The following is a 211,768-nucleotide window of genomic DNA, read 5'->3' as shown; positions in this document are numbered from 1 at the left end:
CGCACGTTAACCAACAAATAAATAATTATAAATAGTTACCAGACTGAGCAGGAAGTAAAGAGGGTGCTGAAAAAAGAACAGGAATCACTCCGAGAAGGCCTCTAAGAGGAGGTGACTTCAGCAGGGATGGGAAAGATGAGCCACTCAGTTTAGGGGCAAGCTCTGGGCAGACACCAGGAAGCTCCTGCAGCTAGAGTGCAGGGAGGGAGGGAAGATCCCCAGATCAGGCCCAGAAGGCTGCGGCAAGGAGCCGATTTCAATTTAAGTCTGGGGTAAGCGCTGAGGATTTAGGCAGAGAAGTGTCTGGTCTAGTATTTGCCTTAGGATCACGATGGCTGTAGTGTGGGAAATGAAACCTCTCCAGGATCGCCTGGGAACTGGTATAGGGAGTCCCGGGCCATGCGGGGGCGCCAAGGAGTCAGGCCTGGTGTCCCTGGAGCCGCGCGGATCCACTTGCAGATGGGTCCCTCTATGAATAACGAGCCTACTAAGGCACGTACTTTTACTGCTGCACTGACGACGTGAAATGCGCGCGGGCACAACGAGACTTTCTTCTTTTCCGCTCTTTCAGAGGGCCCGGGCTCCCATCTACGCTTTGCTGGTTACGTTGACATCCCGGGCATTTCCCCCTCTCTGCCTCAGTCTCCCGATCTGTCAAAGAGGACGGTGGGCCAGCCACGGGTGACATGCCCGTGCGCCTCTCCAATAGTGCACCTCGGGCAAGCCGGGCGGCGGGCACAGCCTGGACAGTGGCGGCCTCGAGAGGCACACAGGGCTGGCTTTCCACCGGGGAAACTGAAGCAGTGGAGCGAGGAGTGGCATCCTCCAAACTCCTCGCAAACTCCCAGCGCCAGTGTTGGGCCCATGCAGGCTACCCAGGCCGCCCGTCTCCGAGCGGAGGACCCCGCCCAGCGCTGCCAGGGGCGGGGCCGGGCTGAGGACCCGAGACTGGAAGGGAGGTCGGAGCACTCAATTCGGTCCAGGACTCGCAGGGGGCGGCAGTGGTGGCGGCGAACTCCCGTGCAGTCCCAGTGCTAGAGCGTGGGACGGACGTGCGGGGCACCCCTCGGGGTTCTCCAGCCAGGACTGGGGGCGGGAGGCCCAGCCACGCTGCAGTGTGCAGGCCTGCCCCTGGGCGCCCGCCCGCGCGCCGTCCCCGCCCCTCGGCCGCCCCCTCCGCCCCCGCGCGGGCTCGGGACGTGCAGAGCCGGCGAGCGAGCAGCAGGGACTGCTCCTGGCGCACTCACTTCCGCGTCCCGCCGCCCTCCGGCCCGCGCGCGCCGATCCGCCGCCGCCATCGGACAATGGGCCGCCAGCCCCAGCTGCCGTGAACTTCCTGCCGCTGCTCGGCCGCCCGTGCGTCCCGGACGGCGCTCCCGCCAGGCGCCGGCCGGGATCGCAGCTCCGGGGAAGCAGCGGAGGACCCAGCGCCCGGGACGTACCTGCGCCTCAGCCTCCGCGCCTTTGCTCCGGCCCGACTCGCGGCCTCGGCGCCCTCCTGGCCGATTCAGCTTCACCCGGCCCAGTCGGCTGCTGCCTTGCTGTGGGTTTCCGCGTTTGGTTGCCTAAGGAGGATGTGATTTTACTTTTTTGCTGTTTTCTTTTTCCTTTTATAATTTGGAGAGGAGAAAAGAACTCCGCTGAGCAGGCCCGGGACAGCAAAGTGCCACCAGCTACCCCAACAAGGACGTCTCCAGGGGAAAGGGAGTTGGAAGCCAACTTGGTCCAGCTGGCGTTGAGGTCTCAACTTCGGCTGAACTCTTAAGTCCTGGGGTCATGCCCTTCATGCTAGGCAGGTGGAAGTCTTTACCTGTACTGGGTCGGACTTGAGCCCCGACCCTTCGCCAGCATCTCCCCGCCGCCCTCCACACACACACACACACACACACACACACACACACACACACACACGGCACCTGGGCTAGGCCGGGACACCTGTCTGCAGCATGGATAAGTATGACGACCTGGGCCTGGAGGCCAGTAAATTCATCGAGGACCTGAACATGTATGAGGCCTCCAAGGATGGGCTCTTCCGAGTGGACAAGGGTGCAGGCAACAATCCCGAGTTTGAGGAAACTCGCAGGGTGTTCGCCACCAAGATGGCCAAAATCCACCTCCAGCAGCAGCAGCAGCTCCTGCAGGAGGAGACCCTGCCCAGGGGAAGCAGAGGCCCTGTCAATGGAGGGGGCCGCCTGGGCCCACACACCCGTCGGGAAGTTGGTGTGGGCAGCAAGCTGACTGTGGATGGTGCTGCCAAGCCTCCTCTTGCTGCCTCGACAGGGGCGCCTGGGGCAGTCACCACCTTCGCTGCTGGGCAGCCCCCGTACCCACCGCAGGAGCAGAGATCCACGCCATACCTGCATGGCACAAGGCATGGCAGCCAGGACTGTGGTTCCAGGGAGAGCCGGGCGACTTCTGAGATGTCTGCTTTGCACCAGCCAGGCCCCTGTGAGGATCCTTCCTGCCTCACTCACGGAGACTATTACGACAACCTCTCCTTGGCAAGCCCAAAGTGGGGTGACAAACCAGGAGTGTCCCCCAGCATCGGCCTGAGTGTAGGGAGTGGGTGGCCTAGCTCCCTGGGGAGTGACCCACCACTGCCCAAACCCTGTGGGGACCATCCCCTAAACCAGCGACAGCTCTCCCTGAGCTCCAGCAAATCATCTGAGGGTAGCCTCGGTGGTCAGGATAGTGGCATTGGTGGCCGCAGCAGCGAGAAGCCAACAGGCCTTTGGTCCACTGCCTCCTCCCAGCGGGTGAGCTCTGGCCTGCCTTCCCCAAACTTGGAGAATGGAGCACCAGCTCTGGGGCCTGCTCAGCCCAGGACCCCTTCTGTGTCAGCACCCCTGGCCCTGAGCTGCCCCAGGCAAGGAGGTCTTCCAAGATCAAACTCGGGGCTGGGGGGTGAGGTTTCAGGTGTGATGTCCAAACCCAATGTGGCCCCCCAACCTTGGTTCCAGGATGGGCCCAAATCTTACCTTTCCAGTTCTGCCCCGTCATCCTCGCCAGCTGGCCTGGACAGTTCACAGCCAGGTGCGGTCCCTGGGCTGGGGCCGAAGCCTGGCTGCACAGACCTTGGCACTGGTCCCAAGCTCAGCCCCACCAGTCTTGTCCATCCAGTGATGTCCACCCTGCCTGAGTTATCTTGTAAAGAGGGTACCCTGGGCTGGTCTTCTGATGGTAGCCTGGGGCCTGTGCTCCTGGAGAGCCCAAGTTCCCCTAGGGTGAGGCTGCCCTGCCAGCCCCTGGTCCCAGGTCCTGAACTGAGACCTTCTGCTGCTGAGTTGAAATTAGAAGCCCTCACCCAGCGTCTGGAGCGAGAGATGGATGCTCACCCGAAGGCCGATTACTTTGGTGAGTGAGAGGCTGGTGGAGTTGCCTATGGTGGGGTGATAGGGTTCTTGAGGTTGGGGAACATGCTTCCTACAAGGGATGCTGTAGGCTGTAGCTACCTCTCCTTCAGTGGCCTGTTTTTTTATTTTTCTGTTTTTTGTTTTGGGCTTCCTCTTTCAGCTGCTTTTTCTGATTCAGAAACTTGAAAGCATGCTGGGGCAGAAAGCGGACCTTGCAGCTGGGGTTACCCATGTGTGAAGTGTGCAGCAGGGTGGGATCGCTCGTGACTGCTCTCAGAAAAGAGAAATGCTGCGACTTTGGATTTCAGGGGTTTTGGGTGTGACTTTAGAGCCTGTTGCAGTGACAGGCTCATGCAGGACTTGAATGAGACCAGCTTTCTCAGGGGGAAGGTACCCCTGGGCATTCAGTCTGTAGTTGGTTGGGCAGATCTGGTTGTTCTGGCTGTTTGAGGGACCAGTGATTTGAGGCAGGTGCTCTTGACTGCCGTGTGTGTGTGTCTGTGTGTAGGTGGGTACTTGTGTGCAGTTGAGGCAGGTCAAACACTACCATGAAAGACTTGTAGAGCAGTGGGTTTTTTTGGTTTTTTTTTTGAGATGGAGTCTCGTTCTGTAGCCCAGGCTAGAGTGCAGTGGTGCAATCTTGGCTCACTGCAATCTCCGCCTCCTGGGTTCAAGCAATTCTCCTGCCTCAGCCTCTTGAGTAGCTGGGACTGCAGGCACGTGTCACCATACCTGGCTAATTTTTTGTATTTATTTATTTATTTTAGTAGAGAACGGGTTTCACTGCGCTAGACAGGATGTTCTCAATCTCCTGACCTCGTGATCCGCCCGCCTCGGCCTCCCAAAGTCCTGGGATTACAGGCGTAAGCCACCGCCCCTGGCCAGAGCAGTGGTTAAGTGTAGTCCCTGGATCAGGAGCATCCCTTTGCCTGGAAACTGATTAGAAATGGAAATTCTTGGGCCCCACCCCAGACCTATTGAATCAGAAACTGTGGGATGGGACCCAGCAAGCTGTGACCCTGCTGTGTAGCGAGATTTGAGCCCTGCTGCACCATGAGCCTCCTAACCCAGCCCACCCCCAGGTAACAGCCAACAGCCAGGTAGCACCACAGCCATGGCTCAAACTAGGATGGAAAATGTGTCTTCTTGGTTTTACTCAAACTTGCAAGTTTTGTTTTATTCTCTGTTTTAAAACCACAAACTCTTGGAGACTGCTAGCTTCAACTTTTTTTCTTTGCACAGGGTTTAGTGGTAGCTGCATCTTTCTGTTGAGTAATGATTAGTTGTCTCATAGGAGAGCTAACTAGAAAGACAGCCTATTCGTGGAGAATCGGAGGGGTTTTTCATTTTTTAACTTTGGATAATTGAGCTCACGTGTTCCCCATAGCCTGCGTTCTGCTGGGGTAGCAGCTCTGCCGAATGGAGGGCAGGGACAGGGAAGGCTCTGGGAGAGGAAGACAGCTGGCTTACTGCTGTCAGCCTACCCTTGTTCTCCGTGAACGAACAAGTGTCCCAAGGTCCTTTGAGGGACCAGGGTCTGAGGCACTGGGCTGCTGGATGTGTGCAGCTTATGGTAGCATTGTGTTTTACTTCTCATGAGAACCTCGTGGGGAGCCAGTTCTCACCCCATACTCAGCAGGCTGAGGTCAGGGTAACTGTTTACGGCTTACTTTTTTTTTAACTTTATTTTTATTTATTTATTTATTTTGAGACAAGGTCTTGCCTTGTTGCCCAGGCTGGAGTGCAGTGCAGCCTAGACCTCCTGGACTCAAGGCATCTTCCTACCTCAGCCTCCTGAGTAGCTAGGACTACTTAGGAGGAAGCGGGGGACGAAGGGGGCATGGAGGTGGGGGCATCCTCTCTAGGTTGCCCAGGCTGTTCTCCTGGGCTCAAGTGATCCTCTTGCCTCAGCCTCCCAAAGTGCTGGGATTACAGGTGTGAGCCACTGTGCCCGGCCTACTGGTTTATTTTTTAAAGCACATGGCAGCATCTCACCGTGAACTCTTTTCTCCTCAGCACATTCCCACGTTTGGGAGTAATAGTTAGCTGGAAATACTGTGGGTCTTTTAATTTAAACTTTTGTTTAGTTGTACATTTCAAGCTCATTGGACAACACAAACAGCAGTTTTATTTATCTTGGGATGCAAGTTTATGTGGTGCATCAGAGCATCGGTATTAGCTAATGCTACTCATCCATTCAGCATATATTAAAATTTATTGAGCACCTATCTTGAGGCCATGCTCTGTTCCAGGTCTTGGGGATACATAGTGAACAGGACAGACAGGAACCTCTGCCTGCCTGGAGCAGACAATGTAGTAGAAGGAGGCAGGGAGTGAATGAAGTAAATAAGCAAGTACTAGGGAGAGAATCAAGGTAGAGAAAGGGAATGGAGCCCTGGGGCTGGGGGTGGCAGAGAGATTTCCAGTTTTAAATTGGGTGATCAGGGAATGTCCCACCAAGAAGATGCATTTGAGCAAAGGCAGGCAGGAGACTGGACTGTGTGTTTTCCCAGGGAAATGGTGTTCGTGGCAGGGCAGACAGCAAGCACAGAGGCCCTGCAGGCCTGGTCTGTGCTGGACACCGTACTGAACGCTTGGTGCTGACTATTGAATTGACTGGTCACAGCATCATCGGAAGCTGGTTTTGCCATTATGCCCATTTTACTGATGAGGAAATGGAAGCTCAGGGAGATTAAATTACCAGCGGTGTCACAGGTCATATTGGGTGCTGCTGGGGCTTGAGCTTGACAGTTTAGTTCAGCCTCAGGGCTCACGCATCTAACCAGCATTGCCAAACTGTCTCCCAAGCAGAGATTTGGAGGCCTATTTTATTTATTTATTTTATTTTTTATTTTTAATTGAGATGAAATTCACATAAGGTAAATTAACCATTTTGAAGTGAACAATTCAGTGTTGTTTAATATTAATACATTCACAGTGTTGTACAATGAACACCTCTGTCTAGTTCCAAAATGTTTTCATCAACCCAAAAGGAAACCCCATACCCCTAACCCAATTGCTCCCTGTTTCCCCCCATCTCCCCCAGCTCCTGGCAACAACCGATGTGCATTCTGTCTCTGTGGCATTACCTATTCTGAAATTTCATTTAAAAATGGAATCGTGTATTTTATTCATTTTTTGTATAAACTTTTTCCCAGCCTGTCTGGTCGAGTGTCCTGGGTGTAATGAGCATATGTGTTTCTGCCAGCCCCAGTGGTGGCATGCTGTTCCACTGCACAGCGTCTCCGCAGTGGCTCTACATCAGCATGTGTTGAGTTGGCTATACGTGGCTGCTGTGCGATGTGCCCAGGTCACCTAAGGTCACTTAAGCAGCCCTCACTGATGGGCCTTTGGAATGTACCCATCTACAAAGGACAGGCGTAGCTGCAAGATCAGCTCCCAGGAGTGGGACTGTGGGGCTGCGTGGTTTGTGTCCTTTAGGTGTGGCTTGGTTGCTCCCTGCAGCACTCATGCCAGGGCCGAGCTGCCAACTGTGTAGGAGAGGGTTTGCCCCATGCCTGCTTTGGTGGCAGAGCTTCTTTCTGCTCTTCATGACCTCCCTTGGGGCAGAGGAGGAAGTCTTTCGGTCTGAGCAATGGCAGTCTTTGAGCAAGTCCCCTGTGTGGGGACCTTGAACAGACCGCGTGCTCCTCCAGACTGCTCCTCCCTTGTCAGTAGCCTGAGGAGGCTGGACAACTGAGGGGCTCACCCCCACAGATACTTTTCCCTCCCCTACATCTGGTATTACTGGAAAGATTTTGTCTACCCAACATGCTACATTTGTTAAATAATGGTTAGATTCCACTTCCAAATAGAAGAATGATTAATGGTGCAGAGCGCTTGGCAGTGAGAGTCAGAGTGACAGAAGTCCCTGTGACAGGCGATGCCACTCAGGCCAAAAGCAAAGCAAAGTAGATGTTTGGGTTAGCCTGGTCCCTTCCTAGGTCAAAGGTGTCCCTTTGGGTATTTGACTTTGTGGAAAGAGTTTGTGAATCCCTCTTGCCACCTCTATAAGCCCTTAGAGTCTCAAGATGCCCAGTTTCCAGTTACTGATTAACGTGGCACGGAAACTCTCCTGGCACTTTCCATGGCTGGTCTTTGTGGGTTTAATAAAATAAGATCCTACAGAGGTGTGTCTCTTTCCCTGTTCTGCTGGGCCTACTTCCTCCTCCAGCCACGCCGCCGTGGCCTCTTTGTGTCTCTCTGTCCATGGCGTTGGGTTTTTGGTCTTCTAGGCGTTGCTCCTGGCCTATACCACCTAGTGCAGTGTGGCTTCTGTTTTAGTACCACTGCGGACACTGCAGAGGTGGGGTGCAGAGGGCACCATGCCTTTGTTAGTTGTGCCCCACCGTCTCCTCCATGTGATCCACCTATCTTCCTCACACTGGTCCTCTCCCTTTCTAAGGAAAAAGGACACAAGCTGGGTGTGGTGGCTCACACCTGTAATCCCAGCGACTCAAGAGACTGAGGCAGGAGAATTGTTTGAGCCCAGGAATTTAAGACCAGCTTGTGCAACATAGTGAGACCCCATCTCTACAAAAAACACAAAAATTAGCCAGGCATGGTGGTGCACACCTGTAGTCCCAGCTACTTGGGAGGTTGAGGTGGGAAGATTGCTTGAGCCCAGGAGGGTGAGGCTGCAGTGAGCCATGATCATGCCACTGCACTCCAGCCTGGGTGACAGAGCAAGACCCTGTCTCAAAACAAAAACAAAAACAAAAAAACCCACAAATAAACCACCTGTCATAGGCTGGGTTTCCTGGGAAGCTGACTGAGACAGAGTTTACCATACAAGGGCTTATTAAAAGGTGCTTTTGCGGTCCCCACCTGTGTAAAGTGGAGAAGGAATCAGGAATGGCTAGAAGAGAGCTGAGCTGCTGGGGCCTGACCCCACAGGGAGCCTGGGAGCTGGAAAAGTCCTTTAGGGTCATCCTAGTTGGCCTGACACGGCCCAGCCTTCACACTCCCTCGGGGATCAGCTGTTGGCTGTGGGCTGCCCAGGAAGATGGTAACTCTGGGCAAGGCAGCTCTGTGCAGCTGGGGCAGTCTCCCCAGGGGCTGACAGGAGGGCCACCTGCCTGCTGCACCCCAGAAGCTGTGCCCTCCCCTGTCCTCTCCATTGAAGGGCCTTTGCAGCATCACCACAGCCCCCTCTTCTCAGGGTAGGTAGGAGTGGGTGACTTGGGCATTATGGTTCTAATAATAGCTACCATGTGTCAAGTGCTGGTGGTGTGCCGGGCACTGGGGTTCAGTGCTTTGTGGACATTATTGGCATTTAACCTGCACACTTAGTTTTGATGTGGGCACCATTCTTTGTTTACAGTTGAGAAACTGAGACCAGAGAGGTTAAGTGACTTGCTGAAGACCACGTGGGTACCAGTAGTGGTGCTCCCACACCAGTTGGGATTTTCCTTCTGCCTGACCACTTGCATGGTGGGACCAGGTGGTCTTTCACGTGTGAGTGGATGCCTTCTATTGCCCCTCCAGATTCACTCTACACTCAAGTGCTGTAGGGAGCATTTGTGGGCTGCTTGCCTTTTCCATGCCTCCTTCCCCCACATTTCAGGCTGTGGACCCTTTTTTTTTTTTTTTTTTTTTTTTTTTTTTTTGAGACAGTCTTACTCTGTTGCCCAGGATGGAGTGCAGTGGCACGATCTTGGCTCACTGCAAGCTCTGCCTCCTGGGTTCACGCCATTCTCCTGCCTCAGCCTCCCAGGTAGCTGGGATTACAGATGCCCGCCACCACGCCTGGCTAATTTTTTATATATATGTTTTTAGTAGAGATGGGGTTTCACCGTGTTAGCCAGGATGGTCTCGATCTCCTGACCTCATGATCCACCCGCCTTGGCCTCCCAAAGTGCTGAGATTACAGGCGTGAACCACTGCACCCAGCCTGGACTGTGGACTTTTGTGTCCCCTGGACCTGAAGCCCCTGTGCTCACCCTCCCTGCTGTGGGTGGGCCTGGGTGATCCGTCACTGCTAAAGCTAACCAGGAGAGAGCCACATTCTCCTCACTTGGGGAGAAGGCTCTGACAGACTTCGTTACGACCAAAGGGGTGGGAAAGGCAAGAATAAGCAGGTTCCAGGGTCTCCTGTACCCAGGAAGTGAATGGACAGGCCTGCTCCTCACCAGCAGGGAGAGAGGAAAGGTTGGCATTGTGTTTAGTCTTTCTGTCCTTGGTGGATGTCCTTTCAGCAGTATCCTAACCCAGAAAACTGCAGTGGCAGACCCACCTTAGCCTGGGAGCCTGAAAACAGGTGTGACTCCTCCTGAGAATGGCCCTGCCCTGACCAGGGCCAGGGAGCCTGTCTCTCCTGATTTTACTTTCCTGGCAATGAACAGGGTTAAATGAGCAGTCCAAGCAAGGAACATGTGGATGTCCTATCTACATACCTACATGTCCTATTTGCATGACTACAGATGTCCTATCTGCATGTCTACGTGTCCTGTCTATATGACTACAGATGCCCTTCCATCTGACAGTCTCTTGCACACTGAGCTGCTCCTCATCTTCATGACCTTTTTTTTTTTTTTGAGATGGAGTCTCACTGTGTAGCCCAGGCTAGAGTGCAGTGGCGCAATCTCAGCTCACTACAAGCTCCGCCTCCTGGGTTTGCGCCATTCTTCTGCCTCAGCCTCCCAAGTAGCTGGGACTACAGGTACCTGCCACCACGCCTGGCTAATTTTTTGTATTTTTAATAGAGATGGGGTTTCACCGTGTTAGCAAGGATGGTCTTGATCTCCTGACCTCGTGATCCACCCACCTTGGCCTCCCAAAGTGCTGTGATTACAGGTGTGAGCCACCGTGCCCGGCCTTTTTTTTTTTTTTTCAATTGGGATGGAGTCTTGCTCTGTCACCCAGGCTGGAGTGCAGTGGTGCGATCTTGGCTTACCGCAGCCACCGCCGCCCCGGGTTCGTGCAATTCTCCCGCCTCAGCCTCCTGAATAGCTGGGATTACAGGCGCACACCACCATGCTTGGCTAATTTTTGTATTTGCAGTAGAGACGGGGTTTTGCCATGTTGGCCAGGCTGGTCTTGAGCTCTTGACCTCAGGTGATCCGCCTGCCTCTGCCTCCCAAAGTGCTGGGATTACAGGTGTGAGCCACCGCACCTGGCCCTTCATGACTTTTTAATTACTGTTTATCAGACTTTATTAGCAATAGATGCTTGAAATATGGTGCTTAATTCTAGCCTAGATTTAAAAATTGAGCATTTTTTACATAAAAGGAAACGACATGGGCTAGTCTTGTAATAAAGCAGCCCCTCCAGAATTCCAGGACAGAGGTCTGCCTGTGTTTCCCAGAGGCACTGGCTAACCAGCCTCCTCCCATATCAGGCATTTCATTAAACCCAAACCAAGTGCTGAAGGGGAAGAAAGTGACAGAAGGTCAATAGCCATGTGGTTGTGTCTGAGTGACTGGCATGACTAGATGTGATGACCTGGGGACTGCCACCAGAATGCCTTTTGGAGATGTGCCATAATTTGAACCAGCTGAATCCAGGTTTCCAGTGACATGGAAGTAAATTTCTGATTCTGCTGGTAACATTTCGCAGTGACATTGAAGACTCCAATCTGTCTGGCCCTGCAGATGCACACCCTGGGATATGGGGATGCCCAGTCCTTTAGACATTGGGCAGCCTGTGTGCATTCTTTTAAAAAACTGAGGCAGAGTCTCACCATGTTGCTTAGGCTGGTTTTGAACTCCCAGCCTCAAGTGATCTCCCACCTCAGCCTCCCAAAGTGCTGGGATTACAGGCATGAGCTCAGGGTGTGGTGTTGGGCAAGTCCCTCTAGCTCTGTTGAGCTAAGATGACCTCTCAGGGTCCTTCCCGGCCCAAAGTCCTGTGACAGTGGCATTGGGTATAATTAGATGCCTGGATTTCAGCTAACCAAGTAACAGGGACTGGGCAGCATTATTGTTGGCAGTGGCAGAGAGCCTGGAAAGGCAGAGGCCAAGCGGCCTGGCATCCCAGCCCCTTCCCAGACCTTCACAGAATTAAAAAACAATCTTTATTTTTAGTTATGGTTACATTTGCAATTGTAAGTGGTAATCATTTTTACCTTAGATATTCTGGAAAATACATACAATTAAAGAAGAAACATGAATCACTCATGTCCCTGCCATCCTTAGAATAATCAGCATTAAGATTGACTGCAGAAAGTATCCAGTACAAAGGTAGTGGCTGAGCCCGTTAGTGATACAGAATGTATCAGGCACTGTGATTCTTGGATCTCTGGCCAAATGTAGAATCATTTACTGAGCTAGAGGCCAATTTGCTTGGAAGAGTGCATCCGATTAAAGTGAGATTAGAAAGGACTAAAGGTGTCCTTTAGGAAACAACCACACGTGGCAAGCCACTGGTACGATGACGATCACCAACCCTGCAGGCCTTTTGAGGCGCTCATTCCAATTACTTGTCATCCTTAGGGCAGGGGGCAGCTGGGAGCTCTGGTCTGTGGCACTCACTGTCCTTGTTTGTGCTGGCATGACCCAGTCCTCTCCGTGGGATCCAGTGGCACCCTGGGCATTGCTGGATCATTTGTCATAGGTTAGTGGCCTCAGGCCCAGCAGTGTCTGGGCCAGTCTCCCTTCTTTGTCCCAGTGCTCCACGTGCTGTGGTCTATGTGGATGCCTGTTGAAGGAGTGGAGGGACTCCCATTAGGCTGTGAAGGTGGAATAAGGGATTTTTAGCTGGGGTTATGGCTCTGAGATAGTTTTACTAAAATTTGTCTAGCAGTTTCTCTCTGCCAGACACTTTTCTAAGCACTTCTTATGCTTTTCTCACCTGTATTAAGTTGTTCAATCCTCCCAACAACCCTACTTTATTATCCCCATTTCACAGACGGGGAAACTGAGCTACACAGAGGTTAAGTGGCCTGCCTAGTACTTTTATGAAGTAGCTTTGCTGAGTCTGGCTGCTGAGTTGGAGATTTTGACCACTGTGCTGTGCTGCCTGTTAGCTCTTATAAGTTTCTCCTTTCTAACAAAGAAGAAACTTCAGGGGCTGCTGTGGCTATGGGTAGTTCAAGGCTGAGGTCTTTTTGTACTCTGGTGGAGCCAGGGCCATTCCAGGAGCAACAAAGAAGGCAGAGTGTGGAGGCGTGCCTGCCGACTGGAGGAGGTGGGTGCCACTCTTGCGACGAGAGGCTGTCTCCAGCTTCCTCTTCTGGCTAGGAGCCTGTGCCTGCACAAGTGCCTCCCTGTAGGGCAGTGGACAGAGCCCCAGAGGCTCAGAGGCACAAGGGCTGCCTTTCGTTTCTCTGAAGGGGTGTGGGTTAGGGCAAGTGGACCATGCCCTCAGGGGTGCTTGTGTGACATCCCCAAGTGCTGCAGACATAGGTACGGGTGTGCCAACCCATACTTCCCTTGGGCGTGAGCAAGATGCCTTGTCTGGGGGTCAGGAGCAACCCCAGGCTGTGTGCAGAGGTGCTAGAACCAAATTTTGTTTTATTTTGTTTTGTTTTTGAGGCTGAGTCTCGCTCTGTTGCCCAGGCTGGAGTGCAGTGGCAATATCTCAGCTCGCTGCAACCTCTGCTTCCCAGGTTCAAGCAATTCTCATGCTTCAGCTTCCCAAGTACCTGGGATTACAGGCACACTCCACCTTGGCCAGCTAATTTCTGTATTTTTAGTGGAGATGGGGTTTTTCCATGTTGACCAGGCTGGTCTCGAACTCCTGACCTCAAGGGATCCATCCACCTCGGCCTCCCAAAGTGCTGGGATTACAGGTGTGAGCCACCATGCCTGGCCCATAACCAAATTTTGGTTGACACTGTCCTCAGAGTCCATCCGGCAATCTGGACAGAAACCTTGTCCTAAAATGAAACAGGTCACCAAAATTTCCAAGGCGTGGCAACAGCAGGGTAGCACTTGCCAGCGAATATTTATATCCACTCCAGTTTTTGTTTTCCACTTTTCCCCTTACAGGGAAACCAACTGGACACAAGGTCTCAGGGTCACACTGGAAGGCAGGAGACTTTCTGCTTGAATGTTTCAGAGGGAGTTCTTAGGATCCACAGCCAGGTTATTTTTAAGTTTTGAGAGCCATGAGTTTAAACTTGGCCAAGTTCCTTCCTCATCTTTCTTGTTGTGTGACTGTTGCTGTGTCCCTGGGGAGCGAGGATGGGTTACTCCCGGTTACTGAAAGCTGGTGGGGAGCATCTCAGGGGTCTTTACCTCCCTCCCCACAAACATGTTTTGTAGTATACAAAAAGTTCTGGAAGCCTGCCATGATGCTGTCTGTCATTCCAGGGAGGGAATTTGCATTTAGCATGAGTCCGCCCTGCAGCTAGTTCTGGAAGGATAGTGACCGAGGTACTTAGAGGACCCAGTGGAAAGGCACCCCTCTTAGCAGGCAGGCCCCAAGTCAGGGGGTGAGCACATATTCCAGCAGGCCCAGGCTGGCCAGTATGTGACGGTCATTTCAGGTGGTAAAGCAGGAGCAGATTTGCTTTTTGTTGCCTGAAACGCCTTCTGACAATAACAGCAGCTTCCCTGTTCTCCTGCATCTCCCTGTCAGCTGGGTTGGTGGATTTCCTTTCAGCAGAGTAGAACCAAGTTGTGGCTGCGTTTGCTCGCGTGATGGTCAGGGCTGGCCCTGAGGTTTTGCATCTGCCAAAATGTCGCCTGTTCCCTCCCATCCCCCTACCTCAGTTTGCATTCCTTCCTGATGATGCAGTGAGGTAGTAAATTTAGACAGAAATGGAATTGGGGGCAGCTCAGCTGCTGGCCATGGCGAGGTTCCAGGGCATTTGCTGACAGTTATCTTTACATTAAATGTGGGCAGCAAGGATTGCATTGCAGGCCTGATTGTGCGGCTTTCTGGCTGTAAGCTTGACTTTTCTGCTTCACTTTTCTGCGCTCAGTTTCTTCATCTTATGGAGACTGGAGGTCCTGTGCTGCTTATAATTCTGTTTCCTTTCCCTTGCATTGAGCCTCAGAGCCAGTTTAGATTCAGGCCTCTTGGTTGGGAGAAGACTCTTGGCTTTGCAGGTGATGGTGGTTTAGGGAGAACTTGCTTCGGACACCATGTGTGTATGGGCAGGGGCATCCCAGGCATGTACATTGGTTGAACTTGGAAGCTTTCCCTCATTTGCTTGCAGAGAAGCCCGTTGACAGAGTGGAGAGGGCTGAGATGGGGTGGGTGTGAAAAATGTGCACAATGACAGAGTTTGTTTAAAAGCAAGTGAGGCCCTGTCTCTAAGAAGTAAGCAGAATGAGGCTGGGCGCGTGGCTCACACCTGTAATCCCAACACTTTTGGAGGCTGAGGCGGGCGGATCACTTGAGGTCAAGAGTTTGAGACCAGCCTGGCCAACATGGTAAAACCCTGTACTAAAAATACAAAAATTAGCTGGGTGTGGTGGCACACCTATGGTCCCAGCTACTCGAGGGGCTGAGGCAGGAGAATCGCTTAAACCTGGGAGGTGGAGGTCGCAGTGAGCCAAAATCGTGTCATTGCACTCTAGCCTGGGCAACAGAGTGAGACTCGGTCTCAAAAAAAAAAAAAAAAAAAAGAAGTAAGGAGAATGAAGAAATAAAACCAAAACCAAACACTGAATTAGCGATAAGATTCAAAATAGAAAGCACAAGACCTGGTCTGTAGAAGTTTTGAGATATTTGCTGAATGAATGAATCGTGGTGTGTATTTATAATATTACCCAATCAGAATAAAAAAGGGAAATATTTTGGTGGCGGTGCTGCTGTTCGCTCGGCAGTAGTGGCTGAGAAACAGTGGACGCTACAGACGTATTTTCTCCATAACTTGTTCCTGGTGGTAGCTGTGCCAGTTTTCACCAGACCTTGATTACCTGTTAGAGTTTTGAAGGGAGATCTTGTCTGGTGAGGACTTGGGTGACAGGGCTTGTGGGAGGAGGGCCAAGCATGGAGTGGAAGTTGAATGTTAGAAGTGCCGGACCTCCAGTTTCAGTTAACTTGGAGAAGTCCTGTCTCTTGCAGTAAACTTGAGACTTGACTACATGTTGAGGTTAAGGGAATTTCAGTCGGTTAGCATATAACCTGGGGGAGCCTCTTGATGTTTTCTTCTCTTTTTTTTTTTTTTTAATTCATAGGTGTGATCGTAGTACACTACAGCCTCAAGCTCTTGGGCTCAAGCAGTCCTCTTGCCTCAGCCTCCCAGGTAGCTGGGGTACAGGCATGTGCCACTGTGCCTGGCTCTGAATGGTTCCTTGGTTTCCTTGGTGGGTGGAGCTCCAGTTCCTGAAGCTGGAGTTGTGGGCATGAACCCCAAGTGGGTCACTGGCTTTCCTGTGGGGTTCCACAGCCCTCACTTGCCCCTGCCCCAGAACTATCTTTGCATTACCACATCCAGAAAAAATAGTTCCAAGCCAGGATAACTCATTCATTCAACAGCTATTATTGAGTACCTACTATGTACAAGAGACTGAATTAGGACTAGTGGGGCTTCCTTTTGTCACGAACAGGTGTTGCTTAGTTCCTCCTGCTGTATCTGAGCTCCATGGGAGTGGGGTTTTTGTCTGTTTTGTTCACCGTTGTATCCCCAGGGCCCAAGGCAGTGCCTGGCACACAGCAGGTACCCAATGGAAACTTACTGAATGAGGCCGGGTGTGGTGGCTCATGCCTGTAATCCCAGCACTTTGGGAGGTCGAGGTGGGCGGATCACAAGGTCAGGAGATTGAGACCAACCTAACCAACATGGCGAAACCCCATCTCTACTAAAACTACAAAAATTAGCCAGGTGTGGTGGTGCATGCCTGTAATCCCAGCTACTCGGGAGGCTGAGGCAGGAGAATCACTTGAACCCGGGAGGCGGAGCTTGCAGTGAGCCAAGATTGTGCCACTGTACTCCAGCCTGGGCAACAGAGCAAGACTCTGTCTCAAGAAAGAAAGAAAGAAAAAGACTTCTTAATGAATATGTGAACACTCTGGCCAGATGTGGGGAGCAAATATTCCCTGACTTCCTCCTGAGTATCAGTGCCTTTAGCTGGGACACACAGCCTGGCATCATTCCATATCCTACACTGACGTGCTAGGGAGGCAGGGGCACTGGGCTGCTGTCCACATCCCTCACCCTGATCAGAGTTACTCAGATAAGCGCTCTCTCATGGGTCGGAGATGCCTTTGGTAGGTGGTGACTAGAGGGGCCAGAAAGGGTTGGGATACCATGGTTTATATGGGATACCATGGTCTATAAGTTTCTGGGTAGAAACTTATAGAGTTCCAGGGGCCAGCTCACCGAAGGCCTGTGCAGGTTTGCCAGGGAGCAGGGAGAGATGCTGGCAGGCATGCATGGTGCCTTTGATTTGAGGAGCTGTTGGTGGGAATGAAAAACCTCATAAGCACGTGGGCTTTGGATCTGCCACCCTCCAGCTCTGCCAACAGCTGTGAGACCTTGGGCAGGTTGTTCAACATCCCTGTGCCTCAGTTTCCCCATCAGTAAAATGTGCGTGTGGTTGTGAGGACTGAATTAGCTAGTGTCTGATCTAAGTTGTCCAGCACAGGAGACTGGCCATGTGCAGCTGCGAAGCACTTCAACAGGTGGCTTTTCTGAATTGAGATGCGCTTTTGAAGCGCATCTGGATTTTGAAGACTTGATATGGAAAAAAGAGTGGCTAATTAATATTTTTTATATTGATTCTATGTTGAAATGAGACTTATGCATATATTGACCTAAGTAAAACATTATTAAAATTAGTTTCACCTATTTTTACTTTCTAAATATGAGTACTTGAAAATGTAAAATCGCACGTGGCTTGCATATTTTTCTGCTGGGCAGGGCTGTGCCTTACAAAGCACTTAGAACGGGCTGTGACACATGGTGGTATGCTGTATACATTCTCTTGCTGTTGTCATTTTCTCGAAAGCACGGAAGCATCTTTACCTTGTCCCATCTGAAAGCCAAGCCCAATCAATTTGTTCAGAACCACAAATGCTTAAACAAAAAGATCATAATTTGTTCAAGGGGGCTGATTTCGTGATTGCCAGCCACCAGGTGAGCCCACTGTGGCCAAATGCCTGAGGCAAGGGATGGCAGGCTGCTCCCACGCAGCCTTAGAACTAGTCTACTCCCACAGAAGCATGGGGGCTCTGGGGTCCGAAGCTGCTCTGTGCACAGGGCTTGATGGAGCAGGTGGTCGTTGCAGCTGAGCCAATTTTCCAGCACCTTAAAAAATACACTCAGTTTAGCAGACACAGGCAGAAAGCCCAGAGAGATGGCCCATTCCCTTGAGGGAGGTAGAGAAGTGAACGATGGTGTTTCCTGTCCCGGGAGGTGGGAGGAAGGCTGTTTGGGATTTAGCTCATCAGGGGCCACAGGCTACTGGGATGCCTGTGTCCTGTCCCTCTGTCTAGGCTCTGGAGCCCTTTCCTGGGTATGGGCCTCCCAATAGGCCTGTGGCCAATGCAGGGGCAGGCTGGGAGGTGGCTTTCCAGGCAGCTTGCAAAGGCCTGTTTGTCTGAGGTTTGTCCTGACATCACTGAGGCTTTGCTTGCAGGTGGCAGGGGCTTACACAGAGGCCCTTTGTTGGCCGGCCGTAGAGGTCAGTTAGAAGCCATGAATGGACTGGAGCTGGCAGCCCCTCCTCTGCCCACAGCACACAGCTGCCACCTCTCTGGGTTGCCCATGCCTGATGGTGGGTGTGTGAGGTGTGGGGAGAAGCATCTCTGCCCAAATTTATAGCCAGAGAGCAGAGGAAGTGAAGTTGGTGGAGGGCAGTGCGGAGGGCAAGGAAGAAGAAAGGAGGTGGTGTTGAGGAAGCTAGCATGGCTTCCGCCCAGCTCTGTCATGGTTTGCAGGCTTGCGTTCGCTCGCTTGCTCTTTCTCTCTCTCTCTCTCTCTCTCGACAGATTCTCACTCTGTACCCAGGCTAGCTCACTGTAGCCTTGGCCTCCTGGGCTCTAGCAATCCTCCCACCCCAGCTCCCCAAATAACTGGGACCACAGGTGTACACCACCATGCCTGACTAATTTTTAAATTTTTATAGAGGCGGGGTCTCGCTGTGTTGCCAGGCTGGTCTTGAACTCCTGGGCTCAAGTGATCCTCCCACCTTGGCCTCCCAAAGTGCTGGGATAACAGGTGTGAGCCACTGTGCCAGGCCGTTTGCAGGCTATTTGATGTCTGCCTTGGATACTTGGGGTCAGGCTCAATGCCTGCCAGTGCCTACTTTTTTCTCACCCAGCCATGAAAGTCACTTAGTATCATTCTGCTGTGCTCTATTAAGCAGTCACAAGCCCTCCCACACTCTTACTTCTTGATAGAAGGAATGTCTAGGAATTGTTTTCAAAATGCTGTATTTGCATGCAGAGAAATGTATAGTTCGGTGAGTTTTGACAGATGCATGCACCTGTGTGACCCACATTCCTATCAAGATATAGAATAGTTCCATCCGCAGAAAGTTCCCTCATGCTTCTTTCCAGTTAGTGCTCAACTCCGGGCAACTACAATTCTGATTTTTTAAAATCATTTGTTAGTTTTGCCCATTCTAAGATGTAATATAAATGGATTCATATAGTATTTATATACAGTTGATCCTCATTATCCACAGATTCTGTATTTGTGAATCAGCTTATTTGCTAAAATTTATTTGTAACCCCAAAATTAATACTCACAGCTCTTTTGTGATCATTCACAAGTATAACAGAGTGCTGAAAAGTTTGAGTCCCCTGACACCTGTCTTCCCAGCGGAAGTCGAACAAGGCAACGCTCTGCCTTCTTGTTTCAGCTCATACGGTAAACAGGTGTCCTTTTCATGGTCTATTTAGTGCCATGGTTTTTGCATTTTTGTGGTTTTTGTTGATGATTTTGCTGTTTCAAATGACCCCCAGGCATAGTCCTGGAGTGCTTTCTAGTGTTCCTAAAAGCAAGAGGACTGTGATGTGCTTTACAACGAGAATATGTATTAGAGAAGCTTTGTTCAGGCATGAGCTACAGGGCTGTTGGCTGAGAATTCGATGTTAATGAATCAACAATATATACTAAGGAAGGTGTCTCTAAATAGAAACACACATAAAGAACAAGGTCATATATTAAACACACATAAAAAACAAGGTCATATATTAATCAGTTGATGAAAATGTTGTGGTCAGAAGTTTTCAGAAACCTAACCCTGTATTTCTGCCAGAAGCAGTAGTTCAGTATTGACTGATTCAGTATTCTTGCCAATTTTATATAACATAACTATTGCAAATAATGAGACTCAACTATAATACTCCTTTGTCTAGCTTATTTCACTCAGATAATATCTGTGAAATTCAGCTGTGCTGTTTTGCATTATCAGTTGGGCTTTTTGCATTATCAGTTGTGCTTTTGTTTTACTGCTGAGTAATATTACATTGTATGGATACACCACTAGTTTTGTTTTTCCATTTCCATATTGAGGTTCAGCTATTATGAATAAGTCTCTTAGGATTGTTGGTGTGTAAGTCTTTGGGTTTTTTTGTTGTTTGTTTTTTTCTTTTGTAAATATGGGATCTCACTATGTTGTCCAGGCTGGTTTTGAACTCCTGGCTTCAAGTGATTCTCCTGCCTTGGCCTCCTAAAGTGTTGGAATTATAGGCGTGAGCCACTGTACCTTGTATGTATGAGTGTTTGTAATAGACACAGGCTTTCATTTCTCTTGGATAAATTCTACCTAGGAGTAGAATTGCTGGATCATGTAGTAGAGGTATGTATAACTTTTTTAGCAACTGTCAAAAACTTTTCCAAAGTGGCCGTGCCGCTTAGCATTCCCACAGCAGTATGAAAGTTCCTCTGATTCTCGAGCTGTTTTTAGAATTTCTTGGGGGCTCTGTTTTACTTGTTGCTTTCTAAGCCACCTGTTCTCTGAGCTGGCAATGCTTGGCTGATACCCTCCCAGTTTCCTCTGTTAAAATATTATCTTCACAAGATATTTTATTCCTTTCTTGATAGTGATGGGCTATGAGCCCATCACTATTTTACTTTGCTTCTTTGCTCTCTTAAGAGTTTGATTTTAAAAACATTTTTTTGGTTTTGTTTTTACCGGTTTTGTCTAGTACAGAAATCCTCTTAGGCCCGGCGAGGTGGCTCACGCCTGTAATCTCAGCACTTTGGGAGGTTGTGGCGGGTGGATCACGAGGTCAGGAGATCAAGACCATCCTGGCTAACATGGTGAAACCCCGTCTCTACTAAAAATATAAAAAATTAGTCGGGCTTAGTGGCGGGCGCCTGTAGTAAACAAAAATAAAAATAATAATAATAAAAAAAAGAAATCCTCAGTCCGGGTGCTGTGGCTCACCCACTTTGTAATCCCGGCGCTTTGGGAGCTGAGGCAGGGGGATTGCTTGAGCTCAGAGATTCAAGACCAGCCTGGGCAACATGGTGAAACTTTGTCTCTACGAAAAATACAAAAATTATCTGGGCGTGGGGGTGCATGCCTATAGTTCCAGGTACCGGGGAGGCTGATGTGGGAGGATCATGTGAGCCCAGGAGGTCAAAGCTGCAGTGAGCCATGATCATACCACTGCATTCCAGCCTAGGCAACAGAATGAGGCCCTGTTTCAAAAAAAGTAATATTAATAATAAAATAAAAAATAAATTCTTGTGTGTGTGTTTTTGTTTTTTTTTGTTTTTTTTTTTGTGGTTTTTTTTGCCATTTTTTAAACCTTGAACACAGCTAACTGTAGAAAAGTCAGAAAGTATAAAAAAAATTGGAACGGTCACTCATCATCCTACTCTAGGGATAATCACTGTTAGGACAGACTGTTTTTCTTTTACACATAGATATTTAATGTTAAAGAATTTGAGTGAACTAAAATTAACTTTGTTGTAGATTTGGAGACTTTAGTGAAAGTTGGGCCAATAGAGGAGTCGGGGAGTCAGAACTTCCCCTCTTCCCTCTTGGGGTCCTGGTGGGATCTGAAAACTAAATTGACAGAGATAAATAGAAGAGCATATAAATTTAATAAAAGTTCTATGTGACTCAGGAGCCCTCATAAACAAATGAAGACCCAAAGCAGTGGCAAAACAGACATGTTTTTATATGAGGTGGAACAAAGAGAGGCATTTGTGGGAAAGTAACCAAATTATGTGGGGAGGCTAAAGGAAAGTAAGCCTTATTTTAACAAGGTCTGTTTTGTACAGAATTATCTCTGCCGTTACTCTCCACTGAAGAGTGTTTCTTTTCTCCTGGTACAGGGAGGGTACCTTTTATTTTATTTTATTTTATATTTTATTTGTATGGATTTAGTGGGGAGAAGTGTACTTTTGTTACATGGATCTATTGCCTACTGGTGAAATCTGGGCTTTTAGTGTAACCATCACCTGAACAGTGTAAATTGTACCCACTAAGTAATTTCTGGCTGGGCAGTAATCCCAGCACTTTGGGAGGCTGAGGGGAGTTGGGGTATCTTGAGCCTGGGAAGTTGAGGCTGCCTGGGCAACATGGTGAAACCTCGTCTCTACTAAAAATATGAAAAATTAGCCGGGCAAGGTGGTGTGCACCTGTGGTCCCAGCTCTTTTGGCGGCTGAGATGGGAGGACTGCCTGAGCCTGGGAAGTCGAGGCTGCAGGGATCCACAGTCACGCCAGTGTACTCCAACCTGGGTAGATTGGTACCTTGTCTCAAAAAAAAAAAAAAAAAGTAATTTCTCATCCCTCACTTCCCGCCCACCCTCCTCCCTTTCCCTTCTAAGTCTCTGATGTCTGTCATTCCATACTCTATGTCCATAGGGTGGGGGCACGTTTTACATGGGAGTTTTCATCTCCTGAAGATGAAATGCCCTTCTTGCATCTGCTGTTTTTCAGGTGTCTTTAGCTTGATATAATCCTATGTCAAAGTGGCATATTTTGGGGCAGCATATTCTGCCAGCCTTCAGGGGCCTCTAGGGATTAAAATAGAGTTCAGAAGCCAGCATATGAAACATTTTCCCTTACTGCTACTTGTTGGCAATGCTGCTTCCCTTTGGTTTAAGAAACTTTCTGGGAGACTTGTGTCACCCTAGTTTCTGAGAACTGGGCCCCCTTCCTCCTGCCCCCAACAGGGATCTCTTGCCAGCATCTTCCTGACAAACCTCTGTTTCTTGCTCTCTCACTCTCTCGAGGGACAGCTGGACAAGTGTCAGTGAGTTGTGGTTGTTAGAAGGTTTTTCTTCTCTAGCCAGCAGTCTTCCCAAAGACATGACCTAGTTAGCAGGCAGATGGATCCTGTAAAAACAAAACCGGGTCACGTCCCTCCTGGGCTTGGAAAGAATCCTTCAGTGTCCCCGACACCTTCTTCCTCACCCTCAGAGTTGGAGCCAAAGTCCTGAAAGTAGCCTTGGGGGTCCTGCCTGCCCCACCCCGAGTCCCTGCTGTGTGCTGCACCCGGGTCCCCTCCTGGCTGTGAGCCCATCACTATTCCAGTTTGGTAGTTGTTCTGGCCCCTCCCTGAAAGATGTATTGGTTCTTGAAGATTCACAAGAAAATCGTGCCTGTGTGTGCATTGCAGATAGCTCACTTTACAGATTTGATAGGAGAAAGTTTTTGTTTGTTTTTTTCTTTTTGAGTTGGAATCTCACTTGGTCTCCCAGGCCGGAGTGCAGTGGCGCGATCTTGGCTCACTGCAGCCTCTGCCTCCTGGGCTCAAGCGATTCAAGTTGGGGTTACAGGTGTGTGCCACCATGCCCAGCTAATTTTTGTATTTTTAGTAGAGACGGAGTTTCACCATGTTGGCCAGGCTGGTCTCAAACTCATGACCTCGTGATCCACTCGCTTTGGCTTCCCAAAGTGCTGGGATTACAGACGTGAGCCACCGCACCTGGCCCTTTTTTTTTTTTTTTGTGAGACAGAGTCTAGCTCTGTCACCCAGGCTGGAGTGCATGATCTCAGCTCAATGGAGCCTCTGTCTCCCAGGTTCAAGCAGTTCTCCTGCCTCAGCCTCCCGAGCAGCTGGGACTACAGGGTGTGCCACCACACCTGGCTAATTTATTATTATTATTATTATTATTATTATTTGTAGTTGTATTTTTAGTAGAGATGGGGTTTCACCATTTTGGCCAGGCTGGTCTCAAACTCCTGACCTCAGGTGATCCACCCACCTTGGCCTCCCAAAGTTCTGGGATTATAGGTGTGAGACACTGTGCCCAGCCGCGAGCTCTTCCTTATGCTTGAGCTTAGATTGCCAGATTTAACAAATAAAAATACATTTGAATGTCAGATAAACAAATACTTTTTAGTATAAATATGTACCATGTGATAGTACTTATACTAAAACTACTTGTTTATCTGATATTCAAATTTGCGTGGTACAGTCATTAAAAAGTTTTTGTTGCTATGCTTAAATTCACATTTTAAAGCTGGGCATGGTGGATCACGCCTGTAATCCCAGCACTTTGGGAGGCCAAGACGGGCAGATCACCTGAGGTCAGGAGTTTGAGACCAGCCTGGCCAACATGGTAAAACCGCATCTCTACTGAAAATACAAAAATTAGCCGGGCATGGTGATGGGCACCTGTAATCCCAGCTACTCGGGAGGCTGAAGCAGGAGAATCGCTTGAACCTGGGAGGTTGCAGTGAGCTGAGATTGCGCCACTGCACTGCACCCTGGGCAACAGAGTGAAACTCCGTCTAAACAAAATAATAATAATAACCACTCCTCCCCCCAAAAAAGCACATTTTACTGGGCATCCTATATTTTATCTGGCAACCCTAAATTAAGCTGAGACCTGAAGGGAGTAAGGAGTACAACTGAACCATATTTGAGAAATCAGAGAATTTCCCAGCCAGATGGAAGGAAATAATCCAGGAGAGAAGCAAATTGGTGGAGGATGTCGGATGGGGTATTCTAAATTGCTGGTGGAAAACTGAACCAATGTCAAGAGTGGGTACATGGAGTGATCTGGAAAGGGAGAAGCGATATGAATGTTGCACTACTCAGCCTGCATGATGGGGTCAAGACACTTTCTGCTGGAGGTTGACATTTGTTTTAGTAGTTTATGTTGATGCAAAGATCCTGGGAAACATGCATGATTTTGAGCCTTCTCACAAGGAAGGGTGGTGTTAAAAGTGAGCTCACGTGAGAAACTGGCTTCAAAATCTGGGCCAATTTGAGCAACAAAATAATGATAGAAGTGTATAGTAATGCAGAGAACAAAATAAATATCCACAAGTCCTTACCAATGATATAAATACATAAATGGGGAGAAGGGAAAACTTTTGTACAGAGGATTCCATTAATAAAATGTAGAAAGAATGATGAAAATGAAGAGGTCGGCATTTGGAAAGACCACTGTAATAATTGTTGCTGGCAAGAATCATCAGTGGGGCTGGGCATGGTGGCTCATGCTTGTAATCCTAGCACTTGGGAAGGCCAAGGTGGGTGGATCACTTGAAGTCAGGAGTTTGAGACCAGCCTGGCCAACATGGTGAAACCCTGTCTCTACTAAAAATACAAAAATTAGGCAGAAATTGCTTGAACCTGGGGGGGGGGAAGTTGCAGTGAGCCAAGATTGCACCACTGCACTCCAACCTGGGCAACAGAGCAAGACTCTGTCTCAAAAAACAAACAAACAAGCAAACAAAAAGAATCATCAGTGGATGCTGCGTGGTGAGCAAAAATATAAGGAACAGGATATTTACCTAATCTCCAATATTTCTTCATAAAGCTCTTGCTAATTCCAAAGAGAAAAAGAGTAATTTTACAGTGGAGAAATCTGGCCAATACCACCTTAACCAAGTGATCAAGTTAACACCAGCAGTAGTGTTCTGTTCTTCATGTTGACATCATGTACACCCTTATATGATGCACTGAGGAGAGCACACCATCACTCCTGGGACATTCCTGCCAAAAATGCATATCCTCAATCTGATCATGAAGAAACATTTAGGCAAACCCCAGTTGGGGACAGCGTGCAAGGTAATTGGCCTCTACTCTTCCAAAGTACCAAGGTCAAGAAAGACAAAGACTGAGGAGCTGTCCCAGGTTACAGGAGACCAAGAGAGACAACCACTAAATGCAATTGATTTAGTTCCAGGATTTAATTCCTCCCCTCCCCTCCCCTCTCCTTTTTCCTTTCCTTTTCCCTTTTCCTTTCCTTTTCTTACAGGGTCTTGCTCTGTTGCCAGGCTGGACTGCAGTGGTGTGACCATGGCTCACTGCAGCCATGAAGTCCCAGGCTCGAACAATCCTCCCACTTCAGCCTCCCGAATAACTGGGTCTACAGGCATGTACCACCACACCTGGCTAATTTTTAAAATCTTTTTTATTTTTTGTAGACGGAGGTCTTACTCTGTTGCCAGGTGGTCTTGAACTCCTAGGCTCAAGAGATCCTCCCACCTTGGCTTCCCAAAGTCTTGAGATTATAGGTGTGAGCCACTGTGCCTGGCCAATATTTTCATTATTATAGAAACATTTCGATTAGGCAGTGCTACTCTATGATTTTTAAAAATTGTGTAGTATTTACTTTACCTCTGCATTGGATATTTATATTTCCTGTTTTTCATGTTTAAGTGTTTAATATTTTGATGAGTACTTTTGCACATTCTTTTCTAAACAACAGCATTTAATAACAGGTATACTTCACATTACCATAAATCCATCATTTGAAATTGTGCAATTCAGGCTAGGCGCCATGGCTCACACCTATAATCACAGCATTTTGGGAGGCCGGGGTGGGTGGATCAAGAGGTCAGGAGATCAAGACCATCCTGGCCAACATGCTGAAACCCCGCCTCTACTAAAAATACAAAAATTAGCCAGGCGTGGTGGTGCCTGCCTGTAATCCCAGCTACTCGGGAGGCTGAGGCAGGAGAATCACTTGAACCAGGGAGTTGGAGGCTGCAGTGAGCCGAGATCACACCACTGCACTCCAGTCTGGCGACAGAGCGAGACTCCATCTAAAAAAAAAAAAAGAAATTGTGTAATTCAGTGGTTTTTAGCATATTCACAGAGTTGTGCAACCATCACCACTATCTAATTTTAGAATATCTTTATTATCCCAGAAAAGAAACCCTACTCCCACTAGCTGTCACTCCCTGTTCCACTCTCCTCCAGCCCTGGGCAACCAGGAATCTACTTGCTGTCTCTGTGCACATCCATTTTGGGGAGAATTTTTAATTTTTTTCCTTAGGAAAAATTCTGTTAAATTACAGTAGTCTGCCCTCATGCATGGGGGATATGGTCCAAGACCCCCAGTGGATGCCTGAAACTGTGGGTAGTACTGAACCCTATACATACTGTGACTTTTCCTGTATACACATGCCTATGATAAACTTTAATTTACAAATCAGGCACAGTAAGAGATGAACAACAACAATTATAAAATAGAGCAATTATAGCAGTTCACTATAACAAAAATTATGTGAATGTGGTATTTCTCTTTCAAAATATCTTGCTATACTATACTCACCCATGTTTTGACAATGGTTAACTGAGACCGAGGAAGGGAAGACTGCTGTATGGGGTCAAATAGTGTGAACTTTTTTTAAAGGTTTTCTTTCTTTCTTTTTTTTTTTTTTTTTTTTTTTGAGACAGTCTCACTCTGTTGCCCAGGCTGGGTTGCAGTGGCATGATCTTGGCTCACTGCAGCCTCCGCCTCCCAGGTTCAAGCAATTCTCCTGCCTCAGCCTCCCAAGTAGCTGGGACTACAAGCGTGGCCACTGCACCTGGCTAATTTTTGTATTTTTAGTAGAGACAGGGTTTCACCATGTTGGCCAGGCGGGTCTCGATCTTCCGACCTAAGGTGAGCCACCCACCTTGGCCTCCCAAAGTGCTGCGATTACAGGCGTGAGCCACTGCACCCGGCCTTTTAAAGGTTTTTGTTGCATCATGCCAAACTGCCCTCCAGAAAGGTTGTCCACATTTATGCTTCCATTAAGAATGTATGAGAGAGCCCTTTTCTCTACATCTCAGTGACTCTGTTATCATCCTTATTTTCCATCTTTGTCAATCAGGTTAGTGACAAGTGGCATCCCCTCTTTGCATGTGACTCCTAGCAAGTAACACCTTTTTGAATGCTGCTTAGCCATTCCTATTTCATATTAGAGTTGAGACAGCTCATCAGCCTCTGTGTGGAGAGACTCGAAGTAAAGACCCTTGTGAGGAAAGAGGAAGACCAGAGAGAAGGGTCTAACCAGAGGCTGCAGGCTGGGCTGCCCTGGCAATGGCTGGAGGAGAGCTCCATGTAGGAGTTGGGGGTGGGGGTGCAGGACTTGCTCAGGGGTACTTTGAGCTCCTTGTTTCCCTGTAGGGTGGAGGCCAGGAATCACTTAGGCCAGGGAATAGTAGTGTCCTTGGGCAAAAGTCCACCTCCAGGCAGTCTGGCGGGGTGAGCTCAAGCTCACCGTGATTGGGAAATTGCATTAGAAACTTCCTTTCCCGCTGTGATGAAGTAAGGCTGTCGCTGGTTTTGAGGCCGTGTGTGTTTTAATGGCAAGTTCGGAGTGAAGAAAGTAGGCTGGCGCAATGACCCCGTAGCCCAGAGTGGTCTTAAATACTTCCTTTGTGGCTTGGTGATGGCTTTACCCATTAATGTGAGAACTACAGAGTGTGTAGGGGAGAGGGCAGAGGCAGGGGACGTCCAGGATGCCAGGTAGGGTGCAGGGTGTTGCGTTATATACATCTGTGGTTCTCGTCCCTGGCTGCACACTAGAGTCAGCTGGAGAGCTTTGGCCTCATCCCCAAAATGGGACCCTGTCTCTGCAGGTAGTGTTGGGCATTCGCACATCAATTCTGTACAGCCAGACTTGAGAAGTGGGAATCTGATATGCGTGTTAGTCAGGAGCCAAGCAGCAGCCACCCCTGGAGATCTTCTGTGAGCTTTTAGAGTGGCTGGGGGAAGACTGCTGCTGTGATCATTGGTCTAGCTCTGTCCCAAGGACTTGGCTCCTCTTCGGAACCTGCTGATGCCCAGAGCTGTCCATGTGCACAGGCAGCAACCTTTGGTGAAGAAAGAGCGTTGCTCAAGCTGTGTTTGAGATAACTCATAAAATTATGTTCCAGGCAGATCCTTCTAGCATTCCTGCAGACCCTGACTGGATGCCCTGAACCTTGCCCCAACCCCTTTCAGCACACAGTAGGTGGTCCATGGCTGTGTGATCTTGCATGATGTCTGGTGGTGTGGTGGGAGCCCTGCTCTGGGAGGCCTCCCTTCTTCACTGAGAGGGAGGTGGCACAATACTAAGTCAAGATGTGAGACGGGGGTGGGAGCAGGGCCACATTCATTGGCTAGCCTGGTGAAGCCTTTTTATTTAAAACTTTTCCATCATAACAGGAGATGCTGATTTGGTCATCACCCTGGTTGGCTGCGTCCTCAGCCTGGCTGTGGGCAGGAAGGAGGCAGGAATTCTCTTCTAGCCAACTGTCTTGCTAAGGATGCTCTGCTATCTTCCTTTTTTTTTTTGTAAATTCTATCTCTGCTGAGGGAGTGGAGTAGGTGTCCCCCAAAGTTCAAATTGCTTTTTGGCTTTGGGTGTGCAGAAGATGATTTAATACCAATTTAGGGTAACTTATTTCACATGGAACACTGCCCAGGCAGGTTTGTATCTGCAGTTCATCAGTTTTGCTGTGTGTTAATGGTTTTCAGATAATCTTCCTGGAACCACTGCAGGGGGCCAGGACAGCCGAGGAGGCAGAGTGGGCTCTGTCCCACCCTAAACTATAGTGGTTTCTCTTATGTGTGTTGCATATAGTTGAGGTTCCATTGATACTTTTTAAAAGAAAGGTTTCTACGCATTTAAACCGTTTGAGAACCACTATTGTGTGCAGAGAAAGTTAGGTCAGCCTGATTTATATAGCTCACCAATGCCATTAATATGGAGCCTAAACAAACAAGAAATGCTGAGTGCCTCACACCCAGTACATGCCAAATAAGCATGGATCACGGTTGTGTATGTGCCTCTGCCTTTCCTGTCTCTGTGCCTTCACTTACCTAGAACCCCGTCCTGCTGACTCTGGTTTTTGAATGTGTTCAGTGCTTATTTGGCATCTACTGTGTGTGTGAGGCACTCAGCATTTCCTGTTTGGGATCCTTCAGGGTTTGAATGTGTCCCCCAAAGTTCAAGTGTTGGAAACTGAATCCCCAAGGCAACAGTGTTGAGAGGTGGGAACTTTAAGAGGTGATTAGGTCATGAAGGCTCTGCACTTGTGAATGGATTAATGATGTTATCTCTGGAGCAGGTTCCTGGTAAAAGGATGGATTTATCTCCCTTCCCTGCTCTCTCTTGCACGTGCTTTCACCCTTCCATGATGCAGTAAGAAGGCCCTTGGCAGATACGGGCTCTTCATCCTTGGACTTCCCAGCCTCTAGAACTGTAAGAAATAAATCTCTGCTCTTTATAAATTACCCAGTCTCAGGTATTCCATTATAGCAGCACAAAACGGATTAAGTCATGGGGATACTAAAATATACAGCCAGAGCCCTGCCCTGCCTTATCTGGCTCAGCAAGCTTATTTGTTTGACTAACATGAGGAGACATATACCGCTAACCCTACCTGGTATAAAACCGTAAGCCACAAAAGAGAGGCGGGAGAAATGTTTGAGTAATCCTTGGTGGATCATTGCCTCCTGCTGCACGTCTTTTAAAACAGGAAACTGTCCCTTGTTTTTGCCCTTTCCTGTGAGAATATTATGATTTTTAAAAGAATCTTGTATAGCCATATTGGAAGACAGTTTGGCAGCTTCTTATAAAACTGAACATACTCTTGTTGTATAATCCAGCAGTCACAGTCCTCGGTATTTACCCAAATGAGTTGAAAACTTATTTTCAACTCATTTGTCCACACAAAAACCTGCACACGGATGTTTATAGAAGCTTATTCACAATTGACAAAACTTGGCAAGATGTCCTTCAGTAGATGACTGTATCAATAAATGGTTGTATATCCAGACAATGGCATATTATTCAGCACTAAGAAAAAATGAGCTATTGGGCCATGAAAAGACATGGAGAAACCGTAAATGCATGTTAGTAAGTGAGAGAAGCCAATCTAAAAGGCTGCATAATGTATGATTCCAAAGATACGACATTCTGGAAAAGACAAAACTTTGGAGAAAATAAAAGGATCAATGGTTGCCAGGGATTTTTGGGAGGAATGGATGAGTAAGTAGAGCATAGTGGATTTTTAGGGCAGTGAAATTAGTCTGTTTGCTACTGTAATAGTAGATACATGCCATACGCTTGTCCACACCCACAGAATGTACAACACCCAGAGAGAACTCACACGTGAACCGTGGACTTTGGGTGATAACGATGTGTCCATGTAGGTTCCTCAGTTGTGACAAGTGTACCACTCTGGTGGGGGCTGTTGATAGGGAGGGGGGCTGTGCATGTGTGGGGAAGGGGATATATGGAAATTATCTGTACCTTTTGCTCAGTTTTGCTGTGAACCTAAAACTGCTCAAAAAAAAAAAAAAAAAAAAAGTAAATTAATTGAAAAAATACCAGAAGGAAATAGGCCAAAATAATAAATGTCATTTTTTTTTTTTTAAATAATAATTCCCACTGAAGTCTATTGGCCTATTGACTATTAATGATCTTCAAAAATCCACTGTGCTCCCCCAGCTCCTTTGGTGTCCCTGAAGCAGAGGCCCTGGGCACACAAACACCTTCTTCTGGGGCCGCTGTATGCCCAGGGTTCCAAGGGCCACATTTCTGTGTGCGTAGGGGTGGGCTTGGCCGTCATCTCCTAGCTGCAGCCAAGAAGGAGCTATGCTCCCATCATTGAGCTGGGATTTGGGGATTTGCTGGTGCCCCAAATCATGAAGATACTAAGTTTTGGGGATAAGCAGAACCCCTGGACCTTTTCTTCCCCCGTACTCCCTTAGCCCCTCTTATAAGTGCAGTGGGGTGGACTGGAAAGGACACAGAGAAGTCAGTCTGACTTTGCGCATTAGATTTAATCTTTGAACTTCAGTTTCTTCATGTATAAAGTGATGATGTTTTATAGAATTGTTGTTAAATGAAGAAACACATATAAACTGTCCAGCACCGTGATGTTTAATAAATGCCCATTCTGGGCTGGACGTGGTGGCTCATGCCTGTAATCCCGCACTTTGGGAGGCCAAGATGGGAGGATCACTTGAAGCCAGGAGTTCAAGATCAACTTGGTCAACATAGCAAGAACCCATCTCTTTTTTATAAAATAAAAAAGGAAAACGCCTATTCTAAAGATGGAGCATCAGGGACTGGATGAACCTCCTGCCTAAAACAAAACAAAACAAAACAAAAAATAGGCTGGGCATGGTAGCTCATGCCTGTAATCCCAGCACTTTGGGAGGCCGAGGTGGGTGGATCACTTGAGGTCAGGAGTTCGATACCAGCCTGACCAACATGGCGAAACCCCATCTCTACTGAAAATACAAAATTAGCCAGGCGTGGTGTCACACACCTGTAGTCCCAGCTACTCAGGAGGCTGAGGCAGGAGAATCATTTGAACCTGGGAGGCAGAGCTTGCAGTGAGCCAAGATGGTGCCACTGCACTCCAGCCTGGGCGACAGAGCGAGACCCTGTCTCAAAAAAAAAAAAAAAAAAAAAAAAAAAAAGAATATATGAACCAAGGGTTTTCAAGACACTGGACATCAAGAAGGTGATTCTTGAGAGATAGGAAGCAAATGACGTGAGCCCGGTGACGGCCCCAGCTTATTGCCTTGAGAGAATTTCCAGGCCTTGGCACAGGGAGGGAGAAGAGAGGCAGAACCTGGTGGACTCCCTGAGTTGAAAAGGAGCTGAGAGTCTATGGGGACCAAGGCAGCTAGTTTGTAGGACTCTAGCAACACCTTTGTGAAGCAATGTCTGATAAAGAACTTGTATCCAGAATGTATAAGGAGTTCTCATAACAATAAGAAAAAAAATAGGCAAAAGATTTGGGCACCTCACTAAAGAAGAAAAGGATGACAAATAAGCACATGAAAAGATGCTCATACACAACATCAGTTACTAGAGAGGTGCAGATTAAAGCTACAATGAGGTGCTACTGTATAACCTATTGCAATAGAATGGATAACATTTAAAAGACTATTCGTGCCAAGTGTTGGCAAGGATGTGGAGAATTTGGAACTCTAATGAACTGCTGGTGGGAATGTAAATGATGTAACTTCTTCAGAAAGCAGTTTGTCAATTTCCTAAACAGTTAATCATCCACCTACCATGAGACCCAACCATGTCACTCCTAGGCCTTTACTCAAGAGAAATGCAAATGTATGTCCATTACAAATGCTTGTACATAAATGTTGATGGCATCTTTATTTGTAATAGCCTTAAACTGGAAACAACTCATGTGCATCAACAAGCAAATGGATAAACAAACTAATACATCCATATGGTGGAATACCACTTGGCAATAAAGAGGAATGAGCTCCTGCTGCATGTAACAACATGTGTGAATCTCAATTTATATTGAGTGAAGGAAACCAGATAAAGTACATAAACCAGATAAAGTACATACTGCAGATTCCATTTGTATAAACTAGAAAATACAAGCTAATCTTTGATGACAGAAAGCAGATCAGTGGTTGCCTGGGGAGAGGAAGAGGAAGGGGAAAGGGATTGCAAAAGGCACAAGGACATGGGGAATCTCTGGGGCAGTGGATTTGATAATTGTCTTGATTGTGGTAATGATTTCACAGGTGTATAGAAATGTCACAACATGGGGCTAGGCACAGTGACTCACGCCTGTAATCCCAGTACTTTCTGGGGCTGAGGTGGGCAGATCACGAAGTCGGGAGTTCAAGACTAGCCTGACCAACATGGTGAAACCCTGTCTCTATGAAAAATACAAAAATTAGCCAGGCGTGGTGGCACGTGCCTGTAATCCCAGCTACTCAGGAGGCTGAAGCAGGAGAATCGCTTGAACCTGGGAGGCAGAGGTTACAGTGAGCTGAGATCACACCACTGCACTCCAGCCTGGGTGATAAAGCAAGACTCCATCTCAAAAAAATAAAAGAAATGTCACAACATACTGATACGGAAGCAGGGAAGGGAAGTGCTGGGTAGAGGAGGGCATGGTCCCTGGCTAGAGCTCTACCACCAGGGACCTAGGTGAGGACAGGCACTTCTGCCTTCACACCCAAATATTGCATTTTCCAAGACCACCCCAGCCTGCCTTGCTCCCATCCTGGGCCTATAAAAACCTGAGACCCTAGCAAGGCAGAGACAGAAGCTGTTGGACAGTGAGAAGAACACATCAGCGGAAGAAAATACAAGCGACTGGATGGCGAGAGGATGCCAGGAGCACACCGACAGACACTACCACACCAGCAGGCCATCACCTGGCAGAACGAGGCAGAGTTTGGCTAGGGCAGTCGGAAGAGAGCCTGTATGCTCCCCTAGAGGTTTGAGCAGTAGGGCACTGAAGAGGCGAGCCACACTCCCGTTGCACACCCTGTGAGGGGGCAAGGGAACTTTTCCCGTTTTAGTACGAAACTGCACCCTTTAAATAGGTACAGCTTTTTATATGCTACTTACATCTCATTAAAGCTGCTTTATAAGAAGATCGCTTGGGCTACAATTTGGAGAATGGGCTAAAAGGACCGTAAGTCTAATGGCAGGGGAACAATGCCCATCCCTTCCTCTCTTCTCCTAAAAGTGTATTCGTTACTCCTCTCACTTCCCTTCTGATTTTTGAGCTTGGTTGTTATAGTAACGTGTGATATTTTTTTCTTTCTTCTGTTGGGCATTTCTTTAAAATCCTGTGGCATGGGGGGCCCTGGCAAAGCCAAGGGAGGCTGTGAGCCTACTCTTTTTCTTCTTGTTGAGCCCCGAGCCTCTCCTCAGCCCGGACCACTTCGTGAATGCACAGATGAGATTGGGCAGCTCACCACCAGCGGTGGCAGGGTCTGGTTTCTACAAGGGCAGGGCCACAGTGCAGCCACCCTGCTCCCCGCCCCTTAGCCAGCATCTGGAGAGGGGCTGGCTCCAAATGAGTGAGAGGGAAGTGTTTGTGGGGGCGACGAACGGTTTCCTGAAGGGCAATCAGAAGGCATGTACCTGCGGGGGCAGGAGGAGCTGCGGGTCGCCCCCCAGGGAGAGGCCTTGTGATTGAGGTCCCAGGCAGAAAGATGGTCGTGTGTACGAGGGACAAGGTACAATGGGAGGTGGGCCAGGGTGGGTAGTAGGAGACTGGGGGCAGGGCTGGTCTGGGGTCTGAATCCCTGAGCAGGTGGTGTGTTGCGGGGTGAGGAAGGAGCTCCCCTCATTATGGGGGTGAGGGGACATGTGTGGCAGGAATAGCCACAGCTGCCAACCAGATAGTCATAATGAGACCTTTGAGTTGGAACTGGGACTCAGATTCCCTCTCTCAAACCTACCCACTGTGCAGCCTTCAGCAAGTGACAGGACCTTTCTGGAACTTGGGTTTTAGACAGGAGATGGCAGCAGTCCCTTCACTGGTTGAAATCCCCAAGTCCGGCTAGGCACGGTGGCTCATGCCTGTAATCCCAGCACTTTGGGAGGCTGAGGCGGGCAGATCACCTGAGGTCAGGAGTTCCAGACCAGCCTGGCCAACATGGAGAAACCCCATCTCTACTAAAAATACAAAAATGAGTCAGGCATGGTGGTGTACACCTGTAATCCCAGCTACTCGGGTGGCTGAGGCAGGAGAATAGCTTGAAACCAGGAGGCAGATGTTGCAGGGAGCCGAGATCGCACGCTGCGCTTCAGCCTGGGTGACAGAGCGAGACTGTCTCAAAAAATAATACTAAAAAAAAATCCAAAAATAAAATATCTGTAAGTTCATACTGATGTACTGCACTCCAGCCTGGTGACAGAGTGAGACTCTGTCTCAACAACAACAACAAAAAGCTAAGTCCAGGGTCTGGCCCGTAGTAGACACATGATTTCCTAGAATGTAAAATTCAGTTTATTGTTTTTCCTGCCTTTTCTGTCTAGGAAGTACTTTTAGATCATTTAGCCGCAAGGATGAAATCTTTTCCTACCTACTTGGCTTCTTATGGGGTCTTCCTCACTCTGCGACCCATGATTTCGAACACAGGTGGCTTCCTTCCTCATTTTGTATCTGTGCTATGTGGTCATGGTGGAGAGAAAGGATGTCAGCAGCCTGAAAGACTCAGCTGCAGGAACAGAAAGTGAGGGACAGCTGAAGGCAGAGGGTCACAGGCCTCAGAGAGAGGAAACCAGAAGAGAGTGTAGCCGAGCAGGGTGCGGGGAGAGGGGAGGAAGCCCTGCCATTGAGAGATAAAGTGGCAGGAAGTCCAGGGAGGCCCTGGCTGTTGTCAGAGCATCCATGCGAAGACGCTGACCATCCTGCCAGCATCTTATGAACGGGGGTAGGAGAGGGTGCTGGATTTCATTCCCCAAACCCTAATAAGATGCATTCGCTTCTGCAGTCTGGGCCAGCAGCATTGCACTGACACGTGCAATTCATTTCACCTTTCCTTTTTGGTGAGCTGTCTCGTAGGACGGTCCTCTTCATGTGCTCATAATGTGGGTGGTGGAAAGCGTGGGCATGCCATGCTAAGCTGCTGAGTCCCTGTGCCCTCTGCTCTTTGTAGCCACCGTTTTACAGGGGGTTAAACAAAGAGGCCACAGCATTTGGGAGTGGTTTTACACCATGTTTGTGAGCAGAATTGTATTCACGAGTGCACTGCTTTAACATTACATGTAGCCTGCTTCGAGTTGATGCCTGACATCGAGTTGTAGCCTGCTTTGGTTGATGCCTGACAAACTAGCTTTTCTTGCTCAATGTAAAGGCTTAGAGTCAGTTCCACTGGGGGACTTACAGTGGGTAATCTGGAAGTGGACCTCGGCACTACCAAACAACTCATACTTTGACATTTTGCCATGGCCTGATATTCAGCGTTTTTCAGAAAGATTTCTCCCCCATCATCACATTTGAATTATGTCATAGCCAGTTCCCAGTAGATATCCATAGAATCCATTTCTCTGTGTTAAGGTCTGCTGAGGGGATACTAAGTGCACTTTGTCTGTGGCTGGGGGTGTTCAGAGATGAATAAGACCCTGGGCCTTGGTATGAAGTGCTTGTGGGGGAATAGACACATGTGCCCAAGATACAAGGAAGTGGGTGCCAGGTAAGGAGGAAAGAGGAAAGGACTGTGCAGGGAGCTATGTGGAATGTGATTCAACTCACACTTGTTTCCTTGAGCACTTACGGAGGCCACAATTAAGATGTGGCCCTTACTCTGAAGGCAATTGCAAGTCACTAGGAGAGGCAGACAAATGCCCAAGTAACTAGCAGCTCGCCACAGCATGGTAGGTGCTGTGCCCAGTGGATGCCACCACCATCACTTCCACGTTTGCCCCCTCCCAAATACTAGAGGCCCCATTTGGCCTGGCCTGGTCCAGTGGCCACTGTCCACGGGCCCCTAGCAGCAGCCATGAACACCACTGCTTTCCAGAGTGACGAGCCTGCTTAAAGGAGCCTTAAAAATGAGTGGTAATGCCTGAACCCTGTTGTGTTTATGCTTTGCTGCCAGGTGGGCCCCACAGCTCCATGTGTACCAGCAAAAGAATGCAGTTTGCCCAGAACTGTATTTTCTACCTTGAGAGGATAAGGTACCTAAGTTGTATATAAAAATCATTAGACAGAAAGCAATGCTGATGCCTCTGAATTACTTGATGCTTTCAGTTTCATAGTGGTGGGGGCTCCCTATTGACTTTGCTCCTTGCAAGGTACAGAAATGCCAGCTGTGCAGTAATCTCATCCCCCTGCCACTTCCCCCTCCACAGGCACACACGCATGCATTTCATAGCCATTAAAGAGAAGATGGAAGGGAGGAGGCATGCAGGAACCTTTTGGGGGTGTTGGAAATATTCTATATCTTGATTTGGGTTTGCTTTACATAGATCATTTCTCAAAACTCATTGAATGGTAGACTTATGCTTTTCATGTTTGTTTGTGAATTTTACCTGGAAAAAATAAGCCTAAGCAAATAAAATAATGAACTCTAGTTAATGATGGGGAGGCTGAAGTGTTTGGGGGTGAAGTTGCTGCCTGCAACTTTGAAATGCATCAAGAATGGGATGGATTGTTGGATTGATTGAGGAATGGATAGCAAAACATTAATTACAGAATTGGGATGGTGAGTATATGGTTATTCTCTGTATAATTCTTTCAACTTTTCTGTATGTTTGAAAATTTTTATAATAAAATATTGAAACAGAAGAAGAACTGCAGATAACCAATACTTGTGCCCTCTTGAGCTTTCTATAAATGAATTTCTCCAATGGTCAATTTCTTGTCTGTTTCCTACACACTGCCTCACCCTGCTTCCTGGCGTTGGCAGAGGGGCTTTCTCCTTAAACCTGTTGGTGTGGGGGGATTTCATGAAGGATGTGTTAGCTTGGACTTCCTTTGATGGTGATGCAGTTTATCAATTTAAAATGATACGAACTCTGAAACACAGGGCTTTCTACCCTGTGGGCAGAAGGCTGGGGATTTGCAGCCTGAGAATAGCCTGACAGGTGAGAGCCAGAATTAGAAAAGGATGCATGAGCTCCTCCGGACCAAAGGATGCCAGCTGGCTACTTTGCTGGGTGCTAGGGGAGCAATTTATATTTATAAAATCTGTAAAGTAGATTTTTCAAAAATTTTAACATTATATAATATACCTGAACATATTCAAACACTTTTTTGAGATGACCTTTTAAAATCTGTAAAGTAATGCCTGCTGTCTTATAAAAAACTACAGGAAATATAAAGAAATAAGGCCAGCTACAGTTTTATAATGTAAAACAACCACTGTTTATATTTTAATATATTCCTCCGTGAATCTTTTTTCATCTTGTGCGTTGTTTACATAATTGTGCTGTCTTTCATTTGACTGTAATGGAGGAGTTCTTTGGAAGGGAGACTCCAGGGCCTCCTTGATGTGGACTGGCCGGAGCCTGGGCTGCTGCTGTAGGGGTTCTGGGCTGGCCTAGCCTGAGAAACCTCCAGCCTATTCACAGAGCCCTTGTGAGATCCTGAGAGGCCCAGAACTTCTTAGACAGCTCTTTTTAAGCTGAAGGCACTTTTCGCAGGAGGCAGTAACATGATTGTCATCCTTATGATTTGCCTGTTAATTGAGCATTTCCCAAGTATGGGGCCCTGCACTAAGTACTTTGCACATATTCTCTCACAGTAACCCTACGAGGGGGCCACTGTTGTCCCCATTTTCTAGCCCAACGTCGGAGTTTAATTAGTCTGCCCTCGTCACATAGCTGGTAAATTGTGGAGCTGTTCTAGACCAGGTGTCCCAATAAGCACTTTGTAGTTGAGGCAGGTTAACTCTTTAGAACTTTTTGGTTTGCAAAGCAACCCTTTTAATTGCTGCTCCTGGGAACGTGCAGGGCAGATGGAATGAACCTCTATTTCCTAATTAAGAAATGGACACCCAGAGAGCTGATCACCATTAACCTAAACTACAGGAGTCACAGGTAGGTGGGAGGCTCAAGCTCAGAACCTGGCTCTTTAAATTTGTTTTTTCAGGCCAGGCGTGGTAGCTCATGCCTGTCATCCCAGCACTTTGGGAGGCTGAGGCAGGCGGATCACCTGAGGTCAGTAGTTAGAGACCAGCCTGGCCAACATGGTGAAACCCCGTCTCTACTGAAAATACAAAAATTGGCCAGGCGCGGTGGCTCACGCCTGTAGTCCCAGCACTTTGGGAGGCCGAGGTAGGCGGATCACCAGGTCAAGAGATTGAGACCATCCTGGCTAGCATGGTGAAACCCCGTCTCTACTGAAAATACAAACAAATTAGCCGGGCATGGTGGCGGGCACCTGTAGTCCCAGCTACTCGGGAGACTGAGGCAGGAGAGTGGTATGAACCCGGGAGGCGGAGCTTGCAGTGAGCCGAGATCGCGCCACTGCACTCCGTCCTAGGCGACAGAGCGAATCTCCATCTCAAAAAAAAAAAAAAAAAGAAAGAAAATACAGAAATTAGCTGGGCTTGGTTGTGCGCGCCTGTAGTCTCAGCTGCTTGGAAGGCCGAGGTAGGAGAATCGAACCCGGGAGGTGGAGGTTGCAGTGAGCTGAGATTGTACCACTGCACTCCAGCCTGGGTGACAGAGTGAGACTCTGTCTCAAAAAAAATTCCCTTCCCCCCCTTCCCCCCTTCCCCCCTTCCCCTTCCACCCTTCCTCTTCCCCTTCCCCTTTCCCTTTCCTCCCCTTCCCCTTCCCCCTTCCCCTTCCCCTTCCCTTCTTTTCGATGGATGATCTCCCTATGTTGCCCAGGCTGGTGTTGAACTCCTGGCCTCAAGCAGTCCTCCTGCTCTGGTCTCCCAAAGCACTGGGATTATAGGCATGAGCCACCACACCTGGCTGGCTCTTTAAATTTCTGATTCATCATGTTGCCCCCAGAGTCAGAGAGCTGAAGAGGCTGAGGAAGGAATCGTGGAGCAGGCTGAGATGAAAGCCTCAGGACTTGAGTGAACAGAAGGGCAGGAGTAGAATGTACTAGGTAGGGGCTCATCAGCAAAGGCTGGGCTAAGACCCTGTGGGACTTGTTAGGGGGTGAGGAGCTGCTGGTGGAAGGGCGGGGAAGAGCACTTGCTTGCAGTGTGACAAACCCGGGGCTTGGGGTGTTATATACTTCTTGTAAAACTTGAAGTTACTAAATCCTAGTTGGTGGTTCCCACTGAAAAATAAAGGAAATAATTTAGTTAGAATTGTCTGGCCACGCATGGTGGCTCACACCTGTAATCCTAGCACTTTGGGAGGCTGAGGCGGGAGGAGCGCTTTAGCCTAGGAGTTCGAGGCCAGTCTGGGCAACATACCGAGAACCCCTGTCTCAAAAGAAGAAGAAGAAGAAAAGAAATTGCCCAGCCTGCATGCTTGGCGTATTATAGTGATGGTGCGATCTTTGTGAACTGTCTTATAAACAGTGGGAACCTTCGAAAGCTTTGGGTCAGGTGAGGGAGGGAGTTGACCAAGCCCAGGTATTCTGAACATTAGCATAACAGTGGAGCCGGGAAAGTGGGACGGAAGTCCAGCCTGGTAGCTGTTTTCTGCAGTTAAAAGAGTGACAGAGGGAGAGGGAGGGAAAGACACTTCAAATGAGTCATCCACTGGATTTGGTGGTGGGCTGGCCACGGGGAGGGATGGTATGATGCTTTGTTCATTGGCTTTTTTATGACTCAGTTTACACTGGTTCCCTCCTGACTCACTGATGTTTCTCTTGTCCTTGCAGGAGCCTGTGTGAAATGCAGCAAAGGGGTGTTTGGGGCTGGCCAGGCCTGCCAGGCCATGGGGAACCTCTACCACGACACATGCTTTACCTGTGCAGCTTGCAGTAAGTGTGGGTGTGGGTGTCGGGTGTGTGGGGGATGGGGAAGGAACTTGGGGACCGAGAAAGGGAGGAGAGAGAAGATCATCTTTCCGGAGACAGTTGGTCCATGGCCCTCCTCGGCCCCACAGAAAAGCCAGACAGTGTCTTTTACAGCAGCGTTTCTCACCACCACCAGAGGCCGATCAGGGCACGGTGACTTCACACAATACCAAAGATTGCCTGTGATTCTGGTGATAAGTTGAACGAGTTCAGAGTGATCCCTAATCACATCAGGTTTGAAATATGTAAGGAGAGGTTTCAGAAGATTTGGGAGGAAGTGCTGGGATTCGCCATGTCTACCCTGTTTGTCAGTTCTCTCCCCCACTGTGGGGCCAGCCAACCAAAAGTGACGAGTCAGTCAGCTACCCCAGAGTGAGGTGGGGGGGTCCTTTATTACTCTGTAACCAACTTCCTCACCTCATCTTTGATTTGGAGGCTGCTGTATGAGCATGAGGTGTGTGTGCACGCCACCCGTGTGCTGGTGCCTACCTAGCACACACCTGTGGGCATCTTTATACTCCAGTACGTGCATTATAATTCAGGCAGCCCATCAGGAGTCTGGATTGAATGGATGGCAACAGCTCCCTGTGGAAGATTCTAACACATTGCATGCTTGCCAAGTCTGACCAAGTTATGGATTGTGCTTGTTTTCTGGTCTCTATCAAATATTAATTTTGAGGAGTATTTTTAGAAAATGTCCTGCTTATATTCTCAATCCTATCCTGAGGCTAGCAGCTCTCAACTAAAAGGGAACGTTACAGCAGAGTCACAGGGTGTCAGGGACAAAGGGGTCTTCCTTACCATCTGGCCTCGTGGTTTGCAATCCTGCTGCTCATTAGAGTCACCTGTGGACACTTTAAAACCCAGTGATGCCCTGGCCCCACCCTTGATTAGCAGAATCAGATTAGCGAGATTCCTAGCTAATCCTATCAGATTAGGATTTAGCTCTGATTCTGCTAATCAAGGGTGGGGCCAGGGCATCACCCTTGGAATTCCTAGAGTGGGGCAAGTGTGTGTGTGTGTTTTTTTTGAGATGGAGTCTCCCTCTGTTGCCAGGCTGGAGTGCAGTGGTGCAGTCTCGGCTCACTGCAACCTCCGCTTCCTGGGTTCAAGTGATTCTCCTGCTTCAGCCTCCTGAGTAGCAGGGACTACAGGTGTGCGCCACCACGCCCAGCTAATTTTTCTATTTTTAGTAGAGACATGTTGGCCAGGATGGTCTTGATCTCTTGACCTTGTGATCTACCCTCCTCGGCCTCCCAAAGTCCTGGGATTATAGGCGTGAGCCACCTCATCCACCCAAGAGGGGCAAGTGTATTTTCTTACAGTTTCTCGAATTCTTCCAGGGTGTGGTCAGGGCTGACCACCATTAGTTTGGGGCTCCTCATTTTGGATCCTCCTGGAGAAGGGAAGGGGAAGAACTTGTTCACAGCCAGAGATCCTAATTCTCAGTATAAAGTTAACCAGTGCACATAGTTAACCAGTGTCCTCCTAACCTGCTGAGCCTTCATGGTCCAGGCAGATGCCTGAGTTCTGAACCTCATGCTTCAGTCCTCACTGCAATTTCCCCTGGAACACATGCCTGAGAGTTTATGGTTTACCCATTGTTCAGTGTTCACGTATGTAGGGAAAGACTTTGAGATGAATCAAAAAGCCTAGTGAATGTCTGCAGTGGAAATCTAGGAGTGGTCTGGTTATCGAATTCTCTGGGTCTATGGGCCTTTCCTTGCCTGAGCTATGTTGCACTCTGTAAGTTGTAGAATATTGATGGTAACAAACACGATTCTTGTCTATAGCAATGCAGACTGTCCGGTGGAGGTGCAGTTGATGACTGTTGCCCTGTGGAGACCGACCAGTTTTGCAATCTATTAAGCAAATTGATTTCAACATTCCTGATGGTCTATGGTTCTTTGAATTCTCCCAATTATACCACTCTTTGGTTCATTTATTAATTGATGAGTTAAATAAAGCCTTGGGCATATGTTTGTATTTTATCTGTATGGGAGTTGTGTTTAGGCCCTCTTTTATTTATTTATTTGTTTAGTTAGTTACATTTTAATTTTAGTTTTAGATTCAGGAGGTGCAGGTTTGTTACAAGGGTATATTGTGTGAATCTGAAGTTTGAGCTTCTATTGGTCCTGTCACCCAGACAGTGAACATAGTACCCAGTAGAAAGTTTTTCAGCCCTTTCCCTCTCCTCTTCTTCCCTCCTTTTGGAGTCTCCACTGTCTATTGTTCCCATCTTTTTGTCTGTGTGTATCCAAAGTTTAGCTCCGACTTCTAAGCGAGAACATGCAATATTTGGTTTTCTGTTTCTTGTGTTTCTATGTTGCTGCAAAGGACATGATGTCATTCTTTTTTATGGCTGTGTAGTATTCCATGGTGTATATGTACCACATTTTCTCTATTTAGTCCACTGCTGATGGGCACCTAGGTTGATTCCATGTCTTTGCTATTGTGAATAGTGTGGTAATAAACATGAGTGCAGGTATCTTTGGTAGAAGGTTTACTTTTCTTTGCATGTATATCCAGTAATGGGATTGCTGGGTCAAATAGTAGCTCTATTTTTAGTTCTTTGAGAAATCTCCAAACTGCTTTCCACAGTGGCTGAACTAATTTACACTCCCACCAACTGTGTATAAGCATTGCCTTTTCTCTATAACCTTGCCAACATCTACTTTTTAACTTTTTAGTAATGGCCATTTTGTGGTTTTGATTTGCATTTCTTTGATCATTGATGATGTGGAGGTTTGTTTTGTTTTGAGATGGAGTCTCGCTCTATCATCCAGGCTGGAGTGCAGTGATGTAATTGTAGTGCACTGCAGCCTTGAGCTCCTGAGCTCAAGCAACCCTTCTGCCTCAGCTTCTGAGTAGCTGGGACTGCAGGCATGTGCCACCATGCCCAGTTAATGTTTTAAAATTTTTGTAGAGACAGAGGTCTCGCTGTATTGCCTAGGCTGGTCTCGAGCTCCTGACTTCTGGTGATCCTCCCACCTCAGCCTCCCACAGGGCTGGGATTACTGGCATGAGCCGCCACACCTGGCCCTTGAGCATTTTTTCTTGTTTCTTGGCTGCTTGTATCAGATCTTCCTTTACAGTTTATGTTTGACCTTTGACTCCTGCAACGGTTTCTCAATACTTGCTCTATTTTTCAGGAAAAAGAAAATAAATATTAAGGAGAGGCTGTTTTCCACCTCGAGCAATTACCATTTGAATTAGGGAAGCTGTTGGTGAGGGAAAACCAGTTGATGAGCATCTTAGTCTGTTTGGACTGTTATAACAAAGTACCATACACTGGTTGGCTTATAAACGATAGAAATGTATTTCTCACAGTTTTAGAGGCTGGAAAGTCCAAGATCAAGGTGCTGGCAGATGAGGTGTCAGTTAAGGGCCTGCTTCCTGGGTACTCATATGGTGGAAGGGAGCTCTCTGGGATCTCCTTTATAAGGGCACTAATCCCATTCCTTGAGGGTCCCATCTCATGAGAATCACCTCCCAAAGGCCCTACCCCCTAATCCCATCACCTTGGAGGTTAGGAATTTTTTTTTTTTTTTTTTTTTTTTTTTTTGAGATGGAGTTTCACTTTTATTGCCCAGGCTGGAGTGCAATGGCATGGTCTTGGCTCACCGCAACCTCCGCCTCCCGGGTTCAAGTGATTCTCCTGCCTCACCCTCCCAAGTAGCTGGGATTACAGCCATGTGCCACCACGCCCAACTAATTTTTGTATTTTTAGTAGAGATGGGATTTCTCCATGTTGGTCAGGCTGGTCTCCAAGTCCTGACCTCAGGTAATCTACCCGCCTTGGCTTCCCAAAGTGCTGGGATTACAGGCGTGAGCCACTGTGCCTGGCCAGAGGTTGGGATTTTAACATAGGAATTTTAGGGGGACATAGACATTCAACCCATTGCAGATTAGTCTGTGGGTTCCACCCATGGCTGCTTGTGTGACTGTCTATTTCTTGATGGAGTGAGTTTCTCTTTCTTCAAATTGTGACAAGCACAGATACTTATGGAAGACAGATCTGGTTTGGTTTTTGATTGGTCTAGCATTGAAGGCCTTAGTGGTCTTGTCCCTGTCTTATCACTTCCTGCTTCCTATTCCAGTCAAACTGAATTTCTCTTTTTCACTTCCATGCCTCTGATCACATTGTTCTCTAGAATAGCCTCTCCCCATTCACTTAATACATTTGTCTGTCCAGTCTTATGACTCAGCTCAAATGCCTCCTCTTCCAGGAAGCCTTCCCTGTTTCCTTAGCAGGAAGAGATTTCTCCTGAATTTGGTGCACTCTGCTTTCTTGTTTTGTTTTGTTTTGTTTTGTTCTGTTTGTTTGTTTGTTTTTAAGACAGATCTCACTCTGTTTCCCAGGCTGGAGTGCAGTGGCGTGATCTCGGCTCACTGCAACCTCTGCCTCTTGGGTTCAAGCGATTCTCCTGCCTCTCAGCCTCCTGAGTAGCTGGGGCTACAGGCATGCACCACCAGGCCCAGCTAATTTTTATATTTTTCGTAGAGACAGGGTTTCACCATGTTAACCAGGCTGGTCTTGAACTCCTGACCTCAGGTGATCTGCCTGCCTCGGCCTCCCAAGGTGTTGGAATTACAAGTGCAAGCCACCATGTCCGACCCTTGGTATTATTACATAGACGGTGAACTGCACTCTCTGTGGATCCATTGCCAGCAAACCAGGCCCTAGAACAGAGTTGCTGAAGGAATGAGGATTCGGATTTTGTCAAAAAGTGAGTACAGGGGCATTGCTGTTTGCTCTGGGGCTGCACACCCTCCTGCTGTGTGACTGTCCCACTTCCTCTCCAATTCCAAAGAACAGTTGGAATGTTGGAGACTGGGCATGTGTCTCAGCAGCTTCTCTTAGACACTGGAGGTGACTTGCCTTTTTTCAGTTACCAGATTGCTGCCCTTTACCTCAACTTTCAGCAGAAGGAGGCACCCGGGAGCTCTGTGTCTCAGCTCTGCAGGTCCTGAGTGTGTCTCTGTGAGCCTCAGCACCATGGAGACGGCACAGCTGGGGGTCTGGGTACATATAGAGCATCCCCTCCTTCTTAGAAGAGAAAATGGGGACAGACAGGGAAAGAGAATTTCTCAAGGTCAAAAACCTGGCTATGGAGCTGGCATGGAATCCAGGCCTCTTGAATCTATGCTCACTTGTACTTCCCTGTTTTTCTGGTTCTCCCTCCTCTGATTAATTCCACCGAGTCAAGCAAAAAGAAGTGTGTTTTCTTTGTTCTTTATCTTATTTTGTTTATTGATAGAGTCTGGTTAGTGTGTATATTTCTGAACACATTTGTATATGTATCTTTTCTATTTTCCCATTTCATTTATGAAAATCTAGTTTAAAACACTATATATAGTATGTAAAGCCAGATTTTATATTTATTTATATATATTTTATTTATATTTTATATTTTTATATATAGCATATGGCATATGGAGGTATCTGTTGGTATATACACATACTTCTTGAGATCCATTGATACTGCATTAAAACATAGTATTGGGATACTGTTAAGCTTACACACATTTACAGGGCAAGTCCAGGGCCTGACTAGTTTGGTAAAGATACAACAAGTCTCTGTTACTTCAGGCTGTTTATTACTTACATAGGCAACACAACGAATATGTCAAACATACCATCTTCCTGGATCCTTGTCCCATACACTGCAGAGGATGACACTGAAGCAAAAGAGGCTGATGACTGCCACACAAGTGGGATTTTGAGAAGCAGTTTTAGACTGCAGCTAAGTGATCTCAGAGCCCACAGCTCTGTTCTGAGGGGCAGGCAGAAATCCCCATACCTCATTAGAGATAAGACACTGTCTGGTGACAGGCTCCTAGGGGAATAGGGAGGTGAATGAGAGCTAGCCATGCATCCTTTTGTGTTCTGGAAGCCTACAAGGTGTTCCACCAAGATCCAGGCAAATCTTTGTGTACATGGCTACGTGCAGGTTCTCCCAGGCACTGAGGCAGGTTACCTTACATGGATATGCACATTTCCCCATCTACTGATAAGAAGCAGCAATGGGGAAAGCTGTGAGAACAATTTAACCTTTTTTTTTTTTTTTTTTTTTTTTGACACAGGGTCTGGCTCTGTCGTACAAGCTGGAGTGCAGTGGTGCGATCACAGCTCACTGCAGACTTGAACTCTTGGGCTCAGGCAATCCTCCTACCTCAGCCTCCTGAGTAGCTGGGATTACAGACATGCACCACCATGTGCAGCTATTTTTTATTATTTTTTGTAGAGACAGGGTCTTGCTATGTTGCCCAGGCTGGTCTCGAACTCCTGGGCTCAAGCAGTCTGTCTGTCTTGGCCTCCCAAAGTGCTGGGATTATAGGCATGAGCCACCACATCTGGCCGCTGCAAAGAAAATTTTAAAGACAGAAACCTGTTATGTTAGCGTTGTAGCTCAGCTACTGTCACTTTTATGTTTTCCTTGCCAGTTTTTCTCCAAATTTATACACACTTTTTAGAGTTGTGATCATAGTATATAAACAGTGTTGTATCCTTTTTAATTTAACATCATGTCATAGTTCATAATAGTAATTTTAAGTTACTTGGTGATCGACTGAGTCGTGCCACCGTTCATGGCTGGCTTGTGGGTTGTTACACACAGCCCCAGCCAGCATCTTCGTGCAGCATCTTTCCTTCCCTCTGTGGGATTGTTTCCTTGGTGTTCGTGCTAGCAGTAAGCATCAGGTTGTGGTGTGGGTGTTTGTGTGGTTTGTTCAAGTTCCCTTCTTTCTTGCTGTGCTCCTTGGGCTGGGAATGTTTCGTTGCCGTGGAGATGAGTGCTGTGGGTCTCCCTCCTCCCCTCTCAGGCTCTATCCACCCCAGGCAGCCATGTCCCCCACTGGCTCTGGATGCTCTCAGGAAGCTGTTGGCACACCCTGGAGTGGGAGGGAGGTCCTTGGAGAGGTCAGGAGTGGCCTTTGTTGGCAGCTGTGTCCACTTATGTGTCAAGTGGCCTGTCTGAGGGAGGCTGGCGCCCACCTGTGCCTCAGAAGCAGCAATGTGAGAGGAGGAACAATGTGCTGATATGTGGGGTTGAGTGGACTTCTCAGCACCTTCCAGAATAGTCTGTGAGGCCAGGCGTGGTGGCTCAGCCTGTACTCCCAGCACTTTGGGAGGCTGAGGCAGGTAGATCACTTGAGGTCAGGAGTTTGACGCCAGCTTGGGTAACATGGCAAAACCCCATCTCTACTGAAAATACAAAAATTAACTGGGTGTGGTGGCACGTGCCTGTAATCCTAGCTATTTGGGAGGCTGAGGCAGGAGAATCGCTTGAACCCGGAAGGCGGAGTTTGCAGTGAGCCAAGATTGCGCCACTGTGCTCCATCCTGGGCAACAGAGTGAGACTCCGTCTCAAAAAAAAAAAAAGAATGGTCTGTGAGGGAGAAGTAGGCAAGGTCCTGTGTCCTCACTCCAGGCAGACTAAGGTTTAAAAGTAAGACATTCATTTCATAGACTAAACAAATTCCATCCTACAGTCAGGTGAAACCTGCTTGCCATGTCATTGTCATGATTCCTATTAGTTTTTTGATAATATAAGATGGAAAATGATGGACTAGGTAAATACACGCTCCCCGCCAGAAGCCCATGGAGCATGGGGGTGCCCATCTTGGGGATGGAAGTTGGGAAGCAGCCAGTCCCACAGCTGACAGAAATTATGCCCAGTGCAGGCCCGAGCTCAGTGGAACGCTGCAGAGGGCCAGACAGGGTCCACTTGGGATGGTTCTGGGATGTGTAAGTCAAGGCCAGAATGAATTGCAGTGGTGTAACCTACTGTTTATATTCCTGGGTACAAGATGCACTGTGACCTGCCAGCCATGCCTTAGTGGGGAGAAAAAGCAAAACTAAGAGTATATACCATTGCTCATTTCACCTTCCAAAAACCGAATGTCCATGCCTGTTGAAGATTGCGGATGGGATTTATAGTAAAATCTCACTTGTTGAGACCCAGTTGGAAGAAAGCCTTTCTTAGTAAAAAGCCTGCATCTAGAACACTCACAAAATGCCATTTTGTTACTTGAGATAGATAAAACAATTAGGACCAAGCCTAGTGTTGTGAAACAGAGGTTCTTAGCAAATGAGTAAGTGCTTGGTGATTGACTCACCCCTCTGAACTGGAGGGTTCTTGTCAGCTATTTTGTTTTTCTTACAGTCTAAATACTGCATCTGAAATCCTTTCCCTTTTTTGTTGACTTTGTAAATGACCTCATCAACCCAGCCCCTGAAAATGCTTCCACATTTTGAATTAGTTGAGCCTGAACTAGGGAGGTCTTCCTTTAATTCATGCAGGTCTGCTTCTGTAAAACAGTCACCGCGGTATTTATAGATAATTTATAGGTAAGCTTTCTAGCTTACTGTGGGCCTGACACCGTGTAGCCCTTCTCCGCCCATGGGGACTCACTAAATCCTGTAACAATTCAGTGAGTTCAGCGTTCATTATTATTGTTACTCTTAACTTAAGATGTACAGATTGAGGCTTGGGGAGTTTAGTTTGTGGTTGGTTACGTCACTGTTAAGTGGTGTGGTCAGCACTTGAACCCAAGACCCATGGATCCACAGCTCTCGCTGTTATCCACTGTATTAAATTACCTTTGCTTAGAGAGAGTATTTGGCAAAGACAGGAGCCGGGCTCTAGCCATGGGGCCTTGCCTTGCCTTTTCAGGTTCAGCAGCTGCCTTGGGGTTGTGTGACAACAGAGACTGGGTTTTTGGCCACCCTCGAGTTGTGAGTGCAGGAGTGGCCTGGGGCTGGGAATGGGGGGCTAGAATTCAATAGTGGGATGCACCCAAAGTAGAGAAATGGACTAAGGGCTTTGATCCCCGAATTTCTGAGCTGTTGAATTGTCCCAATATTTCTCATCACATTCAGCAGTTCTGTATGAGCTGAATGAGTCAGCAGGACCTAAGGAAAAAGCTGAAGATCAAGAACGTGAGAAAGGAAGAGTGGGCAGATGCTAAAGGAAATCAGTGGGCACAGGAAAGATCAGGAAGCAACCAAAATAAGCTGGAGCTAGCCAGAGGGCCGCAGGGGTCAGAAGAGAGTGGAGGGGCCACTTGCTTTGGTTATCAAAGGGTGTCTTGTGTCTGTCTCCTGCAAGCCTAGTTCTGCTAGTGTGCTGGAGTTGGGGCCAAACCTGGTTTCCCAGGTCAGACTCTGCTGGTTCAGTCAGAGGCCAGGAAGTCCCTCACAGGGGAGACCATCAGACTCCTTTGTTCCTATCGTCTGAACAGAGTCTGAGGGTCTTGCAGTATATTGTAGAGGTTAACTTTGGTGTAACCTGTACCTTATGTTGCCGTGTCTCCATCGTAAACTCCTGATATTGCACATGTCTGGTTTTTGTTGGAAGTCTGCACCTTTCCCCCGTGGTAGTCCCAGACCAAGGGTGATACTTGGTGGTGCCCAGGGTGTCATCTGTCTTCTCAAGTCTAAGAGGAGAATGAAGAGCAGCTCCGATACGACAGGAGCATCACATGGTAATTAGCAGGAAGATGTTGCACCGCAGTGCCTCATCTGAGAGCCAGAGTCCTGGGTTAGGGAGTAAACTCTTTTACCCAGGTCTGACTGTATTCTGGCATCATAGGCACTCCTCAGGTTTCCGTGGCCCTCTCATCTCACTGAGAGTATCCCTTCTTCATGTGTCTCTCAGCTGTTCTCTTACATTTCTGCCCCTGGCTCTGGCCCCTTCAGCTTCCTTCTCCTTCCCTTTCCTTTCCCTCCTCTCTCCTCCTTTCACCGACAGTTTTGTTTGCACTCATAGTTGCCCATCAGTGGATCCATGCCTGTAAGTCAGTGTAATGCGAGCTGCTGTCTGTGGAACATTTAATGCATTTATTGCAGTGAGCCATGATCGTGCCACCGCACTCCAGACTGAGTGACAGAGTGAGACTCTGTCTCAAAAAAAAAAAAAAAGATTCAGGAACTAGAGGCTTTATATGCAGTCCAATACAGTAGACACAAGCTGCACATGGCTGTCTTCTTGTGTCCCTTGCTTGCCTTCCAGCCACACTCATCTTACACAAGAGGTCATGGGGACTCAGAGCGGTTGCCCCGCTGGTGAGTGGGGAAGTGGGTTCATGCCCAGGGGCACGTAGCCACTGCGTATATGCTTGCCACCACATCCATGGCCTTCACCCTCACTGTGCGTCAGTCAGTCACCATCACAAGGAGCCTGTTGCGGTGCCGACCTCTGGCTCTGCCTGCAGAGATCCCAGTTTTTGAGATCTGCATGTGCAGGGAGAGCATCCTGGGGGATGTGATGAAGTTAGCTGGGAAGTTGGCTGTGGCCCTGCAGTGGGCCTCACCACCAGCCCACTTGACCTTCATGTGGACTTCAGTCCTCTGGTCTCTCTCTGACCTATAGACCTGCACCATCCAACACAGCAGCTACTAGCCACGTGGGGCTCTTGAGCACTTGAAATGTGGCTAGTGTGACTAAGGAACTGCATTTTCCATTTTATTTCATTTTAATTAATTAAAGTTTAAATGTATTTTAGTAGCCACCTGCAGCTTGTGGCTACTGTATTGGACTGCATATAAAGCCTCTTGTTCCTAAATCTTTTTTTTTTTTTTTTTTGGGGACAAAGTCTCACTCTGTCACTCAGGCTGGAGTGCAGTGTTACGATTATGGCTCACCGCAACCTCTGCCTCACAGGCTCAAGTGATCCTCCCACCTCAGTCCCTTTAGTCCCCTGGCTAATTTTTTTAAAATTAATTTTTGTAGAGATAGAGTCCCACTATGTTGCCCAGATTGGTCTCAAACTCCTGGGCTCAAGTGATCCTCCTGCCTTGGCCTCCCAAAGTGCTGGAATTACAAGTGCGAGCCACAATGCCCAGCCTCTAAATCTTCTTAGCCAGGGTTCACTTATTAGTGGGAAATTACTCATGAAGTTTCTTGTTTTTGATACTTTATACATCACCAAGTCAATATAGTCACATTGTCAAAAAGTATATATGGAAGAAGAAAATCACCTATAATTCAATACCAAAAAGAACCTCCAAAAACGTATGGTGTACCTGCATAGACGTTTTTGCCTGGTTGTCATCACAGTGTATGTTTGCTTTCATGCCCTGCTTTTTCCACTTACAGATATATCATATGCCTTTTCCCTCATTGCTCCATAGCCTTCATAACCATCTGCTGCGTAAGATCCTGTTGATTTGATGACTCAAAGCCAACATAACCTTCCTGCCAGTTAAAGTTTAAAGGGGAAGTGAACTCTTACCATGGGAGCTCCCAGACTCTTCCCAGGAGTACTGAGGTTGGCTGGCTGTGGATCCTGTGGCCGGGTTTTCAAGGACCAGATGCATGACAGGGCACGGGCCAGCCTGGGGGTCTGGCAAATCCAACGCCTGGCCAGAGGATGCAGACCCTTCCCTGTGTTCAGGGGCAGGGTAACAGCTGCCTCTCCACGTCAGCAGCAGCCCTGCAGTGGTCACCACTGGTGGCATTTGGATGCCCTGTTTTGGGCAGACCATCTCTGTCTCTTGCATGGATCACTGCTGTCACCTCCAGTCTGGTCTCTGGGCACAGCAGTGAGGAGGCCACTCTCCAGCTCAGAGACCTTCAGCTACTTTTTGCCTTAACATTGTAGTGCAGTTCTTTTGCCTGGTGTTTAAGACATTCCTTAAATTAGTTCTAACTTCTTTCCTGTCTTCTTTCAAACTAGCCCCCTCCCCCGCTGCCCCACAGCCTCCTGAAGCGCTGAAGCCCCTGTCATTTTCTACCCCCGTACCTTGTCACCCTTACCCTTCATCACCACCCAGGTGAACATCACTCACCCTTCAGTGTCTTCCAATGCCATCTCCATTGCGGCTCCCCTCATCTTGGGTCCCACGTGTACCTTGTTCATTTGCCTGCCCTAGGGTGTTTTCAATTGTGATTGGATTGAAACTGTTTGCAGGGATCTCTGTCTCCCCCTAGATGATCGGTTTTGGGAGAATAGGGACAGGGTTTAACTGATCATGATTTTACTCCTTATAACCCTTCAGCACCTTTGGTATAATTCTGAACACAGAATAAATGTTGGAATAAATAAAGGTGACACTTCCCCATTACCTGATACGCATCACTTCACCTCCTCACCCGCCTTGCCTCATCCCTAAGCAACTACTGATCTACTTCCTATCCCTATAGATTTGCCTATTCTGGATATTTCATATGAATGGAATCATATCATGTATGATCTTCTGTATCTGGCTTTTTTCACTTAGCATGCATTCCAGGTTCATCCACGTTGTAGCATGAATCAGTATCTCATACCTTTTTGGGGCTGAATGCTATTCCCTTGTATAGATGATGTAGCATATTTTGTTTATCGATTCAGCAGTTGATAGATACTTGTTTTTATTTTTGGCTATTATGAATAATGTTGCTATGAACATTCCTAGACAGGTGTTTATGTGAACATATCATTTCTGTTCTCTTGGGTAAATACTAGGAGTGAAATTGCTGGGTCATATGGTAACTATGACCTTTTGAGGACCTGTTTTTCAAAGAAGCTTTACCATTTTACATTCCCACCAGCCATGTATGAGGGTACCAGTATTTCCACATACTTGCCAACACTTATGCTTATCTAGTTTTTTTTATTCTAACTATCCTATTTGGTGTGAAGTTGGATCTCATTGTGGTTTTGATTTGCATTTTCCTGATGATTAATGATGTTGGGCATCTTTTCATACATTTATTGGCCATTTGTATGTCTTAATGTGGAAAAAAGTCTTCTCAATTCCCTGCTTATTTTTACTTGGATTGTCTTTTTATTATTGAGTCTTAATAGTTCTTTATATGTTTTACATATCAATCTCCTGTCAGATATAGGATTTGCAAAAATTTTCTTTCATTCTGTGGACTGTCATTTCATTTTCTTGGTGGTATTGTTTATGGCACAAAGGTTTTAAATCTTTGATACAGTATAATTTATCTACTTTTTTTTTCTTTTTTTGCCTGTGTTTTTGGTGCGTCTTGTAGGAAAACGTTGGCTGACCCAAGGTCACGAAGATTCATGTCCATGTTTTCTTCTAAAAGTTTTAAAGAGATTTAACTAATAAGAAAAAAGTCTCACTTGTCCATACATTTGCCATTTCTGCTCCTCCTCATCCCTTTGTTTAGATTCCGGTTTTTTCATCTGGTACCATTTTTCCTTCTGCTTGAAGGACTTCTCTTAACATTTTTTCTTTTTCGCGTGCTGATCTGGTGATGAATTCTTTAAACTTTTGTATATCTGAATTTATCTTTCTTTCACTTTTTTTATTTTAAAATATGTATTTTTTTGCTGGATATAGAATTCTAGCTTGATACTTTTTGAGTTCCTTAATTTTTTTTTGTTTGTTTCTTTTCGTTTTTACTATTTTCTTATTTTGTTTTTAATGAGAAATTTGATATCTCTATTCTCTGTATGTAACATGTTTTTCCCCTCTTCTGACTGCTTTTAAGATTTTATCATTGATTTGGAGAAATTTGATTATGATATCCCTTGATATACTTTTCATGTTTCTTGTGCTTAGGGGTTTGTTGAGCTTCTTGGATCTGCGGGTTTGTAGTCTTCATCAAATCCGTTTCTTTACATTTCTCCCCTTCCACTAGGGACTCCAATTACTCCAATCTTAGGCACCCTGAAGTTGTCCCACAGCTCACTTATGCCCATTTCATTATTTAAAAAATTCTTTTCCTCTCATTTAATTTTGGACATTTTCTATTGCTGTACCTTTAAATTCACTAATGTCTTCTCTTGCAAGGTGTAATCTGCCATTAATCGCATCCAATGTATTCTCTTTTCTAAAATTTTTTAAAAGTTTTTTGTTATTTATTATTTATTTATTTATTTTATTATACTTTAAGTTCTGGGGTACATGTGTACAATGTGCAGGTTTGTTACATATGTATACATGTGCCATGTTGGTGTGCTGCACCCATCAACTCATCATTTACATTAGGTATTTCTCCTAATGTTATCCCTCCCCCAGTCCCCCACCCCCCTGACAGGCCACAGTGTATGATGTCACCTCCCTGTGTCCACATGTTCTCATTGTTCAACTCCCACTTATGAGTGAGAACATACGGTGTTTGGTTTTCTGTCCTTGTGATAGTTTGCTGAGAATGATGGTTTCCAGCTTCATCCATGTCCCTACAAAGGACATGAGCTCATCCTTTTTTATGGCTGCATAGTATTATGTGGTATATATGTGCCACATTTTCTTTATCCAGTCTATTACTGATGGACATTTGGGCTGGTTCCAAGTCTTTGCTATTGTGAATAGTGCTGCAATAAACATGCGTGTGCATGAGTCTTTATAGCAGTATGATTTATAATCCTTTGGGTATATACCCAATAATGGGATTGCTGGGTCAAATGATATTTCTAGTTCTAGATCCTTGAGGAGTTGCCACACTGTCTTCCACAATGGTTGAACTAATTTACACTCCCACCAACAGTGTAAAAGCATTCCTATTTCCCATATCCTGTCCAGCATCTGTTGTTTCCTGACTTTTTAATGATCGCCTTTCTAACTGGCGTGAGATGGTATCTCGTTGTGGTTTTGATTTGCATTTCTCTAATGACCAGTGATGATGAACATTTTTTCATGTGTCTGTTGGCTGCATAAATGTCTTCTTTTGAGAAGTGTCTGTTCATATCCTTTGCCCACTTTTTAATGGTTTTTTTTTTTCTTGTAAATTTGTTTAAGTTCTTTGTAGATTCTGGATATTAGTCTTTTGTCAGATGGATAGATTGCAAAAATTTTCTCCCATTCTGTAGGTTGCCTGTTCACTGTGCTGATAGTTTCTTTTGCTGTGCAGAAACCCTTTAGTTTAATTAGATCCCATTTGTCTATTTTGGCTTTCGTTGCCATTGCTTCTGGTGTTCTAGTCATGAAGTCTTTGCCTGTGCCTGTGTCTTGAATGGTATTGCCTAGATTTTCTTCTAGGGTTTTTATGGTTTTAGGTCTTACATTTAAGTCTTTAATCCATCTTGAGTTAATTTTTGTATAAGGTGTTAAGATATCCAGTTTCAGCTTTCTAGATATGGCTAGCCAGTTTTCCCAGCACCATTTATTAAGTAGGGAATCCTTTCCCCATTGCTTGTTTTTCTCAGGTTTGTCAAAGAGCAGATGTCCATTTATGTTTTTTAGGATGGAGTCTCGCCCCCATTGTGCAGGCTGGAGTGTAATGGCGTGATCTTGGCTCAATGCAGCCTCCACCTCCCGGGTTCAAGTGATTCTCCTTCCTCAGCCTCCCAAGTAGCTGGGATTACAGGCGTGCACCACCACACTCAGCTAATTTTTGAATTTTTAGTAGAGACAGGGTTTTGCCACACTGGCCGGGCTGGTCTCAAACTCCTGACCTCAGGTAATCCACCCGCCTCGGCCTCCCAAAGTGCTAGGATTACAGGTGTGAGCCACTGCACCCGGCCTGTTATTTATTTATTTTGAGACAGAGTCTTGCTCTGTTGCCCAGGCTAGAGTGCAATGGTGTGATCTCGGCTCACTGCAACCTCTGCCTCCCAGGTTCCAGCGATTTTCATGCTTCAGCCTCCTAAGGAGCTGGGATTGCAGGCATGAGCCACCATGCCTGGCTAATTTTTGTATTTTTAGTAGAGATGGGGTTTTATCATGTTGGCCAGGCTGATCTCCAACTCCTGGCCTCAAGTGATACGCCTTCCTTGGCCTCCCTAAGTGCTGGCATTACAGGTGAGAGCCACCATGCCCGGCCAGCCAGTGTATTCTTTATCTCAGACATTTTGGTTTTCATCTCTAGCAGCTCAATTTGAGCCTTTTTAATATTTTCCATGTTGCTACTTAACATTTCCAACATATTGAATATGGAAACAATAGCTTTTAATGTCCTTCTCTGCTAATTCTAATATCTGTGTCTGATCGGGGTTGATTTCCATAGATTGATTATTCTCTTCCCTATGGGTTGTGCTTTCCTGCCTCTTTGCATGCCTGGGAATATTTGATTGGCTGCCAGACGTTGTAAACTTTACCTTATTGCATCTTGGATATTTCGTATTCTTTAAATCTTCTGAGCATTGTTCTGAGATGCAGTTAAATTATTTAGGAACAGTGATCCTTTCCAGTCTTGCTTTTATGATTTATTAGATGAATTCAGAGCAGAGCTCAGTCTAGGGCTCTATTATTCCTCATTTTCAGGGCTGGTGGGAATAGGCACTGTTTCTAGCTTTTGTGGGTGCCAGGCACTGTTCTTGCTAATCCTGCAGATGTTTGTCCTCTGACTCTGGTTAGTTTCCTCACAGGCAAGAGCTGATCGGTGCTCTGCTGAATACTTAAAGGAGACGTCTCTCTGCACATCTCTGGGTTGTCTCTCTGTGCAGTATTCTCATCTCTGATCCAGACGGTAATAGCCTGGAATAGGGGAAATGGAAAACTAACTATAAGACAAAGACAGACTTTGGAGCGGCACCTGAGAAGAGAATTGGAGCATGAGGCAGCACTGCTCAGATCATGGTCCTTGGCCAGCACCGGCAAAGGCCGAGAAAGAGACAAGAACGTTTCGAGACCTTCCTAAGAGTTTGACAGAGTGGCTTTGTGTCAGTTGAATTGGATAATAACTACATTTGGGGCTTGGATTTTATGTTTCATTTTCCTATATTATTGTATTTTACAAGATAGTAAGTCTGACAGATGGAAATTAAAAACAAAAGCCTCCCGTACCTAGCCCTTTGCCACAGATAAACTGAGAAGGAAGGAGTGATGTAGGGGATTTGGATGAGCAGGGGGAGAGGGTGATGGTTGTGATTTTTAGCTCTGGTGGGTGTCGTTTGAGGAAACGGAAGGTCAGGTAGGGATGCTGGCAACAGTCACACCAGATACCTGGTACGAGGTGCACTGGGCTGTGTTCCCCACTGTGATCCCACTTTTATCCTCACCAGGGAACCTGAAGGGTTTCGGTGGCAGCCAGGGTCTCGTTTCAGGGAAGGGGCAAAGGCAAGGTTGGACCCCAAGCCTGAGTACTTTTCCACAGCAGAAAGTGCTTGCCCCTTTCTGCCGTGCCCCTTGGCTTACTGAGACTGGGCAAGCCTGCACAATCAAGGCTGGATCTTTCCTTCACTTGAGCCAAACCAAATTGATTTGTTTTCAGCAATGTCTTTTAAGAGTTAACCTATTCTGGGACTGGGTGTGGCGGCCTATGCCTGTAATCCTAGCACTTTGGGAGGCTGAGGCAGCCGGATCACCTGAGGTCAGGAATTTGAGACCAACCTGGCCAAAGTGGTGAAATCCCATCTCTACTAAAAATACAAAAATTACCTGAGTGTGATGACGCATGCCTGTAGTCCCAGCTACTCAGGAGGTTGAGGCAGGAAGATGGCTTGAGTCCAGAAGGCAGAGTTTGCTGGAGCCAAGATTGCACCACTGCACTCCACTCTGAGCTACACAGCGAGACCCTGTCTCAAAAAAAAAAAAACCAAAAAACCTATTCTAGAAAAGCTGTTTGAAGAAGTAGATTGGGTAGAATTTTGTGTGATGATGCAGATATTCTAAAGCTACCCTAGTCACAAGTGGCCATTAAGTACTCAAGATATACTTGTTCAAGCCCTGGTGCTAAATTTGTAATGTTATCTTAATTGATTTAAATTTACATATAAATGACCATATGTGGCTGGTAGCCACCATGGACAGTACAGGTAGAAGTCACTAACTGGGACAGTACGACCAAAACAATCCAAGTGACTGCTAATGTTTGCTTTCTTTTCTCCGGAACTCTTCTCATTGTTGGGAAACCCTTGCATTTTTACTTCTCAGGGAGATATTTTGGAACTGAAATTTGTGGTGGAGTCTTACTGCCAAGGACCAATTATGTTTCTAGAATAGGTTATAGCTCATTTCTGTTTTATAGGGAAGGAAGAATGGTGAGTATTATTGCAAGTTTTAGTTTTGTCAGATTAAATGGCTGACCTCTTTTTATGATGTCCCCAACTCTTGTTTTCTTTGTTAAACTACACTGGCTTTAGATGCATTTTTCTCTTTTCAACTGAAGATGGCCTGAAGGCAAATATAAAATACTCATTCACAGCCTGCATGGTGGCTCACGCCTGTAATCCCAGCACTGTGGGAGGCCGAGGCAGGTGGATAGCCCGAGCCCCGGAGTTCGAGACCAGCTTGGGCAAATGGTGAGTTGCCCATGTGAGTTGCCCATGGTGAGTCTCTACTAAAAATACACACAAAAAATTAGCCAGGCATGGTGGCATCCGCATGTGTTCCCAGCTACTTGAGGCTAAGGTGGGAGGACTGCTCTAGCCCAGAAGGAGATTGCACCACTGCACTCCAGCCTGGGTGACAGAATAAGACCCTGTCTCAAAAATAATAATAATAATAATTCACTACATCTGTGGAAAGTGTCTTTTTGGAGTGGATTCTCTGTGAATCTGCACATTGATCAGTCTTTTTTTTTTTTTTTTTTTGAGACAAGTCGTCACTCTGTCACCCAGGCTTGAGTGCAATGGTGCGATCTGAACTCACTGCAACCTCTGCCACCCAGGTTCAGGCGATTCACCTGCCTCAGCCTCCTGAGTAGCTGGGATTACAGGCTCATGCCACCACACCTGGCTAATTTTTGTATTTTTAGTAGAGACAGGGTTTCACCATGTTGGCCAAGCTGGTGTCGAACTCCTGACCTCAAGCGACCTGCCTGCCTCAGCCTCCCAAAGTGCTGGGATTATAGGCATGAACCACCATGCCCAGCCTATTAGTCAATATTTTATACATGGCTGACGTAAATAAAATAAAGAGCACTTCTGACTACTGTATTCTAAAACTGTAAAAATGGTCTATTGATTATATATTTAGTGTGACTATCATCAGCTATTTCCTAGTGGAGGGAATTCCCCTGTTGGAAGCAGGACGATTCTGAAAGTAGAATTGTAAAGATGTAGCACTGGCACTCCCACCGCAGCGTTATGTTTGATGCTGATTATCCAGGGACGGTTTAGGTCTTCACATTTTTGACCAAGATGAACAGCATCAAATGGAAGTGCCAGTTCAGAGACACGCCTGAGGCATAGCCTGACTTGGTGGTTCTCAATGTGTGGTCCCTGGACTGGCACCATCAGCATCACTAGGGAAGTTAACTAGAAATGCAGAGTCTCGGGCCCCTTCCCGCACTTACTAAGTCAGCAATCTGTGTTTTAACTAACCCACCTGGTGGTTCTGAAGCATGCTAAAGATTTGAGAATCACCTCAGTTTTTGGTGTTTATCCATTGGCTATTCCATTTTGTCCTCTGTCCTTATTAGCTCCGCCATAGCCACAGCGGCTCCCTGGTGTTACATCTCTACGTATGAGCCGCCATAGCAAGTCAGTGAGGACAGTGAAATTTGCCTCTTTAAGGGAGCAGAGGGACGTTTAATTGGGAATGCCAGGAAATCCGTCTTCTTCCCTGGAAGGACTGAGCGTTTATACTGCCCCTCCGCAAATCCCGATGTTGAAACTCTAATCCCAACATTACGGTATTTGGAGGTGGAGTCTTTGGGTGGTGATTAAGTCATGAGGGTGGAGACTTCATGAATGGGATTAGTGTCCTTATGAGAAGAGCTCAGAGATTTAGTTAGTTCCCTTTCCGCCATGTGAGAACATAGCAAGAAGACAGCCATCTGTAAATCAGGAACTGGATCCTCACTAAGAACCTGACCCTACTAGCACCCTGATGTTGGACTTCCAACCTCCAGAGCTGGGAGAAATAAATGTCTATTGTTTAAGCTACTCAGTTTATGGTATTTTGTTCTAACAGCCTAAAACGACTAAGACATTCTCCTTAGTCTAAGAGATATTCCTTTTGGAATAGACAACAAGAGAGACAGTGTAGAGTGGTGGAAAGAGTGTTGACTTGCACGAGAGAGACTTGGGTTTGAATTTCAACTCTTCTATTTAATTTTTAGCTACATAGGTAAATTTAACCTCTTTAGCTTTTGTGTCTCCATCATTAAAAAAAAGCATCAGTAACTTGACCATAATGCAATAAGTGAATTTCTTTTTTCTCTTTTTTTTTTTTTTTTTGAGACGGAGTCTCGCTCTGTTGCCAGGCTGGAGTGCAGTGGTGCAGTCTCGGCTCACTGCAACCCCTGCCTCCCGGGTTCAAGCGATTCTCCTGCCTCAGCTTCCCGAGTAGCTGGGATTACAGGCGCGCACCACCACACCCAGCTAATTTTTGTATTTTTAGTAGAGACGGGGTTTCACCATGTTGGCCAGGACAGTCTCGGCCTCCTGACCTCGTGATCCGCCCACCTCAGCCTCCCAAAGTGCTGAGATTACAGGCTTGAGCTACCACGCCCGGCCAACAAGTGAGTTTCAGCTGCCCAAACATCAGGGCACATTATTGCAAGATTAATGAAATGACTCAAGCAGGCCTCCAGGGCTGGCCGGCTTGGGGAAAGTTGTGCTGCTTCAGTCTGTCCTTGTCCTGGCTGTGGTTTAGCACCACCTAGTGGCGGTTGGGTGCTCTAGCTTAAATATCAGTAAGGAGGATTCTGGATCCTGCTCTTGATTGGAACTTTCAGGACAGTGGCAGTGATTCCAGGAATTTTCAGGTCAGTTGGCATCGTTCCATTGGCCAGATCTAGGGTGATTCAGCCTGGAGAATACCTTTTCTGCCTCCCTGCTTCTCAGCACCAGGTTGCTTGCTGTTTCCTACCTGGCCTCAGCCTCCTGTCAGCAACCCGCTTTCTCCAAAGATACAAACTTTAGCCTGTCTCCAAGTGGAAGGTTACCTGTCAAGTTACATCCAAATGCCTGTCATCACAAGGAGTTTTTACAGAATTGTTGATGACACTTAAGTGAGACATGAGGCAAGCAAAGGGCCCAGTACCTAGAAAGTACTTGAATGAAAACTCCCTTTTCCGGCCAGATGTGGTAACTCACACCTGTAGTCTCAACGCTTTGGGAGGCCAAGATGGGAGGATTCCTGAGGCCAGGAATTCGAGGCTTCAGTGAGCTATGATTGCACCGCTGCACTCCAGCCTGGGCAACAGAACAAGACCCTCTCTCAAAAAAAAAAAAAAAAAAAAGTAAGCCCTGTCCCATTTCCTGGCAGAAGAGAGAAACTGGATTCTGCGTATACGTGTGCATCCAACAAGCATTAAATACTGCTAGATGGCCTCATGGTGCAGTGGAACAAGCACAGCTACCTGGGTAAGCCTCAATTTCCTCACTTATGAAATGCAAATGATAATGTGTAACTCATAAGTATCATATTTTTACTCCAGAAAGTTAGGCGTAATCCTTGGGTGTGATTTCAAGTGATTCCCCAAAATAATCAATTCCTGTATCCTTGCGCTGCTCCTTGACATTGACGTGATGTGTTTGATTTCTGCCTCACTCTTTACTGAACCCTTCCCATGCTCGCTGGAGTAGGTGATGGCTTTGAGTAGGAAATGACTTCGTGAGTTTCTTCCGTAAAAGGCATATGGCAGTACAGGGCCAGAAGGTGCGGTGATGCAATAACCTATGCGTCAAAGTTTTCAAGCATTTAAAAATATATGTGTAAGCCCTAAACATAGTGCTTAGACCACAGAAGACATTCAGTAGATGTTAGGTTTTTCTCCCACTCAGAATACAAACAAATATATTTTGATGCACTGTCCAGTTTCTAAATTCAGTTGGTCTTTCAAAACTGAAGTGAAAAATGAAGTGTGACTTCTTCAGAGCAAACTAAGCCCCACCCTCTTAGGTCAGTGGGGGAGTCTCAGTTTTTAAAAATTTAGAATAAAGGAAAATCCGACGTAGTCCCCCAGGCACCTGTACTGGCCTCCTATGTCTGGACATGGGAATTTGCAGCTGTGGGAGCTGGCAGCAAGAAGACTTAGCTAGCCAGCTAGGCAGTTTTTTAAACGACAATCAGAGCAACACCTGGTCATTGGTAAATGTTTGGGAAAGTGTAGTGAAGTATATAGAAGCAAACAACTAGGAAATAAACCATCCCCTCCACCATGCAGATTCTTTTTTTTTTGGTGGGGGGAGACTGAGTTTTGCTCATGTTGCCCAGGCTGGGGTGCAATGGCTTGATCTCAGCTCACCGCAGCCTTCACCTCTTGGGTTCAAGTGATTCTCCTGCCTCAGCCTCCTGAGTAGCTGGGACTACAGGCATGCCCCACCATGCCTGGCTGATTTTGTATTTTTAGTAGAGACGGGGTTTCACCACGTTGGTCAGGCTGGTCTTGAACTCCCGATCTCAGGTGATCGGCCCGCCTTGGCCTCCCAAAGTGCTGGGATTACAGGCGTGAGCCACCGTGCCCAGCCTCACCGTGCAGATTCTAAATATGTCCACTCAGAGGCGCTGCCACTCATGGGCAGATTTCCTTTCCAGTCTTTTTTCTTTGAATTTCTGCTTTATATAGTTGAGATACACAATTTTTAAATCTTGCTTTTTTACTTTTCACATTATAACGTAAGGGTTTTCTTTTACAATTAAAAGTATTGTTTTTCATATTATACATATTTCTAGAAAAATTTAATCTAGAAATGTATGAAGTAAAGTGAAGTTTCTCTCTAATACCATCTGTCACTGTACCTAATAGTAGAAAGAAAATTTAAAATATTAAAGTATATGGAGTAGAAAGTGATGTTCCACTGTTATACTTCTACCAGTGTTAACCACTGTTTGGTTTTTTTCCCTTTTGCATATCAATGGTATCTGCAAATTACTGAAATGGAATTGTACTATAAATACACTTGTCAAGTTTGCTTTTTTCACTTATTAATATATTTTCAGTATGGGTGCAGTAGTTCACACCTGTAATTCCAGAACTTTGGAGGGCCGAGATGGACTGATCACTTGAGCCCAGGAGTTGTTGACCAGCCTTAGACAACATGGAGAAACCCTGTCTCTACAAAAAATGCAAAAATTAGGCAGTTGTGGTGGTGCACACCTGTAGTCCTATCTACTCAGGAGGCTGAGGTGGGAGGATTCCTTGAGCCTGGGAGGCTGAGGCTGCAGATTGCGCCCCTGCACTCCAGCCTGGGTGACAGAGTCAGGCTGCATCTCAAAAAAACCCCAAACATATATATGCTATCCTTCTGTAGTATAAGCATTTTCCAACATCACTACAACACGATTTAAATGACATTTTAAATAGCTATGTAACATTTCATCATGTATATGTACTCTGGTTTATGTAACCGTTCCTCTAGGGCTGCCAATTTGGATCTAAGTAAATATTTATTCACTTTTAAAAATTCTTTCCCAAAACTGTCTCAGATAACCTCACTGAGTCAGAGATAAACATTGTAAAGTTTCCCTTCCAGGGAGAGTTTATCATCTTACACTCTCAGCAGTAGCTTATGAAAATATGCAGTGACAACAATCACAAACTCTTAAAAAATCTTTGTTGATCTCATGGGTGAAAAAGCTCCTGTTTAATTTGTTTCTTAACACTAGAAGGTTCAGTACTTCTGCATGTTCAGTGATCTTCCTCTGTGATTTTTGGAATAGAGGTGATCTTCGCCCTATTATATAAAACATTGATTTCCAGCTCAGATTCCTTAGAACTTGCTAACCCTATTCCTGGAACCAGAGTGCTGTTTGCTGTGTTCTCCATACACTGGATCAGAAGCCCAAGCTCTGAAGTCCTGCGCTGTTTTCCTGGTGGCCTCCTCGCTCCCTCTAGGGACCCCGTCTGCAACTGCAGCCCCACCTCCTTTCCTCTCATCAGAAATGAGTTTACCTTGCCGGAGTTCCGAGAAGGAAGCGGTGAAACTGGGGAGCTCCACAAATAAAGATTTGGACTTTGTTTGTGATCAGACAGTGTGTGAATAGTTTTGCTTTCTGGTTGAGCAGCTCCTCTTAGGTGGGCTGTCTTTCCCTGCCCCCCCCCCCCGTCCCCCCACCGACGAAGTCTCATTCTGTCATATAGGCTGGAGTGCAATGGCACCATCTTAGCTCACTGCAGCCTCTGCCTCCCAGGTTGAAGCGATTCTCCTACCTCGGCCTCCCAAGTAGCTAGGATTATAGGCGCACGCCACCATACCAAGCTAATTTTTGTATTCTTAGTGGAGATGGGGTTTTGCCATGTTGGCCAGGCTGGTCTCGAACTCATGACCTCAAGGGGTCCACCTGCCTCAGCCTCCCGGAGTGCTGGGATCACAGGCGTGAGCCACTGTGCCCATCCAGGTGGGCTGTTTGTGTCCTCGTCACCTTGTTCCTGGGGAGGGACGGAGGGCAGCAGATCAGCTGTCACCTGGGTAGGTGTCCGATGTGGGAAAAACATGGGAAAGATACTCTAGTTAGTTCTCATTTTCTTTTCTAAAACTTCGAGTTCTCTGGAGTCCCTTTATAGAGAAGAAAGTTTAAGTAAAATAACAAATTAATGTCCATGGCTGTCAAGGGGGCTCTGCTGATGAACCCTGAGATCATCCAGCTGTAGGTAGACATTCTCAGTACCCCAGTTTAGAGAGTCAGAAAATACTGTGAATGTTCAAGGGTGGGGACCTTCTAGAAGAGAGGGCAACAATAACTTTGAGGGGAGGACAGGCGAGCAGCTTTGGAGACCTAAAGAGTTGCGGCCTTCTGTGTAAGTCCTATTGCCCCTTCCACGCAGCCCCACCCACATTCCCCTACTCCATTAAACTGCGTTTCAGGTTATAAAAATAATGCATAATTATTGCAGGAAAAAACAGTAATTGAAAATCACCTATTTCTTACACTCAAAGATAATGACTTAAAATTTGGTGTACATCTTATGTGTATGAGTGTACACATAATTCTGCCATCATATGTGTAAATGTGTTCATAACTGTAACTCACACACTTGTACACTTCCTTTAAAATATTTTAAGTATTTTTCCCTGTCAATAAATCTTTTTTGGAAAACAATCTTTTTATGGCTGCATAATATTCCAACATGTGGATGGGTCATCATTTAATAGGAGTTGGACATTTGATGCTCATTTTTAGCAACCTATTATAAATAAAGCTGAGATGATGATTTCCCTAGGATAAATTCCTGAAATAGAATTTTTGGGGAGAAAATATCTGAACTTTCTAAATTCCACTGACTTTTAATACCAAATTTCTCTCCTAAGAGCTTGTTTCAGCTTCTGCTATCCCTTGCAGAGTGTGAACAAGTATCTGTTTGTCTGTGTCGTTACTAACACTGGGGTTATCATTCTTTCTAAGCTTTGCTAGTCCCATAGGTAAAGCATAGGGTTTTTTGTTTTTGTTTGTTTGTTTTTGGAGGGACAGAGTCTCACTCTTTCACCCAGGCTGTAGTACACAGGTATGATCTCAGCTCACTGCAGCCTCAATCTCTAGGCACAAGTGATCCTCCTAGCTCAGCCCCCTAAGTAGCTAGGACTACAGGCATGCCCCACTACACCTAGCTAATTTTTTTGTATTATTATTATTCATAGAGGTGGGATCTTGCTGTGTTGCCTAGGCTGGTCTTGAGGTCCTGGGTTCAAATGATCCTCCCACCTTGGCCTCTCAAAGTGTTGGAATTACAGATGTGAGCCACTGTGACCGGCAGCAATATTTTTTAAATCATGAGGAAAGCTAAAGATTTTATTTTATAGTTATTGATCATTTATACTTCTTTTGTGGTTTGTCTGCCTATTCTTTACCCATTTTTTATATGGGAATGTTACCTGAGTTATTGTCATGTTAGAGTTAAATCCTTTTCTGTCATACAGTATAGATGTTTGCTCTAGTTTGTTATTGCCTTTTGGTTTATGGTGTTTCACGAAAGTGTGTGTGTGTGTGTGTGTGTGTGTAAAACCTACTGGAAGGAACTGTAGGAAATAATCCTTATTTACCTATCACCCAGAATGCACAGACATTTTTACATTGTAGTTTTGGTTTGGTATTTTTTATAAAGGAAATTAAATATTATATAAAAATTGTGTGTGTATTTTAAAACCTACTGGAAAGTACTATAGGAAATAATCCTTATTTACCTATCACCCAGAACGCACAGACATTTTTACATTGTAGCTTTGGTTCTGTATTTTTATAAAGGAAATAAAATGTTATATAAAAATTGGAATCATCTTGATTCCTTTTCCCATCCTCTCCCTTCCTTCCCTAGGGCAGCCGCTATTATGAATTGAAATTTTCCTACTGTTACCATATATGCTACTATCAATAAAAAACGTATAGTACTAGTTTGTGGCCGGGCATGGTGGCTCACACCTGTAATCCCAGCACTTTGGGAGGCTGAGGTGGGTGGATCACTTGAGGTCAGGAGTTTGAGACCAGCCTGGCCACCATTTCTTTAGAGGTGGCAAAACCCCGTCTCTACTACAAATACAAAAATTAGCCGGGTGTGGTGGTGAGTGCCTATAATCCCAGTTGCTCAGGAGGCTGAGGCAGGAGAATCACTTGATCCTGGGAGGCAGAGGTTGCAGTGAACTGAGATTGTGCCACTGCACTCCAGCCTGGGCGACAGAACGACACTCCATCTCAAAACAAAACAAAGCAAAACAAAACAAAAAAACGGTACTAGTTTGTGTATGTGTGTGCACACTCAAACTTACACATATACGATCACTGGTGTATGTTCAGGCATTTTGCCTTATTTGTACTGGTGTTCAGTTCGATTAATAATGATATGCATAGATCTAGTCCTTTCATTTTGACTGCTGTCTGGTATCACATCCAGTAAATATAGCTCCAGTTTCTTTGTCTATTTATCAATTCTCATATCTAGTGAACACTGAAGATGCTTGTTTTTCCATAACAACATTGCCGTGAACATCCATACATGTCTGTCCTCATGCATATTTGGTTAATCTTCTCAAGGAGCAACCTTAGAAGTGTGTCGTGGATTATGTGGGTTTTCAGATCTATTGGCCCTTGACAAATTGTTCCCAAGTAGTCATCCCAGTGGATGACACTCCCACCAGTGTGAAAGGGCTCCTTTTGTCCCACACCTTCCAAGACATGCTGTTAGATTTAGTAATTTTTGCCAGTCTGTGAAAGTGAGATAGAATCTCATTGTGGTTTTAGTTTGCATTATCCTGATTGTTGATAGGGTAGAGCATCTTTTTATTATAGATATTGGGGTTATGATTAATAATCCTGGTTGTTGCCTAAGGTATAACAGGTTTTCTATTCTATGCACTTTCTCTTCCTGCCCTTTGCTCATTTCCCCCATTGGGTTATTTATCTTTTTCTTATTGATTCATTGGTGTTCTTTGTGTCTTAGGTACTAATACCATTTTAATTTATTTTATTTATTTATTTTTGAGACAGAGTCTTGCCCTGTTGCCCAGTCTTGACTCACTGCAATCTCCACCTCCTGGGTTCAAATGATTCTCCTGCCTCAGACTCCCAAGTAGCTAGGACTACAGGTGCTTGGCACCATGCCCGGCTAATTTTTTTTTTTTTTTTTTTTTGAGACAGAGTCTCCCTCTGTCACCCAGGCTGGAGTGCAATGGCACGATCTCGGCTCACTACAACCTCCACCTCCTAGGTGCAAGCAATTCTCCTGCCTCAGCCTCCCGAGTAGCTGGGGTTACAGGTGCATGCCACCATGCCCAGCTAACTTTTTTGTATTTTTAGTAGAGGTGGGGTTTCACCATATTGGCCAGGCTGATCTTGAACTCCTGACCTCAGGTGATCCACCCGCCTCAGCCTCCCAAAGTGATGGGATTACAGGCTTGAGCCACTGTGCCCGGCCAATTTTTGTATTTTTTGTAGAGACGAGGTTTCACCATGTTGGCCAGGCTCATCCCAAACTCCTGATCTCAAGTGATCCTCCCGTGTCAGCCTCCCAAAATGCTGGGATTATAGGCATGAACCACTGTGCCTGGCCAGGTACTAATACCATTTTATATGTGCTTTGGCCATCTTCTGATCCATGGCTTACTCTTCCTTTTTTCTTTAACTCAACATGTACTGCACTCTGTTAGAGTATTGCCAAGCCCTCCCCTCCAAGTATGACGCTGACTTAGCTATATCCTCAAGGAATGTAGCATATACTCAAAGTATTAAAAAGTCCTACAGGAACCAACAGGAGGGCTGGGGAAACATTCAGACAACACTAGATCTGGTAGCAATGACCACCACAGCAAAGAAGATGTATTAGTCCATTCTTGCATTGCTACAAATAAATGCCTGAGACTGGGTAATTTATAAAGAAAAGAGGCTCGTGGTTCTGCAGGCTGTATAGGAAGCATATGCTGGCATCTGCTTGGCTTCTGGGGAGGCCTCAGGAAACTTACAGTCGCAGCAGAAGGCAAAGGGGGAGCAAGCACCTCATGTAGCTGGAACAGGAGGAAGAGAGGGAGAGTGGGAGGTGCTGTACACTTTTAAACGACCAGATTTCACGAGAACTCCCTATCACCACAACAGCACCAAGGGAGATGGTGCTAAACCATGAGAAACCACTCCATGATCCAATCACCTCCCACCAGGCCCTACCTCCAGCATTGGAGATTACATTTCAACATGAGATTTGGGTGGGGACAAATATCTAAACTATATCAGAAGGGTCTGGCCAGGTCTGAAGGAAAGGGCCATCCAGTTAAGCAAAGCACAGAGGCATGAAAGTGGGTGGTCAGCCGAGAGTCCTCATTTCTTTCCTAGCCTTAGTCTCTTGGCTCTTCAGCACCTCCGTTCCCACCTCCATGTCTCACCTGCAGCCAGGACAGCTGAGCACTTCTGCCTCCTCCGTCTCCACTGCTCTCCATGTGGCCTCAAGCCCTGTCCTGGGACCCTTGCCTCTGCCTCCCTGCTGGGGAGCAGGCTAGATTTTCAGCATTTTCATCTTCTAAACCTTGCTTATGCTCTTTTTTCCTTGTATAGAAGTTTACATTTTTGATGTCTATTGTTCAGTCAACCTTCATGCAATGTGCTTTTTATGTCTTATCTACAAAATCCTTCTCCATGCCAAAGTCAGACTTTCTTTTCTTATAATAAAAATAAATAAAATATCACAAAATAGAAAATTAAAAAGCTTGCAGTTTCTTTTTTCTTTTTCTTTTCATTTATTTATTTATTTATTTATTTATTTATTTTTTGAGACGGAGTCTTGCTTTGTTACCAGGCTGTAGTGCAGTGGCGCGATCTCGGCTCACTGCAAACTCCATCTCCCGGCTTCAAGCGATTCTCCTGCCTCAGCCTCCCAAGTAGCTGGGATTATAGGGATGCACCACCACACCCAGCTAATTTTTGTATTTTTAGTAGAATTGGAGTTTCATCATGTTGGTCAGGATGGTCTCCTGACCTTGTGATCTACCCACCTCGGCCTCCCAAAGTGCTGGGATTCCAGCCTGTAGTTTCTTATACTAGTTTCTGTTTTTTATACTTAGGGCTTTCATCCATCTGGAGGTTTTTGTATTTGTAGTTAAAGTTACTTCCTTTTTTATGCCTTTTCCGCTGCGTTGATGTTTTCAGGGTCCTCTCTGAGGTCTGAGGAGTGTTCTTTGACAGTCTTGTCGCTATCTGCTCTGCACTGCTTTGCCTCTTGTGGGCACCACCAGGCGAGGGCAGCCAGCGTTTGTCTGGTGGGTTTCTCTGTATCTCAGGCACTGTTTGTGACATTGGTGATTTTACTTTCATGTTGTGAACCCTGGCCCCAAAGGGCTTGTTTAACTTTTTGCGGAGAGTTCGTTCAGTTTCTGAAGCCCCCACATTGCCTGTTGAGTATGTGTTGAGCCTGGCACTGGAAATGCCCTCAAATCTGTGAATACTGCCAAGTAGGGGATCCCAGGACACCCTAATGATGCCTCTGCTGACCTTGAGCTCACAGCCCCATTGTGTTTTCCATAAGAGATGAGAGGGACTGATAAAGGGTGTTTACCTGTGTTAGCCTTATGGAAGCAAGAGTTCCCTGCAGGGAATCAGGGTGCTTTGAACTTCTCCCACTCCTGCTTACTCCTTTTAGGTCAAGAGAAAACAAAAATATCCTTCCAACAATGTGTGTTTTCTGCAGTTTAGGCGAGAAAAAGGTAGGAAAATAATAGTTCACCAATGTATAGGACTCTCCTGATAGGCGGTCACAGTGGTCCTGGAGCATACGTCCAAGGTGACTATCCTAAATGCCTGTGGGAAACTGCATCTTCATGAGAGACTTGTCCAGACGCCCTCTTGTGTTGCCTCTGCTGTCCCGCCACCAAATGCTTTGCTGGTGTCTTTCCAAGCAGAGAGGAGGTGCTGGAAGGTGAGCGTAGGATGACTTCCAAGTCAGCCCTTGAGTCTTTTTGCCAAATAGCACCTGCCAGGGCACCCTTCCTCCCGGCCTCAGCCTGCCTGCCTCTCGCCAAGGGCCACGGCATCTTTTAGGAACTGGAAAGTGTCATTGACAGTTGGCGGCTTTTATGTGTGCATTTCTGCCTAAAGATTTTGCTTTTCACTTTTCGCTTTTTCCACTGCATATTAAAATTTTTCTTTTTTGCCCTGTCTTTGTGTGTTTTTCCTTAGGCCGGAAGCTGAGAGGAAAAGCCTTTTATTTTGTCAACGGCAAAGTGTTTTGTGAAGAAGACTTCCTGGTGAGTGTGTCACCGCAGCCTCTCCTCGCATGTCCTGGCCAGAGGCAGAGGGCAGGGGCGTGGTGGGACCTGGGCCAGCGCACAGGGAAGCTGCACTGCTGGAGAGAGGGGCCCTGCCTTTCGTTCTGTAGATGCGTGGGGGTGGCCGTGTTCCCGAGGCCAATGGCAAACCACATAGCCTTGTACTTTGAAGAAACTGTGGGGTCACTTGACCCTGTTGCTGCTTTCTGCAGTTCTGCCTCTTCTACCATCCTGGACTCCTCCTCTTAGACCTCTGGACTGGGACCTGGGCTCTCTTCTTCTCATCCCACTCTCTCTGGGAATCTAGCTTCTCCCATGGACTGAAAGTTCATCCATGTGCCAGGGACTCCCAGACCTGAGCTCTAGCCCTGCCGCACCTCTGGGGCCAGCGGCTGGCATCCCACTGGCCCCTGGACATGTCCCCTGGGCTGTGTCCCAGCCTCTCACATACCAGCCGCTCACCATATTTGTGTGAACCAAGACCCTTGCCTTGGGTCCTGATCTGTGAGAATTGCCTCCTAGGTTTGTCCTCAACCCCACCTCCTTGAATGCAGCCAGGCGTTGAACTCTCTGCTGCCATGTCTTCCACAGTTCTGCCTCCGTTCACACCTCCGGCATGGCTCAGCCAGACTAGCTTAACGGCCTCCACACCCCCGCATCAAGAGGCCTTATAGGGCATAAACCTGGCCTGCTTGGTCCCAGCATGTGTAGGGTACAAAGCACGCTCAGAAGTTCTCCGAGGTCTGGACTCCCCAGCTTCCCACACCTGTGCAACCTCATGCCTTCATGCCTTTGCTTGGGCCATTTCCCCTGCTTGCAATGTCTTGCCCCTTTATTTTCCCAGAGTCCCCCAACAGCCTTCCTGTCCCTCCTGCTCCCACAATGGAGAAGCTCCTCTGTGCTGCCACCACGCCCGGGACCTGCCCTGGCAGAGCTGTGGGCTGTTAGCCCTGAGCATTATGTCTGTTTACAAGTCTCTCCTCCATTGACTGAAAGCTCCCAGGGCGAAAAGAACATGTGTCTTCACCTTCACACCTGCAGATTCTAACACGATGCCATGCAGAGTGGGTGCTTGATAGATAGTGGTTGAAATGACCCTGTCATCTCAGGGATGAGGAATGTGAGATGCAGAGATGGGCTCAGGGCCAGCTTCTCCCTGCCTTCCCTTGGAGAAAAGCTCTATTTGGTTTTCACTGAAAAGTTGATTCATTATGACTCCTGTTGGCCAGAAACAGACAAGCAAACCCAAACGGGCTTACGTCAAAAGGAAATTATTCCAGCAGTGCCTCAGGAGTCATTTTCTCCACAGTTTTTGGCCCTGTATCTCAGTGGTAGCTTCAGTCTCAGGTCCTGTGTGATGGCCAGATGTTGGCAGGACCCCAGAGTTTACATTCTCTCATTTTCACATCCGATGGGCAAAAGTGCCAGTCCCTCCTTCGGAATCCTCAACAGACATCTCCTGGAGTCTCATTGGCTCTTACTGGGCCACATGCCCACCCTTGGAAAAACTATCAGTGCTGGAGGAATGCAAGGCTCTGATAGACCAGGTCTGTCAATGCCCTGCCTAGGCCCTGGCGTGGAGCCAGCCCACATGATGATGGGAGCCACGTGGTGTGGGGCTGGGGGCTGGATCCCAAATGAAAATAAAGAACTATTACCCCCAGAATGGGGCATAGGTGCCAGCTGACAGAAACCTCCACCACATGGTGTAGAGTTGCAGAAAGTTTCCCTTTTTCATTTTTCCCACCTTCCTTTCATTAGGTTTCCCTCAGTTAAGTTGTGTTTGTTATACCCAAACTTCTAGTCTAGTGTGTAGCATCTAGTATGTTTTTTGAAGAGAGTACCTCATGTCTTTCAAGACTCTGTGTGTGTATGTGTTTAGGTAAGATAAGGTAAGGTAAAGTAGGTAATTATCAAGTTTCTTTGAAGCTAACTATAAAAGGTATTAACCAGAACCAGAGTTGAATTTGATTCCTGTCCTTACCCTTCGTTGGCTGTGTGACCTTGAAAAGGTCACTTAACCTCTCTGAGCTGCCCTCTGCTTCTATTTGAGGACTCTGGGTAATAACGTAGACCTTGCAGAATTGTCATAAGCATTAGAATGGTGGTTTAAGAATGCATCAGAATCCCCTGAAAGTCTTGTGAAAACACAGATTGCCAGAACCCACCCCCCGAGTTTCCAAATCAGTAGGTCTGGAGTGGAGCCCAAGGATTTGCATTTTTTACAAGCTTTCAAGTGATGCCAGGGAACTGTTCTTTGAGAACTACTGAGATGGGATTAAAGCATCTCTATATACAGTCCCTTACATAGAGCCTGGCATGCTGTGGGTGCCCAGACACAGTCATTGATAGAGTGAGTGGTACTAGTATTTGTGATGGCTTTTATGGCAGAGAATATTCTGTGACTCAGCCCACAGCTGTGTTGTACTTGGGGAATGACAGAATTCTGCACAGAGTGACACATCTTTCTGAGAAATTCCTTATAATCCTCTTGGCTGGTGGGGAGGTGGCTGATTCGTCTTCCGAGTCTGAGTTTAACTTTCTTTTCTTTTTCTTCTGCAGTACTCTGGTTTCCAGCAGTCGGCTGACAGGTGTTTTCTTTGTGGACATCTGATCATGGACATGGTGAGTAGGTCAGCCAAAGAGAACAGCATCTCAGGTGGAGGAGGAGGCGTTTAGAGAAAAAAGATATTAATAATTGAGGACAGTGTTTCTTATCTTGATTTGTGGTTACAGCTGGACGCAGTGGCTCACGCCTTAATCTCAGCACTTTGGGAGACTGAGGCGGGTGGATCACGAGGTCAGGAGTTTGAGACCAGCCTGGCCAATATGGTGAAACCTCGTCTCTACTAAAAATACAAAAATTATTCGGGAGTGGTGGTGTGTGCCTGTAGTCCCAGCTACTTGAGAGGCCGAGGCAGGAGAATTGCTTGAACCCGGGAGGCGGAGGTTGCAGTGAGCCGAGATCACACCACTGCACTCCAGCCTGGACAACAGAGTGAGAATCCATCTCAAAAAAAAAAAAAAAGACATCCCTATAAAGTGCAGCTTGCTTGATCTAATAGAACCTACATTGCTGGCTTTTATTGGAATTAACATCTTCAACCATGTAGAGCACATGATGTCATGTTTCCAGTAATGCTTTCTCCTCCTCTGGGCTGTTTGAATCACACTGGCCTCCCTCTGGCTTCTCTGTGATCCTTGCGGCATCCCAGGTGAGATGCTAAATACGGTCGGTTTTTACTGCAGAAATCTCAGCTACCTTGGAGTCAAATGGAGAAAGCCAGAGGAGCAAAGTTTTTCTCCCTGTGTTGTGCCCAGCTCACACCATTACTAAGATGAGTTTTTTGGGCCTGTCATTTAGTTCTGAGATAGCAGAGCAAGGACCAGGTTTTATACATTCCATTCCTTGCTCAGTCACTGGCTCTCTGAGGTTATCTTGGGTTTCAGGTCTTCAGTGGAGACAGTTTTTCCCTGGAGGGTTAGGTTATGAGGTTAATGAATACAAGGTCAAATTGTTCACCATTGTAAATCAGCCTTTAAGAAGTTCTTTAAGGCCGGGCGCAGTGGCTCACGCCTGTAATCCCAGCACTTTGGGAGGCTGAGGCAGGTGGATCACCTGAGGTCGGGAGTTCGAGACCAGCCTGACCAACATGGAGAAGCCCCGTCTCTACTAAAAAAAATACAAAATTAGCTGGGCCTGGTGGCACATGCCTATAATCCCAGCTACTAGGGAGGCTGAGGCAGGAGAATTGCTTGAACCTGGGAGGCAGAGGTTGCGGTGAGCCAAGATCATGCCATTGCACCCCAGCCTGGGCAACAAGAGTGAAACTCCACCTCAAAAAAAAAAAAAAAAAGAAGAAGAAGTTCTTTAATATACTGATTAGAGGAAATGATTATATAACATACTTTTAGTTGGAAAGAGTTAAATCCCTCTCTAAGCTGACTCATTAATTTCATTCTAAAGAAGATAATTTCTAATCATTAGTATTTTTAATTTTACCTTTTTATTGAGAAGTAACTGAGAGTAAAAGATACAAATCTTTTCACATGTGCATATACCCCTGTAACCACCACCCAGATCAAGGTGTAGAACACTTCCCAAACTCCAGAAAGTTCCTTCTTGTCTCTTCCCACTCAAGACCCCACTCCCACAAAGGCAACCACTATTCCAACTTCTACTGCCAGAAATTCATTTTGCTGGTTTTGGAACTTCATATAAATAGAAACTTATAGATGCTTTCAGGTCTTATTACATATGTTTTTGAGCTTCATCCATACTGTTATCTGTATCGGTAGTTCATTGATTTGTATTGCTAAGTGAAATTTCGTTGTATGGATATAGCACAATTTATTTCTCCATCTCATGTTGATGGGGATTTGGTGGTTTCTAGTTTTTTGCTATTTATGCATGAAGCTTCTGTGAACACTCTTGTGCATGTCTTTGATGGACATAAACATTCATTTCTGCTGGTTATATGCTAACATTTATAAAACATCAGTGACCCAGAGCCCTCCCTATTCATGGTGAATATCTGCTATCACCCAGGCTTGGACAGACCTCAGCAGAGGTCTTAGTCCTGTTAGAGCCGTGTCCTCATTAGTAGCCAAGACTTCCCTGGGAAACGTGGCCCTTCCGCCATGCTCACAGTCGAAGGTAGGCAGAAGCTACATATGCTTACCTCTCCTTCTCAAGTATCTTCTAGACTCTGTAGGGTTCTATTTCTTTAGCAGAATTTGACTTTGTTTTTTTTGGTTTTTTTTTTTTTTTTTGAGACGGAGTCTCGCTCTGTCGCCCAGACTGGAGTGCAGTGGCCGGATCTTGGCTCACTGCAAGCTCCGCCTCCCAGGTTCACGCCATTCTCCTGCCTCAGCCTCCCGAGTAGCTGGGACTACAGGCGCCCGCCACCTCGCCCGGCTAGTTTTTTGTATTTTTTAGTAGAGATGGGGTTTCACCATGTTAGCCAGAATGGTCTCGATCTCCTGACCTTGTGATCCGCCCGTCTTGGCCTCCCAAAGTGCTGGGATTACAGGCTTGAGCCACCGCGCCCGGCCTGACTTTGTTTTTAGTGTCCTGACAAACCTAGTGCATATGAAGTCAACATGGTCTGAATTTATGAGTATGATTATACCCTGTTCTTAGTTCTAGTAATCCTAAGACTTCTTTGGATAACCTCAGGGTATGTCATTTATCTATTGCTGCATGACAAACCACCCTCAAACTTTGTAGTTTAAAACAACAGTGATTTCTTATTTATCATCAAACTTCATGCTGTGGGTCAGGATTTAGGTCAGGGTTCAGCAGGCCAATTCTTCTGCTCTATGTGGCATTGACTGGGGTCTCTTACTTAACTTTGTTCAGCTGGTAGCACAGTTGAACTGGAACATCCAAGATGACCTCTCACCCTCCAGGCCCCTCTCCTCTAATCGTTTAGTAGTCTAGTTCAGATTTCCTTACAGCAAGAGATAGGAAGTAGAAGCTACCAGTCTTCTTAAGCCTTTGACTCAGAAATCTCAGAACATTGTTTCTTCTACTTTCTGTTAATTAAAGAAAGTCACAAAGCCAGTTCTGATTTAAGGGGAGGGGGAAATGGTCTCCATCTCTTGATGTGAGATCTCTACTGTATGGGATAGTATGAAGTTGAACCTTCAGTCTTTTGGGTCTTCTCTAGACTTGAAAACTTTTAGTGAATGTCTAGACAGAACCCCAGCTGTCTAACTCTTTGTGTAAATTGTCTCTCTGTATACCCCCTTTTGTTAATAGAGGGGCACATTCTGGGCTTGCAGGTTAGAACCAGGCATAGTCTCACATAAAAAAAGTATTACAGCTAGTCACAATGCAGCAAAATGGCATCTTTTTCCAATCTTACTTTAGGCACAATGTGGATTAAATTAATTTAAGGATCTCTTTCTGCCAAGACAGCATTCATCTTGGGGAAAATTCATTCCAAGGTCCAAATTACCAAATGGGTTTTGGAACCCCAGCCAGTTGTTCTTCCTGTTTTGCCTTACTGCAGATTGAGAGGGCCCTCAAAGGGTAATGAAACCAAAGAGGGAATGAGGAAGCCTGAAAGCTGAGCATTCAGAGGAAAGCTGGAATAGAACAACGCCCTCCTCTTGCCTTCCTGGCTGGAGCTTGTGCAATGTGGAGTTATCCGCCTGAGGCTTCCAGGGGAAGGAGCTGGAACACAGCATCTCTTTCCCCCCAGGTCTCACAGTGTACTGACAAGTCTTCCCTAAATCCAAAATCCTCTTCAGCCTGTTTGAAGGCTTTCTGTGTGGCTGTCACTGCTGGATGCTGATGATCGTTCTGTACATTCTTCGCAGATGCATGTTTTGGTGTGACCTTGCTCATGTTGATTCTGTAATTCAGTTGTTTTTGCTAAGTTTCATGACACAGGTAATTGCAGAAATGAATCTCCTAGAAGTCAGTGAAGATGCTTTCAACTGCAAATTATAGAAAAAACCCAGACTCAATTCGAGCTAAACCAATGATCCTCCAACTTTAATATATATCAGAATCACCCTATTAAAATACCAACTGCCAGGCCTTACCCCCAGAGTTTCTGATTCAAGAAATCTGGGATGGGGTCCAAGAATGTGCATTATTAACAAGTTTCCAGATGATGCTAATGCTGAAGGTCCAGGGGCCACACTTCGAGGACCACTGACTTCATAGGAATGATATTTTATCTCACCTAAAAAGAGGCTTGGAAGTATGCGGTTCCATGATGAGTCAATTCAGTTACTTATGGACCTCACCAAGGACGTTCTTTCCTTCTCTTCTCTTTCCTGCTGTCCATGTCTTGGATCTGTCCTGGTTTCAGGTTGGCTCTGGCAGTTCCAGGTATCCCATCCAGATCCAGATTAAATGACACTGAGAGGAAGAAGTTTGTGGGGCTTTCCCTCTATTGCATTTAAAAACAACAACAGAGAAACTTTACTTATTACACTTGGATTTGAGGTCATTGAGTTGAGTCAGAACTTCTAAATTATCAGGCTCCAGAGTCAAAGCTGCAAGAAGGGGCACCCAAGAGGCAGAGGTGCAGGGGTTCCTTTTGAGCTCTGCCATTTCCACATGGAATTTCTTTTCATTTTTCCAAGTACTTGCTGCTTCCCAAATCTGGGAAGGATGGATCCTTCTGTGGCCCTGCTTTGCATCGTTTCCCACTTCTCCATGGTGGATTTTGGCCCTGGGATTGGCCCATCCCTCCCTTAGCATCTCTTTCTATTAAAGAACTGTGCAAGAGTTTCCTGCTCTGGGTGAGGGTTGGAAAGGAGCCCTCTTTCCCTCCCAGCTCAGAGACCCTGTGAGAGGCTGCAGGAAAAAGATTCTTAGGTGGTCTCTTCTGTGTATTCATCTAAACAGATTTGCCTTTCCCACCCCATCACCTCTTGCTCTTCTCCTAAGTGAAACTCGGGGGTAAGTGTACTCCGTGTGTGACTGCTCATGTAATCCTTAGGACTGATGTATTTCTCTCCCCTTCCACCATTCCATCCTTCCCTATAATCCCCACTGAGTCTTGGCCTCTCCTCCAGATCCTGCAAGCCTTGGGGAAGTCCTACCACCCCGGCTGTTTCCGCTGTGTCGTCTGTAATGAGTGTTTGGATGGGGTGCCCTTCACCGTGGACTCGGAGAACAAGATCTACTGTGTCCGAGATTACCACAAGTAAGAAGGGACGGGAGCAGACAGGACCCATTTGTGTAGGCCAAGCTGATCTCAGCAGAGTGAGCGGTGGAAACCAACAGAACTGTGTTTGCCAGCTGCCCTTAGATCACAGTCCAGCAAAGGCTTAATGGTTTTGAGGGGAGGGGTGCAGTAGGGATCTTGGGAGGTTGGTCAGTGCCAGTGTTGACAGGAATGGGTTAAAGAATCATGTTTAGTGAGAAAAACAAAAACAGAGCACAAAAAACTAATAATCGTATTCCTGGCTAGGCCTCGGGAGGAATCCACCAAGCGCTGTGGCTTCAGCGTTACCTGACTTCACAAGGCTCCTATGCAGTGCTGGTTCCCACCACTCGGTTTGCCTGGGCCTGTGCTAGGCACCATGAGGGGTATAAACAAATAGGTTAGTGCTGTCCCCAGAAGAGTGAGAGGCAGCCAGTGTCTTCATTGCAGCTGGGGAACAGATACTAAGGCATATTCCACAAAGTGAGCCAGGTTCCAGACATTCTATGAGGGAGGAGAGCAAAGGGCAGGAGGCAGCATGGAGGAAGGCTCCATGTGGATTCCAAGTGCAGGTCTGTCTCTGGGCTTTGCTCCCAGAAACAACACAGTGTTCATTTACTGCTGCTTTGTTTCTCCCCACAGGGTGCTGGCCCCCAAGTGTGCAGCCTGTGGGCTTCCCATCCTTCCACCTGAGGTAAGATGCCTTTCCAGACATGCTCCCAGGGGCTTCTAAAACATGAATATCTCCCTGGGCTCATTTACAAGATTCATGTCCTGTCCTTACATCTTTTAAGGTATCCTTTTAAAAATCTCAACTCTGGCCTGGTGCAGTGGCTCACGCCTGTAATCCCACCACTTTAGGAGGCCTAGGCAGGCTGGAAAATTGCTTGAGGCCTAGAGTTTAAGCAACATAGCAAGACCTCATCTCTACAGAAAATTGTTAAAAATTAGCCAAGCGTGGTGGCATGTGCCTGTAGTCCTAGCTGCTTGAGCCTGAGAGTTTGAGACTGCAGTGAGCTATGATGGTGCTACTGCATTCCAGTGGGTGACAGAGCAAGACCTTGTCTCCAAAAAAAAAAAAAAAAAAACAAACCTCACGTTTGAGAGAAGTCACGTCCTCACCCCTCCTTGTTGACTGGCTTCCCCGCCCCAGTACCCTTCTTGTGCTGGTTTGTCCCCATCATCAGGTCAAACTCCCTTACCTGATGACTAATTCTTAGATTAGCAGATGAGCAGAAAGACTTGTCTTTTATTCATTTTTTAAAATAAGTGTCCATGTAGGTCTTTCTTTCAGTGTTGACTCCAGCATCCCAGAAGGAAGGGCTCCTGTCCCTCCCAATTTCCTTCTCATCAGCTTAAATGTATTCTTTTTCCAACAAGTACTCCTGATTATCTTCTCCTCCCAAGGCCACCTACTTGTTACCCCAAAACCCTCTTCCCTCCCCACCCTGTGGTACATCAAACCCAACAGGCCCCTAACAGGTCTCTCGGGCGTGTTCTTGCTTTTCTTTGGTCCCAGGGCTCAGATGAGACCATCCGTGTCGTGTCCATGGACAGAGACTACCACGTGGAGTGTTACCACTGCGAGGTAGGCCCCTCCCCACCCGGCCCCCAGAGCCCATTGTAGATATCCAAGAGAAGAGCATCCTGCATTGACTGGGGCAAGAGGTGGTCAACAAGATTCTGGCAAGGTTCAGCCCTCTAGAACTTCTGTAGGAAATGGAGTGAAGGCTGGTTCTTGGGGGAGGTAGGAGAAGATGGAAATGCTCAAGGTATAAAGGTCTTTCTTTTGCACATTCAGAACTATCAAGTCCTGCAACTGTTGGAGCTACTATCCCTGAAGCTGCAGAGCTAGGAGGGTGGTGGAGAGCATGGCTTTCAGGTTCTGTCTGGGGGCCACATTGTCAGGCAGGTGTGCGATTTGGGGAAGGGACACCCTTCGCTCCAGCTTGTAGGCTGTTCTGTCTGCCAGAAGCCCGTTTCTCAGTCAAGCCCTGGAAATCAGGAAGCCCCTCCTGGAAACAGGCATGTCAGCTGGTGGTGTGAAGGCAGGTGGGGTCCACTTGCCCCTTCCTGCCCTGTGTCCCAGGATGAAGCAGCACTAGTACCTGATGACTGTTAGGAAAGCTAGGGATCGCCCCTCACCAGCCCCTGTGAAGGGTGACCATGAAATTTCAGCCACAATTAAGTGAATTCACCCATGGAAGGAGATTAGATTCATTTGGTGACCTTGTGAGTAGAGAACGGGGGTGTCCCTCATATAGACTTGTCCCACTGCCAACACTGAAGAAATGGGTGGGAATCATTGCTGCGGGACCCCAGGTACCCCAGGTCACTGCAGGAGAAAAAGGTGAAGACATTTGCTCAACAGGCCTCTCCACATTTTCTAGACCAGTGCTATCCAAAAGAAATATAAGGGGCTGGGCGCGATGGCTCACGCCTGCAGTCCCAGCACTTTGGGAGGCCAAGGCTGGCAGATCACTTGAGGTCAGGAGTTCAAGACCAGCCTGGCCAACATGGCAAAATCCCATCTCTACTAAAAACACAAAAATTAGTGGGCATGGTGGCACACACCTGTAGTCCCAGCTACTCGGGAAGCTGAGACAGGAGAATTGCTTGAACCCGAGAGGTGGAGGTTGCAGTGACCTGAGATTGTGCTACTGTACTCCAGCCTGGGCAACAGCGAGACTCCATCTCAAAAAAAGAAAGAAATATGAGAGCAACAAATTAAAGTCATGGTATCATTTTAAGTTTTCTGGTAGCCACAATTAAAAAGTTAAAAGAAACAGGTGAGATTAATTATTTTATTCAGTTCAAAATATCCAGCCAGGCATGGGCCCGTGCCTGTAATCTTAGCACTTTGGAAGACCAAGACAGGGGGATCACTTGAGTCCAGGAGTTTGAGAACAGCATGGGCAACACAGTGAGACCCCTGTCTCTACTAAAAATACAAAAATTAGCCAGGCATGCTGTGCCTATAGTCTCAGCAACTTAGGAAGCTAGGATCACGTCACCTCACTCTCCTCTGGGTGACAGAGCAAGACCCTGTCTTAAAAAAATAAAAAGTCAAGGACCAGGCGCTGTGGCTCATGCCTGTAATCCCAGCACTTTGGGAGGCCGAGGTGAACGGATCACGAGGCCAGGAGATCGAGACCATCTCGCTAACATGGTGAAACCCTGTCTCTACTAAAAATACAAAAAAATTAGCTGGGTGTGGTGGTGTGCACCTGTAATCCCAGCTACTTAGGAGGCTGAAGTAGGAGAATGGCGTGAACCCAGGAGGTGGAGGTTGCAGTGGAGCTGAGATCACGCCACTGTACTCCAGCCTGGGTGACAGAGTGAGACTCCATCTCAAAAATAAATAAATAAATAAAAATAAAAAATAAATAAAAATCTCACTGGGCGTGGTGGCTCACACCTGTAATCCCAACACTTTGGGAGGCCGAGGCAGGCAGATCAATTGAGGTCAGGAGTTCAAGACCAGCCTGGCCAACATGGTGAAACCCTGTCTCTACTAAAAATACAAAAATTAGCCAGATGTGGAGGTGTGTGCATAATCCCAGCTACTTGGGAGACTGAGGCAGGAGAATTGCTTGAACCCGGGAGGTGGATGTTGCAGTGAGCTGAGATGGCACCACTGCACTACAGCCTAGGAGACAGAGGGAAACTGTCTCAAAAAAGAAAAAAAAAAATCCAAATATTATCTTTTGAACATGTAATCAATATAAAAAAATTACCCATGAGATTTTTTTGTAACTCCACAATTTATTTCTTCTAAAAAAAATAGGATATGTGTGCAGGTTTGTTACATAGGTATACGTTATACGTGTGCCATGGTGGTTTGCTGCACCTATTGTCCCATCTTCTAAGTTCCCTCCCCTCAGCCCCCACCTCCCAACAGGCCCTGGTGTGTGTTATTCCCCTCCCTGTGTCCATGTGTTCTCATTGTTCAACTCCCACTTGTGAGTGAGAACATGTGGTGTTTAGTTTTTTGTTCCTGTGTTAGTTTGCTGAGGTTGATGGCTTCCAGCTTCATACATGTCCCTGCAGAGGACATGATCTCATTCCTTTTTCCCATGAGATATTTTTACATCCTCTTTTTGTCCTAAGTCTTGGGAATCTGCGTTTACACTGACAGCACATTTTAAGTGGTTCACAGCAAGTGTTGTGTGGCTGTGTCTCCTGTGTTGGACAGGCCTCCACTGGGCAGGAGCTGTGTTTCTGCACTGGCATTTCCTGCCTATACAGAAAAACACAGCACCCTCTGCTGATTTTGGGGCCTGTGACCTTCAGGTCAGTCTTGCAGTCTGTTTTGATTTGCTTTCCCTGGACATGTCTGCCTCCCCCCAGGACTGTGGTCTGGAGCTCAATGATGAAGATGGCCACCGCTGTTATCCGCTGGAGGACCACTTGTTCTGTCACTCCTGCCACGTGAAGAGGCTGGAGAAGAGACCCTCGTCCACAGCCCTTCATCAGCACCACTTCTAGCCAGAGCCACTTGCAGACATCACGGCAGGGGATGAGGAGCCGGGGTTGCTGCTGCTGCTTCCGGTGGCCCCTGGGGTGGAAGTGGGGTAGGGGAAGAGGAGGGGTGGAAGGGAGAGTTCCTGTGAGCATGTGTGGGGTGCCTTTCCTGTAACCAGGGAGGTGAACACTACCTGCCTGCTATGTGTGTTTTCCAAGTGCTTTTCTCTGTTGCCACATTTTCCTCAGGTTACTCAGGAAAATGCTCCAGCATGTGCATAGCATATGACCTGAGGTTGCATCATTGCAACAAAGGAATCCTCCTGTCCCCTCTGGAAACATTTCATGCTTCTGAAGGAGAGGTTCTTATTGAGCTTGTTTCACAATATCCCCTTGAAGGGACAGCTCAGCTGCCAATACATTCACCCCTTTCTCTTCCTTCAGGAAAATACCTATACCCAAATGCCCCCTCCCCCCATACATATCATGGCATGATTTAAGTCTTCTTTTCACCCAAGAGCTTCAGTTCTTCTGCAGAATGGCTGCAAATTTAATTGCATTAAGGCAAGAAGGAAGCTCTAATATGTGTTTTGTATCCTAAGACGAATTTGCTTAGAAAACCAGAGGCAAGATTTGAAATAAGTGAGGCAGGGTTTCCTCCTTAGACACTGACAGCATTCTCTGTGCCCCTGCAAATCCTTACTCTCCTAAAGGCAGCTGAGGCCCCGACAGAAATTTGCCCTATGTGAGTAAAACATGCTTTGGGAGAAGAACTTGGTGCAGGCACCAGGATTTTTTTTTTTTGCTCACGTCTTTGTGCTGTTTTTCTCTGGAGTTTTCAAGAGTCAGTGACTTGGAAGGCCACTTCTGCAAGGCAAGTCTCAGGAACCCATGCAGGTACATCATCACTTGCACCTGTTTTTAGCTTATTTAATGACAGGCTTTTGGGAAGAACTGCCTGCATACTGAGAGACAGCTTCTTATAAACAAGGAGAGTTTTTGTGTGTGCGAGATCTCTAAGCCAGCGTGGGAGGGAGTGCCTCAGGATAAGTTATTATATTCATTTTGTTGGTTTCTCTCCTGCCCAGTTCTTGGCAGAGGCATTATGTTGGAAGAAACCAGTATAAGGTACACTGCTTTTGTCTGTTTTTTTAGTTGTTTCCCTTCACTTTCAGTCTTCCACACACAAAAAATACCTCACAGATAGAGCTTCACCAAATCACAGATTCAGGAGGAATTTGGCTTTCACACTGGACTCAGATGTCTTCTTCGGTGTGTTGGAAATCACTGGCTTCCCACAGGCCCAACTCCAGCTGGTCAGGGCAGAGTGATCGTAACTAAAGGTCAGTGGGGAATAGATCCGATTCAGTGCTTTTACCTTATGCATTCCAGCATCCTGGCTTCCCAGGGTGGCAGGAGCTGAGGGAGGGCCACACACTGGCGAGATTTCAAGACCACTGTCTGCACTAAAGAGGTAAAATTTGCGCTGCAAGTCACATCGCTGAGGCTGGAGGCCAATACCCCTTGGTATTTTGATTAGAAGAAGCTGCAAAAGAGAGGCAGTCCATTTTACCATTGCCAGCCAGGCTGGGGACACGGGAGCCGGTGTGTGCACTCTGCCTCCTCACATTGCACCCAGAGCAAGAGGACTGGGTGCTGGGCTGCTGAGGGCGGTCAGTGGAGCCCCTAGCACATGTGAACTCAGGCTTTTCATTGGGCCTGGCTCTACTTCTAGGCCATGTTTTGACTCATTTGGTAACCATTGCCTGTAAAAAGCACAGAATTGGTGCCATGGATTATCCTTTCCATGTTGATGAAATTCATTCTGTTGGAATCCTTTGGCCAGATGTCACTTCAGCCAGGGTGTGCATTGTCATTGGTTCTTTTTCACAGGCTGAGCCTCCTGAAAACCCATGAACGCTGGGGTTGGGGAAGTGAACCCTGAGGTGGGGACCCTCTCTTCCCATCAAGTCCTCCAGCTCAGTGTGGGCACGGCAGGGGGTGAATGAAGCCAGCCAATGTGTTAACCTGTCTCTGTCAACCTAAGAATGTTGGCCTTTACTGACACACCTTTGCTCCATGTTCAAGACCAGAAGTAGCTGGGATTTGTTTGCAAATCGGGTAATTAGTTTAAAAATCTGTGATTACATTTTTAAATGAAATTTTTAAAGTGGCCTAGATTGAGGTGATTCAGATAGGTTTGCAAATATACCATTTTATATTGTCGAGAAAGAACAATAAGGGAATTTCCAGATGTCCTAGAAATCCTAGCAACAGATTTCTCTGGTTGTCAGTTTCCCTGGAGAAGGCGCCAGGTAGGAATCTCCGATCAGTTGTTTTTCTCCCCGCTTCAGGCCCTTGCACAAAAGCCATGAAGAGATGTTCACCTACCTGGTATTTTAAATATAAATTATTAGCCAAATAGAATTGTAATGGGGTTGTATTTATGGGCGCCTAGAAGGCAAACACAAGGACTTGGTAGGCCAGGAAGAAAAGGTTTTAAAATTTAGAATGAATAGCCCTCCTGGATTTTCTTTTTGACAATTCTTGGACTTTAGATAAAACAAGGAGGATTGTGGCCGGATTTCAGATCCCAAAGCCAGCCTTCATCTTAGGCCTTTGCCTCATCGTGCCTTTTAGGTTTTCTTACCCACTGTCTCCTGTTTTGTCTTTTTCTTCTTTTCCCCTACCCCTATCTTGGAACATTCAGAAACTGCCTGGGTGGTTTGAGAAGAGACAACCCAGTTTGACCTGCAATGTAAGGATCCATTCGTAATCTCTCTCACTGATGTTATTTCCCCATCTGCTGTCTTGGTTCATCTCACCACAGAAGGGCATTTAGTCCTAACCAGCCATCGGCTGCGTATGGCAGCAGGATGGCACCTCCCATTTCTCTGTGGTTAGTGCTCAAGTGAAAACCTCTTTCAGCTGAGTCCTCTGAGGTTCTGCTGTTGAGTCCTGGGTGGCTGATGGAATGATTGAGGAGGTCTGGTCACCCTCAAGCGCCATCATCGCCTTGTTTCTGTGGGCTTGTGTCACACAAAATGAAGAACAGAAATGTTAGGACTTAAGAGAATGTTTGGAAATCACACCCCTTTGCAGTCCTTTCAAGGCTGCTGCTATGTGCTGTGTCCCGTGCATGTGAAAGTCGAGCTGTGATGGCTGCTGGGACCCCTGCAAAGATCATGTGTGAGAATTGAGCACAAGACCACAAATTATTACTGCTTGATGCACTTGTTAAAACTCTATCTGCCAGGAAACCAAATTTTTTTTTTTTTTTGAGGCAGGACCTCACTCTGTTGCCCAGGCTGGAGTGCAGTGGTGCAATCTCAGCTCACCGCAGCCTCCATCTAGTGGGTTCAAGTGATCCTCCCACCTCAGCCTCAGTAGCTGGGACCACAGGCATGTACGACTACCCCTGGCTAATTTTTGTATTTTTAATAGAGATGGGTTTCACCATGTTTCCCAGGATGGTCTGGAACCCCTGGGCTCAAGTGATCTGCCCACCTCCACCTCCCAAAGTGTTGGGATTATGGCCATTAGCCACTGTACCTGGCACAATTTTTTTTTGTACCTTCCTTTATGCCAAGAATCAGTCCTAATTTCTGTACTATGTGAAGGAACTTTTAAAAGTAACAGAAAAGGCCAGGCACAGTGGCTCATGCCTGTAATCCCAGGCGCTGTGGCTCATGCCTGTAATCCCAGCACTTTGGGAGGCTGAGGTGGGTGGATCACTTAAGGTCAGGAGTTAGAGACCAGCCTGACCAACATGGTGAAACACTGTCTCTACTAAAAATACAAAATTAGCCAGGTATGGTGGTGCATGCCTGTAATCCCAGCTACTTGAGAGGCTGAGGCAGGAGAATTACTTGAGCCTGGGAGGCAGAGGTCACAGTGAGCCAAGATGGTGCCATTTCACTCTGACCTGGGCAACAGAGTGAAACTCTGTCTCAAAAAAGAAAAGAAAAGAAAAGTAACAGAAAAAAGAGTGAAATATATTAGCTGTCTTTTATTCTGAGCCAAAACTTGACAGATGTGGGAAATCTCCATATAGTGTATGAAAATTTCATTGTACAGGGAAATTATTTTCCTCTGTGTCTTTCCTTTTACTATAAAGTGATTCAGAATTTTACTGTTACTATAAAATTATGCAAAGTATTGTGACAAAACTGCATCAATTTGTTGACTATTAAAGTGCTCCTTGAACATTATATTTCCCGGGTCTTTTCTATGTGTGGAGTCAGCAAACAATGCTTTTGCTACCTGGACTTTGTGTTCTTTTACAGCTCTGGATTCTTAAAAGTACCACATGGGTATCAAACCTGTGAAGGGTATGAGATTTTACCCTACTTGCAAGCTAACAAAGTGAGCACACCACATGGATTCATGGATCCTGGCAGAAGTTACGAGACTCATAGGTCAGAGACAAAGGACAGTGTATTATAGCAATCGCAGTGGCCAGATTATCAGCATTTGCACTGGTTCCCTGAGCCCCAGGCCCCATGAAGAGGGCCAGGTGAGACCTGCACACACAGTGGGCTGCATTACAAGAGGAACCCCCATGCTTAGGGAACCCTGGTATTTGATAATGGGCAGTAAGCCTGCCTGACTTTTGCTCCAGAGACAGACACTATCTCTGTCATCCAAGACTGTTCACTAGATAAACATCCTTGAAAATATAAGTCTGGAACCTGGCACTAGGTGCCTATTCTTACCAGATGTATAAAAATGTGAGAGACCTTGGAGAATCATATCCCAAGAATCAGCAGTTTCTTTTACTGGACCTTTAAGATTGAGACATGTGACATGCAGTGACATGTAAGGTCACTTTGTCTCTTTTGTGAATGTTACCATTTTTTTTCTTCTGAGTTATGACCAAAGAATCCTCAAGGTGAGTGATCCTTCAGTTTTGAGACAGCCACATGCAGGAAGACGGGACTTGTAGAGTGATGGGGCCAAGTGTGTGGTTAGAATCCTCGGGGTGGGGAAGGAGTTTGTTCTAGACTCCAGTTTAGTCCTTGTGGCTACCAGGTCTGACGTGCCAAGGACACGGGAAAGCTGGGAGTGAGGATACTGATAGTCATGGCACCTTACACCAGAATAAAACTTTCTTTCTTTTTTTTTTTTTCCTTTTAAGTGATAAGAGAACGGCTAGTCTGATTTTACCAACATGGGCTGCTATTTGCTTAAGACTGATGGTTCAAGGGGTGAAGATGCAATCAGGGTAAAAGGTGGTCTGGGGTTGTGGTGTGCTGGCAAACCAGCCCTCTTGGGGCAAAAAATTTAAAAGCCCTGATATGGAGTATTTGCTGATATCTATAATGTAAATATTCCCACTGTGGCCACTTTCCAGTTACCAGCAAGGCATCCCAGCACTAGGGGTTGGGAGGAGATGGCATAGTCCTAAGAGTCAGCCTCGGGCATTGAGCCATGTGGGACTGGGCAGTGGGGTATCTGGTCTGGTTCTAAATGCTGTGATGAAGCAGTAGCAACTGTAATAGCTGATATTTCCTGTGTGCTCACCACATTCCAAGGACTGTATGTTCTTTATCATCCCTCATTTGATAGACAAGACAACTGAGACACAGAAGGGTGAAGTAAACAGAAAGTATGCAATAAGTACTCCATCCCAGACCATCTCGTCCAGAGGGCACTGTCTTGACCACTCTACTACTATGGTTGCTGTGAGGCAGTAACTTGTCCGTCCGTGTACTTCTTCATCAAAGCTACATAGTCAAAAAGCCACAGGAGGCTGTGAGGAGAAGCTCACTGCTGCTCTGTTGAAGTCTGTATTGGTTTCCTATGGCCACTCTAACAAATTACCATAACCTCGGTGACTTAAAACAACCCAAATATATCTTTCTGTCATCCTGGACATGAGCCAAAGTCAAGGTTGTCAGCAGAAGCGCAATGCTTTCAGAGGCACTATAGGGGACTGCCCATTCCTTGCCCCTTTTCTGCTTCTAGAGGCTGCCCATTTTCCTTGGCTTGTGGCCGCATCATTCTGGCTGCTTCTATTGTCACATCTCCTCTCTGACCCTCCCTGCCTCCTTATAAGGATGCTTGTGATTATATCCATCCAGATAATCCAGAATCTCCCATTTTGTGATTCTTAATAACATCTGCCGCCGGGCGCAGTGGCTCAAGCCTGTAATCCCAGCACTTTGGGAGGCCGAGGCGGGCGGATCACGAGGTCAGGAGATCGAGACCATCCTGGCTAACACGGTGAAACCCCGTCTCTACTAAAAAAAATACAAAAAACTAGCCTGGCCAGGTGGCGGGCGCCTGTAGTCCCAGCTACTCGGGAGGTTGAGGCAGGAGAATGGTGTGAACCTGGGAGCGGAGCTTGCAGTGAGCTAAGATCCGGCCACTGCACTCCAGCCTGGGCAGCAGAGCGAGACTCCGTCTCAGAAAAAAAAAAAAAAAAAAACATCTGCAAGGCCCCTTTTACTTTGCAGAATAAGATATTCACAGGTTCTGGTGATGAGGACAGGGAGATCTCTAAAGGGGAGGGAAGCAGGAGATAGGGTCTGGAGGCAGGGAATCTAAGGCCAATTCGGGCTGACTTCTAAGAACTAAGTCAAAAGGAAAACCCCAACTTTCCATGCCCAAGTAACAAAGGGACCAGAGGCTACTACCTTTGCAACGCCCCCCCCCCCCCACCCCGGCCCCTTTTCTGCATGGCAGGTGAAAAATTGAAAGTACCTCTGATTCATCCCCTCCCACAACCAATCAGACTGCTTGCGGGCCAAGTCTTCATTTGAGTATAACTTTGTAACTTCAGGCTCTAATTGGTTGCTTTCCACAACCAGATGTTTGTACAGGGTGGTGTAACTTCGTAACTTCGCTTCAGCCTCTGATTGATCCCCTCCCACAACCAATCAGACTGATCATGGACCTCTACTTCATTTACATAGGGTGTACAGCAAGGAACCAATGGGCAACCTCTAGGGGGTATTTAAACCCCAGAAAATTCTTTCAGCAGGCTCTTGAGCTGCTTGGCCTGCTCCCACCCTGTGGCGTGTACTTTTGTTTTTCAAAAACTCTTTCGTTGCTTCATTCTTTCCTTGCTTTTTGCGTTTTGTCCGTTTCTTTGTTGAAGATGCCAAGAACCTGGACACCCTTCACCCCAGGAGGAGCATTAGTCAGCCTACCACAGACTCCAACAAACATTTTTTGAGAGGAAATGAAAGAATATTCCTAGGTTATTGGGTGCCTTTTCTTCAAGAAGCCCTGAAAGTGGGGTTTGCATTTTTCCCTGGATTGAAAACAGAACTGCTTCCTACACAAACATGATTGAGACTTTGTACTCTAGGTGTTAAAAAACATTAGGTCATACCCTGTGGGTTATGGTCAGAGAGATCTGGTTAGAAGTTCCCAGGTAGGCGACAGCCCTAGATATGTGACACTTCTAGGAGAATCCCTGGCTCTGTGGATACGTCCAGGCGTGTAAGGCAGCCTCAACTAATCCTAACTCTCAAGGACAGGCAGTTCTGGGCCCTGTGTTGCCCATGAGACTTGGTCCACAGCAAGCCTGTGACGGAGTGAAAGTGAGGGGACACCCAATTCGCAAACTCAGCAGGAAGCCAGACTCCATGACAGACAAAATGGATCAAAGTGAATCGGCTCTGTTGTTTGGGGAAATACTTGGTTTGTTGTTAAGTGCCAAGAAGATTAACGACACGGACACACGTGGGTAGGTTAAGGAGCAGAAAGTTTAACAGGCAGAAAAAAGAGAACAGCTCCCCCATGCAGAGGGAGGAGGACTCCTAATGGATCTCCCCATTCCTGACAGGAAGCAGTCTGATACACAGAGGAAGGGTTTGAAGAGGTGGTGTTTGATTTACATAAAGCCCAAGGGATTGGTTTGACCAGCTATGCCATTTACATAGCCCTCGGAGAAACTGGCCATTCCACCTTGATCTTTTATTATGCAGATGGGGTTTTTTACCTGGCCAGAGCCTTGACACCTGCACACATGGCAACAAACAGAAGAGAGGAGAAATCTTCCATATTGGATGTACCTGGCTTCCAGGTGCATTTATCTATGCAAGCTTCTAGCTTGGTTATTTATGCTTGCAGCTTGACTTTTCAGGCTGCTTTCTGTTAGAAAAAAAATGGTTTTGGGGGCTGTTTTTATTAAAAGAAAAGCCTTACCAAGGACTCCTGTACCCTCACTATCTGCCTGAATAATTTTTTTAACTTCTGTATTAAAAGGTCTACAAGTGGGAACTGGCCCTAAAAGTAGGTTGTAGAAATTATTCGGATGTGCCAACAAGCTTCATCTGCAGCTTGGACTGTCTTCACTGGAAGGCCTCTGGCAGATTTTGTAAAAAGTTATATTTATGTAACAATTTTACTATAGGAAAAACTTGCCTAAAGATATGAATTTATATTACTTATCATTGGCTGGTTCCTTATCCTGAACATTGGTTTCCTTGGAATCTGATTTTGGCTTGTTTGGCCTTTAAAAACCCCAGAAAAATGGATGTTTCTACCAGATTATTTTCTGGTTTTCAGTCTCACTATATGTCACAAAGGCCTTGGTTTATGGTTCCCAACTGGTGAAGAAACGTCAAACTTTGCCTCTCTTAGTTCCTTCTACATGACAATGGGTGGTGGCTGCTCAGATGGAAGCATTTTTTTTTTCCCTAAAGCCTATGAGACAGGCTGCACCTTAGACCCCTATTTTATTAAAGGAGAGGAAATGTCCAAGAGCCCAGAGCTAGTGGGTAAAAGCATCATCAGGACTAGAAATGGGGTCTTCTTGTTGCCAACTAGTAGGGGTGAAGGGTAAGTGGCATATGTGACTGCCATGCATGCCCAGACAGGGAATTGTCCTTGAACCCACTCATGTGGTGTCTTCTAGGGTACAGTGAGTCCTCAGGGCAGGACAGCCTTGGGGTCAAGAGCCCAGACTCAGGTGCTATCTCAGGTTTTGTAACTCAATTGCTCAATGACCTTAAGCCAGTTTAGTTTCCTCATCTGTGAAAATGGGGATAACAACCGAATTTACCTCATGGGATTGTTGTAAGGAATGATGGAATTCATCCAAGTAAGGGAATTAGAGCAGTTCCTGTCATGAAGTAATTGCTCAATAAAGTGTGTCAGGTTTTAAGAGTAATTGATTTTACGTCATGATAAATGGCAACAAAATAAATGACAAATGGATTAAAGTAAATAGTAAAAACAACACAAGAACAAAACATAAAAAAATCATATAATAGGCCGGGCGCAGTGGCTCACATCTGTAGTCCTAGCACTTTGGGAGGCTGAGGTGGGCGGATCACAAGGTCAGGAGATCGAGTCCATCCTGGCTAACATGGTGAAACCCCGTGTCTACTAAAAATACAATAAATTAGCTGGGCGTGGTGGCGGACGCCTGTAGTCCCAGCTACTCTGGAGGCTGAGGCAGGAGAATGGCGTGAACTCGGGAGGCGGAGCTTGCAGTGAGCCGAGATCGAGCCACTGCACTCCAGTCTGGATGACAGAGCAAGACTCCATCTCAAAAAAAAAAAAAAAAAAAATATATATATATATATATATATATAAGAAACCAAATATTAGTAAATTTGAATATATAAAAGTGAGAATTACTACAAGTTAAAATATCTATCTATCTATCTATATATATATATATATATTTTTTTTTTTGAGACAGTCTAGCTCTGTCACCCAGGCTGAAGTGCAGTGATGTGATCTCAGCCAACTGCAGCCTCCACCTCCCAGGTTCAAACAATTCTACTGCCTCAGCCTCCTGAGTAGCTGGGACTGCAGGCACACACCACCATGCCTGGCTAATTTTTGTATTTTTAGTAGAGAGAGGCTTTCACCATGTTGGCCAAGCTGGCTCGAACTCCTAACCTCAAGTGATCCACCTGCCTTGGCCTCCCAAAGCACTAGGATTACAGGCATGAGCCACCGTGCCTGGCCATTAAAAAATATTGAAAAGGTAAATCATAAACTGGAAAAAAGATTGTAATATACTTAAGAGTTAATACCCTTAATATATTTAAAAAATCAAATTTGTAAGAAAAAACTGAATACATCAAGGGAAAATATATACATTAAGAAGTGCATGTAAAAGGAAGTTCCATATTTCAATTATGAAAACTGCAAATCACGATTAAATTTATAATATCCAGTGTTGGTTAGCATGCATGAAAACAGAGAAACAGGTGCTGTTGATGGAAGTGTATTTTGGTTTAATTTTTTGGAGGACAGTTAGAAAGTAACAAAAGTCTTAAAAATGTCCATAAAATGGACCTTACAGATGTCCACCTGGTTGTTCCACCTCTAGAAATTTGTAAGACAAAGAAATAATTTGGCCGGGGACGGTGGCTCACGTCTGTAATCCCAGCACTTTGGGAGGCCGAGGTGGGTGGATCACGGGGTCGGGAGATCGAGACCATCCTGGCTAACACGGTGAAACCCCATATCTACTAAAAATACAAAAAATTAGTCGGCTGTGGTGGCACGTGCCTGTAGTCCCAGCTACTTGGGAGGCTGAGGCAGGAGAATCGCTTGAACCTGGAAGGCAGAGGTTGCAGTAAGCCAAGATCACGCCACTGCACTCCGGCCTGGGTGACAGAGTGGGACTCCGTCTCAAATAATAATAATAATGATAATAATAATAATTCAACACAGGGTCTCATTCTGTTGCTCAGACTGGAGTGCAGTGGCATGGTCACAGCCTCGACCTCCTGGGCTGAGGTGATCCTCCCACCTCAGCCTCCTGAGTAGCTAGGATTATAGGTGCACACCACCAAACCTAGCTAATTAAAATTTATTTATTTATTTATTTATTTATTAGTGATGAGGTCTTGCTATGTTGCCCAGGCTGGTCTCGAACTCCTAAGCAGCATCATTTTTTCTAAGTGTGAAACTGGTAATAACCCAAATTCCCAGCATAAGGGTTATGCATAAAATATCTAGCTCTCTGATGAAATATCTTCAAAGAATATTTAATGACCTTAAATCTCAGACAAAAAGGTAAGGGGCCAAAATGAAGAACCTATTTCCTTCCACACAACCCCAATTTGAAAAAACACATGTGCAAGTATACCCATGTTAAAAAGTATAGAAGAAAAAAAGGCTTTAAGGAAAAAAAAATAATAGTAATGATCTAGGGTGGGAATCGCGTTATTATTCCCAATAATTTTATATATTTTAAAAATCTATAATTTTTTCAGGGGAAAACGTTATGTTGCGGAAATTAATTGATCGAGTGATAACGGACAGTGTCTGATGACTCACATAATCCCGCGGTTCGAGTCCCCTTTAGGCCGCAGACGTTTCGAGCCTTCTCGGGTGTCCAAGTATCGCATGTGTACAACGAGGGGTAATATACTAGACTACCTGAGGTCTTCTTACTGCAAAAACACCCATGTATTAAGGTTTCCCAGTGGAATTTGGGGGCCGGGTTGACTTCGGAGCTGGAGCTCGCAAAGGCCAGGGCTTCTGCAGATTCTGACGTTTTGTGGACCCCCACTACCGCGCGCAGCCGCACTGCAGGTTTTCTTCGCTGCTGGTTGGATCACATCACTATGGGGACTTCTGCTCCATGGCGGGGAAAGGCCAGAACTGCTGCCTTAAATGCGCTTTTGCGTCATCCAGTTGCTAACCTCCGGCCACAGCAATGCCCACTCCAAACTGCTACTTTTCCAGGTGTGTTTGTCTAAATATACCCCATTTACAGACTTCTCAGGTGCATCATTAGGAACAGGACGCTCTGCAGTTTGCGAACCACCTCAGACAACTCCAGGTTCCTAGCATAGTTTAAAGGATGACATTGTGAGCAAACTAGCATCAAAATTTGAGATATTTAACTTTCACATTTTAACCATACACCTTTCCAAGGTCTTGTAATACATGCAAGTGTGGCAAAACGAGCACTACGAGCCAGCCAGGAGTCGAACCTAGAATCTTCTGATCCGTAGTCAGACGCGTTATCCATTGCGCCACTGGCCCCGAGCTGGCAAAGTTTTCTCCGCGAGGACTGATCACCCTTATGCAGTATGAACAGGCTTCCGGGAACCAGCGATCCATTTTGCCCCGGCGCCACAGCTCCCGCTGCTCCGCCTTTCCCCGAAACGCGCTCCACCAATCCGCAGCGGCTTCGTCATGGCGCTCTTCGTCGCACTCCAACCTGCCGCATCGGCGGCATGTCTCGCGTGCTCTAGCTCGCACACTAATTTGTCCTCCACCGCCTCCCGTTAAGGCCGGCTCTCCTGTGGGGCGGGGAAAGGGGTGGGACGAGGCTGGGCGCTGCGGCCGCCGTGCCAGGGTGACCGGTAGCGCTGTAGCCGAGGTGGCGGCGCGGGGCGGGGCCGGCGGAGAGACAAGGAAGAAGGTGGTTGTGCAGGATGGCGACGGCGGCTTACGAGCAGCTGAAGCTGTGAGTCCCACGGGCCGGAGGGGCGGCGGGCGGGGAGGCAGCTGCGGGCCCCGGCCTCGGGGAGGGCTTCTGAGTCCCGGGCGGCAGATAGTGTGTGGAGCTCCTGGCATTTACTGGTCTTCCTCATCCGGCGCGGCCTCTCGTAGGCCTTGCCCGAGTAGCCATGGACCGGGAACCAGCGGCGCGCCGGCGTTTCTCTACCGTGCTCGGCCCCAGCGCCCACAGCTGAAGAGAGAAGCTGCAGACTGGCCTCCAGCGAGCGGGGGTCGGCGTTACGATGCGGCCCTTCAGGGCACGCTTGTCCCCACTTTCTATGGAGAGCTAGAGACTGAATTTAGCTGTATGACTTAGCAAAGAAAAAGAGTTTTTTCTTACTTAACAGACCTAAAACATAGAGTCTACACACAAATCATCAAACCTTTGTTTTGGTTATAGCCTATCTGGGTACTGAAGCCTGCCTGACCACTCTTCAGTGTGCAGAAAAAATTTAAAGTACAGTCAGTACTCTTAAGGTCCTGAAGGAGTTTACTTTGGTTTAAATTTTAAACAGCTCCAGCCAAAAGCAGGTTCTTAAGTCTATGTCGACAGCCAGAGGCTAATCTCGAGAATTCTGACACTGCAAATTGACTTTTCGGTAAATCCAAGTTCTTGAATCTTTGAGAGAGAGGCTCTGGTTGTTAAGAGTTATAAAATAGGTGTTTTTAAAGACTTTGGTTTGTCTTGGATTAAAAACAACACGTGTTTATTTCCCTTAGTGTTACCCATTTAGCATCCACACTTTTCTTGTCTGTGAATAATTGTACTCACTTCGTGTTTATACCCCTAGGCTGTTTGAAAAGATGGTGGCCACAGCCTGGGAATATCTGGTAGGAGAAACAAATGTAATTTTTAAGCAGCTTATCTATCCCTATATATAAGCTAAAATATCTTGGCACTTAGGCATAGGTATCACATTTCCTTTGCAGGGAAATGACCTCAAAATGTGGTTTGGGCACTTCTTATGCTCCTCAGACCTCAAGCTCACTAATAACTTTCTGAAAGGTTCAGTGGAAAGTTAGAGGTGCACAATTCAGAGAGGGGGTCATCTATTCCACATTGTGTGTGTTGCAGAAAAGATGATTGCTTTTTCTACAGTCCACCCCCTGTGCCATTTCTGTTTACTGTAATGTTCTTTGAAAACCCTAGCTGCACGCTTCCCTCCACATTTTCCTCTCCACCTTTCCGTATTTTCTCCCAGTTCCCCTTTGCAAAGTGCTCACCTTGTCGTTGGTGAAAGAGTTCAAGGAAGTGTCTTCCACTGTGTTTCTGGTCAGGCCACTGTCACATGTGCTCCGCTAGCTAATTAGGTTATTGTCTATCTGATAGGCACTGAAGGGTTTAATGTGATCCTACACCAGGTCTCAAATGTGTTTAAGCAATACGGAGCCATGGCTTGATGCAGCTTAGCGTGGCAAAGATTGAATAGGATGGAGAACTTGAGAATTATGATGATTGTTTTTCAGCTGCCAGAATACTAAATTTAACCAATTCAGACCTTAAAACAAACGAAAATCCTCTGTATACATAAAAGAGAAAGGAAATTTGTCCCTTAAGTAGTAAGAAATTTGTATTGATTTTTGTGAGAAGTGGAAACTCTTAAATTATTTGGGTGATAAAATCAAACTGGGGTTATGTGAAACTCATTCTCTCATTTGTCAGTCCTAGCTTTTTTTCCCCCCTGAAAAAAAAGTTTTGAGTGTTTCTGTAAATGTGAAGGTACAACTTTTTTGCACTTTTTCTTTACCAAGGGGTTTATGAGTTAGAATTTCCATTTTTATTCCTTCCTTTTGGCCCTTCCTGCTCTGAGGCTCCTATTGAAGGTTTTAAATGTGGCTCCTGCCCTAAGGAGTATTCTTTTTCGGGTGCATTTAGAAGTGAAATTGGTTTCTGTATAAGAATTGGTAGGAGATAGTAGCCATTTTAAAAAATGTGTCTAGAGATGTTCTAAGAAATATCCATGCAAAAGAGATAGTTTATTTTATTACAAAAGGATTGCTACAGGATTTATTTAAATGTTGAAATGCTTGTTTTTTTCTTTTGTTTCGTTTTGTTTTTGAAGAGATGGGGTCTCATTCTGTTGCCCAGGCTGGAGTATAGTGGTTTGGTCATAGCTCACTGCAGCCTCTAACTCCTAGTCTCAAGTGAGCCTCCCACCTGAATATTGTAGGCAGTTGCAACACAGTGGTAAAGATTTGTGTATATATACATACATAAACAAGAAAAGGTACAGTAAATATACAGTATTATAAGCTTATAGGACCACTATCATATATGGGGTCTGTCGTTGACCAAAGCATTGTTACATGGCACATGGCTGTATTTTGTTTTTCCAACCAGTTTACACCTTAACATTTTCTTCTGTAGTCCTCCTCAGTACCTAGCATAGAGCCTTGTGCAGAGCAGCTCCTCAGTGAATCAACTGAGTGAATAAAAGGAACTTTCCAGTATAGACCACATACTAGCACTTCAAAAAGAACACAGTGTAGGGTAATTTGGAATGTATCCTTTTGAAGAAACACAGCTTAAAAGTCATTTCATGTGTGTTGTCTTCACAGTGTCTCTGTGAGGTCATAGGCTGATATGTATCCTGTCATTGTTGAAAACAGTCTAATAATTGCCCTTGGCCACAAAGTCAGATCATACAGTCAAGCCATGGTAGAGCTGGCCTTGGAATACAGCTGGTCCAGAGTCCAGTGATCTTTCCATTCCATTTCGTTATCCATATTACCTTTTTTTCTCTTATCAGATTGCTCTCGCCTTAGTCCTCAGACATGCCAGGTATTGAAATGAGTCACTTACAACCAAATATAGTTGACATGTCCATATGAATTTCCATATATTTAATGTGGAAAACAATATTGATTTGCTCAGAATTTAAAATTCATACTTTTTAAACTTCCAGGCAATTCTGAATATCCTGTTAGGCTCCATTTTTCTTTTTAAGTCATTTGTATAGGCATGGATAATGTCAGACAGTGATAAATTTGAAATTGCAAAATAATTAGACTGAAAATGTAATTTTTTTTTTTTTTTTTTTTTTTTTTTTTTGAGGCGGAGTCTTGCTCTGTCGCCCAGGCTGGAGTGCAGTGGCACTATCTCGGCTCACTGCAAGCTCCTCCTCCCGGGTTCACGCCATTCTGCCTCAGCCTCCCGAGTAGCTGGGACTACAGGCGCCTGCCACCACGCCCGGCTAATTTTTTTGTATTTTTAGTAGAGATGGGGTTTCACCGTGTTAGCCAGGATGGTCTCGATCTCCTGACCTCGTGATCCACCCACCTCGGCCTCCCAAAGTGCTGGGATTACAGGCTTGAGCCACCGCGCCCGGCCTGAAAATGTAATTTTTAAGCAGCTTATCTATCCCTATATATAAGCTAAAATATCTTGGCACTTAAGCATAGGTATCACATTTCCTTTGCAGGGAAATGACATCAAATGTGGTTTGGGCACTTCTTATGCTCCTCAGACCTCAAGCTCACTAATGACTTTCTAAAGGTTCAGTGGAAAGTTAGAGGTGCAAAATTATTGGATACATTTAAAGCGTTTTTTCTTTTCTTTTTTTTTTTCTTTTAAAAGATCATTTGAAACTAGGTGTAAGGCAGGGAATCCTTTAGATACTGCATCAGGCTGCACATGCCTCTGAAGAATACTGTTTCCTCAGGAAATTGCCTTTTTAAAAAGAGTCTCATAACTGTGAGGTCATCAGTCAGGGCAGATATAATCTAACCTTGAAAACAGATGTAACCTAAGCTACCTTGTGATGTAGACACATGTAATCTGTTCAATATAATGAACATTTATATTATTCACAGAACTCTCCCGGTGGAGGGAGGGGTATAGGGCAGCCAAGGTTAGTCTCATGAGTTTTAGCACAGATCATAGGGGGTTTGTATCCAAAGCATTAGTTGGCTGGGAGTTCAGGCTAGTTCAGGCTTACCTAGGGTAACCTGGCCAGCCTAGGTTAGTGCTAGGCTACGTCAAATGACTTGGTATGCTTGTTTGAAGTGCATATTCCAGGGCCCCACATTAGGCCTACTGAGTGAAAATCTCTGGGGATGAGCCGTGGAAATCTGCAAGTTTAGCTATCCTGGTAGTTTTTATGCACTCTGAAATATTTTAGGGCAGGGCATACATAGCTGAGTTAGGACCAGAACATGCTGGTAGAAGAGAATTCTTTGGAAGATATGGGGCTCTGGTAGATAGTGCTATGGATTAGAACTTCAGATTAGGTGGAATTTGGACCTAGTCCTGTGAAGAAGTCTGGTTGAGAGAATGGGTTTTAGGGTATTCAGGGAATAGGATGTAGGTGGGAACACAGAGTTTTGGAAAAGAAGATAGCATATTAGAATGAGTTTCTAGAAACACCAGCTGGTTTGGAATTGGGTCGTGCCCCTGGGGAATCTGTGATGAACTTGAGCTATAGGAGAGGCAACCAGGGAGGGCTCAGTGAGGAGGTACCCAAAGGGAGGATGAATGGGGGAGGTAGGAGCACATTCCGCCTATGAGTATAGTATGCACAGGGGATCCTTCTTTACTAAGTTCTTTTCTTTTTGCTTACCAAACCTAGTAAAATGTTGTGCCTCTGTCTTTTCAACCAGAGAGATACTAAATTTGATCATTAAGACCTTGATTTAATTCTTTTTTTTTTTTTTTTTTTTGAGATGGAGTCTCGCTCTGCTGCCCAGGCTGGAGTGCAGTGGCACAATCTCGGCTCACCGCAACCTCTGCCTCCCAGGTTCAAGTGATTCTTGTGCCTCAGCCTCCCGAGTAGCTGGGACTACAGGCACGCACCACCAGGCCCGGCTAATTTTTGTATTGTTAGTAGAGACGGGGTTTCACCATGTTGGCCAGGCTGGTCTTGATCTCCTGACCTCAAGTGATCCACCTGCCTCGGCCTCCCAAAGTGTTGGGATTGCGGGCATGAGCCACTGCACCCGGCCAGATTCTTTACATAAGATTTTTGAGGGAATATGTTTTTGCTACAGTTTTATGACATATCACTGTGGTTCCTATACAAAATAGTGGTTTCATTATTTTTAAAAATTGTGGTAAAATAAAACTTAAAATTTACCCTCTTAACCATTTTTAAGTATACAATTCCGGGCAATAAGCACATTCATGTTGTACAACCACTATCACCATCCATCACCAGAACTCTTTTCATCTTGCAAAAATAAACTCTGTGCCCATTAAACAACTCCCCATTTCTGTATCCTCCCAGCCGCCGGCAACCACCATTCTACTTTCTGTCTCTATAAATTTGACTTCTCTAGATGCCTCATGAAGTGGCAGTATTTGTCTTTTTATGACTGGTTTATTTCAGTTAGCATAATGTCCTTAAGGTTCATCCATTTTGTAGCATGTGAAAGAATTTCCTTTTTTTTTTTTTGAGACGGAGTCTCGCTCTGTCACCCTGGCTGGAGTACAGTAGTGCGATCTCGGCTCACTGCAACCTCCGCCTCCTGGGTTCAAGCGATTCTCCTGCCTCAGCCTCCCAAGTTGCTGGGATTACAGGTGCGTGCCACCACGCCCAGCTGATGTTTTGTATTTTTAGTCGAGATGGGGTTTCACCAGATTAGCCAGGATGGTCTCCATCTCCTGACCTCGTGATCTGCCCACCTTGGCCTCCCAGAGTGTTGGGATTCCAGACCTGAGCCACTGTGCCCAGCCCAGAATTTCCTTTTTAAGGCTGAATAATTTTCCATTATATGTATGTACCACATTTCGTTTGTTCATTTGTTGATAGACACATAGGTGGTTTCCACCTTTTTGGCTATTATGAGTAATGCCAGTATGAATGTGAGTATACAAATATCTTTTTGAAAACCTACTTTCAGTTATTTTGAGTATAGACCCGGAAGTGGAATTGTTGGGTCATACGGGAATTCTATTTTTAATTTTTAGTGGGTCACCATACTGTTTTCCCATAGTAACTGCACTGTTTTGTGTTCCCACCCACAAAGCACCAGGATTCCAGTTTCTCCACATCCTAGCCAATACTTGTTATTTTCTATCCTGGATTTTCATTTTTCCTTCTAGATAATAGCCATTTTAATGGGTATGAGGTTGGTAAGTAGTAATATTTTTGAAGTGGGGCAGTTTTACTCATTGATTTGACAAGATTTTAAAGAGGTCAGTTGTCTGAAATAAGATGTGAATGTTACATGGGAGATAATTGTTTTCAGACACTAGAAAATCACAATGCCAACACTGAAAGAAAATAAAAAATATTTGATGTTAATATTATAATTAAACATACTGCTTTTCTTAAAATTTAACAAGACTAATTTTTTAAAAACACTCTTAAGAGCTGTTGAATCCCAGGTGACTATAAGATTAAATGCATTTGTATGAAGTGTAATACCCATACTGCCTTTGTTGAATTTAGCTTTTAGTCCTAATTCCACTTCTGGGATACTCAAAATAATTAAAAGTAAGGTCTCAGAGAGATTTGTATACCCCCATTCATAGCAGCATTATTCACAACAGTCAAAAAGGGGGAATCAACCTAAGTGTTGATTCTTTCTTTTTTTTTTTAATTTCAACACTTTTTGTAGAGATGAGATCGCGCTGTGTTGACCAGGTTGGTCTCAAACTCCTGACCTCAAGATCCTCCTGCTTTTGTTTTGCTTTTCTTTTCTTTTTCTTTCTTTCTTTTTTTTTTTTTTTAGACAATGTCTTGCTCTGTTGCGCAGGCTGGAGCGCAGTGATGCGATCTTGGCTCTCAGCAGCCTCTGCCTCCCAGGTTCAAGTGATCCTCCCACCTCGGCCTCCTGAGTAGCTGAGGCCACAGGTGCATGCCACTACACCCGGCTAATTTTTGCATTATTTATAGAGACGGGGTTTTGCCATGTTGCCCAGGCTGGTCTCAAACTCCTGGGCTCAAGCAGTCCTCCTGCCTCAGCCTCCTAAAGTGCTAGGATTACAGGCATGAGCACTGTATCCAGCCACTTTTTCTTTTTTATCCCATGCTTGGACAGTAATCCTTAAAAGCAAAACCAACTGAATGAAGGTAGTCAAAATAGAAGCAATTATTATACAAGTATTATGCTATTTTGATATATCTTCTATAGTATGTGTGTTATTAATGGGAACCAGAACTCTGGGTAGATATCAAATCCCTTGTCTTGACAGATACTTGGTAGGATTCTTGTTCAGTTAGAGTTAATAGTGAATTGGAGGCTAGTGACCTCACCAGATAGTTTATATAGGACCAGAACCCTTGTTAGTATACAGTATTACTTTAAACCTTAGAGATCTGTTATTAGCAGTATAAATAATGACCAAATAATCTTGAATCGAATCTTGTTTTCTGAAATCCATTTCATAAAATAAGTAATATGATAGCTTGTTTGGTGAAGATTTAAAGACAAAAATAGCAATAAAACAATACACACCAGCAAAAATTACACCACTGAATGTTTACTTGTTTTTGACTGTAAGTGCTAGAGAGTTAAAGTTAATTTCACTGGCTTTTGAAATGAAGCCTAGGAAGCATAAAACATGTAGAATAAAATTTATTACATAAAACAATTATGCTTCAGATCAGTATTAAGATCAATACAAAAGTGGGGGAAATGAAAGAGGAAGAGAACAGTAAGGGCGTATATGTAGGTGCCTGTGAGTTAGGATGATACCTGCTGTTACGATTAACAGAATTGTGAGTCATTACTTATAATTACCACCCCTAGAAATGTTGATTCCCTGGCAGTCACCGTTCACGTTTTCATTGCTCCAATTCTTAAGCCTAGAGATACCACTTTCAGTGACATTATCAGAATAGCCTGATGGCAGCATCAGCAACTTAGATTCCAACAGCATCTCTCAGAGAGAGAAGATCAAGCAAAGGCCTCAGGACTTTTGAGCGAGACATCTCTACCTTGATCCATAATTACTCTTATTTGTATACTTGGTTATAATACTTTTTGGTGAGGGGGATGAAGTCTTGCTCTTGTCCCCCAGGCTGGAGTGCAGTGACACGATCTCGGCTCACTGCAACCTCCACCTCCTGGGTTCAAGCTATTCTCCTGCCTCAGCCTCCTGAGTAGCAGGGATTACAGGCGCCTGCCACCATGCCTGGCTAATTTTTATATTTTTAGTGGAGATGGGGTTTCACCATGTTGGCCAGGCTGGTCTTGAACTCCTAACCTCATGGAGTCTTGCTGTGTCGCCAGGCTGGAGTGCAGTGGCACGATCTTGGCTCACTGCAACCTCCACCTCCTGGGTTCAAGCAAGCGATTCCCCTGCCTCAACCTCCCAAGTAGCTGGAACTACTGGCGTGCGCCACCACACCCAGCTAATTCTTTTGTTTGTATTTTAGTAGAGACGAGGTTTCACCATGTTGGCCAGGATGGTCTCGATTTCCTGACCTTGTGATCCATCTGCCTCGGCCTCCGAAAGTGCTGGGATTAGAGGCGTGAGTCTCCGTGCCTGGCCTATAATACATTTTTTAAAACTTATTTTTATTTCAATCTTAGGTATATGGTTTAAAAATAAGTAGTATACAAAGCTTATAATAACAGAGGCATCTACTTTTTTAAACAACTTCTGGTATTTTACTCTATATCTATAAAAATGCTCATATTAGGCTGGACTGTGGTTTATGTAGCTGTTGTTCAAATTAAGCCTCATGGTGTATCATAATTATATTTCTTTATAAAAATGTTTTGTTTTTCCTAGAATTAAAAAATGCCTTGCTGCTTTTTATTTGCTTGACGTTTTTTTGAGATGGAGTCTCACTCTGTCGCCCAGCCTGGGGTGCAATGGCATGATCTTGGCTCACTGTCACCTCCATCTCCCAGGTTCAAGCAATTCTCCTGCCTTAGCCTTAGTGGGGATTACAGGCGTGCGCCACCACGCCTGACTAATTTTTATATTTTTAGTAGAGACAGGGTTTCACCGTGTGGGCCAGGCTGATCTCAAACCCCTCACCTCAAATGATCTGCCCACCTCCACCTCCTAAAGCGCTGGGATTACAGGCGTGAGCCACCACGCCCGGCTGAGAAAAACTTTTAATTGCTTACAATGGAGATAGTTTTTTTCTGTGTGTGCGTTTGACTTTTGTGCTCTTATAAACAGCTGATTTTATAATAAATACTTTATTGCTGACTGAAATGTGCCTATTAAGTTATACCTCCAAACTTGTATGTGGAAACAAGTGTGACTTTTCAGTTCATTGATTTTTGTCCAAATAATTTTCATTTTAAAGGTCTTACAGGTGAGGAGAGTTTAAATGCATTTATGTAAATACAGGTGGTCAGAGTGTAGGAAGGGTGAGCTATTGAGGGCAAGCAATATGCATTTCTCTGTTGACTGTTTATTTAGATGCGAGCTTCATGTTTTATGCCTAATATAAAAAAGTGGAGGAATATTATTTCTGAGCTTGGTGAATAATAATCTTTTTATGTTAAAAATAGCATTAGTTATTGAAGAGGTAACACACCCTTTATCTGGAGAAATAAATTATGGCAACTCTTTCCCCCACAATACAACTGTGAACTTAAAAGACGTAGACTTCTGAGTATTATGAAGAAAATGTATGTAATAAAGCCCATGGACTTTACTCTGTGGTCAAAACTGTGTCACTTTCCTGAGACCTTTTCTGAAACTTGTTAGTTTGTCCTAGATGTAAAAGTAAAGCAGCCAAATAGGAGCAGTGGTGATGGCTTTGTCAAGACACTAAAGACGACGGAAGTGTAAAAAAACAATATGAAAACTCAGTGGTGTGAAACCATTTAGTAAAATATTAATAATGCCTGTATTTCACGGAGTCCCCTCTTAGTGCTGAGCATATTATGTGAGTTCTATCATCCACCCTCACTTATCAGTTCTATCTCTTTTTATTGTGTTTTACTTTTTTGAGGCAGAGTCTCACTCTGTTGCCCAGGCTGGAGTGCAGTGGTGCGATCTTGGCTCACTGCAACCTCTGCCTCCTCGGCTTAAGCAATTCTCATGCCTCAGCCTCCCCAGTAGCTGGGACTACAGGCATGCACCACCACGGCCAGCTAATTTTTGTATTTTTACTAGAGATGAGGTTTCACCATGTTGGCCAGGCTGGTCTCGAACTCCTGACCTTAAATGATCCACCTGCCTGGGCCTCCCAAAGTGGTGGGATTACAGGTGTGAGCCACTGCGCCCAGCCTCTATCTCTTTTTAATGAAGAGAAGGCTGAGAATGGCAGCAAGGAATGAAATCCTTTCCTCAAATGAAATTTTAGATACCTTAGTGTTTGGGTCTCGAGGTGACAAAACTTTAAAAAAATTATTTTAAATGGAAAGTCTTTAAATTTTATTAAACCAGGGTTTTCAAAACATTTAGGTTTTTGTTTTTTACTAACCAGGGTCAATTTTGAACACAACAATGTATCTGTGCCAGCATACCAAAGGCTGATGTCTTCAAATCCTAGTAATACAGTATGGTGAAAAAAAAAATTACAGCCTTTAGACTTTTACAAGACTAGTTTGAATCCCAATTCTGTGCCTACCATCAGTCAGTCCCCAAACGAACCACTAAAATTCCTGGCTCAGCTTTCCCTGGAATGTATTCGTCACCTGCCGCATAGCCCCTAGTGCTTGCTTGCGTCATGCTTAGCACGAGGTAGCCTCTTGGTAAATGTTAATGACTTACACTTGGAATGCAAGTTGTGCTTCCATAAAATATCTTCTGTAGATATGGACTGAAATAGTGGATTTTTTAAAAAAGGCTTAAGACTAGATGTCTGGAAGTTCTTTATATTTCTTTGGTTTTAGGACCTCTCACTTTGTTTTTATAGCTTTATTGAAGTTTGGTTGACATACAATAAACTACACACATGGAAAAGGAAAGTGTACAGTTTGATAAATTTTGACATTTTTACACCCATGAAACCATTGCCAGTATTGCAGTAGTGAACGTATCCGTCACCCTGAGACGTTTCCTCATGCCTGTAATCCCTTGCTTTTCTCCCTTCCTGCACAAGTTAAACATATATGTGCCATATGATCCAGCTGTTCCACTTCTAGGGAGTTAACCAAGAGAAATGAACATCTGCCTTAAGACTTTTATACAAGAATGTTCCTAGAACCTTTTCTTTATTCATAGTAACCCAAAACCAAAGTTACCAAATAGCCATCAACAAATGAATGGATCAACAAATTATGATGTATCTGTACAATGGAATGCTATTCAGTAATAAAAGGAATGAACTGTTGTATTCAGGTTAAATTGAAGATTGCTGTATTTGAAGCAGATTTGCTTTCTTCATTGTACTGATTTTCCTTCACTTAACATATCCCCCCCGGATGAAGGAAACTAACCTAATAGTTACAGATGAACCATAGAAGGTTGTAAGTTTTATTTGGATAATTAAGGATTGATTATTTTCAGAGAACTTACAGTAAAAAACAGTCAATAAGAGTTTGTTTTGCTACAGGACATTTTTCTATAATGCCAAATAGCTTATATACAATTGGTAAATAGAAAATGATGTCCATGATGGTTGTGTGGGTTTGAATGAGATTTTTCATAGGCAAGTGGGAGTAGAATTAAAAAGGAAAGGAAAAAACCCTCAGGTTGGCTGCTGCACAGATAGAACAGATAGAAATTCTTTTAAGTCTGATTTGTGAACAATAAAGATTAGTTTCTAGAAAAAGAAATAGTTCTTGGACTCAGCCTGCCTCCCCAGCCTTGCTCAGCTTCTGAAAAGTTGTATCTTCTCCTGTGCCTACCTTAAAACAACAGTCTCAGTCAGTGGCTTGGAGTTCTACTTCAGTCTGCATCGTTTTGGTGCCTGCAAACTAAAACGCAGCTTTACTTTATTCTGTTAATATTTTGTATATCCTGAGTCAGTCCCTCACCATGCTGAGTTGCTTGCCTGAACTATTTAAGTTGTTTCTTGAGAAACCAACTGTTATTTTTGTTAGACTCTAATTACAAAGTTGCATAAATTTTAAGTAGTCTCTCTCAACCGTATTTCTACCTCCTTTATTTTTCATTTTGCAGAATGAGAAGTTTTTTTCAGGAACATATATATGGGTTTCTAAAAAAACACCCCACCTGAATGTTAATTTGTTTTTTAAAATTTCCTGGAAATATTTTATTTAAAATGCATTTCTTACTATTTTTAGCTAATACCTCTTGCTTACTACGCATCAAATGTTCAAAGTACTTACCAGAGATTAACTCATTTAATTCACACGTTACTGCGTGATGAATCTGGTATTATCGTTATTTTACAGAAAGGGAATAAGAGGCTCAGAGAGAATGAGTAACTTGCCTGAGGTCAGACTACTGGTAGTCTGGTTCTGTAGGCTCTGTTCCTGTTATGCTACATTGCCTTCTGTACCCTGTTGAATATAATAAACTAGATTTGATTATGATATTTTTTGTATACATTTAATTGATAGTTTCATAGCAAATCAAAACCTTGTCAGCATCAAATATACAAGTGAGAAGAATTGCAGTGAACTCATAAGGACAGCAAACTTAACAGCTTCATCCATTTAGAAGCTGGGAAAATGATGTCAAATTTATACTCTGTAATTGTTATAATAAGTAGTTTTTTAGAAGTCTTCGTTTCATTTGGTTTAGTTATGTTTTACATTTCTTCTTAGGCATATGACACCTGAAAAATTTTATGTGGAAGCTTGTGATGATGGAGCAGATGACGTACTTACCATTGACCGTGTGTCCACAGAGGTTACCCTTGCAGGTATTTCACAGCCAGATTTAGAAGGTTAGGGAGAAAGATTTCATACATAAATTACAATAGTTAAAAAACATCACTCAGAGGTGCGTCAGTGTGTGGATCTCTGAGTGCATTCTTACTAAAATTTTTATTCTTGCTACCTCATTTGAATGTAATGGTATACCCATTACTTTACATGAAAAGTAATGGTAAAAACCGCAATTACTTTTGCACCAGCCTGTAATTTTTGTGCATCAGTTTTATGCTATCTCCTTTTTTGTGAAAAGGAGAAATGATCTTGAAAATTTTAGGTAGTATTTTACTGTCTGTAAGGATTTAAAAACATAATATTTATTTTTTCTTTTAGCTGTATTTTAACAGGATTGGCTTAGATAGCTAAGCTTCTTTCTAGCTGTAAGATTTAAGATATTTGAGAGTGAAAAAGTTGTTTCAGCTTTAAGAGTATGGAATTTTAACAGCTGCTTTTGTTTTTGTTTTGAAAACTTTCATGACTATGAGGAAATTTAATAAATGAAAAATAAAATATCCATCACTGACTAAAACTTGTAGGTGTTCTTAGGCAAATTATGTTTCTGAGTTTTATCTACCTATCCAGTTATACTTTGGTTTTGCTTTTCTGGGATGTGAAAAGCAAACTGTTTTTTTCACTTTTGTGGAACACCCTGACTTCTGAGTAGATAAATACAAAATAATTTTGGTGGCAAATTAATGTACAAAGTGATAACATATTTGGAATTTCATGTTTCATTTGTTAAAAGATTCTAATTCACCTCCAGAGTTCTATATTTATTTTTTTCTTAAAGTATAATATTTGAATAACCATAGAGTAGGCATTCAGTAAATAGCCTTTGAGTGGGTGAAGCAAAATATGAAAATATATTACGTGAGATAATGGGGTGTAAGAAAAGTATGGCTATAAAATTTCTGTTTTTTTGATTATGTGGTAATTCTGGTAGGTACTATATAAAGTTTGTCTTTGATCAAATGGAATTAGAGCTCTGTTTTAGTTTGATAATTTGACATTTCCTATTTGTCCGTTGCTTGGTGGCTTGGTATCTCTCAAGATAGCTGATTGGTTTTAACCAGTGTTAGTACACTTCTCCTAAAGTTTAAATTATACTAATCTTTATACCGCGTTGATACAACCTAGTGTCTTACAAGAGCTTTAATGTGGGTGTTTTTTCCGTTATTCTTGATCTTTCAGTAACATTTTATTTGTAGGTAGAGATTGCAGACCCATTTGAGTAGACTGAAAAGCTAAAGGTCACGAATAGTTTGAATGTAAAGATGATGATGCCAAACAGTCATCAGTAAGACACATGATAAAATACTTCCACACAAAGTCAGTGCTGATGAGGGACGGACTTGCTGACAGTTTCTTAGCCAGTTTCTTTTCACCATTGAAAAGACTTTCTTTTCACAAAAGAAAGACCATGGCATTTCTAATGGGACTATTTTTTCTTCCATGAAAAAACCTAACATACATTCTAGGAGTTATCACAGTTTTATTGCTGTTACACTCCAGTTTACATAACTTACAGCTCTATCAGTAGTGCATTTAAGTTAAGAAATGTTACTTTTCTTAGAACAAATCATGCAAATTGATTTAGTCAAAGTAACTATTGAAATCAAACTAAATTTCTGTTCGTGCTGGTGAGCTTTTTGTATGTGATTTTTCTTTCTTTCATTTCTTTTAAAGCCAAGAAAGATGTTCCTCCTTCAGCTGTCACAAGACCAATATTTGGTATACTGGGCACAATCCATCTGGTGGCAGGTAAGAGAAAATAAGCTAAGATGGACACAGAAGGTAATTAAACAAGGTAGTTAAATTGATAATATTAGAGTGAGTATACGATGAAGTAACACTTTGTATCATGCTTTAAGCAGTAAATCTCTTGGATAAGTATTTGTCATTAATTTTAAAAGAAATACTCCCCAAATGGTAAAATTTATCAGCATGAGGTTCTGGTATTTAAAAAAAAGTTTTGTATTTCGTTGTGTTTCAGTTAGAGTTGAAATCCTTAACTAGATTGTTTTTGCAAATAGGGTATGTAAAAACTTTTTTTTTTTTTTTAAGATGGAGTTTTACTGTTGTCGCCCAGGCTGGAGTGCAGTGGCACAATCTCGGCTCGCTGCAACCTCCACCTCCCGGGTTCAAGCAATTCCCCTGCCTCAGCCTCTTGAGTAGCTGGGATTACAGATGCCTGCCACCACATCCAGCTGATTTTTTGTATTTTTGGTAGAGACGGTGTTCCAGCATGTTGGTCAGGCTGGTCTTGAACTCCTGACCTCTGGTGATCCACCTGCCTCGACCTCCCAAAGTGCTGGGATTACAGGCATGAGCCACCATGCCCAGCCTGTAAATAAAATTTTTAATGCATCAGTGGACCAGGGTATTCTACACCTTCAGTCCTGTACTAATAGGACATAGTGAATGTTAGCAAATGTTACTTGGTTCTAAATTGTTAAGAGGGTGATTTTTGTTTAGATTTAATTTCATTGAGCTTGTTTGAAGTTCCTGTTGTTTCAGGCACCATGCTAGATGCTGAGTTATAAAGGATGAAAGTCCATTTTGCCCTGCAGTTCACAGTCTAGTGAGAGAGGCGTGTAAGTAGTAAACTACTGCAGTACAGTGTGACAAGCTCCAGGAGAGACATGTACGTGGGAAAACTTTCAGAGAGGGCACTTGTGGGTAGAGTGTTGAACAGACCTGAAGAATTAATTCAGTAGGAAAGGGTTACTGTGTTTTATATATTTGTGGGGTGAGGAGGTGGCAAGGTCAGGATTGGTGTATTGTGCACGATGTTGTGATGACTGCTTGATTCCTGACCACTCATCCTTGTAATATTGCAGCAGCCAGTTAGGTATACTGCCCCAGCACATTTCTCTACCATTTAGAGTGACATGAAGGACATAGGAGTGGTGTGGAAGGGACATTGCCCTGTAGTGTCAGATCTTGTGACCTGATGCTTTGAGCTGCCTGCTAGGAAATGATTAGCAGAGGCCTGTATCCCTTGGGGTTGATGAAAGAGAGAAAAAGAAGTATTTTCTGTCTCTACTTTCTGTTTACTAAGACAAATCCTTTGTTTATGAAAAGCTTTTGCTTTTATCTTTTTTGAGAAAAACGTGACCTTTCAGTAAGAATTGTTCTAAATAATATGCTGGCCTTTCTATTCATAAATTATAAGGTTGCTTTAAAAATGGGCCTTTTATCTGAGTGGCACAATATAGTCTCGTTCTACTAGCCTTTAAAGTTAAACAGTAAGGACTCCTATTTCTACCTTTATAGTTACTGTTTTTATAATTATGTGTGTTTGGCTTGCTTTTTGCAGGTAATTATCTTATAGTCATTACCAAAAAGACAAAAGTAGGTGAATTTTTCAATCATGTAATCTGGAAAGCAACAGATTTTGATGTCCTTTCTTATAAGAAGACAATGTTGCACTTAACTGATATTCAGGTAAGAACTGGAAATTGTTACTAATTGCAGAGCCCAAAGAAGTAGCGTGGGCTGGGTAGAGGAGGGTAAGGGTGTTGTGGAATAGATGCTATAATTATTTTAACAACCTATAGAGTAAGGTCACTCTACCTACTTTTCTACCTAGGCATAATAAATATTTTTTAAATCATTTGTTGCTCTTGTTTGTTTGTTTGTTTTTTTAAGATTCTTTTTTTTTTTTTTTTGAGACGGAGTCTTGCTCTGTAGCCTAGGCTGGAGTGCAGTAGCGCAATCTCAGCTCACTGCAAGCTCTGCCTCCTGGGTTCACGCCATTCTCCTGCCTCAGCCTCCCGAGTAGCTGGGACTACAGGCGCCCGCCACCACACCCGACTAATTTTTGTGTTTTTAGTAGAGACGGAGTTTCACCTTGTTAGCCAGGATGGTCTCGATCTCCTGACCTCGTGATCCGCCTGCGTTGGCCTCCCAAAGTACTGGGATTACAGGCGTGAGCCACCGCACCCGGCTGATTCAATTCTTAAATTGTGAAATGTCATATGGAGAGAAAAGGGAAAACAGAAATACACATGTACTCAACACCAGATTTAACTTCATATCCTCTTTGTAAAGAAATAAATTACAAATACCTTTGAAGTTCTACTCCTCTTAACTCATTCTCTTCTTTCCCAGAGAGGTTTTCTCTATTTTTACCACATGTGAATGTAAGTGTGTATGTGTGTTTATGAAATGTGTATATATTCTTTCAGGCAATTTCCCTTTTGCACTATTCCTATATGCACAGATTTCAGTAACCATGGTTTAGTTAACACCAATCCCCAAGCAACATGGCTTAAATTTCAGTTACTACAGTTTATTAACTGAAGAATTAACCCACCAAAGATGAAGGTGCAAAAGACAAAAAACAACAACTCTGGAAGAGAAATTGAAATTGAACATAAATGGAGCATAGAAGAAGTAGCTGACCATGGGAATACTGATACTATCACCATTCAAGGGACTGTAGGTATGCAGCCAGAGGTTCTAGTGCAGGCGAACTGACCGACGTTAATGATGGAGTGGCTGTGACGAAAAGGATGACAGTATCTCGGAGGAAGTGACGCCTGCAGCAGACTTCCCATTAAAGGAAACCTTGGAGATATTTCCCAGTGCAAAGGATAAAATGTCAGAAGTTGGTTTAGACTTAGGAAGGTGTGTGGCAGTTCACCAGGGATAGAAGAGATATTCTGTATCTTAATTTATATGACAAGAAGAAGGCAAGCACTGTTCAAGTCTCTTGATAAGTTTTTGTACAAAGAAATAAAATATTTTTTATTCTCGGTGTTTCTAATGTTTTACAGTGTGCTAAATAAATATTAGTTTTACAATTTATTCATTTCTTTATACTTATAATAATTTGCTATATATATAACTTACAAGTTAATGTCTACAACTTATAACTATATAAGTAAATATCTATAACTTACAATAGAGTTTTTAATGTTTTGACAAAAAAATTTTTAAAGGTCATGAAACAATCATAGTTTTTACAGTTGACTGTTAAGATAGCTTAAGATTATTAAGATTAAAATCACATGGTAATTTTTACAGTCCCACTTTACAAAGTAAAGACTGCCTGTATTCATGTTTAAACAGGATCTGTTTTTGCTCATGAATGGCATTGCCCTGTTCTGATTCTTTGACTCTTACTTTTTAAAGTCAACATTGTTTAGAGATATATACCTATTGAGAGTGATTGTTTTCTTAATGTAATTTTAGTTATGTGTTTGCTATTTAAAAATTTTACATTATATTTTTACACACAATTTATAAGAATGTTTGTTTCTAGAATAAAATGTATTAAAACATATAACTTAGGATAAATATTTTAAAAAATAAAATTATAGCACTGCCTAAGTAAAACTACAAGATATGCTTTTTATACTTTAGAATTTTTTTATTATATATATATATATTGAGAAATATATATCAATATATTCATTCTCTACTAGGCATATTTTAAAAAAATTAAAATGGCTGTATTTATTTAATAGACCAGTGATATTTACTTAGACAGTTTCTTCTTGATTGTTTTTCTTTGTTGTCAAGCTGTGTAGCTAATTTTAAAAACATGTCTGAGCACAAATAAAAAATTTTGTATATGTAGATTTGTAACATGTAGATTAACAAGTTAATCATTTAGTAATGGTTAAACGTTACTAAACATTAACGGTTGCTTTTTAAAACAAGGATAAAACCAAATGTCAATCTTGGTATTCATTGGGAAAGCTAGTTAAAATGGTTTTCCAAGAATAAAGATAAATATTGCTTTTACTGGATTTTTTAATCTTTGTTTTAAAGAAAAAGAATTCCATTTTACTTCTCATCCATCCCAAACCAGGGAACGTTTCTTGAGAATGAGGATTATGTTAGTATCTTGTTATTTGCGTTATTGGGCCCCTCATAAATGTATGTGTTTTATTTGTCAAATGAAGATTGCTATGCTAACTTAGCAGGGCTGTTGTGAAAATTAAAGAGAGTCTTAGGAAAATAACTGGCACACAGTAGATCATAACCAAAGATGGTGTTTTGTTAAAACCACTCTTCTGCCCTTTAGAATAAAGTTTGTAAAGGATACAAAGGGGAGAAGTCCTACCTAATCAAGTTCTCTAATAGTACCCTACAGTGTTTACTGAGTATCTTCTGTATGTCAGGGACTGTCCTACGTCCCAGGGAAATGGCGAGCATCCCCCTTACTGGCTCAGTCCTTGTGCCAGTAGTCTTTAATGAGGCTGGACTTAACAGGATTTAATTTGTATTCTTTTCTCATGCTAACAGATTCCTTTTTAATTATGAGCTGTACTGATTGTTCTTTGTTTACAGTTACAAGATAATAAAACCTTCCTAGCGATGCTAAACCATGTCTTGAATGTGGATGGATTTTACTTTTCAACAACATATGATTTGACCCATACTTTGCAGCGGCTATCCAATACTAGTCCAGAATTCCAAGAAATGAGTCTTTTGGAAAGGGTAAGCTTGATCTTCAGTTATTTTTATTTTTAGTATTTTAAAACGGACGTGTCTCTGTTTCATGCATAAAAATTTATATTGATTTTTCTCAGTCCTGGCTATATGTTAGAAACATGTATGAGGCTTTGAAAATATACCCTATTTTAAATATACATCACAATCCCAGCGTGAGAGTCCTTGAATCTGTGTATGGATACAGCCAGAATTGAGAACCACTGGTGTAGATATTCAGAAATCTTTGTATAAACACACAAGTAAATTATTAGAGGAAAATCTTTCAGAATTTGTATTTTGCATAACTATTACAAGGCTACCAAGTGCTAACTCTCTCATGTAAAATCTTCAAACTAGCATTGCATTCATTTGTAATTTCTTAACTCTCAACTCTGTTCGGTAGTGCAGCAGTTACATTAGCAGTGTAATTAGGCTTATAAAATTCATATTCTAATAGTTGATACTTCTGTAGTGATGTTTATTTATAATTTTTATAACTAAAAATGTAACAAAAGTCACTAAGAATTTGGAAAATGTCCTTTTAAAGTTTTTTTTTATTTTGCTTTTTTTTTTTCTTTGAGACAGAGTCTCGCTCTGTCACCTTGGCTGGAGTGCAGTGGTGTGATCTCAGCTCACTACAACCTCTGCCTCCTGGGTTCAAGTGATTCTTGTGTCTCAGCCTCATAAGTAGCTGGAATTACAGGCGTGTGCTAACATGCTTGGATAATTTTTAGGATTTTTAATAGAGATGGGGTTTCGCCATGTTGCCCAGGCTGGTCTCAAACTCCTGGCCGCAAGTGATTCACCCACCTCATCCTCCCAAAGTGCTGGGATTACAGGGGTGAGCCACCGTGCCTGCCCAATCTGCTTTTTTTTTTTTTTTTTTTTTTTTTTAATATACAGTGAATGTATCTTTAAAATTAGGTTTCAGATGATCTCAACTTAGTTTCTTTTGTTCAGGAACCTGGATAATTGCTGCCTTAATTTTTTTTGACACACCTTAGATGTGTTTAATGAGAAGACAGAATTTAAAAGGTCCTTCTATGTTACCTATTAGGTTGAAGAATGTGAAGTTGTCAGTAACTGCCCATTTTTAATCAATAAAAATGGTTATTTCTTATAGTTCAACCTAAATTAGTATTTTAGTTGACTGGCTTTTTTGGGTAAGATTTTACACTCTAATTTAGTAAAATTGTATATAGCCTTAGATGGAAGTTTAGATGCAGACTAAGCATTCAAGAAACTTGGCTTTTAACTACAAAGAGACTTGCTTTTAAAAGCAGCTGCTACATTCTCCATTTGTTTGTGAAACATCTCTACAACATCAGCCATGTACCAGGCACTATACTAGCCCCTGGGGACCCAGAATGAAGCTATGGACCCTGTCTTGTGGGAGCCTACAGACTGCCAGGGAAGTGGTAGTCAAAGAATGGTTGCTATAATGGAGATATGTACCGAAGTGAAGTGGGATCCTGAAGGAATGAGGGTCTTTGCCTGGGGTTGTCAGGGACAACTGTATAAAGAAAGGTATCTACAGAGGACAGTAACTTTACACAGAAAGATAACTTTTGACCTGAGACTTGATGAAGATTTGTTGGTCAGGTGACAGTGGGCCAGGGAGGGTTCCACGCAGAGGTGGTGGCAGAGGCTAAGCTGAAGCAAAAGCCATCTCATCTGTTGGATGAGTTGGGAATATTTTGTCAGCTAATCAGAAAGTCAGCCAAGTGTGGTGGTTCATGCCTATAATCCCAACACTTTAGACAGCTGAGGCAGAAGGATAGTTTGAGTCCAGGAGTTCAGGACCAATCTGGGCAACATAGGGAGACCACATCTTTACAAAAAATTTAAAAATTAAACAGGTGTGGCGGCACACACCTGTAATCCCTGCTACTCAGGAGGCTGAGGTGGGAGGATCGCTTGAGATAGAGGCCGCAGTGAGCTGTCATCACACCACTGCACTCCAGTCAAGGCAACAGCGAGACTGTCTTAAAAAAAAAAGTTAATGTTTTTTTAACTTGGGAATCATAAAAGTGATAAATGGAACATATATATCCTAAGTATTTTAACTTAAAACACAAAGTTTTACATTGATCAATGTTTTTATGTACGGCCATAGGATTTTCTTTGTTTTTGGTTCCTTTATTCTGAATTGTCTTCCCTGTGTAAATTACATCCGTAAGGCTTTCTCATTTGGGCCACTTTAAAGACTTTGACACTTAGAGAAATCTGTGTGCAGAATCCTGTACATTTTTACTATGTTCTTTTATATATTTTTAGTTGCCACTCCCACTCTGAATTCAACAGCAGTTTTGTTTTAGCAACTTGCCTCTTACCAAGTTATGTTCCAAATCATTTAACTTTATAGAAACAGCAGTCTGTTTTTAGTCTTATTTTATTGGTTTATAAAATATTTAGTTAAACTATGTAATGAAATAATAAGTATGACCGGCACAGACCACTCGGGAACACACATTTGAATCTCAGGAAGTGTGATTCAGCTGGTTGTGGCCAAGTGCAAAAGCCATTCCCTGTGACTTTTAGAGTTGGGGGTGTGGGTGGTTCATTTGGTATGCTTCATAAATAGAATTGATTAATCTACTGAGTAGAGTCAATTATTTTGTTTGTTTTTTTCTTTTTTGAGACAAGAGTCTTGCTGTGTCACCTAGCCTGGAGTGCAGTGGTACAATCTTGGCTCATTGCAGCCTCCACCTCCCAGGTTCAAGTGATTCTTGCGCCTTAACCTCCCCAAGTAACTGGAACTACAGACATGTGCCAACACATCTGACTAATTTTTGTATTTTTAGTAGAGAAAGGGTTTTGCCATGTTGGCTAGGCCGGTCTCGAACTCCTAAGTCTCAAGAGATTCACCTGCCTTGGCCTCTCAGAGTGCTGGGATTACAGGCATGAGCCACCACGCCTGTCCCTAAGTAGGGTCCATTAAATATAGATTGTTGAGGGAGCTTCTTCTGTATTTATGAAAGTCAGAGTGGCCAGAGATGAGATCAGAGAGTTAATTAGGGACTGCCAGATCCTAGGACTGATTAGGCCATGCAGAGATTTGGTTCTTTAGATGACAGAGTCGTTGAAGAATTTTGAGCAGATAGGAGACAGGACATGTTAGAGAACTCCTACTGGCAGTATTGTGGAAAAATGGGTGGGGAGGACTAATGCCTAAACTGGAGGCAAGGGAAGCTGTGTTAGTAGTTAGGCTGGAGTCAAATGTTGGTCAAGGATAGTGGAAGTAGAAATGTAAAAAAGATGAATTTTGAAGAAGATTTAGTACTTGAAAATTAAATGTAAGGGAAAGAAATACCGTAAGACTCCTCCCAAGTTTCTGTCTGGCCTGAGACAATGAGACAGGAATGTCCACAGGAGGTACAGATTTGAGGGGGAGATGTATTTTGTTTGAGACCTGTCAAAGAAACCTGCTTCTACCATCAGACAGAGACATTGATTGGTGTCGTTTTCTTTCTGTAGAAAGTAAGCTTGGCAGGAGATATTTTATTAAATTTTAAAACTTCTCTCAGGCAGATCAGCGGTTTGTATGGAATGGTCATCTTCTAAGAGAACTTTCTGCACAGCCAGAGGTAATGTACACTAAATAAAATCGCTTAATTGTTGCAGTCCAAGCTTTAATTCAATGCATGTTATAAAGTGACTTCCTAATCACCAAGAATTTTGAGAAACAATTCTAATTTAACTTTATAACTTACAAACTTGGATCAGGTCTACCCTGGCACATCATTCTAGGTTGAAGAAGCCTAATTATTTTACTCTGATCTTCTATAGAAGCCTTAAGTAAAAATACATTGCTTTGTCTAAGAGAGATACAGTGGGTCTTGGTACATGGATAATGAAGACATGAGGGGCCAGAGCCAAGTTCCCTGGCCAAGGGGAGAGCTTTGTTTTTGTCTTCCTTTGGGGATGAGACTCCCTTCAGTCACCCAGGAGAGACACGCACAGGCACCATCTTCTTCTGTCCTTTGTCTGCGCATACGAGGTGTAAACAGGGAGGCCCAGCCAGGGAAACATGATATATTACTGAATCTAGGTAAATAGATGTGTCTAATTACTTTATTTCTTGTCATTTGCTATGCTTTTTTTGGAAAAGTAGTTTGAGCTGCAAACAATTAGCATGGGATATCTTTTCCCTGGAGGAGTGAAGTTGTTGTAGGCAAAGACTGAAAAGGAGGTAAACATTCTGTAACTTCATGTAGCTTTATTAGTATTCCAAAATCTGTGAATATTCAAGCTCAAATGATTGTAATGCATACTTAATGTTACATTAGAGAAATTTTTTAAAAATTGTATTACCCGTAAGTTTACTACCTTGTTATGTTTGTATATTACCTCCCTATGTGTACATATTTTTATATAATGCTTATTTATTTTTAAAGTGTATTTGTTCTAAATATGTATCTTCATTTCAGGTTCATCGGTTTGCCCTTCCAGTGTTACATGGCTGTATCCTTACATGATATTACTCTTTAGTTTCTAGATGCCTTTATTTAAATTTTATTATAAGGCAGATTTAGAGATAGTCTCAAATACTCCATAAGGAGAGTATTTCAGAATTAATAGAACTTGCTGTTGATAAGAAAATCAAACTCATTGCCATGTTGGTTTTTTTGTTTAGAATGAACTTTTCAGACTATACAACTCTCTCTGTGTTCAAGAGTTCTGGGGCTGGTTGTTTAAAGAGAAGGAATACGTATACTGTATTTTGCCTTTATTTGATGTTATCTTTTATCAGTAAATTACACATAAGTAGTTTGGACCTGGCTGTTGAAAACTTTCCTTAGTACATAATTTGAAAAGTTAGACTTAGGGCGGGCATGGTGGCTTGCACCTCCGGTCCCAGTTACTCAGGAGGCTGAGGTGGGAGGATGACTGGAGTCCAGGAGTTTGAGGCTGCTGTGAGCTATGATGGCACCACTGCACTCCAGCCTGGGTGACAGGGTCAAAAAAAGTATAAGTCAGACACTAGTGTGGGTAACAACTTGGAGAGGAGAATTACCATTAAAAATTTTATTTGTCATTTGAAATAGTGACAGATAAATGAAAATAGGTAGAGTACAAAGAATATTGCCTAGGGGAGAAATCAGAGTACAGATACAAAATGAGTATTGATTATCTAATGGTAGGTTCATATTAAAAACAAATCTGTATCATAGACATCATAATAAAAATAAAGCAGCCAAGTGCGCTGGCTCTTAAAGGATAGATAAGCACAGTATATGCCGATGAGTGCCTATCCAGTTACGTGCCACATACTGACATTTCAGTCAGCAACAGACCACGTATATGGTAGTGGTCCTACAAGATTATAATACCATATTTTTACTGTATCTTTTCTATGTTTAGATATGTTGAGATACACAAATACCATTGTGTTAACAATTGCCTACAGTATTTAGTACAGTAACATGCTATACAGGTTTGTAGCTAAGGAGCGATGGGCTATATACCGTGTAGCCTAGGTGTGCAGTAGGCTGTGCCGTCTGGATTTGTGTACGTACCCTCTATAATGTATAGGATTGTCTGACGATGCATTTCTCAGAATGTACCCCTATTAAGTGATACATGACTGTAATCAGGATTGTGCCCTGCAGAGAATGGTGATGACATCTTTCTATCAAGCACATGTAAGAAGCTTATCAGTACAAGTCTATTATTTATTTATTAATTATGTTAATATAGTTTCACTGAACTTACGCTTGTTATACTTAAAACCCAAAAAGTTATGGAGGAAACATGTTCCACAGTTACAGGGGAATAAAAATTAGAAAATTTTGGGATAAAACCTCATTTATTTTTGCTTCCCCAAACCCCCACCCCGAGCTTTCCATGTTCTCCTAAGGACAAAATAAGAATAAATGTGTTTATTCGGCTGGACGCGGTGGCTCATGCCTGTAATCCCAGCTACTTGGGAGGCTGAGGCAGGAGTATCACTTGAACCCAGGAGGCAGAGATTGCAGTGAGCCGAGATCTCACCACTGCACTCCAGCCTGGGCAACAGAGCAAGACTCTGTCTCGCAAAAAAAAAAAAGTGTTTATTCTTATTTAGTGCCTTAAATGATTTGGGCCAACTATGGTGGTTTTTTTTGTTTTTTCAAAATGAGATTGTGAATGGATAAACAATATTAAGTGAGATTATAGAACCTTTTTTTCTAGGCAATTTTAGAAACAGCTTACCCATTTACCTTTAAATTGAAAGCTTTAAATGAGCTTTTCTTTAGTGTGGTTTGTTGACTAGAAGTAAGAGACATTAATAAGTAAAATGACCCCAAGACAGGAACATGACTGGAATAAAGAGTGGACAGAGAGAGGCCGGAGCTGTGTTCAGAGAATTAGCTCAGCCCAAATGACTCAGGGCCTTATAAGCCATGGGAAGAACTGTAGCTTTTACTTTAAATGTAGTGGGGCCAGGCATAGTGGCTCATGTCTGTAATCTCAGTGCCTTGGGAGGCTGAAGCAGGAGGATCCTTTGAGGCCAGTAATTCAAGACCAGCCTGGAGAACATAGTGAGACCCTGTCTCTACAAAAAAGTTTTTAAAATTAGGCATGGTGGCATGTGCCTGTAGTCCCACCTGCTCAGGAGGTTGATTCAGGAGGATCGCTTGACCCCATTTTGAAGCTGCAGTGAGCTATGATCACACCACTGTACTCTAGCCTGGGTGACAGAGGAAGACCTCTACTCAAAAGATTTTTGAGAAGGGGAAATTTGGTGAAGGTGCATGCTAGAGTGATGTCCAAGAATGTGTGAGGTGGGTGGGGTCAGCGCACAGGTAGACGGCCTGGTGTGGACTGCTCACCTCCCACTGTAGAAGGGAAGCAGATTGGATGTGGATGCTGGTGGGTGTGTAAACGTGATCGGGGCCTGTGGAGGGCTTTTATTTTTACAGCGCCATATAAAGTGACATAATGGGCTGTGAGTGGGATGAGGGAGAAATGTTGCAGGTTGAGGGGAGTATGTGAAATGGCCATCCTGCAGAGAAGGCGTGGATGTTCCCGGGAGTAACTCACTGATGAAAGGCTGGAAGTAAATATACTCACATTTTAAAAGTTAATGCTGATGGGATTCAGTTTTTATTTTACTCTTGTTCCTTTCATGCTTTCTGAATTCTCTAAAGTGTATATGTTTTTGTCTTACAATCAGAGGAACATGATTCATAAAGCAGTCAGTCATATTCTCTGCTAGATTTTAAGAGCAGGCTTATCTGCCCTGCTCGTCTTTGTGCCCTGGCTCAAAATAGATAATTTGGGTGAGTAAGGGAGCAGATACTACCTTGGAGTCTTCTCTAGTGCTATGGGCTTCAAAGGAAAGTGAATTGGGAGCTCAAGAGGATCCCTTATCAAGTCTAATGATACCAGGTAATAGAGATGAGTCGTTAGCAACTCAACTCATTGCTGATGTCATTAGGTACCATTTTGAAAATCATTTGGTGTTCTTTTGTGAATTTCCGGCACTTCTCCAGTGCCTACCCAATACATTCATACCAGGAGGTCTTTCCAGAATGTTCACAGTACCATGTTAGAGCAATACCATGAACATCACAAGGGCTTGAAGTTTATAAATAGTGTAGTTTCATTTTTACAAAAAAGCAAGCTGTGTGTTTCTAAGCACACATGTGATGAAACTAAAAAGATAGGAGAATGGTCTCCATAAACCTGAGAATAGTTACTTCTAGGTGAGAACACAGTTGGATAGAATAGGGAAGGAGCAGATAAATAGATTCACGGTTTTGGTACTGTTTTGAAGTTGGATGGTAGGTTCACAAATACTTTGTTATGCTGTTATGCTTTATAATGGATGCATCAAATTATATTAAGAAAAAGTATTACATGTAGAAAATACCATAACCAAACCTCAACAAATGTGGAAGGAGAAAAAGTAAGGCCATTGAAACAATAAAACCTTTCTGTCATACCCCCTTGCTCCGCTAGCCACAGTGTGGCAAACGTTAAAAAGCAGACAATAAATTAGCCAGACATGGTGGCGTGTGCCTGTAGACCCAGCTGTCTGGGAGGCCAAGGCGGGAGGATGGTTTGGGCCCAGGAGTTTGAGGCTGCAGTGAGCCTTGATGGTGCCACTGCACTCCAGCCTGGGTAGCACAGCAAGAGCCTCTCTCTCAAGTAAATAAATGCATAAATAATTTTTTTTTTTAAAAAAGCAGACAATATCAAATGTTGGTAAAGGTGAGAAGCCAAAGTAATTCTTGAAACAATATGGAATTTCCTAATAAGATCAGATGAGGAATATACTCTGTAACCCAGCAGTACTGCTCCTTAGAGCCACTTCTGCTTGTTCTGTACAGAGATGTTTATTGCAACACTGTTTATAATAGTAAAACTGGAAACACCTGGCATGTCCATGGACAGTAGAATGGATAAGTAACTGTAATCTAGTCGTGTAGTAGAATATTATACAGCCATAGCAGCAGCAAATGAACCTCCTGACTATAATGAGCAAATAAGGAGAACTGAAAGAATACATACAGGTTAATTCCTGTTACGTTTTAAAAAAAAAAAAAAAAAAAGCCAAAAGCTGTGCAGACTAAACAGGAAGTTGTTTAGTGGCAAAACTAGAAAGACAAGGGAATGATGAGCTGAGTGGATGGTAGTTACTTCTTAGAGAGCAGTAAGGGAGCCACACAGAAAGGTGCTTCAAAGATGCTAGTGGGTACAAAGGGGTGTGTGTATGTGTAATTTTTAAAATTATGATCAAATATATTTAATAAACAATTTGCCTTTTTGATCATTTTTAGATGTGTAATTCAGTGAGTGGCATTAATTTCATTCACAGTGTTGTGCTACCAGCATCCTGTTTCCATCACTCCAGTAAGAAATTCTTACCCAATTAATATCAACTCCCCATACTAAATGGATATTTAACTATGGTAAATAGTTGCATACATTATATTTTACTGTTTATTATATTTCATAATAAAAACATTTAATGTAAGAGGTATGCCAATTCCAGAAGCTTTTGCAACCCTTTACTCTGGGAATGAAGTGATCTAAAGATCAGCCTTTAGAATTTCTAGGTATATGACTGTTTATATTACTGAATGGTATAGGAAGTGTCCTATAGCATATACTATTATTAGTAGTTAAGGGAAATAACTTTATATAAAGAAGGGGGAGATACAGTCTTTCATATTGAAGTTCACCTTTTCTATTTTGAGGATAAGGTAGAGTCAGAATTTCCATTTCTAGGTAACTTTTGTTTAATTCACTTTAATCTGTGAATCTTCATATGCTTACCAGCTGTTATGGCTAATTTATAATTATGTGTCATGCATTTCATTTTTTTTTTTTTTTCCTTAACTGCAGAAGCCTAGCCTTCCGTCCCCCGCTTTTTTGTTTCTTATTTGAAAGTTAATCTATTTTAAATTTATGTTTTCCATTCATAGTAGATTTTTCAGTGATGTGGTTTATACTTAATTCTTTAGAAAGTGATTGAGGATATCAGGAAAAGGGAAACATATCATTTAAATAAAAACACCATAGTGAACTTCTTAAATATATTGCGTTCATGTCACAGGGTTATTAACTTGACAGAGCTTCACAGTTGATTATAGTACTGAGGGCTTGTGAATATTCAGGAGGATTTGTATACTCTGTCATTTTTTCTCTTAAAGACCATTATTAGGGTAGATGCATTCAAACAATCTAGAAACAATGCTTATGATTTCTATTATATGTTGTATTTTTCTTAATGTAGTTAAGTTATTACCATGCATTCATGTTCTATTAATGGAAAATACTTTGATTGGATTCTCATCTCGAGGAGGAGCTGTTTCAGAGCTGGTGTGCGCTATTATGTAAGAGGTGAGATTAATTTTGTCAGCATGGATCATATCTGTAATTAATATTTTGTCTTACGGTGACACGAATGTAACCTTTTATATTTTATTTGTTTTCATTATCATTTGATAGCCTTGCTAAGTATTTATCTCCTACTTCATTATAATAATTAGGTAGGTCTTCCATGCTTCAGCTACTGTAATTGCATTGCAAATGTTAATGTTATACTTGTAGGCTACTGCTTACTGCTTGAAGAGGAACTGATCATGTTGTTCGCTGGATGTCTGAAAGCACAGCTGAACTCAGTGTAGTTTTCAGTAACATAACTTAGAAAGTATTTTCTTGTATTGCTTTTAGGTTTTTTTGCATGCATGAAGCTAGTCATTTGCTTTATGCCTTCAACTTTGTGAACATTTACATTTTGAGCATTTATTTTCCAGACTTTGTACTAGCAACATGCTTATTTCGCTGAACTAAACTTTAAAAATCTGTATTAAAGCTTACTGTCATTATGGAAAGGAGTTTCTCCAATCTTTCTATTTTTTTTTAACCAGAATATATCAGCATATTTTATGGCCCTAAGCCATTAAATAAATTGTAGCTTGGGGCCAGAAAGTTGTAGAGATTATTTGCTTAATATCTCTCGTAGCAGAGGAAGAATAACATTGAGTTTGTGACCTGGCCAAGATCACAAACCAAATTAGAGATAGCAACTCTCTTATAACTAGATTTTCTTGGATGGAAACATAGTTTTTGATTAAATTTTTTGAACAGGTAGTGCATTTACATATTTCAAATATCAAAAAGTATTTTTTTAATGCGATGAAAAATATCTCCCATTTCTGACCTCATCTGCTCGGTTCTTACCCCCTTACCAGCTAATCAGATGTTAGTTTCTTGTTTATCCTTCCGGATAATTTTTATGCTAATACAGGTATGTGCCCTTCTCTTCCTCCTTTTTTTAGACAGTGATAATATTCTATGCATATTTTTCTGTACCTTGGTTCCTTTTTTTCTTAATATGTCTTGCAAATCTTTTCATAAAGATCCTTCTTTCATACACAGAAACACACATACTGTCTCTCACTCTGACTCTCACTTTTAAAAATAACTGGATGTTGTTCCTTAGTAGGAATTACTAAAGGAAGCAAGGATAGCCTGTGCCTCTGACAGGTAATCTCATAAAGTATTGAGGAGTCATGTCATTGCTGATTTGGCGCTATAATTTTGGCCGCTTCTGGTGATATGGTAACAAAAACAGTGATACTTCGCATATACCTCCGAATGTTATATGTGAGAAATATGTGAGATAGAAAGGATGTTAGGAAATACTTGGCACAGTTAAAAACCCATTGATTTCTTTCCGATAATTTGGTAATTTGGGTCAGGGACTAGCTTGAAAGTTGCATTTGCTTAGCAAGCTTTTCCTTGTAAAAATAGATTATGTAAATACATTTTTAAAGGAATGCCTCAAATATTTGAAAGAACTAAACAGCATCAAGAATCCACTTTGCTTTTTGAACTAGGTTTTGTGAGCATATTTATGGAATTACAGAGGATCACATACAGTTTTTGTGTTTTCATTTTCATAATTAAAATCAGTATAAGCATCTGCTGGAGACCATTTGCATTGTTATAACAAAATATTTTAAAATGGTCTATATTCACCAGGTGTGGTGGCTCACACCTGTAATTTCAGCACTTTGGGAGGGTGAGGCGGGCGGATCACCTGAGGTTGGGAGTTCGAGACCAGCCTGACCAACATGTAGAAACCCCATCTCTACTAAAAATACAAAAATTAGTGGGGCATGCTGGCGCATGCCTGTAATCCCAGCTACTTGAGAGGCTGAGGCAGGAGAATTTCTTGAACCCGGGAGGCAGAGGTTGTGGTGAGCCGAGATCGCGCCATTGCACTCCAGCCTGGGCAAAAAGAATGAAACTCCATCTCAAAAAATAAATAAATAAAAATAAAATGGCCTGTATTTACGTTGAGTATTGTGTTGTTACTAAGTATAATTACCTAAATTGATAGTGTTACCTTTCAAACTAGTATTTTTCAAATTAGGATCTATGGACATTTTCTCAGGGATCCTTGAGAATTTTTTTTTTTCTTTAAAAGATGTCTCAAGTTTGAGAAACACTATTTTAGAAGAATTTTGCATGTAGGAACAATCAGTGTATTTAAGAGTAACCAACTTCATCTGTTTATTAATAGGTTTTTATACTCCTCTTTAAACCTGTTTAAAGTGAGCGAGCTTCTGTTAGTTTTCTGATCATGTATAATGAGTTTGTTTGAATTGTATTTTCATAATGACTTTTCCACTAATTTGAACTGACTTAGTTCTCTCCAAGTTAACCTGAATTAGTGGGTTTCTGAAGTGTTTCTTTACGTAATCAGTATAGTTAATTCTTAATTTTTTTTCTACTTAGGAATTGATTCTGAAGGCCATGCAGCTAACTTTGTAGAAACAGAACAAATTGTGCACTACAATGGGAGCAAAGCTTCATTTGTACAGGCAAGTTGTTAGTCTGTTAGGCAGTCAGTGAGTTGGCCTTTTCTGCTTGGATTGTAATTTTCTGTCATGTTGAAATTTCCCTCTTTTCCCTTCCCCTCCGTTCTTATGTAATATTTTTATCTACAGAAAAAGTTCACCCAAAAAAGGAAAGTCCATTAATCTGGCACTAACCTACTGAAATTTCCTGCCCTTAAATTAAATCCCTGGAGGAGAGGGTAGGCTAGGAGGTGCAAGGAGAGTTATGGAAATGGAGCCATCTGTCTGTTGAACCATTTACATGTATTCAGGGCAGTGATGATAGGACAAGCTGATGGCTTATGATTGACTTTACCTGCCACTGTGAGATGTCTCTTCTCTTGCCTTATGGAGTTGTGGACCACTTGCTGCTCCAGAGCGTTAGTGTCCAAATATAGTCATATGTTGATAAACATATCCATTTGAAAATGAATAAAGCAATTTTCTAATTTTTTCATAATGCCAAATTATATAACAGATGTAACCTGTTAATTTTTACTCATAGATAAATGTAGAATTTCGGGGAAATAAAGAATTATCTACTACACAAATGCCGTGTATATAAAACTAGAAGGAGAAAAAGTTCTAAATGTTTTTTCGTAAAATATGAACCTTAGGAGAGATACACGTGGATTTTTAAAATAGTTGGTAGGTTGTATTACTTTTTTCCGTGCATGTTCATTAATTTATATACCGCTGACAATAAGTAAGGTGAGAAAAACAAATATGTTTGTGTTTCTTTTCACATTTCTCTCTTTTCTTTTAGACTCGAGGATCAATACCTGTTTTCTGGTCCCAAAGACCAAACCTCAAGTACAAACCACTGCCACAGATCAGCAAAGCAGCAAATCACGTGTGTATGCCTTTTTTGTTGGCTAAAAATAGAAGCTTAATAGCATTATAATTTGCATGTAAAGAATGTATCTCCCCTAAATCAGCATTCAACATCTTTGAGGCTCTTCTTGGTTCTAGCACATAGTAAACCCCTAAACCAAAAGTTGTGTGGGTGGCACGTTAGAAATATAGAAAAACAAACTATGATTGAATGGCGTGGCAAGTAAGGATTTAAGAGATCTCAGTAAGATTTGTAAATTTATGCTTTTTAGAGTACTTAATATATTCCTCTGAGGTTGTATTCAGAATGAAAGTGGCAGTGTTGCAGCTCAGAGTAAAATAGCTTATGATTACTAGATGACATTTAGAATATCTAGAAGACATAGTTCACATCCTGACATCATTCTTTTGAATATAGAAATAAGACATTTAAGGAGGTCCTTTTAAAATATTTAAATTATATTTATAAATTACATAATGTACTCCAGTAAAATATGTAACTCTTTTCCCTCTAGATGGATGGTTTCCAAAGGCATTTTGATTCCCAAGTAATTATTTATGGAAAACAAGTTATAATCAATCTGGTATGTTTCTTATGTTTCTTGGGGCGGGGGCAGGGGAACCTTAACTTTTTCTTGACAGAAAATTTACTATTTTAACCATTTTTAAGTGTACAGTTCAGTGGCATTAAGTAGTTCGTAATGTGCAACCATCATCACTGTTCGTTTCCACAACATTTCATCATACCAGACAGAAACTCTATCCATTAAATAATTAACTTCCTATTACCTCCCTCCCCACAGGCCCTGGTAGTTCTATTTTACTTTCTGTCTCTCTGAATTTGTCTATTCTGAGTACCCCCATGTAAGTGGAATAATACAATATTTGTCTTTTTTCATGTTTTTAAGGTTCATCCATCTTGTAGCATGTATAGAATTTCATTCTTTTTTTAAGACCGAAGAATATTCCATTGTGTGTGTGTGTGTGTGTATAAACATTGGTGGTGTGCAAGGATCTGTTTGATTGAGTCCCTGTTTTCAGTTCTTTTAGGCTTTTACCTAGAAGTAGAATTGCTGGATCATATGGTGATTCTATGTTTGACTCTTTGAGGAACCACCATACTGTTTGCCATAGCGGCTGCACCATTTTGTATTCCCACCAGCAATACACCAGAGTTCCAGTTTCTTCATATCCTTGCTGACAATTGTTGTTTTCTGTTTTGTTTTGTGTGTGTGTGTGTGTGTGTGTGTGTGTGTGTGTATGAGTTTTTAATTATAGCCATCCTGATGGGTGTGGAGTGGTGTCTCGTGGTATTGAGTTGATTTACGTTTCTCTAATGATTTGTGTGATTTTGAGTGTCTTTTCATGTGCTGATTGGCCATTTGTGTATCTTCTTTGGAGAAATGCCTACGTAAATCCTTTGGCTCTTTTTTAATCAGGTCATTTTTGTTTCAGTTGTAGTCATTCTTAATGAAGTCTGGATATTTATCTCTTAGCAGACAGGTGCTTTACAAATATTTTCTCCCACTCTTTAGGTTGATTTTTTACTGTCTTGACAATGTCCTTGGGATACAAATTGTTTAAGTCCAGCTTATCTAGTTTTTCTTTTGTTGCCTCTGCTCTTGGTGTCAAATTCAAGAAATTGTCACCAAATCCAGTAACATAAAGTTACCCCTATATTTTCTTCTTAAGAGTCTTTATGGTTTTAGATCTTACAGGCCTTTGGTCTGTTTTGAGTTAATTTGTTTTGTGTGTATGTGTGTCTGTGTATTACTTCTTATCACTGCACATGAGTTAATTTTTGTATATAGTGTAGGGGTAAGGGTCCAACTTCATTCTTTTGCATATGGATATCCAGTTTTCCCAGCACCATTTATAAAAGACTGTTCTTTTCCTTTAAATAGTCTGTCACCCTAATAAAGCATCAGTTGAACACATATGTAAGGTCTTATCTTGACGCTCTGTTCTAGTCCATTGGTCTCTGTGTCTGTCCTTAGGACAGGATAACACTATTTTGGTTACTACAGCTTTGTGTAATAAGTTTTAAAATCAGGAAATGTGATAATTCCAACTTCCTTCTCCTTTTTCAAGATAATTTTGGCTACTTGAGATCCCTTGAGATTGCTTATGAATTTTAGGCTTGGTTTTTCTATTTCTGCAAACAGTGGCATTGAGATTTTAGTAGCAATTGCATTTAATTGACAGATTGATCACTTTTAATAGTACTGTTGTCTTAGTAATATTGTTTGTCAGTCCAGCAATGCAGGTGTCTTTTCATTTATTTATATTTTAAAAAATTTCTTTCAGCAATATTTTGCAGTTTTCAGTGTACATGCATTTCACGTCCTTGTTTAAATTTATTTTTGAGTATTTATGCCTGAATGGTGCTTGTTTGTTTGTTTGTTTTGCTATTGTAAATGAAATTGTTTTTGTAGTTTCCTTTTTGGATATTTCATTGTTAGTATAGAGAAATGCAACTGATTATTGTGTCTTGATTTTTGTATGCTGCAACTTTGTTGAATTTATAATCTCCAATAGCTACTTTGCAGAATTTTTAGGATTTTCTGTATGTAAAATCATGTCACCTGTGAACAGAGATAATTTTATGCTTCCTTTCCAATTTGGATGCCTTTTATTTTTTTTTCTTGCCTAATTGCTGTCGCTAGAACTACTAATACTATGTTGAACAGAAATTGTGAAAACAAGTATCCTTGCCTTATTCCTTTTCTTAGGAGAAAAGCTTTTGGTCTTTCATCATTAAATATGATATTAGCTGTGGGTTTTTCACATATTGGCCTTTATGTTGAGGAACTTTTCTTCTTTTTCTAAGTTATCCAGTTGAATGTTTTTATCAAGAAGGGGTTGTTGAATTTTGTCAGATACTTTTCTGTATCAATCGAGATGCTTGTTTTTTTCCTTCATTCTATGAATGTGGTGTATTATACTGATTGATTTTCGTATATTGAACCAGCCTTACATTGTGGGAATAAATCCCTTTGGTCATGGTATATACTTTTTAAATATGCTGCAGAATTTGGTGTGCTAGTGTTTGGTTGGGGATTTTTACATTAATATTCATAGAGGATATTGGCCTGTAGTTTTCTTGTAATATCTTTGTCTAGTTTTGATATCAGGATAATCTTATCTTTACGGAATAAGTTAGAAAGTGTTCTCTCTTCTTCATCTTTTTGGTAGAGTTTGAGGAAGACTGGTGTTAATTCTTTAAATTTTGGTAGAATTCACTGGTGAGTTCACTAGTAAAGCCATCTAGTCCAGGTTTTTCTTTGTTAGGAGACTTTTTTTTCTGTTTGTTTTCATTACTGATTCGATCTCCTTACTACGTATTGGTCTATTTAGATTTTCTGTTTTCTTCATGATTCAGTTTTGGCAGATTATGTGTCTAGGAATTTGCCAATCTGGGTTATCCTACTTGTTGGCATACAGTTGTTCATAGTATTCTCTTAAATTCTTTTTATTTCTCCGAAATTGGTAGTAATGTCCACTGTCACTCCTGATTTTAGTAATTTGAGTCTTTTGTTTCGTTTTGGTCATTCTAGCTAAGAGTTTGTGAATTTTATTGATCTTTTCAAAGTTCAACTTTTAGTTTTATTGACTTTATTGTTTTTATATTTTCTATTTCATTTATCTCTAATTTTTATTATTTCCTCTGGTAGCTTTGGGTTTAGTTTGCTCTTCTTTTTCTTGTTCCTTAAAGTATAAAATTAGGTTATTGCTTTGAGGTTTTCTTTTTTAATGTATGCATTTACAGCGAGAAATTTTCCTCAGCACTGTTTTTGCTTTATTTCGTACATTTGGTATATTGTATTTTTGTTTTCATTTGTCTCAGGTATTTTCTAATTTCTCTTCCTGGGATTTTGTCTTTGAACCAGTGGTTCAGTATGTTGTTGGTTTTTCATGTTTGTGAAATTTCTAGTTTTCCTTCTATTCTTGATTTTTAGCTTTCTGTTGTGATCAGAATATATACTTAATGTGATTTGAATTTTTAAAAATGTGTTAAAACTTGTTTTGTGGCCTAGAGTATAGTTTGTCTTAGAGAATATTTCGGCCGGGCGCGGTGGCTCAAGCCTGTAATCCCAGCACTTTGGGAGGCCGAGACGGGCGGATCACGAGGTCAGGAGATCGAGACCATCCTGGCTAACACGGTGAAACCCCGTCTCTACTAAAAATACAAAAAAAACCTAGCCGGGTGAGGTGGCAGGCGCCTGTAGTCCCAGCTACTCGGGAGGCTGAGGCAGGAGAATGGCGTAAACCTGGGAGGCGGAGCTTGCAGTGAGCTGAGATCCGGCCACTGCACTCCAGCCTGGGTGACAGAGCTAGACTCCGTCTCAAAAAAAAAAAAAAAAAAAAAAAAGAGAATATTTCATGTGTACTTGTAAAAAAATGTGTATTCTGCTGTTATTGGGTAGAGTAATATGTATGTGTCTGTTGGGTCTGATTGGCTTATGATGGTGTTTAATTTCTCTATTTTATTCTGTATTTGCTTATTCGTCTTTGTTTAATTGTTCTATTGTTGAAAGTAGGGTATTGAAGTTTCCTTTTTTTTTTTTTTTTTTTGGAGACAGTCTCTCTTGCCCAGGCTAGAGTACAGTGGCGCGATCTCGGCTCACGGCAAGTTCCACCTCCCGGATTCTCGCCATTCTCCTGCCTCAGCCTCCTGAGTAACTGGGACTACAGGCACCCGCCACCACGCCCAGCTAATGTTTTGTATTTTCAGTAGACACAGGGCTTCACTATTTAGCCAGGATGGTCTCAATCTCCTGACCTCGTGATCTGCCCGCCTCGGCCTCCCAGAGTGCTGGGATTACAGGCGTGAGCCACCGCACCCAGCCCCTACTATTGTTATATAATTTTCTGTTTCTCCCTTCAGTTCTGTCAGTGTGCTTAGTTACATCTTCAGGCTGTCATGGTTTGTTGCATATGTGTTTATAATTGTATCTTCTTGGAAAATTGACCATTTAATCAGTAAACAGTGTTCTTTTTTTGTCTTTTGTAACAATATTTCACTTAGAGTGTATCTTGTCTGATACTAGTGTAGTTATTCCAGCTCTTTTTTGATTACTATTTGCACAAAATATGTTTTTTCATCCTTTCTCTTTCAACCTGTATGTGTCTTTAGGTAGGTCTAAAATGAATCTCTTAGAGACAGCATGTAGTTAGATCATATTTTTTTTCCATTTTGCTGGTCTACTTATTTTTATTGGAGAGTTAATCCATTTACATTTAAAGTAATTACTGATAAGGATTTACTTCTGCTCTTTTGTTATTTGTTTTCTGTGTGTCTTTTAGTTTTTCGTTCCTCATTTCCTCTATTACTCTCTCTTACTGTGCTTAGTTGATTTTTTTTGGTAGTGATATGTTTTGATTACTTTCTCATTTTCATTTGTGTATATTCTATAGCTGTTTTCTTTGTGGTTACCATGAGGATTACATACAATATCCTAATGTTATAAGTATCTAATTTGAATTGATACCAGAAGCATACAAAAGCTGTACTCCTGTAAAGCCTTCTTGCTTCCTTTTTATGTTAACATTTCAAATTGCATCTTTATATATTGTGTTTCAGTAACATAATTATTTTTATGCAATTGGCTCTTATTTGTGTATGTATGTATTTATTTTTTAGAGAAAAGGTCTTGCTCTGTTGCCTAGGCTTGCATGCAGTGGCACGATCGTAGCTCTGTGTAATCTTGAACTCCTGGGCTGAAGGAATCCTCACACTTCAGCTTCCTCAGCAGCTAGGACTACAGGCGCATACCACCATGCTTGGCTAATTTTTTTGTGTTTTTATAGAGATGGGGGTCCTCACTATATTGCCCAGGCTGGTCTTGAACTCCTGACCTCAAGCCATCCTCTTGCCTCAGCCTACCAAAGCGCTAGGATTACAGATGTGAGCCACCATTCTGGACTGCATTTGACTTTTAAATGCTGTAGAAATAAGAAGGGAAGTTACAGACCAGGATTTCAATAATACTGGCTTTTATATTTGCCCTTGTCTTTACCTTTTTGGATTTTTTTTTTTTTTTTTTTTTTGAGATGGAGTCTCATTCTGTCACCTAGGCTGGAGTACAGTGGCACAATCTTGGCTCACTGCAACCTCTGCCTCATGGGTTCAAGTGATTCTCCTGCCTCAGCCTCCCGAGTAGCTGGGATTACAGGTGTGTGCCACCACACCCAGCTAATTTTTTTTATTTTTGGTAGAGACGAGGTTTCACCATGTTGGCCAGGCTGGTCTCAAACTCATGACCTCAAGTGATCTGCCCGCCTCAGCCTCCCAAAGTGCTGGGATTATAGGCGTGAGCTACTACGTCCAGCCTGTTGTATCTCTCTATTGCTGCAAGTTACTGTGTAGCATACTTTCATTTCAAACTGAAGGACTCCCTTTAGCATTTCTTATAGATTGGGTTTAATGATAATAAACTACCTCAGGTTTTGTTTATCTATGAATGTCTTAATTTTTCCTTCATTTTTAGCGGACGTTTTACCAGATACAGAATTCTTGGTTGACAGTTTTTCTTCTTCCAGCATTTAAAATATATGATCCCACTGTCTTCCAGCCTCCAAGATTTCTGATGAGAAATTGGCGGATAATCCCGTTGAGAATCTCTTGTGTGTGATGAGTCTCCTCTCTCTTGCTGCTTTTCAGGATTCTGTTTTTGTCTTTCAACTATGTGATTATAATGTTTTTGGTGTGGGTCTCCTTAGAATTCAGAGCTTTGGTTTGTAGATTCATATGTTTCATCACATTTGGGAAGGTTTTGGCTTTTTGTTTTCTTCAAATCTCTTTCCTCCTTTCTCTCTCTCCTCCTGGAATTCCCATAGTGCTAAATATTTTATTTCACTTTTTGTGCTCTTTTGCTGCAGAATTATTTTTTGGCTTCTTATAATAATTTTTCTATCTTTGTTGATATCCTCATTTTGTTTGTGTATTGTTTTCCTGATTTCTTTATTTCTTTGTCTGTGTTTCCCCTTAGCTCTTTGTTTTTAAGACAGTTGCTTTAAAGTATTTGTCTAATAAGTCTAGTCTAGTAAGTCTAGTCTAATAAGTCTAGTCTTTATCTAATAAGCCAAGTCCTGTCTTGGCTTCCACAGGAACAATTTCTGTCAATTTCTTATGTTCCATTGAGTGAGCCATTTTTTTCTGTTTGTTTGTGTACCTGTGATTTTTTTTTAATTGTATGTTTGATTATTATGATATCATAACTCTGGAAGTCAGAGTCTCCTTTTCCCCTAGGGTTTGCTGGGAGTTTTTTGTTTTATTTGATTGTTAAAGACTCTGCTAATCCTTTTTTTTTTTTCTTGAGACTTTTCGGAACTATTTTTGCCAAAACTGTTTCTTATTGTGTATGTTCACTGAGGTCTGTTCCTTTTGCTTATGTTCAGCTGTTTTGACAAGTTTCATTGAATTCCAAGAACTGAAATAGACAGACAAAAAAGGAAAGCAAAAATGAGAGAACAACCCTGTCCCCCATTCTTTGCAGACTTGTTGTATGCTGGGACAGTCCTTTACTGATTAGCCAGGCTTGCTGTGAGCCTAGGGATCAGTCTGTGGTGAAGGTTTAAGGTCTTCTCAGGACTCTTCTGAGCATGCATCTTGCCTGGTTGTGTGGGTGGCCTTCAAAACTCCTTCATGTACATGGCTGCTTTTGAAAGTCCTAATTTCCCAAAGAATATCACCCAGCTTCTTCTCCAGTCTTTAAATGGTCTATTATATGTTCCCATACAGGATATTTTGCCTCAGGCATCCATTGATTTACATTCCTCTTGTAGCTTTTACAAGCAGTGGTCACCATTTTTACTGCTGGTGTTCAGAGGTATGTGGGACAGAGACCAGTTAGTCCTTCATGTTAGAACAGATGTCCACAATTATTTGCGGATAAGGTCTGGTCTGCCTCCTCTAGTTTGATGAGGGGAACTAAGAACCAGGTTATTCCCATGTAAGACTAAGATTGTCACCACTCTGGGGAGGGGCTGGGTCAAGGACAAGTTAAATGCCACAAAACTTTCCCACCATTTTGAAAGTGACTTTTTCTTTATTGGGTGCTTGGGTAGGTTACTATAAAACCTTTGATCTTTTTTTAGAGCTCCTACAAAGTTGGCTCAGACAGCTTCTGGGATTTTTTTATGTTTCTGTGGGAGAATGAGAGCTTAGAGCTTCCTAGTTTGTCCTTTTTCTGATGTCACTCTCTCCTTTGAAATTAACTGAAAACTATGGTGTTTGAAATTTTTTACAGATTAACCAGAAGGGCTCAGAGAAGCCACTTGAGCAGACATTTGCAACAATGGTGTCTTCTTTGGGAAGCGGAATGATGAGGTACCTCACTAGAAATCTGTTGCAGGTCTTTTCAGATCAGATGTTCACTTACATATGTGCATGATTACATAGAGCTCACTAGACATGTATTTCAGCTTGCATTTTTTTCAATAGATCAGAGCATATTTTGTTGGCTTGAAATTTCTGTAGCATTAAATTATGTTGCAGAATAACTTCTTTTCAGTCGAGTTTTGAGTTTAGTCTCTGATTCAAATTCCCTCATTGAGGCTTTGTGCCCCAGAGAGTTTCCATAGGTCATACTTTGCCACTAGAATTGTCTTGAGGAATTTGGACTAAGGCCTCTTTGCAGGGCATACCTGATTGCTGTACTTGAGCTTACTTCACTAAGCATTTGTTGTGTTTCTCCTCTACTCCTTGCTGAGGGCCCCCAGAAGAACATGTGAGGATAGACATATGCATGTATTTTGTATTTTCATGTATACATATATATATATATGTGCTCATATCATATATATATATATATATTTTCCTCTGATAGGTGTGAGCATGAGAAGGGGTGTGTGTGTGCATGTAGTATATGTATAGTGATAAACCCAGAGTGAAGGAGGTTCTAGTGTTCCCAAGAAATATGTATGCCCTTATATAAAGGGGAAAATCAGCTTATGAAGATATTATTAATAGAAGGAAAATGAATGATCTCTGGTCGGTTTCTGAATATCTTTTCTTTTGGTAGATACATTGCCTTTGACTTCCATAAGGAATGTAAAAATATGAGATGGGATCGACTAAGTATTTTATTGGATCAGGTGGCAGAAATGCAAGATGAATTAAGGTAAGCTATATTATTTCCTTAAGGAGACAGAGAGAAGAGGTATATATATCAGTCATATTTTATCATGCATCATCCAGCAGACTTATAAATATAGTTCACTGGATTGTCATTGCTTATCTATACTGTTTTATTATTTTTAATTTCTTTACTGAAAAGATGAGACTTGGTGACTTCAAAATATTTTTAAATTCTTAAAAATGACCCAAGGCCAGGTATCTTCATATATTTATAAATTATCTACCACACATTTACAAATTTTTATATAATTGAACTTGGTTTACTAATATCTTATATTGTTGTTTCCACTAGACATTCTATCACAAGTATTTTGTTGTTAACCTGTATAGTGTCTGTAATGATAGGGTTTAATGGCTTTTCTGTATTGTTTTGTCATAACGTAGTTCTAAAGAAGTGCTTTTCTTCACCCTGAGCACCTGATTTATTTCCTTTCCTCTTTCTATTATGAAAGATTGTGGTGCCATGAATCATTATACATATTTTACATCTGTTAAATTTTTTTATTTCTTTAAAAAATTCTTCAGAGTAGGATTAATGGATCGAAAGTCTGAATGTCTTTGCAGTACTATATTATCATACTGGTTCAGGTTTACCATACTCGGTGCGCGTCAGTCTTTACTGATTTAAAAGCCAGAAGAAGGAATCTGTAAACCATACTATCATTTTCTTATGCCTATGTGTGATAGTTGTAAACCTGCCAACCCAAATGCACTTTTTAATTTGTTACACAATAATATAGTAAAACCTCTTTGATAGATATTTGCTCAGTTTTCAAAAATGTCTTTTTATATACATTAGGTAATCAACTACAGTTATTTAAATCTGCTTTTTTTCTGTGAGGTTTTGTCACGAACACAGAAGGGAAATTGACCTACTGTTGTTGGGCCATTAGAGAAAACATTGGCTGGGCCCGGCATGTTGTTGGAGGAGGTGGTTCCTTGGGTTCACCCATTAACTGCTGCCATGCAGGAGTGTAAGAAAGAAGGAGGGTTGACTCCAGAGTTTGTGTTCGTTGCCGTTCACCATGGTCCACAGGGAGAGCAGAGCTTTCACTGGTGACTTTCAGATGATCTCTTGAGATTTTTTTCTAGGGGTTTTTGGGGTAGTGGAAAGAATCTGGGCTTTGGAGTCCAACACACCTTGATTTGAATTTAAGTTTTTCTCTTAGTAGTAATATGACCCAGGGCCACTTAGTTACTATCTTCAGACTTCAGTTTCTTCATTTGTAAAGTAGAGATGATAACTTACTGTATAGTTTAAGCAATAATATTTATAACATATCTGGGATTTTATAAGTATTAATGGGGTACAAACACACATATACACCCTTGCACACATAGGTATGTGCACCAACTCTAAACGAACCTTACCAATTCTGCATGATCCATATGTAGATTTTTCATCCTAACACATTCTTCCAGGCTCTTGTTCCTGAGGTCATAATTTGTATTTAGCCCTTGATGAATCTGTTGCATTTTCTTCCTCCTCTTGGATTTTGGAAAATAAATTTCAGTAGTTAATATTATCTGGTATTCATTGTATGCTGTGTTCCATACACTGTGCTAAGTACTTTATGTGCATTATGTGTTGTCTCATTCAAACCTTAGAGAAGCCTAATGGTGGTGCTGCTGTTACCTCCATTTTGTGGATGAATAAGCTTACTATTTAAAATTCTACAATTAGTAAGTTGCATATGATGCTAAGACTAGCAAACAGATTGTTTGCTTCCTGAATTCATATTCTTAACCAGCACACTGTGTGTTGTCAGATTTTTGAATTCATAGAATTATCAAGGAGCTTGTTTAAAGAAAACATGGGAACTGGTAACTGTGGTTGGTTGCAGTACAGAGATTTGGGTGTTTAAGGGGAGAAAGGGAAACTGATTTTTCAAATAATACCCAATTATACTTTATAAATCTTGTACTATTTGCATGTATCACCCATTTAAGAATTTTTTTTTTTGGCCGGGGGCTGTGGCTCTCACCTGTAATCCCAGCGCTTTGGGAACCCAAGGCAGACGGATCACCTGAGGTCAGGAGTTCAAGACCAGCCTGGCCAACATGGTGAAACCCCATCTGTACTAAAAATATAAAAATTAGCCGGGCATGATGGTGGGTGCCTGTAATCACATCTACTCAGGAGGCTGAGGCAGGAGAATCACTTGAACCTGGAAGGCAGAGGTTGGAGTGAGCTGAGATCACGCCACTGTGCTCCAGTCTGGGCAACGGAGGGAGATTCCATCTCAAAAAAAAAAAAAAGAATGTTTGAAAGTATTAAAAAAATTTTTTTTTTTTTTAAATTTAGATACAGAATATCGCTCTGTCACCCAGGCTGGAGTGCAGTGGTGTGATCATAGTTCACTGCAGACTTTAACCCTTGGGCTCAAGTGATCCTCCCACTTTAGCCTTCTGACTGTATACAGGTATGCACCACCATGCCTGGCTAAGTTTTTGTTCTTTTAGAGGCAGGGACTCGTTATGTTGCCCAGGCTGGTCTTGAATTCCTAAGCTCAAGTAATCCTTCCACCTCAGCCTCCCAAGTAGCTGGGATTACAGGCATGCGCCACCACGCCCAGCTAAAAGTATTTTTAATGCAAAATATTCAATCCTTGCCTCAGAGATTCTGATTCAGTTGATCTCAAGGCCAGGAATCTTTTTTCACAAGCAACCCAGAGGATTCTAAAGATAGTATGTGAATCATAAAACCCTGACATCCAGGGATATCGTTGGAATAATTATGTTAGAGGAAACCCTCATCTGGCTTTGGGAAACATCATCGATTTGCACAACCACCTTTTTAATACTCTTAACTCTACCTTTTCACATCTTTGGGGTGAGATGATCTGTAATCTTCAGCCATATTTTGGATGGGGGACTGTTTTGCCTCAGCCATTTAGACTTCTTTTTGGTCTAGGATAATCACATATGCCTGACTACACATTCCTATCTGACCTTTTAATTTACAGTTTTCAATAACGTCACTGAAATGAGACCCATGTTGTAAGAGTTAAGTCCTTAGTAAATCTGACCTCTTTGGTATGAGAGTGTTTATACAAATATGTTTTAGTTATTTTCTAGTGGACTCTGCTGGCCAGGTGGTGGCAAACCAGGAAGGCGTGTTCCGAAGCAATTGCATGGATTGTCTAGATAGAACCAATGTGATCCAGAGTTTGTTAGCTCGTCGTTCACTTCAGGCCCAACTTCAGGTGCGAATGCTTTTTTTTTTTTTTAATTGAAAAACAACACAGCAGAAAATTAAACATCATCTTCAAAACCCAGTAACATAAAATATGCACATTGCCCCCACCCTAACCCAGCTCTTTTTATTTTTGTGTCTTGCCCATGGATGTCACATTTTCCATAACTATGGTCAGTCTGTGTATGCACAGTTTTCACTTTTGCCATTTTCCCTTAGCATTTATGTAATCACAGTTTCTGATGGTTGTATTGTTGTGCTGTAATTTACTAAGCCATTCAGATTGCTACATTTTTAGTTTATAAATAACACTGTAGAGAATGCATCTGTATATGTTATTATTAACTGGAATTATTTCCTTCATGTTAATTCCTAGAAGTAGAATTACTGGGTTAAAGAGAATACATTTATATTTTCCAAGAGTGTCATTCCAGTTTACACTGACACCAGCAATGAATAAGTAAATCCATTTCATTGAACTCTTTCCAGCATTTGATATTTTAATTTTAATTTTTTTTGTTTTTCCTTGAGATGGGGTCTGGCTCTGTTGCCCAGGCTGGAGTGCAGTGGCGCAATCTCGGCTTGCTGCAACCGCTGCCTCCTGGGCTCAAACCATCATACCTACTCAGCCTCCCACAAAGCTGGGGCTACAGGCGTGTGTCACCACGCCTGGCTAATTTTTGTATTTTTTGTAGAGACAGAGTTTCACCATGTTGCCTAAGTTGGTCTCAAACCCCTGGGCTCAAGCCATCTACCTGCCTCAGCTCCCAAGGTGCTGGGATTATAGGCTTGAGCCACTATGTCTAGCCTCTTTTTTTTCTATTTCATTAGTACAAAAGTAGCACCTCAAGATTGTTTCTATTTATCTTTCTCTTATTACTAGCAAGGGATATTGACTCCAAAGTAAAAAGTTTCTGACACAGCTTTGCTTTATCACTAGACTATGCTGATGAGAAAAATAGTTTTTTTCTTCTGTGTATATTTGGAATGAAAAAGACGTAGAGCCCCAATTTCTAAATCACATTGGCATTTGTTGTGAGGGGCAGACAAAATGCATACCACATGGTTTCCTGTTCAGGGAATTAGTAAGCATTCAACTTTATTTCTGACAGTTGTATGATACCGAGAAAGAAATTATGGAGGTAAAATACCCCCTTCAGAATGAATGCTTCTTGAATCTTGAAGTCGCACCTGCTAGAGGAGTGCTGTCCCTGTTGGAATAGTCTGTAGTTTGTATCGTGCTATGTCCTTGTCTGTTGGAAGGTCTTCTGAGTGTATTTTTTAATAGAAACAATATTAGGAATGGTTTGGTTCCATGGCTGATTAACCAAAACTTACTTGACTAGGTTCTGCAATCCATATTTTACAATTTTACACGCTATATATAGTATTATGAAACTTAACCAACTTTCAGAGAGTGGGGGCAGGAGCCTCTCCAGCAGCTTTGCCTGCTAGTGTAGGGGCTGTCTACTTGTGCCTCTCCACGTCTGCCAGTGAAGGCAGAGTTGTTACCCAGCTAAAGGTCACCAAGGTGGCTCCTGTGCTGTGTCTGAGGGTGGGAATAACTCCTTCTGAGGTGGAGATGAGGTGTCATCTGAGGTAAGCAATGAAGATGGTGGTTCTGAGAGGTGATGGTCTGAGACAAGGTAGGGACCCCTCATCTGTGGTTCGTGGTCTCCAAAGGGGAGTCCATAGAAGGGATTCAGGGGGCCCAGCAACCCAGGGATATTCTTTGTGAAGGTCTGTGTGTGTGTGTGTGTGTGTATTTTTGGGGAGGTAGATTAGGTGGCATTCATCAGATTCTCAAAGGTCCCTGGGACAGAGGGTAAGGTTGGGGTGACTCAGGGGTGAAGAAGTTGAAGGATGATGCCTATGAGGGGATCTCAAGGGGGTAGAAGCAGTGGAAGATTAGGGGTGAGAGGGAGGGAGGAAGTAGCGGCTGGAATCCTACAGCTGCTTTCACTCTCCCTCCTGACACGCTCTCTGAATATAGTCCTGCTGCCGTCCCTCAAGGGAGTGCGGGAGCTGCAAGGCAAAGGTGCCCTCAGGAGAGGCTTTGCAGTTTGCCCTGGGCAGGAGACGGCTGCTGCAAGCTGGGGCTCCCTGTAGACAACAGACACTTCTGGCCTGCATCCAGCAACCAGGAACCATGAGATACAATTTGGGGACTGCTTTTTCTTCCTAAATCATGTCTGCTAAAATCGATTACACATAAATCTGGGTGTGGTTTTTATTCCAGAGACTAGGAGTTTTGCATGTGGGACAAAAGCTTGAAGAACAAGATGAATTTGAGAAGATTTACAAAAATGGTAGGTCATTTCTTTAATATAGACAAAGTTGCTCAAATTTTGAAATAAATTAATATTCTGGATTTAGAACTTTGTCATCTTAATCATTATCAGCTGTTTTCACTTTTTTCTACAGCCTGGGCTGACAACGCAAATGCTTGTGCCAAGCAATATGCGGGAACTGGTGCCTTGAAGACTGACTTTACCAGGCAAGCCGTGCTTTTAAAATAGCATTCCACATCAGTAGTTCACAGTCCTGGAGCTTTTAAAAATCACCTGGGCAGCTCTCAGACAACAGCAGCAACAGCAGCAAATCTCCAGCATCTGGGCTTCACTTGAGACCTGTGAAGTCAGGATTTCTGGGAGATGAGGCCCAGGTTCTGGTGTGTTCTTAGCCACCCTGGGAGATTCTGATGCTTGGGGAGGGGTGAGAGCCACCGCTCCACAGTGCTTCTCAGACCTTACTGTGTACCTGAAGCACCAGTCTTGAGATGTGCCTCTAAAAAGCACCCAGGTGATGCTGATGCTGCTTTCAAAGACCACACTGAGTAATGAGGAATTAGAACATTTTGAATGTATTATGCATGCGGTGGCTCTTTTTCTGCTGTGTGGATTCCCTGGGAGCAGAATAAGATTTCTAGTCTCTGCTTTGCTGTGTCCTACCACTTAACCTGGGCTATGTATTTCTCTTCATATTTCTTGTCTTTGCAACTGGAATTAGTGTGTTTCTTTGTGCCTCCTTTGGTAATATTTTAGAAAGAAAATAGGTATTTCTTGGACCTACAAGTGATTTCTTTTGTGAAGTATCTATATCTTCAGCGATAGTTTTTAAAATCTGTCACTCATTTCTATACCTTATGCTTATTGACCATAAAACAGTGTGAGAATTCAGTGTACAAACCTGTAACTTAAAATTTAACCTCTTTAACCAGAACTGGAAAGAGAACTCATTTGGGACTTATAATGGATGGCTGGAACTCAATGATACGATATTATAAGAACAACTTTTCCGATGGATTTAGACAAGTAAGTTTGTATTTGATGCTTTGCTGGCATTAGGCGGTTGTATCTTTGCATCGTTCATCACTAGTGTTATCTCACACTGAGTTTGGTGAGTTACTAATTTCTTCCTTTCTGTTCTAGGATTCCATAGACTTATTTCTTGGAAACTATTCAGTGGATGAATTAGAATCTCATAGTCCTTTAAGTGTTCCAAGGGATTGGAAATTCCTGGCTGTAAGAAACCATTTTGTATTTTTCAAGTTTTTAAAAGCATTGTGTCTGAAGGTATAGATGGTTTCAGTCTCCTTAATTTAAAACGTTATATGTTGTTTATATTTCATTACATGAAATATAAATACTTAAGTTTTCCAAAGAGGTCAGGCTGAGGAGTACAGTAACTGTGGAGCATTTGTTTTCTTTTCCTCAGAGTGTCTCACACGTGCTTTTCGTGTGATGTCACATAAGCAAAGGGAAAGTGGAAGGTTTCTCATTTCAGGAAAACTTCAGTTCTTTTACATTGAGGGAATTGCCAGAGACAGACTTGTTACATGGAAGGCAAGGTTTATTTTTGATGCTTCTCTCCTTTTTGACTTCTCCGTTCACCAGACTCTGCAAGAGCCCCTCTGGATTTTCTTTCCAGTGGGTCAAGTGCCCTGGAATGGAAGGGAGACCTAGTGTTCTAGGTTCTCATCTGGGCATCCTCCTTCCATTTAGCACTCTTTGGCTTGGAGCAAAAGCATGCTTCTTCCGATCTTACCACTTTCCCCATCTAAAGTCTAGGGCAGTTGTGATTGAACCCATAAATAATAATGTTTTGTTGACAAAAGATACTGTGTGTATTAGCTGATAGATGAGTTTTTTTCTTTTCCCAAGCAATGCATGCACAACTGATTTTGCAGCCATTGGTTAGCATTCTTAAATGATTATCTCTTTCTGTTGTCTTTTCCAGTTGCCTATTATCATGGTTGTTGCCTTTTCAATGTGCATTATCTGTTTGCTGATGGCTGGTAAGTCAGCTCCACACGTTCTTCCATTTGTTTCTTAGTTAGAATGTTGACCTTTCTTTTACAACATCTTAAGTTTTTGAGTTCACTGAACACTTGATGTTTCCCTATTAAATTTAATGGGTAAAGTGGAGTAGATGAAATTAGTCATTAGATGTGACAGGAAGAAAAATAACATACCTAGTAGTTTGATGGGTTTTTTTTAAACCTCAGATTTTAAAAACATGTTTTTCTTATTGCTGTGAACCAATAAGTGTCTGAGACAGGTCTCAGTCAGTTCAGAGGCTTAAGTTACCAAGGTTGAGAACCTGCCCAGGAAAAAGAGACACAAGCTACGGTAGGATCAGTATCTTGTGCTTTTTCCAAAGAGGGTTTTGAGGACTTCAGTATTAAATGGTGAAACGGTGTACAGGAGGGGAAGGAGGAATGGAAACAAAAGGGGAGGGTAGGTAGTGAGATAAGTGGTCACATTCTTGTGAGGCTTTGATTAGCACTCACTGAATCCACATTACATGTGAAAGGAAAGGGTAGAGGAACAGTCAATTATGCATTCATCTCCCCTCAGTAAATCTGTGTTTTATGTAAGACAAAGTAAACGTAGAGTAGAGGGAGAAGTCAAATCTGCATTTGTTTTGGGGTGGGCGGAGGAATGATTTTCTAGTCTTTGTCCCTTACCTGTGAAAATAAACTGTTAATTTACAATGTCAGGGTGAGGGAAATTCGACAGGACTGTCTTTTAGGGTAAAGATTTTGGGGCCCACATGGAATTTGCTTGTGACAGTTTGTGAGGGTGGCCATCTGGGAGGATATGTGGCCCACTATCTTTGCAGCTGTCTACTTAGGAACAAAAGGAGGGTAGTTTTGTGAGACTCAGTTCCCAAGTTTAACTTCTCTCTTTGGCATAGTAAATTTGGAGTACTGAGATTTTATTTTCCTTTCACATTACCAAAGTAATACATAGTAATTATAGAAAACACACGTAGGCAGAAAAGGAGAAAATATTATTTATCATCATACCTTTGAGAGAGAAGCTCACCACTCTTAACATTTTGATGTTTTAATATTTATAAGTGTCTCTGATTTTTTTCAGAGGTGAGATACGTATTTTCATTATCTGCTTTTTTTCACTGAGCAGTATGTTTTCCCATGTTCTTAATTGCTAATGGCTGCAAAGTATTCCATTTATAGAATGTATAGTCTAACCAACTCAAATAAATGTTAATGGATTAAGATATTACTTATCATTAAATTTTAATAGGTTGAGAGTAAAATTGCCTAAGAACCTGAGTGGACATAGTCTTTACTGGTTTTCTTTTTTCTCCTAATATTTTGCTATGTTACTGAGTTAATAAAGCATTTAAGATTAAAGTGAGAAGATGTATTCTTTATTCTCCTTTGAGTAATGTCCTGTATTTTGGAGGTTTAAGTCTGAGACTTGGTGTATTTTTTTGTACCTTGGAGGTGCAATCCTAGTCACTCTGAAAGAAAAGGCACCTTCCAGCCTTCATCCTCTATCCTGAAATCATTGAGCCAACCTCTTCTTGCCTGTCTGAATTCCACCATCCTCAGGGCACCATTCATATGCTCCCCTCTCACAGAGTGTCTCTCCCACACAGTAGTCTTCACCTTCTATCTGAATTTCCACAGCACTCTTGGTCCTCTCTCCCAGCACTTTCCTCTTTTAACCTCCTTAATACGTAGGGAGTTATTTTTCAGAGGTAGTATACCTCTTTGGTGTACCTGACATACCCAGTGTGTATTTGTTTTTGGATGGTAATGATTTGCATACTTGTTTGTCTTTTTCACTGGATCAGCAACTTTTTGAGGGTCTGTGTATTACTCATTGCTTCGTCCAGGATATAGTAAACCCTCAGTAAATGTTTGCTGAATTAAGGACTCTTACTCCACCACCACCACTAATTCTGTCACCTTTTTGATAGGGAGGCTCAGTTACCTGTTCGTCTCGGTATTCCCCTCAGTGCTCAGCCCTGTAGACAGTTATGATGTAGTTTTGACTAAATGCTGAAATGTTGAGTAGGGGGAAAGAGCCATCTTACTATTATTATAGTTAGCAAAATTTTTCTGTAAAGAGCAGGTAGTAAATATTTTTGCCTTTATGGATGGTGTGTGGTCTCTGCTGCACATTCTTTGTTTTTGTGTTTATAACCATTTAAAAATGTAAAAACCATTCTTACCTTGCAATACAAAAACAGGTTGAGACATAGGCATTGCCCGGGACGTGACTGCGGGTTTTGGGTCAGGAAGGAAGAGGCAGCATGTGCAGGTTCCTCAGCGGCCAGCCCTGCTCTCATTTCCTCTGTAGATCCTCTGCCTTCTTTCCTGAAAACATACCCAGTGGATGCCATTTTTGGGGAGCCACTGTACTGTTAAATTAGTTAATTTTGTTGTTCTGACTATACCCACATTTACCTAAAGAACCTCTAGAGAGGCAGGAAAGTCAAGACCAAGGGCTCTGCCTGAATAAAATGGATGATTCCTTTAGGGTGTGTCCAGCAGAGTGGCCAATAAGGAACTGCCCTTCTTTTTTTGTCCAAGAAGAATTTTAAAACTCAGAGCCATGAAAATTAGCAATTATACAAATTTGAGTATATTTTGCATAAAAAGAGATTGGATGCTGTGGATAGTAACATCTCATGTCAGTTAATTGTTATAACGAACTTTGTGACATTTGGGTGTGGCGATATCTGATTTCTAGCTCCTGCTGTGGTTTTCAAAGAGAATAGAAAACAAATGTAGCATGATCTCTGAGGGCTTGTTAGGAAAGAGTCTGGAGACTGGTTTCTTCCCTGGTGTGCTCTCTCACTGGCCGTTATTCCCTGTATGTGTTTCTCCGTCTGCAGATGAGGCCAGTACTGTTGCAGAGAGAGAAGCTATTCTCTAGGTTCAGCTATTCAAGGAGTAAAACAAAGTAGATCTTTGCCCGTTGGCCTGCTGCTAACCTTTATGAACTTCGGACTTTGGAAAATGCGTATCAGCAGAGTTGGGCTAAATATGTCATTCAAATATGTTATTGGCTGGGTGCTGTGGTGTGTGCCTATAGTCCCAGCTACTCAGGAGGCTGAAACGGGAGGATCAGTTGAGCCCAGGAGTTCTGGTCTGTAGTGTGCTATGCTGATTGGATGTCCGCACTAAGTTCAGCATCAATATGGTGACCTCTTTGAGCAGGAGATCACCAGGTTGCCTAAGGAATGGTGAACCAGTACAGGTCGGAAACAGCAGGACAAAACTTTCGTGCTGATCAGTAGTGGAATCATGCTTGTGAATAGCCACTGCACCGTAGCCTGGGCAACACAGCAAGACCCCGTCTCTAAAGCAAATGTTACTGACTTTTGTTTTATATATTTATGTATGTGCAAAAAATACCCTATAAAATATATATAACTTCAGAAAAGTTTTGGATAACTTATGTTTGGTATTCATAACTTACGAATATTAAAATTTTTTGTGCAGGTATTTTGATAATAGCTCATATCTGTTACAGAACTATGAATTAAACAATAGTTTTTTGTATTATTAAAATATACTAAAAGTGATTATTATTTGTATAATATATGAAATCGTTTAGTCCAGTGGTTCTCAAAGTGTAGCCTCTTGATCGGTAGCATCAGCATCACCTGGGAACTAGGAACTTGCTGGAATGCAGATTCTTGGGGCCCAACAGTTGATGCTTTATCAAGCCCTGCCGAAGATTCTGGTACTAGCCAGGGTTTGAGAACCACCGGTTTAAACCTTAATTAAGAGGTTCTTATATTTTTGCTGTGAATGTGCTAGTAAACTTTAATGTTGCCAAAATGTGCTAAACAGCTGAAAACTGGGTCTGATATCAACAAATGACTTATTTAGCTTTTTGTTTCTTAATATCAATAGGTGACACTTGGACAGAAACACTGGCCTATGTGCTCTTCTGGGGAGTTGCAAGCATTGGAACATTTTTTATCATTCTTTACAATGGCAAAGATTTTGTTGATGCTCCCAGACTGGTCCAGAAGGAAAAGATAGACTGAATTTGTATTTGTGGAAAGCGGCTTGGCTTGGAAGATTCCATTGTGCAGAACTGGAGTCTTTACTGACCCGCTTTCCACATCAGCCCAAGGTCTTTTTAATGCCTTTATCCAAAAGCACATCTTGTGCTCCGTGCAGGATGACGACAGAATTGATCTGATGTTACTGCCTTGATGGTCTCTTTGCTATTGGGACAGTTAGATGTATAATTTGAAGCTATTCTGTAATTAAAATATAACCTGAATTCAGCTTGCAGAATGGAAGCTGAATCTGTTCATTGGATTCTATTGATTGTCAGTTTAATCAACTGTTACAGAATAAGTAATATATTTTAAAAACCTAGCTCCTTTCATTATTTAAAACAGTAAAATTATTTTTGTAGCTCAGTTTCATTATTGTCCTTGTAGAAGCAGTCACTGTTAGCAGGCATACTTTTCCACACATCTTTGGACTTTTCTTAAAAGTTCAGTAATAAGCTAACTGTGTTTATAAAATGTAAGTCTCTTACAGACATCAAGTAGTTTGATGAGACAGTCTGTGACTTCATGATAGGAAAGAGGAGGGGATGTGGTCTGGGGTTCTTTTAAAGTCTCTGGTGGGCTGCCTCATGACTTTAATCAGCTTGAGCTGCCAGTGCACCAGCAGTTTAGATGTGATGAGAGAATTCAGATATACTTTATCTTTTTAAAAAAGTGTACATAAAATCAAAGAATGTAAAGTCTATCTCTTACGCTAGAGGTCCAAAGCTGCCTCTGTTTTAAAGATTGCCCCAGTGTGGGAGATGCCCATGACTGGTCAGCTACTTCCTCCTGTACATTTTGGTTTCTTTGAGGGTCAGTCATTGAGACATGCAGGCCTCTGAGAGGGTCTTGTTCTAGATTTCATAGTGCACTTGGGGGGCAACAGCTGCTTTTCCACGCATGGTACTCTTGATGCTTTTCACTCTGTCAAGGATTTTGTTGGCTGTCAATAAATGTGTCTAAAACTTAGTGCTTCCAGGTAGTTACAGTTCTCCAAATCAAGGACCAACTTAAACATTAATTTATGTGCAAAAACAAACCTGAAAAATATGCTTCGGAAACTGTGCATAGTTCTAATTGTAAGTCAGATTGTATATTCAAATTGTAATTAAGAGATTTAAATATTAGAACAGTATGTAAGGTAGTATAATTACCACTATTTTAAAACAATTCAATTAAACACTGCTACAATATTTCAGTGTTGTGCTTGAAAATATGTACAGTTTTTTTCCAATATTAATACCTTATGTTGTCCTTAAATATTTCTAAAAGCGCCTTTATTTCAGCATTACCTTTTTTTCATCATTATCTTTTGTAAAACATTGATACAAGTTGTTACTTTTAGAAACTCTAAAGGAAATAGCTGGAAAACCCTTTGTAGCTTAAAATCAGTCATTAAACTCACAATAGGGTAAGTAAATATAGCCACCTGTTAACATGTAAATAAGCATAATGTGTTCCAAAGATGGAATATTGAAACTTAGTTCATGTCTGCTGTAAAATATTATTTAAATGCTGCTGGGCATTTCACTTAAAGAACTTAATGTCAACAACTACAACAAAGACCAAATCTGAGCTGCTAATGTGGCTGCTTTGTAGGGAATGGACTAATCAGTGTGTTAGATCTTAAGGTATCAGTATTTCAGAATCCTGCGACGATTTTATTTCTAAATTCATGTACTGTATGTCCATAAGTGAAAATAAAATGTCATATTCTTTTCTAACTACTGTTGGTATCATTCATGTACTTTGAAAGTGATGTTTTTGTTTTTGATCTTAGAATATTAAAAATCATGCAGAGTGATACGGTTTGGCTCTGTGTCCCCACCCACCCAAATCTCATCTTAAATTGTACCTGGTGGGAAGTAGTTGGATCATGGGGGATGGTTCCCCCATGCCATTCTCATCAGTTCTCACGAGGTCTGATGGTTTAAAAGTGTTTGGCATTTACCCCCTTGCTCGCTCGCTCTCCTGCCACCATGTAAGATGTGCTTTGCTTCCCCTTCACCTTCTGCCATGATGGTAAGTTTTGTGAGGCCTCCCCAGCCATGCAGAACTGTGAGTCAAACCTCTTTTCTTTATATGTTACCCAGTCTCAGGTAGTTCTTTACAGCAGTGTGAAAACAAACTAATACACAAAGCAATGCATGATCATCATAGAAAAATTCGAGTAAGCAAGAAAATCAGTAGCTTCTGCAATCTTGCTTTCCAGTTATGATCACTTAAGAAATTTTGTATCTCCTTATAGTTATTTTTTTTAGTTACAGAGAAACCCTGGGAAATACTTAAGTGTAATGTCTATAAAAAGGTGTCCCCCACCTTCAAATTGTAATTTGTTTTTCAAAATGCTATGAATCCCAGCTGATGTGGGAAAATATTGCTTGTTAGAAAATGACACCTCCACAGGAAGGTGTCAGCATGAGGGAAATAGTGATGTGAACACATTGGTACCTAGTGATGGCAGCAGTGGGCTGTCTGAAGTGGCTGCTGCCATTGTGCCGACCTTGGCAGGGAGATGTGAGTGGTGACGGCAGGAGGGGCTGCAGGGGCAGCAGTAGTGATGGTGAGACCCCTGTGCCCCATGTTCCCTGTGCCCTATGTCCCTGCGGCAGCCGACGGCGCCGCCCCCACCCCTGTATGGCTGAGTGGGTCCTGCCTCCAGGCCTGGAGCCACCACTGCTCTGGACCCTGATCCACATTACCACCACTGTTGCTTGCTGTTGCCGGGATGGCGTGGGGAGGAGGTGGACAGTCCCCGGAGCCTGCCGCAGGGATCCCCCTGGAACCTGTCCGCCTGGGGGCTGCCGCAGTGGGGCCAGGCTGAGTTGCCTGCCGATGGGGGAGCAGCGTAGTTGTGTATGAAGGAGCAGGCAGAGAGGGATCACAGGCGGAGCTGGGCCTGGGGTGGTGCCATGCTTGCACATGAGGCAGGGGGACCACGCCTGGGGCGCGGAGCTGGGGCTGTCCTTTGGGGGCCTGGAGTGGGAAGTGGGAGCGGTGCTCACTTTGGGGACCCAGCCAGTGGCAAGGCCACTGCACCCTCCCTGCTGACTGGTGCCGGATTCCTGCTCCTTGGGAGGAGGCTCTCTGCAGGGCTTCCCAGGGCCAGATCCCCAGGGTCTGCCCCACAGCGGGGTGACCTCCGAGCCTGATTCTCCCTAGGACCAGGCCCAGGGCCTGCAGGCTGCTCCTGGAGGCACCCCTGCTGGGCAGGGCTGTGAGCCAGGCAAGGGGGAGCACCAGGCCACCTCTGAGCACTGGGACCACGGGAAGAACTTGTGGTGACGTCCCCCCTGCTTCAGATGCCAGCATGGGCCCCAGCAAGGAACCGGAACCCCCACCCCAGACTGCGAGGAGGCGTGGCCAGAGCTGCCCGCACGTTCCATGCAGCAAGTGGGAGACTCGCTTTCCCAGGCACAGGACCTGGGTGTCTCTGCACTCTGCATCCTCAGGAGCCAGATCTCAGAGTGGGTTTGGGGCTGAAGCCGGGCATTGTCACAGCGGGGTGTGTGCACACTTGGGGCAACACTGAAACGCCATCCCCTGCCACGTCGACCCCTCTGGACTTTGGGCACCAACAAGCACTGGTGGAGGGGAGGGGAAACTGAAGGGGAGGCTAAGGGTGTCTTGGTGCTGACCTGCAGGTGCCCCTTGGTGCAAGCAGTCTGGGCACCATGGATGGCTGCAGGAGGCAGACAGGCTCCTGGGCAGAAGGGGGCGGGTCCCTGGTGAGGCCCCACCTTCAGGCCAAGGACAGCCTGGAGGCTGGGGACTGGGCTGCCAGTTCCATGGACCTGACTGGAATGGGAACTTGTGCCTTTTCTGGTCCCACCTATGGCTGCCCATGGGCCAACTGGCATGCAATTTCTCCCTTCTGAGGCCTATAAAGGCCCTGGGCTCAGCCAAAGCAGAGCAGAGACAATGGGACAACCAGCTGTGGAGAAGAGCTACCCTCTCTGCTGATAGCTGAACACTTGTTGGGATGACCCGCCTGGAGAGAGGAGCTACCCTCTCTGCTAGGAACTGAACACTCATCGGAACACCCTGGCTGCAGAAAGGAGCTACTCCCTGCAGGTCTCCTCTGAGCTGTTCTATCACTTGATAAAGCTCCTCTTTGTCTTGCTCATCCACATCTGTGCACATACTTCATTCTTCCTGGCCACAGGACAAGAACTCAGGACCCGCCAAATGGTGAGGCTAAAAGAGCTATAACATGGCCCAGCGCGGTGGCTCATGCCTGTAATCCCAGCACTTTGGGAGGCCGAGGCGGGCAGATCACAAGGTCAGGAGATCTAGACCATCCTGACTAACACGGTGAAACCCCGTCTCTACTAAAAATACAAAAAATTAGCCGGATGTGGTGGCAGGCGCCTGCAGTCCCAGCTACTCGGGAGGCTGAGGCAGGAGGATGGCGTGAACCCGGGAGGCGGAGCTTGCAGTGAGTAGAGACCGTGTGCCACTGCACTCTAGCCTGGGCGACAGAGTAAGACTCCGTCTCATTAAAAAAAAAAAAAAAAAAAAAAGAGCTATAACACAAACAGGGCTAAGACACCCCTTGCTCACCATATTGCGTGCGAAGAGAAGGAGAGATCTGCAGCCCTTCGAGGAACCCAGACCTGGGAGTTCAGTGAGTCAGGGCTGTGACTCCCTCTTTGGGGCCCTGCAGTTCCTAGCATCTTCAGGCTACTGGGCACCACTGTCTTGGGCACTGGCAGCCGTGGAAGCTGTTTGCAGTGCATGCCTGGTCCAGCTGCAGCCTTGCAGAGAGCCCACACCCATGCCAGCACTTGGAGCTGCCCACTCCTCTGCAGCAGCTGGTGTGTCTAACTGGCAGTGGTTGGACCCCACGCTTACACACCCCTTGCTGCTCCATACCTGACTTGCCCTTGGCAGGCATGGGATCCAGGCCGGTAGTGTGAGCCGAGCTCAGCCAGGCAGGCTGAGTGGGTGGAACGAGCCCAGCAGGCTTGAACAAAACTCGGGCAAAGGCACCACTGCCACAGAGGTTTCCAGCCAGGAAACCAACACCCCAAAGATCCTGTAACATTAGGAGGACCCTCACTCATGTGGGAAGTGAGATGAAATTCGTTGGAAATGGCTTGCTCTTATGCCCATGTGCTCGCTCTTGTTCTCTCTCTCTCTCTCTAGCTGAAATTTGGAGCACTTTTGGAGTAATGTGGGTTCTCTGTATTAACAGTTGTTTTCTGACAGTGGATCAGAAAAAAAATATATATATATCTTGAGAATAAATTCTATATATATATATCAGGATAAATTAAATATTTATTATCTTCCCATAATTCATTTTTCCAGTTTCCTAGTGAAATAATTTCAAAATTTCGTCATTAATTTGAGAATTAATGAGGTGTCCTTGTACTCCCAACCAGGGACTGCAAGGGATGTGAGATACGTTCCAGCTCTGAATGACCTCAGTGCATCTATCACTGCATAACAAATTACTCCAAAAGTTACTGGCTTAAAGCAACCCATATTTATTCGTATTTATCATCTCACAGTTCCTGTAAGTCAGGAATTTGGGCATGATTTAGCTCTGTCCCCCATTTCAGGGTATCCCACAGGCGCCAGTCAAGGTTCAGCTGGAGCAGGATCCACTTTAAAGATCACTCTCGTTGTTGGCAGGTATATTAGTTCGTTTTCACGCTGCTGATAAAGACATACACAAGACTGAGGAATTTACAAAAGAAAGAGGTTTAATTGGACTTACAGTTCCAAGTGGCTGGGGAAGCCTCACAATCACCGCGGAAGGCAAGGAAGAGCAAGTCACATCTTACGTGGATGGTGGCAGGCAAAAAAATGAGAGAATGAGGAAGACTCAAAAATGGAAACCTCAGATAAAACCATCAGATCTCAAGAGACTTATTCACTACCACTAGAACAGTATGTGGGAAACTACTCCCATGATTAAATTCTCTCCCACTGGGTCCCACCCACAACAGGGAATTCAAGATGAGATTTGGGTGAGGACAGCCAAATCATATCAGCAGGATTCAGTTCCTTGTGGGCTGCTGGACTGGTCCACTTGCTGGCTGTTAGCTGAAAACCTCAATTCCTTGCCACGTTGGCCTGTTCAACATGGCAACTTGGTTCATCAAGTCAGCAAGAGAAAGTCTGCTAGCAAGGAGGAAGTCACAGTGTCTTTTTTCTTCTTTCTTTCTTTTTTTTTTTTTTTTTTTTTTGAGACGAAGTCTCGCTCTGTCACCCAGGCTGGAGTACAATGACATGATCTCGGCTCACTGCAACCTCCTCCTCCCGGCTTCAAGCGATTCTCCTGCCTCAGCCTCCTGAGTAGCTGGGATTATAGGCGCCTGCCACCGTGCCTGGCTAATTTTTGTATTTTTAGGAGAGATGCGGTTTCACCATGTTGGTCAGGCTGGTCTCGAACTCCTCACCTCAGGTGATCCACCCACCTCGGCCTCCCAAAGTGCTGGGATTACAGGCGTGAGCCACCACACCTGGCCAACAGTGTCTTTTATAACTTAATCTGGAAATTGTTATCCCATTACTTTTACTGTATTCTATGCACTAGGAGTCACTAGGTCCAGCTCATTCAAGAGGAGGGGAATAACACGAGCGCATGAATACCAGGTGGCAATCTTTGGGGGCCATCTTAGAAGTCTGCTGACCATAGTCAGTAAGGAGAGAATACAAAGGTGAAGTGCAGAGCTATTGCTGGAGGGAGTCAGGTGGCTTCCTGGAGGAGGTGGGGCTTATGCTAGGACCTAGGTGTTCTGGCTATCTAATGCTGTGTAGCAAATTAGCGCCAGAAAGAAAGAGCGGGAGGGAAGAATGGAGGAGGGAGAGGAGGGACACAGACACAGCAGGTATACCATGAACGCCCCATCCAGGGCAGCTAGTTGAGTTCCCCAGAGCCAGTGCACAACTCTGCTATTATCCTTAACTCCTGGCTACGTTTCCTTCTTTGGAAGAAGTGTTGGGAAAGGCACCTAGCTTGTAAGAATTCAATATTCCACCTCAATCTAAAGCTTTACTGTTTTCCTCTGTATGCTTTTGGGCATCTGGAGCATGGTTGGGGAGAACAGAACTTGCACCTTGGAAACCCGTGCTCTCCTTCCCACTGCCATCCCTACATCTTCCCAGAGATGACCACTAGCCTTGCATTTCTTCCTAGTTTAGCACATAGTATGTATCACTAGATACGTAATACCTATATAATGTATATGTAATATCTGTATTGCTTAGTTTTGCTTTTTTTGAAGTGTCTAGAAATGGCATCATTCCATATGCATGATACAGCTGGCCTTTGAATTCGGCATTGTTCTAAGATTCATCTACACTGATGGTTATAGCTTGAGTCCAACCTGTTGTTGTCTGCCTTGTTTATTTGTTTGTTTGTTTGAGACAGGATCTCTCTCTGTCACCCAGGCTAGAGTGCAGTGGTGCAATAGCTCACTGCAACTTCTGCCTCCCGGATTCAAGCAATTCTCCTGCCTCAGCCTCCCAAGTAGCTGGGATTACGGGCAAGCGACACCATGCCCAGCTAATTTTTGTATTTTTAGTAGAGACAGGGTTTCACCATGTTGGCCAGGCTGGTCTCAAACTTCTGGCTTCAAGTGATTCACCTGCGTCAGCCTCCCAAAGTGCTGGGATTACAGGCGTGAGCCAGTGCGCCCGGCCAACTGTTGTTTACTTTGAATGACTATATTACAATATATGTATTCATTTGGATCTATTTATGATGGTCATAAATCATTTTTTGTCTAGTCTAATATTGATGGATATTCTGGTTGTTTTTGGTCATTTGTTTTTGCACTAAGTACTGCTGTGAGCATTGTATATGTCTCCAGCTCACACCGGAAATTATTTCTCTATGCTCCATGCCCAGTGGTAGAATTATAAGCCTGAAATATATAAGGTAACATGAGATTCTCTTCTAAATTGCTTGTGCCATTCATATTGCTCCCAGTTCCACATTATCATCAATGCTTGGCACTGTCAGACTTCCTAACTTTTTAATCCAGTAGGTATAAAAATCATATCTCAATTTTGGCATTTCTCAGATCACTAATGAGATTGAGCATCTTTTCATAGTTTTGACATTCTTTATATTTTAGGAAATAATTATTTGTTAGTTGTATATACTATAAATATCTTCCCTCTATTTTTAACTTGTCTTTTCATTTTCTTATGACTTTTGATGAACCAAGTGTATAAATGGTATTGAATTGACCAGTGTTTTCCTAGCACATTTTGTGCTTATGTAAGACAATATGATGTCATCTGACAGAGTCCAGCGTTCTTTTTCCTCTAGAGTTAGCCAGTTGCTGAGGATGTTGTTGAATCTTGTCCCTCCTGGTCTGCAGTGCCACCCCTATCGTCTCTCAAGTCCGCTCTACTTGTGGGTGTTGGGGCTTTCTATTCTCATGTATTTGCCGGTATGTTTTCACTGCTGAGAATGCATCTTGCAGGATGGTTCTGTCGCTGCCGTGAGCTCTGGGCTTCTCAGTCTGTTAGGCAGAGAGCTTGATGTCCTGCATTTTCCTGACCTGCAGTACGGTTTTGGAGTAATGTGGGTTCTCTGTGTTAACACTTGTTTTCTGACAGTGGATCTGTGGTGAGAACTGTTTGCAAACACTGGATTACACAGTTATCTAATCTGCGGGACTTGTCAGAGGTTTGAAAAGTGACTCTCCTGGAGGAGGTATCTACCGTGCAGCAGCACCCAAACTTTGTAGCCTGCGGAATCTTTTGTTCCTAGAGCATCTCATAGGACCAGCCTTCATGGGATTCATTTTGTGAAAGGCCAGCATGGAGGTGACTCCTCTGGCCTTGAAGCTGAAAAACATGGGCTGTAATCTATTTGGACCTCACTTGAGTATTGAATCTGATGGCACCTTAATGCTAAATTTTAAAATTCTTATCCAGGTGGCAGTTCCCTAAGATCCATGCACACACACATGCACATGTGCACTCACCTGCTGAGAGATCTGGGTAAGTCTACGAGTGGGGAGTCTTCCTTGATGTCCAGCTCTCATCCTTTCCTGCCTCTGGCCTTGTTCCTCTGGGCTGGACACCCATGTAGAGGCTCCACGATGTGATCTCACTGGGGGGACCAATTAGTAAGGGGCTGTGACATGTTTAGGTGAATTCCCTGGTCCCAGGTGAAGGAGTTAGATGGTCTGTTTGTTCCTAACACTTGCCTTGATAGATTATTCTGAGCATGAGTTTGCTTTTTGTTCTTGTTTAGCCGAAAGTCCAGGTGTTCATCTTTCTCCACTCACTATTTTCAGTGATGCATGCCTATTGCCCTTTATTCCAGTTGTACAAACCTAAAGTATCATTCACTAAAATACTGTGTTAACATTTTATGTCCTACATCAAGCTCCTATTAGAGTTGGGTCCAAATATAGACTGACATTAGGAAAAGTAGAAAGTGTAAGTGGTAAGTCATGTTTAGCAGAATTTAGGATGTTCTCTCTGAGCTTCTGGGACCACATTCTCCTGGGTTTTGTTTTTGTTTTTTGTTTTGAGACAGGGTCTTTCTCTGTCACCCAGGCTGGAGCACAGTGGTACAACCTCTGCTTCCCAGGCTCAAGTGACTCTCTCACCTCAGCCTCCCGAATAGCTGGGACTCCAGGCATGCATCACCAGGCTTGGCTAATTTTTGTATTTTTTGTAGAGACAAGGTTTTGCCATGTTGCCCAGGCTGGTCTCGAATTCCTGGGCTCAAGCAATCCGCTGGCCTGGGCCTCCCACTGTTGGGATGACAGGCGTGAGCCACCACACCTGGCTGCTCCATTCCCTGTTGATCCCTCCTCTCTACTTTACAATGCTGTGAGTCAGGAATTCAGGCATAGGTTGGCTGGGTGATTCTTCTGTTCCAGATGGCACTGATGGAGGTCACTCAGTGGGATTCATTTGACAGATCGGCTGGTCTGTCTGGCCCAAGCTAGTCTGGTGCCCAGGCATGGCTGGAAGGTGGACTGAGCTGGTCCTGTGAGCTGGAGTACAGCAGCGTCAGGGTGGTGGGCCTTCATTCATGGCAACTTGGGGCTCCCCAAGTGAATGTTCCGGCAAACCAGATCGAAGCTGCATGGCCACATGATCTAGCCTTGAATGTCAAATGGTGTCCCATCTATCATACTCTTTTGGTTGAAGCAGTCACAAGCCCACCTAAATACACGGACCCTATCCCTCCATGGGAGAGGTGGAAAAGCACATGTGGCCATGTCTGAAAACACGCTGGAGTTCCTGTAGGCCTTGGTTGCAGGCCCTCTTCATGTATACTCACCCTGGATGACCTCATTTAGACCTGTGACTTTAAATAACATCTCTCCACTGTGACTCCCAAATTTATATCTCTAGCCCAGACATAACCCAACCTCCAGATTCTTATGTTCAACAGGTTACTGGATATTTCCACCTGATTCACAGACATCTCAAACCTCACGTGGTCAAACCACTCCTGAGTTTTACTCTGTAGGCCAGCTCTGTTCCCCACTTTCCTCATCTCCGGAAATGGCACCAGTATCCACCCAGCAGGTGAAGCTCTTTATCCCCCTTTCCCTTAGCTGGGCATCCAACCCAGCAGCAAGACTTGGCAACTTTCCCTCCAAAGTATAGCTCAAGCTTGCCTATTTTTCTCCATATCCATTCCCATGTCCATGCTGCCATCATCTTCCATGGGTTTACTACAGTAGCTTCTGGAGTGATTTTCCAGCCTCCCCTTATGCCCCGCTCCCATCCATCCTCTGTGGCAACAGTGATCTTTCAAATACAAATCAGATCTTGCCAGACCCCACAGTGAACCCTCAGTGGCATTCTGTTTCTCTTCAAGGAAAATGAAGCTCCTTGCTATGGCCTGCAAGGCCTTACGTAATCTGGCCCCTGCTCACTCCTCCAAGCTCACTTCCCATCACTGACTTTCCCATTCCAACCACAGGCAGCTCCTCTCTGCTCTTTCCCTCTTCAGGGCCTTTGCACCTGCTGTCACCTCTCCTGGACAGACCTTCTAGGAATTTTAATGACTCATTTGTTCTTTAAATTTCAGTTCACAAAGCTCCTCAACCGCTTAAAGTACTGTCCTGTTAACGCCACCACATCGGGCCATTTATTTGCTTCTTAGACATGATCACAGTCTGTAATCATATCATCTATTTGTTATGCATCATTGTCTCTCTCCTTTTCCAGAATGTAAGTGCCATAAAGGCCAGCGACTGTGTCTATCCTGTTCACCATTGCCCCGGCGCATACCAAGGGACTGGTTTGTAATATACTAGTTGGGTGATCTCAAAAAAGCCTGATCCGGCCGGGCGCGGTGGCTCAAGCCTGTAATCCCAGCACTTTGGGAGGCCGAGACGGGCGGATCACGAGGTCAGGAGATCAAGACCATCCTGGCTAACACGGTGAAACCCCGTCTCTACTAAAAAATACAAAAAAATAGCCGGGCGAAGTGGCGGGCGCCTGTAGTCCCAGCTACACGGGAGGCTGAGGCAGGAGAATGGCGTGAATGCGGGAGGCAGAGCTTGCAGTGAGCTGAGATCCGGCCACTGCACTCCCGCCCGGGCGACAGAGCGAGACTCCATCTCAAAAAAAAAAAAAAAAAAAAAAAAAAAAAAAAAAAAAAAAAGCCTGATCCACCCACTCTGCAGGAGGGTGAATAATAGAAAAGTGATCCACAGGTAAGAGACTGGTCAGGAAATTCAGGTTAAGAATTTCCTATTTGTAGATCCACTTTTTGCCTTGCAAAGGGATGTGTAAATCTGTTATTTTTTTCTTCCCCTGACTGATACAGGGCAGAAAATCAGTTTATTTAATTCTTTACCCCAGCTTTTCTACCGATAAAGTGGCATAAGTTAATTTTTCCATGCAAAGTAACTCATACAAAAATCAAATACAATAGTTTACACACTCCTCCCCCTCAGGTGAGGCTCTGAGGTCACATTCAAACCTTATGTGGTTCTGCACGGCCCTGGCCAAAAGGAGACGCTGAGATGGGCAAGACTGCCCGGGATACTCTCAAAAGGAGTGGCAAGATTCTGCAGCAGTTCCAAGGGGCTCACATTCTGTTTTAAATCTGGCCAATTAGAAATTTTTTTTCTAACTTTTCTTGTGGACTCTCTCATCTTCCCATGATAGACTTCATCCACTGCATTGGTGCAGTCTCACGGGTTACCTGAGGAGGTTACACGGAAAAGCGTGGTGGAAAAAAAATTTGGATGGATTTGCCCCCTCTTATTTTCCATTTTTTCAAAATTAGCTTGTGTTTCTACATGAGGAAAATCTTGTGTTGAGAGAGGTCTTAAACTGTATCCAGTAAGTGATAAAAGCAAACCCAAAAACAAAAAACTGTAGATACACTTGCTTAGTTATTTACTATGACAATTGCTAAAAAACAAATATTTCCCTACTCAATTTCTTGGAGCTAAATCAAGGTTTACTATGTTTCCAGTAAAAACAGAAAACTTTCCGGAGTCCGTGATCTGGCCATCGCGCCATGGCGACTACTAAGGGCAGAGGGATGGAATGTCCCTTTTTCTCTCCAGCTTATTGGAGGGTGGATGGACAAATGTCGACATGGCCACTTTTGTGCAGTACCTAGGAAATAGCTAAGAACACTTTTTGAGATAGGATTGATTACTGGCTCAAGAGGATTCTTGAGAAATGCTCTGCTCTTCATGAAATTCACAGAAACGAGACATTTTCATCTGGAGCACATTATTCTGTAACAGTGGTGCTTCATCTGTTTGAGTTCCATGAGCAGAAACTATTCTGTAGAAGTAGCTCTTCCATATAATTGGAAATGCTCAAAAATGCTTTTTAAAAATTTATTTATTATTTTTTGTTTTTGTTTTTGTTTTGAGACGGAGTCTCGCTCTGTCACCCAGGCTAGAGTGCGGTGGCGTGATCTCGGCTCACTGCAAGCTCCACCTCCTGGGTTTACGCCATTCTCTTGCCTCAGTCTCCTGAGTAGCTGGGACTACAGGCACCCGCCACCACACCCGGCTAATTTTTTGTATTTTTACTACAGATGGGGTTTCACCGTGTTAGCCAGGATGGTCTGGATCTCCTGACCTCATGATCCACCCGCCTAGGCCTCCCAAAGTGCTGGGATTACAGGCGTGAGCCACTGCGCCCGGCCCAAAAATGCTTTCAAATTTTTAAGTCATTTTATAAAATGAAAATATTCCTCAATGTACCACCCATATCCTTTCTTTTTTAAAGGGGTCCTCTCAATTTGGCTGCACATTGCAATCACCTAGGGAGTTCTGGGGGCTATGGAGGCCCAGGTCTTGCTTCCAGAAGGTCTGATGGGTAGCCCCAGGGTGTGGTGTGGGCATCTGGAGTTTTAAATGCTCCAGTGGTTGGAATGGGCTGCAAGGTGGGGACACTGAGTAAGGTCATGATACAGGACATTCATCTTTTCATTCCTGAGGCTACCTGGTGTTCAAGGCTTACGCACCCCGACTGATGGCTAATCCCAGGTGGCCCCGAGTTGTAAGACAGTGACTGTGAGTGGGGATTGAGAGGAGGGCCAGACCCTCCAGGATTCAGAGCAGACTCGGTGCTGTGTTTGCCATTGAGTGTGTGTGCTCTTCAAGCCTGGACAGCAGGTTTTTTTTGACATAAAAGAACCACCTGATAAGAAGATTGAATCCATGGGGTACGTGCTGGCTCATACATTTGAAAGTCAAGTGATCTTTTGATAACTGGACAATCAGGTGAAGCTGGAAGTATTGATGAGATGGTTGCTGAAGACAGTAGAAGACCTTTCTAAAGCCTATTTTTGCTGTAAGAGAATTTTACAGCATAAAAATAAAAAGACATCTCTGGCCAATGTCCCAAGTGAGTGTTTGTTTGTGTCTTCAAAGATGTCTGTGCAAATATATCCACAGAGACTCTCCAGAATTCCATAATCTCAAGGAAGCACTGGATGTTAGAGCAGGAAGGGACCTGCTCACTTTAGGGGTAACCTTGACCTACTTTATTGCAGTTAAAAAAAGAAAATTCTCAGGGTGGACTTGAAGGGGGCCAGCCCCTCCACACCTGTGGGTATTTCTCATCAGGTGGGACGAGAGACTGAGAAAAGAAATAAGACAGAGAGACAATGCATAGAGAAAGAACAGTGGGCCCAGGGGACCGAAGCTCAGCATACAGAGGACCCGCAATAGCGCCGGCCTCTGAGTTCCCTCAGTATTTATTGATCATTATTTTTACTATCTTTGTGAGAGGAGTGTAGCAGGGCAACAGGTGGGGAAATGGTCAGCAGGGAAATATGTGAGCAAAGGAATCTGTATCATGAATAAGTCCAAGGAAAGGTACTGTGCCCGGATGTGCACATAGGTTAGATTTATGTTTCTCTTTACCCAAACATCTCAGTGTAGCAAAGAGTAACAGGGCAGTATTGCGGCCAGCGTATCTCACCTCCAGACACAGGGTGGTTTTCTCCTGTCTCAGAATAGAACGAATGGGAATGGTCAGCTTTACCCCGAGACATTCCATTCCCAGGGACAAGCAGGAGACAGAGGCCTCCCTCTTTCGCTACTCCTCCTCAGCACACACCCTTTACGCATGTCAGGCTGGGGGATGGTCAGGTCTTTCCCTTCCCATGAGGTCATATCTCTGTCTCAGTGGGGGGAAACTTTGGACAATACCCAGGCTTTCTTGGGCAGAGGTCCCTGCGGCTTTCCGCAGTGCATTGTGTCCCTGGTTAATCGAGAATGGAGAATGGCGATGACTTTTACCAAGCATACTGCTTGTGAACATATTGTTAACAAGGCACATCCTGCACAGCCCTAAATCCATTAAACTTTGATTCAATACAGCACATGTTTCTGTGAGCGCAGGGTTGGGGCTAAAGTTACAGGTTAACACTATCTCAAAGCAGAAACAATTTTTCTTAGTACAGATCAAAATGGAGTTTCTTATGTCCTCCTTTTCTACATAGACACAGTAACAGTCTGATCTCTCTCTCTTTTCCCCACAGGGACTAATGTGATATCATAGATACGGTGTGTCTTCAGCTACAAGATGCTCTGTTTGAATTATATACATTTCAGAAAACTTATGTACAGATGAATCATTTAAAATGAATTGTAAGTGGTATTGTGGTCTTGATAGAGTCGGCCACGATGTCCAAATGTAATATTAAGCCTATGGGAAAGTCAGATCCACTTCTTTTTTTTGAGTCAGAGTCTTGCTCTGTCACCCAGACTGGAGTGCAGTGGCATGATCTCAGCTCACTGCAACCGCCACCTCCTAGGTTGAAATGATTCTCGTGCCTCAGCAGCCGGAGTAGCTGGGATTACAGGCCTGTGCCACCACTCCCAGCTAATTTTTTTTGTATTTTTAGTAGAAACGGGGTTTCGCCATGTTGGCCAGGCTGGCCTCGAACTCCTGACCTCAAGTGATCCACCTGCCTTGACCCCCAAGGTGCTGGGATTACAGGCGTGAGCCACCATGCCCAGCTGAGATCCACTTTCATCCTCACAGTGGCTCCTGACTCCTTTTCCAATGCACCAAGACACCACGGAGGGATGTCTGCGCAGACTTCTAATGTGGTTTGCGGTTGCAAACTGTCGTTGGGGCAATTTTTTGTAGAAAGGTCTGGTCCTGGACCCACTGTCAGAGAACTTAGAGAAAGGTTCCCTGTGGGGGTCCCAAACAAAGATCTTCTTTCTTTATAACCTGTCATCCTAAGATGTAAAGGGTGAAAGGGGAACACAGAAATTGCATATTCACTACAACTCAAAAAAGAAGATAATTAATTTTGCACCAGTGACAAATATGTCATCTTAGGCACTTCGAAACTCCTTAAGTGGATCTAAAAATATTTGTCCTCTAATATTTTGTCCTCTAATATTCAGCCAAAAACAAAAATTGCTTAAATTTGGTCCCATAAGAATTATAGTCATATTTCAGTTCGCAATGTGCCCTAATTCTAGGACTTTCCTGGAATGAAGGGCCGCCGTTATCTTTGAGACTGGCTTTCATAGCCCGCCCCCTTCCATGATGAGGAGGCAGGCGACGGGGAGGAAGGGCGGTCTCCGGAGGGTGTGTGTTCTCCCAAGGGAGTCTTCTTCCTGCACACCTTCCTCATCTTGTTTAGACACTCAGGAAGTTGACGGGCTGAGCACTTCTGGCTTAAGCATTTGAAAAAGCAGCAGAGGAGTTTCCACCTGTAAATAGTGTCCGTAAAACTGTGAGCGGCTGGGAAGCCCACATCTCAGGCCACGGGGGCCGCGTCTCCCCTCTTGAGGTGATGCAGAACAAAAGTCCCCAGGGCCACCAGGGGGATGCACATGGTGGAGGAGGCCACAAGCAGCCCGATGACAGCCAGTGCATAGGCCGGGTAATCTTTGGTCACAAGCTGGCCCTGAAAGGAGAGACTGAGTGTCAGCAGAGAGCACCTGCTGAGAGCACTGCCCCTGGGCCTCAGGGCCGCCACCCGTGATGGGGAGGCGGTGTGACATGGGCAGAGAGCATGTGGGGCCGGTGTCCTTACTCCTGGGGCCACCAGCTCTGCAATTCACTAGCACATGTGCCAGGAGCCTAACCGCCCTCACCTTCTTTTTCTTCCATAAACTAGGAATAATAGTAACTACTTGAACCAGTGGGTGTAGAGCTATTGTTTGGAGCTACCCATAATGAATAATCATGGTAATAATCAAGCACCTTATGTCTAAGGCAACATTCAGGGCACCTAAAATATAGGGGACTACTCTTAGCCCGGAATGGAACTTTCCATGAAGGTAGCAATGTTCTCTATGAGTGCTGTCTGCTGTGGTGGGCGCGGAGGGCAGCGCTGCTCAGGAGGCAGGAGCTGGCGCCTTCGCAGTGGGAGTTCTTCTCAGCGTCCAGGGGACAGGTCGATGGGGAAGCTGTGGAGCAGTGCCCTCCTTTCGCCCCACTGAAGCATATACCTAAAAACTCAAAGCCCAGTTCCTCTGTCCTGGGCTATTTCTAAAATGCCTCAGTGATATTTCCATGTCGTGACAAATAACCTACCCACACTATGGAAACAGTTCCCTGGTTTCAGAAAACGAATGGCCCATGCTTTCGGGTGACCATGGGGGCCCAGCGCCAGCCCTACAGAGACAGCAGATACCTGGGAGGCATCCCAGGCTTGGTACTTCAGCGTCCCCGTGAGGATGTAGTCACTCAGGTAGAAGACAAAGAGGCTGACAATCAGTAGTGGGCTTACGCCAGCCCACATCACCTTCCAGTACCAGCTCACAGCTCGGCCAGTCATGGCCTTAAGGTCACTTTCAAATCTATTTGGAAAACAGTGAGAGAAAGTCTGGATTATCTAGGCTGCGGAGGTGAGGGTGTCCAGCTTACCCGTCCCTATTCACAAAGGAACATTCTGTTCTAGGTGGTAACTGATGTCTGAGTTTGGCCACTGGACTCCTCTGTGACACCTTCTTGAGAGAGCAGTGCTGCGGTGGGGAGGGGAGAAGGGCTGAGACTGCCCAGGAAGGGTGATGGAGCAAGCACCCTGTGGATAGTGGACATCAGAAGATGCCTTCCTAGTGCCAGCCTTCAGACGAAGGTTGCTGGCATAGCCCAGAGGGCAGCTTCCAGGAATGGTGGGCACAGGCAGCAAGGGAGGGACATTTGTTGGGCTGGTCATCAACGACAGGGGCTTCTTGGGCAGCTTTGCCCACCCCGCAACCCAGCCCGCTGCTGTCATTCAGTGACTCCCTTTCCCAGTAAACGCCATGGAGCAGAATCACTTGGTCCACTGAAACCAGAGCAGGTTTTCTGGGACAGAAGAAGAGCCAGCCTCGGACTGAAGGCCTTCCTGTAGCCCTGGCCTGTTGGAGCTGGTCTAAAGCGGCCAGGGCAGTGAGGCCCAAAGGCGTTGCCCACAGCCACCATCACCATCTCCATCATGCCTGTAGCTCTCTCTTTTCCCTCTTCTTTACTTCTAAACCTACATTTAGCAGCAACACAACAGCAGCCAGTTTCTCATAGACTTGACAGGCTAAGTACACGTATTTTTGAGTATACATACACAGTATAAAAAGTATCTTTGGCATTTTGGGAGATGTTGGCCCAACGAAACTCCCCATTTCACACAGGAGGAACCAAGTCCCAGGGTTGCGATGCCATCTGCCTTAGGGCTTGGTAAAGAGCAGGCCCAGAACCTGGGTTGGCCTCCTGCCTCCGGCTCAGAGCCTTTAAACCTGCTCCCTACAGCGGGAGAGGCAGCCTTGGCGGGAGGGGCTGGGGTGGTGTGGGTGTGACATCACCGGCTGCAGCCACAGCCCCTCCCTCCCTGGGACCTGCTGCATGTCCTGGGTGTCCATGCAAGGCTGTGCAGAGACCACCACCTGCCCTTTGCTGCTGCTGACATAGTGGGACTCTAGGCTGTAGGCCATGAAGGCTCATGTATGTGACGTGGAAATCTGGGGCTTTCAAAAATTGGACAGGTGAAAAAGTGTTGGGGGTCCTCTTGTCCCTTCACACCCCCATTACCCCCCGCTTTCTGGATGGAGAAAGTTGGGAAGAGCTGGCTGCAGAAAAGCCCCAGGACACTGTCGCTGGGTGGGCACTAGAGGGCAGTGTCCCCTGAGCAAGCCGAAGCACTCCCCACCTACCACTTACAGTCAGTCCACCTACAACATCTCCAAGGCACGTTTGTTTCCGCCTGTCTCCCTTCGCCAGCCCCTTTCTGATGGACTTGTGCCCCTCACCCATCTAGTGACCTCCAGTGGGCCTGAGGTTCTGTTCCTCTCTCCCAACCTTCTCTTTTCATCCTGAAACACTCACCCTCTCAGTGACCAATCTCTTTCTCCCTCTAGACTGGCATTTCCTAGGTGACCAGGGATTTTCCCAGTTTTAGCACTGAAAGTTCCACGTCCCAGAAAACCCCTCAATCCTGGGGAAACAGGGAGAGCTGATCCCTTTAACGCTAGTGTCCTCGAAATGTTAGTAGCTAAGGGTGGGAGTGGGGTGAGCGGAGGGTGAAAAGGCATTCCTTGACCAAATAAATCTGGAAATGCTGCAATTCTAACCCTCTCTTTGGGATCCATAACTGTCTTTAAGACTCTGAGAAGTCCTACGGGAAAGACATCGATTTGGCTTTGTTTAACTTATGTCCTGAAATGAATGGACCATGGGAGATGCCGCAGCATGGCACAGGACCCTGGCCTTTGCAGGGACATAGCAGGGAATGCTGCTTCAGGAATGCCTGCCTCCCAGAGTGTTGTCAATGTCTCCCTCCCCACCCCGAACCAGCATGGAGGATCAAAAAGACTGGGGAAGAGGGCAGAAAACAACGTGGCATAGCCTCCTCACCCAAACCGGTGCCCACTCGAGCAGCGCTGCCCAAACTGTGATGTGCCTCAGGCCCCCCGGACATAGCATGAAGATGTAGGATCTGATTCAGCAGGACGGGGTGGGTCCGAGCTTCTGCAGTCCCAACGAGCGCCTTGTTGCTGCCGCTCCCGCTCTAGGGACCACACTTGGGGTAGCAAAGCTCTCTAGGCCAGTGATTCTCAAAGCAGACTCATCTGGGAACCTGCTAGAAATGTGAATTCTTGGCCCTCCCCAGGCCTGCCTGATCAGAACCTTGGGTGTGAGTCCCGCAGCTGTGTTTGACCAGCCCAAGGGACTCTGAGGCACACTCGAGTTTGAAGGCTACTCTAGACCGGTGGCTCTTGCCCCAGCTGCACATTCTATCACCTGGGGAGAATGAAAACATTCCAGTCCTGTGCTGTGCACTGGGATTGAGAACCTCACTGACTAAATTTTCAATCTGCCAAATTTTCTAAGGTCTAAGTTATCAACTGCACTTTGGTCAGGGTTCTGGGAAAATACTGATGTTGGCCGATGATCAGAGCATCCAGTGCCTGGAGGCACAATTCCCTGCCCCAGCAAGCTGTGGGGGTCCAGCAGGGTCGACCCTAAAACATCCTGTGATACAAAGCAAAAGTACGGGGATAAGAGAGAAAGATATTCACTGAAGCAAACTGAGCGTGGAATAGGGGGAGAGCATTAGCTGAGATCTGCGGGCAAAGAACAAACATTGAGTAATGATGCCAAGCTGAAGGAAGAGGTGAAGATGTGTATCAAGAAACAGCTGTTTTCCTTGAGGGGTGTGGCCTCTGTGGCTGTGTTTTCCCTGTGCAACTAGGGGTCCTGGGCCTCCTCACCTCCTCAACCCGTACACGTAGCACACGGCAATCGTCTCCACCAGCACGATGAGCAGCAGGGACAGTGTGGCCGCGTAGTCGTTGAATATATCAAACCAGTAGTTCCCAGCCTCCATGGTGAACACCATGCCGATGGCACAGTTGACAAGGCACACCAGACCTGGGGGCCACAAGACCAGCTGCTCACCTGCCCAAAACCCCCCACTACTGCTCACCAGTTCTCTAAGGGACAGTGGGACCACTGGCCCTCAGGGGACCTTGGCTGATTGGTTCATCCACATGGGTTGAAAGAGCTGTTGTGGGCTGGACTCTCTGAAGGTGTGTGCCATGTGTGTGGGGCAGGGGGCACAATGGTGTCCCACAGTGTGTCAGCAGGAGTCACTGATGTTGACTCACTGAGCTGCCCTGCAGGGGAGGCAGAGCTTCAAGCTCAATGAACAAGCAGACGTGGTGGGCACTGCCATTCCAGGATCCCGCCCAGGCTGTGGGTCTGCAATGATAACCCTCTCTGTTTATCCCAACAACTCAGCCCTGGAGCTTATGAGAAAAGAATCAGGGGAGGAGGCTTGAATATGGGGTGGCCCCATAAGGACTTCCTAGAGAGGACTTGCATCCACCAAGAAGGGGGTGGGGTGGGGAAGAGACACATGTCCACCAAGATCCTCCCATGTGCCAGGCACTTGCAATGCGTTGGACCCTTAGGCCTCTGAGGCAGATGTCCGGAGCCCCCTTTCACTGATGGGAAGGCAAGGCTCAGAGATGTCCAAGGCTCCCTCGACGTCCCATAGCACGTCAGTGGCAGAGTAAGGATTCAGACCCAGGCCCTTTAGCCTCCAGAACCTGGGCCTTCATCCCAGCCTCCTCCAGTTGCCTCCCCTGGGGACCCCATGCGTGTCTGAGTCTAGAGCCCACACCTGCCCTTTCCACTACCACACCGTACACTGCTAGCTACCAAGCCCTCCTGCCATCCTGACGGGGACACACAAGGAGAAAGGGACCATGCGCTGGCCAAGGGCTACAGGCACACCTAGTGTTGGCTACAGAGACCAGGTCCGAGGAGGGGGGCTAAGTGCTGCTGGACTCTGAAGAGGTGGGGGCAACTCCAACTGGAGTGGTCGGGGCTTGAAGGAGATGGCCTGGGAGCTGGGTTTGATTCGTCCTGCATGTGGAGGAATGATGTCTTCAGAGGCAGAGGTGTAGGCCACAGGGTCCTCGAGGCACTCTGGTTGCAGATGGGCCAGGGAATGAAACCATGAGAGATGTAATTGGAAAAGCCAGCTCATTTCCTAAGAACTGAAATGTCCATCAACAGCAGAATGGATAAAGAAACTGGTATGTGATCTCACAATGGATTATTATATAGGCAGAAAAAGGGGCAGACGATCACTGCTCGAAACATGAGCGGATCTCACAGGTAGATTCTGAGTGAAGAAAATAAGTGCAGAGTATGTACAACAGGACTTCGTTCATACGAAATTCAAGAATAGGAAGGCCAGGCACAATGACTCATGCCTGCAATCCCAGTACTTTGGGAGGCCGAGGCAGGTAGATCACTTGAGGTCAGGAGTTTGAGACCAGCCTGGCCAACACGATGAAACCCTGTCTCTACTAAAAATACAAAAATTAGCCAGGCATCACAGTGTGCACCTGTAATCCCAGCTACTCGGGAGAGTGAAGCAGGAGAATCACTTGAACCCGGGAAATGGAGGTTGCAGTGAGCCAAAATCACGCCACTGCACTCTAGCCTGGGTGACAGAGTGAGACTCTGTCTGAAATATATATAATATACTTCAATGAAAACCAACAAAAACAACAGCAAGTTCTCTCCTAGCCTGGAGAACTTCAAATGTCAGGTTGGGGAGTTGGGTCGGGGTGGCCACTTCACTTCCCTGTGATGTGGAGAATGGAACGCACAGGATGAATCATGTGGCCCAGGTCCTGGGTTGTGAGAAGATGTGGCAGGACCATGGTGAGGTGGCTGCAGCCCCCTGCAGCCATCTGAACCAGCCCACGACCCCTGAGGGAACTCTCCCCTGCTCACTCCCATGCCCTGGCCCTCCTGATCCCCGCCCCCTCCACTGGCTGGCCTGCTGACCTGAGATGGCCTCCTTGGGCAGGTGGCTGGAGATGATCTTGCTGTCTGTCAGAGGGGTGAGGATGGCCGCTGTGTTTCCCAGCATGCTCCCAATGCCCAGCATCAGCAGCATGAAGAAGTAGAGCACCGACCACAGCTGGGACACCTCCATGTTTTTAATGGCCTCCGTGTAGACGATGAATGCCAGGCCAGTGCCCTGGACGGCCTGCCCAGGGTGAGAAGACACCAGTTACATGCATGAGGGACTTACAGTCTTATTCATGCATTCAGTGCTAAGCAACGTGGGGGACCTTGGAAGTGGCCATGAGAAGCCACATTGTGAGGTTGGAGCTTCCATCTGCAGACCAGCCCCTTACACTTAGCTGGGTCGAAAAGAAAAGGGAGCTGCTGGGAGCTCATATATGCAAAGCACGTGAGAACTTGCAGCCCGCCTGCAACACTGAGTTCCCCTCTCCTGCCCCAACTTACGTAAATTCTGGATGAAAAAGAATAAAACAATGCATAATTTCTGCTTCTAATGTGATGACTGACTAGGTGTCCTGAAACCTCTGTGGCTGGGACCTGAGGAGGGAGGGCGGGGCCAGGGCAGCAGGAAGCAGAATTGTGGAGAGCCAGCTTGGTCAGCAGGCAACCAGGAGGGCCAGGTGCTCAGTGGTCAGGTCCCTGTGTTGGTAACGCTGTTGCGGAGATGTTAAACTATGGAAATTGAGGCTGGAACTCCTGCTTAAAGACAATCCCCCAAGGGGCTCGAAAGGGATAATAAGTTGTGTGTACTCCCTGGATACCCACAGAAGAAGCACAAACAAGCCCTCCCTGGGTAGAAGCCCCCCAATTTAGACACACAGGTTTCCCAGAGATTAAGCAAAGTGCTCATAAACAGGGATTTATAAACCCACAAGGAGAGAAGTAACTGTGAGTGAAGAACTAGCAAGAATAAGAAATAAGATTTAGAACAACCCTCCCCAAGGGTAGCAGATGTTGGACTGTCAGATTCAGAATTGCTATGGACTGAACCGTGTCCACCTGAAATTTGTATGTTGAAACCCTAGCTCCCAATGTGACTGTATCTGGAGATAGGGTCTTTAGGAAGTAATTAAGGTTAAACGGAGTTATAATATTGGAGCCCTAATCTGACCAGACTGTGGTCTTATAGCAAGAGGAAGAGACAGAGAGAACTCTCTATTGTGTGAAGACACAGTGACAAGATAAGTATTCATGAACCAGGAAACAGGCCTTCATCAGAAACCAAACTCTGCTGGACCTTGATCTTGGACTTCTCAGCCTCCAGGACTGTGAGACATAAGTTCCTGTTGCTTGCTGGGCACAGTGGCTCATGCCTATAATCCTAGCACTTTGGGAGGCTTAGGTGGGAGGATCACTTGAGCTCAGGAGTTTGAGATCAGCTTGGGCAACATAGCAAGACCTCGTCTCTACTAAAAGTAAATAAAAGAAAATAAATTTATGTTGTTTAAGCCACCCAGTCTATGATATTTTGTTATAGCAGGCTGCATTGACTAATACAAGAACACAGGTCAATTCTATAGCATACCAGCTGCTCAGAGGCATACTGAATAGTTGGCTTCATGTGCTAACAACAAGGGAGTGACTACTTGTAGAGAACTTAAAAACAATAGTAAAAATCTACAAAAAGTTGATATACTTTTTATTATTATCATGAGCCAGCAATTCTAAACAGTGTTAAAATACTGCTCTCCTTCTCTTGCCTATGGCCACAACTGAAACATTTACGTATGAAATGTTTAATGAAACAAAGAATAACGTTACAAAGATAAACATGTATCAAGAAACTATTGGGATGGACAAATAAATTGGAAAAAAATAGCATCTATATAAAAAATATAGTTATTGAATTAAAAGGTTCAGTTGACAATTAAATACCAGATTAGATGCAGCTGAAAAGAGAGTTAATGAACTGAAAGATATATCCAGGAATGACTCAATAAGACAAAAAAGGATAAGAAGATGGGAAAAATAAAAGAGAGGTTAAGAAACCTGTAGGACAGGATGAAAAAGTCACATCTAATGAAGTTCCAAAAGGAGAAAAATGAGATAATCAGAGACAATGATTATGAGATAATAGGTACAAATTTTCCAAAACTGATAAGAAACATGGATCCATAGATCCAGGAAGCCCAACCTCACCTAGGCCTAGAGTGGATAAATAAAAATATATTCATGCCATGTCTAGATTGCAGAGGCCAAAGACAAAGAGAAGATCATGAGAAAGAGAAAAAACTGCTTGCTTACAAAGAATGAAATAAAATTCCAACAGCAACAATGGAAGCCTGAATCACATAGCAAACATCTTCAAAGTGTTGAGAGAAAATAACTGTTAACCTGGAATTTTCTACGCTGAGGAAAAATATCTTTAAAAGATAGATGCCAATTACACAATAAAATTTAAGAAAACTGCTCTAAATGAAAGTATTTTAAGGAAAAACCTTTGGAGACACTGGGATGCAAGAAAGAATGGTGAACAAATAAAATGGCAAACATGTAGGTAAATACAAGAGCTGTATAAAATAATAATAATGTCATGTCCAGTGTATGGGGTTAAAGAGACAGAACTAGACAATAATCATTTAAAATGGGAGCAATAAAATGAAAGTACTCTAAAGTCCTTTTGAATTTTGGGAAGGAGGTCAAGATGCTGTTTAACTTTAGACTTTATTAAGTTAAATATGAAAGGAAAATTTCAAGAAGAAATCAAGCAGCCAAATTCCAAACAGCAGGGAATAAAGTGGAATGAGGAAAGAAAAGAAAGAAAGAGAGAAAGAAAGAACAAAGCCACAGGAAAAACGAAGTCTAGATAAATCAATAACCAACCATGTAATTCTTGGCTGTAGAGCCAAGCTCCAAAGTAGTGAGGAAAACTCCCAGGTGCCAAAACCATAAAGGAAAGTTGAAGTGAAAGCACTGAACAGGTGCGGAAGCCGAAGGACCTCATGGATCACCTGAACAGGACCTAGGCCTTGAAGGCTGGGGTTTTAGGGCTGCGGTCTGATGCCTGCCCAGGGAAGTAGGCTCATGCCACAGGCCAGTGCAAGCATGGAGCTAGGGCTGAACAAGCAGGAGAAAAAAGCATTGCCTAACCCATGAAATGACCTACAGTGGTTGTACCCAGGAAACAAAGTGCCAAACAAACCCAACCCAACCAACCAACCACCCCAAAAATACCAACCTCCAAAGTAGCTTACTGGCAACCAGAGCCACAGGCCCTCCCTACTCCCTACCCTTGAAAAGCATTACCTAGGAACACTCTGTAGAAATAATCTCTAGAAGTGTTTACTTTAAATATAAGAATTAGACAAATATGCCCACTATCACTTCTACTCCTATGTGCTAGAAATCCTAGTGAATACAATAAGAACAAGGGAATGAGATATAAGCATTGAAAAGAAAAATGCAAAATTCAGTCTCCAGGCAATAGGACAGTTTAACATAGAAAACTGAAGCAAGTCTATAGCTAAATGTGAGAATTAATAAGATAATTCATAAAGATTGCTGGATACAAGGTCAACATACAAAATTTTTAGCTTCCTTTTGCAACAAAAACAAACAATGATAGAATGAGGGGAAGAGACACCATTCACAATACAATAAAACAGTAAGGTAATAGAAATCTAATGAAAGATGTGCCAAGATGTTCATAGAGAAAGTTAGCTGAAGAATATTTTAAAAGACCTGAGTGAATGAGAGAAAGTATGTTCCTGAGTCGAATGTCACAATTCAAAAGATATTAATTCTCCCCAAATTACACTATAAAATCAATGCAAGTCTAGTAAAAATTCCCTAGATTTTTTTCCAATGAAACTTATCAAACTGATCCTCAAACTAATGTGAAAAAATAAAGCTCCCAGCACAGCAGAGATAATTCTGTAAAATATAAAGATGACTTTCAGTAGCAAAAATTAAAAAAAAAAACCTCCAAATGTCTATTAGTAAGGGAATGGATAAATTGCAGTATACTTGTGTGATGGAATAAAATGCAGCATTTAAATGAACAATGAGGTTCCGCATGTGTTATTATGGACAGATCTCAAAATTAAAATGCTGAATGAGAGAAGTATCTTTCCAGACCATTTATGCCCATTTAAAAACTGCCGACATAGGAGTGCAAAAGGCTTGTTGAAAAAAGAAAAAATAAAATAAAAACTGCCGACAAAACAATGATATTATTTAAGAATACATGAATGGGTATAAAAATGTAAAATATAAAATATAAAAATGAAGGTTCTTGCCTCTGGTGAGTAGGGAAAACAAAGGGGACTTTTTAACTTCATCTTTGAAACGTTCTTTCTCTTTATATAAAAAAAATCTGAACTCAAAATGACAAAATGTTTATAATGGATCTTTCTGAGTGGTATATATATGGGTGTTTGTTATATTATTCTCTCTACTTTCCTGTATTTTAAAAGCTTAGAAACACAAAAGAAAAAGAACGGACAGAGAGGTCCCCCAGGAAGTTTACTGTAACTAGCATTCTCCAGCAGCCCTCAGGAGAGTGGTGGTAAAGCCTCTCTTCTCCTTGGAGTTGCAGGAAAAGTTATTCAAGATCCTTCTTCATTTTTATGGACCTCACCTAGCTCCCAAGTCAGCAGCTCACCAAGGTCCCCATGAGTGTGTGGAGAGAAGATAGTTCCCAACCTTGCCTGGGCACATTACCGTGTCTAGCTCCGACTCCAAGCTGCAGTTTTTGATGTGCGGGAACACCTCGCTGTATTTGCTTGGGTAGGCAGATGCGAGGTAGCCCTTCACCTGCTCCAGGTTGCTGGCCGTCAAAAAGCCATCTTCAAGGTCAAAAGTGTTGGTCAGCAGCAGACTCACCCTGCAGAACACACCATCGGACCGACCTTCACTGATCGGAAAGGCAGCTGTCACCAAAGCCGCCCGTCAGCCTCTTCTTTTCTGATTAGGTGAGGAAAGGGAACCTGTTGCTTGGTGACCTTTTAAAGGGCGGGGTAATTTTGAATGGCACTGAAGAAGCCTCAGATATGAACAATGATGACAACAGGCACCAAACTCACACAGCGAGGCTATTTTAACCTCTGGACCAACATAGTCCAGCAGAAGTTTCCGTGCTGATGAAAATGTTCTCTATCTGGGCTGTCCAATTTGGCACTCACTGGCCACATACGGCAACTGAGTACTTGATGGTGGACACTGAGCAACTGATTGAAAGTAACATGGGAATATGAATTAAGTTGCATTGATTTAAATGTAAATTTGTAAACAGCCACTTGTGGCTGGTAACTACCCAACTGGACAGCATACCTCCCAGATGATGTCTATGTATTTTGGGCAAGGGGTCACAGAAAGTGTATCCTGCAATCTCTGTGGCTTAGCTAGAGGCTTCTTGGTTACTTTTGAGGTTGGGGAGATGGGGTAGAAGAAACAAAGTTTGATTGTCGTATGTCCTATTACACTAAGTGCTTGCAACACATTAATGTGCCCTCATCCCTGCCAGGCAGATGTTGACATGTCCCAGGCCCCCCAGCAACTGGTGGTGGTATAAGGAGTCTGAACGTGAGCCCTGGATTGAGGACTCCAAAACTGGTGCACTTTGCCCCAGCCCTTGCCCAGGCGACCCTTCAGCTCAGAGCTCAGGGAGGCCTGGGACTCGGTGGGACAGCCCGAGCTTACTTCTTCAAGCAGTTTTCATAATTGAAGGTGGCTTTGAAGCCATAGATGGAGAAGGTGACGATGCTGGCAAATATGGAGGTGAAGCTGTTGATGAGGGACACAATGATGGCGTGCTTCTGGCAGTTGTTGGACGGCTCATTGTAGCTGGCGAAGGCGATCAGGCTGCCAAAGCCCAGGCCGAGTGAGAAGAAGATCTGGGTGGCTGCGTTGACCCAGGTCTTGGGGTTGGCCAGCTGTTCCATCTGGAAGGCCAACAGGGACAGGGCTGATGAGCTCTGGGTGGGATTCCAAACACTTAGACCCTCAACAGGAGAGCGGCCCAGAGAGGGGAAGGAGCTTGCCTACAGCACGCAGCCATCGGGGCACCCCTGGGACTGGAGACCAGCTCTTCTGGCCCCATCCACTCCCTGGCAGATGAAACACACAGCTCAAGCTGCACACCTCCCATGGCTAAGGTGCTGTGGAGAATACAGGTGCTACGTGGAGGATATAAGGTGCTACGTATCTTCTACAGCACTTCAGTCATAGGAGGTGTGTAACCAGAAGCAGCTATGCTCACCACTATACATCAGTGCAGAGGTGTGCAATGGAATACTGCAGGGTAAAATAATTAAAACACACATGGAGCCCTCATTCACAGGCAGATACTGCACAGGTCTGGGCATTCAGAGATGGAGGTGGTGTGGCCTGGCAGGGGAGGTCTAGGTGTGGGTTGACTCTCGGCACTGACATCAGGGGGCGTTTGGAATGGGGAAGGAGGAGGATGACACAGTCATTTAATTTCCAGGGGCTAGATTTGCTAAATGAAGAACTTGCCCCATCCCAAAGGCAAGAGGGCACCCTCCATGGATGAATCCTGGGTGTGGGGTGCATGAAGAGTGTGTGGGTTGGGAAGGGATTGTAGGAAACCTGTAGGGAAACGGGTACGGGGAACCATATGAGCCCACAAACAAGATGACCAGAGCAGTGCTCATGGTAAAAAGCTTGGTCCAGTTTGAAAGGGGCTTGAGGTGAGGCGGTGGTAGGGGTGCAGCAGTTGGGGGACAGTGAGGATGAAAAGGAGAGGCTGAAAGACTTAATGCTCCAGAATTAACAGGGAGTGGGGACGACCTGACTGAGGAGGTGATCCAGCGACCGCAGGTACTCCACACTCCCACCACACCCTGGTGGGCTCACATCAGCTTCCCTGGGTACAGCGTTGGCCCACTCTCCATCTTTCCCTCTTCCCACCCATCCTGGAAGGTGGCAGGATGAGTGAGGGGCGCCCTTAGGGCCCTCCCGCTTCAGTCCGTACCTTGGGAGTGAACATGTACATGAGGCCGTTGGTGGCTCCATGGAGCGTGAGGCCCCTGATGAGGTAGATGATGAGCACACAGTAGGGCAGCGACGCTGTGAAATACACCACCTGCGGGCATCAGAGGGCAGAGTCGGCCTCCCGGAGTGGTGGGGTCCACAGGACAGACCCACGCCCCATGGAACACCGCCACATCTGGGGTATTCAGGCTGCACTGCCCAGCTGTGGACAGCTGGAAAAGGCGTGGAGATTCTTGGTCACACAGGCTCTGGGTTAGGGCTGGAGAAATGGGTTGGTGGGATGTGGTTGCTTACAGTTGTGACCAGCAGGACATTTCTTATTCGGTAGAGAAGAGGCAAACAGGTACTGAGCCTCTGCCTTCCACCCTCCCTTCAACCTGACCTTATTCCGGAAAGGATTTGAGGTTACCCACAAAAACACATCAGTCACATTAACATTTCAAAATTGCTAGATAAAGAAATCAGCCTGAAAAAAATATATGGGCAATCCAGTAATGAGCCCACAGGAAAAAGCAACCCATAGAATCTGTGCATGAGTCTCTACCCAGTTTCTGAGGCAGATTCAGCTCCGAGCTTCCTGGTGGCCTACACACAAAGCAGGAACACAATCAAAAGGAAAAAAAAAAAATCTGCAGCTTGGAGAAGGACAGATTTCCCCGGGATTGGGGCCTGAGAGCAGATTGGTCATGAGTGCTCATGCAGGAAAGCAGTGATGTGTAGAGTAGAGGACAATGTCTCCATGATAAACACAATAGGAAATTCAGATCTGATTTTTATGGCAACCCTCCAAAAAGGGTTTACTTCCTTAGGCTTTAACATTACACCTGAATGGACATTTTTGTCAACCAGATCTTCTTTCTCCACCAACATGCATGGTAAGTTCAATGATGTTTTGTTAATATACTCGGTGTTCATGGTAGCGTTAGTAGTCACCTGTCATGCTCTGGGTGATTCTAACTGTTACAAAGCCATAGAATACAGACCTTCAAGTGCACGTGTTCCTATCCAGGAATGGAATTTTTTCCGTAAATCAACTCATATGTGTACCAGAGCCTCATTTGTAAAGCAAATAAATATTTTGCTAGATTGTCTTTTGTGTAAGAGTTCCCTTAGAGTTTGAGTCTCTGTGAGAAATATGGCTGGTGGCTCCTGTTCAGGTGGACTTGAATTACACTTGACCCTCCCTTCCCACTGAGGTGTGGTGTCATCTTCTTATCCATTTCCAAGGCCACCAGAGTGGCACTCCGTGCCCTGTCACCCAGAGGACAGCAGGTGGAATGCTGGGTGTGTCTTTTATCACTGCTTCTTAGCTGAGGTTGCTGTAACTTGAGAAGAGTAATAAATCCACCCAAGATTATAAGAAAAGAAACCAGATAAGAGATAGAGATGAAAAGACAGGGCACTCACTCGTGACCAACATCCATTACAATGGGCACTAAGCAGACCCTTAGGGCCAGCCCCGGGAATTTCCCTCCTTCTCCCGAGGTGAGCAAGTTTCCCGGAGGCTCATGGAGTCTCCCCAAGTGGGCAGAATTGCTGGACATGTGATCCAGCCTAACCTATTGGAAGAAACCAATTCTGACCACTCTGCAGAGATTCTGGCAGGAAACAAAGGCAAGTCCAACAGGGGATGCCAGGAAATGGCACATGGTCTGTGACAAGATTAGTTCCCTTTACATAGAGCTGTTGGGGTATTTTGCCATGGAGAAGGGTATGGCTGAAGCAGAGGAAACAGACGATAAGAATAAATAAGTTTTTATGGCATGACAGGTCTCATGTAACACATTTCTAAGTGATCAGGAAAAGTAATGGTCTCTAATCTCTATATCTGCAGATGTTACCCTCTGATCTTTTGGATCATGATCATAAAAACCTGGCAAAGATAAATTACAAAAACATTTTTTATGAGCATGACAGTATGGCCAGGCTCTACGATGGGACTGAGTGAGCTGCTGCAGGTTCTAAGCTCTCTCGGGGGAAGAGCACCTGTGCTCACTCGTCCCTCTCCTCAGCCATGGCACAGGGGACTTTGGGGGCTAAGAGGCTGGCCATCAGGGGGTCTTAGAAACCAAAATAAAATGTCCTACCAGGCATGATACTGGAGTTGTCCCATGGGCCCTGGAATACCATGGGTAGCTCTGGTCTAATGCCTCAAGAAATACATGGGGGGTGGGGTGCGGCTAGAGGAGGCAACTCAGGTAGTCAGAGGGTGAGGACAGGTGGGCTCTTAGAACTCTCAGCAGGTGACAGTTGGAGTTGATGAAATCATTAAGGCATAGAGAGAGCTATGTGGCTACCAAACCAAGGCAATGGGAAGTCTTGGGGTGAGGCTGGGCTTTGCCCTCACTAGCTGTGCCCCTGGGCAAGTCAATTTACCTCTCTAAGCCTCAGGTGAGTAGGATCATGAAATCTACCTTGAGAGGCTGTTGCCAGAATGAGACAATGTGGGTGCCCAAGCCATGTTGGGTCTACGGTGAGAAGTGACAGTGAATGAGACAGGGCGTGCTAGGCTCTGGGACATCTGCTGAAACTTCAGGCAGGTGGCGGGTGATGGGAACACTGAAAGCAGATCTTCCACATGGAGCAGACTAGAGCTGCAAGAACATGTCAGCCCCAGTGAAAGTGTGAGCCTTGGGATGCACCAAGAAAGGACTATGGAGATCAAGCCTGACAGCTATGGAGGGTGATTGGAAGCAGCTTAGAACAAAGGGTCAGTCTCAAACTCAGCTGAACACTAGAATCACTTGGCAAGTTTCTAAAATCCCCCCACCCACCCCATTGCTCAGGGCACATCCCAAACTGGTTACTGCAGAACTTTGGGGGCAGGGCTAAGGCATGAGATTTTTGAAAGCGCTCCAGAAAATATCAATGCGTAGCTGAGTTGGAGAGCCAGTGGCTAGGGTGTCTTGAGGACACATACAGTCTTAAAGAAAAGCGAACTCACTGTCTGGTTGCCTGGGTGGTATGGATTTTGGGCCGACTGGTACAGAAAAACTTTTTTTTTTGGTAAGAAAGTCCTTGTTTTGAGATTTAGGGTTGCAACTTGAACCAGCTCTGGCCGTCTCTATAGTCATCTAGTAGGTGACCTGTCCCAGCAACACCATCTGTGCCCTCTGCCCTAACATAGCTGCTGCCTCTCCACTGCAGAGGGCACTCCCTTGGCATTGCCCAGGGTTGGAGACAGAGGCAGCTGCCCCTCGGCACACCCTCCCACCCGCCAGGAGCACTGGGCATCTGTGCCTCGCTGTCCCACCTTGCCAGTGGACTCGGTGCCACGCAGGATGCACAGGTACACCACCAGCCAGGCCAGGAGGAGGCACAGCGCCGGCTCCCACTGCACACCCCCGTTCTCCTGGAGGGACGGTGAGATATTGAGGGTTTTCCTGTACCAGAAGTACTGTGTGGAGGACGCCTTCTCGCACTCCTCATCGTAGCCTGTGTGGTTACCATTCAGTGGGCAGACAGACCATGGCAGGGGATCCTGTGGGACCAAAGCGAGTGTTATCCAGAGAGGTGAAGGCTGAGGACAAAGGCTGTGGCAGGGGTGAGGGAGGTGACCCTGAGCGGAGACTCTTGAAAGAGAAGGGTGCTGGTCCCGGAAGGGCAGGTGGCTGGAGCCCCTGAGGGCAGACCGGGAGTTGGAGAGTTTGTCAGGGGGCATGGGTGAGGCAGGAAGGGGTTGGAGGAGGGGGCTCTGCTCTCGTTGCAATTCTTCAGGTGCTCCCTGAGGACTAGTGAACTCCGTGGTGGGTCCCAGAGACTGAACAGTGAATGGACCACGGCCAGGTCAGCTATGATGATGGGACTCCGACCGACCCATGGCCTGTGTACAGTCAGCTCAGGCACTCAAACCACACCCTCTGCAGCACTGGCCCAGATTGCTTAAGACTTGGTCAATGACTGAGAGAGTCCCTATTTTTTGACCAACTCAGAACCAACTAGAGAAAGTGACAGCCCAGTTCAGAGTAGCTGAAGCAGATGAGAGTCTTACTGGCTCCACCCTGCAAAGTCCAGGAATCTAACTGCTTCAGGTATACCTTGACTCTAGCTCAAAGAAGTCACTAGCACCAGGTTCTCTCAGGCTCAGAAAGGCAAGACAGCTGTGGGGCCTGAACCTCGTCTCCTGCTAGCTTCCAAACCCAGTGTACGTTGCAGGAAATGCCATTCACCAGCAGTACTTAGTGAGCACGGAACCTGAGACTCATGCATCTCAGGACTTGCTAGGGACTTGTGGAAATCAACAAAGACCACCCAAGTGAGAACAAGCAGAGGCTCTTTCCTTAGGGCTTGCTCCAGCAAGGGAGGTAGCAGCATCGCTTGCATTTGGCAGGGACTCCAAGGCAGGCAGGGATTGGGAAAGCTTGTTAGTAAGGAAAGAAAAGGCTCCAGGTGTGCCCCCATAGGAGGCTGTGGGCATGTCACTTAGGAACAAAGGAGCCTCAATGGTGCAGGCATCGTGACCATGACCCAAGGCCAAGTGGTAAACGGTGGTGCTGAGATGGGAGGGAGGGGAGGAAAAATTACTTCTGACTTGCGGGGTGGGAGATCCCAGCCCTGCTCTTTGAGGACCAGCCCCACATTGATCAGTTTTGCACATATCTGGGTTCTGCAAGTCCAGATTTAACTAGACAAAATGCATCATTAATGGAAGCAAGCCTGATCACCCCACTGGGCTCAATCCCGTATTTCACAGGAAAAGAACCAAGGCCCAGGGGTATCACCTGATGGGTCATGGCTACTGTGCCAGTAGGCAGCTGGAGCCCAGGTCTGCATACCCAGACAGCGCTCGAGACTGTGCTGGTGAGGACCTCCATGCCCACCCCTGCCATGCCTCCCCAGGGCCACCCTAGCCTATTGGAATGTGTGAGCTGGTTTCTTGCTTTGACTCATATCGTGTTCAAAGCTGGCCACCAAGAGTTCTTCCCCTCCGCATGTGCACATTTCTCCCATCCAGAAGTGGCGTCTCTTGCCTCACCCTGTGAGCCTGGGCTGGCCTCCGATGCATGCTGACCAACTGAATATGGTGAAGAGATGCTGTGTGAGTGACTTCAGCCAGGGTGAAGAAGGTTGAGAGTATAGGATAACTTGTTAAATGGGCCAGTTCCCAGTCTGACCTCCCTCACCCACCTCTGAACCAGCAGGTGAGGACAAGGATCCCCGCATTTGCATGCATAACAGCCCAGGTGCTCCTGCTGAGAAGGGCTGGACCCAAGGCTGGAAAGCCTGGCCAGGGAGTGAGCAGACAGGAGCACAGACTCCGGGGCCAGGTGCCTGAGTCCAACCCCACCAGCTATGAGCTACTCAGCTCCCCTCTGCTCGGGTGCTCAGTGCGCTCAGCCTTGCCGGGTGGCTGTGATGATTACATGAGTGAACACTTCTAAAGTGCTGGGACCTGTGTCTGACCCAGAGCACATGTAAGTGAATGTCTGCAGCTACTATTCCTCTCATTATTACGGGACCATGGAGGAGGACTTCAAAGTAGAGGGACTAAGGGATAAGTCCACAGACCTATGAAGGATGCAATAAATGAATACTTAAGTGATTTTCAGGAATTGCTGGCCCCCATTCTTCTGACTATTAGAAAAAGGTGCCCCTTTCTTGAGGCACTTTATTTTTGCTTTCAGGGGATGAGCAACTTATTCTGATTTTGTTGGGACAAGACACATTGCTTCTGCTTTTGGAAACTTGTCTTAATAAGTATACAAATCTATCATGTTTACAATGTGTATGGCAAGCCCTTAGTTGGGGGTACCATTGTGCAGTGCACAACCTGCCCAACCATACATGGCAGCCCTGCAGAGAGGATAGGAAACAGTCACCAGGCAATAGAGTGAGAAGAGTTGCTCCGTTTCCACCGAGAAGGCTGGGGAGAGGCAGAGTTGTGGCCAATGTTCATGAAACTCTAGGTTGAACCAGGGAAAGAAGGAGGAACTGCAGCTAAGCTCAGGGCACATCTTTCTTGCCAGAGATATGTGCAATGAGGCAAGCTTGGTGGAGCTCATTGGGAAGCCAGAGTAGGGTATGCCAAATCAGGATTATTAGTCATTCACCCAAGCATTCCTCACGCCCCCACAGAGTCAAGGCTGTGCCCAAGCATCCCAGAGGCAAACCCAGTTTAGTCCATAGTCCGTGCCAGCCCTGTCTTGCTTGTGGACCTAGGGGACAGGCATGTCCCATGAAGGCCTGGCTCAGGGACAAAGGGTAAGGCATTGGCCTGATTAGCTCCTGCCTCCTCCTCTGTTCCCATCTGGGAAGAAGCCAAGGTGAAGGTGGTTCCTGGAAGCAGGTGGAGGCAGTGGAGGATGGGGTTCCTGAGAGTGGAGCGGCAGGAGCCAGGTAACAGAAATGAGCACGAGCAGTGGAGAGGAAAATTCCTCTTGTCCTGGATATAACACCAGCTCTCTGTGTGGAATTGGAGTTCTCGCTTCTCTACAATTTCCGCCCCTTCCATGTTTTCTACGGAACTGCAGTTATCATCAGAAATGTGTGGTTTAAAATGTTTAGGAACGGCCCTACTGTGTTACAGGGTGACAGTGGTCCTTCTAGGAGAACTTGGAGGTCTGCAGGGAAAAGGAGAGGCTCAGGCTGGAGTCAGAAACCTGGAAGCACAAGTGGCCCTGTGGAAAGTGGGAGAAGGGGATGGGGAGGAGGACAGACGTTGCTGTCTTGCTGGATTGAGGAAATCCCTCCCCATCAGTCCTCTCCGCAGATTTTCTCCTAGTCACACTGTGCGGTAGTTATTAATTATTTGTTGGGTGGGGGTCACATCCATCAGAGAGAATCCACTGAAGGCCATGGACCTGCTCTCCAAGAACACACACACTCACACCGGTGGACTCTTGCTTACAGCGTAAGGGGCCTGTGGAGCCCGGGTTCAGAAGCCCTCCACGTGGTTTGGGGTGCATGGCTTCCCCTCCACCTCACACCACCCACTGGCTCCCCGCCCCGAGGCTGCTCACCTTGCCCCACACCCCCCCCCCCCCGAGTGGGTGGCCCTGTTTTTCTTTCCCTTTCTCACTCCCACTCTTGTTCTGGCACGGGCCGTGGCTCACCTGGAAGGAGTGGAAGAGGTACCAGAAGGCCCAGGCGTTGATGACGTTGTAGTACATGGAGAGGAAGAAGGAGACCACCACGCTGGCGACCCCTGCAAGGAAGCAGAGGGCTGCGCTGAGGACTGAGGATGTCCCTTCCCCCTCCGCCAGGCCCAGCGTGTGCTCCCAGGATGCACCTGTGGCGAGGCCTCCCTCCAACAGGTTTGTGTGGTGAGTATTAAGCGAGACCAGGCAGCTGTAAGCACTTCATAAGGGTGATTTCTTTTTCTCCAACCTCCCTCCTCACCTTCTGGGACAGGAGGCTGATGACATGTTTTTGAAATCTAACTGCCAGGCACTGTGTTAAGTACTTTACGTGCCTTTGGTCCTTACGACCGTATTATCTTCATATCACAGAGGAGAAAACTGAGGCCTGGAGCCTGCCCAAGACTATCCAGCTGGTAAGTGGCAGAACTGGGTTCACAACGTCATGCTGTGAGAAGCACTGTTGCTGCGAAGTGCCACCTTGTGCCAGATGTATGGTTACGCTCCCTCCTTGGCTCACCAGCGGTTGAGTCACCTGGTGGCCAGGAGAGGAGGGGTGGGGAGGGGGCTGCCCGTGATTCGGTCAGGTCTGCACAAAACCCAGGGTGGGTCCTGAGAGCAGAGAGAAGGGTGGCAGCCAGCAGGGCTCTGGGGCTGGCCCACACCAACCCTTGAGAACCAGCATTCCCTCCTCTCCCCAAGCCCAAGTGCTGGGACACTCAGTAGTAGAAACTGGCCATGGTGCACGTGTTTACCCCCACAGGCATTGGCATATGCTATAAACCAGGGCTTCCCCTCCCTACTTCCACTCCACTCTGAGAGCTGGTTGTTAAATATTCACCAGCATCCCCTGGTTGGCACAAATATCTGGTATCTTTCTTATGATGTGGAAGATGCCTCTGAGAAGTCCTCTGTGATTACTTATTCAGGCAGACTGTAAAATCACACACTTCTGTGTTAAAAATTAATAGCCTAGCGAAACCCCGTCTCTACTAAAAATACAAAAAATTAGCCAGGTGTGGTGGCGGGCACCTGTAATCCCAGCTACTCAGGAGGTTGAGGCAGGAGAATCTCTTGAACCTGGGAGGTGGAGGTTGCAGTGAGCCGAGATCGTGCCATTGCACTCCAGCCTGGGCAATAAGAGTGAAACTCCGCCTCAAAAAAAAAAAAAAAAAAAAAAAAAAGACAAGGAGGCAGTCTGGGGTTGGAGATGATTTGTTAGAACACTGGATAGATTTCTTCTGCATCTGCGACCAGGTCATGTATATGCTTCCACCCTCTTTGCTCCTGAAATGTCACTCTGCTTTCCTGCCTGCCTTCCTTTCTGGGGCAGGAGGGGTGAGCATCACACGCCATGGCCACTTCTGGTCAGGGTTCCTTCTGCATGCAGAGGCAGCCCTGGGTCATAAGCGATGTGCGGGGCAGGTGGAGGTTGTCCTGGAAGTGCCTGGGACTCTGGCTCAAGGTCACTCAGGAGAGGCATGAGATGAAACAGCCCCCTCCTGCTGTCCGTGTGGGCCTCAGCCTCCCCACCCCAGAGACATTAATGGCACTCTGCAACACCTCAGCGGTGTAAAGAAGATTAAATGAGCTCATGCACATATATCCTACAGGCTGGCTCCCAGCAAGTAGTAGGTGCTTACTAAAAGAGAGAGCTGTTATTTAACAGGGAGCAGTTGGGTGAGTTTCCAGGACTTGGAGTTACAGCTGTTTCCCTTTTACAGGCGATCAAGCTGAGGTCCAGAGAAGAGAAGCAGGGTGGCATCTGTTCCCCAAGGGGCATGCATCCTCCCTGTCTTACTGCCCTGTGGGTAGGAAACCAGCTCCTCTCAGCCCACATTCTATGACATCCCTGCCAGGCCAGTTGTTCACTCCAGGCAAGGGCTCTCTCTTGGGCCTTGTGCTTGCCCCTTGATCCAGCAGCTTTGCTGATGGGATCCCACCCACAATCCCATGCTGCCCAGGTCTCTGGGTGGGAGAGGACTGGAGGGGCCCCACGTACCGACACCGCTGAGGTACGGGCTGATGGTCCTCCAGGCACCGATGCTGCCCTGCCGCATGCGCTGCCCCACAGCTAGTTCCAGGTACAAGAGCGGCATTCCCTCCACGATAAGCATGATGATGTAGGGGACCAGGAAACTACCTGTAGATGTCCAGAGCTGAGAGCCAGGCCACCACCAAAGGGCTTTTCTCCACCGCCACTCAACCTCTGTGCAAACATCCTTCCATCCTCCTGTCTTTCCACTTGTCCATGCATTCTCCTACCTTTCCATCATCCATCCTCCTCTTTCTACTCATCCTTCGTCCTTCTTTCATTCCACATTTTCATCCATCCCTCTTGCTGCCATTCCTCTCACCTATCTGTCTACCATTAATTCATCAACTTGCCATCCATCCTTCCTTCCATCCATCCTTCCATCCAACCACGCATTCATCCATCCATTCTTCCAACTATCTTTCTATCCTTCCATCTATCCACCCTACATCCATCCATCCTTCCTTCCTTCCATCCATCTATATTTCCATCCTTCCATTCATCCATCTGTATTTCCATCTTTCCATCCATCCATCCATCCATCCATCCATCCATCCATCTATCCATCCATTCATCTATCCATCCTTCCATCCATTCATCTGTCCATCCTTCCATGCATCCTTCCATCCTTCCATCCATCCTTTCATCTTTTTATCTTCCTACTCAGCCACCTGTCTGTTCGTCCATCCACCCGTGGATGACATGCAGCCATGTCAGTTGTTAAACTCTTTAAATTCATTCTCCCTAGGAAGAAAACTGCCATTGTCCCAAGCTGCTTGAGTGCCTTTCTCAATGCCTCCCCTGTCCCAGCCCTTCTGCCAAACCCCACATTCCATCTTCCATTTCAGCAACTAATAGTCGATCAGAGCCAAGACAATTGTGTTGTTAAATATGTCAAACATCATGCCTGGATCCATGCATTCAGCTGTCCACCTCTATGCACTTCCTTTAGGCTTTGTGCACAGCCCTGATGCTGCTCCACATGAGGCAGTGTATGAAACAGACACTTACTAAGCACTTACTTTGGGCCAGGCCCTGGCTGGTGTGGAATGGGAGAGTAGCAACCATGCTCCCTGCCCTTGAGGTTCCCTGATGTTGGTGATAGTGAGGAGCCAGGGAGTGTGAATTTTGTCAGGGTGAGCTTAACAAAATGTCCAGTGGGAAAAGAGGGCAGGACTTCTGATCAAATAAAACCCAGACACTACAACTGCAAGGATTAAGGGCTGATTACAAAGAGAACTGGATCCTCAGTTGTTAAGGTAAACAACAAAATAACTATGCTTACATGAACATCTAATATTTACCAAAAAGTCTCCATTGTACACACGTACCATCCTGTAACCCACTCTTCTCACCCTATGGCATTCCCCATCACTCTCCCAATCACAGACCTTTGCATCACCCCTTAAAGAGCTGCATGATATTCTGCTCTGAAAATGAACCCAGACCGCATTTAATCAATTGTTAGACACTCGGGCTGTTTCCAGCTTTCTGCTGTCCTAAACAAAGCTGTGAAACAAAGCCTGGTCCACTTGTTTGTGTATTTCCTTGGGATACAAATCCCAGAAGTGGAATGGCTGGGGCAAAGACCAGGCAGAGCCCCCATGGCCACACCACAGAAAGAAAGGCACGAGCCACCTGCACGGGTGAATGAGCGCTCACACCACCAGGCTTGGAGTTCCCAGCTTCGTCCTGCTCATGTGGGGGCCTAGAACAAATCCTGCCCTCTCATGTCCAGACACTGCTATAACTCCTCCTGGCCAGGCTCCCTTCCTTCCCTTCAGAACCTTGTTTCAGCACCTTGTGAGTTTCCTCTCAATATCAAAGGAGTCCAAGAGGTCATTAGCTCTCAATCATGAAATATCTGACAATAAAGATTGGGCTCACACACTGAGGCTTTGAAGCCACATTCAAACCCTCAGTGGTTATAAGATAATCCTGTTTTCACACAGGGTGTTAAACAGTAACTACGTAAGGCCTGACAAGGTCCGGGGACGACTGTCTGTTTGACAGGGTCTGACTGCCCAGTGCCCATGGGTAGGGTGGAAATCTAAAACCTGATGCCAAGTGGGAACATGAGGGCTGTTTGGCCCTAGGCATCAATCATTTCTATCACTCCTGCCCCAACCATTCAAACAAACACATAATCCAGGTGAATTTGCTCTGCAATAAATTTTTCAAGAAATGATGCTAGAACAACCAAACATCCATATGCAGAAAAATGAAACTCAACCTGTAACTAAAATTTTATACCAAACAAATCTCAGAATGGATTATAGAACTATATGTACAACTAAAAGCTATAAAACTTATAAAAGAATACAGGAGAACATCTTTATGAGCTTCAGTTAGGCAAAGATTTCTTAAATACAATGTTAAAAGCACTATCTATGGAAGAAAAGATCGATAAATTGGATTTCATTACTTCTTTGTGAAAGACACTATTAAGAGAAAACACAAACTGGACTGGAAGAAAATACTTGCATCTTGAGAAAAACTTTGTATCGAGAATATATAAAGGATTCTCAAAACTCAATAAGAAAAAGAACCCTTTCAAAAAATGTAAAAAAAAGTGTGAATAGGCATCTTGAGAAAAACTTTGTATCGAGAATACATAAAGGATTCTCAAAACTCAATAAGAAAAAGAACCCTTTCAAAAAATGTAAAAAAAAAGTGTGAATAGGCACTTCACCAAAGAATACCTGTCTTAGTCTGTGCTGCTATAACAGAATACCAGAGACTGGATACTTTATAAAGAATAGAAATTTATTGGCTCATGGTTCAGGAGGCTGGGAAGTCCAAGAGCATGGTGCTAGTATCCGGGGAGGGCCTTCTTACTGCATCATCCCTTGGCAGGAGGCGGGAGGGCAAGAGGGAGCAAGAAGGAGCAAGAGGGGGCTGAACTCTCTTTTATAACAAACCCACTCTCTCAATAATGAAAGCACTCCTGAGATAATGATATCAATCCATTCACGAGGCCAGAGTCCTCATGACCTAATCACCTCTTAATGGTTCCACCTCTCAACCCTGTTGCATTGGAGATTGAGTTTTCAACACATGAGCTTTGGAGGATGTATTCAAACCATAGTAGGATGATTCCATTTATATGACATTCTGGAAAAGGCAAAACTACAGGGACAGAAAACAGGTCGGTGGTGGACAGGAATAGGGGAGTAGGAAGGGGTTGACTACAAGGGGCATGATTTTGGTGGTAGTTGTGATGGCTAATACTGAGTGTCAAATTGATTGGATTGAGGGATGCAAAGTATTGATCCTGGGTGTGTCTGTGAGGGTGTTGCCAAAGGAGATTAACATTTGAGTCAGTGAGCTGGGGAAGGCGGACCCACCCTTAATCTGGTGGACACAATCTAATCAGCTGACAGTGAATGTAAAGCAGGCAGAAAAAAGTGAAAAGGTGAGCCTGGCCTAGCCTCCCAGCCTACATCTTTCTGCTGTGCTGGATGCTTCCTGCTGTTGAACATCAGACTCCAAGTTCTTCAGCTGTGAGACTTAGACGGGCTCTCCTTGCTCCTCAGCTTGCAGACAGCCTATTGTGGGACCTTGTGATCGTGTAAGTTAATACTTAATAAACTCCCCTTTATCTCTCTCTCTCTCCCCCTCCCCCACGTCTCTCTTTCCCCCCATTAGTTCTGTCCCTCTAGGGGACCCTAATACAGTAGTAATACAACTACATGCCTTAAAGGCATGTGTGGAGATTAAATACAGCCACACATTCTTCAGCGCTCCTCCCCTGAAGAGGTGGAGTCTATTCCCCACCCTGTGAGGCTGGGCTGGCCTTCGGGCTTGCTTTGTCCAGTAGAATGTGGTATCCATGTGGGTACCAGAGCCCAGGCCTCAGGATGTCTTGTAGCTTCACCTTCCTCCTCTTGGAGTGTGCCTCAGACAGCCACATAAAGATGCCGGTCCAGGCTCCAGAGGACGAGAAGCCATGAGGAGGAGAACTGAGGGAGCCCAGCCAGCTCAGCACCCACTACCAGGTGTGTGAGGGACCTTCTGGCTGCATGAGCAAGGCCAGACACAAACAGTAAAGGAACAGCTCAGGCGCCCACAGAACTGTGAGAAATGATTAATTATTGTTGCTTTAAGTCACTAATTGTTTTTTTCTTTTTACCTCTCAATATTTTCAATATGTATTTCTAAAAGCAAGAACATTCTCTTATATAATCCCAGTGCAATGAGTAAAATCAGGGAATTAACACCAACATCAAACTATTATTTTATCTGCAGCCTTTTTGCAGTTTTCCTGACTGTCCCACTGATGTCCTCCAGGCATCCAGGCTCCAGGTCACAAGCACACAAGGCCTCTAGTTCTCAGGTTTCTTTAGTCTCCTTTAATCTGGGACAGCTCCTTAGACATTTTTTGCCTTTCTTTGTCTTTCATGACCTTTCACGATGCTTTAGAGGAGCACTGGCCAGTTACTTCGTGGAATGTCCCTCATTTGGAGTTTTGGCAGAAACACTAAAGTGATCCTGTGTCCTTGTCCAGAGGCACAAGATGTCAATGTGTTCCATTCACAGTGATGTAGACTTTGCTCGCTTGGTTGAGGTGGTGTCTGCTGGATTTCTCTGCTGAGAGTTACTATTCTCCCCTTAGAAATGATTATCTTCTTGAATATATTCTGAGCCTCAGTAACTATCCTATTTCTCATACTTTTGCCCAGTAGTTTTGGCATCCAGTGAAGATTCTTGCCCAAAACAATTATTGCTGCGTTGGTTGCCAGATGGCAATTTCCTAATTCCATCATTCCTTCTAAGTCCTGGAGTTCTTGAGTGGTTTGTTATGAATAAATAGGTAACTGAGGCACGCATTGAGCCCTGTGGTAATGTCTCTGCCACTGTGAGTCCACATTGCCCCAGATGAGTGGGACGCTTACAGTTACAGAATTATTGGAAGATGTAGACTCAGCTCAGCCTGGGGAATCCTTACTCATCACCACCTCCCTGGCACCCACTGTCACATCTCCACTGCACCGCCCTCCAGGCAGGTCTTTGTGATTCCACCCTCCAGTCCCCTCCGTGCAGTTTGTTCTCAGATCGTGACACACCTGCCCCTTCCATCCCTAACCTCTCACCCAGTCAAACCTTCCTTGGCTCCTCCTTCCACCTGGAATCAAACCCACACTCCCTCCCTTGATCTCTGAGGCTAGGGGAACAGGGTTCCCACCTTCCCCTCCGTGCCGCTGGCCTCTCTCCATCCACTGCAGTCACACTGGCCCTCCTGCTGGTCTCGCCTCAGCACCTTGGTTCTTGCTGTTCCTCCTGCCCAGGATGCTTTCTCTCTTCTTTCAGTGCTCCACCCAGACTTGGCTTCCCCAGAGCTGCCTTCTCTGTGCGCCCTCGCTAGAACAGCCTTCTTGCCCTCTTGAACTCCTTACCCTGCCTGATTTACCTTCCGAACAGTTCTCCACGTGAATAATGCTATAATTTTCTTTGTTCACTTGAGATCTGTCTCTCTACTAGCAAGGAAGCGCTCCTCTTGTCCCTGCTCTGCTCAGAACAGCACTGGGCAGAGAGCCAGAGTCCAGTGAATATTTGTTGAATGCAGGAGAGAATCCTTAGGGTCCCACTGGATCTTCCAGATGCATCACTTCCTCCAGGAGCCACCAGATCACCCAAAACTAAGACCCATCCTCTTGTCTTGCAAGCCCCTGTTGTTGAGGCACCTGCCGCTGCACTGAATGTCTACTGCTCTGTCCACACCTCCACACCTAAACAGTCAGCTCCTTGAGGGTAGAGATGGGATCTGCATGGCTTATAGTTGATCTCTAGCTTCTAATGAAGGACCTGGCACAGAGTAGGTGCTCAGTAAATGCTTGTTGAGTAACTGGCTCTACCATGGTGGATAGAGTAATGCTTGGGCTTGCTGTCCATGTCTTCTCTTCTTGTAATCTCCACCTCTTTATCCTGTTCTTCTGAACTGTGGAATAACTTTGAGATAGGGTCTTGCTCTGTTGCCCAGGCTGGAGTGCAGTGGTGCGATCACGGCTCACTGCAGTCTCGACCTCCCAGGCTCAGGCGATCCTCCTTCCTCAGCCCCCATGAGTAGCTGGGACCAAAGACATGCATCACCGTGCCTGACTAATTTTCAATTTTTTGTAGAGATGGGCTCTCACTATGTTGCCTAAGCTGAAATTACAGGATGAACCACTGCACCTGGCCCTGCCATATATGATTTCTTGCTCGGGGAGATCCATACTGGCTCTTGGTGAGCCCTGTTTCAAAAAAAAAAAAAAAAGAAAGAAAGAAAGAAAGAAAAACAAAAAAAAAAAAAAGAAAAAAAAGAAAAAGAAAGCTATCCCATAGCTCAGAAGAGAAGGATAAAAAAAAGGATAAAGAGATGGAGATTACAAGAAGAGACATGGACAGCAAAGCCAAGCACTACTCTATCTCTATTAAGCATTACTCAGTTCCAGCAGTTGTGTCTGCAGAAAGAACACTGAGTTAAATTAAATATGAAAACATATTTAATACTTAGACATATAGCCTGTGATCTTTCAGAAATTATAAGATTCACATAATACCATATTAATTTATATAATATTCTAGGTATCCCTGATACCTAATAACTAATAACAAATAAAATTGGCTGCAGAATTCTCCTTCACAGAAATGAAAATCTGAAAACAACAGAAAAGCATCTATAGAGTTTTGAGTAAAAAACGTAGCCAATTCATGTGGCTACAAAGGATGGATGTTCTCAGACATGCTCAGAAAGTGAACCACCTATTTACTATTCCTGAAAAACTTAAGTGCTCATGAACTGCATCCAACCAGTGTTGGATCAAAATAAGGAACTCAAATATAGGGTTGTGTTATAATAGAGCTAACTAGTGGTAAATAAATCAACAAAACAGAATCAAGTCTGAAAATAATACTGTTAATATCATTGTAAAGTTATACAAATGGAAAATGCAATTTCTGAATGAGGAGAAATAAAACATAAATAGTAAAATAGTCATCATAATGTGTCTGAAATCCCAGATTAGATTATATCAATAAAAGTTGTTAAGTGGAATGGGGGTGAGGAAAGAAGCAAGAAGTATAAGTGTGTTAAATTTTTTTCTTTCATAGGGTGATATCAATAGATGACATTTCATTCTTGACACTGATAACCAGAGAAAATAAGTATACTTTTCCCCCCAGATTTAAATTACTACTAATAGAAAAAAATAGGAATTATACCTTCTAAATCACTTGAGGAAAAAAAGTGAAGAATATATACTTCATATTGTAAAAGATCAAAACAAAATTAAACAATAATAACTAACAAAAAGGAAAAGTAAGGTAGTACAAAATGTGATGAAAAATAACAGCAAACATAACCTGATAATAAATATAAATGGATCAAACTTCTCCACTAAAACATGAGGATCACTGGATTATAATAGCATAAAACTTCACATAACTTAAAGTTCCACAACTAGAGAATGGTTAAGTAAGTTATGTTACCTCTGTAAATGGAATATTATGGAGCTATTTAAGTTTATACTTTCAAAAAATATTACATGATTTTGGGAAGGATTAAAATAAGTTAATTTTGAAAAAGCAAAATACCAAGTCACATATAAAAATACGGTTCTAATTTTTTACAGCAAAAATGTTAACAGTCATTACCTCTGGGTGGTGGAACTTCTGGTAATTTTGTATTTTATTATTTGTATATTTCTGCATTTCACAGAATTTTTTTGTAACTTTTATATTTTTAGTAGAGGTGAGGTCTCACCACATTGCCCAAGCTGATCTTGAACTCCTGAGCTCAAGCGATCCTGCTGCCTTGGACTCCCAAAGTGCCGGGATTACAGGCATGAGCCACCACACCCGGCCCTTTTACACAATTTCTACCATGAGCACTCATTACATTTATAACCCCCAAATTCACACCATATGTTATTCTAGAGCATGTTGTTGCTCATTTTTCTAATTATCATAGCCAGTACATTGTCTATTTGCTAAATCTAGGAATCTCACTAGAAGGAGACATTCCTTTCTTATGAAATGTATCCCTGCAAGCCCTCACATCATATTCTGTCTCCTTTGAGGGCCACAGAGATGCCAGCCCGAGTCGGCGCCTTTCATGGGAAAGCTTACTCAGGTGTCCAAACTCTTTCTCTCCCTCCACTTACATACCTTTGTTTTCCAAAAACAACAACAACAACGACAAAAAACAAAAAACACAGCAGGGATTTTTTTTTAACCTTTTTTTTCTTTCTGGGGCATGTGTGTGCTTGCGTATGTGTGTGCACATACACACATGTTTAATGTAAGGAACACTGAGCACAAGCCCCCAGGGGGTGCTGAAGCTGCTGGTCTGGGGGTTCCACTTCGGGAACCACTGCTCTATTCTGTGAGACTCTCGACCCCAGTGTCTTCCTTTTCCTTATTCACTCGCCTCCATCTTATTCTTCCCCCAAAAGTTTCCCATTTGGAGTCAAACCCAGTCAACTTTTTGAAAACCAAAAACAAAGGCACAGGTGAGATAAATGAAAGCCATCTTTACTCTTCCTGACCTTCACTGGCTTAAAACTTCTAGAATTCCTCTCCCATCTGTTCTCTGCTCTCCTTGCCCTCCCCTCGGGCAGCATCACCACTTCACCAGCTACCCAGTGCATCCCTGGCATCCATGCTGGCAATCTCTGTAAACCGCAGCTCTGACTGTGCCATTTCCTTGCTTAAAATCTGGCTTTGCTGTCAGAGCTAAGCTCCACCTTCTTCGCCTGTTATTTGGGGGCCTTAGGGATATGCTGACTCCTTTTTCATCTTCAGCTTCCTCTCCTGCCATTGCCCTAGTCCCCGCCTCACTTCTCACAGCCACATGAGGTTTCTGGCCATTCACCTCAAATGTGTGCTCTTGTGTGCCTTCTGTATACACTTTCTTCTGCCTGGAATGTTTTCACCCCTAGTTCTACATGATGAGCTTTGACTCCTCTTTCACAGCTGCTACTAAATGTTGCCATTGCCAGAAGGCTTTCTAGATCCTCTTGAGCAGTCAGTCCTTCTTGAGTTATTTCAGCGAAGCCTCTGAACGGTGCTTTGTTAAAGCTCTTCCTACTTGGTCCACCCCCAAACCTTGCACCCCATAATCACCATAATCCCGACAGCATAGTCCCTGACTTGCAGAAGATACTCAGTGAATATCTATTGAATGACTTAAATTAAGTGCCTAGAAAGTTTATATTAGGTATTGTTTGTAAGATAGTGATTCTCAACCTGGGTTGCACAGTAGAGCTCCCTGGGGAGCATAAAACTCCTGTTCAGGTCACACCTGAGACCAATCCAATCAGGATTTCTGGGGGTGGGACAGAGGCATCAGTATTTTTTAAAGCTATGGGCTGATTCCAACACGCAGACAAATAGAGGCTTCTCCACTAGTAGGCAGACTCTGTGTTCCTGACTGGTCACTCTTCCTCCCCACCAAGTGGGAGTGAGACATGTCAGACCCCACAATGCATCAGGCACAGGAAGGATGGTGTATCAGTCTGTTCTCACACTGCTGTAAAGAAATACCTCAAACTGGGTAATTTATAAAGGACAGAAGTTTAACTGGCTCACAGTTTCACAGGCTGTACAGGAAGCATGGCTGGGGAGGCCCCAGGAAACTTACATTTATGGAAGAAGGTGAAGGGGAAGCAGGCACATCTTATATGACTGGAGCAGGAGGAAGTGAGAGAGTAGGAAGCTGCTACATACTTTTAAATAACCAGATCTCACTGATAACTCACTATCACGAGAACATCCCCAAAGGGGAAATTCACCGCATGGGAGGTGATCCAATCCCCTTCTACCAGACCCCACCTCCAACACTGGGGATTACAATTTAGCATGAGATTTGGGTGGGGACCCAACTCATATCATATGGATTTAGCCCAGGGATCAAAGGAGGGCTTTGTTGAAGAAGTCATCTTAAATTTAGGGAGGGGGTTTCCTGGAGAGGATGAAGAGCACACTGGTAAGATGCCAAACATTTTGGGGTATATTCAGGGAAGGTCGGAGGCGGAGAGGAGGTTGGACCAGAAGGGACAAGGGATCCTTGCAGGTGGGCATCGCACAGGCTCCTGGCCAGGCCCTCCTCCAATGTCAAGGTGAGGCATGGGTGAGTGTCACAGGAGAACCACAGGAAGAAGCACCCTGAGCCACAGCAATTCTTATTTGGGGGTCCTAGAAAGGCCTGGACACCGGAGGAGTCCTGTCCTGCCTGTAGCAGATGAGTGCAGGATGCTGGGGAGAGAGTCTTGCCTTATCACAGAAGTGGCTTGAGCCCCAGCTACTTCTCCAGAAGTCCTGTTCTCTCTGACTTGTTTCCTATCTGTAAAGGGGGGTGGCAGGACTAACTGTGGGCATGTGAAGACCAAACCAAATTCCTTCAGAAAATGCTTCACATTATGCCTGGCAGATGCCAGGAGCCCAACAGGGCAGATGTTACCAGGATTGAGTCTGGAAACCTTGGGGGAGCAGCAGGGGCCCCTGATCATGGTATTTCCCAACTACTGGGGGTCCCCACCCACTTTACAAGTAAACAGCTGCAGTCCCTGATCCATGCAGGGACTGACCCGGTGTGAATCAGTCCCAGGCTGGGTGCTGGCCTGAAGAGCTGTGGCCACCACAGCACCTGGATCCAGACTGGCTCACGAGAGCCAAATGGCCCCACCTCTCCCCAACCCCACACTCGGGGATGATACGTTGGCAGTCTGCAACTGGCCATGGTGGGAGGATTTACATCAAGGTAATCTGCAAATTCTTGGAATTGGGTCCTGTTGTTCCACCAAGAGCCAGTTGTTAAACATTTACTGGCACCCCACTGCTGGGCCAGGGGCCACATAAGCAACCCTGACCCTTCCCTGAAGTGTGGTCCATGGACCAAGCCTTAGCCTTGCTAGGGAGCTTTCTAGAAATGAAGAACCCTGTCCTCCCCTACAGGCATCTGGGTCAGAATCCCTGGGAGTGTGGTCTAGCAACCTGCAGTTTATGAAGATCCTCAGGTAGGCTACAGTTTGACATGCAATGCTCTAAGCAATTCGGGGTAAGCCGTACAGGTGGCTGAAAGAGCTGGTTTCCTGTCCCAGAGAGCAGGAGCTTTGCAGGGATGTGGAGCATTCCAGTCTGAGAGTGTCATTGTCCTACTGCATAATCAGGTGTCCTCTGATTTCCCCCTCAATATTGCAGAGAGAAAATTTAAGAGAAAAAAAATCCGTATTTCCACCAGCCACACAACTGTTCTCATCTCTTCAGATTTCTTTCATGCACATCTTTATATAATATAAATAGTGTAGTATTTGCTTTTCACCTTATCACACACACACTTGCGTCCCCGATTTCTTCCCGAACAACCACTGCCTTAGATTTTGACGTGGTTGCCCAAGACCTGCTGACTTTTTCCAAAAGAGATTTTGTGAAGTTCTTTGGGTTGCCTTTTATTTATTTATTTTTTTCTAGAGCAGGCAGCCAGGGCTGTACAGAGATGATCGGTACCTGGAATGTAATCTTCAGAATTAACATTCCTCATGCTGGGCCTGGCCTGGGGAGCAGGAAGCAAACAAGCCTCTCCAGTCACGGGCAGAGTCCCATGGAGAGGGGCACAGATCCCTAATCCGTCTTATTCTGGGAAGTATTTTGGCACAGCCTGGCTCTGTGGTTTATAAACAAATTCTTTGTTTGCTGGGGGTATTTGCAGCTCCACTTACAAGGAAGTTATACACCCCTCTGCAGCCTTTCATAATGTGGCTGATTTTTACCTTCTGGTAAGGGCTGTAAACTGCCTGGGTTTGGGGCTACACAAATCACTTCTTAAAGGTGACTTTACTGTGCAGTGAAAGGCTTGGGAGAGCCTCTAGCATCCTCTAGCATCATTTATTCTGTGGCTTTTCCTAATACTTTGCTCATTCACTCAACAAATATTTATTGGATGGCTCCTGTGACTCCATCACATCACAGAGGTTGGGCTGGGGGGAGACAGAGAAACTGGAGAACAATGTTGCAGTCCTTCTGACCAAGTGCTTATTTGGCCTGTGAGGTAGTGAGGAGAGTCAGAGAGCTCGACAGAGAGAAGGCAACATTTGGCCCGGCCTGGAGGGAATGGTGGGAGTTCTCCCAGCAACAGCAGTAGGTGAAGGAAATATCTTGTGTAAAGGGTTGAGGCACAGAAGGAGGTGCTCATGGAAGTGTTCGGAAGGCAGGGGAGGTTTCAAGCTGTGTGGCAGGAAATCAGGTGGAAATATTGGACAAATGGTCAAGTTAGGTGGTCAGGTGCCTACTGTGCCAGGTGGACTGTTTGGTCTTTATTCTGTAGACACGTGGCTGAGAAAGCGCCATCCACCAGACCCACACCCTCCTTTTGTGTGTGCACCCACTAATCCATGCATACACCCAGCCAACAACCCATCCTCCGCCCGGCTTCCACTCATTTATCTAGCCACCCATCCAGCCGAAGCATCCTCTGCACAAGGCACAGGATTTCTTCTTGTTTCTTTTTCTTGGAACCTGAGGGTCTTGAAGTTTCCCTAGCAACCCCTTGATACATATTCAACTCCAGAACTATCAGCCCCACATGCATCCCTCTGCAGACTATTTTCAGGTGATGGTGGTATTATAAACAAGGAATTAAGTAGTCATGCAACAGTGAGGCTCACCTGGACTGACGACTGGGAAACACGTACCCAGGATAAAGGTATCACGGGTAGGTCTACTGAGCACAGAATGATGTGGAAATCTCATTCTGACAAATCATTCTTTTTAAGAGTCAGTTATAAAGCTGTCAGAGCACATGGCAACGCTGTTAGAGCATATGGCAACATACGCCCTTCACATCATTATGGTGTATTTATGCACTTCAAATTTAAAAAAGGAATCCGGAAATTAAGAATGCACTATTTAAAAAACTCTGTGAATTAACCTTTTGTTGATTTGGGGTGAGGGGAGGAGGGAGCAGTGTTTAGCTCTTGGTCTTCTCAAATGGGTTCATTTTTGTAAATACTTTGGTCTAACATCTTTCATGATCTTTTATGGTGAAAAAAACATGCAGATTATAGAAGTCCTAATACACAGACGCACACACACACACACACACACACACACACGGTAAACAAAAATCACCCAGAAATTTTGTTAACAATTTGATGTCTTTTCCCCATTCTTTTCTCTGCATATTTTAAAGCAGTTGTTTTTAAATATCAAATCCATTTTACATAGCTTTAAATCTGACTTCTCCTCCCTCCACTTAATATATGATGCGATAAAATACAATTTTTTTTGAAAATGCTGCCTTAATGGCTGCGAAGAGCAACATTGAATGGATGCTCTAGAATTTACTGAAGCAATCCCCTTTATTTGAGGGCTTAGGAAGTTGCCAATGTTTTGCTTTTATTAAATGATGGTGACGATCCTTCTACCTCTGTCAGAACTCTGACAATTTCTAGATACAATTCTAGAAACGACACAACCGAGAAAAAAAAGTGTTTTAAATGCTGAGACTTAAATCTCTCTTGCCATACTGCCTTCCAAAAAGGTACTTGGGCTTCACGAGGTTCTTGGCATGTGTAGAAGGTGTTCCCAGCTTTCCGCAGCGCTAGGGGAGTGCGGTAAGAGCGCGTGGCTGGCTGGCTGTCCCCGGAGCGTGCATGATGCTTCCGAGGAAACATTTAAGAAAAACAAAATAAAACAACAACAACAACAAAAACCTAAAACAAAACATGGAATGATTTGCATTTCCTGCTTTCTGTCGTTCCAAACTCAAACCAATCTGCTTATAAAAACTTTAAAGAAATGGCTCAAGATCCTCCTAACCTGAGTTTCAAACCGTTGATTTAAGTTTCGGATCTGAAAGTTGTATAACGAGTTTCTGTTGAATAAGACAATTTCCTACTCACTTTTTACACCTAAACGTAAGGTTTACTCACTGACAAGTCAGACCATTGCCACTTCTCTCGAAGGAGGAGACAGCGTCCCCTGCGCTCTCAGAGCCGCAGCCTGGCCAACAAGGGTGAGGGTTGGGGGCTTGGCCGCCCCCGGGATGGGGCGAGGGGTTCCCGAGGGGTTCCCGAGGGCTTGGGAGGGCGGCTTGGGAGAGAGCTCCGGCTCCGGAACGGGGTGTCCTGGGAACAAACACTCCCGGGTCTGTGACGTCGGACAAATCACGCTCGCTCTCCCAGCCTCAGTATGCCGTTCTGTAACTTGGGTCCAACCCCGGCGCGCACGGACCGAACGCCCCTCGGCACGGAAAGAGCCCGTGGAGACGCGCACAGAGCGGGGCTGGGGCCCGGGCGCGGTGAGCACTCACCTCCGCCGTACATCTGGCACAGGTAGGGGAAGCGCCACACATTGCCCAGGCCCACAGCGTACGAGATGCAGGCGAACACGAACTGCAGCGGGTTGGCCCACAGCGGCCGCGTTTTCTCCATGGCCCCGGCCTGGGCGCGCTCGGCTCCCGCTCGGGGGTCCGGCACGGCGGTCTCGGTGCGCGGTCGCCAGGCGCACCGTCCCGCCCCCGGCTCGGCTTGGGGATGGCCCCGCGCCTCCGCCGCCGTAGCAGCTGGCCAGTTTTTAAATTGCTAATCTCATTAACGGCGCGCCCTTCCGAGAGGCGAGGCTGGTAAATGGATGACGGCGAGCCCCACCCCGCCCGGCCGCCGCGGCCGGGAAGGCACCCGAGATTACAGAGGACAGGGCGGCGTCCCCCGGAGTCCTCCGGCTCGGCGGGGCCTTTCCTTAGGCTGCAAAACTCCTAGGAGTGGGCGCTTTCCCTCGCCACTCACCTGTCATTTATCAAGCGCCTACTGTGTGCCAGGCATTGTCTGGGGACACGGCTGTGAACCACATCCCAGCTCCCTCTTGGAGCTGACATTTTGGTAGAGGGAAACACTTGAATTGGACTGCATGAAATGCCCCATTTGCAACCATTTTTTTTTTTATTTATAGAAAGGACAATGTCATATGGTTCAACCTAGCCCACATGTAAGACTGAGAGACGCGAGGAAGACACCTAAGGCAAAGTAAAGGGGTAAGCAGTTCCGGGGGGTGGTCAGGGATGGTTAGGGAGGGCTTCTCAGAGAAGAGGGCATAACATTTGCCAGGGAACAGAAAGAAGTGAGGGACCTTCCTGGCAGTCCCGTTCTCTCCATCCACCCAACAGCTTGGCCCTGCGTGCCTACTGGGTCCGGGGACCGAATCAGGTTTTGAACTGTTATGGGGGACTCTACTGCTCAGGCCAGCCTAGGGGCCAGAAATTTTGATTTATTAGGCTAGGGTAGGGAACTAAGAAATCTCGTATTTCTGCCAGTCTTACAATGTGATTTGACTGAGGGTGGTCACTAGACAAGACAGAGCTTGGTGCTTTGCAGTAATGTGGGATCTGGGTTTGTATCCCAACTCTGCTACTGACTTAGCTGTGTGACCTTGGACAAGGCACTTGACTTCTCTCAGTTTCTGTGTACTCCTCCGTAATGCCAACAGATGTCCTCCCCTCTCTCCTGCCCGGCAAGGAAGGGCTCATGTGAGGATTAATTGGCAACTTAGCTTACTACCTGGCACAGAGAAAATTCTCAAGAAAGAGGCCGTTATCAAGTCTCCAGCAGGCTGAATGAATGAATGGGTAACACATTAATACTAACGCCGTGCTTTCAGCAGTGCCTGGTACGTTGTAAGAGATAGCAAAATGCTAAATGAGAATAATAAAATTTAAAAGAGATGGAAAGCAGAGTTGCTAGTGAAAATCTGACTTGAAGCCAAAATGAAATCAGTGTTCTAGGACAGCTCCTTGTTGGGCTTTCCCTGGAGTTCTTCCTGCCTGTCTGGTCCCAGAGGAGAAGAGTGGGCAGGGTGAGGGAGGTGGAGGCTTCCTCAGACACATTACCTGTCCTGGAACCTCCTACTTTGAAAAAGCAAAGCAGAAAAAAAAGGCAGCACAGCAGGAGAAACTATTTTAATTTTTTAAACTTCAGATTCTAGATAAATGTTTTTCCTACCCATTGCCTCCTCCCCAAAGGAACCTACCATCCTGGTGTCTAACCCCATGGGTTAGTTTTGACCGTGATGAAGATGGAATTAAATGGGATGTACTTTTTTTGTGCCTGGCTTCATTTGCTTACTGTTGTTTGTGGGGTTCATTCATGTTCTAATGTGTTGTGTAGCTGTGGGTCATTCCCTCTCACTGCAGTATAGTTGTCGGTGGTGTGAATATGCTGCAATCTACTACTGATGGATGTCTGTGTTGTCTCCGGTTTGAGGCTGTCATGAATAGAGCTGTGATGCGCATTCTGGTGCACAGTCTTCCGTAGATGAATGCACTCACTGCTGGGAACTTCCTGACCTTAGGTGTATTTGGCTTTAGCAGATATTGCCAAACTGTTTTCCAGAGTGGTAGTACCAGCTTATGCTCCCTTTGCATCCTAATACTTGTCATTCTGTTTTTAAAGGTCTGTGCAGTCTTGTGGGTGTATAGTGATAGTTCATTGTGCCTTTTTTTTTTTTTTTTTTTTGAGTCTCGCTTTGTTGCCCAGGCTGTAGTGCAACAGCGCAATCTCGGCTGACTACAAGCACCACCTCTGGGCTTCACGCCATTCTCCTGCCTCAGCCTCCCAAGTAGCTAGGACTACAGGCACTTGCCACCACGCCCGACTAATTTTGTTTTGTGTTTTAAGTAGAGATGGGGTTTCACCATGTTAGCCAGGATGGTCTCAATCTCCTGACCTCGTGATCTGCCCGTATCAGCCTCCCAAAGTGCTGGGATTACAGGTGTGAGCCACCATGCCTGGCCCATTGTGCCTTATTTTAACTTCCCTGATGACCAGTAAAGGCTGCATACCATTCCGTAGGCTAACTGGGCCATCTCGGTATCTTTTTTCATGAAGTGCCTTTTCAGATTTTTTGTCAGTTTTTAATTGGGTTGTCTGATTTTTTCCTACCAATTTGTAGTTCTTTATAGATTCTGGATATGTGTCCTATGTCAGTTTAGTGTATTACAAATTGCTTTTCTCAGTCTGTGTTGCCTTTTATTCTGTCAGCGGTGTCTTCTAATGAAGAGACATTTTTAACTTTAACAAAGTCCAATTTCCCATTCTTTTCCTTTAGTGTCGTTTAGTGATTTTTCTTATGTCCTGTTTAAGAAAGCACTCCTTTAGCAACTCCAAGGCTGTGAAGATATTCCTGAGAATATACAAGACTCAGGCAAAATGAGTCTCAGCCATCCGTAGATAGGGATACCCTCCCTCCCCCTACAAAGGACTCCTCACAGCAATGGCAGCATCTGGAGTGCCAGCATTTGCCTATGCTTGTTCCCTGGGCTCCAATTCCACGGGGCTGCCTTTTTAATGTTGTTTTGTGTTGTTTAGACAGAAGGCTTGTTGCTGCCTCCAGCTATCTACTTGCATGTTCTTGTTCTCATATGTGAGTTATTCCTAGAGGGTACCTGGCTATGCAGTGACCTTCAGGAACTGGCCTCACCTGGACCATGAGGCTGCTGGGACCTTGTTGGTTTGGTGGAGGCAAGGCCTCTCTTTAATTCCCCACCCCAGAGATCAGGCCAGCATCTCCTTCCATTCATACTGCTATACTCCCTGGGAGCCCATCCAGTGTGTGAGGCCCTGTGTGGCAGCTTTGGGCAGCACGAAGAATCACCCAGATAACCCTAAAGAGCAGTAAGGAAATGCAACGGGGCAGATGCTCAGGGTTCCTGGTAAGGTCTCCATGACTTTCTGAAGCCCACGTGACAGCTCTAATCTGACAAGGCCAGTTGTGCTGCTGGAACTCCTAGAGTGGAGAGGACAGGCCTGGAAGGGTTGGGGGCTTCCGCAGAGAGCCAGCACGACAGAGGTTGGAGAGGAGTGGGAGGCCGGCAGGTGTGTAACCACTGGCTCTCTGCAGAAAAAGCTCTGATTTGTCGCATTTGCCAATTTCTATGGTGTAAACACTCTTACTATAACCTTTTTTTTTTTTTTTTTTGACAGAGTGTTGCTGCGATGCCCAGGCTGGAGCGCAATGGCACAATCTTGGCTCACTGCAACCTCCATCTCCTGTGTTCAAGCAATTTTCCTGCCTCAGCCTACTGAGTAGCTGAGATTACAGGTCCCCATCACCACGCCTGGCTAATTTTTGTATTTTTGGTAGAGATGGGCTTTCACCATGTTGGCCAGCCTGGTCTTGAACTCCTGGCCTCACGTGATCCACCCGTCTTGGCCTCCCAAAGTGCTGGGACTACAGGCATGAGCCACCTCGCCTGACCTTACTATGACTGATTCTAAGCTACCAAGGTGATGTCACTAAATGTGGAGACATGCGGTAGCACACCATTGTACTGAGTCTCCACTATCCAGATACAACAGGCATAGATAATAGTACAGTCAATAATTAGGAAGTGCCAAGTTTTGCGTATTTATTACCTCTGTTTAAAATAATGTATTCAATTGTTAGCTTATGTAGTTTAATTCTTAGTGGCCATGTTTAACAGCCAGCCCACAGAATTCTAGAAAATTTACCAGTTGGTTCTCAAGAGTGTGTGGGAGCTGGCTCTGGCATTTCACAGGGGGATCGGGGCTGGGGAAATCACTTCTGCGTGGCAGGGACAAGGGGAGTGAGTTCAGCTCAGCGATGTCTGGCGCCCCATGGCAACAGGGTTTTCAGCTTAGCTGAGCCCCATTCTAAGTGCTCCTTGGGGCCTACACTGCTAGTATGCAAGACACTGCCTGTGGACCGGTTCACTGTGCCCCATGTCAATCAGGACAGACTTACCTGCAGGATCGAAGGCTAGCATGCCTTAGTTATCTGATTTCTGGAAGAGGTGGAGACACTGGGGAGGGCCCTGACTCAGCTGCATGGGTGTGGGCTACTGGGCCCACGCCAGGGTTCCTGATTACCCTGCCGACCATGAAGGTCATGCAGCTTTCAATAATTTGCTCATCCTAGTGATTCCATTGTTACTTAACCACCATCAGTGGCTCCCAGTCACCACAAGATAAAGTCCAAACTCCTTAGCCTGGTTTGTAAGGTTCTGAGGATTTTAAAAATTGGGCCCTGAGGAATTTAACCCTTGCATACCTAGGCTCCCAGAGAAGCTAAACTTTTCACTTTCTGGAAAATGCTGTGCATTTTTATACTTCTGGGACGTCTCTCAGCCAAAAGCACCTCTGCTTTCTCAACCCAGAAAAATCCTGTCCTTTCTCTTGACCCAGATGATTTATTACCTCTTTTTAAAACTTAAATTTTAACACATTAATTTTTTAGAGATGAAGTCTCACTATGTTGTCCATGCCTGGTCTTGAACTCCTGGGCTCAAGCAGTGCTCCAGCCTCAGCCTCTTAAAATGCTGCGATTACAGGCATGAGCCACTATGCTTGGCCTTTTACCCTTTTTAAGAAGCCCGAGAACCCCATCTGCAACTGGAATATATTGCTTGCTCTTCCCTGCCCATAGGCCCTGAGTACATACCTGACTTTTTTTTTTTTTTTTTTTTGAGATGGAGTTTTGCTCTTGTTGCCCAGGCTGGAGTGCAATGGCGGGATCTCAGCTCACTGCAACCTCCATCTTCTGGTTTCAAGCAATTCTCTGCCTCAGCCTCCTGAGTAGCTGGGATTACAGGTGTGCACCACCACACCCAGCTAATTTTTGTATTTTTAGTAGAGATGGAGTTTCACTGTGTTGGCCAGGCTGGTCTCAAACTCCTGACCTCATGATCCACCTGCCTCAGCCTCCCAAAGTGCTGGGATTACAGGTGCGAACCACCGCGCTGGGCCCATAGCTGACTTGTAATGCCTGCCAGCGCTGTGCTATCATGAAGAGTGCTTCGTATGTGTCCCCTCTGGACTGTGGCTCGCATCATGCCTTACTTGTCCTTTTCTCCCCAGTGCCAGGTACATGATTGAATCTCAATAAAAGTCAGCTGGTAAAGGAAAAACCTGCTGCAGATTCTGAGCACTTTAGTACAAGTTTATTTCTGCTGTTCATAGCTTCGGCAACAGTCAGATGTCTGCATTTCAGAACATTTCTTCAGCACATTCAAGTTCTTGATATGACTGTTCTCCCTGCTTCCCAAAGCACTTGCTCACTATCCCTCAGGGAGCACAAAGACACACACAGTACAAATAGGAATGTAGAAGCCACCAGGAGATTCTGCAAAGGAAATGCTGGGGCTGCTGTGTTGACTTGCCTAGCTCAGGTGGTGAAGGAGAACCTGTGTGTGCACGTGCACACACGTGTGCGTGTATGTATGTGTATGTGGTGCCAAAGAGGTGGGAATGTCCCAACTTTTCCCTGAGCCCTGGAACTCTCTTGGCTGCAAGTGGAGCTTCTGGCCTCAGAGCCCCGCTGTCTCAGAGCTGCCGAGCTCCTTGGAGCAGTGCTCCTTAAACATCAGTGAATCTCCTGGGGGTCTTGGTCCAATGCAGATCCTGGCTCAGTAGGTCTGGGACGGCACCTGCGATTCTGTATTTCCCACAAGCCCCCAAGGGATGGTGGTACTGCTGGTCCAAGGCCCTCATTCCAAATCAGACCCATCAATACACCCGTTCTCCAACCATGTTTGCCATTTTTGCCAATAGCCATGTTTATCATGCTTGTGAACCATGTGGACTTTTATCATTTTTCTTTAAATTAATTCACTTTTCACTTAAATACATTTAAAACTGAAATTTTACATCGCTACCACATACGTAAAGCTAGTGTTTTTAAAATTCATTTAAGATAAATTGACGAAAATTTAAAAAGTTTAAATGTCTATGTCTGGTGCTGCCCCAAAACACGTTAGGTACTCCCAGTGGCAGATGTCCCATATTGGGCAACGCAGACCTTGCCCACAAACTGTGCCACAGAGCCCTAGAATTTCATGAATGTGCCTGTAGGATTGTGCCCAGGGCTTGGATGGGGTGGTGGGAATCCAACCAGAGTAGCCCCACCACCATATCTTGATATTCTGTATTGTGTTTCTGTGTGGAATTCCATTTGACAAAAAAGTTAAGGTCCAAAACGATCAGAAACCTGCTGCTGAGCCCATACGTTTGTTTTAGAGAAGCCCTGGAGTTTGCGGTCCGATACGGTGGCCGCTAGCCACATATCTTTACTTAACTTTAATTAAAATGAAGTACAATTAAAAATTCAGTTCCTCAGTCACATTTCAAGATCACAATAGCCACATGTGGTTAGTGGCTACTGTCAGGACAGCACTTATATAGAACATTTCCATCACTGCAGAAAGTTCCATTGGACAGTCCTGACTTAGGGAAGCTGGGAAAAGAATTTGGTGATAATGCTTGCCACAGTCTCTTGCCTTCTGGGCCTGGACTGTGGGCAGCTGCTTGGGATAAAGTAATGTCCCTCACACTGTCCCTTTGTTCTCAGAGAAGGAAAGATGGGAACTTCCTTCTCTTCTCTCCTCTGCCTCTCACAATGCTGACCAGGGGATCATCTCCCGGGAGGAGGCCAGCTGCGCTGAAAGTGGCTCCATCCCTACAAGCTACTTCAGCTGCAAGATGGGAAACTTTAATACTATCTTTTGAACTCCAGTCCCTACCTCTCCTGCTACCTTTCAGTCTCCTGGGCCCCGGAATGTGCTCTCTGCCCCACGGGTCCCCTATCTCTGGCCCTCCGTTTTCCCGGTGCCTCCCTCCCTGGCCTGGCCTTTGTGGTTGGTCAAGTCCACGTATACGTATCTCCCTCTTACTCACCTTTGCCCTCTGTTCCTTTTGCTGTTTCTCAGCCCTGTGCCACCCAAACTTGAGGATTTCTGGGTTACCCAGACTGCTGCTAGGGACTTCTGGAAAGTCTCACAAAGCTATGACTGTATCTTCTGCAAGCATAGATTGTGAGGCCGCGGCAGGGCCTTCCTGTTGCTCACTTCTTTGTGATCCATGTCTGGCTGTGGTTCTTTCTTGTGGTCCTGGGGCAGGGTTCCCAGATCTTCTCCATATGCTTCAAACTTTTCTTTCCATACTCCTCATCCCACTGATGATGTAATAAAGGTTTTGGGAATCTCCCAGATGGCTAAGGGAACCACTCCCAGGCTGGGCCTCCACCTGAGATTCTCCCTTCTGTCCGGTCAGCTTGAGTGTGGACTCTCACTCCCTCCTGGGCCTTGGGCATCTCTCCCATCAGTCATCCCTCTCTCCCTGGCATTGCTGATGGCTTTTCTTTTCCTTTCCTTTCCCTTCCCTTCTTTCTCTCTCTTGCTGTTTGCATAAAGACATTCTCAGGTTCCACTAGAAGCATCTTTAAAACCTTCTAGATCTGCTTACCATCAACCTTTAGACAACTGTGTGGTCCACATTCCTTACCTCGGTTCCTCATCACACCCTTCATTCCTTTACCTCTTACAAGGTAGTAGTGTGGCACTCAGACCTAGATTATAACAAATCCACTCTGTCAAATATACCCAGAAACATGACCCATTCTTTTTTCCTTCTGTTATAATGGAGGGGTTAAGGGAAGACCCTTCTTCCTGGCTAAGCCCCTTCCCATGCCAGGACTATGTGTGCCTTCAACTTCCTCTGTATCTTCACACACCTGGGCTGATATAGGTATATGGTAATTTCTAAATAAAGACTAGATGACTTAAGGAAATTAATATTGTTAGAGAATAGAGAAATTTGGAAAATGATGTTAATGAGTACTCAAAAAGATATTAACTATATTCAATTTTTTTCTTTTTTACTTCTCATAATGAAATACATATAGAGAAAATTACACATAAAAAAATCTATACCTCAACAGATTATCATCTCCTTGTGTCTTTCAGATCCCAGCTTTCTCCCTAAAGAAGTATCCACTATGCCAACAGTCCTTTCTTTGCTTTTTTGTGTGGTCTTACCACTTAAGCATGAATCCCTAAATGCTATACTTTAATTTTGTCCGTGTTTGAACTTCATATTGTGAAAAAATAGAGTGGCTATTCTTTGATGTCTGACTTCTTTTGCCTTACGTTATGTTTTCTTTGTTGTTGTTTCATCTAAGTTGATATTGCAGCTATAGTTTTTACTTGGCCAGTCTATTATATTTCTTATGTAACTACAAATTATTTAACCATTTTACTGTTGATAGCTATTTGGATTATTTAGCTTTTGGATATTATGAAAAATGCTGCTTGGAACATTCTGGTACATGTGTTCTGGTACACATGTGTAGAAAGACTGAAACATAGTGTGTATGTATTTTAAACTTTGATAGATGATTCCAAAAGTGTTTCAATTCATTTATATGTATGAATTAGAGAATTCTAACTGCAATATATTCCTGCATAGTCTGATGAAAGCAAAAAAAAAAAAAAAAAAAAAGAGAAAAGAATTATTAAAAATTCAGGACAAATATAAACCACAAAGTAAGACAGGAGAAATATCAGTTCAAATGTATCAGTAATTACAATAAATGTAAATGGATTCAATGGACCATATGAAAGACAGAGACTATAATGACTGGAATAAAAAATTCACACATACACAGTTACATGCTATTGACAAGAGATATACCAAACATATGCTCACAGCAACATTTACAGTAAAATGATGAAAATAGGAAAATACTATCCAAAAGAAAGCCAAAAAAAAAAAAAAATCATTAGTGATAGAAAGGACATCTATCACCAGAAAGTTATAATATTAAAAAAAATTACAGTTCATGGGCCGGGCGCGGTGGCTCAAGCCTGTAATCCCAGCACTTTGGGAGGCCGAGACGGGCGGATCACGAGGTCAGGAGATCGAGACCATCCTGGCTAACACGGTGAAACCCCGTCTCTACTAAAAATACAAAAAACTAGCCGGGCGAGGTGGCGGGCGCCTGTAGTCCCAGCTACTCCGGAGGCTGAGGCAGGAGAATGGCATAAACCCGGGAGGCGGAGCTTGCAGTGAGCTGAGATCCGGCCACTGCAGTCCAGCCCGGGCTACAGAGCAAGACTCCGTCTCAAAAAAAAAAAAAAAAAAAGAAATTACAGTTCATAAAACAGCTTCAAAAAACAAGAAGAACAAGTTGATTTATTCGTGGATTACATGGATAAACTGACATATCTACCATCATGACAGAGATATCTGTACTCATTTCTCCATTTTTGATAGATAAAGCAGAAAATAAAAAGAACAGGGAGTGAAAATTGATGATACAGATTATTAGGATAAAAACTAAAGTGGAACTTCTAGAAATAGCAATTAATAGCAATTAAAAATTAAGTGGATGGATTTAAAAGTGGATGAGACACAGTTAAGGAGAGATTTGATGAACTCAAAGATATGTCAGAAAAAAATCATGTGGCACATTGCACAGAGTTAAGACGCAAAAAACAAGAAAACATTTAAGATATATAAATAAGCTATGTAGGACAATAAAGTCTAATATATGCTTACCTAGAATTCTAGAAGGAGAAGAGAGACTGGGACAGAGAAACACTTAAAGTACAACAGCTCAACATTTCCCACCACAGATTCATGAAGCCCAGTGAATCCCACATAGGATAAAAAAATGTAATGCCCATCAAGATGTCTCATGATCATGCTCCAGAACATCAGGATGAGGCCCTTAACCCACATCAAAGGTCTCGCCGCAGGAGTGTTTAATTGGTGGCATTTTGAAAAAAATTAACAGGTAGAACTTAAATCTTGGACAGGTAAAATAGCATATGACAGAAGAGTGGTAAGAGTGGAAATGTTCTAAGGCGGTGAACAACTTTAGACTTTGTGAAAGTATGCAAAGCAAACATTTCAAGTTGTCCCCAGGTTTCTTTTATAGCTTTCCAGGATAGAAAGAATTCATACACTGCATTTGGTTGTCATGAGTACAGTTGCTTTTAGGACAGTTTTCCCACCTTTTTATTTTCAAGACATTGACTTTCTAAAGAGACCAGGCTAATTGTTTGAATTGTATAATGCCTTACATTGAGGATTTGTC

The 211,768-nt window shown here is 44.6% G+C and overlaps 3 protein-coding genes, 1 long non-coding RNA gene and 1 other non-coding gene across 7 annotated transcripts; 2 read left to right on the top strand and 3 right to left on the bottom strand.

Moving 5' to 3' along the window:
• Positions 1–1,946: 1,946 nt before the first annotated feature.
• Positions 1,947–87,365, top strand: LIMD1 (LIM domain containing 1). Its single transcript, XM_007983926.3, has 8 exons — positions 1,947–3,354; positions 40,412–40,513; positions 70,932–70,999; positions 73,583–73,645; positions 78,560–78,690; positions 79,333–79,384; positions 80,210–80,278; positions 83,041–87,365. Exons 1-8 carry the CDS (start codon positions 1,947–1,949, stop codon positions 83,176–83,178), a joined length of 2,031 nt encoding a protein of 676 aa, XP_007982117.2. The 3' UTR covers positions 83,179–87,365.
• A 5,971-nt stretch (positions 87,366–93,336) lies between these two features.
• LOC140709791 (uncharacterized) lies at positions 93,337–95,259 on the bottom strand. Its single transcript, XR_012090514.1, has 2 exons — positions 95,005–95,259; positions 93,337–94,922 (listed from the first exon to the last, which is right to left on the bottom strand). It is a non-coding gene; the product is annotated as an uncharacterized lncRNA (long non-coding RNA).
• On the bottom strand, positions 95,052–95,124 carry TRNAR-ACG (transfer RNA arginine (anticodon ACG)). Its single transcript has one exon. It is a non-coding gene; the product is annotated as a tRNA-Arg (tRNA).
• A 160-nt stretch (positions 95,260–95,419) lies between the features above and the next one.
• Positions 95,420–150,306, top strand: SACM1L (SAC1 like phosphatidylinositide phosphatase). 3 transcript variants are annotated; one of them, XM_007983928.3, is made up of 20 exons: positions 95,420–95,551; positions 108,178–108,299; positions 109,972–110,046; positions 111,605–111,732; positions 114,589–114,738; positions 118,260–118,319; positions 119,163–119,196; positions 124,465–124,566; positions 126,973–127,058; positions 127,840–127,926; positions 128,423–128,491; positions 136,160–136,239; positions 136,934–137,032; positions 140,117–140,255; positions 142,485–142,554; positions 142,670–142,742; positions 143,466–143,559; positions 143,677–143,769; positions 144,485–144,542; positions 148,428–150,306. In XM_007983928.3, exons 1-20 carry the CDS (start codon positions 95,520–95,522, stop codon positions 148,562–148,564), a joined length of 1,788 nt encoding a protein of 595 aa, XP_007982119.2. In that variant the 5' UTR covers positions 95,420–95,519; the 3' UTR covers positions 148,565–150,306. The 3 variants fall into 3 exon arrangements, with proteins under 3 accessions (XP_007982119.2, XP_007982120.2, XP_037859990.2); XM_007983929.3 differs by having other exon boundaries at positions 95,421–95,551; positions 108,178–108,275; XM_038004062.2 differs by lacking the exon at positions 95,420–95,551 and adding an exon at positions 96,377–96,417 and having other exon boundaries at positions 108,178–108,275.
• Positions 150,307–162,479: 12,173 nt separating this feature from the next.
• SLC6A20 (solute carrier family 6 member 20) lies at positions 162,480–201,447 on the bottom strand. The gene is made up of 11 exons (XM_007983932.3): positions 201,195–201,447; positions 186,872–187,012; positions 184,846–184,937; positions 181,047–181,274; positions 177,774–177,884; positions 176,480–176,721; positions 175,502–175,664; positions 170,816–171,020; positions 168,721–168,880; positions 165,669–165,834; positions 162,480–164,936 (listed from the first exon to the last, which is right to left on the bottom strand). The coding sequence occupies exons 1-11, from the start codon at positions 201,313–201,315 to the stop codon at positions 164,787–164,789; spliced, it is 1,779 nt and encodes a 592-aa protein (XP_007982123.2). The 5' UTR covers positions 201,316–201,447; the 3' UTR covers positions 162,480–164,786.
• Positions 201,448–211,768: the final 10,321 nt, after the last annotated feature.

The sequence above is a fragment of the Chlorocebus sabaeus genome, chromosome 22 (genome assembly GCF_047675955.1).
Source record: "Chlorocebus sabaeus isolate Y175 chromosome 22, mChlSab1.0.hap1, whole genome shotgun sequence".
Classification (NCBI taxonomy): Eukaryota; Metazoa; Chordata; class Mammalia; order Primates; family Cercopithecidae; genus Chlorocebus; species Chlorocebus sabaeus.
The sequence above is the reverse complement of the archived record's forward strand: the minus strand, read 5'-3'. Positions and strand labels throughout refer to the sequence as shown.

What these genes read in the sequence shown, in the direction of transcription:
- LIMD1 (XM_007983926.3), top strand. Translation starts at nt 1,947, where the DNA reads ATGGATAAGTATGACGACCTGGGCCTGGAGGCCAGTAAATTCATCGAG. An exon ending in CTTTACCTGTGCAGCTTGCA is followed by an intron (nt 40,514 to 70,931) that starts GTAAGTGTGGGT and finishes GTTTTTCCTTAG; the next exon opens with GCCGGAAGCTGAGAGGAAAA. An exon ending in GACATCTGATCATGGACATG is followed by an intron (nt 73,646 to 78,559) that starts GTGAGTAGGTCA and finishes CCTCTCCTCCAG; the next exon opens with ATCCTGCAAGCCTTGGGGAA.
- SACM1L (XM_007983928.3), top strand. Translation starts at nt 95,520, where the DNA reads ATGGCGACGGCGGCTTACGAGCAGCTGAAGCT. An exon ending in AAATGAGTCTTTTGGAAAGG is followed by an intron (nt 114,739 to 118,259) that starts GTAAGCTTGATC and finishes AACTTCTCTCAG; the next exon opens with GCAGATCAGCGGTTTGTATG. An exon ending in AACTTTCTGCACAGCCAGAG is followed by an intron (nt 118,320 to 119,162) that starts GTAATGTACACT and finishes TCTTCATTTCAG; the next exon opens with GTTCATCGGTTTGCCCTTCC.
- SLC6A20 (XM_007983932.3), bottom strand. Translation starts at nt 201,315, where the DNA reads ATGGAGAAAACGCGGCCGCTGTGGGCCAACCCGCTGCAGTTCGTGTTC. An exon ending in GCACCGAGTCCACTGGCAAG is followed by an intron (nt 177,885 to 181,046) that starts GTGGGACAGCGA and finishes TGATGCCCGCAG; the next exon opens with GTGGTGTATTTCACAGCGTC. An exon ending in TGTACATGTTCACTCCCAAG is followed by an intron (nt 176,722 to 177,773) that starts GTACGGACTGAA and finishes TTGGCCTTCCAG; the next exon opens with ATGGAACAGCTGGCCAACCC.